The 288,358-nt window shown below is 43.2% G+C and overlaps 1 protein-coding gene and 1 non-coding gene across 2 annotated transcripts; one reads left to right on the forward strand and one right to left on the reverse strand.

Moving 5' to 3' along the window:
* Positions 1-27,621: 27,621 nt before the first annotated feature.
* LOC126262647 (uncharacterized) lies at positions 27,622-201,148 on the forward strand. The gene is made up of 4 exons (XM_049959411.1): positions 27,622-27,818; positions 147,947-148,126; positions 174,647-174,748; positions 198,448-201,148. Exons 1-4 carry the CDS (start codon positions 27,681-27,683, stop codon positions 198,589-198,591), a joined length of 564 nt encoding a protein of 187 aa, XP_049815368.1. The 5' UTR covers positions 27,622-27,680; the 3' UTR covers positions 198,592-201,148.
* A 52,094-nt stretch (positions 201,149-253,242) lies between these two features.
* Trnas-cga (transfer RNA serine (anticodon CGA)) lies at positions 253,243-253,317 on the reverse strand. Its single transcript has one exon. It is a non-coding gene; the product is annotated as a tRNA-Ser (tRNA).
* Positions 253,318-288,358: the final 35,041 nt, after the last annotated feature.

A 288,358-nucleotide genomic window follows, 5' to 3' on the forward strand; every position in this document is an offset into this window, starting at 1 on the left:
TGCTTACTGTATTCGTCTCTTGGTCTCCTCTACGATTTTTACCTTCCACGCTGCCCTCCAATAGTAAATTGGTGACCCCTTCATGCCTCAGAACATGTCCTACCAACCGATCCCTCCTTCTGGTCAAGTTGTGCCACAAATTTCTCTTCTCCTCAATTCTATTCAGTACCTCCTCATTAGTTATGTGATCTACCCATCTAATCTTCAGCACTATTCTGTAGCATTACGTTTCGAAAGCTTCTATTCTCTTCTTGTCTAAACTATTTATCGTTCATGTTTCACTTCCATACATGGCTACACTCCATACAGTTACCTTCAGAAACGACTTTCTGATACTTAAATCTATACTCGATGTTAACAAATTTCTCTTCTTCAGAAATGCTTTCCTTGCCACTGCCAGTCTACATTTAATATCCTCTCTACTTCGACCATCATCCATTACGTAACAATTATAGTTCGTTGCTTACACCCATTAATCAGAATTCTTTAGCAATATTATACTGACTGTATAGATATGGTTAGAAAAACGGATTATACAACGGGAGTAATCAGAATTTGTGGTCGAAGTTATGAACACTAGATATAAGATAGGGATGACATATTTGTACTTCAATGGAGGAAAGACAATACATTCCAGAGACATGATGTCAAGATGAAACTACCATTGCTTCTACACGGGTGCAATACTGCGGTAGCAATAGACATATCGGGAAAAAAATGGTAAGGGAACATCGGAAACTATTTCGAGGAAAATATACTTTTAAACTACACTTTGTACCTATGGAATGTATTTTTCATGTTTGACCTGATAGAGGATCTTTTCTTCTTTTTTCACTGCTGCTACTCTTTTCAAATCTGCCTTCTTTTTTCATATGACGGGGTATCTTCCACAGAGACTGGTCTCTTAGCCAACCCCCAGCGCAACTCCGCCTTGGGGGTCGTTGTGTAAGTAGGCTGTTTAGGTTTTTATGTTGGTAACGCCACGCAGCGCTCTGTATGAAAATCACTGACTGTGCTGTGTGGAGTCTGTGGCTGGTTGGCATTGCTGTTTGCTATTGTAGTGTTCGGCAGCTGGATGTTAACAGCGCGTACCGTTGCGCAGTTGGATGTGAGCCGCCAGCAGTGGCGGATGTGGGGAGAGAGATGGACGTGTGTCCATCAGAAAGAGTAAATTTGTAATATTGGATATCATGGACTGAACACTATTAAGGTAAATACATTGTTTGTTCTCTATCAAAATCTTTTATTTGCTAACTATGCTTATCAGTAGTTAGTGCCTTCAGTAGTTTGAATCTTTTATCTAGCTGGCTGTAGTGGCGCTCGCTGTATTGCAGTAGTTCGAGTAACGAAGATTTTTGTGAGGTAAGTGATTTGTGAAACGTATAGGTTAATTTAGTCAGGGCCATTCCCTTGTAGGGATTGTTGAAAGTCAGATTGCGTTGCGCTAAAAAATATTGTTGTGTGTCAGTTTAGTGTTGATCAGAATAAGTAAAGAGAGAAACGTCTGAGTACGTTCAAATAACGTAAGGGGTTTACCAGCACAGTCATTCATTAATTTTTCTAAGGGGACGTTTCAGTTGCCTGTGTCCCACCACGTCTAGGTGGGCCACTGTACCCTCTGTTTTAGTTACTGTTTGCAACTTCATTTACTTTAAATAAATATAAAAGGTATTAATTTACAAAAACAATCATTTTAATACATAAGATAAGAAGAACAACTTACAAAAGGAATTTTATCCCACCCTGTGGAGGACTATTCAATTGTATTGAATGCTAGCCACACCGAAGTGTTATGTTAAAGCAAGAGAAACATTTTTTTCAGAATCCAGAACATTGTTCGCAACAACACCATCAAGTATAGAGATATTAATTAATTCAGATTGGCTTCTACAAAAAACATTATTCCGCAGAGTTTAAGAAAAAGAACCAATGTGTCGAACAGATTTAAACCATTCCTTATTAAAGCTTTCGAGTATAAGAAAAATACAAATGTAACACTATTGTTATATCCTAATTTTTCCTGTAGGTAACAGCAAAAAAAGAAAAACACATATGGTTAACTTATTGGCACCGTTGGGATAGCAAATGACATTTTGCATACTATGGCAAGCGGACGGTAAGTTGTCTCTCTTTAGTAGATTTATTAAATCTTGGAAGTTTTCTGGCGACAGAATGAGGTATTACTGGGACATGTACGGTTACGTGATGCTTTTGACATGAGAGACATAGAAGATAAATAATTTTTTGAATATTCATCTTAATTTACATTGCATTATGTACACACAGTCGTAAATACTATGGTAGAGTTAGCAGAAAATGCTATGTAATTATACAGGGTGTCTCAGGAGGAATGGTCGACAGGAACGATCATTTGAAGCAAGAAACTTCACGCTTAATGTACATTGTTAATTATTTTCTGAATTATTCAATATAGTGTGAAGTTTACACATGTTCACATGTCCAACAGTTGGTAAATATTCCAACATGCAATTTATATTCTTCTGGGCCCACTGCGTAATATGTCTTTTAAGGACACTGTATAGTTTTGATTCCAAGTACGCTTGACTGCTTGTATTTTACAATAGGCCTATCTCGGCTGTGTAACCATCATTAGGTTAACTATAAGTACATGATCTATAATTTTGGTGCAATATTTTTAATTTTGTAGATAATTATTATACGAATTTCACTACTATACATCTTCGCATTCACATCCATGCAATACCAGTGGTTCTGTCTGTCTATTTGCTTGTTAGCTACGTTCCGTTGATGTTATCGTAGTAATAATGATTCGTTGTCAGTTTATGTGACTTATTACTGTGCGCAGTTGTCAGATTACATTCTTTATACCGTATTCTCGGGACAGTTTGCTTGACAGATAATGCGGTTGTATTGTATAGTTACAGACCGTACTGTTTATCATTGCTGATATGTAGGTATTGTCTTTGCATGTCTCATGGCATCTCTGGATGCTGTCATCGTAATCTGTTTTCGCAGACGGATTTGTTATGCAAGTGCTGTACGTTCTTTTTAATTTTCATAGGTGCCTCTTTGTGGCTGCTGTTTGACAGTGATGCTGTATGGTTACAGTATTGTTTATTAGAATCTATGTCTTATTGTGAATTTAACTATAATGTGATCTGCGGTACTCCCATTACTTATTTTTATGCATCTATTCGTTGTCCTGGTGAATAGTTTCAATAATTTTCTCTATCTTTGGAATCAAATCGAAGTCACAAGTACTTAAGTCCGGAGAGTATGGTGGATGGTACATTACTTCGCAGTCCCATAGACCGAACAGAGCAGACACAGCTCTCGCCGTATGCGCCCGCGCATTGTCGTGCAAAATGATGGGTGGGTTGCGCAGGGAGCGTCGCCGCTTCTTTCGCAAAGCTGGTCGCAGGTGATGCTCCAAAAACGAACAGTAATACGACTTAAGTCATTGTGACTTTGATTTGATTCCGAAGATGAAGAAACCACTTCGTGGCATTTTCAGAACTGTTCCAGAGATTCGACAGGCAGTAGACCGCTCCATTCGCACCATCAACAGAACAGGCTCTTCTAACGGTATACTACGCTTTCCACATAGCTGGCAACGGGTTCTACACAACGCTGGTGATTACTTTAAAGGACAGTAGCAGGTGCAAACTTGTAACTCTTTTGTATCGGTTGTGAAAAATAGTTGCCACTATTTAAGTTCCAGCCCTCGTAGGAAGACGCACCTTTAGAAATTAAAAAGACCGTAGGGTAAATAAATAACAAGAAAGACATTTTTAATTTAATTTATAATTGAATACAAACGGATACATAGGACTAAACACAGCCCATACCGAAATCATTCTACGCAAATAGATTACGATGACAGCATCCAGCGATGCCGTACGGACAAGCAAAGATCAATACCTACATATCAGCAATGATAAAAAGGACTGCCTCTAACCATACAATACCGCTGCATTATCTGTCATACAAGCTTATGTAACGAATATGATTTGACAGCTACGTATAGCAATAACTCAGGTGAGGTGATGACCAACCATTACTGCAATAACACCAACAGAACGTAACTACCGAACAAATAGACAGTGGCAGAAACGCCGATATTGCATGAATGTCAAAACCATCATACGCACATTAAAAATGTATAGCAATAAAATCCATTTATAAAATTGGAAATAATTCACCACAGTTATTTACCATTTACTTGTAGATAACCTGATGGTGCAAATCAGCCTAAATAGGCCTATTATAAAATTTAAAAAAAAATGGTTCAGATGGCTCTGAGCACTATGCGACTTAACTTCTGAGGTCATCAGTCGCCTAGAACTTAGAACTACTTAAACCTAACTAACCTAAGGACATCACACACATCCATGCCCGAGGCAGGATTCGAACCTGCGACCGTAGCGGTCGTTCGGTTCCAGACTGTAGCGCGTGGAAGCGCACGGCCTCTCCGGCCGGCTGTAAAATAAAAGCAATCAGACTTATCAGCGTACTTGGAATTATAATTGCACAATTACAAAATGCGTTTTACAAAGTAAAAATTGAAATATACGTATTTTTAAGGTATTATCCCTAATCGTTATTGCATATTTCACTTTACAGCTGTTGTAGAGTTTACAATAAATGTACGAATATTCCTCCACCATCTTCAGTACATTTGTGCAGCCTTGGGGGAACATCTTGTTCTACTTGTCTGAGTGTTTCTACTAGCTGGGGCATAACCACCCGTGGCAAGCTAACATACACCCACAAGCCATAACGTCGGCAAGCCCCTGCATTTCAGCAACGTTGACTGGATACGCCAGCTGCTATTAGAGCCGACCAACAGGCTACAGCAAGGAAACCGACAAGCTCGCACACTGACGCACAAACAAACTGCCAACATTAACCTATACTGTGAATCTGATATATGACATATCGGACACAATATGATGATAAACCTGTTACAGGTATGCTGATGCTGACCGACAAATCAGCAACGGCACCTAGCGGCAGCCGCCGACTAACACCACCCCACGACGACAAAGGTATCGACATGCATGATACCCACTACTAACAAAACCTACCCTTGCATGACCTGTCGCAGGCAGCAAGAAAACCGCAACTTCTCTTACAACCCGACCCAAATATCGCGGAGGTTTTTTTTCCGTTGCCTCCACCCTCCCCCCCGCCCGCCCCCCCCCCCCCCCCCCCCCGCTACTGCACTTCAAACCGCTACCCTCCGTTCAACTTTCGACCCAAACTGTCTCCAGATGAGCGCGTATTGATGGTTAACCTTAACCAGACGTACGCAAACATCGCAGTACCCACATCCTGCGACACCTCACTTTAGTGAAAACTAACCCTTACGCAGAGATGGCCGAAGCCCTTTTGTGTTGGCCATCATGCCGGTGTGGGCGTGTAGGGGCTCCGCCTCCATCCAAAAGAAGAGTGCCTCTGCACGTTCCCTAAGGAGGGCGGTAGCGTCCATGCAGTCCGCATGGCGAAAGGAACGTCCTCAGTGTGTTCAACAAACGAATTTTGGAAAAAATTTAATTAATTCTGTCTCGTCATTCACTTTTCTAAAATGACTGGACCTATGAACATGTTACGTATCATGCTGCAACAAACAGTGATCGAAAAACGGACTTAGAAATTGGTGTTCACTGTGGCGTGTGGATTTTCCTGCAACCATCGATGATTATTACTTGTGTTCCACTACAGGTAAAGGTGGCTACATGAATCAACATTATTATTGAAGCAATGGTGACTGTCCTTTAACCACTGACAAAATTCAAGTCGTACGCCATTGTTATCTACGTGAAGGCTGTGGGCGGGCTGTAAGTGAAATGAATATTGTGTTGCTATTGCTGCACAAGTCGTTGATCCACACGTTCAGAAGAAAAATGGGAACTTGGAGGAATATGTTTCATGCAGTGTGCTGAAAACTCTACTGAATACTCCACGATCAGTAATTCGATATGTCGGAACTCTACTGAATACTCCACGATCAGTAATTCGATATGTCGGAAAGCGCTTGTGGTATTCTTCGACAGGAGCAGCAGCTCTATCATTGCAGAAGCCGTAAACATACTCCATATCTGCATATTCTTTGTTAGTGTAGGTGTGTAGACAATACGTGTACAAACACAGTTAACCGATGCTTCTCTCACACCACCTGCGCCTTCAACAGCCTAGTTTACTGCTAGGAGGACATTCCGATCCAAGCAAAGAGGTTGAAAGCAACAAGGCAGATTGGGCTGGAATAAAATGTCAAAGAGGTTGGATGGGTAAGACACGTACGTGTTCACCACTAATTCAAAAACAATTTTACATTAAATGCTACTGTATTCCTACACTGAAAAGGCTTCGTTGTGACGATGGCATATGTACATGTCGGAGCATTTTAAAGTATGACATGTTCTGAAGCAAAATATTTTGCAGTACACTTATAATGGCCCACAGACCGAAACTGCAAAAGTAAAATACACAATTTCTAAAGTCAAAGGAAAACATGATGTCCTTCAGGATAAAACACTAAATGTGTTCTGTCTCGGGAACCATTCGTTACAGGGCATACATCCATACGAAGTTTTTTGCTTCAAATAAGCGTACCTATCATATCCCTGGATATTGACCAATCCTTCTGGGACACCCCTATCCAAAGGGTATAACTGTTTTTTTGTTAAAGTTTGGCAACACAAATCAACTATACTAAGATAGGTAACACTTAGACAGGTCGGCTCTTAATATGATGGACATGATTAGTGACTGGATGTTGTATTGAATGGAAAAATATTCGTTTTCGGTACCACGTGTAACATAGCCATTTTCGTTGGTTGCTTACATCAATGTGTTATCTTACTTTAATAATATGACGGTGATTTATACATACACTTAGAAAAAAAAAGTATACACATGGGATAATTTGAATCAGCAGCGGAAGATATAAGAGGGAGATGACAACACCCGTGTTTACTTTAATGAAGGGAAGATGAAGCATTCTAAATTTTATATCAAATTACATAGTTAATGGGTCAAATAAACTATTCAAGCGCATGCTGTCAAATAAGATAACATAGCAATATGGGATAGAGACGACGTTATATAGTGGGTGTGCAAGTGTAGATTAGGTACAGACTGAGGTTCTGTATATGTATCGCTTTACTATGCAGTGTTATAGATGATATTGTATGTCATTACATAGTGGGTGTGCAAGTGTAGATTAGGTACATATTGGGGTTTGTAGTATGTAATTGCTTTACTATGCAGTGCTGTAGATGATATGGTTGTCTATAAAAAGATAGCAACACAGGAAAGCTGTAGCGAATTGCAGAAGACGGATGATTGCTACAGGGATCTGGACACAGATAAATGTAACTATTGGGCATAAATTGGCGACAAGGTTCATTACTGTTCGACTACCCTACTGGAGAAACAGTGACAACTGTATAATACCTAGGTGTAACCGTTCAGACCGACCTAAAAAGGAATGGCTACTAGAGGAGGTGTAATTCATCCATGAAAGAAGAAGTGGCTTACGAAACGTTTATTCAACCGATTTTTGAACTTTGCTTGTCAGTTTGCGACTTTTACCAGGATGGATTTACAGAAAATCTAACGAGTTATTGAACAGACTCGAGTTTTGGTCGCGACAAGGGAGGCACTGCGTATCATGTCGAGGTACACTGTTGAAAATTGATGAGTATGTTTCAGGCAGTTTATTGCTACCTTTCACTCACGTCTCACGAAATGACAACAGCAAGGAATGACAATCATTATTTCCACTTGAACAGAGCATGTCTGATGTACTCTCCATCACAAACCTCGACACGACATGCTGGTACTACGCATCTGGGTGTTGATATAGACATTTTCGTCATCTGGGAGAAAGCTGTAGATGCTTTAACAAGTCTCAGGTGGATCTATATGTAGCAGAAAACGGCTATAAATGTCACCTAGCGGCTCTAAACTAGAATTCGGTTCTATCTTCGGAAAAGTGAAAGTAACAGTGGATTTGGATTAAATGATGGAATAATACTATTGCATCGTGATCAGGATCAATGAGAATATTATGAAACAAAAAAATAGCATATACGATGGAAAGATGAGAAATGTACCGCGGGAACCGCATCTGTAGATATAAAAGCATTTCTCAGATCGCCTTGTATATAGCAGGTGAACGGTAGCAATCCCTGATCAGCTTTCTCGCCTTAGCAGTCGTGATTTTCTTTTTCAAATACGGGCTGCGTTTCGACTACAGTCATTGTTTCTCGATCAGTGTGTTCATGGAATAGGAAAGAAAATCAATAATCATGCGTACGAAGAACTGCAAAGTATATTTTTCACAATTCAGAATACTGTTCGCCACAATACCGTCAAATGTAGATATTTGAAAAGGCTCCTTGAAACACTGTTGTTACACAAGTCTTAAGGAAAATAACCACTACGCTGAACAGACTTAAACCATTCTCTATTAAAGATCTCGAATATAAAAAGAGATATGTGGCACTACTGTTGTAAATTAACCCTTTGTTTGACTTTTTTTTTCAAAAGCGTCGAGTATGGTTATTTGAATTAATATCATAGTCAGTAGTGACAACATGAAACGAATATCCTGCCATTTCACTTTTCAACATGGGCAGGAGTAGGACATACAGAGTTATTCAAAAGTATCTCTGGGGTTTCGGAAGGGAACCCCAGAAAAACTACAAGACATACACAAAAGAGACACACACCGGTCGATAGAACATCTCTTCAAGTTTGTGACTCATATTACAGGTGGCCTTTATTTGTGATGTGGCGGACGTCAGTACGTGCATACACGATGTGTCCGAGTAGGCAGGACGGCAGGCTGCTTTTGCAAGTCTGGTAACCGGGTTGCCTATATGCAAATGCTAACTAATTTGATGCAACAGTGTAGAGAGAGAGTTAACAATGAAACTGGAGGACAACACAACGTACAGGTGCAATACGTAATCATAATAATTCTGTAAACAATTAGAAGGCTTTCCTTTAGCAGGGCACGCTGATACATAGCAAAAAATTCCAGCAAATTCTCACTGGTTCTCTGGTAGCCTATCATGCGACGCATGCGTCTCAATGACAGTTTAAGAGTTAATTATTTTATAGCAGTAAAAAAAGTTATCTATGGCTCACTAGTTGACACCACTGGAGTAGTGAGTGAATGAGTCAGTACACATGCAGTGACAAGCATAGTGTATGCAATCTCTCTTTAGCACACATGTTACATCTTATTCTATGTATTTCGGTATTAAAATGGGGCGCTACTGTGACAAATGATAATACATCTTAGTTTACATAATACTTTTTACATGAGACACATGGAAAAGAAGAAGATGTTTTAAATATTCTGCATAGTTTACTCGCATTAGATATACATAGTAACAAATTCTACGGTAGAGACAGCAGAAGTGCTGTATAATTATACTCCGGTACATAGGAAGGATGTAACTGTTTTTAGGTAAAGTGAAGTATAAACTGTATTGAGATAGGTAACGCAATAACAGACATAAACCAATCTCTACGAAAGCTTTAGAGTACAGAAATACATATAAGCTTTACTAACTTAATTGTTCCGTAGGATTTTAAAAAAAATACATATAGCTCACTTACTGGCACAACTGCAGTAGTGAGTGATGTGCATAGCGGAGACATTTACTGTTGAAAAAAACAACTGAGGGAATAAATCTTGGACAACTTATTACTTCCTCCTACATATATCTCGCAAAATGTCCACTACGATAAATTACACCACACATCTCAAAGTGGTGTGCAATTTTTGTGCATCTTATTTCTCGTAAAGCCTATGGGATCAACTGGAAAAGGTTAATGGGGCGAATAATGGAGGAAAATGTGTTATGCATACTAATCGATGGTTTCATCAGACCCTGGGTGCGCACTCACGCAAGTCCCTATTAAAGAAATTACTTATTAATTCCTGCAACAACCAGAAGAGATATACGCTACCTTACCACGAATCTGATATCTAAGTCATTCCAGGGACCGATGTCCTCAGCAGTTTGGTCCCTTTTTTTAAAAAAAAAGTCATTCCACTCTCGAATAACATGGGGAGAAATCAATAATGTGTGTGTTAAACCCCTAAATCTTTATCTGTCTGTTTCTTCTGTATGTAAGATTGTTACTTAATGCAGAATTCAAAGATTTAAATCCATTTTTTTCCAAGCTATGTCCACATATACATCACAGATCACTGAATATGCCACAGGGAGCTTGGTACAGATTTTGGCGATTTTTTGGCCCTATATTCGTATTGAGCAGCGGAATAGTGGTTGAACGCATGCAATCTAATCTCTATTATCTTACTCTTACGTCCTCTATGTGATATACGATGGTGATGGTAGAATTATTGGGCAGTCTTCCCCCAACACCAGTTCCGTAAAATTACCCAACAAAGTTTCACGAGAATTATGTTGTTGTTCTGCCAAATGCGAATGACAACAGTGGTACAAGGCACATCTGAGTGGTGGTTGTGTTTAAACGGAGATGAGGGCAATTGATGAAATGATACTATTACATCACCAATAAAACACGATCTTTGCTTCAGCCCTCCTAGTGAAATAAATAGTGCTGTTGAGGATGATCAAATTATTTCGTCAACATTTCCATGTATGTAGGTATGTTATTTAGAATATTAAACAGGCTAAGCAACGTCAAAGTAGCACTGCTGCATGTTGATGATTCCTAGAGAACACGACAAAATGCACATGTACAATGCATCACAAACCCATTGCACATGTCTCATCCCTGCCATTCACAGTTTCCATTTTAAATTCGGCATATTATTCGACCAGTAGATACATCTCATATTACCCTTTCCTGCTTGATGGGATACTTACATCCCACTAAAATAATATACCGCTTTCGGTGTTGGGACGTCTGTATCTCCTATCTGCCTAGTGGTAGCAAGTGGCGGGATGCTTTTGAGACTTGGAGAAAAATACTACGGACCATGGGGTGGATATGTAAAAAGCTGTGAGCGATGAAATGGGGTGGCGTATGTTTATGGTGTGTCTGTTTCACGAAAATCAGTTCAAATCACCCTTTTCTACATTCAAGAATGTCTGAAATAACTAATTGTGTTTCATAATCCATCACAGACATTGATTTGAAACGTTACTATACACCTCAGTAATTCAGCTAGTTTGTACATAATTTGTAGAATGTAGGAAACATTGCAATGTGGTGTGTCAAAGCAATCTTGAAAATTTTTGGTTGAAAAATTGTGTGCGATATTTCATGTGTTTCATTGTCAGGGGAATAAATGTGTTTTGGTACTTATTTGTTATACTTTTTTAATAATTTCCATCGTGGTAAAATCATTCTAAAATTAAAAATTTAACTCTGAAGGTCATAGGTTCACATGAATACATGGATCTGATTCTGTTTATGGGACATGTATGTCCAACTTCACCATTTTAAAATTTTATTGGGATTGAAAGTATATTGTTAATCACAAAGGAAGACAGATATCGACCTTTTATTTTTCAAATGTATGCTACATAAATTTTAACCATGAAAGGGTTAATATCCACTAGGACACGTCTGGAAACTTTTGATCTGATAGTGTGTGCATTATATAGATTTTCTAAGACGGAAGCAACTTCTCAAATAAGTTTTGCAATGAGAATGGTAGCTGCTGCCTGTTGTGATCATTGCAAAGAGCGACAGCTTACCTGTTTCCATTACGGGCTGCATAGAGAACTCTAAGATAGAGATCCATTGTTCCAGACATGTGGGGTGGGAGTTAATTGTTTATACAACTGCCCTTCCACAGGCGATCATGAGGTTAAACGCGCCAGTGCAATGATAGCCAGCCATTGTCTTCAGCTCACCTGTGCTCTTCAGAGTACAAGTGGCACCTGCAGCTTGCATGTTGTAGATGAGTACTGTGTGGTGATGGCCAGTGATGCCTTCGTCATTCAGTCACACAGTTATGATTGGAGTACTTAGGTGGGCTTTGTATGGGGTGAGGCGGAGAAATGTCACATTTTACTTGTTTTTAAATAAAGATGTCGGTATTGTCCCCTTCTTATACTGTTCCAGTGGTGCTGTTTATAACAAGTGTAGGAAACTGTTGGAAAATATGGGACATTGTTACAAGTCCACGGCAGCGTCATGCTGTGAAACTTGTCTATGGCAGTCTGATAGTGGTCGTAGTGTGTCAGCCGTTTTTAGGTCATAAATCATACTAAATAATAAAAGTGTGAAGTATGTTGAAGAAGGAAAGTTTTGATAGTGACATCACTATTTTTAACGCAGTAATAAAGCAAGGACGAGTTTCTTACAGTGATAATTTCTTGTACAAGTAAACTTGGCATAGAGCAAAAGTGTATTTGTTTGAATAATAAACTGTGGTAAGTGTTAAACATGAAATGATAGGATATTGGTGTAACAGCGAATTTGTTTAAATACTGCACTGTCATAATTGTTAGACATGAAACCTTGGGATATCAGTGTATTTGTTTAAGTGTTGCATTGCAGTAATTGTTAAACATTAAAGGTATAATATTTACGATAATCTATGTGTGTCTTTTGTAAAGGGTCCGTAGACCCTTACTATAACTTTGGTGTGGCCCTTTTAGTGTTATCGTAAGATCTATACTGTTCTTCTGGAGGGCTCTAGCTTTTAACATGGGCTGGGGGGGGGGGGTGGTCCTGGCGGTTACTGTTCGTGGTGGGGCAATGTTTTTAATGTTTGCAACGTAACAGAGACCTCGAAAAAGTCTCACGCTAAAACTTGCGGCTGGTGTGGCCCTTTTAGTGTTATCGTAAGATCTATACTGATCTTCTGGAGGGCTCTAGCTTTTAACATGGGCTGGGGGGTGGTCCTGGCGGTTAGCTGGCGACGTGGGTGTCCGTCCCTTATCGTAGGGCCTTCTAGTTTAACACGGTTCTGCTCTCGGCTTCTGTTCTCGTTTCTCCCCTCGGAACTGCGTCTGTCTCACGGTGGGAAGGTATGACATGCATTTAGGCATTCTTGTGTTAGTCTCTGGTATTCCATTTGCTCACTCGTTACTCGTATTACTATGGTTAATTTAATGTCACCATTTATTCGGAGCTATGTGACATACTACTGGATTTGCTTATCATGTCAGGGATTTTTCTCCCCTCGGAACTGCGTCTGTCTCACGGTGGGAAGGTATGACATGCATTTAGGCATTCTTGTTTTAGTCTGTGGTATTCCATTTGCTCACTCGTTACTCGTATTACTTTGGTTAATTTAATGTCAAGATTTATTCGGAGCTATGTGACATACTACTGGATTTGCTTATCACATCAGGGTTTTCATGGAAGGTGTTGGATTTGCCTGACACCTTACAGTGTCTTTTGTAAGGGGTCCGTAGGCCCTTACTATAACTTTGCACTTGGCACAGGTCGATAGGGCGAACAATCGATTGTGACGAGTTGCGCCAGAGTCGTTGGTGGGAATGGTGTTTGTGTGTGGAGGCCATTATTGGAATACAGGGTTTTTATCCGAGAAGAGTGTCATCATCGCCGTGGTTAGACCCCTAAATAATAAATAAATACCGGGAAAGTGATAAAGTATCTTTATAAAAGTGATCAGTGACATTACTAGTGCCGATATTTAGTTTCGCGTCTACCGCGCCGGCCTAACCTTGGATTGCAGTGTTGGATGCAGTGATGGATTAGCGTGTGACGATAATGGCAAATGAAGAAAGCCTCTGCTGAGATTAGCCATAATTAGATATGTATGACGAAGGCAGTGGCTGTCTCCTTTTTTTGTGTTTTGAGAAGAATATAAGTTCGTAATTAGTAAAACTGTGTTGGTGTTCCTTATTACCATACATTCAGTATTATGGTATTGAACAGGACGAACTGGAAAGTAGCAACTTCTGTAGCAGTCAATTCCGATTACCAGCCCCATTAGGTTCACGGTCGTGTTAATAATAAATATTGCGCTGCTATTCGATCAGATCAGGTCGGGATAAAAAAGGAGGTGTTACGCTTTGGGCGATAACCTTGAAAAATGAGTATTTGGAATACTAGGAGGAAACTGACCAAAAATTGTAACATATTGCCCTAACACTGTGCGTAGAAGATGTGCAAAGACAATGCAAAACTTCAAACAACAGCAGCAGAAGAAAAAATTGCTAATTTCTGCTAAACATCACTGGTGCCCGCAGCACCTGTTATACATCATCCAATTGGTTTAGTAGAGTGAGGGGGAGGAGGAACGGAAAGCGAATATTTTGGGTCATATGTTATAGTCATTAAGATCAGGCTAAAAGCATCTGGCTACAAATTAATCTTACATAAAAATAAGAGCAAAAGGTTGTGGTTTATTTACATAAGGCTATAAGTAAATGACCCTTATGCGTACACAAAGGCCACAGCCATGTGAGCGGTTTATTCGCATAATGCTAAAAGTATCTGGAAGGCATTTTGCTTTCATAAAGAGCTCAGGCAAGTGGTCGGTTTGTTTACATGAGAGGGTGTGGTCAAAAGGCCAATTTGTTTTTGTAAGAGGAATCAGTTCTCTTCCACTATTATTCTTCTCTCTCATTCAAGCTTTTAAATAAGCGTTCCACAACAAATATAACAAGAATATCTTATTGTAACAAATACACGTTGTCCAAAAAGGCGACTGATTTACCTAAACCATCAAGTCCAACAACTGTCTCATACCTTTCATTAGGTTAATTTGTATAATTCTGTCACGTCAATACTATTGTGACTAATGATTGTGCAACAGTTTAATTGTGTGAATTTGATTTACGCCACCCTGGTGAAAGATCTCCATGGCATTGTATAGGCATGGTTTCATACATGGACGTGAAGAGGTATAGCTTAGTTTACAAATCAAAGAGCAATTTCATAATACAGATAAAATTCCTTATGTGTATATAAGGTGTTATTAATTAATATAACATGTTTCTACAGGTTGGGAAGTGGATCATCGTGTTCCACAGCACACGGAAATGAAATGATATTTCTTGCTGTGTGGTAGGTTGCCCACATTCACTGCTTGCATAATTCAGTCTTATGATGCAAAATTTGTATTCTATTTACATCAGAGGTGGATTAATTGGGCCACAAGTCCACCGCCCGTGCATGGCGGGTCAGTGGTTCAACTTGTGCAGTATAAGGTGGCACCTGCAGAGAAGCACCTGAACGCTGGGTGAGTCCACCCTGTTGTCCCAAAGGGGCGTCCTCCTCACTTGATTGTCACCTGCTGACCTGTGAACTTAGAGTGTTCTCACTGTTACCTCTTCACTACATAGTGATGCACGGAAAGTTCTTGGTAATCTAGCATTTTTAGGTATAAGAAACGCCACTGAGTTTGGCAGAAGAGGCAAAAATCTCGTTACAAACTCTACTTGAGAGGTATGTAGGAGCCGCTAGCTGTTCCAGTCACGCGATTACTTTCAAAAGCCGTGGAAGAAGGAGAAGTAAATTTTTTCCCAGGTAATATTGCTGAACAGGTTACCAGGGGAATGACGGATAACTGACACCTGACTTTTGTTCTTCGTTTTACACTACTGGCCATTAAAATTGCTACACCAAGAAGAAATGCATATGATAAACAGGTATGCATTGGACAAATATATTATACTAGAGCTGACATGGCATTACATTTTCAAGCAATTTGGGTGCACTGATCCTGAGAAATCAGTACCCAGAAGAACCACATCAGGCCGTAATAACGGTCTTGATACGCCTGGGCATTGAGTCAAACAGAGCTTGGATGGCGTGTACAGGTACAGCTGCCCATGCATCTTCCACACGATACCACAGTTCATCAAGAGTAGTGACTGGCATACTGTGACGAGCCAGTTGCTCGGCCTCCTTTGACCAGATGTTTTCAATTGGTGAGAGATCCGGAGAATGTGCTGGCCAGGGCAGCAGTCGAACGTTTTATGTATCCAGGAAGGCACGTACAGGACCTGCAACATGCGGTCGTGCATTATCCTGCTGAAATGTAGGGTTTCGCAGGGATCGAATGAAGGGCAGAGCCACGGGTCTCAACACATCTGAAATGTAACGTCCACTGTTCAAAGTGCCCTCAATGCGAACAAGAGGCGACCGAGACGTGTAACCAATGGCAACCCATGCCATCACGCCGGGTGATACGCCAGTATGGCGATGACGAATACACGCTTCCAATGCGCGTTCACCGCGATGTCGCCAAACACGGATGCGACCATCACGATGCTGTAAATAGAACCTGGATTCATCCGAAAAAATGACGTTTTGTCGTTCGTGGACCCAGGTTCGTCGTTGAGTACACCATCGCAGGCGCTCCTGTCTGTGAGGCAGCGTCAAGTGTAACCGCAGCCATGGTCTCCGAGCTGATAGTCCATGCTGCTGCAAACGTCGTCGAACTGTTCGTGCAGGTGGTTGTTGTCTTGCAAAGGTCCCCATCTGTTGACTCAGGGATCGAGACGTAGCTGCACGATCCGTTACAGCCATGCTGATAAGACGCCTGTCATCTCCACTGGTAGTAATACGAGGCCGTTGAGATCCAGCACGGCGTTCCGTATTACCCTGGATCTCGACCAACGCGAGCAGCAATGTCGCGATACAATAAACCGCAATCTCGATAGGGTACAATCGGACCTTTATCAAAGTCGGAAATGTGACGGTACGCATTTCTCCTCCTTACACGAGGCATCGCAACAACGTTTCACCAGGCAACGCCGGTCAACTGCTGTTTGTGTATGAGAAATCGGTTGGAGACTGTCCAAATGTCAGCACGTTGTAGGTGTCGCCACCGGCGCCAACCTTGTGTGAATGTTCTGAAAAGCTAATCTTTTGCATATCACAGCATCTTCTTCCTGTCGGTTAAATTTCGCGTATGTAGCACGTCATCTTCATGGTGTAGCAATTTTAATGGCCATTAGTGTACATTACCAGTGGTGGTGTTGTTGTCTCGTGCACTAAACTTTTACCCCAGTTTTTGTTTTACGAGATTTCGATTTGGTAATTCGTAATCGGATATGTTTTGTTTTGTTCGATCCTGTGTTTAATGTGACTCTTTCTTTTTCGATTTAGCAAGAATCTGTTGACTTTTTTGAATATTTGTATTTGTCGAATTATTCATCATACTGATGTAATCAGTTAGTAGAATGGTTCGCAGACTCGCTTTGAGTATCTTAAAGTTACGTACGGTGAAGGCTCAATTGTCGAACCGCATCGCCCTTGCTGCGAGTGGCGTTCAGGCTGCAGCACCCACAACAGCCGTTGTTCATTCCCTGCGCCACCTACAACTCTGCGAAGTTATTTTATGCGCACTCTGTGAAATTTTTCTCTAAGAACCACCGGTGGCCTGCCCCATTCCTAGACAACTGTGATTTGTCCAAAAAGAACTGCTCTCCATAAAGGGCCAGATCTGAGACAGTCCGACGTACCCTTTTTCACAAAGTACTCAGAGAGTAAAAATTTTGTAAGAAGGACACAATCTCAGTATTAGAAGTTACAACACATGACATCGAGGTATCAAAAATCATCACGTATTACACACAGTGTAAAAAAAAGAAAAAAATTAATAGCATTACTCTTCCTTTTGCTCCTTGGAGTCAGATAGTTTTTGTGCTAGAAGCATTCTGAATAGCTGCCATCTCTGTAAAGAAGAATATACGTTAGGCACCGAGTGACAAGCAACTTTGCAAACAGGATACAATTACTTGTCCTCGACCCGCTGCAGCGAAAGAAGGTCCCTGACAGATGGCAGCGCTGTTGTCAGCTTTCAAGATTGAGGGGTAACAGGCTGCCGTCAGTGCTTTCCGAAAGCAATAGTCGTCTACACGTAAGGAAACAATGAGGTGTTGCCAAAAAAGTCTATAAAATCGCGTTATGTGACTGACTGGTTGTGGGAGCTGTGCGAAGCAGCCGTGCTAATCCCAGGTATCTTCCTTTGCCATACAGACAGTCATTACTCAAAATTGCCAAAAACAATTTCGCCACTTTTAATAAAACTATTAGTTGTTCTGACGAACTGGAATGGTGAGCGAGCACCTTAGCTGTTCAGTTAATTAAGCATTATCTAGAGTGTGCTAAGGTACCGTTTGGAAAGTAGAAGCCCAACGAAGATTTTAATGACAATGGACAATTTATGTACAATAATTTCAATTCGTAGTACAGTATACCATGAATACAAGACAGCTATGAAAACGAAATATGCTGTTAACAAGAAATTAATGGTGGAGAACACATGGTAATAGTATAACTATAGAACACACTTTTCAGATATGGACAGGAAAATTAAGCTGTGAGTTAGTTGCTCTTGTTAATTACGTGGAATAGTTTTGGGGAAATGGAAATGAGCGTATGGCATCGTTGGCCTGGAGGCCCCATTCCATGCAGGGAAGTTCGGCAGCCATGTGCAAGCCGTATTGCACTCGACGCCACATTGGGCGACCTGCGAGCCGGTGATGAGAATGAAATGATAATGCGGACAACACAACACCCAGTCCCCGAGCGGAGAAAATCTCCACCCCGACCGGGAATCGAACCCGGGCCCGCTTGCATGGGAGGCGACCACGTTACCACCCATCTAAGTAGGCGGACAGTTTTGGGGAAATGACTGCTAAAGGACTACTGGAATTGAGAAGCCTGCGAAACAAAATGTATTGTGCACACACGCATATAAGAATTACAAAGCATGTACTCGTTTCATGACGTAGCACAAACTTAAATGTGCCCACTGTATTTATGGACAAGGAAGGTGGCACAAATTCGCAAAACAAAATCGGAATTTGTAGAAATCCAATAAGCAAAACACTTCAGTGATGTTTTAGTACATGAAAGTAGTATGGAAACATTTACTGGTATTACGACATCGCTAAGCTAATCTACAGTCACGTGGTTCAAAGGGCAAAATAGGAGGCATAAATTCACACATAAAATCTGAATCTGACTAGAATCAATAAGCAAAACACTTCCGCGATGTTTTAAGTAGTTAAATAGCACTCAGAAATCTATATAGAGGAGACACACCAGCTCGTCACGTCGGATCGAAGTATACCTGAGCAGACTAACTGCACCTACGTCCACCCCATGCGTTGAAAAAACAAAGAAACCCTTGACCGTTAAAAAAAAGCTCCCTTGACCGTTGAAAATTATAAGTGTTAGTACAAGTCGCTAAGAGGGGAACTCAGCTACTATTACCATACTGACAGAGAAAAGAGAATGGCGAAACATTCCTCCAATGTCAGTAATTTCTCTAACTACACTCCTGGAAATTGAAATAAGAACACCGTGAATTCATTGTCCCAGGAAGGGGAAACTTTATTGACACATTCCTGGGGTCAGATACATCACATGATCACACTGACAGAACCACAGGCACATAGACACAGGCAACAGAGCATGCACAATGTCGGCACTAGTACAGTGTATATCCACCTTTCGCAGCAATGCAGGCTGCTATTCTCCCATGGAGACGATCGTAGAGATGCTGGATGTAGTCCTGTGGAACGGCTTGCCATGCCATTTCCACCTGGCGCCTCAGTTGGACCAGCGTTCGTGCTGGACGTGCAGACCGCGTGAGACGACGCTTCATCCAGTCCCAAACATGCTCAATGGGGGACAGATCCGGAGATCTTGCTGGCCAGGGTAGTTGACTTACACCTTCTAGAGCACGTTGGGTGGCACGGGATACATGCGGACGTGCATTGTCCTGTTGGAACAGCAAGTTCCCTTGCCGGTCTAGGAATGGTAGAACGATGGGTTCGATGACGGTTTGGATGTACCGTGCACTATTCAGTGTCCCCTCGACGATCACCAGTGGTGTACGGCCAGTGTAGGAGATCGCTCCCCACACCATGATGCCGGGTGTTGGCCCTGTGTGCCTCGGTCGTATGCAGTCCTGATTGTGGCGCTCACCTGCACGGCGCCAAACACGCATACGACCGTCATTGGCGACTCTCATCGCTGAAGACGACACGTCTCCATTCGTCCCTCCATTCACGCCTGTCGCGACACCACTGGAGGCGGGCTGCACGATGTTGGGGCGTGAGCGGAAGACGGCCTAACGGTGTGCGGGACCGTAGCCCAGCTTCATGGAGACGGTTGCGAATGGTCCTCGCCGATACCCCAGGAGCAACAGTGTCCCTAATTTGCTGGGAAGTGGCGGTGCGGTCCCCTACGGCACTGCGTAGGATCCTACGGTCTTGGCGTGCATCCGTGCGTCGCTGCGGTCCGGTCCCACGTCGACGGGCACGTGCACCTTCCGCCGACCACTGGCGACAACATCGATGTACTATGGAGACCTCACGCCCCACGTGTTGAGCAATTCGGCGGTACGTCCACCCGGCCTCCCGCATGCCCACTATACGCCCTCGCTCAAAGTCCGTCAACTGCACATACGGTTCACGTCCACGCTGTCGCGGCATGCTACCAGTGTTAAAGACTGCGATGGAGCTCCGTATGCCACGGCAAACTGGCTGACACTGACGGCGGCGGTGCACAAATGCTGCGCAGCTAGCGCCATTCGACGGCCAACACCGCGGTTCCTGGTGTGTCCACTGTGCCGTGCGTGTGATCATTGCTTGTACAGCCCTCTCGCAGTGTCCGGAGCAAGTATGGTGGGTCTGACACACCGGTGTCAATGTGTTCTTTTTTCCATTTCCAGGAGTGTATATAGATATCCTTCACCTTTTAGAGCCTGGGGGAACTTAATGAAGCACGAGTTATAAAACTGTTTCTAGTCTGTGTAGTAGAGATGAAAGTAAAAGCGCAGTCTCTGAGTTCAATAGAGTTCTATGTGTCTCCAGTCATGAACGGAACAGTGTGGGTTGTGTACGCTGTTCACTTTTTACGAAGGGCTTTCCGTAAGTAAGCAACACATTTTTTTCTGAAATCAAGTTTGTTTTCCTGAGGATCCGAATAAACCATATTATTCCCCACTCCTTTGGTACAAAACCATAAGTTTCAACATAATCTCCGTTCGATGGGACGACCTTACACTACCTTACTGGGAGGGCGTGTATGCCCGTATGGTACCACTCTGCTGGTGGACAACAGAAACGTCATGCTGCATCAGTAACCTCCGCATCATCCACGCACTGCTTCCCGTGGAGTGCATCCTCCATTGGATCAAACAGATAGAAGTTGGGCTTTTGGGAGAAACCCAGTGGGCACATATCTTTGAGTACCCCAATTGGTGGACGAGAGTCTCAGCACCATTAGCCCAGACGTCCAGTTGAGCAGAGGGGTGTTTGGCCTGATCCATCCATCACCCCGAATGAGCGCTTCACACGTTCTCAAACTGCAGGAGTCACAGTTGTGTGCGGCCAGTTGGCATGTGAGGGATCAGAGAGGTTTGTGCGATGTTGTTGCGATGATGGCAGACCTCGCCCAACGACTCACCGTCTTTCCTTCACTGCCACGTCTCCGAAGACATTCTGCAAGCGCCTAGGAAAATCTGCAGTGTTCTAGTTTCCTGCCTCAAGAAACTCAATGACAGCTCTCTGCTTGGAACGCGCCCCCGTTACAGACGCCATTTTCAAGGTTACGTATAGCGCCGACACATATCAGAACTTATCACACTATAGGTGCTAAAGCAGGAACATTCAACTATGTCCCACAACAAATTCTGCAGTTTTTTTCAATGGAAATTAGCAGAGAAAAAATGAGTTACTTATTTATTGAACGCCCCTCGTAGACGCATCTCAGAGGCTCAGTTCGAGCATAGACCATGCACGCATTGTCACTTTGCAGCAAGAAGCACGGCAGGCTACTCTCCGAATTTATGTACATTTCAGCGAAGTCATTTGAGCTTTCAAACACTGTCGTGAGATACAAAACGTTGAAGAACTGCTTCATAGTTGTAGTCTGTGATCGACAGCTGATGACCCCTTCCTACAAATTATGGCTCTTAGATGCCCCAAGGAGAAATCAACAGGGCTGCATGCTGCCATTTTCGATGGAAGTGGGTGGATTGTCTCGATCCACACAGTACGCAACCGTCTCCATGTGATGAATTTAGCATCCCGGTGTCCGAAAACTTCAGCACTGTGGTGCGCGAGGAAGGTGGGTTATGAAATATGAATCAGTACCATTGGTTTCACTGATGAGCGCAAGATTTGTGTGATGCCTGATGGTCATTAGCAGAGCGTGGAGATCCCCAGGCATCAATGTATATCACAAGCATGCAATCCCACAGGTCGAGCAGGAAGATGGAACAGTCCCGGTTTTGGCTGATATTGTGGACGCCTCTCACTGCTATCGACTGTAATCTGAGTGCCGTTTGGTACCGGGACAAGATACTCCAACGTATTGTAGAGCCCTACTGTCAACATTTCGGCTAGGGGTTCGTCTTTCAAGGCGATAATGCACGAGTACAGCGCACCCTCTTGGAAACCTCCCTCCAAGAGGTAGAGATCAACGAAATGGAATGGACTGCTGTATCCGCCGACATAAACTCGATCGACCATACATGGGATCAGTTTAACCTGTAGTGCACGAGTGCACGAACTCTCCTCGCACACTGGGGAACCTCAGGAGGGCCACCGACGAAGAGTGGGACAGACCTGCGCAGCAACGTCTCGATCACATTGTGGACAGCATGCCAAGGAGGGTCCAAGCATATGCATGGGGATGGAGAAACATGGTACTGAATGTTAGCCAGCTGCAGATTTTCATTTCACTGGCCTGTTGTCAGTATTATAGGGTATATATTATTATATATGGTATCTTAATATGCACATAAATCAGTGTGTTAGTTGTTTTCTTTTTCTCTGTGTCGAACAGCCTCTCCCTCAAACACGTCGCAAACTTTACGACCTGATGTTTTCTGCACAGTCGTAACAGCACCACTAGGTGGACTACGCCTATCAGTATAGTTCTGTGCGCACAGGTAGGCCAATGAATTTAATCACGATCAAGGTTCGTGTCCATTGTAAGACAGTGATTGTCAGAGTGTGCTTGTGAAAAATAATTCCATATCAGTTCAGAGGTTTGATACAAGTAGAAGATTTCAGTAAGGTGCTATATATGGTGGGTATATCAGCTGTTGCCTCCTCAGGCTGGTTAATTCATGGTACACTCGACTTCTTCTACTGTCCCAATTAGGTAGTAAGTGTAAATAACTCTCTCATACTATCCTAGTGTAAGTGTAGTGAAGCACGTTTTAAGACTGGTTCACCTTCCACCACAAGAAATTAGTTTCCTAGTTGGTGATAAAAGTAATTTGCTACGAATTTTTGGTAATCTGTGAATACTGTTTCAGAGATCTGATGTATTGCTGACATTTTGAGACGTTTGGGAATAGTTTTACAGAGCTTACATTCCTCAGCTATTGACTACTGGTAATACAGAGATATGGATTGCAAATTCCAGCTGAATATGTATCTTGTGAGAAACTGGACGCAGTGTAAGGAATGACAGAGGAAGGGTACAATCTGACATTTATGTTAGAAAATACCGTGAGCAAAAGGTAAGAAATGGTGGGCTTATGATGTAGATGTATTTGTGTAATGAAATATGTTGATATTATGCAATGATGTAAATGGTACTTATTCTGAGCAATAATGAAGGAATAAAGTGTTTTGGATTATGATGTGTATGTAAGTGGAGAGATATTTTTAAGAGTAAATATTTCAGGAAGCCAATGAGGAGTAGAAGATGATGTTATTTCTGTAGTGGTGATGTATGTTGGTGTTTTTTATGGACTATTATTTCAGGTAGCCAATGAGGGGAGTTGATCAATGTACCGGCTAGTCTGGATTTCGTATCGTATTGCGTGAGCTCCACATATTTCCGTTCAAAATTAAATTTTCACGTAGTGCTGTTGCCCTGCGCTGATACATATTTAGATATAAAAATAAGTTTTTTAAATTTTTCATATACCAACCAGACACATGCAAATACGAGTCTCGAAGTTTTACAATAAACTTTCACGGTGACGTTGCTTTGTGCCCAGTTTCGGTTAACGCAGTGCATGGGTCTACTCTTGGTGGAGTTGGAATAAACAAGAATACAACCGTTTTGTTTGCACTGGACGAACTTTGTATGTTTTTCGTTTGAAGCGTGAACTATAGCGTGAAACTTACTGCACACATCACTCCTCCTCTACTGGAAACATTTGCAATTGTATAATTTGCAACAGTTAATTTTCGTTTGCATCTTCCACAGCCTCACAAAACACAGCTTTGTTGAAGGCTATCTGATCCCAACTATCGGCCATTTCACTGTGGCAGTTCTACTTTACACAGCAAGATCGTGTAGGCTATTCATTTTCCATACTAATAATAGGTTATGACTAGCTTTACACACCTGTATTCTTCAATAACAGAGAACGAGTGAAGAAGTATGAAGTGAGCGCAGCACCACAATTCTCAGACTCGTTGTACTCTCGGAACTACACTGAGGTGGGATGGCAATATGCACGACTACAGATAGCAGTAGTATCGCGTTCACAAGGTGTAAAGGAGCAGTGCATTGGCGGAGCTGCCCCCCCCCCTGCCCCTCCCCCGCCCCCCCCCCTTCAAATTCAATAAGTCGCTCCAGATCCTTAAGCACCATGCACTCCGCCTCACCTTCCATATATGCCTCCCATCCCCCACGTGGATCCTCTATGACCTGATTCCTTTCCCCCATCTGCTCCTTTTCCTCGAACATATCCGAGTTTTCTGCATCTCCCGCCGACTTGATCCCCCTCATCCCTTGGTTGCTCCTCTTCTCTTCAACCCCCACCCTCTGCCATGCCTTCATCGTTGTGTCCACCCTACCCTCTACCTCTACACCGTTCATCTCGTTTCCCACAGTGGCTTCCATCAACTCCCCCTCCCAGATGATGCCCTCTCTCCCTCCATTTATCCCTCCTATCAACTCTGATCCTCACCTCCCCTTACCTCTCTCTGTCCTTTTGCCAGCTCCCTCTCCCCCCTCTTTACATCCTGTTCTTTCCCCGTCTACCCTCTCTCTGATTCCCTTCTTTCCCCTGAGTCCTTTTGCTTTCCCCTCCACTGCCTTCCGCAATCCTTTCTGCATCCGCCCTGCCTCCCCTTTTTTTCTATGTCCTCTCCCTCCATCGGCTTCCCCCATTTTTCTCGCCTCCCCCCCCTTTTCCCCCTTATCAGTCCGGGTCCTCCCCCCACCCAAATCTGCTGCCGTGTCGACTCTATAGTGTTGTTTTAAGTGAATGTTCAGTGTTGTGCGTCCTCTGTCAGTGTTGCGAACGACCACTACACTGAAGCTAGTTGCGTTTTTTCTCTCGTGCGAACAGAAACCAGACTGTCGCAATGTTTTTTTAAATTGTGCCTGTCTACTTACTGTGTGTCCTCATCTGCATCGTCAACGCCGTGTTTTTATTTCTTAAATTCTACAACTTTCCGCCATTTTACAGTTTTTCAAAATGTCGCCGTTTTATCACATGTTTTTATTGTTTTTTTTATATTCTCATTATGCTTTTTAACTTTTCTGTAGGCAGTAGTGCGGTCTATTACGCTGCTGCCAGGCCGCCACCCCCTCAGGGGGGGGGGGGGGGGGGGATCGAAATGCAATGAAGAAAAAGAAAAAAGCGGAGCTGTCAATTGTACTCATGGGATTCATGTGAAAAGATTTCCGACGTGATTATGGCCGCAGCAGGGGAATTAACAGACTCTGAGCGCGGATTTGTAGTTGAAGCTAGACGCTTGGGACATTCCATTTCGGAAATCGTTAGAGAATTCAGTGTTCCGAGAGCCAAACCATGTTGTCGAGAATGTCCCGAGAATACCAAATTTCAGGCATTACTTCTCACCATGAACAAGGCAATGGCTGACGGCCTTCACAAAATGACCGAAAGCAGCAGTGTTTGCGTCGAGTTGTCAGTGCTGTAGACAAGCAACATTGCATGAAGTAACCGCAGAAACCAATGTGAGACACGACGAACGTATTCGTTAGGACAGAGCGGTGAAATTTGGCGTTGATGGGCTATGGCAGCAGACGACCGATGCTACTGCCTTTGCTAACAGCACAACATTGCCTGCAACGCCTCTCCTAGGCTCGCGACCGTATTGGTTTGTCCCTAGACGACAGGAAAACCGTGGCCTGGTCAGATGAGTCTCGATGTCAGTTGTTGAGAGCTGATGGTAGGTTTCGTGTGTGGCGCAGACCTCACGAAGCCTTGGACGCAAGTTGTCATCAAGGCACTGTGGAAGCTGGTGGCTGCGTTTACGTGGAATGGGCTGGCTACTCTGGTCAAACTGAACCGATCATTGACTGGAAATTGTTCCTAAACAATGCACTATGTCGCTGGTCAACAGTTATTCGTTTGAAGAACATTCTGAACAGTTCGAGCGAGTGTTTTTGCCATCCAGATCGCCCGACGTGAATCCCATCTTACATTTATGGGACATAATCTAGAGGTCAATTCGTGCACAAATTCCTGCAACGGCAACAATTTGGTACTTACGGACAGTTATAGAGGAAACATGGCTCAGTATTTCTGCAGGGGACTTCCAACGACTTGCTGAGTCCATGACAGGTCGAGTTACTGGACTACGTCAGGCAGAAACAAGTCTGACACAATATTGGGAGGTATCCAATGATTTTTGTCAAAACAAATGGTTCAAATGGCTCTGAGCACTATGGGACTAAACATCTATGGTCATCAGTCCCCTAGAACTTAGAACTACTTAAACCTAACTAACCTAAGGACAGCACACAACACCCAGCCATCACGAGGCAGAGAAAATCCCTGACCCCGCCGGGAATCGAACCCGGGAACCCGGGCGTGGGAAGCGAGAGCGCTACCGCACGACCACGAGATGCGGGCGATTTTTGTCACCCCAGTGTATAGCAGCAAGGAAGGAAGCCCGTCAGCGCAGATGAATAGCGACCCCTTGATTTGCGAAGTTTGCAACCAGCAATGTACGACTCGTACGCGCTCCATTTCTGATCTGTAGAGCACGCGAAGACATCCAAGCGTCGTTGTTCCTGCGCTCGAAACGCGAAGGGACCGTCATGCGTGCTACATTGGGAAGTATCCTCTGCGATACACTTCACAGCCGCGCGGAGTGCCCGTGCGGTTTGAGGCGCCATGTCAAGGACTGCGCAGTCCCTCCCGCCGGAGGTTCGGGTCCTCCCTCGGGCATGGGTGTGTGTGTTGTTCTTAGCATAAGTTAGTTTAAGTTAGTTTAAAGTAGTGTGTGAGTCTAGGGACAGATGATCTCAGAAGTTTGGTCGCTTAGGAATTCACAAACCAGACACACGCCGGCCGCGGTGGTCTAGCGGTTCTACGCTCTCAGTCCGGAACCGCGCGACTACTACGGTCGCGGGTTCGAATCCTACCTCGGGCATGGATGTGTGTGATGTCCTTAGGATAGTTAGGTTTAAATAGTTCTAAGTTCTAGGGGACTGATGACCACAGATGTTAAGTCCCATAGTGCTCAGAGCCATTTGAACCAGACACACACACACACTCTTCACAATGATTTTCGTAGAGTAATTGTTTTTGTTTTGGAGGTCCAAAGAGTTTTATTAAACCTCGACGGTGTTGATAATATCGGCGGCAATGTGTGGGTCAAAGTAAACTCATAACGCGCGACTGCCGAGCGTTTTCCTGGGGCGATAAGCGGCGATACGGAGTCTGTGGGCGCGCTGACAACGGGCGTGGTTGGACTCGAGGCAGCGATAGCGCGTGCATCGGCCCCCGGCTAGCCGCCGCTACCCGCGGGCCAGTGCGACGGCAGCGGCCAGCGGGCAGCATGTATCAGCACCAGCAGCAAGGCCCGCACCCGCCGCTCGGCCGCCAGAAGTCGGCCGCGGACCTGCTCGCCTACCGCCGCTTCTCACCCACCAAGTTCGCCAAGTCTGTCGTCGGCGTCCTCAAGATCGTCATCACCGTGAGTGCACACGCCGCTTACATTAGACATGCTGCCCTAAGCACGTAATGCTCGTTTCGTACCGAGGGCGGGACGGGTGGGCGGCGATCATATTTAAGTACCTGCTTTCTACACGTACATTGAGCCGGCCGCCTTGGCCAAGCAGTTCTAGGCCCTTCAGTTCGGAACCGCGCGACTGCTAAGGTAGCAGGTGCGAATCCTGCCTCATGCATGGATGTGTGTGATGTTCTTACGTTAGTTAGGTTTAAGTAGTTCTAAGTCTAGGGAACTGATGACCTCAGATGTTAGGTCCCATAGTGCTCAGAGCCATTTGAACCATTTATGACTGACTACAGGTGCGATTCTCTGTGACAAGTAGAACGGCCACCAGAGTGCACTGGTGTTTTTCGTGTTTACATCTACATCTACATCTACATTTATACTCCGCAAGCCACCCAACGGTGTGTGGCGGAGGGCACTTTAAGTGCCACTGTCATTACCTCCCTTTTCTGTTCCACTCGCGTATGGTTCGCGGGAAGAACTACTGTCTGAAAGCCTCCGTGCGCGCTCGAATCTCTCTAATTTTACATTCGTGATCTCCTCGGGAGGTATAAGTAGGGGGAAGCAATATATTCGATACCTCATCCAGAAACGCACCCTCTCGAAACCCGGCGAGCAAGCTACACCGCGATGCAGAGCGCCTCTCTTGCAGAGTCTGCCACTTGAGTTTGCTAAACATCTCCGTAACGCTATCACGGTTACCAAATAACCCTGTGACGAAACGCGCCGCTCTTCTTTGGATCTTCTCTGTCTCCTCCGTCAACCCGATCTGGTACGGATCCCACACTGATGAGCAATACTCAAGTATAGGTCGAACGAGTGTTTTGTAAGCGACATCCTTTGTTGATGGACTACATTTTCTAAGGACTCTCCCAATGAATCTCAACCTGGCACCCGCCTTAGCAACAATTAATTTTGTATGATCATTCCACTTCAAATCGTTCCGTACGCATACTCCCAGATATTTTACAGAAGTAACTCCTACCAGTGTTTGTTCCGCTATCATATAATCATACAATAAAGGATCCTTCTTTCTATGTATTCGCAAAAAAATTACATTTGTCTATGTTAAGGGTCAGTTGCCATTCCCTGCACCAAGTGCCTATCCGCTGCAGATCTTCCTGCATTTCGCTACAATTTTCTAATGCTGCAACTTCTCTGTATACTACACCATCATCCGCGAAAAGCCGCATGGAACTTCCGACACTATCTACTAGGTCATTTATATATATTGTGAAAAGCAATGGTCCCATAACACTTCCTTGTGGCACGTCAGAGGTTACTTTAACGTCTGTAGACGTCTCTCCATTGATAACAACATGCTGTGTTCTGTTTGCTAAAAACTCTTCAATCCAGCCGCACAGCTGGTCTGATATTCCGTAGGCTCTTACTTTGTTTATCAGGCGACAGTGCGGAACTGTATCGAACGCCTTCCGGAAGTCAAGGAAAATAGCATCTACCTGGGAGCCTGTATCTAATATTTTGTGGGTCTCATGAACAAATAAAGCGAGTTGGGTCTCACACGATCGCTGTTTCCGGAATCCATGTTGATTCCTACAGAGTAGATTCTGGGTTTCCAAAAATGACACGATACTCGAGCGTTGTTTCCAGGATTTTAAAGTACATACGAGACGTGAACAGCGCCAGACGTTTAGTGATTACTGTGAAGGACGCGAAGATGCCCGTACTCCTGGGAGACAGCGTTATCGGCACCTGACAGTCTGAAGTGGTCTCATTGTGGGTCTCCATTTCGCCGCCTGATCGAATCGTGCAATGTCCAGATCTGTGTCCCATTCTGTTGTGACAGTGGCCCGATGTTGGACTGCAGGGGAACGAGACTGCTGGGATTCTCGGCAAGGTTCCTGCCGGCCATGTCTGACTGCCACACGGGAGGATCACTGGACTGTGCACATCGTAACCCTTTCACACCCATATCTACTGTTCGTGAACAAGTAATGGGCTCCTCCGACATTCTGTGCAATCCCGCACCGTTGGTTGGAGACTAGCACCAATTTACAATGTTAACAACGTTTGTTTCATTCAAAAAGTGTGTTTTCGCATTAAAAATTCGTTGGCTATACTTTTCAGCACGTCCACGTGCATTCCACAGGGAACTACAAATCAGATCAAATGTGCGGACGAGATCATCAATAGTAGCGTTCCGCAAACGCTACATTCCATCGCATTTAGTCCTTTCCACATTTCGCCTCAGCAACACTTTCACTGCAACGACTTTCAATATAAGTTGCAGTCCTTCGAAATGTGTCTATGAAAACATCAAAGTGATGCGGCCTTTTCATGAAAGATGACGTTCACAGATGAAGTACCATTTACGAACAATGCAGTAATCAGACTTCGGAGTACTCCTTACTGGTCAGCTGGAAATCCACACAGATAGAGGAAAATGGATAAACTTGTGGTATAGATACTCATAGACCTCCTTAAAAGAACATTTGGAAATCATTGGCTCGAACATACCGGATACACAAAAGGGCTATACTCTCGGCAGACATAACACCTTTGGACTTTTATCTGTAGCGGGAAGTTTGGAACAAGTGGTCTATAAGGAAACACTGACAACTCACGAAGATATGATATGGCGTATAACACGAGCATTGCTGTGATAAGTCCAGATGAAATTGAACCTACAGTATTGTCTTATTATCTTTTTTTTTTCCTTTATTGTATTCCGATTCCCCCCCCCTCACCCCCCCTCGCCCCCCCCCCCCCCCCCGAGAGAAGGGCGGGCTTGCAGCAGCGTAATACGCTGCCCTGCAGCCTGCAGATAAAATTTAAAAAAATAATGAGGAGACGTAACAATAAAAAGAAGAGATAAGACGGTGACTGTTTAAATCTGGACAAAACATAAAAAACAAAGAGGTCACTGATGCTGATTAAAAACACTTTGGAAATAGACAGGCATAATTATAAAACACGGCTATAGTCTGACTTCTGTTTGCAACACTTTAAACAGGGGATGCACAATTAACACTAACGGAAAACACTGCACCATAGAGTACAAAGGCATATGGGTAGGGGGGGGGGGGTGAGGGAGTGGCGCTTGGACCCGGACAGATGAGGGGGGGAAAGGGGGGAGACGAAAAGCAATAAAAAAAGGGGGTAACCGATGGAGGGAGAGGGCACAGAAAAAGGGGGGAGCAGGGCAGATGCAAGAAGGGAGTGGGGAAGACAGTGGAGAGGGAAGAAAAAGGACTTGGGGGGGGGGGGGGGAGAATGGAGTCAAGGAGGGTAGGTGGAGAAAAAACAGGATGGAAGGGGGCGAGAGGGAGCCTGGAAAAGGACAGAGGGAGGGAGGGGGAGGTGAGGATCATAGTTGATAGGAGGGATAACAGTATTGTCTGTTCAGAATCGTTTTCACCTGTGTTATATCTGCACTGTACGAGCCATTCACAGAGGAAAGTAATATAAAATTCAAGCATACAGTGAGTTTGTGGCTACAGGTCTAGTACAGCCAGTTACGAAGATCTTTATTCAGGGTGGTCCATTGATAGTGACCAGGACAAATATCTCACGAAATTAGCATCAAACGAAAAAATAAGAAGAACAAATCTGTTTGAGAATGACAGGGAAAAACAGATGGTGCTACAGATGGCCCACTAGATGTCGCTGCCATAGGTCAAATTGATAGAAACTGCTTTTTTAAAATAGGTACCGCCATTTTTATTACATATTTGTATAGTATGTAAATAAATAGGAATGTTTGATTTGCAACATTTGTTTCGCTTTGTGATGGATGGCGCTGTAAAATTCTCACCAATGCAGCAATGCATCTTACAGCACTGTGTGCAATTCATTACTTAAAATAGGTATGACAATACGCTTGTCCCCTACCCCTACAGCAGAGGACATCATCCGCTTTGTCACCATAGTCCTTCAAAACATCCACCCCTTCTAATGCCCCCACACCCTTTCCCAAATCGCCCTTGCGTTTTGTATTCCACCTCACCACCTATGCCATCTACTCCCACAACCAGGACCACTTCACCTTCACCCCCCTCACCACCCTCATCTAAATCTCCCCTACCATGGTGCGACAACATCACAGTATCCTTTAGCATGATATCTGCTCCCTGCCCACCTACAAGCTCCTCTTCCTCCACACTCTCCACTGACACCACATGGATGCCTTCATCCTAAATGAAACCTTCCTTCATATCTCCATCTCCACAGCTCCTTACACCCTCCACTGCAACAATAACCCGTACCCCCTGGTGCATGGCGGGGTTGCTATCGGCCACCTCAAGCACCACCTTGTTCGGCCCCAACTTCTCCTCAAAAATCCTACCAAGCATCTCATCCTCAGCCTCTTCTTCCCCACCCGTACTGTCACATGTGCCACCATCTACATCTGCCCTCATGGGGATCCCATACGATTACCTGGCCCACATTGACTGCACCTTCTCCACCTACTTGATTGCCACATACCTCAATATTCACAGCTGTGCTCCTCTCTACCTGCTCAGCCTCCATATCCTCCATCAGGGCAATTTCCAGCTCCTCTCCCTCCTGGATGATGAACTTCGCCACCCTTCGCTACCCTTCCTAGCAACTGTAGTCTGGCCTTGACCCCTCCTCACCAGGGCCTCCCTTTTCCCTCCCCTCCTTCCCCCAGAGCAGTTTTTCCTCCTTCCCCCTCCTGAGTCTCTGCCCTCCCCCCTCCATGGCTGTTTTCCTCTCCCATCCTTCACTTCCCAGCCCCCTTCAGCGTGCCCCCACACCGCCTCCCTTCTCTCCCCCACTCTAGCACCGCCCCTTCGCCCCCTTCTCCGTCGTATCCTTACCTATGGTAGATCCTCCCAGTTTGTTCTTCATCATCAGTGTCCAACATCAGTGTTGTGTTCGAAAAATGATTCAAGTGGCTCTGAGCACTATGGGACTTCATCTCAGGTCATCAGTCCCTAGAACGTGGAACTACTTAAACCTAACTAACCTAAGGACATCACACACATCCATGCTCGAGGCAGGATTCGAACCTGCGACTGTAGCGGTCGCGTGGTTCCAGACTGAAGCGCCTAGAACCACTCGACCACAGCTGCCGGCTGTTGTGTTCGGTGCCAATCTACAGTGACATCAAGTGCTGTGGTTTTAATCGTATGCTTGACTTTATGCTCCTGCTGTACTTCGCCTTGTGTTCTTTTAATGGTTACAGTGTGTGGTTTTTTGTGTAATATATATTTTTTAAATTTGATCTCCATTTTTACAGTCACCCTCTTTTGTATGCTCTCTTCCATTATGTTCCCCCTTTTACATCTATGTTCCGTCCTATTTTCTCCTTTATGTTGTTTTAAATGTCTTCCTGTTACGTACTTACTGTCTCTCGGCTGAAAAGCGGCGCCTATGCTGCTGCCAGCCCGCCCTGGGTGGGGAATTGAAATACAATAAAGGAAAAAAAATGCTTGTCCAGTCATAATAATTACACAGAAGAAATAATCTTGTTAAAATGGAACGTTTAACAGTCGCAGAAAAGGTAGATATGGTGTTCATTTGTGGTTATTGTTAACAAAATGTGCTATGTATGTTGATCGTTATCCTGACAGACAGCATCTAAATGTCCGGACCTTTCGTCGGATAGTTAATGTATCTAAATAACCGGAAGTGTTCAGCCAAACAAGAAGACGCAACCAAGAGCTGCAACAAATGGAGATGCCCAAATAAGTGTTTTCGCTGCAGTTGAGGCTAATCCGCACGTCATTAGTAGACAAATTGAGCGGGAATCGGGAATTTCAAAAAAGGCTGTTTTGAGAATTCTACATTTCACTCTTACCATATTCCTATACACCAGGAATTGCATGGCGATGATTTTGAACGTCGTGTAAATTTTTGGCACTATGCACAAAATAAATTATGAGACTTTAACATTTTTTAAGAGTTCTATTTAGTGACGAAACGTCATTCATAAACAAAGGTAACGTAAACCGGCATAATATGCACTATTTGGCAACGGAAAATCCACGATTGATGCGACAAGTGGAACATCAGCGACACTGGCGGGTTAATGTAAGGTGTGGAATTACGGGAGGACATCTAATTGGCCCATGTTTTATCGATGGCAATCTAAATGGTGCAATGTACGCCAATTTCTTAATCAATGTTTTACCGATTCTAGTACAAGATGTTTCAGTTCATGACAGAATGGCGATGTACTCTCCACATGATAGATGTCCAGCACATGGCACGCGTGCAGCTGAAGCGGTATTAAATAGAATATTTAATGACAGGTGGATTGGTCGTAGAAGTACCATACCATGTCCTGCACGTTCACCGGACCTTACGTCTCTGGACTTCTTTCTTTGGGGAAAATTGAAAGATATTTGGTATTGTGATCCATCGACAACGCCTGAAAACATGCGGCAGGACGTTGTCAATGCACATATGCAACAATTACTGAAGGCGATCTACTCGCTGGTGAGAGGAATTTCGTTACGTGTTTTGCCAAATGCATTAAAGTTGATAGACATCATTTTGAGCATTTATTATGTTAAAGAGGTTATTACAGTTGCTCATGCAGTAACAGCATGCGTTCCCATAATTTTCAATAAGGTCACAAAAGTAAATGTACCACACTGGACCAACAGAAATCAAGTCCAAACGTAACTACTTTTTGTGTTTTAATTTAAAAAACCACATTGTTACCAACTGTTCATCTGAATGGCTGAGGCATAAGTGTTAGAATATTACAGCGCCATCCATCACAAAGCGAAACAAACGTTCCAAATCAATCACTTCTATTTATTTACGTACTATACGAACATGTAATAAAAATTGGGAGTACTTATTTTTAAAAAAATTTGACCTATGGCAGCGCCATCTAGTGGGCCATGCATAGCGCCATGTGTTTTCCCCCGTCACGCTCGAACAGATTTGTTGTTCTTATTTTTTCGTTTGATTCTAATTTCGTGAGATATTTGACCCGGTCACTGTCAATGGACTACCCTGTATAACGGATGGGTCTGCTGTGGAGGACCTTATAGGTCGCTTGACGTCAGAGGGTTTCCAGTCGGCGCCCGCAGCGGCATCTAGCGCCACGCGGCCTCTGCTTCCCAGCGATGAGCCACATGCTGGCCGTACCGACATCCTCGCCAAGCGGCAAATCACACATCTCTGTGTCTTCGTCGCTGCCGGGTGACGATTGACAAGAAATGGCGTGTAGACTGAACATTCTTCTCAAAACAAAGATTCTTCTGCATTTCAATGGGAATGTCTACAGTGAGTCTATACAGGGCGCACCAAAAGGAATCATCCTATTTAAAAAAAATCATATGTATTATGTTATTTGCGATATGTCCGTGAACAAATACTATTGGAAAGAGCAAGTTTGACTTGGGGCTCCGCCACACTGGCACCAGGAAGTGCGGGAATTTTTAAATCAAAGGATTACCGAACGATGAATCGGTCGTACTGGATCAAATGATTCAGCTTCACATTACTGGCCTCCACGGTCACTGGGCCTGACTGTGTGTGATTGTTTCTTGTGGAGGTTTATAAAAGGACTCTGTTTACTGCGTCCGTTACCCACAACAACGAATGAACTGAGACATCGCATAACAGCAGCTGTGGAAGCCGTAACTCAAGACATGCTCGCTGCTTTGTGGGAACAATTGGAATGCCGCATTGACATATGCCGTGAATCTCAAGGGGTGTATATTGAACACCTATGAAAAGATATGAAAAAAATTTTGAGTTTCCCGTTCATCAAAAAAAAAAGTCATTGTACATGTTTATTAGTTTCAGAAATATAGATGAGCCACATCGGATGATTCTTTTTGATACGCCCTCTATTTCAAATTTTGATTTATGGCATTGATATCTGAAATTTCAATGCGGAAATCAGTCAAATACTGAGCGAGCAATCGAAAGAGGGATGATCGGAATTGTTAACAAATGTTTCCAGAATGAGATTTTCACTCTGCAGCGGAATGTGCGCTGATATGAAACTTCCTGGCAGATTAAAACTGTGTGCCCGACCGAGGCAAAGGTCCCGAGTTCGAGTCTCGGTCGGGCACACAGTTTTAATCTGCCAGGAAGTTTCATGTTAACAAATGGTTCAAATGGCTCTGAGCACTATGGGACTCAACATCTGAGGTCATCAGTCCCCTAGACTTAGAACTACTTAAACCTAACTAACCTAAGGACATCACATACATCCACGCCCGAGGCAGGATTCGAACCTACGACCGTAGCAGCAGCGCCGTTCCGGACTGAAGCGCCTAGAACCGCTCGGCCACAGCGGCCGGCAATTGTTAACAGATACAGGAAAATAATCAGGCGCGGAAGACTTAATTGAAATTGTAATGTCAATTAAATGAAGTTGGGTGGGTCATGTAGTCTAGAAACAAACGTTATCAAAATCTCACGTCACCTTTTTAATTAACAACAAAATACATTAGTAAAACGGATAACGTTTTGTGTTGTAAAATTAGTCCCAAACATAGACAATATTGAAGTGCCCACCAATCTTTATGGCCTCTCTGAACTGAACTGAGTGCCTTACACGAGTGCATGCCCGGGATTCCCTGTTTCGAAACAATTGCAGCACAAGTGACAGATTCCATTCGGGGAGCTCTTTGCCGTGCCGGTCGAAACCATTGCATGTCAGTCAGCGAGTCAGTAGTGATACACTCGAACACATATAAAGTCGATGTTATTGCGCCAACATAAAAAAAAAACTTTTACACTACGTATGATAAGCAGCATGTCGACGAGTCGAAGAAGTTAATTGTTTGTGTAAAGCATGTAAGCTGAAGTTCACCGACAAGAATTCTCTTCTTCATCAGTAACTACAGGGACTAAAAGTCTAGGTAATCATACCGTTCAAAGGAATGTTGAAACAGCGTTGTCCTTCATCTGCAAAGTACATAAAGGTTCATCGACTTAACTCCGTACGGACAGGTCTCGAAAGACCCACAAGTAACGACGGACCGCCGTGTCATCCTCAGCTAAGCGTTACTGGAAGCGGGTATGGATATACTCGATGTGATCAAAAGTAACCGGACAACCCAAAAACATACGTTATTCATATTAGGTGCATTGTGCTGCGACCTACAGCCAGGTACTCCATACCAGCGACCTCAGTAGTCATTAGACATCGTTAGACAGCAGAATAGGGCGCTCCGCGTGGTTAGATGATTAGGTATCACTAGTGCCATATGTCTGTACGCGTAATTTCCACACTCCTAAACATCCCTAGGTCCACTGTTTACGATGTGACAGTGACGTGGAAACGTGAAAGGACACATATAGCGCAAAAGCGTACAGGCCTACCTCGTCTATTGACTGATAGAGATCGCCGACAGTTGAAGAGGGTCGTATAATAGGCAGACATATATCCAGACCATCACAGAGGAATTCCAAACTGCCTCGGGATCCACTGCAAGTACTATGACAGTTAGGCGGGAGGTGAGAAAACATGGATTTCATGGTCGAACGGCTGCTCATAAGCCACACATCACGGCGGTAAATGCCAAACGACGCATCGCTTGGTGTAAGGACCATTGAACAGTGGAAAAACGTTGTGTGGAGTGACGAATCACGGTACACAATGTGGCCATCCGATGACAGGCAGTGGGTATGGAGTATTCCCGGTGAACGTCATCTGCCAGCGTGTATAGTGCCGACAGTAAATTCGGAGGCTGTGGTATTTTGGTGTGGTCGTGTTTTTCATGGAGAGGGCTTGCACCCCTTGTTGTTTTTCTTGGAATTATCACAGCACAGGCCTACACTGATGTTTTAAGCACCTTCGTGCTTCCCACTGTTGAAGAGCAATTCGGCGATGGCGATTGCGTCTTTCAACACGATCGAGCACCTATTCATAATGCACGGCCTGTGGTGGAGTGGTTACACGACATTAAGATCCCTGTAATGGACTGGACTGCACAGAGTCCTGACCTGAATCCTATAGAACACCTTTGGGATGTTTTGGAACGCCGACTTAGTGCCAGGTCTCACCGACCTACATCTTCTCCTCAGTGCAGCACTCAGTGAAGAATGGGCTGCCATTCCCCAAGAAACCTTCCAGCACCTGATTGAACGTATTCCTGCGAGTGTGGAAGCTGTCATCAAGGCAAAAGTGGGCCAACACCGTATTGAATTCCAGCATTACCAATGGAGGGCGCCACGAACTTGTACGTCATTTTCAGCCGGGTGTCCGGATACTTTTGATCAAAACACCGCTTTTCTGGCCGTTGTCTGTTTGTCAGTTTTCGTGACCGGAGCCGCTGATTCTGAATCAAGTAGCTCCTCAATTTGCCACACGAGGGGTGAGTGCTCTCCGCTTGCCAACAGCGCTCGACAGACCGGATGGTGACCCATCCAAGCCCGACAACACTTAACGTCGGTGATCTGACGGGAACTGCTGCTACCGTTGCGGCAACGCCGTTGCCAGTTAATGCGTATAATACATCAATAAAAGGTCAGTGTTTCAGGAATCCGTCAAAACGGTTAATAATATTTCACAGAGCCTTTTTGTCCGTCTGCCTCTTCAGGCTATTCGCAAATTCTGTACAATTATTACGGCCCATCTCTTTTGATGGATGAACAAACTATCCATACCAGATGCTGCAAGGGTTGTGAAACGGGGGAACCATAGTCCGAGGTGCGTACAACCCCGCGAAAACCTGTGGTCAGCGTTCGACCAGCGCGTGAGCTCACCCGTCGGGCTGAGGAGCTGTTGTGCGTCGTACACGATAGCCAGGAGTGGCTACACGAAAAGGCTGTAGATTCGTCTAATGACTGTCTTCCTGTACTACCAAAACACTTGGATGTCATGTGACCAATCATTAAAATAGAGGAAGGTAGAGTCGCAGCCTATTTTGTATTTGCTCATTTGCGAAAATTATTTACAAAAACCACGATATGCAGAGAAGTATTTGTCAGCTTTCAGGACAGTTACTTTAATTAAACTTATTATAGTGCACCTTAAACTTAGTTACCGTTTTCACCTCTAATTTCACAGGAAAAGTTTAGTACTAGGTATGTTCAAAATATTCCGGAGCATTCGTAATTTCGTTCCAATGGTGTGCTGGAGCTAAATGCAGTTGGCACCCTTGCACACACCTGTGTTTAATATGTAACTGCTGGAAGTTTCGTTGTTGCACGTCTGTTAGTTATTGTTCAGTGCTGTATTGAGTAGGGCGTTGTGCCACACAGTTTGCGAATTTCGAGATGGCAGAGTTAGAGGAGCAACGCCTCCGCGTTAAATTTCGTGTGGAACTCAAGAAAACCTTTACAGAGGCACACCGAATAATGCAGGAGGTCTACGGTGATGAATGCGTAAGCCATTCTCGGTGTTACTCACACGGACTAAAAATGGCCGGTCCGAAGTTACACATGACCCTCGTTCAGGTCGGCCTTCGACGTCTACCAACGTCGCTCACAACAGGAATTTCAACGAAATTGTGTGTGACAATCTAAGACTGAATGTCCGAGAGATTGCGGAAGGATGTAACATTTCAGTTGTCATGAAATCCCGATACAGCATCTTGGACTGTATCGTGTTGCCTCCAGGTCCGTCCCGCAGTTAATGAGTCAAAACCAGAAATACCTTCGCCTCGCAATATGTAAAGAGCTTTTGGATCGCACAAATGAGAGCGAGATGTTCCTTAAGAGAATCAGACGTGGGTCTACGGTTATGATGTCGAGACCAAGGTTCAGTCTTTACAACGGCTCGTCAGGTGAGGTCAAATATCAAAGCCATTCTGATAGTATTCTTTGAGTTTGAAGGATTAGTTCATCATGAATTGGTGCCACAGGGACAAACTGTTAATCGATGGTACTATAGGGACGTGTTGCGACGCCTGCTAGAGATTGTGAGAGGGGCACAGCGTGAAGTGTCGCAAGACAATTCATGGCGTCACGATAACGCTACCGCTTATTCATCCCTGTTGGTGCGTGACTGTTGCGCAAAAAATGAAATCACTGAACTGCCTCATCCTCAGTACTCTCCAGACATGGCCCCTGCGGACTTTTTTTTTATTTCCTAAGTCGAAAGCCGAGTTGAAAGGTCGAAGATTTGTAACGCTAGAGCCGCGCGGGATTAGCTGAGCGGTCTTAGGCGCTGCAGTCATGCACTGTGCGGCTGGCCCCGGCGGAGGTTCGAGTCCTCCCTCGGGCGTGGGTGTATGTGTTTGTCCTTCGGATAATTTAGGTTAAGTAGTGGGTGAGCTTAGGGACTGATGACCTTAGCAGTTAAGTCCCATAAGATTTCACACACATTTGATTTTTTTGCAACGCTAGACGAGATAAAAGAAAATTCACAGACGGCGCTTCGCGCGATCTAGCAAGAGGCGTACCAAGACTGCTTCCGGAAGTGGAAACGGCGTTGGGAGCGGTGTATCAACTGTGGAGGAGAGTATTTCGAAGGAGACCAAGCAGAATAAGTTAAAGATTAGCGCAGAAAAATCTTGTGGACAATGTTCCCGAATTGTTTGAACAGGCCTCTTACGTAGGAGATGTGGTATACGGATTTTTAGTGGTATGAAGTAAAAACATGCACATAAATTTAATTATTTAAAAAGTACGGGCTAAATCTAACGTGAGGGGCAGGAGAGTCCCACTACATCTCACCATATCCGACTGAGAAAGGTACAAATTGACAAAATACGCTCACGTAATTAATGGACGTCCCCTAAGCGGAATAGAGACGAATGGGCAATCATTCTAGCAACGATGCGGGTCGGAAATTGAAGAATCTACCGACACAAGTGACTCTGACAGGCGGCAGATTGTTATGACTCCGCGCCTAGAACGGGTATCTCGGAAACGGTAAAACTGGTTTTCTGTCCGCCGGCTACTGTCGTGAGCATCTATGAAAAGTGGTTGAGAGACGGCGAACCCACTACTAGTCGACAAGGTGTCGGACGTCCACGTTTCACCACAACACGTGGAGATCGGAGGCTCGCCGTATCTCTAAAGCACTACAAGCGCCGTATTGTAGCTGACCTGATGCCAGACTACTGTGTCGGTGCTGGCACAAGTGTTTCGGACCACACCGTTCAGCGCACATTGCTGAATATACACTCATGCTCAAATTAAGGATAATGCTGATACATGGTGAAACAACGCTCTGGTGGGCGGCTTGAGGGTTCAAATCACCTCGGGATATGAGCATGCGGTGCATTTGAACTGCTGTCGTCGCACGGTGGCGCAGGCAGCAGTCCACATACGCGGAGGTGTGTTGGTGCATGTCAGAGTACGGTGCAGCGAGTAAGTGTGCAGACGTTTTCAGGCGTGCTAACGGTGACCGTGTGTTGAAAATGGCTCAAAGAACACATATTGATGACGTTATGAGGGGTAGAATACTAGGGCGACTGGAGGCTGGTCAAATACCGTAGGTCGTAGCACGGGCTCTCCGTGTGCCACAAAGTGTGATATGAAGATTATGGCAATGATTCCAGCAGACAGGAAACGTGTCCAGGCGCTACAGTACGGGACGTCCACAGTGTACAGCACCACAAGAAGACCGATATCTCACCATCAGTGCCCGTAGACGGCCATGGAGTACTGCTGGTAGCCTTGCTTGGGACCTTACCGCAGCCACTGGAACAGTGGTCTCCAGACACACAATCTACAGACGACTGAACAGACATGGTTTATTGGCCCGGAGACGTGCAAGGTGCAATCCACTGACCCCTGGTCACAGGAGAGCTCGTAAAGCCTGGTGTCAAGAACACAGTACATGGTAATTGGAACAGTGGTCCCAGGTTATGTTCACGGACGAATCCAGGTATAGTCTAAACACTGATTCTCGCCGGGTTTTCATCTATCGTGAACCAGGAACCACATACCAACCCCTTAATGTCCTTGAAAGGGACCTGTATGGAGGTCGTGGTTTGATGGTGTGGGGTGGGAATATGATTGGTGCACGTACACCCCTGCATGTCATTGACAGAGGAACTGTAACAGGTCAGGTGTATCGGGACGTCATTTTGCCCCAGTATGTCCGCCTTTTCAGGGGTGCAGTGGGTCCCACCTTCCTCCTGACGAATGATAACGCTCGGCCCCACCGAGCTGCCATCGTGGAGGAGTACCTTGAAACAGAAGAAATCAGGTGAATGGAGTGGCCTGCCTGCTCTCCAGACATAAACCCTATCGAGCACGTCTGGGATGCTCTCGGTCGACGTATCGCTGCACGTCTTCAAACCCCTACGACACTTTAGGAGCTCCAACAGGCACTGGTGCAAGAATGGAAGGCTATACCCCAGCAGCTGCTCGACCACCTGATCCAGAGTATGCCAACCGGTTTTGCGGCCTGTGTACGTGTGCATGGTGATCATATCCCATACTGATGTCGGGGTACATGTGCAAGAAACAATGGCGTTTTGTAGCACATGTGTTTCGGGACAGTTTTCTCAACTTGTTACCAATACCGTGGACTCACAAAGCTGTGTAGTGTGTGTTCCCTATGTGCCTATGCTATCAGCGCCAGTTTTGTGTAGTGTCACATTGTGTGGCACCACATTCTGCAATTATCGTTAAGCTATGAGCTTGAGTGTAGGACTCCGCAGCGGACGACCCCCAGGCATTCCAATGTTGACCCAACGATATCATCAATTACGACTCCAGTGGGCACGGGATCATCGAGACGGGACAGTGGGTTAATGGAAACTTGTCGCCTGGGCGGACGAATCACGTTTCTTGTTACAGCGGATTGATAGTCGTGTCTGGATACACCGTCAAGCAGGCTGCCCGAAAGATGCAGTGACGTAGCCCAGTGGGTACTGTATGGGGGACATGCACATGAGATTCTATGGGACCTGAAATGCACAATGACAGCTGGGCACTATGTGCACAGTATTGCGAGCCACCGCAATCGCTTCGCCTTTAATCTCTTTCTCGATGGCGATGGCGTGTTTCAGCAGGATAACTGTTACGGATCGAAATTCCACAATCGAGATACAATGGTTTATAGAGATTGATAGTTTACGTCTACATCTTCGTGGTTACTCTGCAACTCACAGTTAAGTGTTGGCACGGGGATGATCGAGCCACCTTCAAGCTATTTCCCTACCGTTCCGCCCTCTAACAGCGCGCGGGAGAAAGAACATTTAAATCTTCCCGTGCCATCCCAGATTTGTCTTAATTTATTATGATGACCATTCCTTACCATGTACGAGGGCGTTCAGAAAGTAACCTCCGGTTGATTTAAAAAAATACACCAAGTTAAATAAAAATATTTTAATATATACATCTTACAACTACATCTTTGCACTATTTTTCTACATAGTCTCCATAGCGATTGAGGCACTTATCGTATCTCTTCACAAGCTTTGAAATTCCTTCTGCATAAAAATCACCCGCTTGTGCCTGGAGCCAGCCTGTGACCGCATCTTTGAGCTCTTCGTCGTCATCAAACCGCTGTGACCCGAGCCATTTCTTCAAATGCATGAAGAGGTGATAATCACTTGGCGCCAGGTCTGGGCTGTAAGGTGGATGGTTGATAACGTCCCACTTGAAGGACTCAAGAAGGGCCGTTGTTCTGCGAGCAGAGTGAGGACGGGCGTTATCGTGCAAAAAAACGATACCGGAAGTCAGCATACCACGGCGTTTGTTCTGTATAGCCTGTCGTAACTTTTTTATTGTTTCACAGTACACGTCTTGATTAATGGTCGTACCACGTTCCATGAATTCAACCAACAACACCCCTTTGGCATCCCAAAACACCGTTGCCATCAGTTTTCTGGCAGAAAAATCTTGCGAGGCTTTTCTTGGTTTGGTAGGCGAATTTGAATGTGCCCACATCTTTGATTGTTCTTTTGTCTCAGGGTTCACGTACTTAATCCAGGTTTCGTCACCGGTCACGATTCTGTTTAACAATGGTTCTCCTTCGTCCTCATAACGTGACAGAAAGTCTAATGCAGAGGCCATTCTTTGAGTTTTGTGGTGGTCGGTAAGAATTTTGGGCACCCATCGTGCTCAGAACTTACGGTAACCCAATCTTGCTGTCACTATCTCGTACAAGACAGTCTTAGAAATCTGTGGAAAACCAGTAGACAACTCCGACATTGAGAACCGTCGATTTTCACGAACTTTTGCATCAACTGTCTGAACGAGTTCGTCAGTCACCAATGATGGTCTACCACTCCTCTTTTCATCATGAACGTTTTCTCGTCCACTTTTAAATAAACGTACCCATTCACGGACAACTCCTTCACTCATAACTCTTGGTCCGTACATGGCACAAAGCTCACGATGAATAGCTGCTGCAGAATATCCTTTGGCTGTAAAAAACCTTATGACAGCACGCACTTCACATTTGGCGGGGTTTTCTATTGCAGCACACATTTCAAACTGCCACAAAAACTAAACTAGCGCAGGTACGACGTTCACTTGACCACGGCTTGATGCCGACTGACCTGTTGAGTGCGTGAACGCACAGATGGCGTCGCTACTCCCCCCACAACCCGCACTGTGACCAATCGGAGGTTACTTTCTGAACCGCCCTCGTAGAATGGGGCCAACAAAATATTTTCACACGCTGAGGAGAAAGTTGGTGACCTAAATAGTGAACCTTCGCCATAGAATTCGCGGGCACGGCTCCTGGACCAGGAAACACCAGCCTGCAATTCTTGGGGAATTGCCTGTCTTGTGCAGAAATCTGGTTTCGCTTACTTCTGAAAATGTACCAGGGACTTGCGTATTTATGCCACGCATATTCGCCGTTCGATTGCCTTTCTAAAGTACATTAACATGCTAACAAGCAGGTGGCCATAACGTTTTGGCTCATCAGCGAAGGTAATATGACGTCAGAGAACATGCAGCAACAACAGTGGTGTGTATCGCTGAGCCGGCTGAAGTGGCCGAGCCGTTCCAGGCGCTACAGTCTGGAACCGCGCGAACGCTACGGTCGCAGGTTCGAATCCTACCTCGGGTATGGATGTGTGTGATGTCCTTAGGTTAGTTAGGTTTGAGTAGTTCTAAGTTCTAGGGGACTGATGACCTCAGAAGTTAAGTCCCATAGTGCTCAGAGCCATTTGAACCATTTTTTGTATCGCTGAATGTGATGCATGGAAACCGTCAAAAAGTCATTTATCCAACAGTGGATGTTAAATGGGTGATGATGAAACAATCTGAATGTTATGTTAATTTGCTAAGAATAGATACTGATCATTTTTGTTTAGCTTTATGCATCTCTATTTTTAATTTTTGATTCTACTTACTGAAACACAATATACAACTGAAATTACGGATCACGAAATGCAGATCAAATCGAGCTCATCCAACCCTCGTTTTGTGCTAAGTTTAGCTGTGATATCACTGAGGGTCTTTGTGCTGTATCTTTGGCAGGTGACTCGAGAAAACATTCACACTCTTGTTATCGGAACGTCCGATAGAGATTACACGCTTCCCATGTTAAAGAAAAGTGCTCTCTTATCTCGCCGTGTTTTGTTTGTGTTGTAACACAGAATACATAGGTCCGATGTATCATACTCCTGCCTTCTGTGAGAGGATGTTTCACAACGTTTACGTTCCAAAATTAATAAAACGGAGCTTATGGAATGACTGTGATACAGCAGGATTAGATGTGACAGATAAGAAGACCGAACTGCCGCAGATCACGTTACACGACAGAACCCGGTAAAGAAATGCTAATACTACTGTACATGACCAGCTTCACAGATCTCTTCACCTACCGGTCAAACATCAGAAGAAATTGTGATTATGTACCTCTGAACGTTATGTAGCTAATCTGTTCTCAACTTCGCTGTCGTTATGTGAATGGACAGTAGGTGGTACCCAGAGTGATGTTCCTTAGTGGATTATTTTTGAATTTTCGTGTCGCGGATGATCATCAACACTTGGAATCAAAAAATGGTTCAAATGGCTCTGAGCACTATGGGACTTAATATCTGTGGTCATCAGTCCCCTAGAACTTAGAACTACTTAAACCTAACTAACCTAAGGACATCACACACGTCCATGCCCGAGGCAGGATTCGAACCTGCGACCGTAGCGGTCACGCGGTTCCAGACTGAAGTGCCTAGAACCGCACGGCCACTCCGGCCGGCTTCTTGGAATCCGGAAGCAGTTTTGACAGGAGAGTGAGAAAAGATTGAAGTAGAGAGGACGTAGAATGCAGACGACTACGGCAAGGAATGTATTTCTGGAAAAGAGGCATGTGTTGACATCAAATATAAATTTTGAGTGTTAGAAAGACTTTTCTGACAGTGTTTGTAGAGGGCGTAGCCTTGTACGGAAACAAAGGGTGGATGATAAGCAGTTCAGACCAGAACAGAATACAAACTTCTGATGTGTGATGATGTAAAAGAATGGATACATAGTATAACCAATCAGGACGTTTTAACGTGTTTGTAAAAAATAAAGTTGAATGTTGTGAACTGGTTTCCTATTCTTAACGTCGTTTGTGCCTGTGCTGTGATCTCGAATAATACAAGTGGTGTAATTACAGAAACGGCATATGATAATAAGAGTCGCCGAAACTGCCTGAAACTGTGTAACTCTATTTGAATTAACATTTTCTAAATTAATTAGAAAGCGTGAAACTGTGTGTTCCGTAAGCTGTCCTGAGAAGTTCTGCTTTTTGCAGTGCAGTGGACAGTGCTACAACGTGTTCTGTCAGAATGCGTGACATGCAATTTCAACATACAAAACTACAGAATAAAAGTGGTACCTAAAATTACAAATCGTATTTTGAAAGACTAAATAACCAAAATGTTTCTGTTAAAATACTCTGAGATCTTACGTAATCAGACTTACTACATAAAGTTCCAAACACTGAATGATTGGCCTTAAAAAACTTATGCGGCTTACCTGTGGCGACGGAAACTCGGTACTGCTAGAAAGTGATGAACATAAAAATACAGCGCAGCAGTAAATCAGCTAAATAAAAGAAAATCCTTGGACACTGCAGTTATCCAAGGACATGCAACTATGCTAACTAAACACATTAAACTTCAGCTTTACTTTTGTCCAACTGTGTTCCGGTCAGTGCAGTATGGTGATACACACAGTCAAAAATAAAATTCGTGAGAAGGCGGCGGAGGATGTTGCATTTACTGAATGATCTAAAAGAGACTAGCATTCATAAACTATGTTTAAATCCTGATACCTTCCTCAATAGTTACATCCGTCTTAAGAACCAAAAGTTACTTCTTATTACAAATGCAGGGCTATTCAAAAAGAAGGAATTGATTTCAAACATTTTTTGCTTCCGAACTACAAAAAATAGAAATACAATTCCAACGTTCCTGGAAAGAGAAAAGTTCAAATGTTTATGCTTCCATTGTGATCACCATGCGTTACACGACAGATATCAAAACGGTGGTTAATTTCCTGCCACACACGAAGTAGGTGGTCTCTCATTATCGAATTCATATCTTCAACAATGCGATGTTTTAGACTTTCAAGAGTGTCAGGTATAGGAGGGATAAAAACGCGGTATTTTTACGTAACTCGACAGATAAAAATCACAAGTTCTGAGGTCTGGAGATCTGGGAGGCGACGGGCGATGAAGTTGTCTTCTTCTCCTCCTCTTTCAGTCCAACGTCGCAGACCTCACAGATTGTAATTTTTATCTGTGAGGTTACGTAAAGGACCGAGTTTTTAGCCCCCCTATGCCTGACCAGTGTTGCTAACTGTTAAAGTGAGCTTCCCACCAGTTTCAAGTGCAAAAACCACCAGGAAACCACTAACAAAAATGCCCCTACTTTCACAATCGCTAGAATTTCCACTAAAAATTTTAAATTATTATGAAAGAAAACAATAAGTATATTAGTAATTAGTTTCCATTATTATTGAGTAATAAAATATTCACAATCATTAAATGAACATACAAAAAAAATCAAGAAGTCAAGGTCGGGAGCATACAAAAAGTTTTGTAACGACAGCTAATTATTTAAATGAATTCGTCTTCCTCTGATAAATCATTTTTGGCTGCATCATCATCGTCGGTTTCAGATTGACACGATTCTTCGGTACCGATTTGTTTTACAACGTTTATTGGAAATGCATATTCGTTGCAGCATTTTCCTTCCAATCTCAAATCAAAACGTGTTCTTAATATAGCAGTTAAAAGATTTAACTCCATTGTATTACTTTGCTAGTTTTTTATTACATTCATACTGCTTAATAGTCTCTCATCATCGACACTGGAATGGGTCAGTATTAAGAGAATAATTGCGGAAGTCGCTAATTCCTCAAATCTGGATTCCCTCTGAACAACTTTGAAATGAAACTTCCTGGCAGATTAAAACTGTGTGCCGGACCGAGACTCGAACTCGGGACCTTTGCCTTTCGCGGGCAAGTGCTTTGAAATGCAATACTTCATTCCAAAATTTTGTTGTATATTTGGTATCGTTCCAGTTCAAAAAATGAATTTGTCGCCACTGATCATCCACCCTTGCTATAAATTCTACACTTTTATTGAACTGAGCCATTACATCAATTAGATTTTCTTTGTTGTGATTGACTGCTTGTTCTACACCTATTCTGGAGCTTTTTTCATCAACGTCAATTTTTTTATTTCTTCAATCAGACATACTACAAATGTTATATACCGATTATGTAACATTTCATCATCTTCCTGTGGTAATTCTTTTTCTCTCAATTGAAGCAACTGCTTACAAAGCGGAATCCCAGAAAACATTTTCGATCGAAGAAATCACGAGTATCTTGAGTAAAAATATTAACTTTATTTGCAGGTAATGTAACTTTGCTGACAAGCACATCTATCAGGTTAGTCAACTCATCAAAGAGTTTGGTGTGATCTGTATCTTTAGATCCCAACATTTTATTGACTCTGTTTATTTCAATTAATATTGTATATAAAAATGAAATATATGCGTAATTAACCTCGTTCGTATACATAGGGTGAAATACTGTGCCATGCCACACCTTTCGCGCACTTTAGTTACAGAAAAGTGTGTTTTTAGCTCTGACCATTTTGTGCATATACTTGTTACAGCGGATTCTATTGATAACCACCTTGTCTGGCACGCTTGAACTATTTCTAACAGTTTCTGTCCATCGCTGATGGTGTTGTATAGCTCCTTATAAAGAGATTGTCTGGAAGAGGAGCGACTAAGCCAATCATGTCTCTTTAGTAAAAAAACTCGAAATTTCTAGGTAAAAATTATTTTGCAGCAGCTGAAACAGCCAGTTACAAGGAATGGCACAAGCAACGTACTAAAATCAAGTGTGGTACCTTTTCTTTCAGTTTCGTAAATACTCCATTATTTCCTTTAGCAATGACAGGGGCATTATCTGTACCAATGCCTTTTAAATTTTCAAGACACAAATCGAATCGTTGAACTGTCTTCTTAATAGCAGAGACAATAGCTTCAGCATTACACTCGTGCAGTTCAGTAAGGTCAAGGTATGTAGATACTATTTTTAGAATAATTTTTTGTAATAACCTATAATCAATCCCAAGTATTTATGTACAGTAATATCAGTAGATTCATCAGGTAATAAGCTAAATGGCTGATCTTTGCAATCTTGTTTTAGAACGTCAGTGATATGCGGTGCGAACACGGTTTTTATAACTGACGTGCACTTAGTTCAATACAACTGAACTTCTTCAATCTTTTTCATAACTACGATTAATTATCTCTCCCAAATGGTCGGCTACACGTATACTAGTATGTATGGTTGTGAATAATGCAAGTCTTACTTCTTCCCTATTTTTATTCCCAATGGGTTCTGACTTAAAAGCAAGTTTAGGCTGCATAGTTACAACCTGCAACAATTTACTTAGTCAAACAGTGTTCAAAGTTGTAAAACCGATCAGTGAATGACTAATCAATTAAAAAAAGGTTACTTACCTTTTTATTTTGCAAATGTTTCTTTGACATCCCATGAGTCTTCGAATCCCCAAACAGACTCCTTAAAACTGTACCACAAAATTTGCACTTCACTAACTTGAATACTAAAACTAAAAGGTATCAGATAGATTATACGAGTATAATGGTAAGACAGAGATTTAGGAACCAGGTTTTAAATTGTAAGACATTTCCAGGGGCAGATGTGGGCTCTGACCACAATCTATTGGTTATGAATAAATGATAATTAACTGAAACCCTCAGCTGCCGACAGGTGCTGTTGATATACCTCGATGAGGACAGTTGAAAATGTGTGCCCCAACCGGGACTCGAACCCGGGATCTCCTGCTTACATGGCAGACGCTCTATCCATCTGTGCCGCCGAGGACACAGATGAATAGCGCGACTGCAGGGACTTATCCCTTGCACGCTTCCCGTGAGACTCACATTCCCAACTGTCCACACTTCTACATATGTAATGTACCTTATAGACATTTGCCCATCCACTCATTACTCGCGCACGCTTTGGCGATTCCCGTAAGAGTTTGGGCAATCTGTGCTCATTCGCACAAACGAAGGTCAATGGCTGGGTAGCCTTTAACTATATATGTGAAGACAGTAACTGTTCTCGAAGCGTGCGCGAGTAATGAGTGGATGGGCAAATGTCTATAAGGTACATTACATTTGTAGAATTGTGGACAGTTGGGAATGTGAGTCTCACGGGTAGCGTGCAAGCGATAAGTCCCTGCAGTCGCGCCATTCATCTGTGTCCTCGGTGGCTCAGATGGATAGAGCGTCTGCCATGTAAGCAGGAGATCCCGGGTTCGAGTCCCGGTCGGAGCACACATTTTCAACTGTCTACATCGAGGTATATCAACAACACCTGTCGGCAGCTGTGGGTTTCAGTTAATCATCATTTATTCCAAGGAAAAGCTGCACGGCCATCAACAGTATTCTGTTCTTTCGAGAACAGTTACTGTCTTCACATATATTGGTTACGAACTGTAGATTAAAACTGAAGAAACCACAAAAAGGTGGGAATTTAAGGAGATGGGACCTGGATAAACTGACTAAACCAAAGGTTGTACAGAGTTTCAGGGAGAGCATAAGGGAACAATTGACAGGAATAAGGGAAAGAAATACAGTAGAAGAAGAATGGGTAGCTTTGAGGGATGAAATAAGGCAGCAGAGGATCAAATAAGTAAAAAGACGAGGGCTAGTTGAAACCCTTGGGTAACAGAAAAAATATTGAATTTAACTGATGAAAGGAGAAAATATAAAAATGCTGTAAATGAAGCAGGTAAAATGGAATACAAACGTCTCAAAAATGAGATCGACAGGAAGTGCAAAATGGCTAAGCAGGGATGGCTAGAGGACAAAAGTAAGGATGTAGAGGCTTATCTCATTAGGGGTAAGATAGATACTGTCTACAGTAAAATTAAAGAGACCTTTGGAGAAAAGAGAACCACTTTCATGAATTTCAAGAGCTCAGATGGAAACCCAGTTCTAAGCAAAGAAGGGAAAGCAGAAAGGTCGAAGGAGTATATAGAGGATCTATACAAGGGCGATGTACTTGAGGACAATATTATGGAAATGGAAGAGGATGTAGATGAATATGAAATGGGAGATATGATACTGCATGAAGAGTTTGACAGAGCACTGAAAGACCTGAGTCGAAACAAGGCCCCCGGAGTAGACAACAACCCATTAGAACTACTGACAGCCTTGGGAGAGCCAGTCTTGACGAAACTCTACCGTCTGGTGAGCAAGATGTATGAAACAGGCGAAATACCCTCAGACTTCAAGAAGAATGTAATAATTCCAATCTCAAAGAAAGCAGGTGTTGACAGATGTGAAAATTACCGGACTATCAGTTTAATAAGTCACGGCTGCAAAATACTAACGTGAGTTCTTTACAGACGAATGGAAAAACTGATAGAATCTGGCCTTGGGGAAGATCAGTTTGGATTCCGTAGAAATGTTGGAACACGTGAGGAAATATTGACCTTACGGCTTATCTTAGAAGAAAGATTAAGGAAAGGCAAACCTACGTTTCTAGCATTTGTAGACTTAGAGAAGGCTTTTGACAATGTTGATTAGAATACACTCTTTCAAATTGTGAAGATAGCAGGGGTAAAATACAGGGAGCGAAAGGCTATTTACAATTTGTACAGAAACCAGATGGCAGTTATAAGAGTCGAGGGTTATGAAAGGGAAGCAGTGGTGGGAAGGGGGTGAGACAGGGTTGTAGCCTATCCCCGATGTTACTCAATCTGTATATTGAGCAAGCAATAAAGGAAACAAAAGAAAAGTTCAGAGTAGGTATTAAAATTCATGGAGAAGAAATTAAAACTGTGACGTTCGCCGATGACATTGTAATTCAGTCAGAGACAGCAAAGGACTTGGAAGAGCAGCTGAACGGAATGGACAGTGTCTTGAAAGGGGGGTATAAGATGAACATCAACGAAAGCAAAACGTGAATAATGGAATGTAGTCGAATTAAGTCGGGTGATGCTGAGGGAATTAGATTAGGAAATGAGACACTTAGAGTAGTAAATGAGTTTTGCTATTTGGGGAGAAAAATAACTGGTGATGGTCAAAGTAGAGAGGATATAAAATGTAGAACGGCAATGGCAAGGAAAGCATTTCTGAAGAAGAAAAATTTGTTAACATCGAGTTTAGATTTAAATGACAGGAAGTCGTTTCTGAAAGTATTTGTATGGATGGTTCAAATGGCTCTGAGCACTATGGGACTTAACATCTATGGTCATCAGTCCCCTAGAACTTAGAACTACTTAAACCTAACTAACCTAAGGACAGCACACAACACCCAGCCATCACGAGGCAGAGAAAATCCCTGACCCCGCCGGGAATCGAACCCGGGAACCCGAGCGTGGGAAGCGAGAACGCTACCGCACGACCACGAGATGCGGGCATTTGTATGGAGTGTAGCCATGTATGGAAGTGAAACGTGGACGACAAATAGTTTAGACAAGAAGAGAATAGAAGCTTTCGAAATGTAATTGTACAGAATAGTGCTGAAGATTAGATGGGTAGATCACATAACTAATGAGAGGTATTGAATAGAATTGGGGAGAAGAGGAGCTTGTGGCACAACTTGACTAGAAGAAGGGATCGGTTGGTAGGACATGTTCTGAGGCATCGAGGGATCACCAATTTAGTATTGGAGGGCAGCGTGGAGAGTAAAAATCGTAGAGGAAGACCAAGAGATGAATACACTAAGCAGATTCGGAAGGATGTAGGCTGCAGTAGGTAGTGGGAGATGAAGAAGCTTGCACAGGATAGAGTAGCATGTTGAGCTGCATCAAACCAGTCTCAGGACTGAAGACCACAACAACAACAATAACAACTTTTATAACTTGAAGCCAATATTTCACATGTGGGTCTCGTAGCCAAGAATCCCGAAACTTTCGCTTCTATTGTGGTGTCGGTATAGTTACACATTCATGAAGTCGTGAAATAATACCATACACTGAGAATCACACTTGCATAGTGCACACCACGAACGACGACAGTCGAGTTACTTTTTCTGCGCATCTGACGTGACGCACCCTGCTTGGGCCAACAAGCGCCCAGTGGTTATTTGAGGTGAGCATCCACTGTTTGAAACCGGTTGCTGCACTCCGTGCACCTGCGCAAGCCGTCTTCGTTCGTGTAATGAACTGTAACCAGGTGCTATTAAATACTGTTCATTCTACAGGGAATCTACGCATGTAGACTATAGAGTGTGATGGTTCATTTGATGTCACATTGTAATGCATCAGTGTTGTATTCGCAGTAAAAGTTAAAAATCCTTAAATCATATAAAGTAGAAATAATATATTTCGAAACACGTAAATGGCTTAGTGGCTGAGAGATCGCATTTTCAGTAACAAACTGAATTCTACTAAACCACTATAAAATCTACCAGCCACTAGACGCAATATTTCGCCACTAAAAGGAGGGTAGAAACCACCAGTTTTAGTGGAAAATCCACCAAGTTGGCAACACTATGTCTGACACTCTAGAAAGTCTACGACATCACATTGTTGAAGCTGTGAATTCGGTCGGGAGAGACCAGTTGCATCGTGTGTGGCAGGAAATGAGATAACGATTTGATATTTGCTGTGTAACATGTGGTGTTCACGTTGAATGCATAAAAATTTGAACTTGCCTCTTTCCATGTTTTCAGGTTTGAAAGCTATAAATGTTTAAAATGTGTTAATTCTTTTTGAGTAGCCCTTTATAACTGTGGCATGAAACTATTTACTGAAATGGTAAAGGAGTGGTAAATTTATAACTCCTGAGTGCAAGCCACGTGAACAGATAACTTGCCTTATTTATGTCTGAACAATGAAAATTAATTAATCCGAATCAATAAAGAAAAATCTCACTAAAACTTTCATTTTCCAAACACGTCATAAATTACACGCAGGCAAACAATGCAGCAACATTACCTGAAAATCTTTACACTACTCAAATTAATCTTCACCAGAGCATATTTCCAAAATTCAACGTCTGTGTACTCTGTCAGGAATATCCAGGCCATTCAGTAGCGTGACCAACACTCAACTCACTCACTTACTTACTTGTCACAAAATACTACAGCAACGATAATGATACTGGCAAACAAAGATCATATTGCTTGTACTCAGAACATCGTGGCATAACATACCAACTATTGAAGTGTATTATTTGGAAAGTGTTCGAAGTACACATATGAAAGCCGACCGGTGTGGCCGTGCGGTTCTAGGCGCTTCAGTCTGGAACCGTGTGACCGCTACGGTCGCAGGTTCGAATTCTGCCTCGGGCATGGATGTGTGTGATGTCCTTAGGTTGGTCAGGTTTAAGTAGTCTAAGTTCTAGGGGACTGATGACCTCAGATGTTAAGTCCCATAGTGCTCAGAGCCATACACATATGAGATATGACACATCAATTGAAAATAGAGCTCGCATCACTCTCACTGCACAGCAAAAGTAAACTAGAAACATTGCATCATAATGAATTGAACTGGCGAGAAAGTGGCACTATTTGGCTAAAAGAAGGAATCGATTGACAGGACACATCATGAGACATAAAGGATTAGTCAGTTTGGTGTTGGAGGGAAGCGTGGACGGTATAAACTGTAGATGGATACAGCAAGTAGGTTCAACTAGTGGTAGATATAGGTTGTAGTAGTAGTTCAGAGATGAAGAGGCATGTGCAGGATAGCGTAGCGTGGACAATTGCATCAAACCAGTTCTCAGACTGAAGACCACAACAAGAAAACCTATTCTGTATTCCCCCTTAAATCAGACTAAACAAGAAAACATCACCTAAAGAATGGTTAAACGAAAGTAGTAGAATTAAGTTAGATGATGCTGAGGGAATTAAATGAGAACATGAGAAGCTGAGTTTTGCACAAGAATTTTGGTATTTTGGCAATAAAATAGCAGACGACTCCACAAGTAAAGAGTAGAGGCCTATAATGTAGACTGGCAACAATAAGGAAAGCTTTCTGAAAACGAGAATGGTACAACATTGAATACAAATTTCAGTGATGAGAAATCTGTACTTCAGTTTCCTTGCAAACTTACATCGACAATACGAATGCTACAACACTACCATAACGTTCTACGACGTTGCAGCATGTTCCGCACAGAAAGCGATGGGTTCACCTTGTAGCCGAAATGCTCATATACGGGCGAGTACATTGCCTGCGTTGTGTATCTTAGGTTGTAAGACAGTTGCAGCAGCTGTTTTAAATTTTTACTGTTACACATCTGAAGATGGTCCGATATGACCGAAATTTATGAAACCTATATGGACAATAAAATTTGTTATACTGCCATTGATTGTCTTATTTGAGGAAAATACACGAAGTCAGTTTTTGAAAATCGGGACCATCCGACCGCCGTGTCACCCTCAGTTGAGGATGTGGACAGGAGGGGCATGTGGTCAGAACATTGATTTCAAATGCACTACAGCAACGAGACGCTACTGTCGGCAACATCCACAAGATAAACATGCGCAGAGAGAGCCGGAAGATAAGCGCTTAATGTTGGACGACAAATTTGATCCGTGATGTTAGTGCTTGCGATGTCGAATTTGCGCGGACCTCGTGAGAGCGCAACAATGACTATTAATTTAAGCACTCCGTCTTCCGGCCACAAGTGGCCCATCGGGACCATCCGACCGCCGTGTCACCCTCATTGAGGATGCGGATAGGAGGGGCATGTGGTCAGCACACCGCTCTCCTGGTCAGTATGATGGTTTTCTTTGACCGGAGCCGCTACTATTCAGTCGAGTAGCTTCTCAGTTGGCATCACGAGGCAAAGTGTACTCCGAAAAATGGCACCATGGCAGGTGGATGGTCACCCATCCAAGTGCCGGCCACGCCCGACAGCGCTTAACTTCGGTGATCTCTCGGGAACCAGTGTATCCACTGTGGCAAGGCGGTTGCCGCTATTAATTTAACTTCTTTGTTATTTTTTGGAACTTAGGTTGTGGTGACGTAGTGTTCTGTACATACCACGATGTCTTCGTAACGTTTCACGATGACAGTTTGATTCCGCGTTGACAAAGGCAAAGAATGTGGTGTAGTGACTAACCTGGAATTATAGATACGACACGCATATTGGATATCGATGAGAGACTTATTTGCTCCACGTGGATGACGCCATGTGTCGAAGTAGACGGGTGTTATCGGCAGGTTCAATATTTCCCACATTTTAATACAGGTTAGCGTGGGTGCACAGTGAGTACGCAACGTGCATCTATAGAACAATCAGTACAAGAAATGGCTTTGAATTTACTAGAAATGGCGCAGTGCACTAATATTTGTGTTGTGGATTGGCAGGAGAGCCAACCCACGAATCTTAGAGGAAGCCGAAAGGCACGCGTTTAAGCTCATGCAGGCTGGCGTGAGGTCTGGAACAGGACAAGGAATTTAGACTTCAGAAAAAGGAGGTAACTGGTAGAATACTTAACTTTAATCCATTTATGTTGAACGTAGCTCTTGTCTGTACATTATTTACAATATCAATAGTAACTGATAATGGCGCCTTGATAGGTCGTAGCAAATAACGTAGCTGAAGGCTATGCTAACTATCGTCTCGGCAAATGAGAGCGTATTTTGTCAGTGAACCATCGCTAGCAAAGTCGGCTGTACAACTGGGCGAGTGCTAGGAAGTCTCTCTAGACCTGCTGTGTGGTGGCGCTCGGTCTGCAATCACTGATAGTGGCGACACGCGGGTCCGACGTATAGTAACGGACCGCGGCCGATTTAAATGCTACCACCTAGCAAGTGTGGTGTCTGCCGGTGACACCACACTTTGCATCATAATAGCCGGCATAAACGGATGTGCATATAAGCCCTTGCCCCTTCCTGTCTCACACTCCCTCACTCCCTGTCTCCATATTCCTCACAATGGTTCACTTAATATCCGGAGAGTAAGAAACAGAAAATTGTTCATCAGTGTCATGGAAGAGGTTTCAGACTGATTGGGGATCGTGTAAAGTGAGAGATGCAACTGGTTTCTCTTCTGGGTCATTGTTTTCTTGATATGCTAGAGGCGTTCAATAAGTAATGCAACAAATTTTTTTCTCAGTCACTTTCGGTTGAAAAAATGCGGAATTTTCTTTCGGGACACCGTGGAATATTCTGTTGCAGCCTGTATACAGGTACATTCACGAAGTTGCAATAGGGGACGGCGCTGTACGTAGCCTTCAAGATGTCCTCTGTATCGGAGGTGGGTTCCAAGCAGAGGACTGTCATTGAATTTATTTTGGCGGAAAACCAGAGTATCGCAGATACCCGTAGGCGCTTGGAGGATGTCTACGGGGACCTAACAGTGCACAAAAGCACAGTCAATCGTTGGCCGCCGGCCGCGGTGGTCTAGCGGTTCTAGGCGCGCAGTCCGGAACCGCGCGACTGCTAAGGTCGCAGGTTCGAATCCTGCCTCGGGCATGGATGTGTGTGATGTCCTTAGGTTAGTTAGGTTTAAGTAGTTCTAAGTTCTAGGGGACTGATGACCACAGATGTTAAGTCCCATAGTGCTCAGAACCATTTGAACCATTTGAACCAGTCGTTGTCCGAGGCATTTGTCATCGTGCCAACGAGGCCGCGTAAACCTGTCCGATCTCTTGCGTGCCCTCCCCGCGCGTACAACCTCAGGAAATAGAAGAACGATTTCAGCGCGTTGGTCGGCAAATGAAGTCTTCTCCTCTCTGACAACACAAGGCTCTCACAAGTCTGCGCGCCCGAGAGGAGCTCACAAAACTTCCTCATTCACCCTACAGCCCGGATCTCGCACCTTTCGAATTCCATCAGTTTGGTCCATTAAGCAAACAGCACGTGGATGATGGGGAGTTTATAAATGCAGCAAGGCGTTGGCTCCGACGTCGACCAGTCGAGTGGTATCATGCGGGGATACAGGCCCTCCTCGTAAGATGGGTAAGGCCGTCACATTGAACGGAGATTATGTTCAGAAATAGGTTTTCCTACCCAAAATTATGGGGAATAATACAGTGTATTGAGATACCGAATAAAACCAGTCTGCATTATTTTTTTAAAAAAAAGTTTACTTTCAGCCTATTACCCGGACGGTGACACATTTTGTGGAAACTGTGGACTCACCAAGATCATTCTGAGCCTAGATACGTATGGTCAGATTGATCTGCGGTATCAGTTTTCAAACTTTGTGTAAGCCGTTGTGTAGTGTAAGCACTATGGGACTTAACATCTGAGGTCATCAGTCCCATAGACTTAGAACTACTTAAACCTAACTAACCTAAGGATATCACACACATCCATGCCCGAGGCAGGATTCGAACCTGCGACCGTAGCAGGAGCGCGGTTCCAGACAGTAGCCCCTAGAGTCCACTGCTCGTGGTCGTGCGGTAGCGTTCTCGCTTCCCGCGTTCCCGGGTTCGATTCCCGGCGGGGTCAGGGATTTTCTCTGCCTCGTGATAACTGGGTGTTGTGTGATATCCTTAGGTTAGTTAGGTTTAAGTAGTTCTAAGTTCTAGGGGACTGATGACCATAGCTGTTAAGTCCCATAGTGCTCAGAGCCATTTGAACCATTCTTTTTGTAGCGCCTAGAACCGCTCGGCCACAACGACCTGCTTAAACCGTAGCACACCATGTCTCAGAATGCTAACTCTGCCATCCCTGTACATAAATCAAGACATGGGATTACTTTGTCACAGTACTGACTAATTCAGAATTCAGAAGCAACTGTAACATTCGTTCGGTGCACATTAGATGGTGAAACAATAGGCGCTAGGGTTATACACGGTCCAGTCCCATTAATGCGATTACCGTCTACGTTGGATCTTAACGTGCAACAACCACTCACAGAGGCAAGGTGGCAGGACTAGCTGTGGAAGGTATATAAAGCGTGTCAGGGAGATGCGGGAAACAGTGCAGCCATTGTCGTAATGCGGAAACGGAACGATTTATCTGACGTCCAAATGACACGATCATCGGCTTTCGGGCCAAGGGTGGAAGTAGTGTTATAACCTTTGCTGTTCCTTATCTATATAAACGATTTGGGAGACGATATAAGCAGCCGTCTTCAGTTGTTTGCAGATGATGCTGTCGTTTATCGAGTAATAAAGTCATCAGAAGATCAAAACAAACTGCACAAAGATTTAGAAAAAATATCTGAATGGTGCGAAAAGTGTGAGGTCATCCACATGGATGCTAAAAGGAACTCAAACTTCGGTTACACGGTAAATCAGTCTAATCTAAAAGCCGTAAATTCAACTAAATACCTAGGTATTACAATTCAATTACGAACAACGTAAACTGGAAAGAACACATAGAAAATGTTGTGGGGAAGGCTAACCAAAGGCTGCATTTTATTGGCAGGACACTTATAAAATGTAACAGACCTACTAAGGAGATTGCCTATACTACGCTTGTCCGTCCTTTTTTAAAATACTGCTGCGCGGTGTGGGCTCCTTACCAGAGAGGACTGACGGAGTACATCGAAAAAGTTCAAAGAAGGCAGCACGTTTTGTATTATCGCGAAACATGGGAGAGAGTGTCACAGAAATGATACTAGAGTTGGGCTGTAAATCATTAAAAGAAAGGCGTTTTTCGTTGCGACGGAATCTTCTCACGAAACTTCAGTCATCAACTTTCTCCTCCGAAAGCGAAAATAGGTTACAGCACTGACTAATTCAGAAGCAAATGTAACATATGTTCAGTGAACATTGGACGGAGAAACAATAGGCGCTGAGGTTACACACTGTCCAGTCACATTAATGTGATTACCGCCTACGTGCAACAACCATCCACAGACATCAGGTGGCAGCACTAGATATGAAAGGTATATAAGGCGTGTCCGGGAGATGTGGAAAACAGTGCTGCCATTGTCGTAATGCGGAAACGGAGCGATTTATCTGACGTCCAGATGACACGATCATCGACTTTCGGGACAAGGGTGGAAGTATTTTCGAAACGGCTAAGCTTGTAAACTGTTCACTTACGCCGTGGTTAAAGCATACCGCGTATGGCAAAATGGCGCCATCCAAAACCGGTGCAGAGGCACGGGCATGTGCGTGGGCCTTAGACCCCAGTGGTGAACGACGGCTGCAGAGATGTGTACCGACGAATAGACGTGCTACTGTTCAGCAACTGGCCGCCCAGATTAACCAAGGGGTTACCAATGGTGTCTCTTCAACGATCGTTCGGCGAACGTTATTGCATACGGGCCTGCCTAGCAGGAGCCTGGTTCATGGATCCATGCTGACTGCTGTTTATCGGTGTCGAAGTCTGGAATTTGCACGCCAATACTGTAATTGGACGTTCCTGAGTGGCGACAGGTGGCCTTTTCAGATGAATTACGTTTTATGCTCCATCGTACAGACGGCCATTGGCTTGTGCGGAGTGGAACTATTAAAGCAAACATCCTGCGACAATTATCAGATGGTCAATGCTGGAGGACATTCCCTGGATGATATCATTCCAGAACGCACACTGGATCAACACAGGTATCTACATCTACATGACTACTCTGCAATTCACATTTAAGTGCTTGGCAGAGGGTTCATCGAACCACAATCATACTACCTCTCTCCTATCCCACTCCCGAACAGCGCGCGGGAAAAACGAACACGTAAACCTTTCTGTTCGAGCTCTGATTTCTTTTATTTTATTTTGATGATCATTCCTACCTATGTAGGTTGGGCTCAACAAAATATTTTCGCATTCGGAAGAGAAAGTTGGTGACTGAAATTTCGTAACTAGATCTCGCCGCGACGAAAAACGTCTTTGCTTTAACGACTTCCATCCTAACTCGCGTATCATATCTGCCACACTCTCTCCCCCATTACGTGATAATACAAAACGAGCTGCCCTTTTTTGCACCCTTTCGATGTCCTCCGTCAATCCCACCTGGTAAGGATCCCACACCGCGCAGCAATATTCTAACAGAGGACGAACGAGTGTAGCGTAAGCTGTCTCTTTAGTGGACTTGTTGCATCTTCTAAGTGTCCTGCCAATGAAACGCAACCTTTGGCTCGCCTTCCCCACAATATTATCTATGTGGTCTTTCCAACTGAAGTTGTTCGTAATTTTAACACCCAGGTACTTAGTTGAATTGACAGCCTTGAGAATTGTACTATTTATCGAGTAATCGAATTCCAACGGATTTCTTTTGGAACTCATGTGGATCACCTCACACTTTTCGTTATTTAGCGTCAACTGCCACCTGCCACACCATACAGCAATCTTTTCTAAATCGCTTTGCAACTGATACTGGTCTTCGGATGATCTTACTAGACGGTAAATTACAGCATCATCTGCGAACAACCTAAGAGAACTGCTCAGATTGTCACCCAGGTCATTTATATAGATCAGGGACAGCAGAGGTTCTAGACGCTTCCCTGGGGAACACCTGATATCACTTCAGTTTTACTCGATGATTTGCCGTCTATTACTACGAACTGCGACCTTCCTGACAGGAAATCACGAATCCAGTCGCACAACTGAGACGATACCCCATAGGCCCGCAGCTTGATTAGAAGTCGCTTGTGAGGAACGTTGTCAAAAGCTTTTCGGAAATCTAAAAATACGGAATCGACTTAAGATCCCCTGTCAATAGCGGCCATTACTCCGTGCGAATAAAGAGCTAGCTGCGTTGCACAAGAACGATGTTTTCTGAAACCATGCTGATTACGTATCAATAGATCGTTCCCTTCGAGGTGATTCATAATGTTTGAATACAGTATATGCTCCAAAACCCTACTGCAAACCGACGTCAATGATATAGGTCTGTAGTTAGATGGATTACTTCTACTACCCTTCTTAAACACTGGTGCGACCTGCGCAATTTTCCAATCTGTAGGTACAGATCTAGCGGTGAGCGAGCGGTTGTATATGATTACCAATGGTATCCTCAGGGATAAAAACAGTTAGTTTTTCCACAGCATGTTGGCTTCTACAAGCAGGACCAGGCAACGTGTCACACAGCTCTCACTGAACGTGCGTGTTGCAAAGAGCACCAGTATGAGTTTATCGTGCTCCCCTGGCTATGATGACGATGAAGTCCCATACTCCTTGACAGAGCGTAGGGGAACGATGCGGGAGAAAATACTGCGGGAGAAAATTGCCACTCATTGTGCATCAGCTAGAACAAAAACAACGCGTTTGATTAAGCCAGTTCTTGCACCTCTTTGAGTTGATCTCATTCGCAATGAACTTCAATGCTCGTTTTACAGCATTAACACCAACGCAAATAACCATAAAAATGAAAAAAATTATCCACTTTGGATGTAATATTTTACCAAGACAGGATAAAAATAAAATTATTGAAACTAGAAATTTGAGAAGGCAGACGTCAGACACGGTAGTCAATTTTTGTGTACACGTTTTAAATGATTTAAAAACTGACGTGAAGAATTGCGTTGGATGTGGAGGCAACAATGCTAACGTCAGTCTTGGAGGAGGAGAGGGATATATAGTACTAATAATGTATACAATAAACTAGAACTAGAAACTGGAGTAGATATTGAAGGAATTAGATGCCCTGTTCTTATATTACATTATACATTACAAACAGCAGCTGACTAATTATCGTGTGACACTGGTCAAATAATTTAAAAATTATTTAATTATAATGCTATACACCCTTCCAGGACAGAAGGGCTAAAATATTTCTGTGAATTTGTTAATGTAGAATATAAAACTCTTCTTTCACGTTCTAAAACGAGACAGATGTCACTGTTAATATCTGCTGAACGTACTAGAAAGTTATTTGATGCTTTAAAATCTTCTTTCTTGTCGGAAGAAAAAACACCCAAAATTCTACACGATTTTTTTCAGAAATCCTCTCAGTGAAGTCTATCTTTGTTTTCTGCATAGCCAATGTAGCACTACTTTTCATTTACAAGTATTAAAAATTTGAAGGAGGACAAAAGTGAATTACATAAGTTTTAAATGTTTTTATGTCGACTGAGAACACAGCAATGGAGAAGTTGAAAGTTCAGTTTTTACTTTTTCATTTTAAACCAATGTTAAGTAAATTCCATAAAATGGAGCAATTTCTAAAAAAATAAAAAAAAAGACAGACATCTATCATGAGGAAGTAGTAAAAATTTATAAAACATTGATTGCCTCTTTGAAACTATCGACAATAACATTAAAAATTCAGTTGGTGTTTCCGTGGATGAATTTGGAAAAAATGTGTGAATGAAAAGACACAGAAAATCGATGGAATATTTGAAACAAGAACATCTTAATATAAATGACTAATTTTTATTTAACCATCGCCAGAGTAAAAACCATTCTAACCCGTGAATTACAGTCGCCACGTTGGGAAAACAAAACAGCTTCCGTAAAGCAGGTAATTGTATTCTCCAAATTAGAAACGGAATTTAACGAGTAATATAAAGATTTACATTGCACGTGCGAGTATCTTTTTTTCATATCAGACCATTGTGGTAACGTGCAAAGGATATTTTCTTTGATGGAAATACATTGGACGGAAGAGAGGAGTAAACTTTCAATTCGATACTGCTGAATGTATTCTTTTGCACATGAACAATTATACCTAAGGCCATATCTTCACTCGACTTTTCCTCAAATCGATCGTCAGAATTTTACTTTCGAATTCATTGAATACTTCTTGCATTGGTCTCCTTACGCTTGTTTTGACTACGCTCAGCCTTCCTTTGTTAACAATGCTTTCACTTTTCTCAAATCTGTGATAAAGCGCTCTCTCCTATCGTAAAATATTTTTAATATCTACTGAGCCATGACGGGATCTTCCCAACCTTTATACATTTGCTCGGAACTTAACACATTCAAAGACTATTGTGTTATACCTCGGAATTTTATCCATTGGTACGTCACAATCAAAGAGATGAAAGATCGTTGCTGGTTGTTCAGATAATGTGCAGTCTCTTGCCTGTCATTCGTGTCAACAAAAAATATTTTCCTACCTTTATTAACATTCATTTTTCATGTGTGTACTCATTCATGCTGTGACAGCCTTATGATCATGACTTCGACCTCTACGTGAAATGATTCCAAAAGTTGGAATCAGCTAGTTACTAGTTGCCCTCACGAGTCATTTGTCTAAATGCTCGAAGTATTTTTAGAAAAAATCGTTCATAACGATCTCACATGAACACCTGTCCCTGCATTTTGCAGCTGGACAAGTTCCCCACCCCTCAAATTACACCAGCATGATTAGGAAATTTACTTACGATATTACCTAAGGTTTCTCTAAAGATCTCTACCACAAAACTTTATGATGCAAGTGTTTTGTAAAATCGTCCAATTACGATATTTTAGCCTCCTTGGATCCTTAGTTACATCTAAATTATTTCGATTTGGAATCTCCTGTAATAGTATCATTAGATATTATCGAGTTGCTCTTGCAGTAAATAACCTGTCTTAGAGAGAGATGTACATATATTCTAATCTGAATTCAAGATGTAGATGATAGTCTGGTTTCAGGCAGGCTTCTGTTCATCGCATGTGAGCAGTATTACTCACGTTTGATACCAGCACACTTCTTTTGGCTAGGAATGCCCTCGTACTAGTCTGCTTCTTGTATCCTCCTTCCTTCGACCGTCATGCGTAATTCTGTCTCGAAGGTAACAGAGTTTCTTCACTTCGTGTGCTTCGTGGTGGCCATTTATGATGTTAAGTTTCTTTTTAATTACATTTCTACTTCTTGCGTAATCCTGTTACTCAATAACTGCATAAAATCTAGGTGATCATTATTTTCTCAAGAGTATTTTACAGACACGTGTGAATACAATACGTTAATGAAGGCAAGCAAAATCTTTAAGCATATCTTTAAAACGTTCCATACGACTCTGTAATTGTAATAGTTGAGATTTTAAATTGCCTTTAAATATCGGATAATTTACTTATGCTTGCTTCATATGTGGTATTGTAGTTTTGACAAACACGAGTCCATCTAAGACGTATTTGACGCACAAATCTTTCGTATACAGATGTGTACAAAAAGAAAAGACGTGACAAAAATATGTTTCGCTTAAAATTGTGTTTCATGTCGATTTTGTACATTTGTAAGATTTTAGGAGTACAATACCACATTTTGAGATATCATTACAAAACAATTGGGGGGAACTATGTAAGGCGCTAGTCTGAACTTCTCAGAAAACTGAACTGACTTTCCTTTCTTACGCAACGAATGAAACAGATATCGTCTTCGAAAATGAATATTTGTGCTGTGCCGTGCTGATTGATTACAGCTGATAAGAAATCTCCCCCTCCTAGCACCTTACTCAGTCACGTATCAGCCTTATCTCTAACAATCGTGTTAACTGGCCCATATTACCGTGATAACAAGCTGTCCATTATGACGAGCAATACCACAAAGCTTTAGAAACATTACTTCCTGGTAGCTTCCATGCAAGTTCGTCCAGTAGGTGAGATTTGGGAAACCTGATGTAATGGAAGTCATCACACTTTTAAAAGTAACAAGTTCTGTGGTAGCCATTAAACTGTTACAGGCAACTGTCGTTTTCTTGAACCTGGGTGTTGTACTTAGAAAATTACCTAGGTGCTTTTGTGAAGTTTCATTATGAACTTCAAACAATTTTATATCGCTAAATTTCTTTTTCGAAATACGTTTCGAATACCGTAAAAAAGCATGTCATTTTAATAAAAAAAATTATGGTTTCTCCAATGTCTCGGTAGAATCAGTAGTTGATGTATAAGGAACAGATAGACCCTTGATGATGAAAGCATGTTGCCGAAATGGAATATTGGAAAATAGCCGTGGCTGAAGCTGAGAAGGTGCCATTTTTTAAATTTCATAAAACATTCGCAGACTTCAACCAATCCCAAGCAAGTTCAACAAATTTCAGTCTATGAGATAAAACTGTTTATGGAAAATTCCGTCATTACGTGGGAGAACATCGACCTTTTAAAAATTAAAATACACAGTATTCATGTTCCACAATAAGATTAATTTTATATCTTGTTATGAATCGATTTTTTTTTCTAGGCCATCGTCAGACAAGTAAGACTGTTCATCCAGTCCGCAAACCGCGACTGTTTATGGCTGTAAAAAAGAGCATTATTTCCCAAAATAAGCGATTATTTGAAGATTATTCATAAAAAATAAAAAAGGTAAACTACAGTATTTATATTTGACTAAAATAGAAGGTAATGAGTGAGCTAACTTGAGTTTTTGCTTTGTAAGTGGTAAACTATTAAAATGTGCCTAGTTTTAAACGGATACAACAACTCCATTAACGTGGAGCGGACTGTTTAAGGATTTTCTGAAATGCCACCGTGGTATGATAATATTTGTGATTAATTTGTGCCCCGGAATGACCCCTGACACAGAACCACTCTTAAGAAACACTACTGTAATATGTGTTTAAAGGACTATTTACACGCGTATTAATATTGTGTGATCCAAGTAGTCAAACCTAATTGACAAATTCATATTAAAATAAAAAAATGACGTCAAACATGTCACCGAAAAACACTAAAAGCATCACCTGAACAAGATATATTATGTATTGAAATTACAAAGGTTATTGATTGTAACGATGGATTTATTTCTAAATAGCGTGCATGAAGTGTCACGTTCAGCCACTATAGAAAAGAACAGACATATGTTTAAGACCCCTATAAATCGCTTTCATACGAAGGTCGTTCCGTAAGTCATGGTAACTGTGGTATATCTTGTGATAATGCGACAACATGAGAATTCCGCAATGTGCATTGAACCGGTATGGCAAGGTGTATATAAATACCAATGTAAAATGGGGTCCTCGAACAGGTAGCCATGGTAAAGTTGAAATGAAACACATGCATTTACACTTTGTGTAAATTTATTGTGCACGAGAACAAATGGAACAAAAATTAATCGAAATCAACTACTGTTCTTCAAAATAATGCCCCAGTGCACACGCGCAGCGTTGCCCATGGTGGGGAAGGCTTTGAATGCTATTAGCATTACCGTCACTGAGATGCTTCGAGCACGTTCGCCCTGTGTGCAAAGCGCCTCCCACGCTATGGTTTCCTCAGTTGCGGAATGAGGTTGAAGTCACGTGGACTGACGTCTGGTGAGTATGGTGGGTGGGAGAGGATCTATCTTGTAGTGCGGCCAACCTCACACTGAATGTTTCAGGCACTCATGCGGTCGCAATCTGTCTATTGAATTCATTAATGTTTGCTTTGGGCTTTCTAATGTATCTACTGCAATTACGGTGATGGCACATACTCGCACAGTATACCATAGTTGCTATGACTTATGGAATGACCCTCTTATAAGTGCTGATCAGCGGTAGGTAAGTTGGTAGGAAGGAGTGGAATTCTCTAAACAATGTCTTCATCTCTGAGTAACAACATTAACGCTGCCTGATTGGTTGTAAACTCAAGTGACAGTGATTGTGAACTATTAAACCGTAAGACTGTGCTATATCCATTAACCCACAAGGTTAGCCGAGAGCACTAATGAGCTGTTTCCTGGACTCGGGTAGGCGCACTGGCCCTGGATCGAATCTGCCCGGTGGATTACCGACGAAGCCTGGATGTGGTTTTTAGGCGGTTTTCCACATCCCACTAGGTGAATACTGGGCTGGTCCCCACGTCCTTCAGTTACACGACTTGCAGACAACTGAACACGTTCGCACTATTCCATGGATTACAATAGATGCAGATAGCTGGGATACACTACTTCCATCCCGGGCGGCACGGGGTGGCGACAGTAAGGGCATCCGGCCACCCCTTAAATTAACCTTGCCAAGTCCGACCCTAACCATGCCGACCCTGCGAAACCGTAGGACAAAGGCATAAGCAAAAAGAAAAAAGGAAAAAAGAACTGTGCTATATCCATTAAATGAACAGCTGCTGCTGCAGGTCGAAAGAACACGCAGCGGAGGATGCTAGGCACCTTGGAAAACACATAGTGTGCCGGCGCCGGCAAGATGCTCATCACAGACAGCTGCCCAGGGTGCGTAAACCCCGAGACGGCCGCTGCAGATCTGCAAGTCCGCGACCAGCGCGCCCGTGCGCAGACTCAAACGTTGCACCCTAACTCGATTGCCGCCCCTGGTGGAGTACTTCCATCTTCACTCTACACCATCGCCCGACCAACCGCCCCAAATGTTTTCCGAAACCACCTCCTTCTAAAAACTCTCCACATGGGGCATCTCGGGATGTTCTCACTGCCAGCTGCATGCTGCAGGCACCGAGACAATCACGTAATCGACTTTGAGTTTAGACGTGGTGTTATAGTGGGCGCACGAGCGATGGGACACAGAATCTTAGAGGTATCGGTGAAGTGGGGATTTTCCTGTTTGATTATTTCACGAGTGTACTGTGAATATCAGGAATCTGGTAAAACATCAAATCTCCGACATCTCTGCGGCTAGAAAAATATGCTGCAGTAACGGGACCAACGTCGGCTGAAGAGAATCGTTCAACGTGATGGAAGTACAACCATTCCGCAAACTGCTGCAGATTTCAATGCTGCGCCATCAACAAGTGTCAGCATGCGAACCATTCAACGAAATACCATCGATAAGGACTTTCGGAGCCGAAGGCCCACCCGCGTAGCCTTCATAATTGCACGACACAAAGCATTACGCCTCGCCTGGGCCCGTCAACACCGACATTGGACTGTTGATAACTGGAAACACGTCGCATGGTCGGACGAGTCTGTTTTCAAATTGTATCGAACGGATGGACGTGTACGGGTATGAAGACAACCTCAAGAATCCATGGACCCTACATGTCAGCAGGGAACTGTTCAAGCTGGTGGAGGCTCTGTAGTGGTGTAGGGTGTGTGCAGTTGGAGTGATATGGGACCCCTGATAATTCGAGATACGATTCTGACAGGTGACACGTACGTAAGCATCTGTCTGATCACCTGCATCCATTCTCTCCCTGTTCCACTCCCTAACAGAACGAGGGCAAAATGACTGCCTATATGCCTCTGTACGAGCCCTAATCTCTCTTATCTTGTCTTTGTGGTCTTTCCGCGAAATGTAAGTTGGCGGCAGTAAAATTGTACTGCAGTCAGCCTCAAATGCTGGTACCCTAAATTTCCTCAGTAGCGATTTACGGAAAGAACGCTTGCTTTCCTCTAGAGACTCCCACTCGAGTTCCTGAAGCATTTGCGTAGCACTCGCGTGATGATCAAACCTACCAGTAACAAATCTAGCAGCCCGCCTCTGAATTGCTTCTATGTCCTCCCTCAATCCGACCTGATAGGGATCTCAAACGCTCGAGCAGTACTCAAGAATAGGTCGTATAGTATGAACCACATCTTCCCAAAATTCTACCAATGAACCGAAGACGACTATCCGCCTTCCCCACAACCGCCATATATGCTTGTCCCACTTAATATCGCTCTACAATGTTACGCCCAAATATTTAATCGACATGACTGTGTCAAGCGCTACACTGCTAATGGAGTATTCAAACATTAAGGGATTCTTTTTCCTATTCATCTGCATTAATTTACATTTATCTATATTTAGAGTTAGCTGCCGTTCTTTACACCAATCACAAATTCTGTCCAAGTTATCTTGTATCCTCCTACAGTCACTCAACGACGATACCTTCCCGTACACCACAGCATCATCAGCAAACAGCCGCGCATTGCTATCCACCCTATCCAAAAGATGATTTATGTAGATAGAAAACAACAGCGGACCTACCACACTTCCATGGGGCACTCCAGATGATACCCTCACCTCCGATGAACACTCACCATCGAGGACAACGTACTGGGTTCTATTACTTAAGAAGTTAGGGACTGATGACCTTAGCAGTGAAGTCCCATAAGATTTCACCCACATTTTGTACCAGCAGCCGGGAGCTTCCGCCTTCCCAGAACTGTGGCCCATTAAGGCCGCAAATAATTCTAGAATTTCGGCGGAACATTCCGCATGAAGCTATCCATACATTTGTACTTATGGTGCCTAGTGTGTTAGTGGAATAAGTTCCTTATAGCATCATGGGTTATAAAGTGCTGTCATTGTGTTGTGCTAGTGCGTGTAGATTCCATCATATGCGGAAACCAGTAGACCGAGATCTGCTTTGTAATGCTCTAGCACAACATATCGTACCCAAGTATACTTCCACCTCTGTACCCTCTCATATGACGGATACACGTATCGCAATGCTTACAGCAGGCTCGCCAACAACAGCAGGAATTAATAAAAGCCGAAGTTTTCACCTAATCCCAACCAAGATAAACAAAACAAAGTCAAAATCAAACTGGAGTTTATTACGCCAATCACCCCCCATTTACTAAAGAGAACTGATTTGCTTTTGGGGAACACGTAGTACCTGGGCATATATGTGATCAGGATCTGTGTCGTAGCAATGTGGCGCGGCGTTATGGGCCCATGTAGAAACCACACACGATGCGGCCCCTGTGACAGCCTGATTTTTGTAATATGCTTTGCAACTTCTGAGACTAGGAGAGTGTTCTGCTGGGGATCGGGTTTCCTTCAGAGATACACCAAGTGTTGGGTGGAGTGTTAGGCTTGTAAGATCAGCGAGGGGGAAAAAGTAGCTGTAGTCAATTCTGTTGCATGATCGCTGAGTTAATTTTCAGGTTGAGATTAAAAGTGGTTAATTGTTGACAGTTTGCATAATTTCCAAAAGTGGGTATGGGTGACTGAGGCCACTTTAGTTACTGGATCCTTCTCCTTCGATTTATTCTATTCTTTATCTCCTTTTCCTTATCTTTTTGATACTTTAGTTGTACTTCCGAAATGTGTGGAAGGATTTCTGAACTGAAGATGAACAGGCCATCTTACAGTCAATTTATCACACCTTCTTCAGCCAATGGCTGTCGTCAAGATGTGCGGTGATGGTTTTTGGGGTCTCTGTGGCAGCTCTCCACAAAGAGAGACCTGTCGACGAGAATACCGGCCTTCAGGGTGGTGAGATCGAGGTCCTTGAGGCAGATGTAGGAAGGATAATAGAAAGTGAGCAATGTATTTTCCCTGATGGGGTGTCTTGGGAGGTTATTTGTTCCTAATGTTGAGCGGGCAGTGTTTGTTTTTGATACGTGGCAGCGTAGAACACTACAGACATGTAATAAATGAATTAAACAATGATGTATTTGTTTACACTATGTGTTGTTGTTGTGGTCTTCAGTCCAGAGACTGGTTTGATGCAGCTGTCCATGTTACTCTATCCTGTGCAAGCTTCTTCATCTCCCAGTATCTACTACAACCTACATCCTTCTAAATCTGTATTCATCTCTTGGTCTCACTCTACGATTTTTACCCCTCACGCTGCCCTCCAATACTAAATTGGTGATCCCTTGACGCCTCAGAATATGCCCTGCCAACCGTTCCCTTCCTCTAATCAAGTTGTGCCACAAATTTCTCTTCTGTCCAATTCTGTTCAATACCTCCTCATTAGTTATGTGATCTACCCATCTAATCTTCAGCATTCTTCTGTGGCACCACATTTCGAAAGCTTCTATTCTCTTCTTGTCTAAACTATTTATCGTCCACGTTTCACTTCCACACAAATACTTTCAGAAACGACTTCCTGACACTTAAATCTATACTCGATGTTAACAAATCTCTCATCTTCAGAAACGCTTTACTTGCCATTACCAGTCTACATTTCACATCCTCTCTACTTCGACCATCGTCAATTATTTTGCTCCCCAAATAGCAAAACTTATTTACTACTTTAACCGTCTCATTTCCTAAGCCGACCGGGTGGCCGAGCGGTTCTAGGCGGTACAGTCTGGAACCGCGCAACAACTACGGTCGCAGGTTCGAATCCTGCCTCGGGCATGAATGTGTGTGATGTCATTAGGTTAGTAAAGTTTAAGTAGTTCTAAGTTCTAGGGGACTGATGACCTCAGACGTTAAGTCCCATAGTGCTCAGAGCCATTTGAGCCATCATTTCCTAACCTAATTCCCGCAGCATCACCCGATTTAATTCGACTACATTCCATTATCCTCGTTTTGCTTTTGTTGATGTTTATCTTATATCCTCCTTTCAATACACTGTCCACACCGTTCAGTTGCTCTTCCAGGTCCCTTGTTGTCTCTTACAGAATTACAATGTCATCGGCGAACCTCAAAGTTTTTATTTCTTCTCCATGGATTTTAATTCCTACTCCGAATTTTTCTTTTGTTTCCTTTACTGCTTGCTCAATATACAGATTGAATAACATCGGGGATAGGCTACAAATCTGTCTCACTCCCTTCCCAACCACTGCTTCCCTTTCGTGCCCCTCAACTTTTATAACTGCCATCTGGTTTCTGTACAGATTGTAAATAGCCTTTCGCTCCCTGTACTTTACCCCTGACACCTTCATAATAAGAAAGAGAGTATTCCAGTCAGCATTGTCAAACGCTTTCTCTAAGTCTACAAATGCTAGAAACGTAGGTTTGATTTTGCTTAATCTATTTTCTAAGATAAGTCGTAGGGTCAGTATTGCCTCACGTGTTCCAACATTTCTACGGAATCCGAACTGATCTTCCTCGAGGTCATTCGTCTGTAAAGAATTCGTGTTAGTATTTTGCAGCCGTGGCTTATTAAACTGATAGTTCGGTAATTTTCACATCTGTCAACACCTGCTTTCCTTGGGATTGGAATTATTATATTCTTCTCGAAGTCTGAGGGTATTTCGCCTGTCTCATACATCTAGCTCACTAGATGGTAGAGTTTTGTTAGGCCTGGCTCTCGCAAGTCTGTCAGTAGTTCTAATGGAATGTTGTCTACTCCCGGGGCCTTGTTTCGACTTACGTCTTTCATTCCTCTGTCAAACTTTTCACACAGTATCGTATCTCCTATTTCATCTTCATTTAGATTATCCTCCATTTCTATAATACTGTTCTCAAGAACATCGCCCTTGTATAGACCCTCTATATACTCCTTCGACCTTTCTGCTTTCCCTTTTATGCTTAGAACTGGGTTTCCATCTGAGCTCTTGAAATTCAAGCAAAGGTCTCTTTAATTTTACTGTAGGCAGTATCTATCTTACCCCTAGTGAGATAAGCCTCTACATCCTTACATTTGTCCTCTAGCCATCCCTGCTTAGCCATTTTGCACTTCCTGTCGATCTCATTTTTGAGACGTTTGTATTCCTCTTTGCCTGCTTCATTTGCTGCATTTTTATATTTTCTCCTTTCATCAATTAAATTCAATATCTCTTCTGTTACTCAAGGATTTCTATTAGCCCCCGTCCTTTTACCTACTTGATCCTCTGCTGCCTTCACTACTTCATCCCTCAAAGCTAACCATTCTTCTTCTACTGTATTTCTTTCCCCCATTCCTGTCAATTGTTCCCTTACGCCCTCCCTGAAACACTGTACAAACTCTGGTTTAGACAGTTTATCCAGGTCCCATCTCCTTAAATTCCCACCTTTTTGCAGTTTCTTCAGTTTCAGTCTACAGTTCATAACCAATAGATTGTGGTCAGAGTCCACATCTGCACCTGGAAATGTCTTACAATTGAAAACCTGGTTCCTGAATCTCTGTCTTACAATTATATTATCTGTCTGACACCTTCCAGTATCTCCTGGCTTGTTCCATGTGTACAACCTATTTTATGATTCTTGAACCAAGTGTTAGCTATGACTGAGTTATGCTCTGTACAAAATTCTACAAGGCGGTTTCCTCTTTCATTCCTTACTCCCATTCCATATTCACCTACTACGCTCCCTTCTCTTCCTTTTCCTGCTATCGAGTTCCAGTCGCCCATGACTATAAAAATTTTCGTCTGCCTTCACTATCTGAATAATTACTTTTATCTGATCTGCGGAGCTACTTGGCGTATGAACTTGTAGTACTGTAGTAGGCATGGGCTTCGTGTCTGTCTTGGCCATAATAATGTGTTCACTATGCTGTTTGTAGTAGCTTACCCGGAGTCCTACTTTTTATTCATTATTAAACCTACGCCTGCGTTACCCCTATTTGATTTTGTATTTATAACCCTGTAGTCACTTGACCAGAAGTCTTGTTCCTCCTGCTACCGAGCTTCACTAATTCCCAGTATATCTAACTTTAACCTATCCATTTCCCTTTTTAAATTTTCTAACCTATCTGCCCAATTAAGGGATGTGACATTCCACGCTCCGATCCGCAGAACGACAGTTTTCTTTCTCCTGATAACAACGTCCTCCTGAGTAGTCCCCGCCCGGAAATCCGAATGGGGGACTATTTTACCTCCGGAAGATTTTACCCAAAGGACGCCATTATCATTTAACCATACAGTAAAGCTGCATGTCCTCGGGAAAAATTACGGCTGTAGTTTCCCCTTGCTTTCAGACGATCGCAGTACCAGCATAGCAAGGCCGTTTTGGTTTGTGTCACAAGGCCAGATCAGTCAATCATCCAGACTATTGTCCCTGCAACTACTAAAAAGGCTGCTGCCCCTCTTCAGGAACCACACATTTGTCTGTCCTCTCAACGGATACCCCTCCGTTGTGGTTGCACCTACGGTACAGCTATCTGTATCGCTGAGGCACGCAAGATCCCCATCAACGGCAAGATCCATGGTTCATAGGGGTTATACTATGTACAAAGTAATATATGTTATGGGTAAGTTAGAGTCCTTAATTTTCTGTTCCATCCTGTCCGCCTGCTTAGCTTGGTGCTAACGTGCTTGCCTCCCATGCACTGGCCGCGGGTTAGATTCCCGGCGGGGTTGGAGATTTTCTCTGTACGGGGACTGGGTGTTGTGTTGTCTTCATCATCATTCCATCCACATCACCGGCCGCAAGTCGCCCAATGAGGCTCCGAATGAAATAAGACTTGCGCTTGGCGACCGAACTCGACTGGTACATCTCGGCCAACAATGCCATACGGTCATTTCATTTTATTCCATCCTGGTTATCGTAATGCACTGCATCAGTCTCTGAATTGTTACAGGACGTATCAAATATTTTGGGTGAAATTGAAACAGGTGATAGTGGGTCCACGTCCAGTTATATTGAGATAGGCACTGAGCACTATGGGACTTAACATCTGAGGTCATCAGTCCCCTAGAACTTAGAACTACTTAAACTTAACTAACCTAAGGACATCACACACATCCATGCTCGAGGCAGGATTCGAACCTACGACCGTAACGGTCGCGCGGTTCCAGACTGAAGCGCTTAGAGCCGATCGGCCACACCGACCGGCGGAAACCAATGTCCGAAACGCTAATTTATTGTGTTCTGGACATACATAGCGTACAAGGCATAACAACGTAGCTCATAGTGTATGTTCAAAGCGACGACCTCTAGTCTTAATACATGTCTTGCAACGGCGCATGCAGTTTTGCCGCACTCTCGTAAAAATCCCGGGTGTCTGTTATAAACTTGACCAGGCCACGGGCTTACATCCCTGATCACCATGCAGACATACTGCACAGTATGTGTGTGCTGTGACGACCACATGCATCGCACCGGGCCCGTTAGCATCAGCCGACTTGTGATGCGTCCATGGTGAAGTGCGTTACTGTGTACAGTATATGACGCGCAGTCAGAGATGAAGCGTTAGTCGCCACGAGAGTTGGCAGACACGCATTAAATGTACGGTGCAGCAGGATGCAGTGCCTGTAAAGCAGCGCTAATGTACAGAAAACACTTTCCTAACAGGGTATAATGACAAAAATCGACCCAAGGGATGAGAAACGGGCTAGTTTCAGATGGACTATGTATATCAGATGTGCTGACAGTGTCTTACAGCTTACATTGTATATCAGCGAGCTCTTTCCCAACAACCCGTAGCGTCGCAAACCGACATCAAGAATGACAATCGTTCTATTGTGCTTATCAGAAGTGTCGACAGTGATTTACAGCCCAAATGTCGACATACATGTCATGCGCGCTTGAGGATTATCGTATTTGCGGCACAAAGTGATTGCGAGAATAAACTCTGTGTAGGCGTTGCTACTGTTTGCTGATATAGCATCCTTGACTCTGGCTTAATAATGATTTTCAGTATGGCTTGAGACACTGGAATGGAAGTACATTTTGTCGGAACTGATCTAATTGTATTCTTGCACGGCAACCACTGCGAAATCAGAGAATTAAGTTTATTTAAAGGCTGAGGCGTAATATCTTGTAAACGGAAAAACGAAAGTGGTGTTCTGTTAAAGAGGACTATCGTATAAATAAATATTTATTCAAAGGTGAGTAATTTCATCATTTTAACAACTTTGGAAATTTGTACTCCAAGTTTACACATACGCACGGCGAATCATTCGTCTCTGCGACTTTATGAGTATTGATTGGAGCCTGCACGTGGTCCGGTTCCTTTGCAATAGGCCATCTTTGCATGATAACCATAAATTACTAATATTCCCTCCCTCAAAAGCTGAGATGACTGCATTCATACACTGATGAGCCAAAACGTTATGACCACGTACTTAATAGCTTTTTAGTCCGTCTTTGATCGAAATAAATCATTGATTATGCATATCAGTGATCCGACAGTTTAGTTGGTGGGTTTGTGGAGATATGTGGCATTAGATGTCTATGGACACGTTATGTAATCCGCGTAAATAACTCCCGGATGATTTGTGAACACAGTGACCCATATGGGTTCCATAGGATTTACATCAGTTCGTTTGGTCACGGAGACATCCACTTGAGTCCACTTTAATGCTCCTCAAGCCGTTGTAGCACTGTCCTGTCTCGGAAACAGGGACAATTGTTTTGCTGAAGGGTAACATCACGGTCGGGGATGACATCAAGCATGAAGAGGTTCTGGTGGTTCGCAGCTGTCACAATGTCTTCGATTACTTCCACAGGTCCCACGCAAGAGCAGGAGAGTCTCTCATACCATAGTACTGCTACCACCGGCCTACGTCTGTGGCGCGCTGCACATTTCGAACCACGGTTCACCTCGATGACGGCGTTTGTGGAGACGACCACGACCTAGTGCAGAAAAATGTGATTCAGCATTAGATGTCTGATCGACGGTCGAATCCCGCTCGTTCCGTGCCCACTGCAATGGTCATGTGATATCGTAGGTGTGGTGTGCTGCGGAGCTCGATGTTCAACAATGTACGATGAACGATGTGCTCCGAAACACTTTAGCGTGCACCAGCACTGTGTTCTTTCAGCAGAGATGTTACATATCACCATCTGTCCTACTTTACAGAGCAGACAAGCCTCCGAACCGCACGTTCCGTCATGAGTCACGGACGTCCAACCATTTAGCGCCCATTTCACTCTCGTTCTACCTCTTTCCGTAGGTACCCACGACAGTAGCACGTGAACATGCGACATGCTTCGCCGTTTTCGAGATACTCTTTCACAGCCTCTGTCCGCCCCGATAGCTGAATGGTCAGCGTCACGGACTGCTGTCCTAGGGGGGCCCGGTTTCCATTCCCGGCTGGGTCGGCGATTTTCTCCGCTCAGGGACTGGGTGTTGTCTTCATCATCATTTCATCCCCATCCGTCGCGAGGGTCGCCCAATGTGGCGTCGAATGTAATAAGACCTGCAGAAAGGCGACCGGACCTGCCCCGTAAGGGGCCTCCCGGCCAATGATGCCAAACGCTCATTTCCATTTCACAGCCTCTGCGTAATAATTATCTTCCTTTTGCCAAAGTCGCTAATCTCAATGGATTTCTCTATTTGCAGTCCATATTTTATGGAAATTTGTTTTAAGTTCCTATGGGACCAAACTGATAAGGTCATCTCTCTCTAGGCTTACACACTACTTAATCTAACTTAAACTAACTCACGCTAAGGACAACACACGCATCCATGCCTGAGGGAGGACTCGAACCTCCGACGGGGGCAGCCGCGCGAACCGTGGCAAGGCGCATGAGACCGCACGGCTACCACGCGCGGCTTCAGCTTATATCTTCGCTAGAGCGATCCCCCGTCCGTGTCTGCTCCGCATACGTACCGGGTGATCAAAAAGTCAGTATAAATTTGAAAACTGAATAAATCACGGAATAATGTAGACAGAGAGGTACAAAGTGACGCATATGCTTGGAATGACTTGGGGTTTTATTAGAACCAAAAAAATACAAAAGTTCAAAAAATGTCCGACAGATGGCGCTTCATCTGATCAGAATAGCAATAATTAACATAACAATGTAAGAGATAGCAAAGATGATGTTCTTTACAGGAAATGCTCAATATGTCCACCATTATTCTTCAACACTAGCTGTAGTCGAGGAATAATGTTGTGAACAGCACTGTAAAGCATGCCCGGAGTTATGGTGAGGCGTTGGCGTCGGATGTTGTCTTTCAGCATCCCTAGAGATGTCGGTCGATCACGATACACTTGCGACTTCAGGTAACGCCAAAGCAAATAATCGCACGGACTGAGGTCTGGGGACCTGGGAGGCCAAGCATGACGAAAGTGGCGGCTGAGCACACGATCATCACCAAACGACGCGCGCAAGAGATCTTCCACGCGTCTAGCAATATGGGGTGGAGCACCATCCTGCATAAACATCGCACGTTCCAGCAGGTGTTTATCAGCCAGGCTGGGGATGACGCGATTCTCTAACATATCGGCGTACTTCTCACCCGTCACGGTAGCAGTTACAAAACCAGAATCACGCATTTCCTCGAAGAAAAAAGGCCCGATAACGGTAGATGTGGTAAATCCAACCCATACCGTGACTTTCTCGTCGTGCAATGGAGTTTCCACGACAGTTCTAGGATTTTCGGTAGCCCAAATTCTGCAGTTGTGGCGTTGACAGACCCTCGGAGCGTTAAATGAGCTTCGTCGGTCCACAACACGTTACGCAACGAATCGTCATCTTCCGCCATCTTTTGAAACGCTCACACCGCAAATGCCCTCCGCTTCACTAAATCGCCAGGTAACAGTTCATGATGCCGATGGATTTTGTACGGATAGCATCGGAGGGTACGCCTCAGTGCCAACCAAACAGTAGTGTATGGAATGCCGGTGCGACGTGCGACTGCACGAGCGCTGACTTCCCCGAGCATAGACGAACCCGCTACAGTCTCCATTGCTTCCTGAACTGTCCCAGCAGCATTACGCCTTGTGCTCGGTTGGCCACTACGTCTACACTATCGTCTAAACAACCCGTGGCTTCGAACTTCGAAATCATTCTCGTCACAGTTGCATTTGTCAACGGACCTTTACCCGTTCGAATCCCCTTCCTATGGCGATAGGATCGTAACGCTGAACTATCACATTCCCCATTCTCATAATACAGCTTCACCAAAAGCGCCTTTTCAGGTAACGTCAGCATGCTGCGACTGCTGGCGCATCTAATTATCTCTCTCATTACAGCTCCTTTTATACACGATTGTCATGCGCAGTCACTGACGTTTTGAAGTCCAGCGCCATCTGTCGGACATTTGGTGAACTTTGTCTTTTTTTTTGTTTTAATAAAACCCCATGTCATTCCAAGCATGTGTGTCAATTTTTACCTCTCTATCTACATTATTCCGTCGTTTATTAAGTTTTCAAATTTATACGGACCTTTTGATCACCCGGTACTTGTATTACCGCGTCACGTGCCCGCAACGCCACCAAGCGGCATCATCGTCGTGGTGGGCAGTGGTTATAATACACTCCTGGAAATTGAAATAATAACACCGTGAATTCATTGTCCCAGGAAGGGGAAACTTTATTCACACATTCCTGGGGTCAGATACATCACATGATCACACTGACAGAACCACAGGCACATAGACACAGGCAACAGAGCATGCACAATGTCGGCACTAGTACAGTGTATATCCACCTTTCGCAGCAATGCAGGCTGCTATTCTCCCATGGAGACAATCGTTGAGATGCTGGATGTAGTCCTGTGGAACGGCTTGCCATGCCATTTCCACCTGGCGCCTCAGTTGGACCAGCGTTCGTGCTGGACGTGCAGACCGCGTGAGACGACGCTTCATCCAGACCCCAACATGCTCAATGGGGGACAGATCCGGAGATCTTGCTGGCCAGGGTAGTTGACTTACACCTTCTAGAGCACGTTGGGTGGCACGGGATACATGCGGACGTGCATTGTCCTGTTGGAACAGCAAGTTCCCTTGCCGGTCTAGGAATGGTAGAACGATGGGTTCGATGACGGTTTGGATGTACCGTGCACTATTCAGTGTCCCCTCGACGATCACCAGTGGTGTACGGCCAGTGTAGGAGATCGCTCCCCACACCATGATGCCGGGTGTTGGCCCTGTGTGCCTCGGTCGTATGCAGTCCTGATTGTGGCGCTCACCTGCACGGCGCCAAACACGCATACGACCATCATTGGCACCAAGGCAGAAGCTACTCTCATCGCTGAAGACGACACGTCTCCATTCGTCCCTCCATTCACGCCTGTCGCGACACCACTGGAGGCGGGCTGCACGATGTTGGGGCGTGAGCGGAAGACGGCCTAACGGTGTGCGGGACCGTAGCCCAGCTTCATGGAGACGGTTGCGAATGGTCCTCGCCGATACCCCAGGAGCAACAGTGTCCCTAATTTGCTGGGAAGTGGCGGTGCGGTCCCCTACGGCACTGCGTAGGATCCTACGGTCTTGGCGTGCATCCGTGCGTCGCTGCGGTCCGGTCCCAGGTCGACGGGCACGTGCACCTTCCGCCGACCACTGGCGACAACATCGATGTACTGTGGAGACCTCACGCCCCACGTGTTGAGCAATTCGGCGGTACGTCCACCCGGCCTTCCGCATGCCCACTATACGCCCTCGCTCAAAGTCCGTCAACTGCACATACGGTTCACGTCCACGCTGTCGCGGCATGCTACCAGTGTTAAAGACTGCGATGGAGCTCCGTATGCCACGGCAAACTGGCTGACACTGACGGCGGCGGTGCACAAATGCTGCGCAGCTAGCGCCATTCGACGGCCAACACCGCGGTTCCTGGTGTGTCCGCTGTGCCGTGCGTGTGATCATTGCTTGTACAGCCCTCTCGCAGTGTCCGGAGCAAGTATGGTGGGTCTGACACACCGGTGTCAATGTGTTCTTTTTTCCATTTCCAGGAGTGTATTTTGGCTTATCAGTGTACATGCCAGAGCGTGCTGCGAGTGTAGGTGGCCACGCATGTCTAACGTGAGAAATCCATTTAAATAAACTTTAGAGGAGAGAGGCATGCAACAGCAGCGGTGCGCAGTGCTGGGGATACGGATTCGTATCGCTACCATTTGATCATGTACGAACCTACATCATACAAGCAAACTTACCAAACATAGGCATAGATTTACAGTCCTGAAAGCTTAGATCCATTTAAAGGCACTCTTAATTAAGGGAAAAAAACTTCTTTGCGAAACATATTAGCATTTAACTTAACATTGAAGTAACTCATTCCAACTTTAACATTTCAAGTTTAATATTCGTTGAAGTTAATCGCAATTTGAATTTTCCTCTCTTTATTTTTCTGTCGCAATACATAAAGGCATCATCCTGATTGGAAGAAATTTATCTCTGTGCATATCAACTTACAACAACAACGTCTCAGAGAGCCAGCTAAGGTTCTCGCGAGATAAATGTCTCAGCACCAGACTTTGAGGAGACCACCCAGCAATAAGTACCCGTCAATTTGTCCGTGAAGCGCACAGTCCAAAGGATACAGAATGGACAGTACATATGGAACAGTTATTTCACCCTAGTCATAAGAAAAAGTGCGCGAGTGCTGGGATCAACAGATTTTGAGCCCCGCGTTCACTTCTGTCGATGGTTACCCACTGCAGAGCTGTAGTGCCGGACTTCGTAGAGTTAGTGCTGTTCACGGATAAAGCCTCATTCCAATAGCCGCGACAGCCACGTCTGGAGTGAGGACAATCCCCACACAACCCACATCGGTGGCCCCCAGCGATGATTCTCTGTCAACATACGAGCAGACGTTGTCCGAGATCACCTAATAGAACCTTATTTCCTTCCTCTCCGTTTGATTGGTACACGTTACCTGGTGTTCCTGCGAAATGTGCTGCTACAAATGGCTGAAGCAGTATGGGACTTAACTTCTGAGGTCATCAGTTCCCTAGAACTTAGAACTACTTAAACCTAACTAACCTAAGGACAGCACACACATCCATGCCCGAGGCAGGATTTGAACCTGCGACCGTAGCGGTCGCGCGGTTCCAGACTGTAGCGCCCAGAACCACTCGGCCACCCCGGCCGGCTGTGCTCCTACAGGTATTCGAGACTGTTCCCCTTCTTGTCCGCAAAAAAAGATGTAGTTTTAACACGACGGGGCACCACCACACTTCGATGATAATATCCGCAAGCACCTGAACAATATGTACCTTCATCGTTGGACTGGAAGCGGAGGTCGTGTTCGATGGCCAAAGTGATCGCCGGATTTCACACCTCTGGGCTTTACCATCTCGGATAACACCAAGACGTTGGTGTATGAAACACTCGTAGAAACGGATGAAGACCTACTTGCTAGGGGTCCAAGCTGCCTGTTTGCTGGTACAACACACACCAGGAATCTTTGAGAGAGTGCAGCAGAACTTAGTGCACCGTTGTTATGCATGCATTGAGACTGGCGGTCGTCACGTTGAACAGTTTCTATGAGCTAAGTTGTTATGAGATGTACGATATGTAGGTCCATGTATTGTCGTGCCATGTATTGTTGTGGTCTTCAGTCCACAGACTCGTTTGATGCAGCTCTCCATGCTACTCTATCCTGCGGAAGCCTCTTCATCTCCGAGTACCTACTGCAACCTACATCCTTCTGCATCTGCTTAGCGTATTCATCTCTTGGTCTCCCTCTACGATATTTACCCTTCACGCTTCCCTTCAGTACTAAATTGGTGATCACTTGATGCCTCAGAACGTGTCCTACCTATTCTCTTCTTGTCTAAAATATTTATCGTCCGTTTCACTTCCATACATGGCTAAACTCCATACTTACTGACACTTAAATCTACACTCGATGTTTAACAAATTTCTCTTCTTCAGAAACGCTTTCCTTGCCATAGCGCCACAGCCAGTCTACATTTTATGTCCTTTCTGCTTCGACATTATCAGTTATTTAGCTTCCCAAATAGCAAACCTCATCTACTACTTTAAGTGTCTCATTTCCTAATCTAATTCCCGCATCATCACCCGATCACCCGACTTAATTCGACTACATTCCATTATCCTCGTTTTGCTTTTGTTCAAGACACTATCCATTCCTTTCAACTGCTCTTCCAGGTCCTTTGCTGTCTCTGACAGAATTACGATGTCGTCGGAAACACCTCAAAGCTTTTATTTCTTCTCCACGGATTTCAATTCTCAATCCCAATTTTTCTTTTGTTTCCTTTACTGCTTGCTCAATATACAGACTGAACAATATCGGGAATAGGCTACAAGCCTGTCTCATCCCCTTCTCAACCACTGCTTCCCTTTCGTGCCCATAGATTTTTATAATTGCCAACTGGTTTCCATACAAATCGTAAATAACCTTTCACTCCCTGTATTTTACCCCTGCCACCTTCAGAATTTGAAAGAGAGTATTACAGTCAACATTGTCAAAAGCTTTCTCTAACTCTGTAAATGATAGAAACATAGGTTGCATTTCCTTAACCTATCTTCTAAGTCGTAGGATCAGTATTGCCTCGTGTGTTCCAACATTTCTACGTAATGCAAACTGATCTTCCCTGAGGTCGACTTCTACCAGTTTTCCCATTCGTATTAGAGGTCTGCATTATCTCCGATTTCTACCGGCGAGTCCCGCTCGCCCCTCTGGCTCCCGGGAGTATGCGGCCGAGCGTCCTCTTCCGCCGGCTGTGGGCAGCCGATCGCCAGCGCTCGGCCGAGTGCGCCAAACGCCCGGTCGGTCGCCAGTAACCGGTGGACTCAGTGCCAGCGAGTGGCGCTTCGTCACACTACGTGAGATCAGGGGCCACCGCTTCACATTAACCACTCACTTATTTCTTTTACAAACGTCTTTCGTTGTTTACTACCAGTTCTATGACCTAAATAATTCACTTGTATATGTTACATTTGATGTTTGTTAATATGTTAATATGTTGCAGACTACTGGAGTTTCGCCTTTGAGGTTATCATGTATTCCAGTAATTGTAACGTTAAAAACTGTAATGTCTGTATTTAGTATTTTGTTCCGTTCGGTAGACAAACGGGAACACAGTAGTCTAATCATGGACTATGTGTAGCCTATCGCCGGCCGCGGTGGTCTCGCGGTTCTAGGCGCGCAGTCCGGAACCGTGCGACTGCTACGGTCGCAGGTTCGAATCCTGCCTCGGGCATGGATGTGTGTGATGTCCTTAGGTTAGTTAGGTTTAAGTAGTTGTAAGTTCTAGGGGACTGATAACCACAGCAGTTGAGTCCCATAGTGCTCAAAGCCATTTTTTTTTGTAGCCTATCTCCAAACTCAGCCACGTATACGTTGTACTAATATTGAATGCAGGATCCGGAAGGAATGACGGTGTTGAAAGTAATACTCACGAAATTTTGTTGCACAAACGTTAATTTCTGAACAAATTATTACCTGTAAATAATGTTACAAGTGAATCATGACTATACAATTCGTTTTTCGTCATTGGTACCCGCTGATACACAGGCGCCATTTGTGTTCCTGGAGCTATTACTACAGCTGGCGGTTTGAACTTCTTCCTGTGAAGTCAATGAAAGTGGAATCATACATTTATAGAGTTTGAGGAATGTTTCCTTTCTTGTGATTACGTGGTATGTTGTGAATACCTACGTAATTGTGATGGATCCATAAGAGATCATCCACCTTGTCTAATACCAGGCACGATCTTTTTTGCTGGACAGCAGGTGACCGGCCTGGCAAAAATTTCTCTCGCTGGCAGCACTAGTGGCAGGGATACAGAGAACTCTTCTGGCTACTACCGACAGCCTTGGAAACAACCCCGCGTGCGTTTTCCACCACTGCAAAATTTGTCCTTCGGCACAGCTACAGTCGGATTTGGAGAGCGAAAGGTACCTGTCGACTTCATTTGTAGTAACTGTGTGTCCATCTTCGTCGTCCTCATCCGAACTCCAGTCCATCCTGGACTTTTTCATGGGAAGAACTTTGTCACTGTTTGCTTGAATGGACTCTCAACATGAATGAAAACATCCGTAAGATATTCCTGTCACCTTCAAATATGTATACACCGTAGTTAGAATTACTGGTTACTAAACGACTATATTTACTGTGACATTTTATATATATCGCACAAATTACATCAAAGCGCATTTTGGAATGTTTAAGCTGCGAAAACTTTCCCAAATATCACATTGTAGACGTAATAAATGTTGATCTAACGAAAGATGGCAGATGAGACAAACAAACATTCGTTTACTAATTGGTTTCAGTGAATGAACCTTACCATTTACGGGCAGTTCCGAGTACAATCGTCGAACTTCAGCATACGCGGCTTGCTTTGCATCTGCTGCGAGTTTCTTCAAATGACGCCGTGATGGCCGTAGAACCGTGGCAACGTAATGGATAGCCTCAATTTTACACTTCTCTGTGATGAAGTATGCTGCTCTCCTTTTTTATTTTCGGCATGGGCTGAAAAGAAAACCCAGTATATATAACTGCACTCTGATAATTCAACAGTTGTATAAAGGATCGTAACCTATAGAAAGTATTCTTACCTCGATGTCACTGTGTTTTGGTTCACATGATGTAACAGACTCTTGTACCACGACAGCACAAGTTCCAGCGTTGTTATCTTTGCAGTTTCCAAATCCAAACTCGCTTCTTTAAAGGGGGTTAGAAAAGCGACAACGTCTCGTACACCCTTCTTGGAAGGTTTCTAAGAGTGTAGATTGCCCCCGGGATTCTAATAGATCTCGAATATCGTCGATTTGACTTATGACGGATTTGAGCATTAACGGTATACTGTTCCACCGAGTTACAGCTTCTTGCTTCACAGAGTGCCGCAGACGCCCCGAGTGACCCGATCTCTTCAAATAGCCTACTATAGCTCTTGCTGATAGTAGACACGACAGGATTTCAGGGGCTTCGTCTTCTAAAAACCTCTCTTGAAATGTGTGACGAAGCGCAGTTATCAAGCAGTGATCAAAGGAAGGCAAACGGTCGTAAGATTCAAGTGCCTTCTTCATATTAGCTCCTTGGTCGGTGTCAAAGTAACATTTCGTAAGATCATTCTTGTTAATTCCTAACTCAAGTATCCGCTCTTCGATTTCGTGCCTTATGTTCTCTCCCCTCTTAGGTACGTCCGGAAACTCGGTTGTTATTCACATAATGCGACGTCACAGTCAAAAATTTCTCTTCTTCTAGTTATCAGACCACAGATCAGCGTCTAAAGCGCACATTTTGTTCTCTAAGGCACATATTAGGTTGGGCACCATTGTCACCCGTATTTTGTCTGCCTTTTCTTTAATATGCCGCGATACAGTGGTAGGGTTCGGAAGAACATCTTCTGTACTGACTTTGCCGTAAGTGGCGCCAACATTGATGAGCTCCTGCGAATAATTCTTGAAGCCAATCTTACTACAAGTATTTAACGGTAGCAAATCTATTCCACTCATATCGACCAACGTATCAACAACAACTTTCTTTATGTTACTTGGTACTGCAAGTGGCCGGTGGACTTATGCTCCGCATTAACTTTTGCAGTGCCGAATCATACCTGTTGTGCTTGACTGGTACGAAAGTAAGGTATCACATGTGGCACATTGCACGAAACCAGCAGAAGCCTGCGTGACAGCATCCGCTACAAGTGCAAACGATTTCCAAGCTTCACTTTTCGCCTCCTCTTCCGACATGTCTTTCTTCTCCAGGACTAATGAGCCGCTCCTAATTCTCTCCATAATACTTCTCTTCGTTTCATGAATGGAACGTTTACGACCTATACTTGGTTTATCCATAACGCCGTCTGCGCTGCTCAAAGCCAGGTCGTCAACTGCGTTTACACACGGTATCTAATGCGATTTGGCACTGTAGAGCGCGCGGCGGTTGTACTGTCACCGGCCGAGATTGTGAGTACGCTCGAGCGCCCGGCAGTGCTCGACAGTCCAACCGATAACCGAGAGGTGGAGGAAAACCGGCCACATGGCGCATTAGACGGCCACAGCCGTATCGCAGCGTGGGCCTTTCCCAGCCGTCGAGCAGCGGCACGAAATGGGAAATGCTCGAGCGGTTGTTTTCATCGAAATGCAGAGCTCTAATTGGTATGTCCATAACACAATATTTTCCGACCGTTCGTCCCCTATCTCAATATAATCGGTTGTGGATCCGCTATCATCCGTTTCAATTTGACCCAGAAGGTGTGATCCCTAGTTAGCAAAAAAATGGCTCTGAGCACTATGGGACTTAACATCTGTGGTCATCAGTCCCCTAGAACTTAGAACTACTTAAACCTAACTAACCTAAGGACAGCACACAACACCCAGCCATCACGAGGCAGAGAAAATCCCTGACCCCGCCGGGAATCGAACCCGGGAACCCGGGCGTGGGAAGCGAGAACGCTACCGCACGACCACGAGATGCGGGCCCCTAGTTAACAGTTTCGATCTCTGAAGTGTCTGTACAATTTTTCTGAGTGCGTTGTAGTTATCTCAGTGCAAGTCTTCCTAGATCTGAGAGCGGAGCTCGGGGTGCGGCGTATTAAAAATTCACGTAGGTGGATACATTTGCATGCATTGAGTAGACGCAAAAACGACGTCCTGTGGTGTCAGCAAGGACTCCAATAGGAAGACGGCGAGCCCTGGAAAGAGCAAGGCTCGCGGTGGCTGTTTGGCGTCTGTTGAAACGTACGTTCTTCCGGGTGACACGAAAGGTGCCCGGCGCGTCGAATGTGGTCGCCAAAGACACTGTCGATAGCACATGGAAAGTGAGCACTGTTGGTGCTATCATTTAGTCACATTTGTCTCCATTTGTGTAGAATGCTACCTTTCATATTTCTTCCAAATCTCAAACTACGTTACTCGGTCTATCATTTTAAATTTTTATATTTCTGTTCCTTTTTGAAGACGTGGCAAGGTTCAAATGGTTCAAATGGCTCTGAGCACTATGGGACTCAACTGCTGAGGTCATTAGTCCCCTAGAACTTAGAACTAGTTAAACTCAACTAACCTAAGGACATCACACACATCCATGCCCGAGGCAGGAATCGAACCTGCGACCGTAGCGGTCTCGCGATTCCAGACTGCAGCGCCAGAACCGCGCGGCCACTTCGGCCGGCACGTGGCAAGGCAGCGAGCGAAGAGTGTGTAATTCCTTACAGTTAAAGCAGATCTGTGGTTTTCCATATGGAATGTTCTTGCAGGAGTTTCGACGGCAGTGTCCACCGAGTGGGTCATTTGTACAGCATGACGGTAAGTGTCCAAAGCGAATGTACCGGGTAATTATAAGTAAACTTTCACTATTTAACACGTTATAACATGGAAACTAATAACAGTAAGAGTACCAAACTTGGTAGCATTAATGTCAAGGACATGGGCAACAGAAATAATGCAGAATCAATTCAACTGAAACACACTGAATGTGCTGCTACGGTACATCATACCATTACATACCGGTACCATTGCTGCTACAAAAGGGGCACCCATCATTGTCCAGGAAAGTATGAAAGCGAAGGATTGTATTCTGCACAGCAGAACGAAGCATGTCCGCTGGTATGCTGGCTACCCCTCTTGATATGCTGCGCTTCAGATCAGCACATGTGTGAATGTTCCCCTAGTAAACCCTGTCCCGCATCAAGAAATTACAGGGATTGAGATCCGGTGATCGTGCCGGCCAAGCATTTGGAAACTGATATTCGAGCGTTTCCAAACGTATTTCGGAGAAGCAGGTGAACTTCACGAGCGATGTACGTTGGAGCCCCATCTTGCATGAAAACTGTTGAATTCAATGCGACTGTCTCCTGCAGGGCGGGTGTGACATGCTGGCGAAGCATATCGCCGTAACGATGGGCAGTCACATTGCACGTCTTTGGCCCTTGAGCGCCAACCTGTTCAAAAAAGAATGGGCCAATACACCGCACAGAGGAACTTCATGCACAGTGACTGGAGGTGAAGATTCCTACACTCGGCTATTCTGTGTGTCACCTTACCCCTTAGAGAAAAATGAGCTTCGTCTGTCCATATGATGGCCCAGGGCCAGTCCTCGTCAACTTCAATCCTTGCGAGAAGTGGAGAGCGAAGTCAACGCGCCTTGTGTGTCCTGTGAGGTAAGCTGCTGTACGATACGGATCTTGTACGAATACCATTTGAGAATGTTTCGAAGCACCTCCCGTACAGTGGACCACGGGATGGTCAACTGTCGTGACACAGCACGTGCACTGCCTGACGATCGGGAATTATACTCAACAGCGATTTCATCAACCACCTGTGGTACAACAGGTCGTCGGCCTCATCACGCAGCGACGTCCAGTTCTCCAGTTGATTCGAACTTCTTCATCATGCTCCGCACAGCAGGTGGAGAAAGAGGACCCTTCCGTAATCCTGTCAGCCGGCGATATTCTCGAAGTGCAGCTGCAGCATTAATGTTGTTTCGATAATAGAGCTTCACCAATAATGCCCTGCTCCTTTTGTCCAAGCTCATGTCAACAAGTGCACTGCGACTTGTCAGGTGTGTGAGACTATGAATCACGACGACTGATCACGGCGCCCGGAGGATATAGTTGGAACTGGACGGTGGCGCTGTGAGGCAGGGCAGTCATGCACCCCTTAGCCTGGACTTTAATGCTACCAGGTTTTGTATTCGTACGGTAATTCATTTCCGTGTGATAACGTGTTAAATAGGGAAATTTTAATTATAGCCACCCGGTATTTAAAAGATAGCATATTCTCCATTTCTCTTGGAGTGTGTTGCCTTGGAAAAGCAGAATAAATGCTCAAATGTCCGTCCTGTTATCCTCGGACACTTACTGGAGACGATGGACAAAGCGATCTTTAAGTTAGTCCATAATTATTTCTCTGTGATTCGGTAGCCCCATCGATACCATGCCTTTTAGAGCCAGTTCATCATTAAGCTATCGGATTCTCAACCAGTGCCTTTCCTACCACCATGTAGATAGCCTCCTGGGCATCTTTACGGATTCTGGAGTCCGTATCTTACTTGATTTTGATGCCCTCTACATAGCCTTAAGGATCATAAAAATCACTATATTTGTACTGTAAGGTCATAATAAAAAATTATCCAGTGCACCATGTTTCGGCCGGCAGGGGTATCACCAATCTTGTCATACGACTGCGCGGCCCCTGAGTGTATGGGAGGTGGCATTGTTATTAGTATTTATCCCCTTCTCACTTTATTTATTGAGACGACATCACAGTATTCTTAAGGATGTTCTTCAAAGAACAGTGGTTTTATATTCTGGAAGGAATCACCTTGTATTCTGGAACAGGACGACTATTGAGGAGCTTATTTTTCTCCTTGATACTTAAATTGGTTTCTTCTCATTGTGTTCACATGGCGTGGATAACTGTTCCACTGAGCCCCTGCGTTCGAGATACGACGACCACATACTTCTAGACAACTGACAGCTCAGAATCCAAGCGTGTGATCCCTTCGCTGACAGTTGCTACAGTCGTGAAAATACTTGTGGAATCCCTCATGAAGAGTTTTGGGCACTTTCACACACCAGTTGAATAACGTGGAACTGCACCTCTGGTAGGACTCGTTCTACTTTGGGCGACATTCATAAGGGAGCCTGTACTACCTGGGGAAATTTATGAAAGCGGAGGGTAAAATCTATTAACCAAGACTATACTTGATTAGCCGAAAAAGGGGATAATATGTAAAGTATCTGGATGGGAGAGGAACTTAAAAATCGTAATTCTTGAGTACGCTACGTCCACATCAATGAAGTCATCACTTTTTATGAGTCAGATGAAGAGGGACAGCCGAGAAAGGGGGTGAAGGGGGCAAAGTGCAGCATAGGGCAATAATAAGTCCTGCATTAGCTTAGGGTCCTGCGTTCGTCAGCCACTTGCTTACAAAGAAGTTGTGAACTTCTGGAGAAATGATGGGTCGATCCTGGTGTAAGTGTAAATAAGTTCTTGAACTGCTATAACGAAACTGCCTGATAAAGGGAAGCGCACAGAATGGGAGGAGGAAATTAAATGAAGAAACTTCACGGGTTCAGAGGGCATGTGAAGTTATTCCAGTGACAACAAAATCAAGTCAAATTTACCAATAACTTGCCACCTATTAGTACGACGTTGCACTCCCTCTGGCCTGGGTATATGCACTGGCTCTATTAGGAAAGGTTCATACAGCTGTTGTATTTTCTCCTAAGGCAGTCTAGCAGACAACTGCTGTAACTGATCCTTGACATCCTAGATACTGACGCTAGGACAGAATAGATGTCAAAGCTGGTATCACACGTGCGCTATTGGGGACAGGTCTGGCGATCTTACCGTCCACGGAACTACCTCAGTATGACGCAGACAGTTCATAGACACTCATGTAATGTGTGGAGCATTGTCCTGTTGCAAAATGGCACCGTGAGACTGTCACATGAGAGGTAACACAAGAGGGTGCAGGATGCCCGTCACTTGCCGTTGTGCCGTCAGAATTCCATCACAGACTACTGGCTCTGAACTGAAGTCATAACCGATGGCTTTCTACATCATGACACCAGAATAACAACGCTATGCTTCTCCAACACAGTGAAAGAATAGGATCCCTCCCGAAGTCGCCGCCGTACCCGGCTACAATGATCATTTGAGGTATTGGAGAAGCGCAATTCGTCTCTGAACACAGTCCTGCGCCATTCATCAACAGACCGTGATTCCTGATCACGGGGACATTCCAAACGCCGCCGTTTGTGTTTTGTTAATGGCAGACTACTCATGGGATGGAAATTCCTATTCTGGCTGCTGGTAGTTTTCGACCATTGGTGCAGGATGAGACAAAACGTTGCGGGGAGTCCACTACTTGTCCTCGGATGGCAGGCGCAGAAGTGAAGGAGGTCCAGTGTGCTTGGTGAACAACACGGCGGTCCTCCCTGGTGGTGGTCAGCTGGCTGGAAAGTTGACTACGAGCATGCCTGCCCCCACTTTGGCATGCAGTCCAACAGCAGGCCACTGCCACATTCGAATGTCCCACAAATCTCGAAATTGTGCGAGAAGACCAGATGGTGCTGATGAGGCTGTCTCACGCGAGTATGTGGCATCTCCATATGAACTAATCATTTTACTAACGTTTGAAGCTACTCTTTTTTTTTCTTCCGTGTTCGCGATTTAAAAACTGTTGTTTTGAAAATCACCCTTATGCAAACACGATTAGTTTGTTTTTATATTTACCCAGACATCTTTCGACACCAATGTGTCATCTTCTGTGAGCCATTTTTTTTATTTATCTAAACTACAATATCACACTGTTGCAGGCCTAAGCATGACAGTCTATGCAATTTGCTTTATTTGTTTAGAGATTCACCTTAAAATTACATCGGTAACTGAACTGTATTATTATACATCGGTTTTAGTGCTCGTGCAAACAAAAACCAGCAATACAGGGAAAGAGAGTCCTAAGTGAAAATACAACAATGTGCGACAAAACACTGTTTGCAACACTCAATGAACTGTACAAAGGCGACACCCCACAAAACACCTAAGTCAAACAGAATAGAAAATAAAAAAATAATGTAAAATATACAACGAAAGACTTCTCTCTCTCTCTCTCTCTCTCTCTCTCTCACACACACACACACACACACACACACACACATATACACATTACATATGTTCTGCCCTCTCGCAGCAGACACACCACACCACACGAGTTCTGACGAAACATTCAGAATTAGCGCCACAACAAACACAAGACCAACGATGAACAAGTGAGCAGAAGACCAACGATGAACAAGTGAGCAGCGACAATAACATAACACCTCTCACTGAGTATGTTGTCAGGGGTGTCTGCTCAGATCACATTTCGCCACATTTTGTGGCAGTGCTTCTGAAGTGAAGAAGTGAGCGGAAATTTGTGAGAATCTGAGTGACAACAATGCACTAAACAGCAGTTGACTGAGACACCAACCAGAGACACGAAACAGGCCGAAAAATGTAAGTACAGAAACGTACATAGCCTCTACCCTCGAAACAGTTCTTCACAAATACGCAGTAATTTTCTTCGGATGGTTTGCAGATGATATGATGTAAAAAAAAAAATGACAAAAAGGCAAAAACGTGCACTGAAACCCGTGTATAATACACTACTGGCCATTAAAATTGCTACACCACGATGTGCTACAGACGCGAAATTTAACCGACAGGAAAAAGATGCTGTGATATGCCAATGATTAGCTTTTCAGAGCATTCACACAAGGTTGGCGCCGGTAGTGACACCTACAACGTACTGACGTGAGGAAAGTTTCCAACCGATTTCTCACACACAAACAGCAGTTGACCGGCGTTGCCTGGTGAAACGTCGTTGTGAAGCCTCGTGTAAGGAGGAGAAATGCGTACCATCACGTTTCCGACTTTGATAAAGGTCGGATTGTAGCCTATCGCGATTGCGGTTTATCGTATCTCGACATTGCTGCTCGCGTTGGTCGAGATCCAATGACTGTTAGCAGAATATGGAATCGGTGGGTTCAGGAGGGTAAGTCGGAACGCTGTGATGGATCCCAACGGCCTCGTATCACTAGCAGTCGAGATGACAGGCATCTTATCCGCACGGCTGTAACGGATCGTGCAGCCACGTCTCTATCCCTGAGTCAACAGACGGGGACGTTTGCAAGACAACAACCATCTGCACGAACAGCAACATGGACTATCAGCTCGGAGACCATGACTGCGGTTACCCTTGACGCTTCATCACAGATAGGAGCGCCTGCGATGGTGTACTCAACGACGAACCTGGGTGCACGAATGGCAAAACGTCATTATTTCGGATGAAACCAGGTTCTGTTTACAGTATCATGATGGTCGCATCCGTGTTTGGCGACATCGCGGTGAACGCACATTGGAAGCGTGTATTCGTCATCGCCATACTGGCGTATCACCCGGCGTGATGGTATGGTGTGCCATTGGTTACACGTCTCGGTCACCTCTTGTTCGCATTGACGGCACTTTGAACAGTGGACATTACATTTCAGATGTGTTACGACCCGTAGCTCTACCCTTCATTCGATCCCTGCGAAACCCTACATTTCAGCAGGATAATGCACGACCGCATGTTGCAGGTCCTGTACGGGCTTTTCTGGATACAGAAAATGTTCGACTGCTGCCCTGGCCAGCACATTCTCCTGATCTCTCACCGACTGAAAACGTCTGGTCAATGATGGCCGAGCAACTGGCTCGTCACAATACGCCAGTCACTACTCTTGATGAACTGTGGTATCGTGTTGAAGCTGCATGGGCAGCTGTACCTGTACACGCCATCCAAGCTCTGTTTGACTGAATGCGCAGGCGTATCAAGGCCGTTATTACGGCCAGAGGTGGTTGTTCTGCGTACTGATTTCTCAGGATCTATGCACCCAAATTGCGTGAAAATGTAATCACATATCAGTTCTAGTATAATATATTAGCCCAATGAATACCCGTTTATCATCTGCATTTCTTCTTGGTGTAGCAATTTTAATGGCCAGTAGTGCAATATAGCTCAGTTAGCGATGTAATTTTAAGGTGAGTGTCTAAACAAAAAAAGCAAATTGCATATATTGTAATTCTTTGGAATACAGCAGTTAAATTATTATAAATGTGATATTAAGATGACACATTGGTGTCGAAACACGTCTGGGTAAATATAAAAAGAAACTAATTCTGTCTGCATAAGCCTGATTTTCAAAACAACCGAGTTTTTTAACTCTAATCATTTACATACCTGCTGATGGTGTGTACATGTGCGGAATTACAATTGATATCCGGCCATGTCTTCTGGGTACTTCACTTCTTTTGTCGGACAGTGTATGCTTGTATTTAAAATAAATATTTTGAAACGGTGAATTTCAGGAAACTTCCTGGCAGATTAATACTGTGTGCCAGACCGCGACTGGAACTCGTGACGTTTGCTTTTAGTGGGTAAGTGCTCTACCATCTGAGCTACTCAAGCATGACTCACGACCCGTTCTCACAGCTCCAGTTCCGCCAGTACCTCGTCTCCTACCTTCCAAACTTCACAGAAGCTCTCCTTCATCCAATTCCGCCAGTACCTCGTCTCGTACCTCGAGAGCGTCCGTGAAGTTTGAAAGGTAGGAGACGAGATACAGGCGGAAATGGATGCAGGAGAGTTTGTGAAGTTTGGAAGGTAGGATACGAGATACTGGCGGAATTGGATGAAGGAGAGCTTCTGTGAAGTTTGGAAGGTAGGAGACGAGGTACTGGCGGAACTGGGGCTGTGAGAACGGGTCGTGAGTCGTGCTTGGGTGCTCAGATGGTAGATCACTTACGCACGAAAAGCAAAGGTCGCGAGTTCGTCAGTCCGGCATACGGTTTTAATCTGCCAGGACGTTTCATATCCGTCCACACTCCGCTGCAGAGGGAAAATTTCATTCTGGTTTATTTCATGTTCTCAACGTTAAGTGCTGAACAGATTGTGCAACAGGTCTCAGCAATATACTGTATCAGAACTTGAAGTGAAATCGCGTAGTATTTGAGGTCTTTGTAACTCCGTCCTTCAGCAATAGCAGCGCTTAATTTTCATCAATGCACGTGGCCTTTCACAATTTTGTATCCATGTTCTCCAAAAAGCACGTATTTTTTCCGGATGTTGCATGTGAATATTTTCATCCATATGTGTGTAATTCTGGAAGCAATCATTCGTAAAGGGTTCATTTAACAAAGTGATTAAAGAACTCTTGTTGCAAATATCATTGGCATGACAAAGATCAGTGTTTCCTTTTGTTTTCACGATACTTTGCCGAAATGACAGCGAAATAAGCAATCCGGCGGTTAGCTGAGATGAGACCATTGCCTACATTGTGTGCGTTAACAGTATGCTGCAGAAGGATGAATGTCTCAATGAAAACTTACAAGGCAGTTTGCAAAGAACAGGTAAGTCCTACACAGCCTTCAAATGCTTTCAGCAGCACGCAGGAATTTGTCGCACTACTTTGTCTGTGCCTGGACCTATTGACTGTCACTCTGAACTATTTTTGCTGCGCGGTATTACGCCATTGATAACGCGCCATATCATACTAAAATCATGGCTGAACTGCGTTCCTTGGTATTTTCTTGGTTTTAGTCCGAATATTAGCGAGTGGCTCACGACGCCTTGGTTTTACGATTTATATGTAACGGGTCTGAAACCTTTCTGGTGTTTTTGCTTGCTCGTGACAACCCTGCATGAAGTGGACTTAACGCCGATCGTTGTTTAACGTCACCTTCCATGATCTTTCAATTACCAGCCGATAGATATCTTGCATGGTTAGGGACTGTACAACAACATGGTAGACAATATCACGTAGTCAGTCTGTTAAACAACTGAACAATTTCAATTATGAAATACTTTATCAACTTCAAATTAGATTCCATAAGAGGCTTCTTACTGATATTGTTTCTTACACTTTCACCGACGTACACGTTTTTTATTAAGAGTTTCGTCGTATATCCTCAACACCACACTGGCTGATTAGAAATTCTCTTAGATTATGTTGTTATGAATTATGCCTCAACTTCTGGCTTATTTACCTGTTATTTGAGAAAAGTTACGCAAAACTTTATGTTCAGTGAATCAAGGAACTTACACTGGGGATCCATATCACTTACAGTATGAAACTTGAAACTACGCACTAGGAGATACGTTAATGTTCCATTCTGATATGAAAGAATGAGTTACCATTTTGTTTTAAATATGAAGCAGGATTAGGTGCTCATGCTTGTGATGCAAATATTATTACTAAACGAAGCACCCGAGCGAGGTAGCGTAGTAGTTAAGAATTACAATTGGAAGAACGGGACTTCAAAACACGCTCCACCATTCAGAAGTAGATTTTTCGTGGTTTTTCTAAACCGTTTATGGCAAATGCCACCATGGTTTCTTCGAAAATAACACAGCAGACTTCCTTCCCCATCCCTCAACTATCTACCGAATATATGTAACATGATAATCCCATTAAAATGCCTAACTCATTGAAGAGGTCGTACATGACGACTACAAGAGAAGACCATATATTATTATTACTGCCCGCTTATTTGCAATGAGTACTTACTTTGTAAGTGCTGAGCTACCCCAGAAAATTATGCCACAAGACATTATTGAATGGAAACATGTAAAATATGTCAGGAGGTTGATTCGTTTGTTTCCAAGATTAGCAATTATACGAAGAGCAAAAGTAGCCGAAATCAATTGTTTTAGCAGCTCAGTAATATGCTTCTCCCACTTCAAATTTTCATCAAAATTAGGAGTATTCTACCCTGTAACTGACTTTTGTGCATGTGACATGTCAGTTGTTGGTATGACTCTTTGTTATACGGAATTGCATGTAGTGTATCTTCCCAAGATTATGGAAAAGCCATTTTCAGGGAACCAGTTAAGAATTCTTTGAAAAACAGCATTAACAATCTCTTTTGTTGTTTTCTCTCTAATGGGATTTATTGTAACACTAGTATCGTGTGCATAAATCACCAGTTCTGCATGATTAATGTTAAGCGTAAGGTCATACAGGAACAGGAGATCACCAAAAATTGAGCTTTGTGGGACTTCCTTCGTCATTTCTTCCCAGTCACTGAAATTTTTCTCCTTTTGCCGTTGTTTGAATTATTCAGCACGTTTTGCATTCTGTTGTTAAATATGATTTACGCTATTTTTGTGCAAAGTCATCAATTTAATAAACTTAACTGTGGCTTCGTGGCTATCAATACATCACACATCGATATGCAGCCCCAGGAAAGAACATAACTAAGAAAAATGCCAGAAAATAAAAAATACCTATGATGCATCAGAACACGGGATCCTCACAAGCAGTTAATTTGAAATGAAGAACCACATAAAGAGCAGCTTTGAGTTTATGACTTATGGGTGATTCGATGTGAAACTGAGCATGAGATTTTCAAAAAATTTGTTTTTAATTCAATTCGTGACATAGTTTCATGGATCTACAAAAGTTAAAATTTACTGTTCAGAAAAAATTATCAGAGTTAGAAAACTATTCCAGGAAAGGCACTTCTGCAGATGAGGACGGACGACAAAAAATTATTTATATTGGCTGCCACTTAAATTTAAGTTGTTAGGTTTCAAGAGCACAAACTTAATCATCTTGTGGTGCAGTTCTTCTTGTTGTCTCCGTGCAGTTTTTCGATTACTCAAAACATAGGCGGAGTTTTGAGTAATCGAAAAACTGCATTACCACACGAACACAGGCAAAAGAAGTAAGCCCATTTACTTCTCCAACAAAACAGGAAAACGTACCACAACTTTAAAACTGTAAGTTACTGAAAGAAAACGTGATACAGTCTTATTTCCGTTCGTAAATACATAACAAATAGAAAACAAATGACGTTTTGCTGTTTGAAGATGACATGTTGTATATTGTGTAGCATAACAGCTACCAAAACAAGAGGACAATAATATAATGTAAGGTATGTTACTTTTCGCCAATTAAGTTATAAATGCAACCTTTACATAATGTTGTAAACGACGAAAATGTTAATATGTTAACAACAAATTTACAGTTAAAAATAAAAATAAAACCCACTGATGATAGCACAAAAGTGCTGAAACATGTATGGGTGAAACAAAAGAAAAAAGGTGTCTTGCATAAGGCGGAACTTCTCATCCCATTCCCAAGCACAAACTTATTTTATGAACAAACTTCAGTTTTTAAGGACAGGTAAGGTGTTAAATATGAAGCTAATTTACAAACATAGCTACGCGTTTAGTGTCCCACCCACGACTAAAAACACGAAAAACTTTACACTGTGACTCAGCAGTTATTGCAACTCTGTTGATTTTAGTTTAGGAGTGAGGAAACCCAACGAATACATCTAATGACCCAGAAAGTAGTGTTTAATATGTAAATGACCACATGTAATTATTGAAAGTAATTGTGTCCCACCCACGACAATTTTTTGCTAGTGAAATCTAAACCACATCAACTTCTTCTGATTTTAAATTATGTTGATTGGTATAAGTAGTGAGTTAATGGTTTGCAGTAATCTTGCCTTATTATTTATTCAGAGTATAAAAAGAACAGTGTCAGCAGAGCATACGAGAAAACTTTGAGAAAAGTGCCTAAAGAAGTTTGCAAATACAACACCCATAAAGAAAACGAAAGAGAACAGGAGATAAAAAGTGAAAACATGAAAATGAAGGTATTCTTATGCGAAATTTTTTTAACTGAACATCGTAAGGAGGAAGCTGAAAGAAAAATAAATTACGGGCTTAAACTAAAATCTGTACCAACTGAAGATGAGTTGGAGATCTTTGCTTCCCAGACAGGACCATATATAAATGCCTATGGTATCTCGGCAAAGATGTTTCACGGATGAAGAAAGTGCATCCTTCCAGCCTCTCAAAAAATCAATAGTTACAAAAAATCTTCTATGGGGAAGCCTGCCTAAGAAGGTGGCATGCAGATTTTCTTAGGAGACAAGAAAACTTCATATTGTAAACTTACAGGTGATAATCTGCTCAAAAAACGAACCTTTTTCACAAGTGATAAAATGAGCTGTCAGTTACTCTATATGAAGGATGTCAAGTCTATTGCAGAACCAGCAACTGGAAACAGTGCTGGCTTGCAGAGACGTTACATGAATATGACAGTAAGGGAACCTATCATTTTTAAAGCAATATTATCTAGATAATGAATGAAGTTTTTCAACTTATGCCCAGCGTACAATCTCTCGTCTGTACAGATTCTGATATGAATGATGAGCAATCGTATTTCGAAGACTTACAGACATACAAACTCGAAGAAGTTGCAGAGTCAGAACAAGCTGTCGAAAATATTACGGCGAGAACATTTATTTTGTTGGAGTTTCAAACTTCAAGAAAGGAATCGGACAAGTACAGGCATACTGCAGTTGACAAGAGGGCTCTTGAAGAAAACAGAAATACTGATTATGTGTGTGAGATTTGTAGGGAACTCAGCGAAGGTGTTCAGAGCTACTGATAAGTGTGTATCCTACATAGAGTTTGAAGACCTTCTTGCGATTCTCTCTAATGAAGATATCAAACATGTTTGGAGCACCTTATATTATAAATTTTCGGGAAATTTAACATTTTTGGATTATTGGTCATCTGCATACTTAGTGGTAGATTTTTTGAATTAAAATAGATATTCAGGACTTTAAAGTAACTCTGTACTGTAATTTATGCTATTTAAAGGCAACAGGTAGAAAGCGAGGTCTAAATACGCTAATTCTGAAACATTTATAAATTAGTTTAATAACATTAATTTTAACTTATAAAAACATATTCTACTTCACATGAGTACCACTCGTGACAGTTCCTTGTTTCACCCATGACGGCCTTCGATTGCAATTTTTTCAGGCAAATATTAATAATGTTACATTCATTTATATTTCTTCAAGTACAGAATTATTTTAGTAGTATGAAATCAATGCTTTAAAAAATATGAGCATAATTCACAGAGTTCTTGTAAAATACTGTTGGGCGTTCAGTGTTGTGTCCATTTGCTGCTCCACCCATGACAAGATTTTAAAGATGATTCGCAGTTCACTTTGTAAGCTTCTGATTTGCAGATTTAAAGGGAAGGTAAAACAACTATTCATGTGATAATCAATCTTTATTTCTATTAATACTTTTTGGTACATTAGCTTTTAACCGTCGAAAAAAGTAATGCAAGTCACACTGGACTCCACCCTAAACTGATACTCGGCTGCAAATCCAGGAATATTAGAATTGTTAACTTCACTGAAAAACCGCCCAAAATATCGTATTCCTATTATATTTTATGCCTGTGGAGCAGACATTTCTCAAAGAAGTCAGCGTTGTTTGCGAACAATACCATAGTAGGTAGAGAACTAAGGTGAGGAAGAACATACCAGCTTACGTGGCCAAAATTTAGCATTTCCAATGACAAAAATAATGACGCCAATACAACTGGCTGCTATTTGCCACATGAAATAAGTCATCCCAAGTGTTACTTATCTCCTGTGTCAGCAGGGAACTACGTGTAGCTTAACAGCTCTTTTTATTTGATTTCTCTCTGCTACGTCTCCTAAAATACGCCGGAGCGGAAACGGCCCGTATATTGAGCTCGATTTATTGCCAGCGACTTTCAGGCGGTATACGTCTTTTAATCTCGGTGATTTAGTTGTTTTCCTTCCGAGTTTTTCGGGGCACACTTTCCTTAACATGTGTAAATTTGTGATCGGAAACGTCTGCTACTGGGTAGCAAATTTTCCACAGCTCATGTTTCTTGTGCGATTTACTCAGTGCATTTCATGCTTGTTTCGCATAATTGAGTTTTATACGAAAGAGCTGATAAACGGCAGTCATTATGTCAGACAACATTTCCCGAGTCTTCAGGTGCGAGCATTCTCGGTAGAATGAGGGAGGATAATTACAGAACAACTTTTAACAAATTAAAAATTTATGCTCTATTTTTATTGCTTGTAATCAGTGCCTGCAGCATCACACAGACGAAACTGATTTTCGCTATTCACTTACGTAAAAACTGACTTCAAACGAACAGCTATAGCTAATTTTCGAAAGTAAAACTTTGTAGCTAGTATGTAGTAAGTCTTTAGTAAGAGGATTTTGTCTTTCGAGTAAAATTGCTAACTAAATTACGTTATTTGTATTTATACTTTCTGCAGAACGATCATTTGACGCGAAAGGAAAACGGGAGGGATTTGTTTAACATCTTTAAGCTCAGTGGGAATATTTAAAATAAAACAAATTTCCAGAGTGTGACGGTGGATTCTTGAGACAGGTTATGGCGATTGACAACAACTACACTTCAAATGTCCCACATCTATGTTATTCAGAGATACCAAATGACTAAGAGAGGACCACACCACAGGTAAAACAAGTATTCTGGATGGAAAGTTTCAGGCTTTTTAGAGAGATCTTATGCCATTAAGCTGCGTATAGTTACCTGCCGACGAATGTTTTCTGTACCACTTTCGATAGTATAATTTACACAGTAAACAGCAACCACTTGGATGAGTGTCATTATTTTTATCATTCCAACAGTGGCTCCTGAACGGTATTCTAAACCCTGTGGCTGTGGGATTTGTGACGACAATTCAAGTCAGAGTGATAAGTCTACGAAATACAAGAATCACATTCTGAAAATGAAAGTAACCGGCGGATTAAGGAAATGTGAAGCAGCCGCATAAATGAAGTGAACATAACAATGGCTGAATCCCCTGAACTTTCAGAAATCGCATACCTAGGCAGACGTGAGCAGTTACCAAAACCATTGTATCAGAAACTGGATATTGGTGATTGGTTAGTGGGAAAGGACACACACCGTGTTGTAAGTATACTCCTGCTCCTATATGGAAATCCAAACATCAACAGCTGCATTGGAATTGACCAATATTAACCGACAAAATAAATAAGACTGGGAAAATTATTAATGTTGTAGTTCCTCTAACACACAATGTAAAAAAAATTGATTACATACGAGAAATTTGCAATTTAAATGAAAGACGTCTGGCATCTGTAAGACGCTCAGAACTATGTTCTATGGATTTCAACATAAGAGGTTTTTTCAAAGAAATTCTGGAAAAAATGTGAAGATGTTATGCGACTGATAAGTTCCTTGAGTACACAAGGCCGTTTATTGCTTACTTGAAATGTAACTAGAAAGTTTTTGAAGAATGGAGACTTTGTCTGTGGAACAGCAAGAATTCGCTTTAGCACGTGGACTGTATTTACTCGTACAGCAACTATGAACAGATATATATTTAACTAGTACAAAAAAACTTTACAAATGTGAAAATGTATACATAAGGATAGTGACAATGATATTTTTCACCAAAGAACATCGTGTTTATTATGACTTGTGTTAAATATTTTGCGATAAACGTGGTTCAGCTGCCTTAAAGCGGAAGATTGATAAAATGAAAATCCCATTTACGGTATCTTGTCAACATCACACACACATACACATTTATTCGATCTCAAGCAAATAAATCTTGAAATCATTCATTGAGCAATCATTGAGTACCAGCGACACCCGCAGCACCTTAAACCCTGACAGACGTGATCATCAGTGATGTAAACCCACATTTACGATGGACTAACTAGGTAAGTTTTTGTGCATGATGATGAAGATTTCAATGCAAAATAAACCAAGACTGGTCACATAGTGCACACTAGAAAAATTAACAAAAACGACGTCGTGACAGTCGAGGGAATGGAGTAGGAGCAGAATAAAAACATTCTGACCACGGAGAAATTCTCGCCGAATCTACGAGTAGTTTGGACATGATAAACGAAGTGTTTGAATCGAATAGTTTTAGGCAAATTAGAATTTTGCTATCGATTGACGTGCACAAGCTGGAACAATTTTAATCGACGTTAGGCATCCCAAATCGACGTTAGGCAGAAATAACGCTGTGAGGACGGGGCGTGAGTCGTGCTTGGGTAGCTCAGATGGTAGAGCACTTGCCCGCGAAAGGGAAAGGTCCCGAGTTCGAGTCTCGGTCCGGCACACAGTTTTAATCTGCCAGGAAGTTTCAAGGGTTAAATGAGTTTAAGACGATTTATGGCTTGTGCTAAACTTTTGAGGGCCGAAAAAGCACAAAATGTTTGGACTTTTTTTCTGATTTTCGTTTATAACTAGAAAACAACCCATCATACAGAAAATTACCAAAACGCCAAAATGTTTGTAAGAAATTTCTCTCAATTTTATACTGTAAATTTTTAAATACGTTTATGACTATTTCAGACTGGCTTAGTATTTAATTAATATTAGTTTGTAGATTTAGCTAGCTAGTAGGTAACCAACTAAATTTCAGTTAAATCTGAATATCTGGACGAATGTGTATGATCTGGCGCTCAAAAGTAAAATGACAGCACAACAAAGTTTTAGCTGGAATTTAGCGCTACGAATGTTTTCAGGTTTTTATTTTCATCTTTGCAAAGGAGTGGGTGAATTTTAAAATTTAGAAGCTCTTTTTGTGCAGAATTTAATGCGCTACAACTTTTACGAACGATAGTTTTCATTTGGACGAGCCGTTTTAGAGTTACAGGCTATGAGCGTTGCTCATTTTTCCGCCAAGTTGGTAAAAATTGCCTATCTTCGAGGATCGATTTTGGCTAAACGGCTGAATAGATTTTCAATTTCAAGTATCTCATTCTACGCGACGTTTTATGCTCTTTCCTTTTGGCATTTTGAGAATTTACTGTAAGAAATATCGTTTTTGAATTATAAGCGAAAAACTGAAAAAATTCCAAAAAATTCGTGGTTTTTCTTTCCTCAAAATTTTAGCACATACGAGAAACCGTCACAAACACCCTTCAACTCTTATTTGGTGTGCCTAACGTCTTATGTATTGCCCAGCGCTGTCTTTTTCCCGGCTAATTTTTCTGGGCTAAAGCTGGACCTATCAATGCCATTTATTTTTCTGCAGTAACTGATCAATCAAAGAATAGCTAAAGTGTACAAATAGGCATCTTACAAAATGACGAAAGTGGTTAAAATACTTAAAATGAAGGCAGCAACCAAAAGCAATCTCACATTCTCTCTCTCTATTTTTTCATCAGCTTTATCCAAGCTGTCGACAGGACGTTAAAACCTCAGTTTACTAATCAAGTGGGACCGTACAGTGGTTGAAACACTGGCCTCACGATCGGGAGAACGACGGCTGACATTCCCGTCTGGTCATTCAGATTTAAGTTTCCTCTCGTTTCTCAAAGCCTCTTACGATTCCGTGATGGTTTCTTTTCCAAAAGCATACGGCATATTTATTCACCCAATCATTCTCAATCTGAGCATGAGTTTCGTCACTAATTACGTCTTCGCCGACGGGACGTTAACCGTGATCTTCCTGTGAGGGCATTTGTAAAAAAAATGCGTGGCTTACAGTGCCGCAAATTAGTGGAATCTCACGCCAGAGAATAAATCGATGCACCAGAGGCAGAGTCTTTTCCACAAACACGATAGCACAACTTCTCATAGTAGTGGACAAGGCGCCGCCAGTGGTCTTCCAAAGCGTAGCTTATTTGCGCTCACCTCTATCCCTTTTCCTCCCGTTCATACACGGCCATATGTTTCAGAAACGAGGTGGTACTGTGTGTCAAGCTTATCTATTTGCTGCTGTTATTCGAATTTTCAATTAACAAACCCAAAAACTTAATAAAATGAAACTAAAAGAAAAATAATCAACACCAAAAGAATATCTAATTATATTCAATTCAGCATATGAATATACACATACCACAAAAACAAAGCTTCAGTGGTACCCAGCAGTGAAAATCCCTCCCCCCACCACCACCAAGCCATTTTATTTGAGAATAGTATGTAGTAAGCTATAGACTTGTTTCTCTATTGGGTACTTTAGTTGGAAAGCTTGAAGAGATGTCAGATAACCGGACGTAGCGAGACATTCGAGGCAGTGTGGAGTTTCCTCAGGTCCCCCGCATAGTAGCCAGACATACTAACCACTGCATATGAGACGATGACACTGTCTTGAATTCTTGCTTCGTCCAGTTATCTGACATCTCTTCAAGCTGTCCAACTAAAGTACCCAATAATAGAGAAACAAGTCCATAGCTTCCTACAAATAAAGTGGCATGATGGCGGGGGGGGGGGGGGGGGGCATTTCGCTGCTGGGTACCATTGAAGTTACGAATAAAGGTAGATGAGTTTTCTGACAGAGCAGCAAAAGAGACACGTTTGACACACAGTACAAACTCATTCTTGAAACATATGGCCGCTGAGCAGAACTGACTCTATGGGGGAATAAAGAACCTTTCTACAATATTATTGAGGAAGTGGTACATTCCATGACAGTAACCAGACTCTGTCTGAGTCTGTCCTCCCCTCCCCTGGGGAGAAACCCCCACACACCTTAGAAAATTGCGTGTTGATACAGTCAGAACCACCCAGCTGAACCCCCATTCTACCCACAAATCTGAGGGTTACAGGCCATTATCCGATACCAGTCATGTGTTCGTTGGGCACTTGTGTGATATAACATTGATGGGAAACCCCTACGAGCCCCTATCTCTCTCAGTCAATGGGAACACATTAAACACACGCAAAACCACCCCGCCCCCCCTCCCCACTAGACCAATAAGATTCAAGCTTTCCTTCCTCCTCCCCATCCTTAATAACTAGAGCAATTGAGTAGGCCACATCATTCAAGGTCTGTGCACCATAGGGAGAGGTTCCGGTTTGTTATAAACAAATATAATTATTAACATTAATTTATTCGCTGTAGTGCTATAGTGAAAGGATCAGGAAATAATAACAATGATTTAACAAGTTAACTAATCGTTCATTTTCTGGCTATAAATTTATTAACATTATGGTTTGATTGTTTGTCAGTTTTTTGACAATCTTTTTGTAGGTTTATTTGGAAAGCTATTTTTTCTGATCAATGATTTCCGCAGCTATTATTTTGTCTCGTGCCTTATATAGACCGGTTTATTTACAAAGCTGTTTTATTCTGATAAACCATTTGCAAAACTGTTTATTTCCTTTTTATTCCCTTACACACATTAGTTTATTTACAAAGTTATTTTTTACAATTTTTCCGGATTTATGTACTTTACTATCAGATACATTAAAACTAGAAAAGCCTAAATATTACCGCTTCCCATTTTGACTGTGTATACCCTTCTTAGTCATTTGTACAATACTATGTTATATTCATTTCCTTTCTGATTGGTTTGAACATCCTATATACAGTATTTAGATTATCTGTACACAATATTTGGAAAACGGTGTCTAGTTGCAGAAGGTGAAAAAACCAAACATACAAAAATATACAATATTTACACACACACACACACACACACACACACACACACACACACACACATACATGGTTACACATTACATACTATGACATACCACAGACAAAGCCACACACACAATAACTGAATGAATAGCGTGAGTACGGGAGGGTCTCGAGCCCATCCACACAGATATACCATTTGTCGTCATGGCATGACAGCCCTACTTTCAGCTGGACTGCAGTATGGGCCTCATTACTACGCGACAGAAAAACTACTTGGCACATCATATGCAGAGCGACGCCAATGCCCTCGAGCAGATACTTCTTGTAATTCGCTAACATGAGGATCTTTAAGGCCACACAATGCATTCCCAGAGCCCACGTATAGCGCTGCATGTATGCATGTGGCGTGCACACATTTTCGACCTGAGCACTCAAAGTTCACTATGTGAGAACCATTCGCCTCGTCTATCGTCAGGCAAAGAACCTTGTTTTGTGGTGTTGTGCCATAAGGGTTATTATCTGCTTTTTCAGATGTGTCGACTGCTATGGACGAGAAGGAGGAGATGAGTGTTTAATGTCTCATCGTCAGCGAGGTCATTGGAGACGGAGCACAAGCTCGGACTAGGGAAGGATGGAGAAGGAAATTGGCTGTGGCCTTTCGAAGGAACCATTTTGGTTCAAATGGCTCTGAGCACTATGGGACTTAACTGCTGTGGTCATCAGTCCCCTAGAACTTAGAACTACTTAAACCTAACTAACCTAAGGACATCACACACATCCATGCCCGAGGCAGGATTCGAACCTGCGACCGTAGCGGTAGCGCGGTTCCAGAATGTAGCGCCTAGAACCGCTCGGCCACCCCGGCCGGCGAACCATTTTGATGGTTGCCTTAAGCGATTTGGAGAAATCACGGAAAACCTAAATCAGTGTGACTGGGAATGATTTTGAACCATCGTCCTATCGAATGCGAGTCCAGTGTGCTAACCACTGCACTACGCCGCTCTGTCCAATGCTTCATATGGATCGCAGCTTTTGACGCAGCAGATGAAGATGTCTGGGTCCACATGAAGTAATTTGGGAATCAGCGAAGTTTGGTTTCTCAAACGCATAGTGCAGTCAGTACACGTGGGGTATGAAGAGGTCCAGGACACGTACCCAACAAAAGCAGGCTTCATGAGCTACACAAAAACCTTAGCCATCTCCGCAGTGACTAGTCCTTGGTTGGAGACTGTAGTCCACTTCAAATTTGGCCTGGCGATGTAATCTCCTCGTGCCATAATGTACATCCAAACTGTAAATAAAATGAATTTCCCTTATTATCTAATCTTTTCCATTGCTGTCCTAGAAATTGAATTATTCAGTAATTTATAAAACCGTTTTCAAAGTCACATGTCGCAAGAACCCTCTGTTAGGAATTTTCATCAATATGCTTCTTCAGGAACCGTTGCTGCTTGAAGGAGATGCCATGGATGATTCTAACAAGTTCCATCCTCAGACTGAGACACTACTGGAGGTTACTGTAGTCTCTGCCAATTCTCCACTGATCATCTTGGCGATGGAACCACTGCATGGGACTAAGCGTTCCAGACACAGAGGCAAGTCACAGAGTGTGTCACGCCGATGGGTGGGAAATGTCAATTCTGCATCGAAGCCGTTTCACTCACCTGAATCCACAGCCACATTTTGGATTCCTTTCTCCAGTCTGACAGCTCTTTGGACAGCAATCAGAACCCTCCAAAATTCAGAGTTTGTTGCATGGTGTGCTCATAGTCGTTGTTTACATCCAAGTAGAGGATGTGACGTAAGTTGTCGGATCGTCTGTAGTACTCCTCCTCACACATTCATGGGTTGTCACCTTGGCGTATCTGTGCACACACTGAAAGAGCTCCCTTTGAGTCCTATGTCAGAAGAAGAGCAGCCTGTCAGCTTGATGCTGATATGTGTTCTTCTTAACATTGTATCTCACGAAAGTCCTAGCTTGGTGCAATAGAAGAGAGAATGCAGAGAGTAAGCGCCCAGATGTACACTCCAGAATTCCTCAGAAATGTGTGTGAGCACATGTACGTTGCTGTTCGTGTACAATCTAGCATATTACCCTAAATCAGGAATGTTGAACTCCCGCCAACCAGGCATTCACCATGCGTCCATACTCTGTATATATTGCGGCAGTATGTGTGAGTTTACTGGAGAATGCAGTTACATTGGGCAACGGGGTGTCTTGCAGTCTCTCATCCAAATCCAGGTATTTGCAAGAAAAGACCCCTTCTTCGTCACAAGCGCAAATTTTGCACCATCGGAATTGCATGTCTTGTGATACGCACATTCTCCTGACGCATCATCTCAGCAAGTTTCTGAAGAGATGCTTGCATCAAATGTAGTGAATCCAGGTATTGGAGTGTTAATTTTGGCATGATTCGCCTGGAGAATGAAATTTACTTTCCAACAGCGTCAGATATGACATTGACCTTACCACCTTTTAGACCAAAATCATGTAGGTGCTCAACAAGGAAGTGAGCATCGAACCCACTCAAGTTATGGAAGAAGACAGCTACATGTCATGGCAGTTGGTACTTCAAGTTGCATGCATTGTGAGCTGCGCCGTAAAAAGTGCCCGTTAGATGACGTGAAGTTTCCTCTTTTCTAAACGACAGCAGTCCATAAATATGACAGGCAACTGCCTGCTCATATGCGACATCATTCTCCTGCTAGTCGTTCATGGGAGTGCTGTTGCAATAAATCTCATCGATACGTTACATGAATACTTTGAGCTCACAGAAGAGCCATCTCTCAGGATTATCCGCAATCTTTGTGTTCCTGACTACCGTCAAGCGCCGGGATGTCGGCCTGGAACGATACAACAGAGAAGGCTGTGAGACATCAGCCAATAGAACTCTGACTAGGGCGACACCACGACAGGAGCGGCACCAATACGAAGAGAATAAAGGCGCTCCTCCAGCTAGCCTCGGCCACACTACAACACGAGCCGTCGCTTGTGATATTTTCAATACAATTTTTTGTAACAAACTCCATTAATATGACTTGCTTGTATGTTGTCTAGCTGTCCGAGAAAACAGCTTCCTACGCACCCTATATTAGACGAGGGGGCAGGATCTTACAGTATGATTGGAATTTGTTGAGGTTGGAGTCATACGAGCATTCAACTCGATACGCTGCCACATACGGTACATGTCGTTCTGTGAAGGTAATATGAGAGGCATTGGGGTCACATTCACAAGTCACCAGTGGAGCGAGGAGGGACTGAAAGTCAGTGTATATGATGATGGGACATCGCTCCTGGTGATGGGACTTCTTAAACCTTATGAACATTTTATATTCAGTAGGCATTTCCACACAAACCGGTTCCTGGCTCGATAAGTCACTGAGGTGCCTTTCAAGATACTGTTGGTAAAAGAGGTGAGCCAACTGCAGCAAAAGTGTCTAGCACCATGATGTTCTGGCATTTAAGCGGAAAGAACGCTGGACATGATTTTGACCCTCACATAGTGTTGATTCTTGCCCTCAGAGACCAGCAACAAATCTACTTGTATGCGACTGCAGTCTTTCTCGGCGTATTCCACTGATGAATTCTTCTCGGGTTGTCAGCCGAGTGGTGTCGTCATCTTGTCGCAACGTTTCAATGAGTTTCGTACCCATCATCTTCGTCAGAAGACAAGACAACGCCACCACTCGGCTGATAACCCGATAAGAATTCATAAGGTCAAATCTACTTGTTTGTGACTCCGATCGCTTAAGTTTGGAAAGTATAGAGCTCCAGCTACTATATGCTTTACTTATCTCTGCACAGTCTGCCCCTGGTCATCTTCTTCTGGCTTGCTATCATTTACGTCCTGGTTATTAATATGAATTGAATTATCTGGGTTCTACCTCTCGAATTTTGGTAGATTCTGGAGTTTTACCAGGAAATAGATATATTTGGGGTTGTAATGCCAGCATACAGTTAATGTATGGTTTATAGTTGTACACGCAGGATGAACACTATAATTTCTATAGTAAGCCAGGGGCGACCATACAAAGGAAAATTCATTCCATTCAACAGTATTACTAAATGCATGTATAGCAACAATTTCTTCCGGAAGAGCGATGAAACTGGATGCCCCATTAAGTGGATCAAAAACATGTGAGTGTACATCGAAGTGGAATACATGGCTGAGCTCCTTACTCGACCCTCTTCCTGCATTTCGAAGAAAGGACCCAGTTCATTAGTCTTGGTAAAAATTCAGAACCACGTTGCGATTGAGCCACCCTGTGATATCACGCCACTATACCCCCACGTTTCGACAATGCTCCTTTCTTCAACAGCATCACTGCCTTCTTTTGGAGGCGGGGAGGTGAGTTCGAAGAATAGAATTGCCTTTCACGTAATGGCAGGATACGATGGGTTGCCGTCGATTTTGGGGAGCTCTATTCCCAAAATTGCTTCCCAAGTTTCAAGGAAAGTAACGAGATCTCGATAGCCCACATTCATGTTGGCAACGGGAGTTTGTAACATACTGTCACTGAAAGTGCCAGCTACCAATCAGTAGTCCAGCGGGGCTGCAAGTTTTACCCAATTATTCATATCAGAGTGGGCTGGAGGGCTGCTGCCGCCAGGCACAAGGCAATGTCAATGTGAGGTCCGATAGTGATGACTGCGAGACAGCCCAGGGTACAGAGAGTGTGGCTGCATTGGCAAAGAAGCTGATGTCATCAGCTCATTCCACACTGATGGTGACAGACCCAGTTACATTGTTTGTGGGCACAGCAATGGATCAGACTGGTGTGACGTATCATCGTCACCATCATCATAATTTCAGGGTGGTGTAGTTATAGGAGTAAGCCCATATCAGCATGTGTCCTCCACCTTGTCTGCAAAGAAAAACAATGTGGTGAGTGTCATGCACAAAAAAGAAAGATATGTGGATCTGTCTATAGTAGCTCTGCTTATGTTCCAAATTATCAGCATCCAAGTAAGTCCGTGGGCCACTCATCACATCATTAACAGCCATTATGTGTTGTAAGACCTTCTACAGAACATCCTGCAGATCAACATCCATCAGAAATATTATCATCGTGTATGGCTAGAAGCGAAAGTCCATGATGTTTGCAAGATGGTTACAGCCTACAAAGAGTTTGGCTGCATTGGCAAACGAAGATGCGTCATTAGCCCACAGCACACTGAAGTTGATGGACCTGGCCGTAGTGTTGTTTGTGAGCATGGCGAATAGATAATCGCTAGAACAGAGTGGGATGACTGACGCGTAATATCGTGTCTGGTCATGGAGTTGTGTTTGCAGGGGCATGCCTGAGTCTGCACACTACCATCACATCTGCATCATAAGAAGAAGAAATTACGGTACATACACGCAATGAACACACAAACATGGGGAAAAAATCATCTGAAGTACATACCTGTAGAATAACTGGAGTCACACCAGGAGCATTTATTAGCACCTTATGAACCACCATCATACCCATATCCATTATGGTAGCTCATTTCTGCAGATGCTATTGGTGGTGTTGATCATGTTGCTAGTAGGTCTCAGACTGGAATGACTTTTCAATCCAGAATGCCACATGTTTACAGCTGAATACCACAGTCAGTTGTTTATTTCAACCAATAGAAACTGAGTATGCTTTACTCTAGACATGTGTTTCTAGGCAGAATGGCACCAGCTCATGGCGCATAGGCGGCACTATCTTACCCAACTTCCACTGTGTTCTTAAATTTGGGATTGTACTTCAGTGCTGGTATGCACTGGTCTGTCACATGGACTGTGGTGGAATGAAGCTCATCCACTGAACAAAGAGAAAGAATATTTTACTGACCATTTGCAACTCTATTGACTGTCTATGCGAGAGGCTACTGCTTCGTGTCTGTTATCTGTGAACTACTGCCCACAACTCTGCTATCACAGGCACTTGTGTACTGCCTACTGTACGCTGCAGTGAGTGACTGTGTGTCTACAAAAATATGGGAGCAAACATGATGGAACCAGCAAGATCATATGTGAGCAGCAGGCGTCACAGAGAGTCTGGTTACTATCACAGTATACACCACTTCCTCAATAATATTAACGAAAAGTAGCTAGTGAGAACATTTCTTTATTCCTCCATTGAGACAACACCTCGGTGCTGCACAGCGTCCAGTAGTGGACAGCCACTACCGCACAAAGCTCTTTTACGGCCCTGAGCGTGCTGTTTGGCTGTCTGGAGATAGACGTGCAGATCTGTATCTAGATGCTGCTGGCCCCAGACATGTGTTAAAAGATGATACAAACCCAAATGGTTCACCAGTAGCACTCTGGAAGCAATTTAAAAAATAACGTCATTTAACCCTGTCGAAGAACGCCCAAGTCGATAAACAATGCCGGTTTGTAAATTATACACTCCTGGAAATGGAAAAAAGAACACATTGACACCGGTGTGTCAGACCCACCATACTTGCTCCGGACACTGCGAGAGGGCTGTACAAGCAATGATCACACGCACGGCACAGCGGACACACCAGGAACCGCGGTGTTGGCCGTCGAATGGCGCTAGCTGCGCAGCATTTGTGCACCGCCGCCGTCAGTGTCAGCCAGTTTGCCGTGGCATACGGAGCTCAATCGCAGTCTTTAACACTGGTAGCATGCCGCGACAGCGTGGACGTGAACCGTATGTGCAGTTGACGGACTTTGAGCGAGGGCGTATAGTGGGCATGCGGGAGGCCGGGTGGACGTACCGCCGAATTGCTCAACACGTGGGGCGTGAGGTCTCCACAGTACATCGATGTTGTCGCCAGTGGTCGGCGGAAGGTGCACGTGCCCGTCGACCTGGGACCGGACCGCAGCGACGCACGGATGCACGCCAAGACCGTAGGATCCTACGCAGTGCCGTAGGGGACCGCACCGCCACTTCCCAGCAAATTAGGGACACTGTTGCTCCTGGGGTATCGGCGAGGACCATTCGCAACCGTCTCCATGAAGCTGGGCTACGGTCCCGCACGCCGTTAGGCCGTCTTCCGCTCACGCCCCAACATCGCGCAGCCCGCCTCCAGTGGTGTCGCGACAGGCGTGAATGGAGGGACGAATGGAGACGTGTCGTCTTCAGCGATGAGAGTCGCTTCTGCCTTGGTGCCAATGATGCTCGTATGCGTGTTTGGCGCCGTGCAGGTGAGCGCCACAATCAGGACTGCATACGACCAAGGCACACAGGGCCAACACCCGGCATCATGGTGTGGGGAGCGATCTCCTACACTGGCCGTACACCACTGGTGATCGTCGAGGGGACACTGAATAGTGCACGGTACATCCAAACCGTCATCGAACCCATCGTTCTACCATTCCTAGACCGGCAAGGGAACTTGCTGTTCCAACAGGACAATGCACGTCCGCATGTATCCCGTGCCACCCAACGTGCTCTAGAAGGTGTAAGTCAACTACCCTGGCCAGCAAGATCTCCGGATCTGTCCCCCATTGAGCATGTTTGGGACTGGATGAAGCGTCGTCTCACGCGGTCTGCACGTCCAGCACGAACGCTGGTCCAACTGAGGCGCCAGGTGGAAATGGCATGGCAAGCCGTTCCACAGGACTACATCCAGCATCTCTACGATCGTCTCCATGGGAGAATAGCAGCCTGCATTGCTGCGAAAGGTGGATATACACTGTACTAGTGCTGACATTGTGCATGCTCTGTTGCCTGTGTCTATGTGCCTGTGGTTCTGTCAGTGTGATCATGTGATGTATCTGACCCCAGGAATGTGTCAATAAAGTTTCCCCTTCCTGGGACAATGAATTCACGGTGTTCTTATTTCAATTTCCAGGAGTGTAGATTGCAGCGATCAGTCGTCCTCTCTAAATTTTATTGTGCAGATCTAGATTTCGTCTAGAAGCTAGTCATTCTCAATGCACTATTATTTACGCTCAATACATGCAATTTCCTGCTGGTCGGACTTCATCCATAGTTCATTGAAATAGTAGTGCATTGAGAATGGCTAGCTTCTAGCCGATATCTAGATCTGCACAATAAAATTTAAAAAGGACAACTGATCTTTGCAATCTACGTATTATTTACAAGTCAATATAACAGTCGTTGAGTGCAACAGCTTTCTGAATGGAAGGTAACCTGATGAACAATACTGGTATTGTCTGCCAATTCTACTTATTAGCACTAAAATCATGACTCTCTAATGTTGACTAGTTTTCTCGAAAGAAGTGTTAGGATCACTGTATTCATATTAAGAACTGACGTCTAAATATTACTGTATCCGTCTCTACACAGAAATCGTTCGAGAAGCTTGTGAGGGTTTTACAAGATGGGTTGTACTGAGAAATAACTCTCAAGAAAAATATCGATACGATGCACAGCTTCCGAGTTAATTAGGCGCTGCGTACACAATTAAAGCAGTCCACCAGATAAAATTAGTGTCAGTTACTATCATAGTGTAGATGATAGCAAACACGAGCCAGCTCAGCCTCTGGCTCAGGTTCGATCCTTACTACCTTCCCGTGTCCAATTTATGGACCGCTATCTTGTTTGAGGATACCAAATGAAGAACACATTTGGCGACATTATCTTTGGCAGACCGCTTACATTTGTACGCGCAACGAACTGATTGGCTAACTTCAATGCTAATTAACTCGATAACGGCGCAGTGTATCGAATATTTCTCTTATCAATTACTTCACAGCACAGCCTACCCTAAAACACCCTTACAAGCTTTTGAGACTATTTATGACCATCCTGTATAGAATGTCGGTGTTCGTGTGGCGTCTGTAATTATACAGTACTATTTGCTAACTCAAAAATAGGCTCTCTGACGCAATGTTAACTATACAGAATACCAGATTTTTTTTAAAAATACTTCCAGATCGTGCTATCCAAGAACAAGTAGCCGACTCCCTGCAATGTTCTGTGTCATCGCCCACCACTGGTCATGGGCTAGCAGCAGCCGGACTATGGAATTACCCATGCATAGGCTCCGTTACAACAACAATGCAAACGGCTCCGTTTGGAATGGTGTCGTGACTGGGAAGCATGGAATGTTGATGAAAGGCGTCACATTGTGTTCAGCAATGAATCGCAGTTCTACACTATCCCAGATGACGACCATTGGCGAGTATGGCGGTGACGTGAGTAGAGGCCCGTTCCTCAAACGTTTTGGAGATGTTCTGTGGTGTTACTCCTCACATCATGGTGTGGGAAGCCGTTGGGTACGACTTCAGGTCACAACTGATAGTGATAGAGGGAACAAACACTGACAGCATACTGGTACATCATGAACATCCTGTGTCCTTATGTGTTAACGCTCATGTGACAGTATCGTTGAGCTAGTTTTCAACAGGACAATACTGATCTTCACATGGCATATGTCCCTATGAACTGTATGATGTTAAGTTACTCCTATGGACATTAAGATCGCCAGATCTGACCCAAGAGAACATTTGTGGAGACAACTCCAACGTCAACTCCGTATCCACAAGGACCAGTTAATTGCCTCAAGAAACGATACAATGGCTATATGACAATCTTCCCAGTCGAATCAGTGCATGCATCCAACCAGAGGTGGTGGTAACGTCGTACTGATAAGTATACTGCCAAATTCTTAAGAAATTTAATTTGATGTTTTAATCACTGAAATAACATCGCTAATTGGCTCAACCCATGAAGTTTCAAAGTTTCATTTTATGACATACTCCACATCTGAGCGTCCTCTTTTTTGTTTGTTTGACAGTGTAAACTTGTTGGAATGGTACTGTAGAAGTGCAGTTCATTTGTAAACGAAATCACACATGAGACGCTAGTCTGACCAGTTCTTGAGTATTGCTCCAGTATTTGGCGTAACTGACTACAGAGAAATTAATCCAGAGAGGTGCTGATGCTATCGTAATTCGTCGGTATAGCTCATACGATAGCGTAACAGATTCTCACGGACTTTTATGAGAACATCTAAAAGAAGGGCGGTGTTGTTCTCCCGAAACTTTTTTGAATAGACAGTTGTTGGGGGAAACTCATTTCGAAGGACGAAGATTCGATTCTCCGTCTGGCCACCCACATTTTAATTTTGGGCGCAGGATCCAAGCCTCCTGCAAGCAGGTTCGCTTGGCAGGTAGCAGAGCCCACGCCTCCCGAGCAAGTCTAAGTAGATATTAGCCCCGAGCCCTCTGTGCCATCTCACAGTGTAGTTCGTGGGCTTAGGTTTCTGTCTACAACAATTCGCTTCATAGTAAACATCTCGTCCGAAACTGTTGCAGATACTATGAGTAGGATGGGAAAGAAAAAGCTACTTCAGAAGGATTACGCTTTCGGATTTCAAAAATGGTTGAAATATGGTGCAGCACGATGGACATGCAACATTAAGAATTGCAAAAATTGTATTACATCTGCCTCCATTAAAGAAACGAATGTGCTCGAGAGCCAAGACGACCACGGCTGCGCAGAAATAGATGGTGATTAAATTCAGAGGCATAAAATAGTCGGTGATCTGAAGAGGAAATCTGCAGAACATATACGTGAGAGACGAGTATAATCAACTGAAAGGAGGACACACGTAAGATGTAACCTTTAGAGATGTCGACAGTTTTTGTAAATCCATTTACAAAGCTAGGCGGAAAATTCTATCGAAATAACCTTCAAGTCTTCAAGAGGTTCATTACAAATGAAACACACAAAACACTGGTGTAACATTCCACAATATGGTAAAATATTACACCAGTGTTGTGCCTGTTTCGTTCATAATATATAAATTATTCTACGAAAAAACAACGGAGCAGTCAAGCAAAGAGAGAGGTTCATGTTTTTCTGAAGACAGTAAGTGTAAAAACTACGTACGAGTCGGATATGGATCAAACGTTCCACCTTTAACGCCGTCTTCATCACCAGGTTATTAAACTCTGAACTTTTCGCTTTCTGAATTTCTAAAACAGTGACGTATTTATAAGAGCAACGATTCATTCTGAGAATTGTGCCGACGTCCGAATCAGATCTGATAGGTTTTGAAGTAGAGCAGCCGTTTCATCTGCCATTGGATAAGCGGCTAATGGAACCTATCATGAGCTGTCACTCGCATGCACAGCCTGATAACGGCAGTCGTGTTCACGGTATCAATATGCCGCTTGCTTGAGTGGCGAAATTATTCGTGTTCTGGTTTTTCCGTAAGGAAACTTTCCGTTCCGTTCCGTTCAAAAGCATTTGCTTTTTCTATTAGAACACTTTCATTGATATATACACAACACGCGTCTTAAAAAGGAAGGGAGATCAGGACTTAACATTCAGACGACGTGCAATCCGAAGGGTCAAATGTGCTTATTGATATTGTGTGAAAGGTGCAGGCAACCGGATTATTGGATTTGAAAGCCATACTAGATACGCACATGCAACTGCAACCCAATCGATCGTTAATAATGATCTGCACGCACGTCCGCAAGTTTCCAATAAAAAGGAATTTTGAAATTGCAGCGAGGGAGGTGGAGAGGGAGTAGATGAAAGCCTCATGAATTGCAAAACAGTTGTATAAGGTAATCTGCCATCCTCGCACACATTTATAAAAATACTGTACGTATATATTTGCGTACCACCAACGTCTCCAGATAAATTATTGGATAGATTTCAACCGAACTTGGTCCAAATAATACATACTACCTAGAAAGAACACTTTAAGTAAGAACCACGTATCTCTCACAGTGGTAGAGGTGGAAAGGGGTATCATAAAATCATGACTCACATCTAAATCTACATCTACATCTACATGATCACTCCGCAATTCATAATTAAGTGCCTGGCAGAGTGTTCATCGAATCACCTCTAAGCTACATCTCTATCGTTCCACTCTCTAACAACGTACGGGAAAAACGAACACTTAAATGTTACCATACGAGCACTGATTTCTCTTGTTTTATTATGATGATCATCTCTCCCTGTGTAGGTGGGCGGCAACAAAATATTTTCACACTCTGAGGTGAAAGTTGGTGATTGAAATGTCGTGCTGCAGTGAAAAACTGCTTTTGTTTTAACGACTGTCACCCTAATTCGTGCATCATATCCGCGGCACACACTCCCCTATTTCGCGATAATACAAAACGAGCTATCTGACATGACCCCGCCGGAGTTAGTTGGGACAGATACCTGGGAAAACATCAGACAGCGCCCGAAGGCCAATGCTATGAATATGTGGAAGTTGTGGGCAGTACGGGCAGGCACCGTTTCTCTAATATAAGTTCTTTTTACCTTTAAAATTTTACAACTTTGTTAACTTGATTTTAAAATAGTAAGTGAACATTCGATATCATGCAAAGCAAGATCCTCAATAGTTTCTTAATGAAAGTTCCTGAAGTATTTTAACAGATCGAAGAACAGCTCTTGGAATCACTTTACAACGCTTAAAACTCAAAATTCGTTTTTAAGCAAGGAAAGAATACAAATTGCATTTGCAAGGTTAGATAAAAGATTTAACGCAACATGGTAATACCAATCACCTGTGTGTGATCTCTACTTTTGGTGCACGGTCGCACTATTCCATGGATTACACTAGACGCAGACAGTTGGGGTACCAACATTCCGTCCCGGGGGGAGGGGGGTTATGGGGTGGTGACAGGACGGCCATCCGGCTACCCCTTCAAATTAGCACGCCAAATCCGGTTAACCATAACAGCAGACTCCGCCAGTCGGGATAAATGCTTGGAAAGAGAACTTGTGATCTCCAAACGCAATAAAATATTGATCACAAAATTTTAATTAAAACAATTTAAATGCAATAAAATCTGATTACTATCAACGTACGCTCAAACCCTGTAGCCTATATGATGTGCACCGCATCCCAAATTTTTTTCCTTCCTTTTAACTTGCCGCAGTGGATACACCGGTTCCCGTGAGATCACCGAAGTAAAGCGCTGTCGGGCGTGGTCGGCACTTGGATGGGTGACCATCCAGGCCGCCATGCGCTGTTGCCATTTTTCTGGGTGCACTCAGCCTCGTGATGCCAACTGAGGAGCTACTCGACCGAATAATAGCGGCTTCGATCAAGAATACCATCATAACGACCGGGAGAGCGGTGTGCTGCCCACACGGCCCTCCTATCCGCATCCTCCACTGAGGATGACACGGCGGTCGGATGGTCCCGGTAGGCCACTCGTGGCCTGAAGACGGAGTGCTTTTTTTTTTTTTTTTTAAACACTTGATACCACAAATCTCCCTACACCCAACGAAAGACAAACGTGTATGTTACAATTAACCAAGTATGTAAATCTTTTACTTTTAAAATAAAAAAAAAAAAACACAAATCACCTCTTACGCCCAGTGGCTACATCCGTTAAAAAAATATATACAATACATATATGTTGATTTCGACCTGGTGATGCGCTATTGTGCACTCTGCTCTTCTTCAGCATCATATGCAAAACTCCAGAAGAGGGCGGACAAGCGTGGTGTAAGCAGTCTTTTTAGTAGACTTGTTACAATTTCTAAGTGTTCTGCCAATAAATAGCAGTCTTTGGTCTGCTTTCGGCACAACAATATCTAGTCATCGTTCCAATTTAAATTAGTCGTAACTATAATCCCTTTAGGTTTGTGTGATTTATCGTGCAACAGAATTTTAGCAGATCCTTTTTAGTCCTCACGTGGATGACTTCACATTTTTCACGATTTATATTCAGTTGTCACTTTTTGCCCATACAGATATCTTGTCTAAATCATTTTGCAATTCGTTTTTATAGTCTCACGACCTTACACAACAATAAAACACAGCATCATCTGCAAACAATGTCAGACGTTTGCTCAGACTGTCTCCTAGCTCGTTTATGTAGATCAGGAACAACAGAGGGCCTATAAAAATTCCTTGGTGAATGCCAGATATTTCTTCTGTTTTAACCGATGACTTTTCGTCAGTTACTACGAACACAGAGAAACACGAATCCAGTCACCCAACGCAATTTAATTAGAAGCCCCTTGTGAGGTTCAGTGTTAAAAGCCTTCTGGAAATCTAAAAATATAGAGTCAATTTGACCTCCCTTGCCGACAGCAGTCATTACTTCTTGAAAGTAAAGAGCTAGTTACGTTTCGCAAGAAAGTTGTTTTCTGAATCCATGTTGGCTATTTGTCAGTGAATCGTTTTCTTCGAGATGACTCAACAAAGCAAGGAGTAATTTCAACCAAATTTGATACATACATTACTCATTATATTGACTTTTTTTAAATTCACTTTGAAGCTTAAAATTCTTACACTGTCAAGGAACCATAGTCCTTAATAGGCGATATAAATTTGAACTTGATGCGTCTACCGCTTCCTGAGAAAAAGGATTCTTAACAGTCGGACAGAATGACAGACGGACAGGCAACAAACGGTTAACAGGACGATCCTATAAGAGTTCCATTTTTACAAATTTAGGCTCGGAACCCTAGAAATAGCATTTTTGATGTGGGTCGCGCGAGGGATGGCCCATTTATGTTAGCGTAATTTCCAGACAACGGTTGACGCAATGGAAAGACTTCAAAGCCATAGTCTGAGGGTTGCTGGGTTGAGTTCCTATGCGGAAATTGTTTCAGATCTTTCTTCGATTTTCAGTTTTTTGGTTACTTTTACAACAAATCAACCGAAGTAATGCTCAATACTGTATATTGTACTTCCTAATATTTTAATTAAAGTCATTAAAAGCAAAGGCAAAGGAAAAATTGTGGTTGTCAGATGAATTTTACACGATAACTTCATGTGCTATTTTAGAATTGATGATTTATACGTGCTGGGTGATATTCGTTGTAAAAACAGGGATACCTATTGTTCGCATCCAGCTGCCGACAGCTGCTCGAAAGTCGAAATGAAACTAACGGTCTGCTTTATGCTGTAATTAATATCTGTTCTTGGAAAGTTATTTGCAGAGCTCTCGTGGACACTGTAAGTACAATTAATTCTTTCTTCGAAATTATTTGCAGTTGCAAATCAAATTTTTTGGATTTACTTTTCAAGCATTTTACGAAGATATCGATAAACATTAGCATTATTCCGGTTCGTCTGCAATGTAACTAACGTAAAAACTGAAAGAAATTTTAAAAAAATTTCCCGTACAATTCCACGACTTTGGAATTTCCTCTGTATACTCTTCCCGTTGCCTCGAAACTGTGCTAACAGAAAAGTGCCATGGCCTGCCCGACCCGTGCCAAAGATGCTTTACTGTCTAAATGCTTGGCTATCTGGAGCTTCCACTTCTATCACTTTCATTTTTGGCCAAACCCTACATACACCATAGATTTGGACGAAATCAGTGAGGACGAATAGGCACGTTCCCCCTGTTAGCGGGAAATTCAGCCTGGGGACCGACAGACGAGACATCCCGTGCTCGCTTGGATACGTTATAAACACTGTACAACGCTTCGTACTTGTTGCTATTAGCGCAAAGGGACCGCTGTGCGACAAGTTCCCACTTTCGCCGTTCGCCCACAGGTACGCGGACACTCCTCTTCGAGTGAGGACAAACTATTCAGACGATGCGCGTTGAAACACGCAGTAACTTTGGAGTTGCCAAGGGATTTCAGCGGCACCAAAGGTCTGACAGCTTTCGCCACTGGTACAAGCAGCTCAGGACAGCAAACGTCTAGTGTCGCTTATGCAGCTTCTACACTACTGGCCATTAAAATTGCTACACCAAGAAGATGACGCGAAATTTAACCGACTCGAAGAAGATGCTGTAATATGCAAATGATTAGCTTTTCAGAGCGTTCACACAAGGTTGGCGCCGGTGGCGACACCTACAACATGCTGACATGAGGAAACTTTCCAACCGATTTCTTACACACAAACAGCAGTTGACCGGCGTTGCCTGGTGAAACGTTGTTTGAAGCCTCGTGTAAGGAGAAGAAATGCGTATCATCACGTTTCCGACTTTGAAAAAGGTCGGATTGTAGCCTATAGCGATTGCGGTTTATCGTATCGCGACATTGCTGCTCGCGTTGGTCGAGATCCAATGACTGTTAGCAGAATATGGAATCGGTGGGTTCAGGAGGGTAATACGGAACGCCGTGCTGGATCCCAACGGCCTCGTATCACTAGCAGTCGAGATGTCAGGCATCTTATCCGCAGGGCTGTAACGGATCGTGCAGCCACGTCTCGATCCCTGAGTCAACAGATGGGGACGTTTGCGAGACAACAACCATCCGCACGAACAGTTCGACGACGTTTGCAGCACCATGGACTATAAGCTCAGAGACCATGGGTGTGGTTACCCTTGACGCTGCATCACAGACAGGAGCGCCTGCGATGGTGTACTCAACGACGAACCTGGGTGCACGAATGGCTAAACGTCATTTTTTCGGTTGAATCCAGGTTCTGTTTACAGAATCATGATGGTCACATCCATGTTTGGCGACATCGCGGTGAACGCACATTGGAGGCGTGTATTCGTCATCGCACATACTGGCGTATCACCCTGCGTGATGGTATGGGGTGCCATTGGTTCCACGTCTTCTTTCACCTCTTGTTCGCATTGACGGCACTTTGAATAGTGGAGGTTACGTTTCAGATGTGTTACGACCCGTGCCTCTACCATTCATTCGATCCCTGCGAAACCCTACATTTCAGCAGGATAATGCACGACCGCATGTTGCAGGCCCTGTACGGGCCTTTCTGGATGCAGAATATGTTCGACTGCTGCCGTGGCCAGCACATTCTCCAGATCTCTCACCAATTGAAAACGTCTGGTCAATGGTGGCTGAGCAACTGGCTCGTCACAATACGCCAGTCACTACTCTTGATGAACTGTGATATCGTGTTGAAGCTGCATGGGCAGCTGTACCTGTACACGCCATCGAAGCTATGTTTGATTCTATGCCCAGGCGTATCGAGGCCGTCATTACGGCCATAAGTGGTTTGTTCTGGGTACTGATTTCCTAGGATCTATGCACCCAAATTGCGTGAAAATGTAATCACATTTCAGTTCTAGTATAATATATTTGTCCAATGAATACCCGCTTATCATCTGCGTTTCTTCTTTGTGTAGCAATTTTAATGGCCAGTAGTGTGACTGTTTCCGTACTGCAGCTAATTCTCCCTGTGTCCACACGCAACAATCAGAGTCCCAATTCATTCTCTGTTATATATGAGATTACACAAAACCACGAATAAAATTATTAATCAATCACTGAAGCACTGACAAAAGATGAAGCAGGTCACAAAGATCGCAGGTATCAAGTAAATTAAGATACACTAATGATTACTGCGGCGGAAAACTACATTACGAAGAGAGCAAACTCTACAATACACAAACGACTGATAAGTACGTAAACTCTTACAATAAAATAAATAACATTGCTAAAAGCGTATAAACAGCTACTGTTCACTTCTAGTAAGAAGCACGTAACAACACCATTACACTAAACTATGTACATAATTTGCTTACCGACAGCTTGCTTGCTCCGTACCTTTCCCCGGCAGTAGATTATCACTACCGACTCGAGCATTAAAATCGCAAAGCAGTAACACCTTTTCAAGTCCATATGGTTTCGCAAGTTGGTTATGTAATTCATTTTTTTCATTTTCCTCGAGGGAGAAACTCGTTTGCCTCATAAGTACGTAAATAGTGAGAATTATGTTCTTTATGTAGTCTTAAATACAGTAGCTATAAGTGTGTTATGCTTCTTAGTCACAAATGAGGGATTAGTGATGTATCCATGACATGAATGAAACCTTCAACACATTTTTGATTACGTCCTCATCTAAAATGAAAATTCTTTTCCGCTAACTATTAGCTTGCGTAGACCGTAGTTTATCAAAAACATCATAGATTATTCGAGGAACAAAGGCATATTGAAGAACAAAAAAGTAACATTTTATGTCAGAGAGGAACAACTTTGGTGTCGATACGGCACCTAATTAAAAGACGTACTGTAGAGTACTGAAGAAAACAATCCACTTAACTGAGAAAATGTAGAGATAACCGCGTCACACAACGAAATAAAGACGATACAGTATATAGTGGAGGAGGAAAGTGGTATAATCAGAGATGAGGAAGATCAGATAACTTTAAGAGGACATCAAGCACTGATAACACATGTGTGTAATGTAGCAAAGCTTTTTAACAAGCATTTTATATCTGTTACTGATAAGATAGAGTTGTAATATTCAGTAAACGCATCCTGGAACACTTAACACCAACCGTTAGAAATCAGTAACACGAGTATGATCCTTACTCAACCACACTATGTTATGTCTAGCACAGAACATTTAAGATCGAGTGATTTCGGTGATTATCAGAAAATATAAACAGAGTTGATTAAAGAGTGAGCTTAGTAACATCGTTAGGTATTTGTGTAACCAGTCATATATCTTAATTTCATTCATAATAAACGATGTTTTTAGGACGCCTGCAACTGTGTCATTCAAGATTTAAATAATAAAATACTATAACAGTTGCGTTTTTTTCCATGCATAGCTCGAAGCCTTTCATGAATTTTTTCTCATTATCAAGGGCAAATATTTACACTAATATTTTACGTGTATTTGCGTGTTTGGTGTTCCGCTTTTCTAGCTACGCAGTCGTCTTCTTGTGGTTTTACTGTAAACGAAAGATCGGAAAACATATCTCTTGTAATTTTTACGTGCTAATGTTAGACAATGGTATTTTTTGTCTGTGTACAAACAACTACTGTGCATCCTGCATTATGCTTTTCTTTTTACATGACATCTTTATTTCTGTATTTAGGCAAATTGCTTCCGCTTTTCGCTTCACAATAGCTTCTACATCCTGGTTTAACATTAATGCAATTTGGAATTAGACCCAATACCAGACTTTTGCAGTAATCACCTCGAAAATATTCAGTAGCTAGGAACCGTAGTTTTAATACCTTTAATCACAGGTGACAACAAAACTATTAACATCATAAATTTATTCGATAATGTACACAAGAATGTACAATTTTACCATTGAACACCAGAAAAATAGTAGGAGTTTAGAAAATCACAGCAACAGGCATACTTTAAAGATATACAGGAAAAAGACAACTTCCAGCATTACAATCCCTGCCGCATCGTGTCACGCAGATATACACAAGAACGCTGCATGCAAAACAACGATACACAAAGCAAACAAAATTCCTATGAACGAACTGAATAGGGAGACGAAATCAGACATCATTACGCAAACTGCATTAGCTAATGACTTCCCTATCTCAGTGACAGACAAAATGCGGAAAAAATTCCAAAAACGGAAGAAATTCCTGGCTCTATGGATATAACTAATAACAAAATCAAATACATGGCCATCACACGTTTTGCAGGTAAAATTTCCCAAAAAATAGTAAACCTACTTAGATCATTTAAAGAGAAAGTTGCTTTCTCCGCAAACCACAACAGAAATTAATTCATACCTTAAACAATAAAATAGATAAAATCTCATTCTCCGGAATATGTAAAATCACAGCAACACTTGCTCAAGCCACTACGTATGACAGGAGTTTCAAGCTAGATACAATGGAAACATCAACTGTAGTACACACAACTAATTCACAAAATCAGCCATGACAACAAACATAAAAATCGCCTCACGATCATGCAAGAAGATCCTAATACACTTAATCACATTCAGAAATCACATACAATGGGTTTAACGGAGGAGCTGGAAGTTTTTACACGCCACAAATAGTAAGGAGAAAAAAATTTCATTTACTAGCTAAATAGTGACTTAATTAATTTCTTGAAATGTTTCTACTGTATACAATAACTGTAGCTGATCCATAAATATGTTCATACATTTCATCCAATATTTTCAACAAAATAGTATAAAATAGAATATACCCACCAAAAATGGAACACCTCTGACTGTATGCAAACTCTTTGGGAAGCCATACTGTCATAATATCTTTGTACTGTATTTTCATTTCACGTAAACAAATAGTGAGTGCGATGGTCTGTGATCTACATGCATAGGAGCAGTACCTGTCAGTAAACAGACAAAAAATACGATTTTCTAATACACTGAAAAAGTATATGAACATGGTATCTGTTCCCGACAGAACAGACACGATTGATGACCGTGCAGCTTCTCTAGAATGAAATGATAATTAAATCGAAAGGTGTTGTTAATACACATCAATGGAAGCAGCTGAAAATGTGTGCCCCGACCGGGACTCGAACCCGGGATCTCCTGCTTACATGACAGACGCTCTATTCATTACAGTTGTTCGTGGCGGACGTCCGCTGACGCCCGTTGAAGTTCATTGTTGATCCATTCACTCAGTTTTTTTTTTTATTACAGAGGTCAGCTAACCCTCTGACCGAACACGCTGAGCTACAGTGCCGGCAAACAGATGACACGAGGGAGTCTTGAACCCGGCTCGTCCAATTAATAGTCCAACACCATGACCAGTTATCCACCACGCCACGGGGATAGCGCCACCGCAGGGACTTATCCCTTGTACTCTTCCCGTGAAACCCACATTCCAAACTGTCCACAACCTACATTCGTAGTGTTCCTAATACATATTTGCCCAATCAGTCATTACTCGCGCCAGACTAAGCTGTGAAAGGTGGCTACACTGAGCCACAGCGCCAGAGATTGCGCCAAAGAGTATTATTCAGCCGCCTCCACTGGCAGCTCTTGTCGAGAAGTCGTGGTGGAGAGTGCTTATCGAGATGTAGTAGTACTGAGTCGGTGTTGTGATGTTGTAGTAGGGAGTGCTTGTTCCATGTTTTATGCAGTTTTGATGGGCTAGACAGCAGATGTTGTTCGAATGGAGATATTGTAATGATCAGAGTGCTTTTCGTCAATATATATGAAGGTAAAAAAATTCCCTTTTCTTTTTATTATTTCAATGTCTTAAATAATGCGTCATTACAGGTTCAGTCAACAAAGCATCTGGCTTGTGTTCTTGTATTAGAGTGTAATTCTGGTTTCCTTACGCAATTATAGTATTTCTATTTTTTTAATTACTTCAGTATAAATGGTATTTAAAATTTCTTGTCTGATTGAAGAAGAACCGTGCCAGATGTGTACGTTGAATCACACTTCCACACACAGAACAGCGACACTTGTGGCTTGTGGTTTCGTAGGTTTTATAGTTGCTGGGGACTTATTTAATTAATTGTGTTAACGGAAATTTCCTTTCATTCCTTGTTATTGTTCTATGCAGTCAGATTGCGTAATAATACTAGTCAGGGCCAACCGTTTACGAGACTTCGTAACCGAACAGACAGCGACTAAAAAAAACATAAAAGTATTTGCATTAATATTTAATTAAGCCCCCATGCAGCTGACGAGTCCCGTGAGAGTTGGGGCAAAGTGTGCGCATTCGCACAGAAGATGGTCAATGGCCGGGTAGCCTTTAACTATATGAAGACGGTATCTGTTACCGAAAGAACAGATACTGTTGATGACCGTGCAGCTTCTCTAGAATGAAATGATAGTAAAACCCTGTCGGCAGCTAAGGGTTTCGATTTAATTATCATTTCACACTGAAAAAGGTCCGTTATTACGAATTTAAACAAATTGCGAGAAAGTACTTAATTCACTATACTTATACAATAAATTATAGGCTCCCGGCATATTTGGTGATATATCTAAGACGATTATCTGCATAAATTATAACGTTCTTTTATTTGGTTATCGTGATATCATGTGCATTTGTATTAAATGATTGTAGCTATAACTTTGCAACAGAAATAAACAATTCCAAAGAAAGAGCCCTGCATTGAGCTAGCAGTCTGTGTATCAATAACCCGTGAGCTACAGTTCCAGATGATAAGTTTTATTTGCAGATGACATTAACATTGAGATGACCTGTAAGTCACTGATAGGACTAGAAAGAATTGTTAACGAAATCCTTATGAATATTATTCTATGGTTTCTAAACATTTAATTATTTTGAGCTTTGAAGACTCACTATATACATTTTGAATATGCCAGAGGTTCCCATTCTGCCATGTGCTTGAAATTTGATGACTTACAGATAGAAGAGGTTGACAATGTTACATTCTTGGGATTTCAACCTCATAATAATTTCAGGTGGAAGAACCATATTACTGAAAGACGTTATCAAATTTGTTTACGATGCCATTGTTGCCACAGATAGCCAGTTTCTTACAAAAAAGGTTGCGTATTTTGTTTATTTTTGTTACAGGCTATCATACGCTGTAAATATATTGGGATAACACAACAGGCAGAACTAAAGTTTTCTGCATTCAAAGAGGTCCAATACGAATTACCTATCGTGTCAATTCAAGAATGTCTCGTTCAGTCATGTCAAATGTTTGGGAACACTAAGCACTGATTTTCAGTACGTTTATTCCTCAATCAAATTTGCCGTAACTCTTACAAACCAACAGCTCAGTCCAAATACACTCCTGGAAATTGAAATAAGAACACCGTGAATTCATTGTCCCAGGAAGGGGAAACGTTATTGACAGATTCCTGGGGTCAGATACATCACATGATCACACTGACAGAACCACAGGCACATAGACACAGGCAACAGAGCATGCACAATGTCGGCACTAGTACAGTGTATATCCACCTTTCGCAGCAATGCAGGCTGCTATTCTCCCATGGAGACGATCGTAGAGATGCTGGATGTAGTCCTGTGGAACGGCTTGCCATGCCATTTCCACCTGGCGCCTCATTTGGACCAGCGTTCGTGCTGGACGTGCAGACCGCATGAGACAACGCTTCATCCAGTCCCAAACATGCTCAATGGGGGACAGATCAGGAGATCTTGCTGGCCAGGGTAGTTGACTTACACCTTCTAGAGCACGTTGGGTGGCACGGGATACATGCGGACGTGCATTGTCCTGTTGGAACAGCAAGTTCCCTTGCCGGTCTAGAAATGGTAGAACGATGGGTTCGATGACGGTTTGGATGTACCGTGCACTATTCAGTGTCCCCTCGACGATCACCAGTGGTGTACGGCCAGTGTAGGAGATCGCTCCCCACACCATGATGCCGGGTGTTGGCCCTGTGTGCCTCGGTCGTATGAGTCCTGATTGTGGCGCTCACCTGCACGGCGCCAAACACGCATACGACCATCATTGGCACCAAGGCAGAAGCGACTCTCATCGCTGAAGACGACACGTCTCCATTCGTCCCTCCATTCACGCCTGTCGCGACACCACTGGAGGCGGGCTGCACGATGTTGGGGCGTGAGCGGAAGACGGCCTAACGGTGTGCGGGACCGTAGCTCAGCTTCATGGAGACGGTTGCGAATGGTCCTCGCCGATACCCCAGGAGCAACAGTGTCCCTAATTTGCTGGGAAGTGGCGGTGCGGTCCCCTACGGCACTGCGTAGGATCCTACGGTCTTGGCGTGCATCCGTGCGTCGCTGCGGTCCGGTCCCAGGTCGACGGGCACGTGCACCTTCCGCCGACCACTGGCGACAACATCGATGTACTGTGGAGACCTCACGCCCTACGTGTTGAGCAATTCGGCGGTACGTCCACCCGGCCTCCTGCATGCCCACTATACGCCCTCGCTCAAAGTCCGTCAACTGCACATACGGTTCACGTCCACGCTGTCGCGGCATGCTACCAGTGTTAAAGACTGCGATGGAGCTCCGTATGCCACGGCAAACTGGCTGACACTGACGGCGGCGGTGCACAAATGCTGCGCAGCTAGCGCCATTCGACGGCCAACACCGCGGTTCCTGGTGTGTCCGCTGTGCCGTGCGTGTGATCATTGCTTGTACAGCCCTCTCGCAGTGTCCGGAGCAAGTATGGTGGGTCTGACACACCGGTGTCAATGTGTTCTTTTTTCCATTTCCAGGAGTGTAATTAATACCGGGAATAGGAATAAGCTACATAACGACGATGTCGAATGGTATACCTTACTCACGCACATATACAACCTTTCGGCAACCAGAAATAGTTTAGCAACTAATAAAATGCAGTTAAGAGAGATCTAACGGAATTATTGAGGAACAGCTCTTCCAGCAATGACTAATTTCTAATGCAAATAAATGTATGTATTTAGTACTATCAATATCATATAACGCGAGTGCTTTGTAGCTACCAACACCTGAAAATGTTGTAGGTTGATCTGCTTGTGATAACTTTCGTATTAATTTGTAAAAGGAAAGACGTTTGTAATATTTTAGTTCCACATCTAGATCCATAGTCCGTAAGCAACCGTACGGTGCGTGGCGGAGGGTACCATAACACTACTAGTCGCTTCCTTTCCTCCTCCAGTTAGAGATAGAGTGATGGAAAAACGACTGTCTATGTTGCTCCGTATGAGACCTAATTTCTCATATCTTACCTTCGTGGTCCTTACGGGAAATGTATGTTGGCGGCAGTAGGATCGTTCTGCAGTCAGCTTGAAGTGCCGGTTCTCTGAATTTTCTCAATATTGTTCCTCGTGAAGAACGTCGAATTCCCTCCAGGGGTTCACGTTCGAGTTCCCGAAGCATCTCCATAACACTTGAGTGTTGTTCGAACCTACTGATAACAAATCTTGAACTATTTTATTTAGGGTCTAGAGAAGGAAAATATTAGTTCGTTCATGAATATGTACGACGTACTTGTTCATCTGTCAGATTTCACATCTTCGAGTATCTCCTTAATATAGGTTTATGAAGATTTCTGCCTGGTCTAGCTGACATCCCTGTCTCACGAACCAATTGCTTCAGCTTACCTATGAGCCCAGTCTTTGGGTTTGTTTAAAAGAACACCAGAACATTCGAGAACCAGCCTGATCAACGGAATTAAGCATATATCATTGTCAGGGTACCCTCCGGCACGCACCGCACGATGGCTTGCAAAGTATGGATGTAGATGAAGAAGTAGAACTAAAAAAATTATAAACATCTTTTCATTCACAAATAAATACGAAAGTTATCACAAGCAGGTTAACCTACACATTCTACAGGTGTTGATGGGGTAGGTACATAGTGTATACAAATGCGGTGTCAGTGACGTTAATGAAATCCAAAACAACAAGGAAAAATATATTCACGTCCCGTCACCAAAGTACTTGCATTATTTCGCGTAGGACATGATGAGGAAGAAACTGCTGTAATTTCGTTGCAGGATGTATCTCAGCATTTGCTTGAAGTGACTTATGGGAAAGCTGGAAAGCTCAATTTTGGCTAATTTGAGGGGATTTGACCCAGTCTATCCTAGTACGATTCCGGAGACACAACGATTGAGTTACCCACTGTAAGAACCGAAAATATCCTCACGTTTATTATGCGCGCTAAGATATCTGAAAGAAGAAGTAACTGAAGCCAATAAACAATGAAGATTAATCACGCAAAAGAACATACGAGAGTGACTACAATGATTCTTTCATATTGCAGCGGAGAGTAGGGGAAAGTGTTGTAGCTTGGAATAATTTTCGAACTCTTGCCAGCCCTGTAACAGAAGTTTAAGATATCTTCTTATTCCATTTTTAAATGAGAGGATTCAGTTTATGTTTCCTGCAGTGTTTTTTTGAAATTGCCAAAATTACCTCGGGGAAGTAAGATTTTTCCAAGAGTGAGAAGGCTTCCAAGATACCACTTAGTCATGTACGTAGGAACAAATGATCGGCTTAAATTTATAATTTAAGAAATTTACCAGTACTGTATTTAATAGTTTATACGTTACACTATTAATTTAAGTCGCACCAAGAATCAGTAACTCAAAACAAATTAAGAAGTATTATCAAAAACCAATTACAAGCTCAAAATCGTTTGAAATAAAATCTAATAGCAGTCAACACTTGTTTCCATTTTCAAGACAATGAAAATTTTTATGATATTAAATAAACTCAGTTCATTTGCAAATATCACACGGTCCACGGCAGAAGACGTTCTTCAGTTTCAAGGTACAAGATGGTGTACGACCGACGAAATACGGCTTAACTGTCCGCACTTATGCAATGAGCTATAAAAATATGTTGCATTGCACTCACCATAAACTCTTTAATTGATGAATTAACAATATCCTCCAGATATCAAGATTTTGAACATGGCTACGCTTCAGCAATTGTGCGTGCAAGAGCTTCAGTGGATTAGAAATAACAGCTAACCAGTTGCAAAATACAGGTTTATTAAACCATGACTATGTTTTCGACAGTTTCAAAACCGTCTTCTTCAGAAGATGTAGTATGTGAAATCACATTATCAACAGTCAGTGTGGGAGTCGTTGATTAGTACATGTTGTCCACTCAGTCACCATCTAAATTACATTATACACTGACGTGCCAAAGAAACTGGCACACCTGCCTGATATCGCGTAGGGCGACCGCGAGCACGCAGAAGTGTCACAACACGACATTGTGTGGACTCGGCTAATGTCTGAAGTAGTCGGGAAGGAACTGACACCATGAATCCTGCAGGGCTGTCCATAAATCCATAAGAGTACGAGGGGGCGGATATCTCTTCTGAACAGCACGTTGCAATACATCCCAGATATGCTCAATAACGTTCATGTCCGGGAAGTCTGGTGGCCAGAGGAAGTGTTCAAACTCAGAAGAGTGTTCCTGGAGCCAGTCTGTAGCAATTCTGCACGTGTGGGATGTCGCATTGTCCTGCTGGAATTGCCCAACTCCTTCGGAATGCACAATGGACGTGAATGGATGCAGGTGATCGGACAGGATGTTTATATAAGTGTCACCTGTCACAGTCGTATCTAGACGTATCACGGTTCCCATATCACTCCAACTGCACACGCCCCACACCATTACAGAGTCTCCACCAGCTTGAACAATCCCCTGCTGATATGCAGGATCCATGGATTCATGAGGTTGTCTCTACACCCGTACACGTCCATCTGCTCAATACTATTTGAAACGAGACTCTTCCAACCAGGCAACATGTGTTCTGTCATCAACAGTCCAATATCGGTGTTGACGGGCCCAGGCGAGGCGTAATGCTTTGTGTCGTCCAGTCATGGAGGGTACACGATTGAGCTTTCGGCTCCGATAGTCCATATTGATGATGTTTCGTTGAATGGTTCGCACGCTGACAGTTCTTGATGACCCAGCCTTGAACTCTGCAGCAATATGGGGAAGGGTTGCACTTCTGTCACGTTGAAAGATTCTCTTCAGTCGTCGTTGGTCCCGTTCTTGCAAGATCTTTTTCCGGCCGCAGCAATGTCGGATTCGTGATATTCACGGTACACTTGTGAAATGATCGTACGGGAAAATCACACTTCAACGCTACCTCGGAGATGCTGTGTCCCATCGCCCCCGCCGAAGTGGCCGAGCGGTTCTAGGCGCTTCAGTCTGGAATCGCGCGACCGCTACGGTCGTAGGTTCGAATCCTGCCTCTGGCATGGATGTGTGTGATGTCCTTAGGTTAGTTAGGTTTAAGCTGTTCTAAGTTCTAGGGGACAGATGACCTCAGATGTTGAGCCCCATAGTGCTCAGAGCCAAACACTATTCTCCAGGTACAACACTCTACTCTACGGTGTTTTGAAAGTTCCTAGCACGTTGAAATTGTATGTGGGAAAGCTACTAAGCCATTTCTGCTCCTTAGCTGAGTGGTCACAACAACAGATTTGTCATGCAGGTGGCCCGGGTTCGATTGCCGGCCGGCTCGGATACTTCATCATTCTTTCATAAAAATCGACTCGCAAGTAGCCGAAGTGGCGTCAAATAAGAGGGTTTGCACTAGGCGTCCGAACAACCCTAGGTGGGGTCTTCCCGGCCAATAATGCCGTACGGTCATTTCATTTCATTTCCATTATATAATTTCTTATAGGAATACTACTCCCGCCGGCCGCGGTGGTCTAGCGGTTCTAGGCGCTCAGTGCGGAACCGCGCGATTGCTACGGTCGCAGGTTCGAATGCTGCCTCGGGCATGGACGTGTGTGATGTCCTTAGGTTGGTTAGGTTTAAGTACACTCCTGGAAATGGAAAAAAGAACACATTGACACCGGTGTGTCAGACCCACCAAACTTGCTCCGGACACTGCGAGAGGGCTGTACAAGCAATGATCACACGCACGGCACAGCGGACACACCAGGAACCGCGGTGTTGGCCGTCGAATGGCGCTAGCTGCGCAGCATTTGTGCACCGCCGCCGTCAGTGTCAGCCAGTTTGCCGTGGCATACGGAGCTCCATCGCAGTCTTTAACACTGGTAGCATGCCGCGACAGCGTGGACGTGAACCGTATGTGCAGTTGACGGACTTTGAGCGAGGGCGTATAGTGGGCATGCGGGAGGCCGGGTGGACGTACCGCCGAATTGCTCAACACGTGGGGCGTGAGGTCTCCACAGTACATCGATGTTGTCGCCAGTGGTCGGCGGAAGGTGCACGTGCCCGTCGACCTGGGACCGGACCGCAGCGACGCACGGATGCACGCCAAGACCGTAGGATCCTACGCAGTGCCGTAGGGGACCGCACCGCCACTTCCCAGCAAATTAGGGACACTGTTGCTCCTGGGGTATCGGTGAGGACCATTCGCAACAGTCTCCATGAAGCTGGGCTACGGTCCCGCACACCGTTAGGCCGTCTTCCGCTCACGCCCCAACATCGTGCAGCCCGCCTCCAGTGGTGTCGCGACAGGCGTGAATGGAGGGACGAATGGAGACGTGTCGTCTTCAGCGATGAGAGTCGCTTCTGCCTTGGTGCCAATGATGGTCGTATGCGTGTTTGGCGCCGTGCAGGTGAGCGCCACAATCAGGACTGCATACGACCGAGGCACACAGGGCCAACACCCGGCATCATGGTGTGGGGAGCGATCTCCTACACTGGCCGTACACCACTGGTGATCGTCGAGGAGACACTGAATAGTGCACGGTACATCCAAACCGTCATCGAACCCATCGTTCTACCATTCCTAGACCGGCAAGGGAACTTGCTGTTCCAACAGGACAATGCACGTCCGCATGTATCCCGTGCCACCCAACGTGCTCTAGAAGGTGTAAGTCAACTACCCTGGCCAGCAAGATCTCCGGATCTGTCCCCCATTGAGCATGTTTGGGACTGGATGAAGCGTCGTCTCACGCGGTCTGCACGTCCAGCACGAACGCTGGTCCAACTGAGGCGCCAGGTGGAAATGGCATGGCAAGCCGTTCCACAGGACTACATCCAGCATCTCTACGATCGTCTCCATGGGAGAATAGCAGCCTGCATTGCTGCGAAAGGTGGATATACACTGTACTAGTGCCGACATTGTGCATGCACTGTTGCCTGTGTCTATGTGCCTGTGGTTCTGTCAGTGTGATCATGTGATGCATCTGACCCCAGGAATGTGTCAATAAAGTTTCCCCTTCCTGGGACAATGAATTCACGGTGTTCTTATTTCAATTTCCAGGAGTGTACATGCCAGAATATCCATATTGTTATATTCAATAGGATGACCGGTGCTAATATTCTGCAATAGCCGATTTGCTGGGCTGTTGTCAGCGTGTGTGACCACTTTCTTCCGTACATCGCTCGTCCACGGTCTTGATAATATGACGAATATACGACATGCCACAACTGCAAAAAATGCGACAGACACGTGCATTAGCAAATCAAGATCCATCCTTTATGGAATCTAAAAGGAGCCTAATCTTAAATGTTAGGTCTGAAAACAGATTTCGCTTCACATTTCCACAAAATACGACCAGTCTTGTTGGAGTTGCTCCCTGCGTAAGGAGGAAGGTCGCAGACCTTGGTGCCAGCTGGATATTATCATCGCTCACCCGTTGCATGGCTTGTCGATAGCACAATGCACGCCTGATCAGTGTTTCACTGTACACATTGTGACAAAAGGTGACCTTAAGATGGGTTAGCTGACGGCAACATGCTTTTCCATCTCCATCGCAAAACGAATATTATAATGGATTGAAGAGAGGTGTTTTAAAAAGTCGTTCAAAGCCTCAGTGTCTTCAGACAGACCAAACAACAAAAGTATGGTCTACATACCTGGAAAAAGGTTTCAAAGCCGTCGACTCCAAGGCACGTTCCTCGAAGCATTCGATAAGCAGATTCGCATTAAGAGGTGACAAGGAACTTCCCATCGCAACTCCATCTGTATTGTCATAATACGAGTCACTGAATAAATAGTAAGTTAGAAGTCAACACATGTCGAAATAGGTTCATTAATTCAACACCAGAAACCTCGATTAACAAAAGCAATCAGACGGAGGTACACGAGTGAAGAGAGAGGTAACATCAGAACTTATTACGATATCAGAGTCATTCAGGAGCATTCCCTCTTATCGACGTAATAAATCTGACGATTTGCTAATGTGATGCTGGCTCCGACCAACTAGTGGGCTAAACAGAGTAACAAGAGGTTTGTTGCAACAGATATTCTTGCAGTTGTAGCATGTCACATACGGAGTGAATCACCTGAACTACCACTGCAAATATAGCGAAAATGGAAAGAGCTATTGATGAGCGGTTTTCACAGAGTAGTGTGGTGGTTAGGGGCTCGCTTTCTGAGCCAGTTAACAGATTTTAATAATACTCAAAAAGTGTATTTTTTGTGCAAACATACTCTTTTTTAAATGGAACAAAGCCCATAGTCATTAACAAATTAAATTAGAATAAATTAGAAGGTCAGTGGCTTCTGTTGCAGTATTTTAGTGCGAGTCGTTTACGAGATATATTTTTAAAAGCTTCCACACCGACAGTTGTTTGTGCCATTCAACCTGCGTAGTCGCTAGGTTCGATGTTGTTGTGTTAGATCACGTTGTGCTTGTGTGCTCCTTGAGTGCGTTGCGACTTGCTACACCGTGTGTGACAGTCCAAGCAGTAGTTGGTGAGTGGACGATGGGAATTACCAAAGTAGAAAAAGCCGACATGCTCAAGGTGTATGGAGAGTGTAGGAAGAACGCAGTTCTTGCACGGTGTATGCGGCAAGATATCCGAATAGGCGTCAACCATCTCGGCAATTATTTATCAGCCTCTTCAACCAGTTGCGTGAAAGTGGTAGTGAACACCTACACAACGTAACAGAAGGAAATAAGTGACCACAGAAGAGGAGTAAATTAATGTTCTTGCTGCTGTCGCAGTTGATCCGCATGTCAGTTCCCGCGTAATAGCACGAGGAAGTGGCATAAGTCAGGCAAGTGTTGTAAGCATTCTCCATCGACATAGGTTCCATCCCCACCACATCTCTCTCCATCAAGAGCTACATGGGAACGTCTATATCTATGTACATCTACATCTACATGGGTACTCTGCAAATCATATTTAAGTGCCTGGCAGAGGGTTCATCGAACCATCTTCACAATTCACTATTATTCCAACCTCGTATGGTGCGCGGAAAGAACGAACACCTATATCTTTCCGTACGAGCTCTGATTACTCTTATTTTATCGTGGTGATCGTTCCTCCCTATGTAGGTCTGTGTCAACAAAACATTTTCGCATTCGAAGGAGAAATTTGGTGATTGGAATTTCGTGGGAATATTCCGTCGCAACGAAAAACGCCTTTCTTTTAATGATGTCCAGCCCAAATCCTGTATCATTTCTGTGACACTCTCTCCCATATTTCGGAATAATACAAAACGTGCTGCCTTTCTTTGAACTTTTTCGATGCATTCCGTCAGTCCCATCTGGTAAGGAGTACACACCGCGCAGCAGTATTCTAAAAGAGGACGGACAAGCGTAATGTGGGCAGTCTCCTTAGCAGATCTGTTACATTTTCCAAGTGTGCTGCCAATTAAACGCAGTCTTTGGTTAACCTTCCCCACAACATTTTATATGTGTTCCTTCCAATTTAAGTAGTTCGTAGTTATAATACCTAGGTCTTTAGTTGAATTTACGGCTTTTAGAGTAGACTGATTTATCGTGTAACCGAACTTTAACGAGTTCCTTTTAGCACTCATGTGGATGACCTCACAATTTTCCTTATTTAGGGTCAACTGCCAATTTTTGCACCATTCAGATATCTTTTCTAAATCTTTTTGTAATTTGTTTTGATCTTCCGATGACTTTATTAGTCGAAACACGACAGCGTCATCTGCAAACAACCTAAAACGGCTGCTCGAATTGTCTCCCAAATCGTTTATATAGATAAGGAACAGCAAAGGGCCTATAATACTAACTTGGGGAACGCCAGAAATTACTTATGTTTTACTCAATGACTTTTCGTCAATTACTACGAACTGTGCCCTCTCTGACAGGAAATCACAAATCCAGTCACATAACTGAGACGATATTCCAAAAGCACGCAATTTCACTTTAAGCCGCGTGTGTGGTACAGTGTCAAAAGCCGTCCGGAAATCCAGAAATACGAAATCTATCTGAAATCCCTTGTCATTAGCACTCAACACTTCATGTGAATAAAGAGATAGTTGTGTTTAACAGGAACGATGTTTTCTAAACCCATGCTGACTGTGGGTCAATAGTTTTCTTCGAGGTAATTCGTAATGTTCGAACACAATATATGTTCCAAAATGCTACTGCATATCGACGTTAACGATATGGGCCTGTATTTTAGCTGATTACTCCTACTACCTTTCTTGAATATTGGTGTGACCTGTGCAACTTTCCAGTCTTTGGGTACAGATCTTTCGTCTAGCGAACGGTTGTATATGATTGTCAAGTATGGAGCTAATGCATCAGCGTACTCCGAAAGGAACACCGAGCGAGGTGGCGCAGTGGTTAGCACATTGGACTCGCATTCGGGAGGACGACGGTTCAATTCCGTCTCCGGCCATCCTGATTTAGGTTTTCCGTGATTACCCTAAATCGTTTCAGGCAAATGCCGGGATGGTTCCTTTGAAAGGGCACGGCCGATTTCCTTCCCAGTCCTTCCTTAACCCGAGCTTACGGTCCGTCTCTAATGACCTCGTTGTCGACGGGACGTTAAACACTAACCACCACCACCACCACCATCCGAAAGGAACCTAATTGGTATACAGTCTGGATCAGAAGACTTCCTTTTATTAAGTGGTTTAAGTTGCTTCACTACTCCGAGGATATTTACTTCTACGTTACTCATGTTGGCAGCTGTTCTCGATTCGAATTCTGGAATATTTACTTCGTCTTCTTTTGTGAAGGCATTTCGGACGGCTGTGTTTAGTAACACTGCTTTGGCAGCACTGTCTTCAATAGTATCTCCATTGCTATCGTGCAGAGAAGGCAATGACTGTTTCTTGCCTCTAACATACTTCACGTACGACCAGAATCTCTTTGGATTTTCTGCCAGGTTTCGAGACAAAGTTTCGTTGTGGAAAATGTTATAAGCATCTCGCATTGAAGTCCGCGCGAGATTTCGAGCTTCTGTAAAAGACCGCCAACCTTGGGGATTTTGGTTCTGTTTAGATTTGGCATGTTCGTTTCGTTGTTTTTGCAACAGTGTTCTAATCCGTTTTGTGTACCAAGGAGGATCAGCTCCATCGTTTGTTAGTTTATTTGGTATAAATCTCTCAATTGATGACGATACTGTTTCTTTGAATTCAAGCCACATCTGGTCTACACTTATATTATTAATTTGGAATGAGTGGAGATTGTCTCTCAGGAAGGTGTCAAGTGAATTTTTATCTGCTTTTTTGAATAGGTATATTTTTCGTTTATTTTTAAAGGATTTGGGGATTACAATATTCAGTCTCGCTACGACAACCCTGTGTTCACTAATCCCTGTATCGGTTTTGATGGTCGTTATTAACTCAGGATTATTTGTTGCTAAGAGGTCAAGTGTTTTTTCACAACCGTTTACTATTCGCGTGGGCTCATGAACTAACTGCTCAAAATAATTTTCGGAGAATGCGTTTAGCAGAATTTCGGATGAAATTTTATGCGTACCTCCGGAATTAAACATTCATTTTCGCCAACATATCGATGGTAAATTTAAGTCACCACCAACTATTATCGTACGGGTCGGGTACGTGTTTGAAATCAAACTCAAGTTTTCTTTGAACCTTTCAGCAACTGTATCATCTGAATTGGGATGTCGGTAAAGGGATCCTATTATTATTTTATTCCGGTTGCCAACAATGACTTCTGTCCATAATAACTAACAGGAAGTATGTACTTCAATTTCGTGACAAGTTAAACTACTTCTAACAGCAACAAACACGCCACCGCCAAGAGTGTTTAGTAGCCTATCCTTTCGGAACACAATTTGGTTCTTCGAAAAAAATTCGGCTGAGCTTATATCCGGCTTTAGCCAGTTTTCAGTACCACGATTATGCGAATCGTGTTAACTTCTATACATGGAGATTAAGACATGGCACTCGACGTGTATGATGTATCTTGTTCAGCGATGGAGCCACAGTTATCAATCATGGCCAGTAATCCACCGAAACGTGCACTGCTGGTCTGTTTACAAACCCCATTGGCTTCGTCAGATGGAATGTAAGTGTATGGTGTAGGATAGTGAACCATCAGCTCGTAGGCTAATGTTTAGTAGATGGAACACTGAACGTATCGCAGTCTCCTAACAGATCATCTTCCACGGTTGCTAGAAGACGCTCCTCTGCAGAGTAGGACGATCCTGTGGTACCAGCATGATGGCTGTCCAGCCTATAGTGCACGAAGTACTACAGTATGTCTTCACAGATTGTTTTCAATTGGTTTGATTGGACGTAGATGATCTGTAGCTTGTCCTGTCCGTTCTCCGGATTTTATGCCTGTAGACATTTTTCTGTGAGGGAAAGCTGAAAGACGCTATCTACAAGGACACACCTACTACGTCCGATCATATGCAACGACGTATTACTGTAGCCTCCTCAGACATCTCCGCTAAAATGCTAGCATATGTGCAACACTCATTCCGTGCGAGACTTGAAAGCGTGTATTGCCACTGCCGGTTGTCATTTTGAACACAACACGTTGTCAAGCGTCGCAAAAAAAAAAAAAAAAAAAAAAAAAAAAGGTTCAAATGGCTCTAAGCACTATGGGACTTAACATCTGAGGTCATCAGTCCCCTAGACTTATAATTACTTAAACCTAACTAACCTACGGACATCACACACATCCATGGCCGAGGCAGGATTCGAACCTGCGACCGTAGCAGCAGCGCGGTTCCGGACTGAAGCGCCTAGAACCGCTCGGGCACAGCGGCCGGCGTGAAGCGTCTCGTTATAGGTCAGCATTCAAATAACAGGTCTATGCAATTGTGTTGTTCTTTAGTGTGTGCTACCGCAGGTATTGTACAACTGAGGCTGTGGAAACTTTTAAAAATACGGCATCTCGTAAACGACTCGCACTAGAACCCTGCAACAGACACCACTGACATTCTAACTTACTCCACTTCTAGTTTGTTAGTGTCAATAGGCATTGTTCCATTGAAAAAAGTGTATGTTTGCACAAAAAGTTCACTTTCTAAGTATCATTACAATCTGTTCATTGGCTAACAGTACGAGGCCCCGACTACCTGTCCACTTTGTAAAAGCCACACATTTGTAACACTTACCGTTTCCGGAATATTTGCGGTGCACGTTTTAGGTGATTCATCCTGATACGGCAGACTACTAGGAGCGTGGAGGATCAGTGTGCTGAACATAAGCATCACACACGCTTACAGCAGACGGGCAAAATATTGTCTTAACCCCGGTTGTACCTTGGAATATAACAACGCGGAAATTCTGGCATGCACTTCCAGCTATTGGGACAGTGTTACTAACGAAGCAATGAAAATTAAATTACCATGAAACCTCGTAAATAGAGATGGAGGGTTTTAGTTTGATTCTGCATGGAATCTTGCTCACTCCCTCGTCAAAAAAAAAAAAAAAAAAAAAAAAAAAAAAAAAAAAAAAAAAAAAAAAAAAAAAACGGCACTTCACAGTTTATTTCTCACTTTTCGCTATCGATAACTTCTAGCGTCGGTCATCTTTGGTAGTGTGGTTGTGCTACTGTTTACAGTGTGTGTGTGTGTGTGTGTGTGTGTGTGTGTGTGTGTGTGTGTTATCTATTCGATATTGCTTTTCAAACCGAGCTTTTAAATTCCCTTTCACAGTGCCTACTAGCTGCAGTTTCGCCTTGAAAATAGTAGGGTGGTCACTTGTCGAAATATCGGCGGTTGTGGACAACGTCACCCGGCTGCATTCCTCTATGTTGTTTATAAGCTGCTGATAATGCGGTAGCTTACCCATACGCGTCATCTCCGCGTCCTTCACTTTGATCACTCAACATCTGACACTGTTCACGCCACTTATGTACGCTATCTGGCCTGTTAACTACAATAAACACGAGCAACGCTAATGCACTGTGATAGCCGTTCTACCTTTCACAGAGAAATGCGACGCTAATCACTTACATGCCCGCCGATGGTGTGTACATGTGCTAAGCTACATTGACACTGGCTTGCCTTCTGGGTGGTTCACGTTTTTTTGTCAGGCTGTATAGGTCTGTAGTTCTGTGACCCTCGGTGTCGACTTTCTTTCATTCTTACCGAAGTAGTATTGCGCTCCGCGCTAACAGGACCATAAATTTTAACCGTATAAAGGATTGAAGAAGAATTGTCCTGTGCTCTCGCAACCAGAAGGAGCTCGCATTTCGCACGAGTTCCGCACACACGGCGTTTGAGCTCCCACAAGGAAGTTTTATAAAAGCGAAGTGGCGCGCTGCGCGAAATAATGGCGAGAGGAAGGCGACGCGCCGCGGCAGGTCTGCTGCTGGCTGCGGAATGACGTGCGCTGATTAACGAGCGCGGGGATATGAACTGGCGGCCGCGCGGCTCAAAAGCGCCACGGCGGGCCTTTGTGCGGCGCTCGCTGCCTGATTGTTCGCCACCGGCAAATCCGGTACCGAGCGCGCCGACAAAGGCCGCGCCGGATTTCGCAGTATCATTACGTTTCCCGAAAGCAAACTCTGAGCAGGTTGTCAGCGAGAGAAAGTTTCATTTAACCATTCTTTCTAGGGAATGGCACTGAAAGCGGAAACTGCTTTTACTCCCAGAGAAAAAGTCTACGAGTGATGCCTCGCCCTTTAATAAACCAGTAACATCCCTGATAACGGAAGTTTTTCCATTATCTACCGGGTGATCGAAAAGTCAGTATAAATTTGAAAACTGAATAAACCACGGAATAATGTAGATAGAGAGGTACAAATGACACACATGCTTGGAATTACATGGGCTTTTATTTGAACCAAAAAAATACAAAAGTTAAAAAAATGTCCGACAGATGGCTCTTCGTTTGATCAGAATAGCAATAATTAGCATAACAAAGTAAGACAAAGCAAAGATGATGTTCTTTACAGGAAACGCTCAATATGTCCACCATCATTCCTCAACAATAGCTGTAGTCGAGGAATAATGTTGTGAACAGCACTGTAAAGCATGTCTGGAGTTATGGTGAGGCACTGGCGTCGGATGTTGTCTTTCAGCATACCTAGAGATGTCGGTCGATCACGATACACTTGCGACTTCAGGTAACCCCAAAGCCAATAATCGCACGGACTGAGGTCTGGGACCTGGGAGGCCAAGCATGACGAAACTGGCGGCTGAGCACACGATCATCACCAAAAGACGCGCGCAAGAGATCTTTCACGCGTCTAGCAATATGGAGTGGAGCGCCTGGTTCTAATAAAACCCCATGTCAGTCCAAGCATGTGTGTCAATTTTTACCTCTCTATCTACATTATTCCGTGGTTTATTAAGTTTTCAAATTTATACTGACTTTTTGATCACCTGGTACTTACAGTATGAACGAGGCTGTGTAGCTGGGCGTATTAGTGCCATCTTGTGGGCGACCAGTGTCAGTGATCGCGGCTCTCCTACCGCAGCCAATCACAAGCTTCACAGTGTGCGTAAATCATTTTAATAAATTAAGTAGAACATTATTATGTCGAACTGTTGTAATCCTCCAAAGACAAGCTTCATGCAGCTCTCAACGCTAATCTATCTTTCACAAGTGTCTCCGAATAGCTATTGCAACCTTCGAGGGGCATTCAGTAAATAATACAACACTTTTCTGTCTCAGCCAGTTTCTGTTGAAAAAATGCGAAATTTGCTGTGGGAAATCGTGGAATAGCCCCGCTTCACCCCCTATACTATCATGAAGATCCGATAGATGGTGGCGATAGAACTAGCCTTCAAAATGGCGTCTGTAACGGAGGTACTTTCCAAGTAAAGAGCTGTCACTGAGTTTCTTTTGGCGGCGACCTGAACATTGCAAGTATTTGTAGGCGCTTGCAGGATGTCTATGGAGACCTGCCAGTGAACAAAAGCACGGTGAGTCGTTGGGCGAGGCATCTGTCATCATCGCAACAATGTCGCGCTAACTTGTCCGATCCCCAGCTTGCCGACCGGCCGCACACAGCTGTGACTCCTCAGGGTTGGAACGTGCGGACACACTCATTCGGACTGATCGTCGAATCACATATTTAACTGGTGTCCGCCTGTTTAGCTGGGTTGTAACGTGCTTGCCTCCCGTGCAGCGGACCCTGGTTCGATTCCCGGCCGGATTGGAAATTTTCTCCGTTCGTGGACTGAGTGTTGTGTTGTCCTCATCATCATTTCATCCTCATCATCGGCCCGCAAGTCGCCCAATGTGGCGTCGAGTGAAATAAGACTTCCACTTGGCCGAACTTCCCCGCTTGGGGCCTCTCGGTCAACGATGCCAAACGCTCATTTCATCGCCATACTCTCATTTCATTTTTACCTCGCTGGTAAACTGTACGTCTCTCTTGATAGTGCTGACAGACTCTTCCACCAGTTGGGGTATTCAAAGGTGTGCGCAGCTGGGATCCTCACCTCCTAAAAGAAGGCCATAAACAGCAACGAAGTAGCATCTGTACGGAATTGCTTGCGCATTACCACACTGGTCGTGACACTTGCTTGTCGAACTTCGTCACAAGCAATGAAAATGGCTTCACCGCTTCGAACCGGAAAAAATGGCATTTAATGGAGTGGCACCATACCACCTCTCCTCTGAAGAAAAAGTTGAAAGTCACACCCTCAACCAATGAAGTCATGACGACGGACTTCTGTGACTCTGACTGGGTTGTTCCGTTTGAACTCCTCCCTCATGGTGCAACGACCAACTCTGAAGTGTACCGTTCCACCCCCAGGAAATTGAAGGAACGTCTTCAGCGTGTTTGTCACCACACAGACGCAAACGAGCGTCTCCCTTTCCATGACAACGCAAAGCCTCACACAAATCTGCGCACCCGAGACAAGCTCAGAAAACTTCATCATCCACCCTACAGCTTGGATCCAGCACTGGACTTCCAGCCGGCCGCTGTAACGGGAGTCACAGGATAAAATATTTGCGTAATTTACGTGTACATCATGCCCGAGACGAAGGCCAACTGTTAGGAATATACCGACTCAAGCGGCCAGGAAAAACTGGAGCTATTAAAGCCAGGTATGAGGAGCACCTGTTGGGTGAAATGATCGTATGGCATTGTTGGCCGGGAGGCCCCATGCGGGGGAGTTCGGCCGCCGTATTGCAAGTCCTCTTTACGTGTCGCCACACCGGCGGCTTGCGAGTCAGTGATGATGAAGGACACACAACACCCAGCCCCCTGCCGGGAATCGCACCCGGGCTCCCGGCGCGGTAGGCGGTCATGCTACCGCTACGCTACGGAGGCGGACAATACAGCTAACAGGCACCATAACATAGACGAGTAAGAGTTTTGGTCGACCTTAGGGAACAAGAACGATATTGCGGTGCCTGTGTCATTCTGAATTACGATGCAGAGTTCTTAGGGTATGCATGTATAAGGACGACCGTCAGCTGTAGAATGGAATGACGACAATGAAAATTTGTGCCGAACCGGGACTCGAAACCGAATTTTACGCTAATCGCGAGCCGTCGCCTTACCATTTGGCTATCCGTGCACGACTCACGGCCAAGCCCAAACTTCCATATGTTGTCAACCAAGCTTCTACGACCTGTACTTGTACATTCATTATATATATTCCCGTACAGGTCAGACGTTGTACTTTAAAGTCGCTTGCCCATTGTCGGCAGATAAATATGATATTGCACTGCCTGTGCTATTCTGATTATCCCGGACGGCAGAGAATATCGATAGAGTAAGAGGAGCTGTGGAAGCCAGTCCTCGGCGGCCGACCCGTAAACAAGCTGCTGCTTTGCATATGTCTGACCGCTCGGTAAGACGACTTCTGCGGTTCGATCTGCATTTCCAACCATATAAAATGGCTATTGCTCAGCAGTTAAAGCCCAGTGACTATGCAAAGCGGAAAGCATTTTCAGAGCAATTGATTCACTTGATGACAGATGAAAAAATTTTCATAATGAGCGACGAGGCGTATTTGCATCTGGACGGTTATGTAAAGAAACAGAACTTTCGTTATTGGTCAGCTACAAATCCTGAAGAACTGCATGAATGTCCTCTGTGTATTCCTAAGGTCACTGTTTGGTGTGGTGTAGCAAAAACTTTTGTCATTGCACCATACTTCTTTGAAGAGGGTTGTCAATTTGTTCCGGTCAGTTCGCGATATTACCTGTTGATGTTCCAAAACTTACTGATCCCAGTACTTCGGAGAAAACGCTTACTGCGCAGTAGAATGTGGTTCCAGCAGGATGGGGCAACTGCTCATACAGCCAATGAGGTGATGGAATTTTTGGAAAAGTAAGTTTCGTGGCCGAGTAATCTAGCGTTTCGGGGATATTAAAATGGTTCAAATGGCTCTGAGCACTATGGGACTTAACATCTGAGGTTATCAGTCCCCTAGACATACAACTACTTAAACCTAACTGACCTAAGGACAGCAAACACTTCCACGCCCGAGGCAGGATTCGAACCTGCGACCGTAGCAACAGCGCGGTTCCGGACTGAAGCTCGGGTATATTGCATGGCCAGCATGCTTCCCTGATCGAAGCGTTTGTGATTTTTTTCTTGTGGGGTTTCTTGAAATCAAGAGTCTACACAAACAAGCCCCGCACATTGGGCGAACTTAAAATGGCCATAATTCAATAAATCGCCAACCTGTCTCCTGCAATGTTAGGGAAGGTGTTCGACAGTTTTGGTGCGAGACTGGAAGAGTGCTTCATCACAGAAGGGCACCATTTGAAGGACCTCATCTTCAAAACTTAAACTGATGAAATCGGTTGTTCGAATGTTATTTCGTTTAATTTCCATTAACACCAATACAATTTTTTATCACTCTTAACATTTGTGTTAATTGTACTTTAAAACTGTCAGATCTTTTTGCCGCTCCCAGTATGTGACGGTCCATTGTTATTATCAAGAAAATGGACTACAATAATTAAATAAATAAATAATTTCCATTAAACTGACATGGCCATATGTAATCGGTATATTTATTTTGAGTTGCTGTGTACACTGGATGTCTTGGGATGAAGATTTCTGTGTGGTCCTGTTAAGGATGTGCGCTTGCGCTCAGGTTTGAGGTGGTGGTGGACTGTGTGTGAGCTGTTGTACGGTGGTGCGCAGGTGCTGTTCCTGGTGGCGGCCGTGGTGTTCCTGTCCTCGGAGGTGTGCCCGCGCGCCCCGGACTGGTACGTCTGGCTCTACCCTACGGCCGCCTTCCTGACTGCGGCGCTCACCATCTGCACTTACATCTTCTACGTGCTGGGCGTCGCCGAGGACGAACCCGACAACTGGGTCCGGGCGGTGAGTCCACCTGCCGCCGCGCCGTCTCAGCAACACTACGACTCTGATCTACAGCGTTATTCTAAATGATGGACCCATTTTCAAGAATTCCTATGTATTCAAGTACAAATCCAAGATGAACAAGATTTATACTAACGAAAAGAGGACGTTTCAAAGTACGAGGTGCATTCAAGTTCTAAGGCCTCCGATTTTTTTTCTAATTAACTACTCAAACGAAATCGATGAAACTGGCGTTACTTCTCGACGTAATCGCCCTGCAGACGTACACATTTTTCACAACGCTGACGCCATGATTCCATGGCAGCGGCGAAGACTTCTTTAGGAGTCTGTTTTGACCACTGGAAAATCGCTGAGGCAATAGCAGCACGGCTGGTGAATGTGCGGCCACGGAGAGTGTCTTCCATTGTTGGAAAAAGCCAAAAGACACTAGGAGCCAGGTCAGGTGAGTAGGGAGCATGAGGAATCACTTCAAAGTTGTTATCACGAAGAAACTGTTGCGTGACGTTAGCTCGATGTGCGGGTGCGTTGTCTTGGTCAAACAGCACACGCGCAGCCCTTCCCGGACGTTTTTGTTGCATTGCAGGAAGGAATTTGTTCTTCAAAACATTTTCGTAGGATGCACCTGTTACCATAGTGCCCTTTGGAACGCAATGGGTAAGGATTACGCCCTCGCTGTCCCAGAACATGGACACCATCATTTTTTCAGCACTGGCGGTTAACCGAAATTTTTTTGGTGGCGGTGAATCTGTGTGCTTCCATTGAGCTGACTGGCGCTATGTTTCTGGATTGAAAAATGGCATCCACGTCTCATCCATTGTCACAACTGACGAAAAGAATGTCCCATTCATGCTGTCGTTGCGCGTCAACATTGCTTGGCAACATGCCACACGGGCAGCCGTGTGGTCGTCCGTCAGCATTCGTGGCACCCACCTGGATAACACTTTTCGCATTTTCAGGTCGTCATGCAGGATTGTGTGCACAGAACCCACAGAAATGCCAACTCTGGAGGCGATCTGTTCAACAGTCATTCGGCGATCCCCCAAAACAATTCTCTCCACTTTCTCGATCATGTCGTCAGACCGGCTTGTGCGAGCCCGAGGTTGTTTCGGTCTGTTGTCATACGATGTTCTGCCTTCATTAAACTGTCGCACCCACGAACGCACTTTCGACACATCCATAACTCCATCACCACATGTCTCCTTCAACTGTCGATGAATTTCTATTGGTTTCACACCATGCAAATTCAGAAAACGAATGATTGCACGCTGTTCAAGTAAGGAAAACGTCGCCATTTTTAGTATTTAAAACAGTTCTCATTCTCGCCGCTGGCGGTAAAATTCAATTTTCCGTACGGTGCTGCCATCTCTGGGACGTATTGACAATGAAGGCGGCCTCATTTTAAAACAATGCGCATGTTTCTGTCTCTTTCCAGTCCGGAGAAAAAAAATCGGAGGCCTTAGAACTTGAATGCACCTCGTATTTGGCGTGCGGCGGGCGGGCGGGCGGTGATGGTTTCAGAAGCGGCCGGTAGAGTTCGCGTCGCAACAGGGCTGTCACTCCGTTTCACTGTCAGTTGTGTCTGCCCCTGGTAGCTGAAATGCCGGCACGGTAGCTCAGCGTGTTCGGTCAGAGGGTTAGCTCCTCTCTGTAGTAAAAAAAAAACTGAGTGAACGGGTCAACGAAGAACCTAAACGGGTGCCATCGAACGTCCGCCTCGAACAAATTCCACGAACAATGAAGAACAAAAAGATATACCAAAAAAAAGGTCAACGTGACGGATTGTCAATCCTCTGGACCCGAGTTCGATTCCCGGCTGGGTCGGAGAACTTTCTCCGCCCAGGGACTGGGTGTTGTGCTGTCCTTATTATCATCCTCTCATCCTCATCGACTGCAGGTCGCCGAAGTGGCGTCAAATTGAAAGACCGGCACCCGGCGAAAGGTCTGCCCGACGGGGGGCCCTAGCCATACGATTAAATAAATAAAACTGTCAGTTGTGAGTGAGATGGCGACTGTGGAGCACAAGGTTTTCTGCGTTATTGAGTTCGCGAAAAGTGAGGCGCAAATTACAGTGCAGCGATCATTTCGTACCAAATTCGGTATTCAACTATCAACTCGCAAAAGCATAAGCCGTTGGTTTAAGCAATTTAAACAGTCTGGGAGTGTGTGCAAAGGGAAAAGCACAGGCCGACCGCGTGTGTCAGAGCATTCAAGAATTTTTTGTGCGCAATCCCAGCGAATCTATCAATAGAGCCAGTCGAGAACTGTATGGAAAGTTCTGAGACGGCGTTTGCTGTACAGGCCCTACCGATTACAACATGTGCAGGCTCTCAACCCCAATGACAAAGAGAAGCGCCTTGCATCTTGTGGTTAAGTGCTAGCAAAGGTGGAGCAAGACGCATTTCTGCAGCGTGTGATTTTTAGCGATGAAGCGACGTTCCACCTTAAGGGAAAAGTCAACAGATCCAATGTTCGCGTATCGGAATTGTTAAGGCTTTCGTGGCCACTTGTTGACAAACTGCCTATTGGCTGCTGTCTCGGGTTCTTCGGCCGACGTTCATCTAATGATTTTACTGATGTTTCGCCAGCACGAGTGGCTGGCATTGTCAAAGCTTCACCCTCCATTGCCAGTGCACCACCAGCTTTGACAATGTCAGCCACTCGTGCTGGCGAAACATCAGTAAAATCATTAGATGAACGTCGGACGAAGAACCCGAGACAGGAGCCAATAGGCAGTTTGTTCGCGTATAGGGTTTGGGAAATCCACATTCACCATTGCAATACAAAAGAGATTCACCGAAGATCAACGTGTTCTGTGCTGTATCCCGTACAAAGGTTTATGGACCATTTTTCTTTGCGGAAAGAGCTGAAACGGGAATCACGCACCTGGACATGCTGGAACAATGGCTGTTCCATCAAGTTATGGAAGATTCCCAGGACTTCATTTTCCAACCGGATGGAGCTCCGCCCCATTGGCACTGTTATGTACAAGGCTTTTTGAGTGACTCCCTACCTCATCTCTGGGTCGGTCGCGGGGGACTTGAGGACCTGGCTGCGCACTTCTGACCGCCGAGATCTCCTGATCTCACACCCTGCGACTATTTCTTATGGGGTTATGTGAAGGAAGCTGCTTACGTCCGGCCACTACCAACCACTCTGGACGATCTACAGAACCGGATCACTCAGCAGCAGCAGATCCGCTTTCGCGTGTGTGGGACGAGTTTGGCTACCGCGTCGATGTTTGCCGTGCATCCAACGGTGGCCACATTGAACATTTATCACATTTCTAATTATTAAATAATTATTAAAAACTAATTAATTAGAAACTATTACAAACTATTCAATTTATTAAATTGATTTCAAACATTATGAAAAAAACTTTGATACTTCCTCTTTTCATTGGTATAAAACTTGTTCATTTTGGACTTGTACTTAAATAAATACGAAGTTTTGAAAATTGGTCCATCATTTAGAATAACCCTGTAGTTTGAGTAGAATTAAAATTACCGTAGCTCTTACAGGGCACATACCCAGATGCTGAATAACGAAATGCCTACCAAGTATGATACATTATGTCCTTCCCTCAAAACCTTGGTGGAATTTGTATGTGCTATCACGCCCGACAGTGTTTCAGCACTACACATTTCTTTCTACCTAAGAAAATTCGGGGACACAATGCGGTTATCTTTTTTCTTGATAGTCGCGTTGAATCTAAATGTGTACTTTTATACCTCCAGGTTCGCTCTAGTAGCTCTGCAGAAAGTCTCCAAAATGAGTTGTGTGAAATGAATGGAAGTAAATCGCATAATGCCGCTATTTTGAGTGAAATACACAGGTGCGCAAAACTAACAACAAAAAATACATCACAATGAAATGAATACCCTAGCTGCATACAGGCGTTGATATAAGTCAACGCGGACAGTTGAAAATGATTGCCCCGACCAGGACTCGAACCCAGGACCTCCTGCTTACATGGCAGACGCTCTGTCCATTTCTTTTTTTTTTTCTTCTTTTTTAAGTCTCAGTTTGTTCGTTTTCGTTCGTTGTATCTGCTCTGGGCGGACGTCGAAAGACACCCGTTTCAGTTCGTTGTTGATCCATTAACTCAGTTTTTTTATTACAGAGGGCAGCTAGCCCTCTGACCGAACACGCTGAGCTACCGTGCCGGCTCCATCTGAGCCACTGATGACACAGAGGATAGTGCGACTGCAGGGACTTGTCTCCGGCACGCCTCCCGTGAGACCCACATTCTCAACTTATTGTCCCGCACTATATTCATAGTGCCCCTGCCCATCATACTCATTACTCGTGGCTTTACTGCCGATTCCCGTAAGAGTTCTTCTGCACAGAAGAAGATGGTCAAATAGCCGTTGAGCCTTAACTATATATATGAAGATGGTACCTGTTCTTTCGAACATATCCGAAAGAACAGGTACCATCTTCATATATATAGTTAAGGCTCACCATTTGACTATCTTCTTCTGTGCAGGTGCACAGATTCGGTCATGTCCGAAAGAACAGGTACCATCTTCATATATGTAGTTAAGGCTCACTGGCCATTTGACCATCTTCTTCTCTGCAGATGCACAGATTCGGTCATGTCCGAAAGAACAGGTACTATCGCCATATAGAAAGTTACTTTCTCGTTATCTGTCATTGCCAAGTAGCACAGTTCCATGAAAACTGGACCATATACAGAAAGAACTGCCACAGTATAGTACCCAAGATAAGCGAAATGAATACACAGTTTGAAGAACGGAAATGACACATTCACTCAAAGACAATAACTATCGTACTCTGAAGTCACTACGATTTTTGATTGTTCCCTAGACATCACAAAAGTCGGACATGATTCTTAACAGCGTGTGTGATCACTATGGATGGCGATGCATGCCCTGGAACGTGAGCGATGTTGGGCACGAGGTTGGTAACTATTTCTTGTGGTAGGCCGGTCCATTCTTCCCCGAGCGCAGTTGATAACCTCTGGATAATCGCGTGGACGCGCCGGAGTACGTCTCCCTGACACATTCCGCACGTGCTCGGAGGGGTTTAAATCGGGGGAATGTCCGGCCAGTCCATTCGAGGAATATCCTCTCGTTCCAAGAGCTCCTTCACCTGCACAGTTGCGACGACATTTATCGGCGCATTACGTGTATCCATTTCCCGCCATATGACTGTACGTCCAGCGTTATGTAACATGACCGTTTTGGTGGATCAGATGTTATGGTATGGTAAGGCATAATGTTGCATGCCCCCTCCCCCACCCCCTCCCCTCCCCCATGAACCATACACACTGCTGTTGATGGGGTGGCTTGTGTGCCTCACCTATATGGGTGCAACCATATCGGACGGGTATCTGTTGAGAGGCAAGACAAGCGTGTGGTTCCTGAAGAGCGGCAGCAGCCTTTTCAATATTCGCAGGGGGCAACAATCTGGATGATTGACTGATCTGGTCTTGCAACAGGAACTAAAACAGCCTTGCTGTGCTGGTACTGCGAGCGAGCGAATGCAAGGAGAAACTAGAGCAGTAGTTTTTTCTGAGGGCGTGCCGGTTAAATAATGATGGCATCGTCTTGGGTAAAATATTTCGCAGGCAAAATAGCCCCCCGTTCGGATCTACGGACGGCGACGGCTCAGGGGTATGTTATCGTCAGGAGAAACGAAACAGGCGTTCTACAGATCTGAGCGTGGAATATCAGATCCCTTAATCGTGCAGGTAGGTTAGAAAATTTAAAAAAGTCAATGAATAGGTTGATGTTAGATATAGAGGGGATTAGTGAAGTTCGGTGGCAGGTGGAAAAACGGCTTATGGTTAAATGAATACAGGGTTTTAAATACTGTATCAGATAGGGGTAATGCAGGAGTAGGTTCAATAATGTATAAGAAAACAGGAATGCGGGTGAGCTACTAAGGACAGCATAGTGAACGCACTATCGTGCCAAGAGACATGACGCCCACATCCACCACAATAGTACAACTTTATATGCCAACTAGCTCCGCAGATCAAGAAGAGATTCAGGAAATATATGATGAGATAAAAGAAATTATTCAGACATTTGAAAGAGACAAAAATTTAATTCCGAAGTGGGACTGGAATTCGATAGTACGAAACGGAAGAAAAGGAAAAGTAGTAGGTGAATATCGACTGGAAGAAAGAAATGAAAGAGGAAACCGTCTGGTAGAGTGTTGGGCAGAGCATAATTTAATCATCGCTCGCATTTGGTTTAAGAATCATGAAAGATGGTTGGATATGTGGAAGAAACGTGGAGACATCGGAACGTTTCAGATTAACAACATAATGGTAAAACAGAAAGTTCGAAACCAGATTTTAAATTGCAAGACATTTCCAGTGGCAAATGTGGTGTCTGACCAGAACTTATTGACTATGAACTGTAGATTCAAACGAAGAAGTAGCAAAGAGGTACGAAATTAAGGAGATGAGACCTGGATAAGTTAAAAGAACCAGAGGTTGTTGAGAGTTTCAGAGAGAGCATTAGGCAACGATTGACTAATAGGAGGGGAGCGGGGGGGGGGGGCGGGGCAGCGGAAGGTACAAGTCCTAGTATAAGCCCTTCGATAACACAACAGATACTGAATTTAATTGATGAAATAAGAGAATATAACAATGCATTAAATGAGATTGACAAGAAGTGCGAAATGGCTAAGTACAAGTGGCTAGAGGACAAATGTAAAGATGTAGAAGCATATATCGCTAGGGGAAGGATAGATACCTCCTACAGGAAAATTAAAGAGACCTTTGGAGAAAAAAGTGGCAGCTGTATTAATAACAAGAGCTCAGATGCAAAACCATTCCTAAGCAACAAAGGGAAAGCTGGAAGGCGAACGAATAATAGAGAGGGTCAATACAAGGGAGATGAACTCTCAGGTACTATTATACTAGTAGAAATGGAAGAGGACGTAGACGAAGATGAGACGGGAGATATGATATTGCGAGAAGAATTTGATAGAGCATTGAAAGACCTAAACCGAAACAAGGACACAGGAGTAGACTACAGTCCATCAGAACTGCTGATAGCCTTGGGTGAGCCAGCCATGACAAAACTCTTTCATCTGGTATGTATGAGACAGGCGAAATATTCTCATACTTCAATAGTAATATAATAACTATAATGCCAAAGAAAACAAGGGTTTACGGGTGTAGATATTACCGAACTATCAGTTCAATAAGTTACTAACATGAATTCCATACAGAAGAACGACAGAACTGGTAGAAGCCGACCTCGAGAAAGACCAGTTTGCATTCCGGAGAAATGTAGGCACACATGATGCAGTTCCGACTCTACGACTTCTCTTACAAGATAGGTTAAGAAAAGGCAAACGTTTATAGCATTTGTAGACTTAGAGGAAGATTTTGACAACGTTGACTGGAACACTCTCTTTTAAATTCTGTTGTTAGGAGCGGTAAAATGCAGGGAGCGAAAGGCTATTTGCAAATTGTACAGAAAAACTAAAGAGCGGTTAAAAGAGTCGAGGGGCATGAAAGAGAAGCAGTGGTTGAGAAGGGATTGGACAGGGTTGTATCCTATCCCCAATGTTATTCAGTCTGTGCATTGAGCAAGCAGAAACCAAAGATAAATTTAGAGAAGGAACTGAAGTTTACGGAGAAGAAATAAAAACTTTGAGGTTTGCTGTTGACATCGCACATCTGTCAGAGACAGAATAGGACTTGGAAGAGCAGTTTATCAGAACGGAGAATATTTTGAAAGGTGGATTCAAGATGGACAACAACAAAAAGGAAAACGAAGATAATGGAATGTAGTCTGGTGATGCTGAAGGAATTAGATTATGAAACGAGACACTTAAAGTAGTAGACGAGTTTTGCTGTTTGGTCAGTAAAATAACTGATGATGGCTGTAGAAGAGAGGATGTAAAATGTAGACTGGAAATTGAAAAATAAGCGTTTCGTAACAGAAGAAATTTGTTAATATCGAATATAGATGTAAGTGTTAGGAAGTCTTTAGTGTAGTATTTGTATGGAGTGCAGCCATATGTGGAATTGAAACACGGACAATAAGAAGTTTAGACAAGAAGAGAATAAATGTAGTGCTGCTGTGGAATGCTGAAGATTAAATGGGGCGATCGTGTAACTAATGGGAAGTTTCTGATCAGAACTGAGAAGAAAAGAAGTTTGTGGGGCAATCTGACTAGCAGAAGAGATCGTTTGATAGGACACATTCTGGGACATAAATATACCACCAATTAAGTATTGTAGGGAATTGTGGGTAATAAAAATCATAGAGGAAGACCAAGTGATGAATACTGTAAGCAGATCCAGAAGAATGTAAGCTGCTGTAGTTATTCGGAATAGCAAGGAGAGCTGCGTCAAGACAGTGTTCGGACTGAAGGCCATAACAACATTGTTGCATGGGCCTACTGACTTGCATATCTTTGAACATGGTTCACTCACAGGTCAACGTTATTGTGGCACCGTACTCCTTCCCCATGTCCGCCTTTTAAAGGGTGCATTCGGCTCTGATTCTCAGTTTGGGGGAGATCCGGCGGCCCTGCTAGCCAAGGTAATATTTGGCAAGCACGAAGACAAGTAGTAGAAACTCTCGCCTTGTGCGGGTGGATATTATCTTGCGGAAATGTACGAGAAGGGTACAAAAAAAAAAAAAAAACGGAATACATTTTCATGGTCGGAGCTTGTGTACGAGTAGTATCTGCCGCTAGTCATGTGTAGCGCAACTCATTGCCATTTCAATGCTACCTGTATTGGGGACCTGTGCGCTGTTTTGTTCTTATTTCGTTTTTTACTATGACATGTTTAAGTGAACAACGTGCAGCTGTGAAATTTTGTTTTCTACTCGGTAAAAATGCTGCTGAAACTGTTTTAATGTTGAAAACAAAAGGCTCTGAGCACTATGGGACTTAACTTCTGAGGTCATCAGTCCCATAGAACTTAGAACTACTGAAACCTAACTAACCTAAGGACATCGCACACATCCATGCCCGAGGCAGGATTCGAACCTGCGACCGAAGCGGTAGCGCGTAAAACCTCTCGGCCACTCCGGCCGGCTGTTGAAAACAGCTTACCAAGATGACGCTATGGGAAAAAACCCAAGTGTACGAGTGGTTTGCTCGATTTCAGACTGGCGACATGTCGACTGATGACAAACCTTATACTGGATGTCCATCAGCTGCCCGAATCGACGAAAATATTGAGGGAAAAAAAAAACGAGAGCTTGTGCTCATAGACCGTCGACAGACAATTGATCAAATGAGATTAGTGGGTTATCTTGGAGCTCTGCTCAGCGAATTTTGACGGAAGAGTTGGGAATGAAAAGGGTTGTTGCCAGGTTTATTCCCCGGGTTCTGACTGACAATCAAAAGGAATGTCGAGTTGACACATGTAGTGCCATGAAACGACAGCTTGAAACTGATCCAGATTTTCTGTCTTGTGATGAATCATGGTGCATTGATTATGACCCAGAAACAAAGCAACAGTCAAGCCGATGGAAGACGTCATCGTCACCCCGTCCAAACAAAGTCTACATGTCAAATCAAACATCAAAACAAGGCTGATTTGCTTTTTTTATGCCAAGGGCGTAGTTTATTTAGAGTTTGTTCCTCCAGGTCAGACCGTCAGTCAAACATTCTATTTGGATGTTTCAAGAAGATTGCGCAACAGTGGTCGTCAAAAAATAGTCGATTTGTGGCGGACAGGAGACATGTTCTTCCACCACGACAACGCACCTGCACACACAGCCATTCTGTTTGACAGTTTTTTGCTGAAATTGGCGTGGTTCCCCTGCACCACGCACGTTACTCGCCTGACCGGGGTCCCATGCATGAGAAGGGCAGGAAAGGGCACCGACTTGACAACACTGCAGAAGTAAAAAACCATGTGGGAGGGATTGTCGGCCATTTCTGATGATGACTACAGAAAATGTTTCCAACAACGGAAGCACCGGTGGGACAAAGGTATTAGTTATAATTGAGAGTATTTTGAAGAGGATAAATTTGTTTTGTAAACAACTTGAAAATATATACCTTTTAAAAAATTATTCCGTTTTTTTTTTTTTTTTTTTTTTTTTTTTTTTGTTACCCCATTGTAAGCCCATGATGGCTTGTCATGAAAGGCAAGAAAACGGGGCGTAGAGTATCGTCGGCGTACCGCCGTGATATAAGGGTGCCGCGGATGGCAACCAAAGGGGTCCTGCTATGAAATGACGGGGCATTCCAGACCATCAATCCTGGTTGTCGAGCTGTATGGCGCGCGGCAGTCAGGTTGGCCAGCAGAATCGCCGGATCTCAGCCCAGCTGAGGAAGTTTGGAGCATTATGGGCAGGGCTCTCTGAACTGCTAGGGATTTTGACGATCTAACGCGCCAACTGGACAGAATTTGGCACGATATCAATCAGGAGGACATGCATCAACTCTGTCACTCAGTGGCAAGCCGAATAACTGCTTGCACGAGGGCCGGACGTGGACCAACGTCGTATTGACTCACTCCATTTGTGAAGCTCTTCTTCTTGAATAACTCACCCAATTTTTCTGGGCCGGCCGGAGTGGCCGAGCGGTTCTAGGCGCTACAGTCTGGAACCGCGCGACCGCTACGGTCGCAGGTTCGAATCCTGCCTCGGGCATGGACGTGTGTGATGTCCTTAGGTTAGTTAGGTTTAAGTAGTTCTAAGTTCTAGGGGACTGATGACCTCAGAAGTTAAGTTCCATAGTGCTCAGAGCCATTTGAACCATTTTTTCCGTCCTATCAGTTAATTCCATCGTGGTGCGTTCTTTTTTGTTCTTTTTAAAGAGTGTTGATGATATTTAAATGTAGTCTTAATGTCAACTTAATATGTCCTCTTCTCTGTAATGATCACACTTATGTGGATATAATTTAGAATTATTTTGCTCGTGTTTGTGTAGACATGCAGACAAAGTTCTGAACCAACAAACCACCTTAAAAGGTAAAAATTAAACTGTCAAGTTTATTGAAATCATAGAACACAATAACGCATAAAATAAATTTACAGGCGACGACAACACCAACGAACATTAGCAAAGAATTTACTACTGCCACAAACAACTCCATAGATGAGTAAGCCAATTATGTAACGATACAACGTCGTTGACCTTGCTGTCAATTGTAGCTGTTAAACTTGCGTAAAATCTTGAATAGATCTTAACGAATATCGCTCAGCAACAAATTCCACTGCTGAGACATTGCATATCTACAACTTCGTCAGAGCTAAATCTACGATACTTAACAGTACAAAGTATTAGACAACTACAGCATTGACGAGGTGTTGTGGAAATAAGTACCACGACAGATATATACAAAATTTTTGTTAGTTATAAATAGACACAGATATATGCACTAACAATTCCACATGTTTGCAGATAGCTTTATAACGGCCATGGAGCCGAAATAAGCTTATAGCACCATAAAATATCTTATAAATAAAAAGTCTTTGAATAAAGCAGCGTTTTGCCTTACAAAACATATAATAACCTTAAAAAATTAACAGTTATGGCGATTACTTTTGAAATAATAAACAGTTTACTTACTTTTCCCCCATCTGTCGGCGTTTCAGCTGACCACATGTTACGTATTAAAGTATCCGATGCTTGGCCTATTTCGTTACAACGTGATGAGAAGCTGTCCTCGAGCCTGTGGTTGGACTGAACAGCGCATTGCTTTACTTGGCATGGTCTGTAACGTTCCTTCACGCCTCAGTGTCTTGAGATTCTGTGTCCTCGAGACAACTCTGAATCGCGGTGGCGGCCACAATCCGCACAAACTTTGTGGTGTGCGCAACGAAAAATATTGCCTCCCCGCTTACATCTGGCATTTCGAGTGGAGCCAATAGTTTTCTTAACTTATGGTCAGTGTTGAGCCTGATGTCCTGCAATATATGTTAATGACGTAAACTCATTCACTTGAAACTCGCATGAAAGACCGAAACCTAGTTCCTAATTAAATAAACAACAATACAGTCAAATGGTGCGTTCGTTTAAAAATTTCCATTTCTGTTCTTCTGTATACTATTCTTGTCAGCAACGTGGATGCAAGAGCCGTTAAGCCGATTGTGCGACAGATCACGCACCTATCTGCACTCGAAATTACTTCCATGATATTTTTCCAGAAGTCTGATGGAATGTTTCCAGGCATATGGGTTCTACAAATCACCTTGAATAGTCGTTCCGAAGGAATGTTATCTTTCTTTGCCTCCCTCCTTATTTGATCGCAAGTATTCCAAAGCTCTTTAATTCTTACTCTAATACAGCATCCGTTATGTCTTCCTTATTGAAACCCTTTTCTTCTTCTGGTATGTCGTCAGAAAATTCCTTACCCTCGTCGACGCGTTTTATAGTGGAATTTCTCTCCCGTTCTTATTGTTTGCGCTTTGATTTTAATTTCCCCGAAAGTTATTTTGACTTTTCTGTGTACTGAATCAGTCAATCCGACGACTATTTATTTATTTATTTTTTATTTCGTCACATTTTTGCTGCAGCCATTTCCTCGTGGTTTCCCTGCACTTCAAATGTTTCAAATGGCTCTGAGCACTATGCGACTTAACTTCTGAGGTCATCAGTCGCCTAGAACTTAGAACTAATTAAACCTAACTAACCTAAGGACACCACACACATCCATGCCCGAGGCAGGATTCGAGCCTGCGACCGTAGCGGTCACGCGGTTCCAGACTGAAGCGCCTAGAACCGCACGGCCACACCGGCCGGCTCCCTGCACTTCCTATTTATTTCATTCCTAAGTGACCTGCATTTCTGTACTGTTGTGCTATGCCGAAAATTTTTGTATTTCCTTGTTACGTCGATAAACCGAAATATTTTTTTTTCTCTTTCCAAGGTTTCTCCGCATTTATCTTCCTTGTACGAATATTTTGCTGTCTTACTTCTCTGATTGCCATTCTTAGAGACGTTCATTCCTCTAAAAATTGAATTGCCTGCTGTGGTATTCATTGTCTGGAACCTTAGAGAACTTCAGACGCATCTCGTTATTCCTCTGTGCTGCAGTGCCCACTTAACTGCGCTCTGATTTTTCTGGAGGATTCTCTTAAACTTCAACCTACTCTTCTTCATTACTAAATTGTGATCTGAGTCTATATCTACTCCAGCGTAAGTCTAACAATCCAGCATCTGATTTCAGCAATTCTGTCTGATCGTCATGTTAATCTAGCTGTAATCTTCCAGTGTCTCCAGGACTTTTCCGAGTATATCTCCTCCTCTTGCGATTTTTAACACTATATTCACTATTAGTAGCTGAACTTTATTGCAGAACTATTTTTTCCTCTATGATTCTCTCATACTTATTACCGAGGCCATGTTTCCATGTAACTGTCTGATTATGGCGTTCCAATCACCCATGATTATTAGATTTTCGCATCTGCTTACGTAATGAATTACCTGTTTAATACCAAGCAGTATATTACACCTATTTCCACGATAAGGTTCATGAAAAACCTGAATGCAGCTCTACAAGAATAATGCATTCGTCGTCCTACGAACTATCTTACGTCGGTGTTGCTCTGGCCTCCAATGGCCCCTGCTTTAACTCACAGTGATATGTAAAGTTGCTGTGTGTGTGTGTGTGTGTGTGTTGTGGTCTTCAGTCCAGAGACTGGTTTAATGCTGTTCTCCATGCTGCTCTATCCTGTGCAAGCCTCTTCATGTCCGATAATTACTTCAACAGTTTCTATTCTCTTCTTGTCTACACTATTTACCGTCCATGTTTCACTTCCATACATGGCTACACTCCATACAAATACTTTCAGAAAAGACTTCCTGACACTTAAATCTACATTAGATTTTAACAAATTTCTCTCCTTCAAAAACGCTTTCCTTGCCATAGCCAGTCTACATTTTATATCCTCTCTACTTCGACCATCATCAGTTATTTTGATCCCCATATAGCAAAACTCATTTACTACTGTAAGTGTCCTATTTCCTAATCTAGTTCCCTCAGCATCATCTGATTTAATCGTACTACATTTCATCATCCTCGATTTGCATTTGTTGATGTTCATCTTGTACCCTCATTTCAAGACACTGTCCATTCCGTTCAGCTGCTGTTCCAGGTTCTTTGCTGTGTCTGACAGAATGACAATATCGTCCGAAAATCTCAAATTTTTTGTTTCCCCTCCATGGATTTTAATTTCTATTCCAAATTTTTCTTTTGTTTCCCTTACTGTTTGCTTAATTCACAGATTGAACAACACACACACACGCACACACACACACACACACACACACACACACACACACACACACACACACACACACATATATATATATATATATATATATATATATATATACCTTAATCACAACAACTAGACAGTTTGAGAAACAGCACCCTTCATGTCATATAACTGATAAGCTGGAGATATGGTGGAATGGGTGTGGTCTACCCTAGAGACGTCTGCACGTCTGCAACATCCATTGTCTTCAAAAGCAACGTTCCTAACATGCAAACTGCGCTTCTACACTGTAACTAGAGTCCATGGACAACAAAGTTATGAAGGTCGTGTTGTAACGTTTCCCATCTCAAAAATGAGTAGAAATTCTTGTCGTGATTAGATCTAACACATTAACTTTGCAAGTTGTATTTTGTGGAAGGTTGCATGTGGACGGTTACGTTGAATGAACCATAAACGTAAATCTAGCAAATTAGACCTCATTCTTCTCTAGACAATTAGGTGGAGGCTTGGGCACCTCATATCTTCTAAGGCTGTCTCTATTTCGCCATTGAATTTCTTCTACTTAGGCCGCGATTCCTACCATGCGATTTAAAGACAGTGAATTTTGAAATGGTTTCCGATGATCCTACCACAATGTCACAAGACAGTCTCGATGCATGGGTTACCTCATTTATTAATACAAATCAAAAAGAGGATAAGGTGTTTTGACAATCAGCCCTATATGGGAGCCAGTCTGATTACAACCCTTACAGCACCATAACATTCACAAAATAACGCACTTTTTCCGTGTTTCTTCGGTTCAAATTGTCGCACTACCCACAATATAACAGGTTATTTTTAAAGTCAAATGGATCACTCATGATCTTTTCATGCTCACAGTCGGGATGGCAGTTCTAGTCTGGGGTGGTCTACCCAGCCTGAGCGCACAGGGCTCACTTTCGTGATCGGTCGTTTAAGTCCGTCATTCAATCGTAACATTAAATGTTTCTGTTAATCTATACAGGTAGATTCTTAATAACTGAAACTGTTCTTACGAAGATATCAGGGTGGGTAAAGTCTTCAGCATTGTCAGGATGGTTTCTTAATCATTTAAGGATTAAATATTAATACAGAGTGACACAGAAAAACGGGAACATTTCCACAATCCATTAAAACTGGAAGTGATGAAGGAAAGAAATTGCATTCATAGTAACTGAAACCTTATAAGTTTGCCATTTACGAAACATTGATGGCATTTACCATTTTTTTTAATTACGTCTTTAGATGGCGTCCTTCTGTACTAACACATTCCTGAAATCTGCTGTTGAGTTTCCTCCTTGACCGCTGCAACATCTCAGCTGGGATACTGTGAACTGCATCCCGAATTCTCTATTTTAACTCATCCAGTCGTGTAGACTTTGCTCTTGAGGTAGCCTCACAAGAAAAAATCACAAACGGATAAATCTGGCGATCTAGGTGCCAGGGAATGTTACCGAATCGTCAGATCGCACGGTTGCCAAACAATTCTCGCACATGTGCCATTATGACCGCCGTGCTGTGTGTGATGTCGCTCCGTCCTGTTGAAACCAGGCTTCTTGAACATTTGGAAAGTTGTTCAATGCAGGTGCAACGAAAGTTTGTAACATCTCCAAGTAACGATCGGCATTGACAGTTATTGTGTTTGCCTGTTCATTTGCGAAAAAACACCTCACCATAGTGTCACTTTACTAGCGTGTAAAGGGTGCTCACGAACGTCATTAAGATTTGTGTTTGCCCAGTAACGGTACGTCTGTTTATTCACATAACCTGTGAGATAAAAATGGGCCTCATCTGACATCCAGAACTTGTTTAGAAATTCATCCTCATTGTTTATTTTTGTTATCATTCGTTGACAGAATATTAATCGTTGGCTTTCAATTGTTGCATCACTGTAGTTTGCACAGATGGGATTTTAAATCAAGATGAATAATTCTGTGAACATTCTCCCGGGACATTCCAAACACTGCTGCTTGCTTACGAATTGAAGACCGTGGGCTCCGTAAGGCAGATTCGCGTACAACATCAATGTCCGCTGGAGAACGCACACTTCATGGTCGTCCTGTTGGTTTCTTCTCGAGGGCAGATCCCGCCTCTTCAGAGTTATTAATCAAACATTTTATCGCGTGTTTCGACGGAACGGCATCATAACGTCCTAAATTATAAAAACGTCGAAACTCCTGCGTCGCTACCAAACTATCATTGTTTTTATAAAACATTTTTATGACCCACGCCCGCTGTTGTCCGTTCCACTGATCCGTGATTACTGAAATGGCGAGCTGTTTACTCGCTGTCACGAAGCCGCAGTGCTGCCATCTGCCCATGGCTGCCACTATTCATTTCAAACATTCCCGTTATTCCGTGTCACCCTGTACTACAAGTTATGCATTTGGCGCCAAATTTTATACGGGCCTCCCTGCTATCTGTCATACCTCAAGGCCAACTCAGTCGATTCTCATCTATTTCCCACACTCCCGGAATGCCCATCCGTCACTTGTGATGTAGGTAACTTATCTTTCCTACTGGCTCCCTTAACTACTGCAGGACACGCAGTTCTATACGACATGAAAAATAATGACCCACAGTGCGGCATAAACGAACATTATGTCGATGCTTTCTTTTACACCAACCTCTTTGAATAACGCTGTACTTCGTTGTTTAGTTCCATCCTGTTTTCGACTGAGACTTACTATCCACGTTTCGCTATTAACGCTCAGATTCGTTGGAAGTAACCAAGAGAAATGTGACTCCTTCAGGAAAGAATTGGCTTACCAAACAATCGACCGATTTTTGAGGATCACTCGTCAGACGGGTAATCTTAGATTCGAAGAAGAACTATACATTTCGTAGTCGTTTATGAAGTGCGAAGGCATCAGCTGAGATGGTTATTAACCTCTAGTGACAGTCGCACGAATAGAGGAGCTTTTTCTGCTAAAATTCTGAGTGAAACAACAAAGCCACAAGACATTACCACGTATAATATGGTGTGGAAAAACTGTTAGAATTCTGAACAGCTTCCGAACATCTCGGAATGAATAAATACAGCTCATGTATTGTTTTCAGTAACGATAATGGAGGTGGATAACGACCATGCATCCTTCTCTCAAAAGTAGACCACAAAACCTCAATATATTGAGAGCTGGGAACTGTAGTGGCCAGAAGGGACAGGACAATTCATTCACGTACTCACAAAACCAGTCCAGGACGATGCGAGCTGACTGAACAGGGTTCCTTTCCTCCTGGAACACAGCATCACCGTTGGGGAACATCATAGCATGGCATGGACATGATCAGCCAAAACTGTCACATGATCTTTGGCAGTAATGTGACACCTCACAGTAACCAAGGAGCACATGGAATACTACGACATAGCTACCCAAACTGTCACCGAACGTCCGACATGTCTCAGTTTTGGGGCGTAAACACGGCCAGAAGATGGAAACAGTGTGAAACAGGACTGATCCGACCAAGTGACATTCTTCCATTTGCCTATAGTCGGGGTATTGTGGCGTAAGCACCTCGTTTTCCTGTTTCGGGTATTTGCATAACTAATGAATGGTTTTGGAATTCTACTTCATCCTGCGATCCCCTGCTTCTGGAGCTCCCTTCGTATTGTTTTTGTACTAGCAGGGTTCGCAGGTGCGACATTTAGTTCTGTAGTGACTTTTGCAGCGTACCTTCTTATTTTTCGTCACAATCCTCTTCAATGATCGTCCGTCACGATAAGTCAACACAGACTTTGGTCCGCGTTGTGTCTTAGCGGATGGCGTTTTTCCGCTTTCCCCATATGTTGTATAAATCTTCGATAATGTCCGTCATGTAGTAGTAGTACGATATTCTGCCTTACGGCAGGTCTTGTCATGGGTTAAGCCTCTTCCACTTTTGTCTGTCCATAGCCAGTCTTTTCATTTCGGAATATTTGTCTCCTTTGTTATTGTCCAGAATTTGATGTCTTCTTTTTCCTCTTCCACTTTTTCCCTCCACCATTCCTTCTATTCCTTCCTTCAATAAACAGTCCCTCCTCAAACAATGTCCAATCCAGTTCCGTTTTCTCTTTCTGATGACTTTCAGCATGTTTCTTTCTTCTCCAACTCTTCTTAATACTTCTTCATTTCTTACTCGGTCTTCCCATTTCACTTTTTCCATTCTTCTCCATATCCACATCTCTAGTGCCTCCAATCTTCTTTCATCTTCCTTCCTCACTGTCCAGGTCTCTGCACCATATAGTGCAACGTTCCAGATGTAACATTTGGCAAGTCTTTTCCTCAGATCTTTGTTTAGTGGTCCACAAAGTAATTTTTGTGTCCTCTTGAATCTTTCTTTTGCCATTGCAGTTCTTTTCCTAATTTCTGTTCAGCAATACATATCATCCATTATTACACTTCCCAAGTAATTGAAGTTATTTACTTGCTCTATTTCCTCTCCCCCTATTTTCATACGCCATTTTCTCCCCTTTCCTCCAATGACCATGCTTTTCGTTTTCTTCTTGTTAATCTCCATTCCATATTCTTCTAGTTTTGTGTTTAGATCATCTAACATTTGTTCCATCTCTCTTGCACTCTCTGCCATCACAACCCTGTCGTCTGCAAATCTTATACACTCCACTCTCCGACCCCCTACACAAACTTCTCTCCTTCCATAAAAACTTTCACTAATAATTTCCTCCAGATATATATTGAACAGTGTTGGTGATAAACAACAATCTTGCCTTACGCCTCTTCCCAGTTCAATTTCTTGACTTATCACACCTCCTATTCTTACTCTCGCTCTCTGGTTCAAATATAAATTTCTAATTAGCTGTCTATCCCTCCAGTCAAGTCAATGTTTCCTTAGGATTTCCATCAGGTTGTCCCATCTGAGACAGTCAAAAGCCTTCTCAGTATCAATTAACACAACATACACTTGCGCCGGCCGGAGTGGCCGAGCGTTTCTAGGCGCTACAGTCTGGAACCGCACGACCGCTACGGTCGCAGGTTCGAATCCTGCCTCGGGCATGGATGTGTGTGATGTCCTTAGGTTAGTTAGGTTTAAGTAGTTCTAAGTTCTAGGGGACTGATGGTCTCAGAAGTTAAGTCCCATAGTGCTCAGAGCCATTTGAACCATTTTTGAACATACACCTTCCTTTTTTTCTCCATGTACCTCTCCCCTATCACTCTCAGTAGCCCAATGGCATGTCTAGTTCCCATTCCTCGCCTGAAACCAAATTGTTCATCTCCTATTACGCAATTAAGCTTTCCATATGTCCGTCAAATATTTCGGCTTCCTTGTTACGGAAGCACCGACAATGCAAGCATCGACCATGTGCTCACAACTACAGGGAACGCTATTATGACCACGCATGACACTTCCAACGTGTTGAGAACATTGCACAGGTTTTCGTTCGCGGTCAAATACAATACCGCAACCCACAGGATTGGCTAACATCTACATTTACGTTCAATCATGCATTTCTCGTGGTGTTCCTATATTTTTGTCGTGTCTGTGTATGTCCTGCGAATGACCACGACGGTAAAAAAAAAAAAAAAAAAAAGAAAAAGAAAAAGGCTTTACACACTACTCGCCGACATTGTCTCTTCCTATACAGCAATGGGGAATGCAATAGCAAAAGCCGAAAATAGTACTGGTGCCAGAAATACCCTCTGCGACGCACTATAGCTTGGCTCGTTGAGTATAGATACGCATGTGGGGGTTTCCGGACTAAAAGATCACTCACGATATTACATGATGAAAGTAAGTTCCTGGAGGGCCCTACCTACTCATTATGATTCTCGGGCCGACACCTCTTTGGAGTCGCCCAGAAGGCGCAGCTGGCAGCCTCGCAGATGGCGCTGAGATCGCGCAGCGAGATTCCCCGCCTCTCGGGGGATTCCCCTGCAGGCAGCCAAATTAATGAGCCCACCGCCCGCGAGTGCTGCCTCTGCAGAAAACTCACTGCTTCTTTTCGGAACGCAGAATCGCAGTGCGGCTGTAACAGCGAACGAAAAACCTGACGTCCCCTGTGGTGCAATAATTCTCTTTGCATTCGACTTCCGAAGACGCTGAATAATGATTCACGCTGTGATCTGCGTCAACGTTTGACCCTGAATTTGCTAGTAAATTTTCTGTGAATTTACTGATTACATCCAGTAAAAAATAAAAATTTGCATGTTATATAATTCCAAAAACAAATGTTCTATTTTCATAATACATAAACTTCTTTCCCTTATCTTTTTGTTCGAGGCCATCGGACAGGGCTATTGGACAGTTGACAGGGAGAACACGCTTCGTTGCTAAATGAATCTGACCATGTTAAGTAATACGAAAATAACATTACATACCATTTTACTACGTTTGTTTCTATCTTTTATTGATCTCTTTCATGCTGTGATAGTCTTTGTAATTGTCCAAGTAACAGTAACGGACTGCTGGTGACTAACAATGACGATAGTCTTTTATCCACTGATTTCGTTTGTGATTACACTCAGCGTCTGTGACTAAACCGGATAACTATTCATTGTTGCTCTACCAGTCTATGGAAGACTTCCAAATTTGTATTTCATCACATCAGCAAATTCTTCATATGGTTCAGATGGCTCTGAGCACTATGGGACTTAACATCTGAGGTCATCAGTCCCCTAGAACATACAGCTACCTAACTAACCTAAGGACATCATACACATCCATGCCCGGGCAGGATTCGAACCTGCGACCGTAGCAGTCGCGCGGTTCCGGACTGAAGCGCCTAGAACAGCTCGTCCACCGCGGCCGGCGCAAATTCTTCAAATGATTTTGATGCCTCTCAGCTGCACGTAACCGTTCCACGTGTAACCCCAACGATTCCGCCTTCGCATTACGACGCATGAGCGCTAACGCTTGGACACTGTTGAACAGTGTGACAATAACACTGCCGGAGAAAAATATGTGCTTAACTCCGAAACTTCTATAGAACCAGCAGTGCGTCACCCCACTATAGATAGTATTAGGGCAACATAGGTAAACCTCCGCCTTCTGGCCCTAGGCGGCTCATTAGGATCCGACAGACCGCCGCGTCATCCTCTACCTATGGCATCATCGGATGCGGGATGGAGGGGCATGTCGTCAGCACACCACTCTCCCGGCCATTGTCGGGTGTCTTGACCTTTGAACCGCAGGTAATCGATCGAGTAGCAGCTCATTTGGCCTCAGGACGCTGAGTGTAACCCGTAGCAGTGCTTTCACCAAGGAAAAATGCTCATATAATTTGCTGTTATGTTAAGGCATTCCTGATTTGTGTTACCACTCGCTGCTTGTAGAAGAAGGTAGCAAGGCCTTTCGGATGTAAGTGATTCGTTTTATTCTCAGTTTTTACACTGATATATGTGTACCTTTGTCAATATATATCGTTTTCCCATAATTTACTCTAAAATGTGTAATTGAGGCGAGTGAATGTGAATCTGACAAGGGTCGCCGGTAGCTGTAGTCTGGTAGAGCAGTTTTGCCAACTAGTAATAGTACAAACAGAATGGTTTAACTTTACCATTAGGGCGGGTGCTTGGTCAGGTATAAACGGTTAGGTTGGCAGGGAATACCGTGGTCCTCTTTGTTGAGTATAGTCTCTACTTTTGAAAAGCGAGAGCAGTATGATACGTACAGTGTGGGACGTAATGCCACTAACACCTGCCTTTCGGACATTATGTGGATTAAGCTATCTGGATGTACTTAGTGTGGGATATTTCTACTTAATAATCTCTTTTCAGCATTTTGGGTATTAGGGGGAAATCATGCTAGTTATTGTAGGGCCGATTTCGTGTACATATTTATTATTATGTTTTTGCTAGGAAGTACCTTGTGTATGAGTCGGTTTGCTACCACGTGGAGTATGGTACAAAGAACCATCTCTCCTGTGTTTAGTTAGTGAAGTGGAATTGATTTCGTTGTATCAAGTAAATCTGCAAACTATATTTGTGCAAACTATCGGGTTGAATTTTTGTATTTTTGGTGATTTGAGGGAGTTGAATGTTGGTAACTTCGTTCTGATATGGCTCCTCATAATCTATGGTAGAAATCCATCATATTACTCATCTTCAGTACAAACTTTCGCCTTTAGCACTTGGGTAATACACGAATACGTTGATTTTTCTCGCGGAATGGGAGGAGGAGAAGATTAGTGTTTAACGTCCCGTCGACAATGAGGTCATTGGAGCACAAGCTCGGATTGGGCAAGGATGGGGAAGGATATCGGCCGTGCCCATTCAAAGAAGCCATCCCGGCATTTCCCTGAAGCGATTTAGGAAAATCTCGGAAAACCTAAATCAGGGTGGCAGGACGCGGGTTTGAACTGTCGACCTCCCGAATGTGAGTCCATTGTTCTAACCACTGCGCCGCCTAGCCTGGTTTCTCACAGAATGCATGGATTTTCTTTGTGTTTACTATAGGTATGTTCAGGCACATGGTACTCGAAGTGCATGGAAATTCAATTCTTTGCTAATCACTGAATAGATGTAATCTTGCAGAATGGAACGAACACCTACATATGGTTTTCATGATACATAATTTAATGTAGTTTTCTTGGTTCGGTACATGCTGAAGGTTGAGCCTTGACCTCTTTGCTGAGTAGACAGATGGCCTGGCAGTGGCTATCCCGTAGTGGAGAATCACTTTTATTTTAGTTTTTTTCTTGCTAAAAATATGAGTGTGTGACTACGTTATTTTCTATCCCAAACACCATGTGCTTTTCTTAATATTTTCACGTCTCCCCCATCCGCATTGTCCTGTGTGATGACATGTACTGCTGATGCATTGGTAAATTTATTGTTTTTCAAAATCGGGATCACGCATGTACATTATGTTGTTGAATGTATTTTCTTTGTGTGTCTTCACTTACATCAACCAGGCTCGACAAATTAATCATTTAATAGCATACTTAAAAAAAACTGGTCTACATGTTACGACCCCAGGCTATAAATGCATTTTTAAGTAATATGATAGATTTGTACTCTGATTTTTATGGTGCATGATTCAAGTGAGGTAAGGTTTTCCGTTGCACTTTAAAAGCAACATTATCAGGTTCACATCAGGTTATGTGATCTAGTAAATCAAATAAGAAATTAAAGACAAGTAAAGACAAGTAAAGAATTAAAGTAACAATTTTTCTATATAGTGACTCAATCCAGTTCAGTCTAGGCAGATGCAGTTAACGCAGTACGATAGGCACGGTCTACGTAGCTGACTCTGCCACGATCTAGCTTTTGCTTTCCTCTCCCCGTCTTGAATAACGTTTTTTAGTAAAGAAATGTTTTGCATGGCGACCCATTCTAAAATGGTAAAGATGCAATAATAAAAATAACATAGTAACAACATTTTAAGATATCTCAAAGTCATTTTTAACAGTGTATACAACAGTACCAAAACTGTGGGTTCAAATAACATAAAAACCATCTATGTCAATGCTCTCAGTGGTAAAATACATTAGTAAAATACATTACATACTCAATAATAAAATGTCCAACATCTTCGTCTACACATTACAACTGGGTTCCGTCTTTTTATCTATAGGTAATTAATGCTAGACGAAGATTCTCAAAGTTGGACATTTTATTACTGAGTATGTAATATATTTTACTGCTGACAGGAGTGACGCTGGATGGCTTTATCGTTACTTAATGCCCCTGTTCAAACTTAAACAGGTATCTAGGAGCGAATAATAGACATGATATACGAGGTGTAAAGGATTATTGTTTACAACGTACCACGGTGGTATAGAGGAAGTCGAGACGAACAATTTGATATGGGACATTTGTGGTCTGTCAAGTCGGGAAATTACCACAAACTGACCTACAAAAACCACGTAAGCTGCAGCGCATGTGCGTCGCAAGAGATTTTCACTATTCTTTCGCTCTCTTCGCACGAACTATTACTCCTAGAAGAAAAGACTATGCCTTTTTTGTACGAAATTTAACGCAGTTTAATTTTGTACTGGAATATGGTTTTGCTAGAGACTGCGGTTTCCGAGTTATTCAAGAAAAAAATACGAAAGTGCCCTTTAAACATAACTCCAGCCCCACATTCACTCCCAGCTGGTCAGGACTTACGGTATGTTGTTCATGGCACTCCCTCCTATCACCATACATAAATTTGCAACTACACAAATTATTTCCCATATTCGACCTTTTTTGGTCTTCATTGACTGGGGTTTCTTGGCTACTTGCTTTATCAGCGATTCCGTAAACGTTATTAATATAAGGGTAATGAAAGAAAAACGACTTTTGTAAACGTTAACCAAAAATTAATTACGTTTGTAATTGGATGGGAACTTACCCCTTACGAGCGGAATAGTTTCATAGTAAGATGATCACACAAACAAAACGATTTAACTGTAAATTTTGAGCTGTTAAAATTACAAAATTGTGTGGTAAAATTTACACAAACATCAGCTTTACAATTTGTAAGTGCCCGACTAAGCCAGTAGCGTGAGAGGCCAATCTGTGAAGGCCTAAAAAAGGTGGAATACCGGATATAATTCTTGCCATGAACAACATACTAAAAATCCAGGCTGGTGGGGGTGAGTGTGAGAGTGGGTTACCTTTGAAGATCACTTTTGTACGTTTCTCTTGAACACCTAGAAAACTGTGGCCTCTCGCGGAAACGTATTCCAGTACAAAATTAAACTGTATTAAATTTTTTTACAAAAAGGTCAGATTCAGTTTTTCAGTCGGACCAATAGTTTGTGCGAAGAAAGTGGAGGAATAATAAAAACCTCACGCAACGAGCATGCGCTGTAGTTTGGTTTTTGCAGGTGAACTTGAGGTAGTTTCTTGTCTTGATAGACCTCAAGTGTTCTGTATCAGTTTGTTTGCCTCGACTTCCTCTGCACTAATTTGGAACGTTGTAAACAGTTGTTTCCAGAATGAGATTTTCACTCTGCAGCGGAGTGTGCGCTGATATGAAACTTCCTGGCAGAGTAAAACTGTGTGCCCGACCGAGACTCGAACTCGGGACCTTTGCATTTCGCGGGTAAGTGCTCTACCAACTGAGCTACCGAAGCACGACTCACGCCCGGTACTCACAGCCTTACTTCTGCCAGTACCTCGTCTCCTACCTTCCAAACTTTACAGAGCTTCTGTAAAGTTTGGAAGGTAGGAGACGAGGTACTGGCTGAAGTAAGGCTGTGAGTACCGGGCGTGAGTCGTGCTTCGGTAGCTCAGTTGGTAGAGCACTTGCCCGCGAAATGCAAAGGTCCCGAGTTCGAGTCTCGGTCGGGCACACAGTTTTAATCTGCCAGGAAGTTTCAGTTGTCGTTTACACCCTGTATATTACGTGTATATCTGTGATACTGAAATGTGCTCAAGAAGCTTATGTACTACCATAAATTGCAGAACTTCACGTACCGTACCCTGGCAATTACATTTTAAGGAAAATATGCCAAGTACTGGATAAGGGTTGGCAACGAGACATGTTGACTAATTACATAAGATGGTGGAGCCAACCAGAGAATTGTAGGAAGATACACAGTGGAGCAATGAAATAGAAATGGATTCGATATATACAGAGCGGAACGTCCAAAAAAAAATTAAGATGTAATCTTACGTCTCACCCTAACCATCCCCACAGAAGAAGTTGCATATTCCGAAAGAAAATAACAGAAAACAAGATAGATGATGTCTCTCTAGGAAAAAACATCACACTGAAAGCCTTATGAACTATCAACAAGTAGCAAGTCATCACACTGTCTTTGAAAAGGGGAAAAAAGAGTAATTGCAAATGCCTAAAATTTGTCACTCACTTCAGAAGAAGCTCAGATAAAAGTAAAACTAAGTTCGACTGATAATGAAAGTAAACCCAAAAAGGAAAAAAAAGACACATCGAAAAAAATAAAGATAATTAGTTTTGTGTTCTGTCGCTGTTCGTTTTCGAATAAGCACTACATTGAGACAAAAGCCCTTTTTAAACTAGATGAATTGTACCAGGTCGTACATAAACGACCAGAGGCATTACCATAGTTCCCAGTTAACGTAGCCAACTTTCTTTCGGCCTGGGCCAGTGCTAAAGTTTGGTCCAGTTTAGATGTTGCCATGTAAGCTGTTGTAAATAACTTCAAGATTGCTGAAGATCAGTTGTGAATAATGAATATTTTATCAACCGCTATTGGCGGTTGTCGTACGACTTTTTGAAAAAGTGTATGACTGTCGTATTTCTTCAAGAAATGCAATCCATACCCACGGAGCTCACCTACCATTAACAATGACAGATTAATGTAAACTTGCAGGTGCACTGATAAAAAATTGTACCCACTTGGTGGTAGCTCGGCTCTTTAAGCTGATTTCTCCACAGCTGAGCAGCCACTAAGAGCCGAAAATCTTTTTCGCAGGACCTGACCCTGATCGCATTGGAGCTGGGCCTCACCATCGGGGCGGCTGTTGCGACCCTCGCCAACTGCGATTCGAGCGAGTCGCGGTTCATCTTTTACGGGGTAAGCAATCACGTCCACCAAGTGTTACCTCAAACATCAGCCTTGTGCAGTATTGATCAATCCCCTAGGCGTAGCAAAATCTCCCGTGAACCAGATGCAGATCCAGTTTACATGGGAATAATTTTAGTAGATATGTTTCTATTTTTAGTCATTCAAATTCCAAATGTCACAGCTAACTTTCGGAGGATAAAGTATCCTAAAAATTAAGAGTCTCGAAAATGGCAAGGAACTGCAGAATTCATAAGCTCTGTTTAATAAAGGACACATTTCAGTTTGTAGCCGCCCTCCATTGATCTGCTGTCGTCGACTTCTTTGACGCAAGACATTGATGTTGTTATCGTCTGTTTATGCCCGACTTTTCGTTATACCTACACATCAGATGGAGCAGCCACAAACATCTTCACTGTGACGGCGACTAAATTTCCGGTTTTCTTCAGAATAATAAATGTTGACGTTTTGCACAGTCGATCATCCTTCATTTGCTGCTGCGTTACCGAAGACAAGGTAGTTAACGTCTTTGGATGTTAGTTATTATTTCAACTTCCTATTGACGACGGCCGGCCGGTGTGGCCGAGCGGTTCTAGGCGCTTCAGTCTGGAACCGCGTGACCGCTACGGTCGCAGGTTCAAATCCTGCCTCGGGCATGGATGTGTGTAATGTCCTTAGGTTAGTTAGGTTTAAGTAGTTCTAAGTTCTAGGGGACTGATGACCACAGATGTTAAGTCCCATAGTGCTCAGAGCCATTTGAACCATTTATTGACGACGTTATTACTTATCCGAATTGTTTCTGATTTTTGTATTATTTCTGTCCGATTGAAAATGAAATGTTACATAGCTTTTAAGACACAATTTACTGTTCGTAATATTTCATAATCGAACCTTCCATCATCCAGAGATACAATTTGCAGTTGGCCTATGATTATCGTTGACTAATACTCAAGCAATTGTGGAAATCACTTTAGTTTTTTATTAACAACTTTTAATAATAAATGATCGTGAACGATTGGGTTTTGTATATAGAGAAAAGGAGGGTTGATCCTACAATTATTACCCCCAGCAATTACTGCAACTAAAATGTCCGCGATTTTTGTAGTTCGACACTCAAGGACCATGGTCCATTACTATACTTCGATACAGTCATTCAAACTTCATACGCTTTTATTTTCACAAAGCTAAGTGTCCATTTCCGTTCTTATATTCAGTTTAACGTCCCATGGTATAGTCCACAGATCCTATTATTGATTATTAGGCATGTAATAGGGTTTAATACTGAGCGTTACTTTCTCTCTCGCACTCAATTCCTCAGATACTCTTAGTCTTTGATCTTATGTCAAAAATCTATCTAGACCTCAGGTTAAGTTTCGGCGTAAGTCTGTCCAGTATAAACTAATTATAGTCATTTTTCTTGCAGTTTAATAGAAGTGCCACGACCACTTCCGTAGCATATTACACAGAAATGCCAGCTATATCGCATGTCGCAGCTACGTAGACTTATTCAGAGCGCAGAAAAGAAGACAAGAGAACTAATAATATCCGCGCATAGCTTATATAGTAGAATTTCCGTGAGGCGCTACTTTGCTGCGGGCGTTATTCTGATGAGAGATTCTATATCGATAATTTTAATTAATACTTTTTCAATGCTATTAATTATTTCCGATATTATCGATCATCTCTCCCCTATATGAGAATAAACCTGATAATATTGTTCTCAGTTAAAATAGCGCTTATAAGTTACTTACGTCGGAAACTGATGAATGGTCTATGGCAGTGGGCCGTGAACTTAAATAAAAGTAACACGTTGTGCATTCATAGGAAAAGGTATCCACTACCGAACAACTGCACTACTGATTATAAACTGGAAGTGGAATGACCACATAAAGAAAACAGTAGGAAAAGCAGACGCCAAACTGAGATTCACAGGAGGAATCTCAAGGAAATCTAACCAATCCACGAAAGATGTGGTTTACAAGGCACTTGTTCGTTCGATTCTTGAGTGCTCTTCATCAATATGGGATCTTGACCAGGTAGGACTGTTAGAAGAGATAGAGAACATCCAACGGAGAGCGGAACCAGAGGTTTCCTATTGAAATTTTGGGAGACTAGTTTTCGGGAAGAGTCGGAACCTGTACAGGGTGACCCAAAATCCGTTAACATTTTAAATTTCAGTATCTCACCAAATAATGTAGGTAGACAGATAAAAACTTACACACATGCTTGAAATGACATGGAGAGTTATTGAAATCCAAACTGTGCACAAAATGACCAACAGATGACGCTTCATATGTTAAAAGAGCAATAATAACCATAACAATTGATTTTTATCAACGATGGTGTTCTTTGGAGCAAATGCTCAACACTTTCACCGCCATTCATCATCAATATCTGTAGTCGAAGGCAAATTTTGTGAACGGAACGGTACAGCATATCAGCAGGGCTATGACAAACCGCCGTCTGGTGTTATGTTCTAACATTCCTAGTGAGGTCGGATGATCGCGGTAACTTGCGACTTCGGGTAAACCCACAGCCGATGATCACACGGACTGAGATCTCGGGACCTGGAAGGCCAAACATTACAAAAGTGTCGGCCCAGCACGCGATCCTCACCCGAAGATGTGCGCAAGAGATCTGTCACATGTGTAGCAGTGTGAGACGGAGCGCCATCCTGGATAAAAGTCGTACGCCCCCCCCCCCCCCCCCCCAGCAGATGTTTATCGAACTTCTTGGCCATTTTCTTCCAGAGAAACTTGTCACTGGACATTGCCCCGTTTGAATACCCTTCTTACGGCGATAATATTGCAAAGCAGCAGTAGCAGATTCTCCATTCTGATAGGAAAGCTTCACCAACACTGCCTTTTCTGGTAAAGACAACATGGCGCGACTGCTGTCGCTGCGACACCCTCTTTCACTACAGCTCATTTTATACACAATTCTCATGCGGCGTCACAGATATGCTGCTGTCATCTGTTGGCCGATTTTTGCACTCGTTTTTGGTTTCAATAAAACCCCATGTCATTTCAGACATGTGTGTCAAGTATTACCTCTCTACCTACATTAATCCGTGAATTAGTGTATTTTCGAATGTTAATGGGTTTTTGGGTCACCCTGTATACTTTCTCCCACGTACATCTCGCGAAATTCTCGCACTGGAAAAATTTGAGACGTTAGAATTAATACGCAGGCTTACCGACACTCTTTCTTCCCATGCGTCATTCGCGACTGGAACAAAGAAAGGGCAATTTATTTTGGATAAATGGCAATATCGGTCGTAAAAGTCCACTGGACCTGACGGGATACCAATTCGATTCTACGCCGAGTACGCGAAAGAACTTGACCCCCTTCTAACAGCCGTGTACCGCAAGTCTCTAGAGGAACGAAGGGTTCCAAATGATTGGAAAAGAGCACAGGTAGTCCCAGTCTTCGAGATGGGTCGTCGAGCAGATGCGCAAAACTATAGACCTATATCTCTGACGTCGATCTGTTGTAGAATTTTAGAACATGTTTTTTGCTCGAGTATCATGTCGTTTTTGGAAACCCAGAATCTACTATGTACGAATCAACATGGATTCCGGAAACAGCGATCGTGTGAGACGAAACTCGCTTTATTTGTTCATGAGACCCAGAAAATATTAGATACAGGCTCCCAGGTAGATGCTATTTTTCTTGACTTCCGGAAGGCGTTCGATACAGTTCCGCACTGTCGCCTGATAAACAAAGTAAGAGCCTACGGAACATCAGACCAGCTGTGTGGCTGGATTGAAGAGTTTTTAGCAAACAGAACACAGCGTGTTGTTATCAATGGAGAGACGTCTACAGACGTTTAAGTAACCTCTGGCGTGCCACAGGGGAGTGTTATGGGACCATTGCTTTTCACAATATATATAAATGATCTAGTAGATAGTGTCGGAAGTTCCATGCGGCTTTTCGCGGATGATGCTGTAGTATACAGAGAAGTTGCAGCATTAGAAAATTGTAGCGAAATGCAGGAAGATCTGCAGCGGATAGGCACTTGGTGCCGGGAGTGGCAACTGACCCTTAACATAGACAAATGTAATGTACTGCGAATACATAGAAAGAAGGATCCTTTATTGTATGATTATATGATAGCGGAACAAACACTGGTAGCAGTTACTTCTGTAAAATATCTGGGAGTATGCGTGTGGAACGATTTGAAGTGGAATGATCATATAAAATTAATTGTTGGTAAGGCGGATACCAGGTTGAGATTCATTGGGAGAGTTCTTAGAAAATGAAGTCCATCAACAAAGGAGGTTGCTTACAAAACACTCGTTCGACCTATACTTGAGTATTGCTCATCAGTGTGGGATCCGTACCAGATCGGGTTGACGGAGGAGGTAGAGAAGATCCAAAGAAGAGCGGCGCGTTTCGTCACAGGATTATTTGGTAACCGTGATAGCGTTACGGAGATGTTTAATAAACACAAGTGGCAGACTCTGCAAGAGAGGCGCTCTGCATCGCGGTGTAGCTTGCTGTCCAGGTTTCGAGAGGGTGCGTTTCTGGATGAGGTATCGAATATATTGCTACCCCTACTTATACCTCCCGAGGAGATCACGAATGTAAAATTAGAGAGATTAGAGCGCGCACGGAGGCTTTCAGACAGTCGTTCTTCCCGCGAACCATACGCGACTGGAACAGGAAAGGGAGGTAATGACAGTGGCACGTAAAGTGCCCTGCGCCACACACCGTTGGGTGGCTTGCGGAGTATAAATGTAGATGTAGATGTAAATATTGAAATCCTTTATTTTACATATCAATTTCGATCAGTCTGTGGCCATCTTCAGTGCAAATTATTCGAACCTTGTAGGCCCATATCACAATGAGTAGAAATAGAAACACACCAACGTAAGTCTTTACGATGGATTGGCAACTGCTAAGGTTAACTGCTAAAGTTACAAGACAGGCTCTTCTGTAAATTTAAAAATTATTGTATGCACTAAAAGTAAAGATATCTATTGGAAGTAATCATCATATTACATATTACACCTCATGGAAAATGTTGTGCTGTTGTGGTATGGGCCTACAAGGTTCGAATAATTTGCACTGAAGATGGTTACACAGTGATCGAAATCTGTAAAATAAAAGATTTCAATATTTACGATCAGTGCTGCCATTTATCCCAAATATATTTACAATTATACGGTCGTGGTGCACACGGGTTCCAATGGATTCAGACATTAACAGAGAAAAAGGGGGCTCAGATAGTGATACCTAAAGTACCCTCCGCCACACACCGTCACGTGGCTTGCGGACTAATGACGTAGATGTAGGAGTTGCTCAACTGGATGGGCTTGTGACCTTGCCGGAAACATTCCAACTACGTGCATAAAGACATAGAGGGTATGTTACACTTATCGTCCCTCGTTAAAATCATTGCGCAACAAGAGTAGCGCATTATCGGAGGAGAGTACATGTTCTGGGTTTCCTGCAGACACAGCTGGCCTGCGATACGGATAACGGGCGCATCACTGTGTGCGGGTGAAATGCCACGGCAACTGGAAACGTACTCGAACGCTGAAGTACATGGGAAGGTACGATCCTTGTGGACAACAAGTCCAAATCGCACACGTATTAGCTGTGAAGTTCTGGCGATATGTTGACCGACTGCAATGTCGTGTCTAGGATTGATGATATTTTTTAAAATATCGGGAATCCGATACATCGATATTTAAGAAAATGGCATTATTGGCTTTCGATATGTATAAAAAATCGTTATATAGGCTGAGAAAATATCGACGTACTTGCCTATAAAAATATCGGATTCACATTATAAATACACTGTCGATTTTAGAGCTGTATATTTAAGTATTGATTTATTATTAGGTATTCTGTGTATCAATAAGCTAGCAGCCTACGTATCCCTCTTAGATATGATTCAAATGGCTCTGAGCACTATTGGTCTTAACTTCTGAGGTCATCAGTCCCCTAGAACTTAGAACTACTTAAACCTAACTAACCTAAGGACATCACACACATCCATGCCCGAGGCAGGATTCGAACCTGCGACCGTAACGGTCGCGCGGTATCTCTCTTAGAGCAAGAACTGAAAAGAAAACGATGCACGTTTTGAGTCTGGCGATAACCACTTTTCTAACAATGGTAGTTGCATGTGAGCGGCACAATAAAAGGTGTCTGATGGGTCCATCGTTCGGTTTCGTCACTTACAGGATTTGTCCGGAACACTTCCTGTTGAGTTCCCTGTTTCTTTTTTTTTTTCATTTCTGCAAACGTCTGCTACCTAGCAGTTGTAGTGTCAAAATTATGTAGTGAAGATGAACGATGCAGTTTCTGGTGGTAGCGCCGAGGGCCGATTACGTCAGTATTCCCCTCACACGTCTCCACCCGCCGCAACGACCTGCCTTGTCGTTTAGATTTTTGTTCATCATTTTCAGCAACTGTTTTTGAAGAATGTTGATATGAAGAAACAGCACACTAGATGTGTCAGAAATTGTTTTTAACGCAACTAGTTCGCTGTTTCTTTACATCTGTAATCTTGTTATTCCATTCACACCGCTACTCTCTCAGTGCAGTTGGAGTTCTTTTTTTGTACCACATATAATTGCTTCACACAGTCTCTGAGAAAGACTCAAAAATAGTAGGAATCCTTCATACGGTAAAAGTTAAAATTACGTCCCACTGTAATTCAAGAGAACAACTTCAAATATGTTCCGAAAACTGTGAATAAAATAGAATTCAAAATAAAAATATCGCGATTCGATAATGCCATTTCGACATCGATATGTCGTTTAAAAACTTACTGCGACATAAATCGATACTTTAAGCGAAATATCGGTGCATTGATTTCACGATATTTTATCAACAGCCGTAGTCGTGTCTAGCAGTTGTGGAATGGTGCCAACAATTTTACTAAGGCCAGACAGAGGTGAGTGATGCTGATATGCCGATTGGGAAGTCCAGATCGTGTGCTGTGCATTTTCCATCTTAATGGTATTGTGAAAGAACATCTGGGGGGGGGGGGGGACATATTTTTCCAACGATGACGACGTTCACACAACGGTCTTCAAAGGCCTCCGTGACCTTTCATGTTGATTTCTTAAATCTGTTGTCATTTACGGCATAAATTCCTCTTCTAAATTTACTGTGGCGTTTCTGACTATCTGGGAGGAGACTGAGTAGTGGAACGTGTTACTTTTACACATAAACAAGAACGATCTGTCACACTACTACACTTTAAAACACAGTTTATATGTAATTCATGTCACAGTCTCATACGGAACCTACATCCTCTTTCTTTCATATACTGTATATGACAAGATACTGTCATCCCCCTTCCCTTCTGTGTGAAAGAATGAATGAGCAAATGTATTTCTAGTTGCATGCTGGATGGTAGCAGACAAGCGTGTCTGCTAGAGAACAGTAGGACCAACGTAGGAACAGGTAGCTACGCTTTCTAAAAGCAAATAGGTTTCTATTATTAGTATGGTCCTGTCCGTCCCTTGTCATGTTGGTATAGGAAGCTGGCTCTCTGGTCACTTCCGTTTGTATTTGTGAGCCACCCCTCAGGAAGGGACCACGGCAGTCTGTCCGCGGCGAGCGTCTGAAGTGGTAAGATCTCCGGCTAAGCGCGTCTCTGCTAAGTCCGTAGGACAATTGATATCTTAAGTTCAGCCTAACTGAAAATTTAATCACCTTTATTTCAGGTTTAGCTCTAAAATATCTAATGTTATCTTAAATTGCAATGCAGTGTATTTCGAGTGTGAAGTTCAGAATATCTTCCAGTAGTTGCTTTGTCACTACTTTGTGAGTAAAGTGGAAACACGTGTTGATCACTAACTCTAACTAAGATCATCAATCTTAAATGCGAATGTGCGTGAGATTATAACGTCTCGTCTTGACAATATTTTTCAATATAGCAACTTTTCTTTATGTTCAACCCATGTGGGGTGTACTTTGTGAGACCAGTTCCACGTGCTTATAGAATTGTTTGACCCATCAGGTTAATAGTAAGACGATAGTAACCAGTTCGAGGTTTTTCTCTTGTAAATTGCTTTTCGATCTAATTTATTTTAATTATCAAAATCATTGTGGAGTTACACTCTTTGTGTAAACCAAGTTGACCACGTGAAGCATGTGGTGTAATCATCAAAGTAGCCCTCAGCTATTCTTTTTGGGAAGATTTCACAGAGAGTTAGTATGAATTTAGTATACCAGTGTGTGGTAATTACATGACGGACAAGATTGTGCTACGAACGTAACTTCTTTGGGTGAAAATTGAATCGGTTGGTTGTGGTTAATTTCCTCTTGGATATGTTACAACGTTCTTCGTGTGTTATTTTATGAATGCAGTGTTGTATGTAGTCTCCCAATCTTGGCTCCATATTTGATGTTTTCCATAAGATTACAAATTCACATTTTCACAGTCCTAAATAAGGCACCAGTTTAGTTATGACTCACGTTTAATATGCTGAAATTTCAATGATCAATGTTAAGATAAATTTCCAAATATAAACTGATTTATTACTTTTTATTTAAATTCTCTTTCATATATATATATATATATATATATATATATATATATATATATATATATATATATATATACTGGATACCTGGTGAAACAGTTGCGCAGTAATGCAAGGTTAACTTCCCCAGACAGCTCACAGCTTTTAAACCGCTTTTATTGTCTATCAGCACCGCTTTCATAGCAAATTAAAGCTACAACATTATACCATAGTGCTTAGAGCCATCTGAACCATTTTTTTTGCAAATTTATTATTATATTAATTGCTGTCAAACCGACTGACGTATAACGTTAAACTGGGAGACCTGTAGTGTCGATGTTTGGTGTAGGGATTGGCAGTTTGCCCTCAACATTAACAAAGTAACGCACAACGTGTAAACAAACGGACAGATCGATTATTGTGTGAGTAGACTATTGCGGTACTATCACTGGAAGCGGTCTTTAAACATAATCCCACCCCCACATTCACTCCCTACTGGTTAGGACTTTATACCGTGTGATTATGCGATGATGTCACAAACTTTCAGGGATGATGGAGAAGGGTTAACGTACCAATATGACATGAGGGACCCTGGTTCGGAAACTGTCGACTCGAAATCTATGAACGAAAATCGTTTTGATACCTCTGACAGTGGAATACATGTGCCAGCGCTGTAGCTACTGTGCCCTCAGGGTAAGCAACTTTCAGACGTAGTAGCATGGAGAGCTTTGTTTCCCATATTTTTGGAGGAGGTAGTATGGACCAAAACAAGAAGAAATTTGCAGTAAATATGGATTATAAAATGCACACTTTAAGAATTTGACCACTTGTTCATCTTCAGTGCTGTGACACATCTCTTCTGCTGAACAAATGATTAAGGTATGTATTTTGAAGTCCATATTTACTGCACTTCTTTTCTTTTTTTTTTATCCATACTACCACCTGTGAAAGTAGCTTACCCTACAGTCTTAGCAACAACAGTACCATTACATGCATTCCAGTGGCAAAGGTATCAATATGATTTTCCTTTATAACTTTCGACTCGGTTGTTCGCGAACCTAAGTCCTTTATCTTAAATTGATGCACCCTTCACCATCACCCCTGAAAGTTTCTAACATCATCCCCATACATCTGTGTGTGTGTGTGTGTACGGAGCCATTTATGGGGAATGACCAAATAAAATTAATCGAAGATTCCACACTGAGATTTATTGAAAGTATCCTGAGAAAGTGTACAGAAGACCACCTCGAAGAACGTAGCTTACAAAATGGTTCAAATGGCTCTGAGCTCTATGGGACTTAATATCTAAGGTCATCAGTCCCCTAGAACTTAGAACTACTTAAACCTAACTATCCTAGGGACATCACACACATCCATGCCCAAGGCAGGATTCGAACCTGCGACCGTAGCAGTCGCGCGGTTCCGAACTGAAGCGCCTAGAACCACTCGGTCACAACGGCCGGCGAACGTAGCTTACAAATACCACTATTTGCTCTATAAGTAAATATTGCTTGTCAGGCTGCGAACCGTACCAGAACGGACTCGTAGGCGAAATAGAGATGATACAAAGAAAATTAGTACGTTTCATCACAGTACGTTTAGTAAGCGCGCGTCATGGAAATGCTAATCCTTCTCTGGTAATAGACGATATAAGAGAAGAGTGATGATCACGCTGTAGTTTGCTGTTAAGATTTCCGTCAGCGTACTTTCCTAGTCAAACAATATATTGCTTCCTGTTCCTTACATCCCGTCGAATGGTCACGAAGCTGAAACTAGAGAGATGCGAGCTCTCACAAAGACTTACCAACAATCGTTCCTCCCGCCCGCGATCAGCAATGGAACAGAGAAGGGGGAAGTAACAGTGGCACCTTCCGCCATGTTCCATAAGGTGGACTGCGGAATATAAACGTAGATGTAACACTTTCGGAGTTTGGGACAGCTATAAAGCCGACCGATGTGGTCGAGCGGTTCTAGGCGCTTCATTCCGGAACCACGCGGCGGCTACGGTCGCAGGTTCGAATCCTGCCTCGGGCATGGATGTGTGTGATGTCCTTAGGTTACTTAGGTTTAAGTAGTTCTAAGTCTAGCGAACTTATGACCTCAGATGTTAAGTCACATAGTACTTAGAGTCATTTGAACCATTCTTTGCGTCAAAACGAGTGTGGTAATTGGCTTTCGAGCCAATGGTGGAATCATTTCCGTAACGGCTATATCTATAAACCGTTCGCTTGCTGATGTGGTTAAAACATACGTGGATCAACACAACTACGCATCTATCCTTGGGGACAATGTCCACCCCTACATGCAGGTTGTTTTTCCTCGGCACGGTGGCATCTATCAGCAGGACAATGCAAAGAGTCACAGCTCGCAGTGTACGTGCGTAGTTCGAGGGGCACCAGGGTGAGTTTACCGTACTTCCCTGGATACCAAACTCCTCGGAAATACACTACTGGCCATTAAAAGTGCTACACCACGAAGATGACGTGCTACAGACGCGAAATTTAACCGACAGGAAGAAGATCCTGTGATATGCAAATGATTAGCTTTTCAGAGCATACCCACAAGGTTGGCGCCAGTGGCGACACCTACAACGTGCTGACATGAGGAAAGTTTCCAATCGATTTCTCATACACAAACAGCAGTTGACCGGCGCTGCCTGGTGATACATTGTTGTGATGGCTCGTGTAAGGAGGAGAAATGCGTACCATCACGTTTTCGACTTTGATAAAGGTCGGATTGTAACCTATCACGATTTCGGTTTATCGTATCGTGACATTGCTGCTCGCGTTGGTCGAGATCCAATGACTGTTAGCAGAATATGGAATCGGTGGGCACAGGCGGGTAATACGGAACGCCGTGCTGGATCCCACCGGCCTCGTATTACTAGCAGTCGAGATCACAGACATCTTATCCGCATGGCTGTAACGGATCGTGCAGCCACGTCTCGATCCCTGAGTCAACAGATGGGGACGTTTGCAAGACGACAACCATCTGCACGAACAGTTCGACGACGGTTGCAGCAGCATGGACTATCAGCTCTGAGACCATGGCTGCGGTTACCATTGACGCTGCATCACAGACAGGAGCGCCTGCGATGGTGTACTCAACGACAAACCTGGGTGCACGAATGGCAAAACGCCAGTTTTTCAGATGAATCCAGGTTCTGTTTACAGCATCATGATGGTCGCATCCGTGTTTGGAGACATCGCGGTGAACGCACATTGGATGCGTGTACTCGTCATCGCCATACTGGCGTATCACCCGGCGTGATGGTATGGGGTGCCATTGGTTACACGTCTCGGTCACCTCTTGTTCGCATTGACGGCACTTTGAACAGTGGACGTTACATTCCAGATGTGTTACGACCCGGAGCTCTACCCTTGATTCGATGCCTGCGAAACCCTACGTTTCAGCAGGATAATGCACGACTGCATGTTGCAGGTCCTGTACGGGCCGTTCTGGATACAGAAAATGTTCGACTGCTGCCCTGGCCAGCACATTCTCCAGATCTCTCACCAATTGAAACCGTCTGGTCAATGGTGGCCGAGCAACTGGCTCGTCACAATACGCTAGTCGCTACCCTTGATGAACTGTGCTATCGTGTTGAAGCTGCTCAAAATGGTTCAAATGGCTCTGAGCACTATGCGACTTAACTTCTGAGGTCATCAGTCGCCTAGAACTTAGAACTAATTAAACCTAACTAACCTAAGGACGTCACACACATCCATGCCCGAGACAGGATTCGAACCTGCGAGCGTAGCGGTCGCTCGGCTCCAGACTGTAGCGCCTAGAACCGCACGGCCACTACGGCCGGCGTTGAAGCTGCATGGGCAGCTGTACCTGTACACGCCATCCAAGCTCTGTTTGACCCAATGCCCAGGCGTATCAAGGCTGTTATTACGGCCAGAGGTGGTTGTTCTGGGTACTGATTTCTCAGGATCTATGCACCCAAATTGCGTGAAAATGTAATCACATGTCAGTTCTAGTATAATATATTTGTCCGGTGAATACCCGTTTATCATCTGCATTTCTTCTTGGTGTAGCAATTTTAATGGCCAGTAGTGTATTAAAACAACTTCTTTTATTACCTCTCTCCATAATCACCACTCAGATTTTTGCATTTAACTTAAATCTTAACCAATTGACGAGTTCGCCCTGAATTTCAGCCAGCTCGTGACATCAACCTTAAATTCCTCCTGGCAGTCAAAGCGTTTAGGACCAAGTCCTCTTTTTTACGTGCACGAATAGGAGGAAGTCACCTACCACCAAATCCGGACTGTAGGGCGGCTTTAGCACTCCAAAAAAGCGGTACCCATAAGGTCTGTGAGTGATATACACTCTTGGAAATGGAAAAAAGAACACATTGACACCGGTGTGTCAGACCCACCATACTTGCTCCGGACACTGCGAGAGGGCTGTACAAGCAATGATCACACGCACGGCACGGCGGACACACCAGGAACCGCGGTGTTGGCCGTCGAATGGCGCTAGCTGCGCAGCATTTGTTGCACCGCCGCCGTCAGTGTCAGCCAGTTTGCCGTGGCATACGGAGCTCCATCGCAGTCTTTAACACTGGTAGCATGTCGCGACAGCGTGGACGTGAACCGTATGTGCAGTTGACGGACTTTGAGCGAGGGCGTATAGTGGGCATGCGGGAGGCCGGGTGGACGTACCGCCGAATTGCTCAACACGTGGGGCGTGAGGTCTCCACAGTACATCGATGTTGTCGCCAGTGGTCGGCGGAAGGTGCACGTGCCCGTCGACCTGGGACCGGACCGCAGCGACGCACGGATGCACGCCAAGACCGTAGGATCCTACGCAGTGCCGTAGGGGACCGCACCGCCACTTCCCAGCAAATTAGGGACACTGTTGCTCCTGGGGTATCGGCGAGGACCATTCGCAACCGTCTCCATGAAGCTGGGCTACGGTCCCGCACACCGTTAGGCCGTCTTCCGCTCACGCCCCAACATCGTGCAGCCCGCCTTCAGTGGTGTCGCGACAGGCGTGAATGAAGGGACGAATGGAGACGTGTCGTCTTCAGCGATGAGAGTCGCTTCTGCCTTGGTGCCAATGATGGTCGTATGCGTGTTTGGCGCCGTGCAGGTGAGCGCCACAATCAGGACTGCATACGACCGAGGCACACAGGGCCAACACCCGGCATCATGGTGTGGGGAGCGATCTCCTACACTGGCCGTACACCACTGGTGATCGTCGAGGGGACACTGAATAGTGCACGGTACATCCAAACCGTCATCGAACCCATCGTTCTACCATTCCTAGACCGGCAAGGGAACTTGCTGTTCCAACAGGACAATGCACGTCCGCATGTATCCCGTGCCACCCAATGTGCTCTAGAAGGTGTAAGTCAACTACCCTGGCCAGCAAGATCTCCGGATCTGTCCCCCATTGAGCATGTTTGGGACTGGATGAAGCGTCGTCTCACGCGGTCTGCACGTCCAGCACGAACGCTGGTCCAACTGAGGCGCCAGGTGGAAATGGCATGGCAAGCCGTTCCACAGGACTACATCCAGCATCTCTACGATCGTCTCCATGGGAGAATAGCAGCCTGCATTGCTGCGAAAGGTGGATATACACTGTACTAGTGCCGACATTGTGCATGCTCTGTTGCCTGTGTCTATGTGCCTGTGGTTCTGTCAGTGTGATCATGTGATGTATCTGACCCCAGGAATGTGTCAATAAAGTTTCCCCTTCCTGGGACAATGAATTCACGGTGTTCTTATTTCAATTTCCAGGAGTGTAGTTTGATTTGTTATTTTTGGTTTTTTCGGCGAAGGTGGTTTGTCTCCGCGTTAACGTAGGAAACACATTTTCTCCACCGGTCTTGACACTGTTCAGCAAGTGCAGTGCAAAAGAAAGTCCAGGAAGCAGCCGAATTTTGCGTTTTTCGATGCTTCGGGAGACGTTATAGTATTCAACGAGCATAGAACGTTTAGTGCTCTAAATGCTCGGTTACGATCTCATGCGACGCATTCGAAGAAATCTGCGGAAACGTTTCAGACAATTTACATATCGTGTAAAGCTATTTTTCAAGAATTGTTATCAAATTTCTGTACCTGTTCGTTCCTGACTACAGAGGTACAATCACTTTTGCCATGATCACGAACATTTATTCTTGCACCCTTAAACAATGGGCACTAATAATACACAGCACATTCATTCACCATATTCCTATTACGTATAGCACAAATTTTGCGATAAATCTCTCTACGGCTTTGAATTTGTCGCCACTAAAACCCGGATTACAGAACGGATTTCTCATTTGTCCAGTTTCCCTGTCGCAATTCTCATTCTGAACGACGAACGAGAACCAATACAGCTTTTTTCGCTGAGTACTAAGCACACTTTAAGTAAATTAATGATGGAGGGGGGGGGGGGAGTGAGAAATGAAAGAAAAGGGAAGGAACTCAAGATGACAGCTGCATCGGGGCTTTACGCAGAGTCAGCGGCATTGAATGAAAATGTGTACCGAACCGAGATTCGAACCTAGCATCTCCTGCTTTCCAGGCAGTTGCGTCAACCACTTAGACACACTCGGCGCCTCTGACGTCGCATTAAGTCCCGATGCAGCTGACATTATGAGTTGCTTCCCTTTCATTTCCTTCCTCCCCCATCCATCTTCAATTTACTTAACATGTATCACAGCTGCGGATTCTCCGTGATGTCTGCTCTTTCGGACATGCCCAAAGGAACAGACATTATGCATTCACATAATCTAAGCACACTGACCTGCTTCATAAGGCAGTGTAGCTTATTTTCTGTCCTAGTTACTACTTCCCATGCTACATAAAAAACGGAGGCTACTTTTCTGATAGCCCTCGTATATTTGTCAGTTTCTCTGTTCCGGTTGAACTTTTGTACTCAAAATCCACACACTAGGTTGAGTAAAACTTTCCGTTCTCCAGCATTGATACTGCTGCCTGCCTCACTAAGGGATCGTAGGAACTGTCAGCTGTTTATTCTTGTGCTGTGCTCGACGAAATATTTTAATGTAATTATTTTAGTAGGGGACAGTGTTGTACCTAGAGGATAGTGCAAATGTGAATATACAATGTTTTTCGGTCGGTACTTCAGTCTAGTGTCTGATTTTAGAATCACGTGAATCAATGTTTAAGCAGTTTCTGTCATTTTCTAGTTTTTCTTGTTAGACACGGGTTTGTGTTTTGCGCAGTATTTCTAAATATTTCGCGTTCTACAAAATGAAGTTTTTCATACTATATTAAAGATATTGGGAAGAAAGTACTATAGAACTTATGTGAGTGAAATTCCATATTTACAAGTACTTGTATATACATAGTTAAGCCACACTTTGTCGGTCGTATAGCATCTTGTACCTTGAAACAGAAGAAGGTCTTTCACCATGGAACACGCGATACTTGAAAATAAATAGTGTTTCTTTAATGTACTAAAAATTTTACTTATCATGAAAATGGAAATTTGTGTTGGTTTCCAATAGTTTCTGTTTCAAAATGTATTTAAGTTGTAACTGGTTTTTAATAATGCTTCTTTTTGATTTCATTGCACTTCCTGGTTTTTGGTGTGTACTAGAGAGAACTGTATTAAATACAGTACTAACAAGATTTTCTCAATTGCGAAACTTTAAATTTCAGTCGAATATTTGTTCCTGGATACATGAAAGTGTTGTACCTTGGAACATGTTTTCAAACGTGGAAAAAATTTAAATTTTTGGGGTAATCTTTGCTCTTTCAGAGAAAGACTGCAACAATTAAAAAGTGAATTTCATCATTACAAAATGGAATAAGAAAATACATTAAACTTCCATCACAGAGCGAAATTCTGGAAAGTGAACCGAGGCATAACTCCTCTCTTACTCATGTGGAGGACCTCACACTTCTTATTGTTCAATGTCAATTGTCACTTTTTGCACCACGCACGTAACTTGTCTCAGTCACTCTGTCAGCGTACTGAATTTAACGACACCTCATAATAAATTTTATATCGCAGTACGACGCAATTCTAAAAACACTCTGGAACATCGTTTTTGAATATTACTAGAGTTCCGAGTGGTGACAAGTGGAAATCACTTCCACGTTTCGACGTAATCACCGGTAGCTCAGTGGGCAGCATATGATTCTAGTAGTTCTGAAGTCGCTTGTTCAGCTACTGCTAGAAATTACTTTTAAAATTTTATGTTAGGTCTATGGAAATGTTAATTAACAAACATTGAAACATATTTTTTAATGAACATAATATTTTATTTATTATTAATAACCGCATGAAAATTGAAGTATTCGCTATAAATTAAAATTTGGTACAAAGCTGTGAAATATAAAATAAAAAGAAAATATCTTTTTATTTTTAAAACTCTACTTGTAATATTGATGTATACAATTTATTGAACTTAACTGCAACACTGCTTGCAATCCTGTATCGAATTGTAATTTATTTTCATGTGATTGATAGTCAAATATAGAAGACATTATTTTTATTAAAAAATTACGGTTCAGTATTTTTCATTAAAATTTCCATTTGATAATAGGTATAGAATATAAATGAAAGTAACAGAAAGTTGCTGCTATCAAGAATCGAACACACAATTCACTTTATACTGAACTTATCGCTATCTATTGAACTACCGAAGATTTTGTGGGAAAAATATGAAACTTTCCGTCGAAAATCTTCTAATCTGAAAACAGCTGCAAACATCTGATTGCTTTTACAAATGAGTTACTGTGTTGAATACTTCACGTTAAGAATTTAAACAAGGAAAAAAAATTGAAAAGGTTATAAATTACCCAAACAGTTTGTTGAAAGCTGCTAAGTGCTCTTATTATCAAACACTGGAGAGTATAACCTGGAAAATTTACGGTCGGTTTTAAGCAAAAGCTATCTTTTCACGCATGTCACTGTTTATGGGCATCATATCTTCTGAACTCTGTGTCGTACAATTACACAGGGTATTGAAGTTCCGTTAGAACTGCTTGCGCGAAATTCCAAACTGCAAAGTTATCTCGTGGCGAGTTGCAGCGTTACGATCCTTGAAGTTCCAGAAACAGCTGTAGAAAGTCACAACGCTACCGTTGCTGCAGCAGGCATCCTAGCCGCGAATGTTAACTGTACGTGTCTGGCATTCGTCAGAAAACTGCAGTGGAGCAGTGAGCCAACAATTTTTTTGAATCCTCCTGCTTTCGTGGGCGAGAATTCGGCGAATTCGACCAAATCCCGAGAGGCAGATTCCTAGTTACTCCTCCATCACGAGACCGTAGTCCACAAAGCAAAGATTGTGCGCGAGCTTTGGGCAGCAAATGGATCACCGTCCTGGATCACCCACCGTATTCGCCGGATTTGGCCACAGCCGACGACTTCTGGTTGTTCCCCAAATTGAAGACGGCAATGAAAAGACTCTGTTTCGACACAGTTAAGGATATCCAACAAAATTGTACTGTATTACTAAACTCAACTCCAAAGAAGGACTACGGTGACTTTCGAAACAGTTAAAACTATTTCAGCTTTGGTTTGGTTCAGGGTAGGACTATTTTGAATAAATACAGTGATTTTGTGAACGTAAGCCATGACTTTTATTTTTCATAGCCACAGTCCTCACGGAACTGGGACACACTGTGTGTATAATATCTGAGGTGTATTCAGTGGTATATATGGATGCTAAGTGCAAATACTGGATGAAAATACGAGGCGTATTTTTTGAGTAAGTACCGTTTTGAAATTAAAAAAAGAAGTGCTAAGATATCTCAATAATTTTATTTTTAGACGAAAGCCTGTACCTTAATTTACTTTCCTACATAATTTCCGTCAGTATTGAGGCACTTGTCATAACGTATACCAGTTTTTGAATACCCTTGTCATAGAAGTCTGCCGCCTAACTTCTTAACCACTGCAGCACCACTGCTTTGACTTCGTCATCGAATTGAAGACGCTGACCACCCAGGTGTTTCTTCAAGATGAAACATGGATGGCCTACATCACACCAGAATCAAAGCAACAGTCCATGAAATGGCGGCATTCAGATTCACCGAGAAAAGTGAAGTTTAAGCAAACAATTTCTGCCCGGAAAATCATGTGCACTGTTTTTTGGCACAGAAAAGGAGTATTGCTTGTGGAATTTCTGCCTCGTAATGAGACAATCAGTGCAGCAGCTTACTGTAAGACATTGCACAATCTGCGCCGTTCAGTTCACAACAAAAGACGTGGCAAGTTGAGCAAGGGCATCGTTTTGCTGCAAGACAATGCCCGTCCGCATGTGGCGAATCAGACCAAAGATCTCATCACATCGTTTAGATGGGAAACTCTAGATCATCCTCCGTACAGCCCCGATCTTGCGCCCAGTGACTACCATCTGTTCCTGCACTTGAGGAAACACCTGGGCGGTCAGTGTCTTCATGATAAAGTCAAAACAGTGGTGATGCAGTTGCAAACAAGTCAGGCGGCAGACTTCTATGAGGAGGGTATTCAAGAACTGGTACAACATTATGACAAGTGCCACAGTATAGACGGAAATTATGTAGAAAAGTAGATTAAGGTACAGGTTTTCATGTAAAAATAAAATTATTGAGATATCTTAGCATGTCTTTTTTAACTTCAAAACGGTACTTACTTAAAAATCACGCCTCGTATAGTCTGGGAAAATTCTGCAGCGTGATTAACACACAGTTTCTAACAGTACAGAGAAGACGAAAGTCGTAGGATACCTCCTAATATCTTATCGAACCTCCTTTTTCCCAGTGTAGTGCAGCATCTAGACGTGGCTTGCTGTCTTTATAGCCGTCCAAAACTGCGAAAGTGTTGCCAGTGCAGGATTTTGTGCACGAACTGACCTCTGGATTACATCACATAAAAGTTCGATCGGATTCATGTCGGGCGGTCTGGGTGGCCAAAATCATTCGCTGGAATTGTCCAGAATACTCTTCAAACTAATCACGAAAAACTGTGGTCCGGCAACATGGTGTATTGTCTCCATAAAAATTGCATCGTTGTTTGGGAACATGAAGTCCATCAATAGCTGCAGGTGGTCTGCAAGTTGCCGAACATAGCCGTTTCCAGTGAATGATTGGGTCAGTTGGACCACAGGACCCAGTCCATTCCAAGTAAACACAGTCCACACCATACTGGAGCCACCACCAGCTTCCACAGTGCCTTGTTGACAATTTGGGTACATGGCTTCGTGGGACGTCCACCACAGTCGAACCCTATCATTAGCTCTTACAAGCTGAAATCGGGACTCATGAACACGGTTCTCCAGTCGCCTAGGGTCCAATGGATATGGTCGCGAAACCAGTAGAGACGCTGCAGGCGATGTCTTGCTGTTAGCAAAGGCACTCGCGTCGGTCGTCTGCTGCCGTAGCCCATTAACGCCAAATTAGGCCGCTCTGTTCTGACGGAAACGTTCGTCGTACGTCACCCGTTCATTTCTGCCATTATTTCTCGCAGTGTTGCTTGTATATTAGCACTGACAATTCTACAAAAACGACTGAAGGCCCTCGGCCGTTGCGATCTCTGTGGTATTCACGACACACCTTTGACATTGTGGATCTCAGAAGACTGGTTTCCCTAACGATTTCCGAAAGAGAATGTCCCACACGTCTAGCTCCAACTACCATTCCACGTTCAAAATATTTTAATTCCCGTCGTGCGGCTATAACCACCTCAGAAGCCTTTCCACATGAATCACCTGTGTACAAATGACAGCTGCGCCAATGCACTGCCCTTTTATACCTTGCGTATGCGATACTACCGCCATCTGTATAGATGCATATAGCTATCCCATGAATTTTGTCAACTCAGTGTACGTGGATCCTACCTAAAAATACTGGATGAACATACAGTCTGGGCAGTTTTGCGTTGTGAGTTACGCTGCATCAAGATTCGTACACCGTTTCTAACAACAATACTTGTCTTACTATGTTAAATCTCTACATAAGATTACATCTCTTAATAAGTAGATTATGACAGCATTTAAAATTTTTAACTCGATTAATAATAACACTCATCGAAAAAAGTTTTGCATCACCCCAGGTTCCAGAACTCTTGAAGATAGACGTTGACTGTGGATATTGTATCAAAGACACAGTCCCTTTGGCTGTTCAGAGATGTCACTATACCCGCCCAAAGATGTGAACAACCAAGCATGAGCAGCGTCTATTAGACGGAAGGGGTCCGACAGCCGACCAGTTCCAGTCATTCCACAAGGATGGAGGTACACGATTCGTGATATCTGTAGTCAATCATGCCTAGATGTTCAATACCGCGGTTTGATCACGTCCGCATTGTTACTTTGTGCCAGGAAGGGCTCTAAACAAGGGAAGTGCCCAGGCGTCTCGGAGTGAACCAAAGCGATGTTGTTCGGGCATACAGGAGATACAGAGAGACAGGAACGGTCATGACATGCCTCGCTCAGGCCGGCCAAGGGCTACTGCTGCAGTGGATGACCGCTATCTACGGATTATGGCTCGGAGGAACCCTGACAGCAACGCCACCATGTTGAATAATGCTTTTCGTGCAGCCACAGGACGTTGTGTTACGACTCAAACTGTGCGCAATAGGCTGCATGATGAGCAACTTCACTCCAGACGTCCATGGCGAGGTCCATCTTTGGAACCACGACACCATGCAGAGCGCTACAGATGGGCCCAACAACATGCCGAATGGAACGCTCAGGATTGGCATCACGTTCTCTTCACCGATGAGTGTCGCATATGCCTTCAACCAGACAATAAAACAAAAGTTCAGATGGCTCTAAACCCTATGGGAGTTAACATCTGAGATCATCAGTCCCCTTTAAACCTAACTAACCTAAGGACATCACACACATCCATGTCCGAGGCAGCGCGACCACACAATCGTCGGAGACGTGTTTGGAGGCAACCCGGTCAGGCTGAACGCCTTAGACACACTGTCCAGCAAGTGGAGCAAGGTGGAGGTTCCCTGCTGTTTTGGGGTGGCATTATGTGGGGCCGACGTACGCCGATGGTGGTCACGCAAGGCGCCGTAAAGGCTGTACGATACGTGAATGCCATCCTCCGACCAATAGTGCAACCACATCTGAAACGTATTGGTGAGCCATTCGTCTTGATGGACGACAATTCGCGCCCCCATCGTGCACCTCTTGTGAATGACTTCCTTCAGGATAACGACATCGCTCGACTACAGTGGCCAGCATATTCTCCAGACATGAACCCTATCAAACATGCCTGGGATAGATTGAAAAGGGCTGTTTATGGACGACGTGACCCAGCAACCACTCTGAGGAAACAACGCCGAATCGCCGTTGAGGAGTGGGACAATCTGGACCAACAGTGCGTTGATGAACTTGTGGATAGTGTGCCATGACAAACACAGGCATGCATCAGTGCAAGAGGACGTGCTGCTGGGTGTATAGCAGTGTGGACCACCACCTCTGAAGGTCTCGCTATATGGTGGTACAACATGCAATGTGTGGTTTTCATGAGCAATAAAAAGGGCGGAAATGATGTTTGTGTTGATCTCTATTCCAATTTTCTATACAGGTTCCGGAACTCTAGGAACCGATATGATGCAAACCTTTTTTTATGTGTGTATATGAAATATCGAAAATCAAATCTTTGTTGCTCCTGGAAGCCGTTAGACAGACAACTTACGGCTGTGACTGTGCACCCTATTAGTCGTTTAGTAGTACAGGAGTCCAGGCACAAACCTCAAAATTGTAAGGAACCTGAAGAGGAGTAGTCCGTAATGTCGCCTAGTTGTATGCTCTGGAGGTAATGCCCGAGCTTTAGGTCTACATCTACACCTACATTTATACTCCGCAAGCGACCCAACGGTGTGTGGCGGAGGGCACTTTACGTTCCACTGTCATTACTTCCCTTTCCTGTTCCAGTCGCGTATGGTTCGCGGGAAGAACGACTGCCGGAAAGCCTCCGTGCGCGCTCGAATCCCTCTAATTTTACATTCGTGATCTCCTCTGGAGGTATAAGCAGAGGGAAGCTATGTATTCGATACCTCATCCAGAAACGCACCCTCTCGAAACCTGGACAGCAAGCTACACCGCGATGCAGAGCGCCTCTCTTGCAGAGTCTGCACTTGAGTTTGCTAAACATCTCCGTAACGCTATCACGCTTACCAAATAACCCTGTGACGAAACGCGCCGCTCTTCTTTGTATCTTCTCTACCTCCTCTGTCAACCCGATCTGGTACGGATCCCACACTGATGAGCAATACTCAAGTATAGGTCGAACGAGTGTTTTGTAAGCCACCTCCTTTGTTGATGGACAACATTTTCTCAGGACTCTCCCAATGAATCTCAACCTGGCACCCGCCTTACCAAAAATTAATTTTATATGATCATTCCACTTCAAATAGTTCCGTACGCATACTCCCAGATATTTTACAGAAGTAACTGCTACCAGTGTTTGTTCCGCTATCATATAATCATATAATAAAAGATCCTTTTTTCTATTTATTCGCAATAGATTACATTTGTCTATGTTAAGGGTCATTTGCCACTCCCTGCACCAAGTGCCTATCCGCTGCAGATCTTCCTGCATTTCGCTGCAATTTTCTAATGGTGCAACTTCTCTGTATACTACAGCATCATCCGCGAAAAGCCGCATGGAACTTCCGACACTATCTACTAGGTCATTTATATATATATTGTGAAAAGCAGTGGGTCCATAACACTCCCCTGTGGCATGCCAGAGGTTACTTTAACGTCTGTTTACGACTCACCATTGAGAACAACATGCTGTGTTCTGTTTGCTAAAAACTCTTCAATCCAGCCACACAGCTGGTCTGATATTCTGTAGGCTCTTACTTTGTTTATCGGGCGACAGTGCGGAACTGTATCGAACGCCTTCCGGAAGTCAAGGAAAATGGCATCTACCTGGGAGCCTGTATCTAATATTTTCTGGGTCTCATGAACAAATAAAGCGAGTTTCGTCTCACACGTATGCTGTTTCCGGAATCCATGTTGATTCCTACAGAGTATATTCTGGGTTTCTAGAAATGACATGATACGCGAGCAAAAAACATGTTCTAAAATTCTACAACAGATCGATGTCAGATATATAGGTTTATAGTTTTGCGCATCTGCTCGACGACCCTTCTTGAAAACTGGAACTACCTGCGCTCTTTTCCAATAATTTGTAACCTTCCGTTCCTCTAGAGACTTGCGGTACAAAGCTGTTAGAAGAGGGCAAGTTCTTTCGCGTACTTTGTGTAGACGTGCTATCAGCTGTTATGTTTCGATTGCAGCCACTGGCGCTGGTGGGGTCCCTGCTGGTGGCGGTGAGTGGCGGCGCCCTCTACATGATGTGGCGGTACCGAGAGGACGTCGAGGAACCACCGGATCCCCAGCTGGGCGCCGACCGCAACCGAGCCGTCTCCGTCGTCATCTGATCTCCGCCTGCCTGCACACTACTTCTGCCCCTCTCACCTACCTGGTGTTCAGCACGCAGATATCTCGAGAATTCGAACGAATGCTGTGGACAATGTACACTATGATTCTTGCAGGACAGTCTGCGACCCTGTACAGTTACAACAGTGTTGTTTGTTTGTGTTCTTCACTATATTGCACGATGTATCAAATAAGTTCAATACTTTGAAATGAACCGTTCGGTGGTCGTTTCGTAATGTACAAAAGGGCCAGTCGATCCGAGTGGGCGATTGGTACGAATAGGAATTGTTGACCGAAAAGTCTTCTCTTAGGATGCAAAGAATTTAAACAATTTTGTTGCGTGTCAGCTGTACGCGGCTCAACTCAGTCACGAAATTCGGAAGTCCCATGTTGATATAGAAGTCCAGTGGCTCCAAGAGATAACATTATATACACTCGCCTACAAATTAGAAATAAAAGGTAAAGCGAAGACGTGGCGACGTACATGCCCTTGAGCTGCACGTTGATGAAGGAGATCTTTGACGACTGACAACTCCAAATGGCTTATTCACAGAGTGACACCTCAGAAACGAAATCTGTTTTGCCTGCGGCCGTGTAGCGATCTTACCACGTGAAACTGCGTGTATGAGCCGACACTTGTCGCTACGGTTTGGATTCTTTATTACCAATGGCTTCCTAGAATAGCTGCATTTTCCGTAACCCGCCCCATCCTCTCCATTCTGTCTTGAAATGGTCACACCTAGAAACGTCAAGTCTATGTCAGATACGGTATGTTCCACTTCATCATACGAGATCCTGTAGCAAGCTGGTATCACTGTCAAAATGGATCTACACGCTATAAACCAAAAAATAGCATTATACTAGGCATTCAAGCACTCCGTCTTAAGGCCACAAGTGACCCATCGGGACCATCCGACCGCCGTGTCATCCTCAGCTGAGGATGCTGATAGGAGGAGCGTGTGATCAGCACACCGCTCTCCTGGTCGTTATGATGGTTTTCTTTGACTGGAGCCGCTACTGTTCGGTCGAGTAGCTCCTCAATTGGCATCACGAGGCTAAGTGCACCCCGAAAAATGGCAACAGCGCGTGGCGGCCCGAATGGTCACCCATCCAATGGCCGGCCACGCCCGACAGCGCTTAACTTCGGTGAGCTGACGTGAACAAGTGTATCCACTGCGGCAAGGCCGTTGTCTGTTATACTAGGGCGTTCTGAAAAATAATGCCCCCGAATTTTTTGTGAGAAAACTCTCAAAGGTTTGTAAGTAAAACGAACATTATTAACATTCTGCATCTTTATTCTTCATGTTTACATATTTATTTGTCAACATAGTCAGCCTGGCGACGAACGTATTTCTCCCGACGAGAGACCAGTTTGTCAATACCGTCACTGTAGAATGTTTGACTTTGTTGACACAGCCACGACCTCATCTTTGCTTGCACCGCTTCCCCACTATCAAAGTGACGTCCTCGAAGGTGTTGTTGAAGTCTTGCAAACAAATTAAAATAGGATGGGGCCAAGTCGGCTGTATGGAGGATGATCGATAACAGTGAATCCAAGGCGTCGGCTTGTTGCAGAAGTAGCAGCGCTCTGGTCTGATATTGTCTTGCTGAAGGAGAGGGTGGTCCATGTGTGGACGAACTCTCCGAATTCGAAACCCGATTACAGCACACTGTTTCTCACGCACTGACGTAGTTTCGTTACACACCGCCATGTTGTACGCTACAATTCAGAGCCCTCTAGCGGCAGAAAGTTGCAAATATATAGACGGGAAGAATAAAGTCGTTCAATGTTAAAAACGTTTGTTTTATTTAATAATCTTTGAGTTTTCACATAAAAATTTCCGAGGCGTTACTTTTCAACAAGCCCTCGTATACCGAATGGCGGGCGTGTGGATTTGCGAAGATTTGCGGAAATACGATATGACTTTAATGTGTGCATCCATGTTTCTGGAACTACTGTAGGTACTAATCATTCTGGCGAAATTTACTTTTTAAAATGTTTCCTTGCCGGTCCTTATCTTCCCGTCACAGATTCTCCCATCATAGAAGGACTCTTAAGGATATCGTACCATAGTCAATATTACTAAGTACTAATTTAAGGCCAAGAAACACCTTTATTCGAGTTAAATGTTACATCGATGTGTGTATCAAGGACTAAGTATATGAACTGACCTGATCTGTCTTAACAGCAGGTTCCTTTCGTACGCCTACCAGAATGCAGTTGTGTAGAGGGTACGTCAGTACGTGAACAATTTTGTTCATGCAAATTACGAAAGCCAGTTGGTTTACAATTATTTTTTCCACAAAAAATAAGTTCTGCCTAATATTCTCCGCAGTATATTGATCATGTATTCTGCGGAGAAAGATTTCACATTAACACTAGACGAGTCAAGTAATGACATGCACGTCTAAATTAATTTTTAATAATTAGCCCATAACCTCTCACAACCTTTCCATGAATCATCTTACTCATTGAATTTAATCTCAAAGGAGAGATTCTTTTGTAAATAAAACACTTCTGGAGACATTTGTGTAAATGTTCTGTAAAATCCGTACTCATCTGTCAATATGTAATTATTATGTTTCAAATATATGTCTTTTATCAAATGTATTGTGTTATGGAAGTTTTTGAATTTTCTTCTTTCAGTTAGTCGTCAGTTATATACTACGAAGAACCACGCAAAAAATCAGGAATTCTAACTTGTGGTAAAGTAAAGGTGTGCATTCCTGCTGACGGCTACGCCAGGAAGAGGGAAAATTAAGGTTTAACGGTCCCGTCTACATCGAGGTCATTAGGGACAGAGCAGTAGCTCAGATTTTATTAAGTATGGGAAAGGAAATAGGCCATGGTCTTCCAAAGGAACCATCCCAGCGTTGCATCGTGCGATTTAGGGAAATTACGGAAACCTAAATCTGGTGGACCAAACGTGGATTTGAACCGTCGTCTTTCTGGATGCCAGTCCAGTGCGCTAACCACTGTCTCACCTCGCTCTGTGACGACATCGGAGATCCTTTATGGACGAGTAGGACCACATACGTCGTACATGTATCTTGCTTCTGGAGAAACAATGCAGGGCAGCGTAGTTTGACTACTACAGTGCCCCATTGGGAAGTGCCTGTCCCTGTGACTGCGAGCAGACAAGGCGAGAGACAGTGAGTGGAATCAGTAGAGGTTGAACCAGGCGTCGGAAAGCTGGTGTTTTTGGACAGATAGTTAAGCTGAGCTTAGGCGTAAGCCAAGATGTTTGCTAGCATCTAGACCGGCCTTACATGGTAGCTTAAAAATGTCCACATTCATGTCTGCCAGCTTCAAACGCGTGCTTGTGCTCGCCTGTTTGAGCGTCCGTGGGGGAATTTTGTGTAAGTATTGTAGCGATACAAGTGGCTAGAGGTTTTAACGCTTTTCGAGTATGTAGACTTGCGCAGAACTGGATTCAGACCAATGAGTTATTATCGCGAGGTCGCAGCGCCATTTTGAACCAATAGTACCAATTACCACTTTTTCGCAGCGATCTTGCCGATCAACGCGAGGCAGCAGCCGTTGTGGGAGGATTGGGCAGCGCACACATATTCGCAATCCTAGCAGCAGCTGCCATCGGCCTGCTGTGGACATATTCTGTTTCAATGTGGATTTCTTTACTGAGGGAATGAAAAATATCTCGAAATACAGAACAGTTCTTGCACCACGATGAAGAGAGACCCATTAATTAGAGTGTAGCCCCTGCCCACTCGTCACTTTCAAAAGTTTTCAAAAGTCTTTCCTTCCTTACCTCTGCTCTCTTTCCATGTATCTCACTTGGGTCATTATCCATTTTTATTTACTATTTAATTTATTACCTGAGGGCTTACCTTGTGGTTGGAGGAGGGTTGTTATTGTTTATTTAGGATCTAATTTATTACCTTTGTAACTATCTTTATTGCTGTGATTTAACACCGAATGAGGACACCATTTTCCTTGTTGCTATAATTTACTATCCTCATCACTACAATTTATTACGCAACATGGCTGCCACAATCAAACATGGCTGTCCAAGATACGTTTGCCACTATTGTAACAGTGGATATGACCCAGTGTAAATTTAGCAGGAAATTAAAAGATCCAAGTAGGATAGCTTGCGTATTGCGTAATCTAGATCTTGAAACCTTCCCGTCTCCTCAAATGGCTGGCTCTGAGCACTATGGGACTCAACTGCTGTGGTCATAAGTCCCCTAGAACTTAGAACTACTTAAACCTAACTAACCTAAGGACATCACACACATCCATGCCCGAGGCAGGATTCGAACCTGCGACCGTAGCGGTCGTGCGGTTCCAGACTGTAGCGCCTTTAACCGCTCGGCCACTCCGGCCGGCTCCCGTCTCCTCTATATCTCTTTTGTTCCGCAACCTTCCCTTCTACAATAACCTATGAAACCTTCCCTTAGGATTTCTATCTCTTGCTTAATAATAACAAATGAAATCTTCCCTTTGAAATTAAATCTCTTTCTCAATAATAATAAGTGCAATCTTCGCATACAAATTTAAATGCTGCTTATTAAAAGTGATTTGCTGATTATTTCGACGAAACATAGAATGTGTCATCGTCGTGGCCCTCAGTCGTTACCTGCAATAACCCAAACTGTTCCTTACCTTTTTTACTGTTGCTGGATCGCCATCTGACTGCTACATCGAACTGCGACATGAATATACCTACGCTGTTTTACTATACTCTATTAGCTGCTGATGGGCTGTCATAATAAGTGGCTGTATTTATTACCAAAGCTGGCGTTATTTTTTAATAACAAAGCTGACGTTATTCTTTAATTAATTTGATTGAAGTTACGTAATTCATAGTTAAACTTTTTCTTGACAAGAATAAAATTTTGCAAAGTTTTACGTTGATGGTTTTTGGGATGCATTATAATCAGTAGTGCAATATTTCTGGCAAAAATTAATTATATTCTGAAAACGATTCTTCAAATATTTACTGTTGGTAATGAAATAATTTTACAAACGTTCAAATGGGACTTACTTTTTACAATAATCTTACAACTAGCATTGCGCAAACATACCTTCATTAGTCTTGAGTTGCTCAAAAAAAAAAAAAATAAATAAATAAATAAAAAACAATTCTATAATATTAGTTCCTCTTATGATAATAGTTAGCTGATGTCTCTGTAGATCCGTTTATAATCTCTTGTAAATCATAGCTGGTGGCTGGCAGGCACACCGCTCCTCTCAACCTCTCGCTTCAGACCTGCTACCGACTCGCTTCACATCTCGCTTACTGCTGACTTCCTCCGAACGCTAAAGTGCGGTCTCTCCCGCCAACAATACTTTGGTGCAGACATTCCCTGCTACCACAATTATTTCCAAAATTTTAATTATTCCTACTTAATCCTATTAATAAAATATAAACATCTTTCATAAACTGTGGTTTGACAATAGACAATAGAAATATACACGTCTTACAATCTTTAGGAATATTTTTGGGATACTCCAGGTATGTATGTGGTAGTATTACGTTAAAAACAAACCACTGCTTTAAAAGCATTGGGAACTTAGAACAGTTCAAGTAAGAGTTTGACAGCTGCATGCTGCATGGTCTGTTTATTAGAAACATTTAGGAACGTTTTTGTGTTACTCCAGGTATGTATGTGGTAGAATTACGTTAAAAACAAACCACTGCTTTAGAAGCATTGGGAACTTAGAACAGTTCTAGTAAGAGTTTGACAGCTGCATACTGCATGGTCTGTTTATTAGAAACATTTAGAAACGCATTTCCGAGCCCCTCCAAAAACGTGTGTATCAGTATTACACTAATAACTCCTTGGTTCTAGGTTTCACAACGGCCGCCACCTCCCCGAACATGAGTGCAGCAGTATTTAATTATCACTGATCACTCGAGGGACTCTACAGCAGATGCGCATTACGCTCGCTGTCTACACATGCGTTCCAAGTATGCGGTGCGAGGACAGGCGGCTGCTACAGCGTGCAGGCACCATTACATTAGAAGCCCACCTGAACACCACCGTGTCAGTGATTATGTAGACCGCTGTCACGACGACGAAATAAACTGCTATAACTATACAGAAAATTCACAGTCGTATGAAATTTCCTGTCACAATCCGAAAAAATTCGTGAAGTGCAAGTAGGTCTCGCGCACGAGGTTTCCTTACAAAGTTAATGTACTCAGATCCTGGGAACCAAGAATCTCGAAGATTTTTGTCTGTTATCGTATCGATAAAGCCAAAATAAACGTTTACCCATTCCTGAGAAAATGGGGTCTTACCAGAGCGACAGACAGACAGTCGGATAACAAACGTCGATATACACTCCTGGAAATGGAAAAAAGAACACATTGACACCGGTGTGTCAGACCCACCATACTTGCTCCGGACACCGCGAGAGGGCTGTACAAGCAATGATCACACGCACGGCAGAGCGGACACACCAGGAACCGCGGTGTTGGCCGTCGAATGGCGCTAGCTGCGCAGCATTTGTGCACCGCCGCCGTCAGTGTCAGCCAGTTTGCCGTGGCATACGGAGCTCCATCGCAGTCTTTAACACTGGTAGCATGCCGCGACAGCGTGGACGTGAACCGTATGTGCAGTTGACGGACTTTGAGCGAGGGCGTATAGTGGGCATGCGGGAGGCCGGGTGGACGTACCGACGAATTGCTCAACACGTGGGGCGTGAGGTCTCCACAGTACATCGATGTTGTCGCCAGTGGTCGGCGGAAGGTGCACGTGCCCGTCGACCTGGGACCGGACCGCAGCGACGCACGGATGCACGCCAAGACCGTAGGATCCTACGCAGTGCCGTAGGGGACCGCACCGCCACTTCCCAGCAAATTAGGGACACTGTTGCTCCTGGGGTATCGGCGAGGACCATTCGCAACCGTCTCCATGAAGCTGGGCTACGGTCCCGCACACCGTTAGGCCGTCTTCCGCTCACGCCCCAACATCGTGCAGCCCGCCTCCAGTGGTGTCGCGACAGGCGTGAGGCGTGAATGGAGGGACGAATGGAGACGTGTCGTCTTCAGCGATGAGAGTCGCTTCTGCCTTGGTGCCAATGATGGTCGTATGCGTGTTTGGCGCCGTGCAGGTGAGCGCCACAATCAGGACTGCATACGACCGAGGCACACAGGGCCAACACCCGGCATCATGGTGTGGGGAGCGATCTCCTACACTGGCCGTACACCACTGGTGATCGTCGAGGGGACACTGAATAGTGCACGGTACATCCAAACCGTCATCGAACCCATCGTTCTACCATTCCTAGACCGGCAAGGGAACTTGCTGTTCCAACAGGACAATGCACGTCCGCATGTATCCCGTGCCACCCAACGTGCTCTAGAAGGTGTAAGTCAACTACCCTGGCCAGCAAGATCTCCGGATCTGTCCCCCATTGAGCATGTTTGGGACTGGATGAAGCGTCGTCTCACGCGGTCTGCACGTCCAGCACGAACGCTGGTCCAACTGAGGCGCCAGGTGGAAATGGCATGGCAAGCCGTTCCACAGGACTACATCCAGCATCTCTACGATCGTCTCCATGGGAGAATAGCAGCCTGCATTGCTGCGAAAGGTGTATATACACTGTACTAGTGCCGACATTGTGCATGCTCTGTTGCCTGTGTCTATGTGCCTGCGGTTCTGTCAGTGTGATCATGTGATGTATCTGACACCAGGAATGTGTCAATAAAGTTTCCCCTTCCTGGGACAATGAATTCACGGTGTTCTTATTTCAATTTCCAGGAGTGTATGAAGATGGTATCTGTTCTTTCTGTCCGAAAGAACAGATACCATCGGTGACCATGCAGCTCGTTAGAATGAAATTACAATGTAATGAATACTCCTAGCTGCACACAGGCGTTGATATAAGTCAACGGGGACAGATGAAAATGTGTGCCCCGACCGGGACTCGAACGCGGGATCTCTTGCTTACATGGCAAACGCTCTAGCCATCTTTTTTTTTTCATTATGTTCGATATAGTTCCTTGCGTTTGGTCTGGGCGGACGTCACAAGACATTCATTCAAGTTGATCGTTGATTCTTTGACTCTGTTTTTTTGTTATAACCATCTGAGCCACCGAGGACACAGCGGATAGCGCGACTGCAGGGACTTATCTCTGGCACGCCTCCCGTGGGACCCACATTCCAAACTTATTGTCCCGTGCTATGTTCATAGTGCCCCTGCCCATTATACTCTTTACTCGCGGATTTTTGCCGATTCCCGTAAGAGTTCGGGCACTGTTTGAGCATCCGCACAGAAGAAGACGATGGTCAAATGGCCGGTGAGCCTGAACTACCTGTTCTTTCGGACTTGTCCGAAAGAACAGATACCATCGGTGACCACGCAGCTCCTTAGAATGAAATTACAATGACTTATATCAACGCCTGTATGCAGCTGTAATTTCAAACTTCACTGTAATTTCAAAAACAAAACAAAAATTAATGTGAAATAATTACAAATTAATAATTCTCGGACTTTTTTCCGTTATTTGTTCTGTGAAACCTTGATACTTGCCAGTTTTCTTGATTCTAGATCAACGGGGGCCCCCACATGAACCATGGACCTTGCCGTTGGTGGGGAGGCTTGCGTGCCTCAGCGATACAGATGGCCGTACCGTAGGTGCAACCACAACGGAGGGGTATCTGTTGAGAGGCCAGACAAACATGTGGTTCCTGAAGAGGGGCAGCAGCCTTTTCAGTAGTTGCAGGGGCAACAGTCTGGATGATTGACTGATCTGGCCTTGTAACATTAACCAAAACGGCCTTGCTGTGCTGGTACTGCGAACGGCTGAAAGCAAGGGGAAACTACAGCCGTAATTTTTCCCGAGGACATGCAGCTCTACTGTATGATTAAATGATGATGGCGTCCTCTTGGGTAAAATATTCCGGAGGTAAAATAGTCCCCCATTCGGATCTCCGGGCGGGGACTACTCAAGAGGACGTCGTTATCAGGAGAAAGAAAACTGGCGTTCTACGGATCGGAGCGTGGAATGTCAGATCCCTTAATCGGGCAGGTAGGTTAGAAAATTTAAAAAGGGAAATGGATAGGTTAAAGTTAGATATAGTGGGAATTAGTGAAGTTCGGTGGCAGGAGGAACAAGACTTTTGGTCAGGTGATTACAGGGTTATAAATACAAAATCAAATAGGGGTAATGCAGGAGTAGGTTTAATAATGAATAAAAAAATAGGAGTGCGGGTTAGCTACTACAAACAGCATAGTGAACGCATTATTGTGGCCAAGATAGACACAAAGCCCATGCCTACTACAGTAGTACAAGTATATATGCCAACTAGCTCTGCAGATGATGAAGAAATAGATGAAATGTATGACGAGATAAAAGAAATTATTCAGGTAGTGAAGGGAGACGAAAATTTAATAGTCATGGGTGACTGGAATTCGTCAGTAGGAAAAGGGAGAGAAGGAAACATAGCAGGTGAATATGGATTGGGGGGAAGGAATGAAAGAGGAAGCCGCCTTGTAGAATTTTGCACAGAGCATAACTTAATCATAGCTAACACTTGGTTCAAGAATCATGAAAGGAGGCTGTATACATGGAAGAAGCCAGGAGATACTGACAGGTTTCAGATAGATTATATAATGGTAAGACAGAGATTTAGGAACCAGGTTTTAAATTGTAAGACATTTCCTGGGGCAGATGTGGACTCTGACCACAATCTATTGGTTATGAACTGCAGATTGAAACTGAAGAAACTGCAAAAAGGTGGGAATTTAAGGAGATGGGACCTGAATAAACTGAAAGAACCAGAGGTTGTAGAGAGTTTCAGGGAGAGCATAAGGGAACAATTGACAGGAATGGGGGAAAGAAATACAGTAGAAGAAGAATGGGTAGCTCTGAGGGATGAAGTGGTGAAGGCAGCAGACGATCAAGTAGGTAAAAAGACGAGGGCTAATAGAAATCCTTGGGTAACAGAAGAAATATTGAATTTAATTGATGAAAGGAGAAAATATAAAAATGCAGTAAATGAAGCAGGCAAAAAGGAATACAAACGTCTCAAAAATGAGATCGACAGGAAGTGCAAAATGGCTAAGCAGGGATGGCTAGAGGACAAATGTAAGGATGTAGAGGCTTGTCTCACTAGGGGTAAGATAGATACTGCCTACAGGAAAATTAAAGAGACCTTTGGAGAGAAGAGAACCACTTGTATGAATATCAAGAGCTCAGATGGAAACCCAGTTCTAAGCAAAGAAGGGAAGGTAGAAAGGTGGAAGGAGTATATAGAGGGTTTATACAAGGGAGATGTTCTTGAGGACAATATTATGGAAATGGAAGAGGATGTAGATGAAGATGAAATGGGAGATAAGATACTGCGTGAAGAGTTTGACAGAGCACTGAAAGACCTGAGTCGAAACAAGGCCCCGGGAGTAGACAACATTCCACTAGAACTACTGATGGCCTCGGGAGAGCCAGTCATGACAAAACTCTACCATCTGGTGAGCACGATGTATGAGACGGGCGAAATACCCTCAGACTTCAAGAAGAATATAATAATTCCAATCCCAAAGAAAGCAGGTGTTGACAGATGTGAAAATTACCGAACTATCAGTTTAATAAGTCACAGCTGCAAAATACTAACACGAATTCTTTACAGACGAATGGAAAAACTGGTAGAAGCTGACCTCGGGGAAGATCAGTTTGGATTCCGTAGGAATGTTGGAACACGTGAGGCAATACTGACCTTACGACTTATCTTGGAAGAAAGATTAAGAAAAGGCAAACCTACGTTTCTAGCATTTGTAGACTTAGAGAAAGCTTTTGACAATGTTGACTGGAATACTCTCTTTCAAATTCTGAAGGTGGCAGGGGTAAAATACAGGGAGCGAAAGGCTATTTACAATTTGTACAGAAACCAGATGGCAGTTATAAGAGTCGAGGGGCATGAAAGGGAAGCAGTGGTTGGGAAAGGAGTGAGACAGGGTTGTAGCCTCTCCCCGATGTTATTCAATCTGTATATTGAGCAAGCAGTAAAGGAAACAAAAGAAAAATTCGGAGTAGGTATTAAAATTCATGGAGAAGAAGAAAAAACTTTGAGGTTCGCCGATGACATTGTAATTCTGTCAGAGACAGCAAAGGACTTGGAAGAGCAGTTGAATGGAATGGACAGTGTCTTGAAAGGAGGATATAAGATGAACATCAACAAAAGCAAAACGAGGATAATGGAATGTAGTCAAATTAAGTCGGGTGATGCTGAGGGAATTAGATTAGGAAATGAGACACTTAAAGTAGTAAAGGAGTTTTGCTATTTAGGGAGTAAAATAACCGATGATGGTCGAAGTAGAGAGGATATAAAATGTAGACTGGCAATGGCAAGGAAAGCGTTTCTCAAGAAGAGAAATTTGTTAACATCGAGTATAGATTTAGGTGTCAGGAAGTCGTTTCTGAAAGTATTTGTATGGAGTGTAGCCATGTATGGAAGTGAGACATGGACGATAACTAGTTTGGACAAGAAGAGAATAGAAGCTTTCGAAATGTGGTGCTACAGAAGAATGCTGAAGATAAGGTGGGTAGATCACGTAACTAATGAGGAGGTATTGAATAGGATTGGAGAGAAGAGAAGTTTGTGGCACAACTTGACTAGAAGAAGGGATCGGTTGGTAGGACATGTTTTGAGGCATCAAGGGATCACAAATTTAGCATTGGAGGGCAGCGTGGAGGGTAAAAATCGTAGAGGGAGACCAAGAGATCAATACACTAAGCAGATTCAGAAGGATGTAGGTTGCAGTAGGTACTGGGAGATGAAGAAGCTTGCACAGGATAGAGTAGCATGGAGAGCTGCATCAAACCAGTCTCAGGACTGAAGACCACAACAACAACAGATCAACGGGAAGTGGTCTATAAATTTCGACGAGTGAGCTTGCGAATATAAAATACGTGACTTAAATGCCCATATCTTTTGATAGCACTGACTCAGAAGCTTCAATTTTTTACCTTTCCAAGGGCTCGTAGACCATAATATGCGACATAAATGCGTCTATTTGTTCCAACGAAAAAAGTTTTGTTAACAGTCGGACAGGCAGATGGACGACAAAGTAGTGGTATAAGAGTTCCGTTTTGAACGATTGCGGTACAGAACGCATGGTAGTCAGCAGCTCTTACCACTCAGCTACAGATGCAGATGCACACTGACAGGCACGCTACAAAAAACAATCTGTATGAACGCTAGTGCTTCTAGAATGACTTACAAAAACTTATTCATTGTACAGAGGCTATAGCTCAGAAACATGTGTAACAAAATGATGGTGTGTACAACTCATATACAGGGTGGAGAAAACTTGTGTCACGAAATATTAACCCTGGATAGCCGATGCCAGTAGGAACCAAAATTACTAATGTGGCGTAGGTCGACAAAGATCGATTTTTAAACTACGGAAACTTGGCGCCACGCGCTCCGATTAGCTGCTGGATTGCCCTGTTGCCGGATGCTCTGGACAACGCATGACCTCGAATGCTTTGTCTGCTGGCGATCGCGGTGTACCGATCATGAGGGACGTTTGTATGTGTGAACCGACAACCAAAGCGCTGCCCATCAACCGACGAACGGCAACAGGGCAATCCCATGGCCAATCAGAGCGCGTGGCGCCAAGTTTCCGTAGTTTAAAAATGGTGCGTTGTCGACCTACACAACATTAGTAATTTCGGTTCCTACTGGCATCAGCTATCCAGGGTTAAAATTTCGTGAGACAATTTTTCTCCACCCTGTATAACTGGAACCCAGGCTAATAATAATAACCAAACATGCACGTAACATACGCTTTCCAACAATTAGGAACTAAACAAATGTGAGGGAGGAGTAATACATGCCTCGGATTCCACTATCACTCATACATGTCTGTCCCACGCAGTAGTCGTTGAGTGACTGCCGAAGTGGCTGGGGTGGTGCACTCATTACAAAAGGCATCCTGTATGGAGTTTTAGGCCATATAGGGAATGGCTATAAAATAACGGGGCAACTAGTGTAAAACATTTTATTTCAAAATCATAAATACTTAGTTATTGTCACCCTTAATACACTCCTCTCCTCTGCCCTTACAACGCTCCATACGAATTTTCCATTGATGGAAACAGTATTGGAAGCATTATTTTATTCATGGCTGTGATTTTTACCAATAAATTTCAGTCATTAGTTGCAAAAAATTTCATTACGCATTACTAGTCTCGACAAATTAATTTGTCAGCTTCAGAAGCCTACAAAATTAGGGATGCTATATATCTTCAGACTTCAGGTATACAAAGTAAAGTACAAAAAGTATATTACAGAAATTTACTTAGTTTAGCAGATAGTCAATATCTTCTTCATAGAAGGGTAATGCCATGGTATGTTCAGAAATTGATGAATTGTATGTTATTATTTTAAACACTGTTTGACAACTTACAAAAGCTGAATCACATATATGTATCTGCTGCGCTGGCAGCAAGGAAGATATATAAAAGCATGTATAAAAATATAACCAAGACATATAAAGAACTTCTATATAATACATTTAAAAACAGACACTGTTTTGATTGCATATCATCTTTTATAAAATGTGAAAATTATTCTACCCCTTTCTAATATTAGAATTACATGTCATGTTTCTTCGAATGTATTATATATAAATCCTTTATATGACTTGTTTTTATTTTTACATATTCTTTTATATATGCTCCTTGCTGCTAGTACAACAGATAGATATAACCGAGCGAGGTGGCGCAGTGGTTAGCACACTGGACTCGCATTCGGGAGGACGATGGTTCAATCCCGTCTCCGGCCATCCTGATTTAGGTTTTCCGTGATTTCCCTAAATCGCTTCAGGCAAATGCCGGGATGGTTCCTTTGAAAGGGCACAGCCGATTTCCTTCCCCATCCTTCCCTCACTCGAGCTTGCGCTCCGTCTCTAATGACCTCGTTGTCGACGGGACGTTAAACACTAATCTCCTCCTCCTCCTCCTCCTCCTCCAGATAGATATATGTGATTCAGTTACTCTAAATTGTCAAACAGTGTTTAAAATAATCATATACAATATGTCAATTGCCGAATATAGCATGGCATTATCCTTCTATGAAGCAGATGTTGACTGTCTACTAAACTAGGTAAGTTTCTGTAACAATATTATAGAAGGAAAGTCGCTACTCACCATATAGCGGAGATGCTGAGTCGCAATAGGCACAACAAAAATATTCACACAATTATAGCTTTCGTCCATTAAGGCCTTGTTTTTCCTAAGTAAGTTTCTGTAATATACAGGGTGTTTCAAAATGAATATACGGGTTTTTAGGCTTTCTAGCACTTATTACATTTAACTGACATTACTTACTTTATTACATTTAATTTACAATTATAAATAATACATAAATGAAAGAGCAACTATAACAGTTTTTCTTAAAAGTGTTTAATGTGAGCACCATCGTCACACATCGAGTCATTAGGCGAATTTTTCCGAACCCTTGATCACTATGTCTACAATAATTGTTGCAACAGTGCTGTTTATGAAGTCGGATAGATCACCTAGTAGCGGAGACATATACACATCATCCTTTATGAACCCCAAAGGCAAAACGTCGTTTAACCAGTTGCGTATTTAGTTATGCCAGGGAGATGGCGCGCCATTTTTCTGCTGAAAAACACCAGTTACAGTTGCTTCACCGAAAAAGTCGGGAGGAGTCTCATTGCAACTGTACCATCTTGTGGGGATTTGCTTACGCCATATACACACACATTACGTGTGTTCACATTTCCATTTAGGTGAAATGCCGATTCACCACTGAAGACGAAACGATCCATAAAATCTTCATCTCATGCAGCAAAATTTCGTTTGCAAAGCTGGCACGTAAACCGTAGTATGTAGGCTTTAGAGCTTGTTAAACAACTGCGAACGACAAGGACCAACTGATTTCTTGGGACTACGCGTGATAGACTCGCACTCGTTCCAGATGTTTTTCATTTATTCTTGGTCGTTCCATACTCTTCCCTTTGCGCACGGGTATACAAACAAATCTGTTTGAGTTGCTCTTTCATTTGATATGTTATTTATAATTATAATTTGAATGTAATAAATGGAAATGAGCGTTTGGCGTCATTGGCCGGGAGGTCCCTTATGGGGCTGGTTCGGCCGCCTTGTTGCAGGTCTTAATTACATTCGACGCTACATTGGGCGACCTGCGCGCCGGATGGGGATGAAATGATAATGAAGACATCACAACACCCAGTCACTGGGCGGAGAAAATGCCCGACCCATCCGGGAATCGAAGCCGGGCCCGTAGGACGGCAATCCGTCACGCTGACCACTCAGCTATCGGAGCGGACAATGTAATAAATGCTACCAAGCCTTAAAACCCATATATTCATTTCTCCTGTACTTTTCATACTTGACAAAGCTGTATACCCAAGGTCCAAAGATTTATTATATCCTAATTTTGTAGTTTTCTGAAGCTGACAAATTAATTTGTCGAAACTGGGTAAGATAATGAAATTTTTTTGCAACTGATGACTGACATTTATTCTGAAAAAAAGGTGCTTCAAGTCTTTCTCTGTGAGCTCCTTGATGACGAGTACCGTTTTTTCTTTCACTACTTCAACGGACAGAAATCTCGTTCTTTTTAATGCAGATTTAACCTTGGGAAATAGATAAAAGTCACATGTTACTAGGTCAGGCTTATAAGGTGGGTGGTTTAATACTAGGAAGCCGTACTTTGCACCGAGCGAGGTGGCGCAGTGGTTAGCACACTGGACTCGCATTCGGGAGGACGACGGTTCAATCCCATCTCCGGCCATCCTGATTTAGGTTTTCCGTGATTTCCCTAAATCGTTTCAGGCAAATGCCGGGATGGTTCCTTTGAAAGAGCACGGCCGATTTCCTTCCCAATCCTTCCCTAACCCGAGCTTGCGCTCCGTCTCTAATGACCTCGTTGTCGACGGGACGTTAAACACTAACCACCACCACCAACCACCACCCCCGCCGTTCTTTGTTAAAAGCCTCTTAACAGACAATGGAATATGAGCTGGTGCGTCGTCTTGATGCAGAACCCATGATTTGTTCTTCCACAATTGGGGTAGTTTTTTTTCTTATTTTCTCACGGAGATGGGCAAGAACCTCAGGGTGGTAATGCTGATAAATAGTTTGACCTTCAGAACCCAAGTGAAGATGCACAGTTGCGTGATCATCGTAAAAAACGATCATCACCATTTTGAATCTTCATTTGCTAATTCGAGGTTTTTTCGCTATCGGTAAAGTTGGCCCTTCCAGTGTATGGATTGGCGCTCAATTTTTCGTTCATAAGTGAAAAACCAAGATACTTCACATGTTATCACTCTTTCCCAAAAATTAGGATCATTTTCAATGGTATTCCAAGTGTCAGCACGACATTTTCATTAGCTTCTTTTTGCTAGATCATGAGAATTTTCGGCACCAGTTTCACACACACTTTTCTCACGTCAAAATTGGTTATTTAATACTTACGTTAGGCATCTTTTGTCAATTCCTAAAATTTCAGCAATCGATGAAGTACTCATCCGACGGTCAGATCGAATGAGATTACCTATTTATTCGATATTCTCGAACGTTTTTGAAGTTGAAGGGTGTCCCGGGCGTGAATCATATTCAGCGTCTTCCCAGCCATCTCAGAAACCCTTGAACCACTCAAAAACTCGCGTACGTGATAAACAGCCTACGCCATGCACTACTTTTAATGAAAGAAAGGCTTCAATAGCAGTTTTTCCAAGTTTCACTGAAACTTCACACAGTTCGTTTCTTTATTATTACACTTATCATTTTTCCAGTAAAACAAAATAACAGCTGCGTAACGCAGACGTAGGACACGGCCTTAAGGCCCGTCCACACGCAACGATCTGTCTGCGCAAATATCTGCGCCAATCACATCTGCGCAGACAGATTGTTGCGTGTGGACAGAAGATTTGCACCGACCTGAGGTGTGTGCAAACCTGGAAGTTTGAGTTGGAGGTTTGAGCGAAACCTCTCAAATCTGTGGGTTCAAACCCCATCTGCGCAGACAAGTTGGAGCGTGTGGACAGGAGATCGCCGCAAATCTGGCGCGAAACAGCTGTTTGCTCAGTCTAGTGTTTGTATTTGTGCGCACAGGACATTAAAATGGCTGATGCTCGTCAGTGTTCTCGAGACTTTGTAAGTGAATTCATTAATATATAGAAACCACCCATGCTTTTGGAAGATTAAACTAAAGAATATAGTGACCGAGACAAAAAGACAGCAGCATACAATGCACCAATTGAAAAATTGCAGGTATTATTTCACTCAACTCTTGTTTCGATATTGCAGTTGAAAATTCCAAATCATTGTAGCTCCTTCCTGTTGCTAGGAATCTTTATGTTACCGTCAGTCGTTCATGAGGAGAAATTGCCCTTCTCTATACAAGTATTTTTTCTCATAATATGAGGGGTTACAAGCTTTAAGAGATAATTATAAGTTTCGACATCCATCCGCAAATAATTTCGCCAGTTAGGTTCGCCCTGCAATTCTCGCAAAAAATTTACGTGAGAAAACTGCTTTCGCTTTAGCAGCCGCTGTCTACACCATTTTGACGCCTTACTCTGTTTCCTGTGGTTGGTCTGAATGTTTTTTGCAACACAAGTTGCGAACACAGACCACAACAGAACTTCCTCCATTTCTGTATTTCAAAATAACTGAATTAAATTTTTGACGTTGCCACTGATATTTCTTTTCTACACCGACAGATGGCGGGCGAGTAGTAGATTGGGGTTTGTGTCGTGTGAACACACCACATTTGCAGCGATCTTTTGCATGTACAGACATCTGCGCAGACAGATCGTTGCGTGTGGACAGGGCTTTACTAATTCGTTTATCTACACCAGAGACCCCGCATTCGACTGCGAAGCACAGCCATTGGTCTTTCATCTTTGGCGAATGTACACTTAATCTGTGGCAGAATGAGTCCCATTATTTTATAGTCAAACCTTGTAGATCCATGTTTGGACCATATAGCTGTTTGAAAACGTGTATTTCCCTAGGCCTTTTCTTTGCAAGAATCGAACTAAATCCATTCCGACTTTATTATTTATAAATCTTAAACATGGCTGCGAAACAGCAACTGTGTAAATCTGAAGATGAAAACAATCAGCCAAAGAGTTGCAAAACAAAGTTTCATTAGCGCTTGACCTAGATTTCGATGTTTCTAAAAATGTATTCTTCAGAGGAAGTGGACCCTAAAAATATATATAATCAGTTACAAAATTATTTTTACAAACATAACAAAAATTAATAGAAAAATATTTGTGAGATAAGCGTACTCACTTGTCACATCACATGATGGTGCATTAGATTAGCTGGAGCCGAACGGTTCCGGTCATATATTAATTTGACAGAACAAGAATTATCCCAAGCCCTGGCTTTAGATAGCAGCCAGATTACACATCTCGTACTTCAGAATGAATGCTCAGTAGTAAATGCCCACAGGTAGAGTCTCTTGACAACACAAAATTGTAACAGGAGTCACAGAACAAAACATTTGCATAAGTTAGGGTACATCATGTCAGAGACTAGGGCCAACTGTTACGAATACACAGGCTCAAGCAACCATGAAAAATTGGGCTGCAGAGGACGCTAAATACACTCCTGGAAATGGAAAAAAGAACACATTGACACCGGTGTGTCAGACCCACCATACTTGCTCCGGACACTGCGAGAGGGCTGTACAAGCAATGATCACACGCACGGCACAGCGGACACACCAGGAACCGCGGTGTTGGCCGTCGAATGGCGCTAGCTGCGCAGCATTTGTGCACCGCCGCCGTCAGTGTCAGCCAGTTTGCCGTGGCATACGGAGCTCCATCGCAGTCTTTAACACTGGTAGCATGCCGCGACAGCGTGGACGTGAACCGTATGTGCAGTTGACGGACTTTGAGCGAGGGCGTATAGTGGGTAGCGGGAGGCCGGGTGGACGTACCGCCGAATTGCTCAACACGTGGGGCGTGAGGTCTCCACAGTACATCGATGTTGTCGCCAGTGGTCGGCGGAAGGTGCACGTGCCCGTCGATCTGGGACCGGACCGCAGCGACGCACGGATGCACGCCAAGACCGTAGGATCCTACGCAGTGCCGTAGGGGACCGCACCGCCACTTCCCAGCAAATTAGGGACACTGTTGCTCCTGGGGTATCGGCGAGGATCATTCGCAACCGTCTCCATGAAGCTGGGCTACGGTCCCGCACACCGTTAGGCCGTCTTCCGCTCACGCCCCAACATCGTGCAGCCCGCCTCCAGTGGTGTCGCGACAGGCGTGAGGCGTGAATGGAGGGACGAATGGAGACGTGTCGTCTTCAGCGATGAGAGTCGCTTCTGCCTTGGTGCCAATGATGGTCGTATGCGTGTTTGGCGCCGTGCAGGTGAGCGCCACAATCAGGACTGCATACGACCGAGGCACACAGGGCCAACACCCGGCATCATGGTGTGGGGAGCGATCTCCTACACTGGCCGTACACCACTGGTGATCGTCGAGGGGACACTGAATAGTGCACGGTACATCCAAACCGTCATCGAATCCATCGTTCTACCATTCCTAGACCGGCAAGGGAACTTGCTGTTCCAACAGGACAATGCACGTCCGCATGTATCCCGTGCCACCCAACGTGCTCTAGAAGGTGTAAGTCAACTACCCTGGCCAGCAAGATCTCCGGATCTGTCCCCCATTGAGCATGTTTGGGACTGGATGAAGCGTCGTCTCACGCGGTCTGCACGTCCAGCACGAACGCTGGTCCAACTGAGGCGCCAGGTGGAAATGGCATGGCAAGCCGTTCCACAGGACTACATCCAGCATCTCTACGATCGTCTCCATGGGAGAATAGCAGCCTGCATTGCTGCGAAAGGTGGATATACACTGTACTAGTGCCGACATTGTGCATGCTCTGTTGCCTGTGTCTATGTGCCTGTGGTTCTGTCAGTGTGATCATGTGATGTATCTGACCCCAGGAATGTGTCAATAAAGTTTCCCCTTCCTGGGACAATGAATTCACGGTGTTCTTATTTCAATTTCCAGGAGTGTACGTGCGCGTAAGAACTGCGCCTTGCCTGTGTCGAATAAAAGCATTATACACTAAAGTAAGAATGAAATTTCCTCTACAAGGCTACTAAAAATGTAATAGATTTACTGGTATACATAACGTATGAAATTACTAATCATCTGCTGGCAGAGTAATACTGTACATAAATTCAGTGTGCAGAAGGTAGAGTTCTGTTTACAAAAGATCTCTGTTACAAATGGATGAGGAAATAAGAACAAATATAAGCCAAAACAATGTCACGAAAAAGGAAAAACTTCCTCTTAACACTGCGGAAGCTTAAGCGATAAGGAAAACGGGAAAACAGTGGATGCTACATACATGCGCCTTAGCACTGCGTGTTGCTGGTGTTAAGTACTATAATTTTATGTTAAAGCAATATGACAATTTCTTATAGAAGGCCACTAATAAATGCAGTAATTTTAGAGGTATACGTTAAATATAAAATTATCTGTAAAGCGTTTATATATCAAAGTTATACTGCTCGTAGCTTTAGTGTGCAGAAGATAACAGTTACAAAAAATTACTTCTGTTAACAAAAAGGGTGAAGGACATAACGAATGGATAAAGATACCTTCTGCTTAACTGTACCAATATCATTGTTTGAAAATCAACTGTAGGAATATGCGTTGATAAGGCCACGGAAAATGAAACCTGGTGATATGAAATGTCAGTAATTAAACAGTAAAGAAAAAATAATTTGAGGATAACGGCACATTTACTGATATTAGCGGAGATCGGTAAACACGTATTGTATGACAGTGAGCAGCGGCTTAAATCCATCAAGGAAATGCATACTCACGAGTTGCAACTGATCGTTCAAGATGTTGCCGTCATTCTTAGAAAGATATTTATAAATTTTATATTCTTCTAATAAATGTAATTTCCAGCCTCTTATTTCCTCACGTAAAACTACGGTTGCTTCTAATTCCCTCGGAGAATGGTCCGAAATAAGTAAATGTTCAGCAAATGAAGAATTATGAACACTTCCTCCTTTCCTGCCCAACAGGTGCTCCTTATATCTGGCTTTAATAGCTCCAGTTTTTCCTGGTCGCTTGGCATGACGTACACGTAACTTACGGAAATATTTTATCCTGTGACTCCCGTTACAATTTTATGTTGACAAGAGGTTCTACCTGTGGGCATTTACTAGTGAGCATTCATTCAGAAGTACGCTAAAAGTAATCTGGCTGCTATCTAAAGCCATGGCCTGGGATAATCCTAGTTTTGTCAGTTTTATATATGACAAGAGCCGCTCGGCTTTAGCTAATCTAACGTATCATCATGTGTGTAACGAGTGAGTACGCTTACCTCACAATTATTTTTTTATTAATATTTTGCTGTGTTTGTAAAAATAATTTTGTAGCTGGTTATATACATTTTTAGGGCCCACACCCTCTGAAGAAAATATTTTTAGCAATATCTAAACCTAGTTCAGTTGTTTTGCAACTGGCTGTCTGATTTTCTTCGACCACTTTATTATTTATGTAGCAGCGCCGTGCTGTTACTGATTTCTCTGCAAAAACAGAGACTAACAATGAGGATTTTTTTAAAAAATTACACGTCTACTGTTGCTATGTAGACCTTGTTTAAAATGGAAAATCGTGATTGGTAGAAGAGAAAAGTTATTTTATAACCAAATCCAATATTTACATGTCGTTCCTAAAATGGAACATCTACTACCTCTGTCATTTAACAACTTTCCCAGTTCAGTCTTGAAATGGTATGTGGAAACAATGACTGCCGGCAAACCTCTGTTTTAGCTATAATTCCTCGGATTTTCCTGCTGTGGGTATTTTGCGAGACATTTGTGGGAGGAGGTAATACGTTGCCCAAGTCTTTCTGCCCTGAACGTATTCTCTCAGATTTTCTGCTGTAAATTTCTTCATGATGCACAAACTCTCTCTTTTAGCATGCACCACGAGAGATTATCATCTCCTTGAGACTCTCGCGCTAACTAAACGATTGCACGCATGCCACGTTGATCTTGTCTACCTCTACATTGTGACACTTAAGGGACTGAGCCTAATGAGCAATACTCAAAATTGGTTGGACGGGTGGTTTGTAGGCCACTTCTTTCACGGATGGATCAAATTCCTAAAGAATCCTCCAGTCAGTTTGAGGCTGACATCTGTTTTTCTTATATTCTGTTTTGTACAGTCATTCCATTTTACGACGATCCAGATGATTAGTTAGATTAGTTCAAAAATGGTTCAAATGGCTCTGAGCACTATGGGACTTAACAGCTATGGTCATCTGTCCCCTAGAACTTAGAACTACTTAAACCTAACTAACCTAAGGACATGACACAACACCCAGTCATCACGAGGCAGAGAAGTTAGATTAGCTTACGACTGTTACTGTTTCTAGTGACTTGTCATCGATACTACAATTGTGCAGTACTGGGTTTCTTGGCCTGTTTATGTGCACTATGTTACTTTTACACATAGTCAGTGTCCGCAGCTCGTGGTCGTGCGGTAGCGTTCTCGCTTCCCACGCCCGGGTTCCCGGATTCGATTCTCGGCGGGTTGAGGGATTTTCTCTGCCTCGTGATGACTGGGTGTTGTGTGATGTCCTTAGGTTAGTTAGGTTTAAGTAGCTCTAAGTTCTAGGGGACTTATGACCACAGCAGTTGAGTCCCATAGTGCTCAGAGCCATTTGAACCATTTTTTTTGAACAGATGAAAATGTGTTCCCCGACAGGGACTCGAACGCGGGATCTCTTGCTTACATGGCAAACGCTCTAGCCATCTTTTTTTCCATTTTGTTCGATATAGTTCCTTGCGTTTGGTCTGGGCGGACGTCACAAGACATTCATTCAAGTTGATCGTTGATTCTTTGACTCTGTTTTTTTGTTATAACCATCTGAGCCACCGAGGACACAGCGGATAGGGCGACTGCAGGGACTTATCTCTGGCACGCCTCCCGTGGGAACCACATTCCAAACGTATTGTCCCGTACTATGTTCATAGTGCCCCTGCCCATTATACTCATTACTCGCGGATTTTTGCCGATTCCCGTAAGAATTCGGGCACTGTTTGAGCATCCGCACAGAAGAAGACGATGGTCAAATGGCCGGTGAGCCTGAACTACCTGTTCTTTCGGATGGTATCTGTAGTGTGCCTGTCAGTGTGCATCTGCATCTGTAGCTGAGTGGTAAGAGCTGCTGACTACCATGCGTTCTGTACCTCAATCATTCAAAACGGAACTCTTATACCACTACGTTGTCGTCCATCTGCCTGTCCGACTGTTAACAGAACTTTTTTCGTTGGAACAAATAGACGCATTTATGTCGCATATTATGGTCTACGAGCCCTTGGAAAGGTAACAGATACCATCGGTGACCACGCAGCTCGTTAGAATGAAATTACAATGACTTATATCAACGCCTGTATGCAGCTGTAATTTCAAACTTCACTGTAATTTCAAAAACAAAACAAAAAATTCATGTGCAATAATTACAAATGAATAATTCTCGGACTTTTTTCCGTTATTTGTTCTGTGAAACCTTGATACTTGCCAATTTTCTTGATTCTAGATCAACGGGAAGTGGTCTATAAATTTCGACGAGTGAGCTTGCGAATATAAAATATGTGACTTAAATGCCCATATCTTTTGATAGCACTGACTCAGAAGCTTCAATTTTTTACCTTTCCAAGGGCTCGTAGACCATAATATGCGACATAAATGCGTCTATTTGTTCCAACGAAAAAAGTTTGGTTAACAGTCGGACAGGCAGATGGACGACAAAGTAGTGGTATAAGAGTTCCGTTTTGAACGATTGAGGTACAGAACGCGTGGTAGTCAGCAGCTCTTACCACTCAGCTACAGATGCAGATGCACACTGACAGGCACGCTACAAAAAACAATCTGTATGAACGCCAGTGCTTCTAGAATGACTTACAAAAACTTATTCATTGTACAGAGGCTATAGCTCAGAAACATGTGTAACAAAATGATGGTGTGTACAACTCATATACAGGGTGGAGAAAACTTGTGTCACGAAATTTTAACCCTGGATAGCTGATGCCAGTAGGAACCAAAATTACTAATGTGGCGTAGGTCGACAAAGATCGATTTTTAAACTACGGAAACTTGGCGCCACGCGCTCCGATTAGCTGCTGGATTGCCCTGTTGCCGGATGCTCTGGACAACGCATGACCTCGAATGCTTTGTCTGCTGGCGATCGCGGTGTACCGATCATGAGGGACGTTTGTATGTGTGAACCGACAACCAAAGCGCTGCCCATCAACCGACGAACGGCAACAGGGCAATCCCATGGCCAATCAGAGCGCGTGGCGCCAAGTTTCCGTAGTTTAAAAATGGTGCGTTGTCGACCTACACAACATTAGTAATTTCGGTTCCTACTGGCATCAGCTATCCAGGGTTAAAATTTCGTGAGACAATTTTTCTCCACCCTGTATAACTGGAACCCAGGATAATAATAATAACCAAACAAGCACGTAACATACGCTTTCCAACAATTAGGAACTAAACAAATGTGAGGGAGGAGTAATACATGCGTCGGATTCCACTATCACTCATACATGTCTGTCCCACACAGTAGTCGTTGAGTGACTGCCGAGGTGGCTGGGTTGGTGCACTCATTACAAAAGGCATCCTGTATGGAGTTTTGGGTCATATAGGGAATTGCTATAAAATAACGGGGCAACTAGTGTAAAACATTTTATTTCAAAATCATAAATACTTAGTTATTGTCACCCTTAATACACTCCTCTCCTCTGCCCTTATAACGCTCCATACGAATTTTCCATTGATGGAAACAGTATTGGAAGCATTATTTTATTCATGGCTGTGATTTTTACCAATAAATTTCAGTCATTAGTTGCAAAAAATTTCATTACGGATTACCAGTCTCGACAAATTAATTTGTCAGCTTCAGAAGCCTACAAAATTAAGGATACTATATATCTTCAGACTTCAGGTATACAAAGTAAAGTATAAAAAGTATATTACAGAAATTTACTTAGTTTAGCAGATAGTCAATATCTTCTTCATAGAAGGGTAATGCCATGGTATGTTCAGAAATTGATGAATTGTATGGTATTGTTTTAAACACTGTTTGACAACTTACAAAAGCTGAATCACATATATGTATCTGCTGCGCTGGCAGCAAGGAAGATATATAAAAGCATGTATAAAAATATAACCAAGACATATAAAGAACTTCTATATAATACATTTAAAAACAGACACTGTTTTGATTGCATATCATCTTTTATAAAATGTGAAAATTATTCTACCCCTTTCTAATATTAGAATTACGTGTCATGTTTCTTCGAATGTATTATATATAAATCCTTTATATGACTTGTTTTTATTTTTACATATTCTTTTATATATGCTCCTTGCTGCTAGTACAACAGATAGATATAACCGAGCGAGGTGGCGCAGTGGTTAGCACACTGGACTCGCATTCGGGAGGACGACGGTTCAATCCCGTCTCCGGCCATCCTGATTTAGGTTTTCCGTGATTTCCCTAAATCGCTTCAGGCAAATGCCGGGATGGTTCCTTTGAAAGGGCACAGCCGATTTCCTTCCCCATCCTTCCCTCCCAGAGCTTGCGCTCCGTCTCTAATGACCTCGTTGTCGACGGGACGTTAAACACTAATCTCCTCCTCCTCCTCCTCCTCCTCCAGATAGATATATGTGATTCAGTTACTCTAAATTGTCAAACAGTGTTTAAAATAATCATATACAATATGTCAATTGCCGAATATAGCATGGCATTATCCTTCTATGAAGCAGATGTTGACTGTCTACTAAACTAAGTAAGTTTCTGTAACAATATTATAGAAGGAAAGTCGCTACTCACCATATAGCGGAGATGCTGAGTCGCAATAGGCACAACAAAAATATTCACACAATTATAGCTTTCGTCCATTAAGGCCTTTTTTTTCCTAAGTAAGTTTCTGTAATATACAGGGTGTTTCACAATGAATATACGGGTGTTTAGGCTTTCTAGCACTTATTACATTTAACTGACATTACTTACTTTATTACATTTAATTTACAATTATAAATAATACATAAATGAAAGAGCAACTATAACAGTTTTTCTTAGAAGTGTTTAATGTGAGCACCATCGTCACACATCGAGTCGATAGGCGAATTTTTCCGAACCCTTGATCACTATGTCTACAATAATTGTTGCAACAGTGCTGTTTCTGAAGCCGGATAGATCACCTAGTAGCGGAGACATATACACATCATCCTTTACGAACCCCAAAGGCAAAACTTCGTTTAATCAGTCGCGTGCTTAGTTATGCCAGTGAGATGGCGCGCCATTTTTCTGCTGAAAAACACCAGTTACAGTTGCTTCACCGAAAAAGTCGAGAGGAGTCTCATTGCAACTGTACCATCTCGTGGGGATTTGCTTACGCCATATACACACACATTACGTGTGTTCACATTTCCATTTATGTGAAATGCCGATTCACCACTGAAGACGACACGATCCATAAAATCTTCATCTCATGCAGCAAAATTTCGTTTGCAAAGCTGGCACGTAAACCGTAGTATGTAGGCTTTAGAGCTTGTTAAACAACTGCGAACGACAAGGACTAACTGATTTCTTGGGACCACGCGTGATAGACTCGCACTCGTTCCAGATGTTTTTCATTTATTCTTGGTCGTTCCATACTCTTCCCTTTGCGCACTGGTATACAAACAAATCTGTTTGAGTTGCTCTTTCATTTGATATGTTATTTATAATTATAATTTGAATGTAATAAATGGAAATGAGCGTTTGGCGTCATTGGCCGTGAGGTCCCTTATGGGGCTGGTTCGGCCGCCTTGTTGCAGGTCTTAATTACATTCGACGCTACATTGGGCGACCTGCGCGCCGGATGGGGATGAAATGATAATGAAGACATCACAACACCCAGTCACTGGGCGGAGAAAATCCCCGACCCATCCGGGAATCGAAGCCGGGCCCGTAGGACGGCAATCCGTCACGCTGACCACTCAGCTATCGGAGCGGACAATATAATAAATGCTACCAAGCCTTAAAACACATATTCATTTTTCCTGTACTTTTTATACTTGAAAAAGCTGTATACCCAAGGTCCAAAGATTTATTATATCCTAATTTTGTAGTTTTCTGAAGCTGACAAATTAATTTGTCGAAACTGGGTAAGATAATGAAATTTTTTTGCAACTGATGACTGACATTTATTCTGAAAAAAAGGTGCTTCAAGTCTTTCTCTGTGAGCTCCTTGATGACGAGTACCGTTTTTTCTTTCACTACTTCAACGGACAGAAATATCGTTCTTTTTAATGCAGATTTAACCTTGGGAAATAGATAAAAGTCACATGTTACTAGGTCAGGCTTATAAGGTGGGTGGTTTAATACTAGGAAGCCGTACTTTGCACCGAGCGAGGTGGCGCAGTGGTTAGCACACTGGACTCGCATTCGGGAGGACGACGGTTCAATCCCATCTCCGGCCATCCTGATTTAGGTTTTCCGTGATTTCCCTAAATCGTTTCAGGCAAATGCCGGGATGGTTCCTTTGAAAGGGCACGGCCGATTTCCTTCCCTAACCCGAGCTTGCGCTCCGTCTCTAATGACCTCGTTGTCGACGGGACGTTAAACACTAACCACCACCACCAACCACCACCCCCGCCGTTCTTTGCTAAAAGCCTCTTAACAGACAATGGAATATGAGCTGGTGCGTCGTCTTGACGCAGAACCCATGATTTGTTCTTCCACAATTCGGGTAGTTTTTTTTCTTATTTTCTCACGGAGATGGGCAAGAACCTCAGGGTGGTAATGCTGATAAATAGTTTGACCTTCAGAACCCAAGTGACGATGCACAGTTGCGTGAACATCGTAAAAAATGATCATCACCATTTTGAATCTTCATTTGCTAATTCGAGGTTTTTTCGCTATCGGTAAAGTTGGCCTTCCAGTGTATGGATTGGCGCTCAATTTTTCGTTCATAAGTGAAAAACCAAGATACTTCACATGTTATCACTCTTTCCCAAAAATTAGGATTATTTTCAATGGTATTCCAAGTGTCAGCACGACATTTTCATTAGCTTCTTTTTGCTCGATCATGAGAATTTTCGGCACCAGTTTCACACACACTTTTCTCACGTCAAAATTGGTTATTTAATACTTACGTTAGGCATCTTTTGTCAATTCCTACAATTTCAGCAATCGATGAAGTACTCATCCGACGGTCAGATCGAATGAGATTACCTATTTATTCGATATTCTCGAACGTTTTTGAAGTTGAAGGGTGTCCCGGGCGTGAATCATATTCAGCGTCTTCCCAGCCATCTCAGAAACCCTTGAACCACTCAAAAACTCGCGTACGTGATAAACAGCCTACGCCATGCACTACTTTTAATGAAAGAGAGGCTTCAGTAGCAGTTTTTCCAAGTTTCACTGAAACTTCACACAGTTCGTTTCTTTATTATTACACTTATCATTTTTCCAGTAAAACAAAATAACAGCTGCGTAACGCAGACGTAGGACACGGCCTTAAGGCCCGTCCACACGCAACGATCTGTCTGCGCAAATATCTGCGCCAATCACATCTGCGCAGACAGATTGTTGCGTGTGGACAGAAGATTTGCACCAACCTGAGGTGTGTGCAAACCTGGAAGTTTGAGTTGGAGGTTTGAGCGAAACCTCTCAAATCTGTGGGTTCAAACCACATCTGCGCAGACAAGTTGGAGCGTGTGGACAGGAGATCGCCGCAAATCTGGCGCGAAACAGCTGTTTCCTCAGTCTAGTGTTTGTATTTGTGCGCACAGGGCATTAAAATGGCTGATGCTCGTCAGCGTTTTCGATACTTTGTAAGTGAATTCATTGAAATATATAGAAACCACCCATGCTTTTGGAAGATTAAAGTAAAGAATATAGTGACCGAGACAAAAAGACAGCAGCATACAATGCACCAATTGAAAAATTGCAGGTATTATTTCACTCAACTCTTGTTTCAATATTGCAGTTGAAAATTCCAAATCATTGTAGCTCCTTCCTGTTGCTAGGAATCTTTGTTACCGTCAGTCGTTCATGAGGAGAAATTGCCCTTCTCTATACAAGTATTTTTTCTCATAATATGAGGGGTTACAAGCTTTAAGAGATAATTATAAGTTTCGACATCCATCCGCAAATAATTTCGCCAGTTAGGTTCGCCCTGCAACTCTCGCAAAAAATGTACGTGAGAAAACTGCTTTCGCTCTAGCAGCCACTGTCTACACCATTTTGACCGCTTTCTCTGTTTCCTGTGGTTGGTCTGAATGTTTTTTGCAACACAAGTTGCGAACACAGACCACAACAGAACTTCCTCCATTTCTGTATTTCAAAATAACTGAACTAAATTTTTGACGTTGCCACTGATATTTCTTTTCTACACCGACAGATGGCGGGCGAGTAGTAGATTGGGGTTTGTGTCGTGTGAACACACCACATTTGCAGCGATCTTTTGCATGTACAGACATCTGCGCAGACAGATCGTTGCGTGTGGACAGGGCTTTACTAATTCGTTTATCTACACCAGAGACCCCGCATTCGACTGCGAAGCACAGCCATTGGTCTTTCATCTTTGGCGAATGTACACTTAATCTGTGGCAGAATGAGTCCCATTATTTTATAGTCAAACCTTGTAGATCCATGTTTGGACCATATAGCTGTTTGAAAACGTGTATTTCCCTAGGCCTTTTCTTTGCAAGAATCGAACTAAATCCATTCCGACTTTATTATTTATAAATCTTAAACATGGCTGCGAAACAGCAACTGTGTAAGTCTGAAGATGAAAAAAATCAGACAAACAGTTGCAAAACAAAGTTTCATTAGCGCTTGACCTAGATTTCGATGTTTCTAAAAACGTATTCCTCAGAGGAAGTGGACCCTAAAAATATATATAATCAGTTACAAAATTATTTTTACAAACATAACAAAATATTAATAGAAAAATATTTGTGAGGTAAGCGTACTCACTTGTCACGTCACATGATGGTGCATTAGATTAGCTGGAGCCGAACGGTTCTGGTCATATATTAATTTGACAGAACAAGAATTATCCCAAGCCCTGGCTTTAGATAGCAGCCAGATTACATATCTCGTACTTCAGAATGAATGCTCAGTAGTAAATGCCCACAGGTAGAGTCTCTTGACAACACAAAATTGTAACAGGAGTCACAGAACAAAACATTTGCATAAGTTAGGGTACATCATGTCAGAGACTAGGGCCAACTGTTACGAATACACAGGCTCAAGCAACCATGAAAAATTGGGCTGCAGAGGGCGCTAAATACGTGCGCGTAAGAACTGCGCCTTGCCTGTGTCGAATAAAAGCATTATACACTAAAGTAAGAATGAAATTTCCTCTACAAGGCTACTAAAATTGTAATAGATTTACTGGTATACATAACGCATGAAATTACTAATCATCTGCTGGCACAGTAATACTGTACATAAATTCAGTGTGCAGAAGGTAGAGTTCTGTTTACAAAAGATCTCTGTTACAAATGGATGAGGAAATAAGAACAAATATAAGCCAAAACAATGTCACAAAAGCCGCGCCTGTATTCGCACGTCCCACCCGGTCTCCATCTCTCCACCCTCCTTACCCTCTCCCAAGGTGGCTTCCGCCAGCTCCCTCTCCCTGATGATGTCCTCGTCCCCTCCATCTACCCCTCCTATCAACTTTGACCCTGCCCCGCCCCCCACTTCCAGTGTCCTTTCCTTTCGGCACCCTCCCTCCCTTCTCGTCTCTTCCCTTCTTTTTCCTTTTCCCCGTACCCCTCCCTCCCCCCTCTTCCCCCCGGGCTTCCTCTCCCCCTTCCTCCCTCCCCCCTATCTCCCCTGCCCGTGGCATCTCTGCTCTCCCCTCTCCCTCTCCCACTCCCCTTCCTCCTCCTCCTCTCTTGGCAGGTCCCCGGACTCGCACACCACTACTACGTTCACTTGTGCTGTCGGATTTATCAGTGTCCTGTGCGCCGTGCCAACGTGTTTTCAGTGTTGTTATCGTCACGTGTGAACCACTCCGTGTTTTTTGTGTCTCTGTGACCTCTCTCTTTTGCCCGTCACTTTGTTCATTATCATTCTCCGTTCTTATACTGTTGTAAACGCTATGGCTGAAGAGCGGCATAGTGTGCCGCTGCCAGCCTACCTGATTTGTACACGTTTTAAAATAACAATAAAGTAAAAAAAAAAAGTCACAAAAAAGGAAAAACTTCCTCTTAACACTGCGGAAGCTTAAGCGATAAGGAAAACGGGAAAACAGTGGATGCTACATACATGCGCCTTAGCACTGCGTGTTGCTGGTGTTAAGTACTATAATTTTATGTTAAAGCAATATGACAATTTCTTATAAAAGGCCACTAATAAATGCAGTAATTTTAGAGGTATACGTTAAATATAAAATTATCTGTAAAGCGTTTATATATCAAAGTTATACTGCTCGTAGCTTTAGTGTGCAGAAGATAACAGTTACAAAAAATTACTTCTGTTAACAAAAAGGGTGAAGGACATAACGAATGGATAAAGTTACCTTCTGCTTAACTGTACCAATATCATTGTTTGAAAATCAGCTGTAGGAATATGCGTTGATAAGGCCACGGAAAATGAAACCTGGTGATATGAAATGTCAGTAACTAAACAGTAAAGAAAAAATAATTTGAGGATAACGGCACATTTACTGATATTAGCGGAGATCGGTAAACACGTATTATATGACAGTGAGCAGCGGCTTAAATCCATCAAGAAAATGTATACTCACCAGTTGCAACTGATCGTTCAAGATGTTGCCGTCTTTCTTAGAAAGATATTTATAAATTTTATATTCTTCTAATAAATGTAATTTCCAGCCTCTTATTTCCTCGCGTAAAACTACGGTTGCTTCTAATTCCCTCGGAGAATGGTCCGAAATAAGTAAATGTTCAGCAAATGAAGAATTATGAACACTTCCCCCTTTCCTGCCCAACAGGTGCTCCTTATATCTGGCTTCAATAGCTCCAGTTTTTCCTGGTCGCTTGGCATGACGTACACGTAACTTACGGAAATATTTTATCCTGTGACTCCCGTTACAATTTTATGTTGACAAGAGGTTCTACCTGTGGGCATTTACTAGTGAGCATTCATTCAGAAGTACGCTAAAAGTAATCTGGCTGCTATCTAAAGCCATGGCCTGGGATAATCCTAGTTTTGTCAGTTTTATATATGACAAGAGCCGCTCGGCTTTAGCTAATCTAACGTATCATCATGTGTGTAACGAGTGAGTACGTTTACCTCACAATTATTTTTTTATTAATATTTTGCTGTGTTTGTAAAAATAATTTTGTAGCTGGTTATATACATTTTTAGGGCCCACACCCTCTGAAGAAAATATTTTTAGCAATATCTAAACCTAGTTCAGTTGTTTTGCAACTGGCTGTCTGATTTTCTTCGACCACTTTATTATTTATGTAGCAGCGCCGTGCTGTTACTGATTTCTCTGCAAAAACAGAGACTAACAATGAGGATTTTTTTAAAAAATTACACGTCTACTGTTGCTATGTAGACCTTGTTTAAAATGGAAAATCGTGATTGGTAGAAGAGAAAAGTTATTTTATAACCAAATCCAATATTTACATGTCGTTCCTAAAATGGAACATCTACTACCTCTGTCATTTAACAACTTTCCCAGTTCAGTCTTGAAATGGTATGTGGAAACAATGACTGCCGGCAAACCTCTGTTTTAGCTATAATTCCTCGGATTTTCCTGCTGTGGGTATTTTGCGAGACATTTGTGGGAGGAGGTAATACGTTGCCCAAGTCTTTCTGCCCTGAACGTATTCTCTCAGATTTTCTGCTGTAAATTTCTTCATGATGCACAAACTCTCTCTTTTAGCATGCACCACGAGAGATTATCATCTCCTTGAGACTCTCGCGCTAACTAAACGATTGCACGCATGCCACGTTGATCTTCTCTACCTCTACACTGTGACACTTAAGGGACTGAGCCTAATGAGCAATACTCAAAAATTGGTTGAACGGGTGGTTTGTAGGCCACTTCTTTCACGGATGGGTCAAATTCCTAAAGAATCCTCCAGTCAGTTTGAGGCTGACATCTGTTTTTCTTATATTCTGTTTTGTACAGTCATTCCATTTTACGACGATCCAGATGATTAGTTAGATTAGTTCAAAAATGGTTCAAATGCCTCTGAGCACTATGGGACTTAACAGCTATGGTCATCTGTCCCCTAGAACTTAGAACTACTTAAACCTAACTAACCTAAGGACGTGACACAACACCCAGTCATCACGAGGCAGAGAAGTTAGATTAGCTTACGACTGTTACTGTTTCTAGTGACTTGTCATCGATACTACAATTGTGCAGTACTGGGTTTCTTGGCCTGTTTATGTGCACTATGTTACTTTTACATATAGTCAGTGTCCGCAGCTCGTGGTCGTGCGGTAGCGTTCTCGCTTTCCACGCTCGGGTTCCCGGGTTCGATTCTCGGCGGGTTCAGGGATTTTCTCTGCCTCGTGATGACTGGGTGTTGTGTGATGTCCTTAGGTTAGTTAGGTTTAGGTAGTTCTAAGTTCTAGGGGACTGATGACCATAGATGTTAAGTCCCATAGTGCTCAGAGCCAACATATAGTCAGCGTCCACTCACAATCCCTACACCAGTCATCGGTCCTCTGCAGGTGCATAATCTGGACCAGCCACGTGGAGCTTCGAACATTATACATTGGATCATTTTTAATGGCATGGCTGCTTTGTGCGTTTGTTACAACCAATCAGTCATGTAACATGATTTTATCAGCAGCACCAATGTGACAGGCAAGCGTAATTCTTTGCTGCCATAGAGCAAGTTGATTATGTCCGTAGCGCCATGTGTGTTTTGTACTTAAAATATTGTGTATTTTGATTAATAACAATACATAATTTTACTTTGACCCAAGATCGAATTTTTTCCATTGGAAACGAGATCTCTGTAATCAAACTGAATATTACAATAAGCAAACCTGGCCATGCTTTTTATACTTATTATTATTCTCCACCACAAAACAGCTGCTTAGGGAGGAAATTTAATGATGTCTGTTTATGAAATTGATATCACCCACACTTAAAACAGCTACTTTGCCTCCTCGTGCAGTAAAGTGATAGGTACTGCAAAGCTTCCATCTAATTGCGAAGATTTTGATGACAGTGATCCATGAAATCATATTGTCACTTAGGAGAAGGTGTAATTAGATGAATGACAAACACTAACTTCACTTAACGAAGGTTTATTCAGCACTTGCACATAGAAGAGCGCGGAGCGAACTATCTTCAAAAAAAAAAAAAAAAATGTGTGTGAAATCTTATGGGACTTAACTGCTGAGGGCATCAATCCCTAAGCTTACACACTACTTAACCTAAATTAACCTAAGGACAAACACACACACCCATGCCCGAGGGAGGAATCGAACCTCCGCCGGGACCAGCCGCACAGTCCATGACTGCAGCGCCTAAGACCGCTCGGCTAATCCCGCGCGGCCGAACTGTCTGCGGCCATAGCACAAACGGTATATATACAGTTATAGAACATGCCAGTACAATGACTCTTGACATTTGTGGATACTTCTAGAATGTACTCGAACCTAATATAGAGATTAAAATTTTACAGTTCAGGTGAGTTTTGAGCTCACGACCTTCTATGCTATAGTCTAGTATCATAACCACTACACCACAGTGACACTATTACTCAACTCCTTCTGCGACATTGCTCCCTCCTTAAGAGAACAGCGTCTCGGTGTTGCGTCGTCCTAGTCCGGGAACGAATCATCGGTCCTGCATACTCCGACTCCCGATGACTGATGTTCGTCCTGGCGGTGATCTTAGAACTTCCTTTGCCGCTACGCTCTTCGTCACCTTTCCGCTTGCTGCCTGTCGCTGGAGCTTCGTACTTACCCTGGGTTGCTGGATCCTTGTAGGGCTTCATTCGAAGGATGTGGACCATATCCCTGATCTTTAGTCGTCTTGTGTCGGGGTCGAAATCTTCAACTTCATAAGTAACTTCAGACAACTGTCTTTCAACCTTATAAGGTCCAAAGTAGCGCCTGAGGAGCTTCTCAGAGAGACCAACCATCCGAACAGGAGTGAAGATCCAGACGAGGTCACCAGGTTCAAATGGCTCTGAGCACTATGGGACTTAACATCTGAGGTCATCAGTCCCCTAGAACTTAGAACTACTTAAACCTAACCAACCTAAGGACATCACACACATCCATGTCCGAGGTAGGATTCGAACCTGCGAACGCAGCAGCATTGCGGTTCCGGACTGAAGCGCCTAGAACCGCTCGGCCAAAGCGGCCGGCGAGGTCACCAGGCTGGTAGACAACAGGGTGGTAGCTCGCGTCATACCTTCGGTGATCGTTTTCTTCAGCCTGCAGCGTGCTGAGTTGAGCTTCGTCAGCTCTGGTTAACACCTGGCCGATGTAGTCGTCGTCCACGTCATCAGAATGTAACGGAAACACAGTGTCCATCGTCGTAGTCGCCTCTGCCTATGCACCAGCAAAAATGGCGTAAATCCTGTGGTGTCTTGTTTGGCGGTGTTGTAGACAAACGTCACAAAAGGTAACACCTCATCCCAGTTGCTCTGCTCAACATTGACGAACATTGATAACATGTCGGCCAAGGTCTTATTAAGGCGTTCACTATGCCCGTTAGTTTGCGGATATAGACAGTCGTCATGTGATGAGTAATGTTGCACCGACGGTTTATCTCTGTCACAAGATTCGATGGAAAAACTTTCCCTCTATCCGTAATTAACGACCTTGGGGCACCGTGTTTTATTACAATGTTTTCCACGATGAATTTGGCTACCTCGAATACTTCGGCTGTTTTCACGGCTTTTGTAATTGCACTGATTATCTGACGCGCTATGCAAACAATAATCCATCTATTGCCACTAGCAGACGTTGGAAATCGTCCGAGAAAGTCAATTCCAACACGTTGGAAAGTCGTTTCGACTGGTGGAATTGGTATGAGTCGACCACATGGTTTCTGAGGAACTACCTTTCTCCTCTGGCACTCTCGACAGTGCGACATTTAGTGATGGACACTCCTAAATAAACCTGGCCAGAAAAATTTCTTGCGGATTCTATCGTATGTCTTAATAAATCCGAGATGTTCGGCCTCAGGTTGTGAGCGAGTGGGTGCTATTCTGTTATTCTGCGCAACGGATTAATCTGAGATGTACCCTTTACCCTGTGGCTCCTGCAAGATGCAATTTCCACCCCCACACTACTACAGAAGTCAGACAGACGCTCCTAACGTTCTAAAGAGTGAAACGTCCCCTTAGAAAAGTTTATGAATTACTGTGCTGATAAACCCCTACGTTATTTGATTTTCAAACAGCTGAGCAAAACTGAACGTACTCAGACATTTCTCACTTTACTTATTCTGATCAACACTAAACTGACACACAATATTTTTAGCGCAACGCAATCTGACTTTCAGTAATCCCAAAAAAATAATGGCCCTGACTAACAATAACCTATACCTTTCATGAATTCTTACCTCACAAAAATCTTCGTTATCTTCGTTTCTCGAACTACTGCAATACAGCGAGCGCCAATACTGTCAGCTAAATAAAAGATTCTAACTACTGAAGGCACTAACTACTGATAGGCATAGTTAGCAAATGAAATATTTTGATAGAGAACAAACAATGTATTTACCTTAATAGTGTTCAAAAGTCATAATATATATAGCAGTTTATGACATCCAGTCTTACAAATTTACTGTCTCTGATGGACACACGTCCAGATCATCCGCTCTCAAAACTCCGCCATCTCACTCCTCACATCCACCACTGCTGGTGGCTCACCTCCAAGTGTGCAACGCTACGCGCTGTTAACATCCAGCTACCCAACACTACAATATCAAACAACAATGCAAACCAGCTACAGACTGCACACAGCACAGCCAGTGATTTTCATACAGAGCGCTACGTGGCGTTACCAATATAAAAACCTAAGCAGCCTACTTACAAGAGAAATGCCTGAAAAACTTTCAGCAATAAATATCTTCTGGAGTCGTCCGCTGTAAGAAAATTACACAAAAATTAACAAAATTTCTTACGTAACTAGTGGGATACTTGGGTACTGGAGTAGTGCTAGTTAGTGTAATAAAAACATGATACTAACGAAAATTATTATTTATTTTGCAAAAATTCTGAGAAATCAGAATGGCATTTTTAGTTATGAATTGAACACGTTATATCCTGGTTCTTTTCGGAATGTGAAGTTACCCCTCAAGGATAGGATTCGCTAATGAAATTTCTATACAAAGTTTAAGATTGTTATTGACTTGGCAGAAGGGCTGAGAGCCGCGCCTACTCAACTTGAATAATTATCCGTTAGAATGTTGCTAGGTACGGTCGAGGCGTCGCATGTGAAATGCAGTGAAGGGTACTGTTGTGGAAGAAATATGGGGCTCGCAATAGCTGTAGCGCACAATACCATAAGCTGCGATGACTGCTGTCTGCGCCGCTCGTTGCTGACAAATAAGATAACTCTCGTTCTTTCTAGATTGACCTTCACCAATCAAACTCTCCCTACGCCTTGATGAAGTCAAAGACTTCTATTCGCCCCTAGTCTATCTATTGGCGTGGTACACCAGGCAGATAACCAGTCCACCGCAATGCCACTCAAAATTCGCTCGCAGGCGTTTAACTATAGCTCTGTCCGTTCACACCGTACAATAAGTGTGGCCGCCAACACAGTGAACAATGCTTAATCGCAAAGATTCAGTATAGAGTCGCACTTCGATTCGCTCTCGACAGCGGTGCTCTCCCAGTGAAGTACTGAGGAGAGACTTGTTCCTCGCTCTTTGAATACACGTACGAGCGCGCATGCTCTCGTTACGTGTTCTCGCTCCAAGAGCGACAACGGAACGGCCCCTCTCCACACTAGACGTGAGGGGGTATATCTTTCGGTCTCTTCCATTACTCCTTCAGCTCAAGGCATCAGAAATATCGTCTGCCAATCAGCATTGCTCTTCTAAAACGGGAGAATGACGTTTCGTTTAAGGCAACCAATCTGGAAATCTGTAGTATCGGCTTTTGGCGTTTGCTGTCTCCCTGTGAAAATCTCTGAAACTGCATGCTATGTGTAAAGAATGCGTAAGCTGGCCACTCCCACACAATGTAGCGGAATTTGCTTTTAAGCTGAACACAGGGTCGTCCTTTCACTCGGGCAAACACTGTCTGCTCTACAGGCAGTCACCGGCCGACGTAGATGGGTTGGGACTGGCCTCCTGGCATGCGGTTGCCTCTCCCTAACTAAAAGCTCCTGTGACCGTCGTGTCTGGAATGTATGTGTGTACGCCAGCCTCGAATATTTCAACCATGGGGCGCACTTGCGATTTATTAGTTATTTGCATATCGTTTACATGAATTCATACAATATTGACTTTATCTTATCGAGTTTGGATTCGAATGAAGTGTATTGATGTGTGGAATCTGATTGTGAGGGCGGAATATGTAAGCACTGAAGGTCGGGAGACCACGACGTCTTACTCGGCGTGTCATGGAATTTGTGTAGAACATCTAAGTGCATGTGTTTATGAATCACTGGTAGCCACCGCTTTCCAAACGGATCAAAGTTCTTCTTGCAAAGTAATCCATTAACTACCTTAAATTGTCCTTTCAAGTCCTCTGACCGATTTAAGGCAAGCATAATTTGAGATATCTTGGCATTCTTCTTCTGCTCAGCAGAGAGATCCTGGAGTGCAGCGAGACAGTCACTATCTTCATCAAAGTCTTGATGGTCTTGCACAGGGTTTCTTGAGAGACAGTCGGCATCTTGGTGATTTCTTCCACTTTTGTACACTATGGTAATGTCATACTCTTGAAGACGTAGTTCCCACCTAACGAGTCGTCCTGTTGGATCCTTAAGACCTGTCAACCAACAAAGTGAATGATGGTTTGTAACAACAGTGAATGGCCTTCCATAGAGATACTGTCGAAATTTGCCCATGGCCCAGATCACAGCAAGACATCTCTTTCTGTAGTTGAGTAGTTTCTCTCAGCTTTTGTAAGTGTCCTAGAAGCATAGGCTATAACCTTCTCTTTTCCATCCGAAATTTGCACCAGAACAGCACCGATCCCAAACACACTGGCATCTGTGTGTAGTTCTGTAGGTGCTCTCTCATCATACAGACCAAGTACAGGGTCAGTCGTCAGAGCTTTTCGCAGCATATCGAAAGAATCTTGTTGAGCACCACCCCAGATAAATTTAGCATCAGCTTTTAACAATTCTTTGAGTGGCCTGGCTTTGATACAAAAATCTTTGATAAAACGACGGTAATAAGAACATAATCCAAGGAAGCTTCTCATATCTCTAATACTTTTAGGAATAGGAAATTCCGTTACATATTTCACCTTTTCTGGGTCTGGCCGCACACCTTCGTTTGACACAAGGTGTCCAAGTATTTTGATTTCTTTTGCTCCAAAGAGCCACTTTCTTGGATTAAGTTTCAGTCTGGCTTGTTGGAGACACTTAAGAACGGCCCTCAGTCTTTTTATGTGTTCATCAAAGGTCTCTGAGAACACTATAATGTCATCTAAATAACAAAGACACATCATCCACTTCAGGTGCCTTAGAAGATTATCCACCATCTGTTCAAAAATTGCTGGTGCATTACACAAACCAAACTGCATTACCTTAAACTCATACAGGCCCTCAGGGGTGGATGAATGCAGGTTTCTCACGATCAGCCTCATCTACTTCGATTTGCCAGTATCCCGAGAACATGTCCACGGTTGAGAAAAACTTAGCCCCCTTCAGACAATCTAGTGTATCGTCAATTCGTGGAAGAGGGTAAACGTCCTTTTTAGTTATCTTATTAAGCTTCCTGTAATCAACAGAAAAGCGCCAACTGCCATCGTTCTTCCTGACAAGAAACACTGGTGACGACCAAGGGCTCTGCAAAGGCTGAATGATGTCATTCTTCATCATTTTCTCCACCTCATCGCGAATTATTCGACGTTCCGTTGCTGACACATGGTATGCTCTCGGGCTTATTGGTTTATAGTCTCCAGTACGAATCCGGTGCATCACCATCGATTTGTCTAATTTGCTCTTCACCTGTGGATTGAAGCATTCAGAGAACTTTTGAAGAATGGCAAGTAGCTTCTTCTGTTGTGCCTTAGTGAGATCTGGTGATAGTCGAGCTAGAAGATCTTGTATCGTAGTGGTAGCGCTAATTTCGCCCACAGACTCGGCATGGGAGGTTTCCATGACGCTCAGCTGCCCTTTAATTAACGGCTCAGCGTTTGCTATGCACATGCGTCTTGGAAGGATCTGCGGTTCTCAGTTACAGTTAACGATCCACAATTCACCGAATCCGTTCTTAAACGAGAAGACAGAGGCTGGGATGACCAAATTATTCTTCAGTGGTATGCTTCTCTTACATTCCACTACAAGGTCCATGGGTTGATGCATGGCATGACACATGACAGTTACCTTTCGATCGCTGACTGCACGAATGATCACTTCATCGAGCACATACAGTCTCCACACATTCGAATGCGCGTCTTCCTGTCCACAGTATCTCGTCTCGTCTAGAATAATCTTCGAGCGACCGCAATCTATAATTGCCTGAGAAGCTTTCAAAAAGTCCCATCCGAGAATGACATCATGACTACACTCTTGTAAGGTGATAAATTCTAAGGGCTGTATATAGCCACTTATACCCACACAAATGACAAAAAATTGTTCAAATGGCTCTAAGCACTATGGGACTTAACATCTGAGGTCATCATCAGTCCCCTAGAACTTAGAACTACTTAAATCTAACTAACCTAAGGACATCACACACATCCATGCCCGAGGCAGGATTCGAACCTGCGACCGCAGCAGCATCGCGGTTCCGGACTGAAGCGCCTAGAACCGCTCGGTCACATCGGCCTGCGAGGTCACCAGGCTGGTAGATAACAGGGTGGTGGCTCACGTCATACCTTCGGCGATCGTTTTCCTGAGCCTGCAGCGTGCGGAGTCGAGTTAACTGCCGAGCTCCCTAAGCTCTGGTTAACACCTGGCCGATGTAGTCGTCGTCCACGTCATCAGGATGTAACGGAAACACAGTGTCCATCGTCATAGTCGCCTCAGCCCATGAACCAGGAAAAATTGCGTAAATCCTGTGGTGTCTTGTTTGGCGGTGTTGCAGGCAAACGTCACGAAAGGTAGCACCTCATCCACTAAATCTAAGGGGGGGGGGGGGGGGGGGGGTTGCGGTGGGGAGTTTCCCTTGTGAGAGGGAACACCACAGTGTTCGGCGTATGGCTGTGGCGCATCGTTCTGCATCTGCAGCACCAATTTGAGCAGCAGTTGCAACAACAGTGAGGCAACGAACTGTTACAAATCTGTTACTTCAAGGAAATTTCCGAGCCAGACGTCCCGTAGTGTAAATTTCACTAATCTCAAACTACCGTCATTTGCGACTTCAGTAGTGTCAAGCAAGAGATCGTAGGGGGGCATGGTGGTGATCTGTTGTGTTTTCTGATGTATTGGCTCACTTCCGTGCACATTCTGGTGGCTTGTTTGACGCAATGGACAATCAAAATAAGATATACACTCCTGGAAATGGAAAAAAGAACACATTGACACCGGTGTGTCAGACCCACCATACTTGCTCCGGCCACTGCGAGAGGGCTGTACAAGCAATGATCACACGCACGGCACAGCGGACACACCAGGAACCGCGGTGTTGGCCGTCGAATGGCGCTAGCTGTGCAGCATTTGTGCACCGCCGCCGTCAGTGTCAGCCAGTTTGCCGTGGCATACGGAGCTCCATCGCAGTCTTTAGCACTGGTAGCATGCCGCGACAGCGTGGACGTGAACCGTATGTGCAGTTGACGGACTTTGAGCGAGGGCGTATAGTGGGTAGCGGGAGGCCGGGTGGACGTACCGCCGAATTGCTCAACACGTGGGGCGTGAGGTCTCCACAGTACATCGATGTTGTCGCCAGTGGTCGGCGGAAGGTGCACGTGCCCGTCGACCTGGGACCGGACCGCAGCGACGCACGGATGCACGACAAGACCGTAGGATCCTACGCAGTGCCGTAGGGGACCGCACCGCCACTTCCCAGCAAATTAGGGACACTGTTGCTCCTGGGGTATCGGCGAGGACCATTCGCAACCGTCTCCATGAAGCTGGGCTACGGTCCCGCACACCGTTAGGCCGTCTTCCGCTCACGCCCCAACATCGTGCAGCCCGCCTCCAGTGGTGTCGCGACAGGCGTGAATGGAGGGACGAATGGAGACGTGTCGTCTTCAGCGATGAGAGTCGCTTCTGCCTTGGTGCCAATGATGGTCGTATGCGTGTTTGGCGCCGTGCAGGTGAGCGCCACAATCAGGACTGCATACGACCGAGGCACACAGGGCCAACACCCGGCATCATGGTGTGGGGAGCGATCTCCTACACTGGCCGTACACCACTGGTGATCGTCGAGGGGACACTGAATAGTGCACGGTACATCCAAACCGTCATCGAACCCATCGTTCTACCATTCCTAGACCGGCAAGGGAACTTGCTGTTCCAACAGGACAATGCACGTCCGCGTGTATCCCGTGCCACCCAACGTGCTCTAGAAGGTGTAAGTCAACTACCCTGGTCAGCAAGATCTCCGGATCTGTCCCCCATTGAGCATGTTTGGAACTGGATGAAGCGTCGTCTCACGCGGTCTGCACGTCCAGCACGAACGCTGGTCCAACTGAGGCGCCAGGTGGAAATGGCATGGCAAGCCGTTCCACAGGACTACATCCAGCATCTCTACGATCGTCTCCATGGGAGAATAGCAGCCTGCATTGCTGCGAAAGGTGGATATACACTGTACTAGTGCCGACATTGTGCATGCTCTGTTGCCTGTGTCTATGTGGCTGTGGTTCTGTCAGTGTGATCATGTGATGTATCTGACCCCAGGAATGTGTCAATAAAGTTTCCCCTTCCTGGGACAATGAATTCACGGTGTTCTTATTTCAATTTCCAGGAGTGTACATCGTGTTTCATTGTTTTAAAGTACTTCAGATCAACTAAATACAAATATCAACAGGTGCTTTTCGAACGTTTTTGCAGGTCCCACTCAGCCGTACCCCCACGCCTAGACATGTTAGGAGTAATTACACCAGAGTATTTAAAGAAAAGTAACTATGCAAACAACACAAATAATAAGGTATGTGTGTACAACAGTTTGGTTCAGATTACTGCAGTTAATCGTGATACATGCTTCTTTGTCATCCCCTTCCACCCCCATCCCTATGGCCGGTGAGTGATTGTTGCCCCCGCAATGCTTCTTTTCAGATATGAGTATCTTGTTTTCTGCGACTTCATACACGACGGTTACGAGAGGTGGGCCACAGAATGGCGCTACAACTGTCATCGTAGGAAAGCTGGACATGAACACATTTACTTAACCCGTGTTTCTCCAAGTGTACGAAGACTCAACACAAATAATGCAGCAAGAAGAAGAGTCCAGCTATCACAGTGTTAGCAGGGAAGAGATTCGCTGTTCTAAGCAAGAGCGGTGGTGTTGTAGCGAAGTGGCTCCGAGTACAAATGGGGTGGCTGGCTGTCACCTGCCATCCTACATTGCGGCGCTCGTAGTCCAGCGCCGCTGGAGAAGTGACTCAGTGGGCGTCCACCACATTCTGCGTTACCACTATCAGTTTGTAAGGGAAGCTTACAGTTCTGTTATCAACTTTGCGGCGCTCGTGCTGTGGCATCGATACGTTATGCCATATACCTAGTTATGTTGCAATCTTTCCAGTAGTTTAGGAGGAGATGTAGAACGTACTTACAGTCACACACACAATTTTTATAATATACACATTATATAGGCTGTGTTTTACGTTATTCATGTTTATTGAACTAAACAACTTAGAAGATGTGTTTATCACAGCAAACAAAAATGAAAATATACAAACGAATTTTCGAAAAAGCGAACATTACTATATTTTTGACAAGAAAGTACAAATAAATTTGCTGAACCACTCTTTTACAGAAAAGCTAGTGTCAGAAAAAGAAAAAGAATTATTGGAAAACTTAAATAATAATTTCGCATCTCCAATTTCAAAATTTAAATTAAAATTCAGTATTTTCGTTGTTTCATAATTTGCTACTGTTTTTCCTTATAAATTTAAATGTTCTATACAGTAACCAATCCACATCCCTAGCGGAGCTGTCTGCATCCTTGATCAGTATGTGAATGATCCAGATAAAATTCCTACACAGCGTTATTTGTAAGTACCTTCGGAGTTTCAGAAGATGACAGCGAAGAAACAATAAAACATGTAATAAAATGACACACATCACTGGATGAAATTTCTTTTCAAGTTTAGATTAGCAATACGCACAGTGACGTAACTGTAGATCGCACCACTGTGTGGCACCTGTGTAAGAACATGAAAATAAATCATCCGCTCATTTCTGTAGCATCGAATTAGTTCAGATACGAGTGTGATGATGATATTTGGTTTGTGGGGCGCTCAGCTTCTTTCCACAGTCCAGTCTCGCCACTTTGTGAATGATGATGAAATAATGAGGACAACACAAGCATTCAGTCCCCAGGCGGAAAACACCCACGACCCGTCCGGGAATCGAACCCGCGACCCTGTGATCCAAAGGCAGCAACCCTAGCCAGAAGAGCACCAGCTGCAGATGAATTAGTTTAGGTAGGCAGTGCAGTTACGGAACCCGGTGAACATATTTCCAAAGAGTGCTGTTGCTACGTCTGCCTAGGCATTTCGTGTCAGCGACTTCAATAAATTGACGTTTGCCGCATCACTAACGGTGGCCATATTGAGCGCCGGTAGTGTAAGTCAAAAACTTAGACAGATACTCTGCTCACTGATATGTGAAATTTTCTTTATGCCTATTAAGTTTTTGTGGAGTTATCTCCTGAAACACTGGAGACATTTATGAGTAACTCTGTCTGCAATGGGGTCCGTTCATCCTTTAGATGTCAACAGGGGAGCTACTTGAAAGAAGAGTTTGACTTTAAAGCCCGGAAAGCTGTCAACGGCCAATAGAACCAACAACTCCGAGAGCTGAACCTACATCCCTCCCCACCTCATATGAAGGTCGCCATTGACGATGACGCTGAGACCAGTCAACAGTGAATATTCGTCAGGTCTGCACCGTGGAGTTGGAATACGTGAGAAATGTAGACAATACACTATGTGATCAAAAGTATCGGGACGCCTGGCTGACAATGACTTACAAGTTCGTGGCGCTCTCCATCGGTAATGGTGGAATTCAATATGGTGTTGGCCCACCCTTAGCCTTGATGACAGCTTCCACTCTCGCAGTCATACGTTCAATCAACTGCTCGAAAGTTTTTTTGGGGAATGGCACCGAGTTCCTCATGGGGAACTGCCCTGAGGAGAAGTATCGATGTCGGTCGGTGAGTCCTGGCACCAAGTCGGCGTTTCAAAACATCGCAAAGCTGTAATATAGGATTCAAGTCAGGGGTCCGTTCAGGCCAGTCCATTACAGGAATGTTACTGTCGTGTAAACACTCCGCCACAGGCCGTGCATTGTGAACAGGTGTTCGATCGTCATAGTGCCACGCAAAACAACAAGGGGTGCAAGCCCCTTCCATGAAAAACACGACCACACCATAACACCAACGCCTCCGAATTTTACTGTTGGCACTACACGTCTGTCAGATGACGCTCACCGGGCATTCGCCATAGCCACACCCTGCCATCGGGTCGCCACATTGTGTACCGTGATTCGTCACTCCACGCAACGTTTTTACACTGTTCAATCGTCCAGTGTTTACGCTCCTTACAACAAGCGAGGCGTCGTTTGGCATTTACCGGCGTGATGTGTGGCTTATGAGCAGCCGCTCGACCATGAAATCCAAATTTTCTCACCTCTCGCCTAACTGTCATCGTACTTGCAGTGGATCCCGATGCAGTTTGGAATTCACGTGTGATCGTCTGGACTGATGTCTGCCTATTGCACATTACGACCCTCTTCAACTGTCGGCGGTCTCTGTCAGTCGAAATATGTTTGTGAAATCTTATGCGACTTAACTGCTAAGGTCATCCGTCCCTAAGCTTACACACTATGTAATTTAAATTATCCTAAGGACAAACACACACACCCATGCCCGAGGGAAGACTCGAACCTGGACCAGCCGCACATTCCATGACTGCAGCACCCTAAATCGCTCGGCTAATCCCGCGCGGTTCTCTGTCAGTCAATAGACGAGATCGGCTTGAACGGTTTTGTGCTGTACGTGTCCCTTCACGTTTCCATTTCACTATCACATCGGAAACAGTGGACCTAGGGATGTTTAGGAGTGTGGATATCTCGCCACAGACGTATGACATAACTAACACCCAATCAAAAATGGCTCTGAGCACTATGGGACTTAACTTCTGAGGTCATCAGTCCCATAGAACTTAGAACTACTTAAACCTAACTAACCTAAGGACATCACACACATCCATGCCCGAGGCAGGATTCTAACCTGCGACCGAAGCGATCGCGCTGTTCCAGACTGTAGCGCCTAGAACCGCTCGGCCACTCCGGCCGGCAACACCCAATCACCTGCGCACGTTCGAAGTCCTTGAGTTCCGCGGAGGGCCCTATTCTGCTCTCTCACGATGTCTAATGACTACTGAGGTCGCTTATATGGAGTACCTGGCAGTAGGTGGCAGCACAATACACCTAATATGAAAAACATATGTTTTTGAGGGTATCCGGATACTTTTGATCACATAGTATATTTTCAAAATATAAAATTATAATACACAGTTTTAATTTACTAAACACACACGCAGAAAGTTTGCCCTTCAGTGGCTAATTATTCAGCACACTTTGAATGGTGAGATGCACATGACGTTGACAAGCATTGCAGGAATTAATTATCAGATTTTGTTGGTATTAATAATGCTACATTAAACGAAGCTTACTCATGGCCCCGTATTGTGTGAATTAATGACGCCAGTGAAAAAACTAACACATTAAATAATAATCACCACAATACACTTAAAATATTGGAAAACAACTTCCACAGACAACAGTCACGGAACTGATACAACTCACATGCGAGTCTTCACTGCAGTTATACCTCACATAAGGTGTCGTTGACCTTGCGGTGATGGAATTGCTTGAGTGCCTCAGCGATACAGACAGTCATACCGTAGATGGAACCACTTCAGAGGGATATTTGTGGAGAGTCCAGACAGACGTATGGCTCATTAAAACGGGTAGCAGCCATTTCAGAAGTTGTGGGGGGAACGGTCTCGATCGCTGATTGATCTGGCTTTGTAATATTAACCAAGATGGTCTTCCTATGTTGTTCACGCCGTTGTATTTCCCGAGGACATGCAGCTCCACTTCATGGACCTTGTGTTGAAGTTAAACGTGATTGATAAACAGTTCAGACATGATGAGAGTAGAATATTTTTTAAATCTGAAGCTACAGAGTAATATTAAAAGTTTGATGGGTATGTCAGGTAAGTACTAAAGTGGCTTCAACACAACAATCAAAAATTTGCGGTTACTCCGTAATCCACATACAAAAGAAATAGACAGTGATGATGTATTTCATATAGTTAAATCATGCGTTGTCCATCTCATTTATGGTCTAAAACCATTAGCTTTCTAAATAGCGTTAGATACGGTGACTAACACATTGACTCAGTATACAACATCTGCGCCTACTGTCGGAAGTGCGATCGTATGTGGTATCAAGCGAAATTCGTGACTGGACTGGGGAACTCTTAGCAGGGCAGACGCAGCATGATGTCTCGGATGGCCGGCTGCTGTGGCCGAGTGGTTCTAGGCGCTTCAGTCCGCAACCGTGCGCCTGCTACGGTCGCAGGTTCGAATCCTTCCTCGGGCATGAATGTGTGTGATGTCCTTAGGATAGTTAGGTTTCAGTAGTTCTAAGTCTAGGGGACTGATGACCTCAGATGTTAAGTCCCATAGCGCTTAGAGCCATTTGAACCATTTTGTCTCGGATGGACAGTCATTAATAGATGTAGAAGTAGCTTCAGATGTGCTCCACGGCAGAGTGTTGAGACCCTTGTTGTTCATGTTGTATATCAATGACCTGACTGTAAATACTGATAATAGACTAAGAATTTTCATTGACGATGCATTTATCTATAATGAAGTACTGTCTATCTCTCAGAAGGAAGCCTGTCGTTTCCTTGAATGTTTCTTATCCTTTCCTTATTATGTTACAAAGAAATGGGTACCTGAATCACACCAACGCCCTCGTTCCATTATTTAACTTGTTGTGCGTGACTAAAACGAGTGAATGTGAGTTTTTGTGAGCGTAGCCAGTAGCTTTCTGCTACCGCAGTTTTCGCCTGCTCCTCCAGTTTTGTCAGTTGCCACAGGGGAAACAGAAGGGCAGGAGGGTCTAGATTGGACATCAGAGCTGGTAAATAGCACACAAGAGAGTTGGGTTGGCGGGTACGACGACCGAATCTTTGGTGTCCCACACCACTACAGGGGTAGCGGAGGCGGTTGGGCTGAGGGGCTGAAAGCATTACTGTTCGGCTGGAGCTTGGTAAGTACGGACCGATCTGTAGGTAGCCCAAGGGTGGTAGTATTTGAAATATTTACGGTGCCAATTTCTGTCATTAAAAAAAAAAAAAAAGGTTCAAATGGCTCTGAGCACTATGCGACTTAACTTCTGAGGTCATCAGTCGCCTAGAACTTAGAACTGATTAAACCTAACTAACCTAAGGACATCACACACAACCATGCCCGAGGCAGGATTTGAACCTGCGACCGTAGCGGTCGCTCGGCTCCAGACTGTAGCGCCTAGAACCGCACGGCCACTCCGGCCGGCTCTGTCATTTCATTGCAGTTTCTTTTGGAATCCGGGGTAATCATATTAGAGTGTGAATAACATTCGTGTGAAGTTTCAATACCATTTTTTGAATTTTGGTATGAATATTGTGTGCATGAATGAGCTAGGTTCCAAGTGTGTTGTAGAATAAATGAGACTTAGTTTCTCAGATTTACATGGCGGTGTATATATTTTAATTATACATAGTAAATTTATTAGACGGAATTGTGAGACTTGCGATTTTGCATTTTTGGTTTGTTCATGAGCTTTGGTAAAAATACTTTGTGTATTAATGACTTATGTTCCACATATATAGCAGAACAGAAGAGACGTAGCTTCCCAGGCCGCTTTGGTAGTGCATTTATTCTAAAAATACATAGTAAATTTATTAAACGTAACTGTGAGAATCGTAAGTTCAGAACTTTAAACTCTATGGCTTTGCACCGCCACAATGCCACTTTGCTGAAAACAGAATCTAACTCATGTATGAAACGCATTTTTTATTGTTGTTGAATTTTCCATTGTAAATTGATGCCTTTTCATTGTGGGATTCCGGGGATGAACTTGGCGTGAACATATTAAAAACATACTTCCACTGCTTTTCTAAATTATTTGATGTTTCTGCAATTGACCAGTTTATACTTTAAAGTATTTTCGCGATTTGTTGTACATGATCAAATTTAAATCATCTTCACATGAAACTCCCGGTAAATGCCCATGCCTTCAGCCTTCGAGGATTATTCGTATGTTTTTGAGGAAGTTATAGCCGGTGTTTTCTTTGTATGCCTTGCACCTTATGCGTCCTCGTGCTGATCAGTTCACGGTCTAGCTTTTAGACTTAGCGCAGATACTCTCCACCGAATAATCATTAGATTCTGTTTACTGTCTAGCAGTACTAGTAGAATATTTATTCTGGCTGTTGTTGAAAGAGCGAGTATGTTTGCCGAATTCCCGTTTCCTTTGACCATCCTGTCCACCCCACAACAGTGTGTGGATTTGATGCCTTAACATAATTCATTAAATGTTCATGTAATGTAGAGAATCAGAATTTATTAATAATTCAATACTGTTGTCTTAACTGGACTAGGTCGACTGATAATCTGGCTATTCAATAAATATTTTGTCTCGTTTACAAAAATATTCCACGATTTCTAGAATACGATGCTATCCACATATTTAACGTATTTGTGGTAGACTAAACTGAGAGATTAATGAAATTAAACTTCCTATTCTATTCCCCTAATTAATCCTGCTAAATTTGAAAGACATCATTGCGTTGCGCGTTTCTTTAAATGAGTGTCAGATGCAAGCTGCGAATAGGGTCTAAAGGAAAGTTGAGAGTAAATGACAGTTAAATGGAAAATAATGTTAATGCTTAAAGGCACAGAGACTGAAATCAAGTATAATCATCCTCTACCCTTTTAAGTGTAACCGTTCCACACTTTTGCGAGGCATTCTAGAATATTGCTCAAGTGTATGTGACCCGTACCAAATAGGACTAACAGGGGATATTGAACGTACACGAAGAAGGGCAGTACGAAGGGCCACATGTTTGTTCGACCTACGGGAAAGCATCAAAGAGATGCTAAAACCTTACACTGCGGACGCTTCAAGATAGTCGCGAACTATTCTTTGAAAACCTACATACAGAACTTTAGGAGCTTTAAGAAAAGACTATAGGAATATACTACAACCCCCTACGTACTGCTCCTGCAGGAATCGGAAGGCAAGCTCAGGCTTTTTTTTTTCCTGTATTGAGATTCGATTTCGCCCCGAAGGGGGCGGGCTGTCAGCAGCTTAGTACGTCGCTCTTCAGCCTACAGAATTTGTTTTAAAAATGAAGACAATAAATAATAAAAGCAGGCGACGAAATCGGTGACTTAAATGATTAAACGGCGGAAAATTGTGGAACTTAAAACATAAAACAAATGGTTGGCGATGCTAATAAAATACACAGGAAGCAGACAGGTAAACTAATAGACAGACAATTAAAAACACGGGGACTTTTTGGTTTCTGTTCGCAAGAGATATAAAAATCACACCCAGCAACAGCACGATTTCTGTTCGCAACACTTTGGAAAGACGCACAACACTGAACACTCACTTGAACACTGCACTAAAAAGTTGGCACAAATATGATACACGACAGCCGAGGACAGATGGGGGGAACCGGGACAGATGGTGGGAAAGAAAAGGGGGAAGGAGAGGAAAAACAAAGTGGGGCGGGAGGTGGGGAAGGAGCCGACGAAGGTCAGGCTAATTGCAGAGGCATTTTAAGCAGTCATTCCTACTACTCTCCGTACGAGAATGGAGCATAAATATGTACTAATTAGTGGTACCATCGGAGGTACGCTTTGTGATGTGCTTCACGTGGTTTGCAGAGTATTGCTGTAGATGATATATTTTGCCGAAGTAAACAAAGAGGTCAAGATAGCTTATCCTTAGAGAACACACATCGTTAAAATACCTCACAGTACGAAAAAAAGGCAAAGACAACAATATTCGTTAGAATTTCTCGTGTTAACAGTATTTGCCTGTACCTTGAACAGCGATTTACACATTTTCGATTGCGGCTGACGTCTGAAAGTCGAGAACAGGCGTGAACCGAGCCACGCCTTTAATGCGTCCGCCTTATCAAGCATTCCAAGGAAAACGCAACGCTATGGCGTGTGAGTTAACGAGCATTTCGCGCTCATTTACGTATATGGCCGAAAGAGTCAGCCTTCAGAAACTGTGAAACGAACCCTGTCGTCCATACTGGATGCCCCAAAGGGCGCAGATTCACCACGAGATGGGGAAACTCACAGGCGTCTATTGTCTGTTGAGACACAAGCGCTGTAGTGTGCGAGTGAGACAGACGAGAACCTACGTCACAGGGAGACCCAGTAGAAGGCTTTTGTGGCGAAGGAGACGTAGCAGTGTTAAATATGGCGGACATAAGATCGGCCATAAAGGGAAACATTTATGAAAGTTATTTAATTCTGTAGTATTGCAGGGAATCAAGCTGCAGTAATTTTAATCTGCCATCCTCCATAAATTTTCATGGTGATCCCAATAAAACTTGAACATTAATCATATCTATAATAGTTTAGGATTTACTGTTGATGTGAAATTAACTAATCTTGTAACAAAGAGCTGAATGCCAAAATCTGAATGCTTGGTCGATCTTAACGATCGATATTTCATATAAAAGCGCATCATTAAAATGACAAACGTTGTAAAGATGAACTCTGTAACTTTATTTGTTTAAAATATATAGTAAATTTAAATTATAAGTATTTTCAGATAAGCATCAGATGATCATTTCCTCCACACAAAAAACATTGAATGATGACAGCATGACACCTTATTGAATAATTAGGTAATAGAATATTTGTTGTAAAGTTTAGTGCATAATAGTTACTTTCGTTCTTTTTTTTATCAGAAAGCACATTGGTGCAAGGCTACTGGCCGTGACATTCAAAATTAAGAAGGAAATTGTATTGGTTTTATGTAAAAGAATTTAACGTCTATTATGTTATGGATATTATTGTTACTTTATTTAGAACGTAAAAGTGGTCAAGCTTTGATTATTTAAATATGTTAAAATGTAATGTAGAATAAGCTGTAGCCAATCAGATGCACGGCTTCAGGAAAAGGAACTGCACTAGTCAGTTGAGCGAAGATGTTCGGCGCGCGAGAAACGCGGTCGGAGACGCGCAGAGGGCAGTTCTGGTTGAGATACTGAAGCGGACAGTTCGGATGGAGACACCAAATGGTACAGTCTGGCTTGAGACGTGAAAGCGGACGGTCCGTCTTTAGGTAACTAGGAAGTGAAACCACTTAGAAATTTCGCGTTATGTGGCATCGCGGGACTTAAGCTCTGAGCGGTGGGCAGCTGCGCACCTGGTGTGAACTCAGCTTTTCGTGTAGTTAAGGAGCGGAGTGTTGTGCTTCGCGATGAGATTGTGAGTGATCGAACTGTGTCAAATGGACATGCGCCCGAGTGTAACAGTCAATCTAAATAGGACTACTTTCGCGATTAGTTTGCTTTCTGGATAAACATTATTCTAACCAAATCGCAACTGTGTGGCCTACATCATTTATGGGTCGTTAATTTAGTTCCCAATATTATTATTACTATTAGTATATGTTATGGTAACTTTGTACTTCGCAAACTTGCCATCAGACAGACAATTTAACCAAAGGGTCGCAAGTGTCTATTTAGAGCGTGTAATGCGACAAGTGCGGTTCAACCCCTAGACGACATTTCCACGAAGAGGAACCGCATGTGAGCCCGAACATCTTTGCGAGATTAGCTCGCAGGCTCAACTGTCACAGTTTCGTCAATCTATATGGTCACACAAATTGCGTTCTAAGTTGTCAGTTTGCTCAATCGAAATAACAGACGCCGGTAAGGTCCAATAAAATTTTGATTTTCAATATTTCATACAGTTAATGACCAATTTAAAAATTGGTAAAAGCTTTATAATCTACACATTGAGAGGTATAATCTTATGTTAAAGGCTTAAGACAAGTAGTAAAATCAGAAACTGTGTAAACACCTTGAGGAAGCGTAACTCATGGTGCACGTGATAGCCCCAATTTCAAATTGACCCTATCGATGCCAGTCTCATTGTTAATGAATTCCTCGATACCATTTTTTATCGATATTAATGATTGTCAGCTCTTCCTCCGGTGTTTTTTATTATATTTAATCATCATTTCTATTCCTTTATCCTACTGGATAAATATGAGAATCTTCGGTATACTTTTTATATTAAAATAAGGGCTTTCTGAAAAGCTAGTCAAATTAAAATGAAATCAGACATTACTGGCTCAGACAAAGTTGACGCTCGGCGCGGTGGCTGATGAGAGCGACAGTAAATGGGAAATTGTCGTTTCCATCAGCCACCGCGCCGAGTGTCAACGTAGTTTGCGCGACTAGTAAAAGTAATTATCAACGTCAGTTCAAGTTATATTTTCGAATAATTTCTATTTTTCAGATGTATAAAATTATTATCTCAATCTACATTACAATATTAATGTAACATCGTTGACGTGGGCTTTGTGACACAATTGTCAGCTGTTAACCATGTGGTAGTAACATGGTGGTAAAGAAAGAAGGGAGTTGTCGTTATATCACAAACTCTGAAGCCGACGTCCACCGTCTTAAATAGCCCAAAAAATTAGGTATACCCCATTTATACCTCCAATAATTACCGCGGTAATACTTCCCCGTGACATCACTCTGAGCTGTCCGTGCCCAGTTTCGACCGTTGGGAATATCCATCGACTTTTGTGGTCGTATCCCAAATAGCATCTGGTCCTTTGATTGTGTGGAGACGCAGTTGTTTCATAAACAATGCCAGCTTGCGCCGTTTACGGGTGTACTTATAGATCTTATCGTAATCTATGGTTGCGCTGTTTACTTTTATTCGTTCCTGTATTTGCCTTCCAAAACTGAAAACGCTCCAACGCCCGAGCCACACTGTAGCAACGGTCTCGTCCCCGCACAACACACGGCTATGTGACCGCCCAGGTTGTTGCTGCAGCATCTCATGCCTCAGCTTCCTCTCTCCGATAATAAATTATTAATTCTTCCCATTTCCTCGCTCTTTAAAAAAGATTCTGGCTAGAACATCCGCGGTCATGTGTGTGTGAGTTTTGTATGTGTGATTGTATTAATGTGTGAATGTGCTTTGCTTGCTTTAAAAAGAAGCCTTTCATCATGAAGTTTGTTGTAAATAGTCCACTGCACTTCAACAAGAACAATGATGTACATGAAACTTCCTGGCAGATTAAAACTGTGCGCCCGACCGAGATTCGAACTCGGGACCTTTGCCTTTCGCGGGCAAGTGCTCTACCAACTGAGCTACCGAAGCACGACTCACGCCCGGTACTCACAGCTTTACTTCTGCCAGTACCTCGTCTCCTACCTTCCAAACTTTACAGAAGCTCTCCCGCGAACCTTGCAGAACTAGCACTCCTGAATGAAAGGATATTGCGGAGACATGGCTTAGCCACAGCCTGGGGGATGTTTCCAGAATGAGATTTTCACTCTGCAGCGGAGTGTGCGCTGATATGAAACTTCCTGGCAGATTAAAACTGTGTGCACGACCGAGATTCGAACTCGGGACCTTTGCCTTTCGCAGGCAAGTGCTCTACCAACTGAGCTACCGAAGCACGACTCACGCCCGGTACTCACAGCTTTACTTCTGCCAGTACCTCGTCTCCTACCTTCCAAACTTTACAGAAGCTCTCCCGCGAACCTTGCAGAACTAGCACTCCTGAAAGAAAGGATATTGCGGAGACATGGCTTAGCCACAGCCTGGGGGATGTTTCCAGAATGAGATTTTCACTCTGCAGCGGAGTGTGCGCTGATATGAAACTTCCTGGCAGATTAAAACTGTGTGCCCGACCGAGATTCGAACTCCGGACCTTTGCCTTTCGCGGGCAAGTGCTCTACCAACTGAGCTACCGAAGCACGACTCACGCCCGGTACTCACAGCTTTACTTCTGCCAGTACCTCGTCTCCTACCTTCCAAACTTTACAGAAGCTCTCCCGCCAACCTTGCAGAACTAGCACTCCTGAAAGAAAGGATATTGCGGAGACATGGCTTAGCCACAGCCTGGGGGATGTTTCCAGAATGAGATTTTCACTCTGCAGCGGAGTGTGCGCTGATATGAAACTTCCTGGCAGATTAAAACTGTGTGCCCGACCGAGATTCGAACTCGGGACCTTTGCCTTTCGCAGGCAAGTGCTCTACCAACTGAGCTACCGAAGCACGACTCACGCCCGGTACTCACAGCTTTACTTCTGCCAGTACCTCGTCTCCTACCTTCCAAACTTTACAGAAGCTCTCCCGCGAACCTTGCAGAACTAGCACTCCTGAAAGAAAGGATATTGCGGAGACATGGCTTAGCCACAGCCTGGGGGATGTTTCCAGAATGAGATTTTCACTCTGCAGCGGAGAGCCCGCGAAAGGCAAAGGTCCCGGGTTCGAATCTCGGTCGGGCACACAGTTTTAATCTGCCAGGAAGTTTCATATCAGCGCACACTCCGCTGCAGAGTGAAAATCTCATTCTGGTGAATGATGTACATAATTACAATGCCAGAAGAAAAAATTACATTCATAACCAGATTAAGGTTGTCTATTGCAGAAACAGGGGATCACAGTGTTCCAACCAATCGTTTGGTCACTTACCCAGTGACATAAAATGTCTGACAATAGCAAAGTAAAATTAGAAACTAAAATGAAAACATTTTTCTTTGATAACGCCTCCTATTCGTCAAAGCACTATTTACTATCATTATGTATACTTGGCGATGACTATGAACTACTTTAATTAAAAACAGAAATATTAATATGTGATGAAAATGGAGGCATATTTACAAAAAAATGGTGTTAATATAAAATGACTCGATCCACATCATTAAGATTTCTCGTGGAAATGATACGAGGAACATGAAACTTATAAACTAACTAACTAACTACTGGTATACCACAAAGCATGGGATAGTCATCTATACTTTGAAACCCTCACAGTGAAATTCAAAAGCAGAAAGAAGCAGATGATCAAAGCATATCTACGTTCCAATTGTGGTTAGATATTCCTGACAAACTTACAGAGTTACTGACGAGGAAAATTTCGGAAAAAGAAGCAAACAGGTTAGTGCTGGAAAGGTAGGCCTGTATGTTACTTCGGTTACAGGTTATCATAACTAACAAAATGCCTTGCATACGTGTTAAAGCAAAATATCCATTTTATGGTGGTCTAAGAGTGTGAGACTATTCCCTTAATCATATTTATGGTATTGCACTATTCTGTAACATGTTTCACAAAATTGTATCGCTTTTTTACCCTCTAAATTGCTATTATTTTCACACATTGAATGCGAGCATCACAGTAAGTTTTCAGAATGAGAAAATGTGTAAGCTACAGTGAAAGTAATGCACTCACAGTCGTTTTAAGAACTCTATTCTGCATGAAGGTACTACCTACACTATGTGATCAAAAGTATCCGGACATCTGGCTGAAAATGACTTACAACTTCCTGGCACCCTCCATTGGTAATTCTGGAATTCAATATGGTGTTGACCCACCCTTAGCCTTGATTACAGCTTCCACTCTCGCAGGCATACGTTCAATCAGGTGATTGAAGGTTTCTTGGAGAATGGTAGCCCATTCTGCACGGAGTGCTGCACTGAGGAGAGGTATCGATATCGGTCGGTGAGGCGTGGCACGAAGTCGGCGTTCCAAAACATCCCAAAGGTGTTCTATAGGATTCAGGTCAGGAGTCTGTGCAGACCAGTCCATTACAGGGATGTTATTGTCGTGTAACCACTCCGCCACGGGCCGTGCTCGAGCGTGTTGAAAGATGCAATCGTCATCCACGAATTGCTCTTCAACAATGGGAAGCAAGAAAGTGCTTAAAACATCAATGTAGGACTATGCTGTGATAGTGCCACGCAAAACAAGAAGGGGTGCAAGCCACCTCCATGTAAAACACGACCACACCATAACACCGCCGCCTGCGAATTTTACTGTTGGTACTACACGCTCTGGCACATGACGTGCACCGGACATTCGCCATACCCACACCCTGCCATCTGAACCCCATGTTATGTACTGTGATTCGTCACTCCACACAACGTTTTTCCACTGTTCAGTCGTGTAATGTTTACGTTCCTTACACCAAGCGAGGCGTCGTTTGGCATTTACCGGCGTGATGTGTGCCTTATGGGCAACCACTCGAGCATGAAATCTAAGTTTTCTCACCTCCAGCTTAACTGCCATAGTACTTGCAGTGGATCCTGATGCAGTTTGGAATTCTTGTGTGATGGTCTGGATAAGATGTCTGCCTTTTACACATTACGACCATCGTCAACTGTGGGCGTTCTCTGTCAGTCAACAGACGAGATCTGTGCTGGGTGTCCCTTCACGTTTCCACTTCACTATCACATCGGAAACAGTGGACCTAGGGATGTTTAGGACTGTGGAAACAGACGTATGACACAAGTGACACCCAATCACCTGACCACGTTCAAAGTCCGTGAGTTCTGCGGAGGGCCCATTCTGCTTTCTCAAGATGTCTAATGGCTACTGATGTCGCTGATATAGAGTACCTCCGTCAGTAGGTGTCAGCACAATGCACCTAATACGAAACACGTATGTTTTCGAGGGTGTCCGGATACTTGTGGTCCCATAGTGTATATGATGTTCTATTTCTTTGACATTTCACTTTGTTGACAAGCACAACATACGACAGCATACCTTGCTTCTTTCTTCTTAACACACCTTTATGGGTTAGCAAAGAACAAGTAGGTAAGTTTTTCGGCGAACGTGAAAATTAAAAATGTTGTTTATTAAGCTGAAAACTGAAAATGTAACAAACAAGAAGCAGTACCAGTAAGCAAACAAGCATTGGTGTTTGAGTTCCAGCTTCATTCGCTAACAAAACAAATACAGTAAAAGTGGAATTAAATAGATTACGAAAGCATGCTTTGCACATCACTTCTTGGTTATTCGAAACATATCAACAAAAAGTAAGTTACACTAGCGAGGCCAAATGTGTCGTCTTACTAGAGCAAATACTATTCAAGAACAGAGAAACATTCGAAATTGGCTTCGTGACACTATGTTGTTCAAGTAACCACTGTAATTTTTAGTATTTAAAATAGTTGTTAAGTGCACGCAACAGAAATAATGAACAAGAAGCAGTCGTAAACGACAGTCTGGTAATATTTTGGGTTATTTAAGATGGCGATAGGCCCTGCCCACACTGATTTCAAAACAATGTACACCGTAATTCTATATCGCCAACTCCCTTCTTCTTTTTACCTCCTTGTTATGTTTCTGGGGCAGTCAGTCGAAAAGTACTGTGTTATGGCGCCTATCTGTTTAGTTTTTATGTCTGGTTTGGTACGAGTAGGGCCGAATTCTAAAGTTATGAATTTCATCTGAAGAATTACTGTGATGAGAATGAAATGTGTTGTCGGTGTAAAAAAAGTACACGAAGAGGTTTCTGCTGTTTTGAATAAATAGCCAAAGAGAAAGCTAGTGTTTTATTCCAGCAATTGATAAAAATCGGACAATTACTAACACCAGGTTAACAGAAGATACGTAACTCGAGACAACCACGCTGAAGTTAAGTATCTGCAACAATTTATTGAATGTACTCCACCATAAACTAGTTCGAAATGTAACATAGTTATCAACTGTAAAATGCCTTCATTTAATTAATTGTCTCTAATAATATCAGCACGGGAGCTGGGAACATTTCACGCGCAAACTGCCAACACTACAGTGATCCACTGTTTGACAGTGAAAGCACTTAGCGACTTCCAACAAACTTTAAACATAATTTCGGAACTTTTCTTAATTTTTTCTCACTAACGGCCTCATATAATAATGGAAGGAAGACTGTATATCGCTTACCAAATGATCGTTGTTCATAGAGTAAAAATTCAGTATTCAGCTTGACATTTTAACGTGAGTGTCACTATAATAGACATTCTGCTTCGTACATCAATATAAGATACTACTGATGCATTTAAAAAAAGAGTTTACATACCTTATCATATGTACGTCAAATATTTAACACGTTACATCATTTGTAAAGTAAGCAAACGTTTGAAGCTGTTTTATACATGCAAGTAGGATGTAGGGTGTTGCTGGTTCATCATAAAAGAGGATTTCGTTTCTTTCCTAGAGTTCTGTAAATAGGCTGTCATCTTCCTTCATCAAAATTGTTTTGTTTTCATCATGTTTCTGTATTAGAAGTTATGTCGTTGTAGCATTCACCCTGAAGACTTGTTGATGCAGCTTTCCATGCTAGTCACTGGGTAACTATCTTTATCTCTGTATAACTCCGAAACCTACATTCATTTGAATCTGCTTGCTGTATTCCAGCTTGGGCTCCGTCTACAGTTTTCACCTACCAAATAATTGTTTATACACCAGCATTTCTCCAATCAACATATCCCTTCTTTTCGTCAGTTTGTGCAGAGGGAACTTTTCTGCCCAATTCAAGGCATATCCTCTAAACTAGTTACCCTATATACCTAACATTCATCAGTTTTCTGGAACACCTCATTTCAAAAGTTATTTTCGTCCTGTCAACACTACCCACTTTTAGCTTCCATGCTAAGTGACACTTCAGATAAATATTTTCAGAAAATAGTTTGCAGTATTAAATTTGTGGTTGGTGTTGACACAAATAACTTACATGTTTTAGTAAAACGTAATCTCGTAGCGGTTGCTCGAAATCATGACCACCAGTGCCAGTGGGACCATTACATAGGCGCAGAAAACATTGCTGCACTCTCTGAAACACACCCGCTCTGAGACTGCTATTGAGTACATCTTTGTAGACAATTCTAGGAAAAATAGTCATGTCACAAAACCAATAATGAAGGGCCTATCTGATCATGACATGCAGCACCTGGTGTTAAATGTTGAAAATTGTCAGGACAAAAAATCTATTAAATCTGAGTACAGGAGGGTAATAAATCAGTCAAAAATTGAGAATTTTAGGAAATTTCTCAAAGACATGAGCTGGATAGATGTTTACAATACTTCGAACTCCAATGTAAAATACAAATCATTCACTAATAAAGTTACTTCCGCTTTTGAAAATTGTTTACCGTTAAAGGTAGCTCAAATCAAACAGAAGTCAATCAATAAACCGTGGATTAGGCAAGGAATAAAGATATCACACAGGACAAAAAGGAGACTAGGAACAGCTCTGATGTTAGCATTGTAATGTATTACAAGGAATATTGAAAAACACTGAAGCAAGTAATCCAGAAATCAAAGCAACTTTATTATAAGAAAAGGATAATTACATCAGGCAAAAAAGTAAAAACTGTATAGGACGTAGTGAAGACAGAGACAGGTAGGGCAAAAAAGGAAGATGAACAGACAGCTCCAAAAATAAATCAGGTATTGGTAACAAGTGCTTGTAGTGTTGCAAACTTTTTAATAAGTGCTTTGTCTCTGTTACTGACAGATGGGGTTATCGGGTTTGGTGATCAGTGCAATGGAGTATCTGAAACCAGTCTTAAAAAATTAATTCAGCTAACTGGAGATCTCCCAAAGAAGTAGCACCCACTAAAAAAATTCTTAAAATCTATGAACTCTAGTGGGTATGGTATCACGTCAACGAAGTTGATCAAAAAGTGCTCATGTGAGTTAAGTTCCATCTTAAGTTATTTGTGTAATCAGTCTCTTATCAGTGGAACATTTCCAGACTGGCTAAAATATGCTGACGTTAAACCTGTTTACAAGAATGGGGATAAAGAGATACCATCAAACTATCGACCAATTTCACAATTGCCAGCTTTTTCAAAGTATTTGATAAGGTTGTGTTCAAGCATCTCCTTAAGCATCTAACTGCAAATAATATATAGTCCAAGTCACAGTTGTGTTTCTTATGGGTTCTGATACAGAGAAAGCTATTTACACTTACAGTTAGAATGTACTTAATTCGTCAGATAATACATTATAGTGTACTGGCATTTTCTGTGACCTGTAAAAAGCCTTTGACTGTGTGAATCACAGCATTCTCTTAAGCAAGTTAGAATATTGTGAGGTCACCTTCAATGTTGCGAAATAGTTTGAGTCTTATCTAACTAACAGGAAAGAAAGGGTGTCGTTGGAAATTCCTGTGCAGTAATCAGTCAGTCTTCATCTGATTGGGAATTAATTACATATGGTGTTCCTCAAGGTTCCATCTTGCGTCCACTGCTTTTTCTTGTGTACATTAATGATCTCTCGTCTGTTACATTGCCAGATGCTAAGTTTGTTTTGTTTGCAGGTAATACAAACATTGCATAAGTAGCAAGTCATGTAAATATTTAGAAATAGTTTTTAATCAAATTTTCACTGACATTAACAAATGGTTTCACTGCCATTAAACTTTGAAAAGACCCACTGTATGCTGTTCAGAACCTGTAAGAGATTACCTTCCAGCATGTGTATAACATATGAAGACACACAGACCGAAGAGGTTGACAGTGTTAAATTCCTGGGATTACAACTCTATAATAAAGTCAGGTGGGAAGTCCGTACAACAGAATTGCTGAAGCGCCTAAACAAGTCTGTATTTGCATGGTGAATGATATCAGGTGTAGGAGATATAAACATAAAAAAGCTTCCATACTTTGCTTACCTTCTTTCTATTATGTCATACCGTGTCATATTCTGGGGTAACTCATCAAACCCAGCAAATGTTTTTAGCGTGCAAAAGCATGTAATAAGAATCATATGTGATGTAAATTCAAGAAGATCATGTAGAAACCTGTTCAAGGAACTTCGTATTCTAGCCACTGCTGCTCAGTACACTTATTCTTAATGAAATTTGTTGCAAGTAATATATTCTATTTCCAACCAATAGCTCAATACATAGTATCAATACTAGGAATAAGAACAATCTACATTAAAACCTAAACTCGCTTACCATGGTCCAAAAAGGAGTCCAGTATTCAGGAACACACATTTTCAATAAATTTCCAGCAACCATTAAAAAGTTGGTTTTAGATAAAACACAATTTAAACGGAGTTTGAAAAACTTTCTGATAGGGGAATCCTCCTACTTTATAGATGAATATCTTAACAGGGACTGTTAGACAAGCTTAACTAAAAATGTCTGTTAGATTTCAGTTTTGACAGCACTTGATCACAACAGTCAAGATTAGGTATTTTTTGTACAATAAATTTATTATAAGTCCATAACAATGTTTTATTCTGACAGTATATTAATTCTGTAAACATTTGCAGTTCCAGTTTACTGTAACGTATTCACCTATTTTGACAATCTCCTGACAAATGATCAGGGTGGTAAGTATTATATTCAATGTTTTTTGTTTTTATGTTATAATTTCTGACAAGTTCCACGCCCACAAGAATCATCTCATTTTGGATTTATGGAACAAAAAGTGAATCTAATCTAATCTAATCTACAGGCATCTGCGACCCTAGCAAGCAGTCCATCGTCACTATCAAATACGGTCCATACAACTACACAGGAAAAAAATCATCGTGGACGAATCACGAACGGTTGTCTGTTGTTTCCAAAGTGGCCGCAAAAACGCCAGTGAAGAAATACATGCATTTTACCGTCAATTGGCTTACTCGTATCGCACATTCGAGATCTGACACCACCTGGAAAGTTAATTTCCGACTATTGCTTTCTTACGCCAATATACTTGGTTTGTCATCGTCTACTGCCTACTCTGGGAATTTCTGTAGTTTTTGTAAACTGTAGAATTTGTAGAATTCAGATATGCTCAACTTATATTCAGTTGTACAGCCTATTTACATTTTCTAATCACAGATGATCATTAGAGTAGTAGGAAATTACGCCACTCAAATGAAAATAAGTGAATGATTTCCCGTCAAATAAAGGTGCAGTCTGCAAGGTCCTACCTTGATACCAAACTTCTATCAATATTTTTCAGTCTAGTCACGAGTCCGTAGAAAGCGTTGAGACGAGGTGCGGTAGCCTACAACTAGGCATTCCTTTCCACCCGAGACTACAAAAGTTAAGCGTTCCCAGGATCAGTTTAGTGAATCGATGTGTACGTCTTCCTCTAACTATTCTGTGCCGTTCTCTCGTTGGTGCAGTACCTTGAAGCTGTTCTCATAGCGCATGTAATTCTGTCATAGATATAAAGAGTCTACTTGTTTGGCTATGAATGGTAGTTCGTATAGTTAATATATTTTAAATAAATTCCGGGACGTCATTATGGCGCATTATTAACAAACGTTGAGACCCAGTACGAGGATAGGGATTAATTTAAGGGAAACAGGTGGAAGATTGGCAAAACTAGATGCTTCATTTATCATTCCCAGACAAATATTTTTTATTAATAACAGTTCTATCATAAACCAACTAACATTTACCAAGATTCTTGCAAAACTCATACATATAGTTAAGGTTCTTAAGTTAATATCACAATGCATAAGGAGATTTGCAATATATATAAAATTACAAATGGTGCTCGAAGAATATGCCAACTGCGCAATACAATAGTGTGTAATATTATTGGATTTCAGATACTTTGCATATCAGATACTTGACATAAAAGAAAAGGACAGCCAACGTGCTGTAGTTCGTAAAAATGCTAAGCATTACAGCGCGAGAGTGAAGAGACGAAATTTTTTTTTAATGTGCGCCCATACCAAGACGCGCGTCCAGCGTTCAAATACTCTAAACACTATGACCCGCTGGGCGCAGATATTTAAAATTATTGCCGCAGCGCTTGATAGCAAGAAGGTGCGAAACAGAAGAAAGAACAATCTATCTTTTGTTAAGAAATATTCTAGAGAGTTCATTATCCCTTCTACTTTTGGTCACCGACTTGTTAAGATGTGCTACATAGCATTGCTACAAGTTTTATTTGTATTTTGTGTAAAAACTATGTGAAACGACGAACAAACATTTCGGTAACTCGGGTGTGGGTACAATGTACTTACGCAGACGCAAGGACATTTAATTTTAAGAAGGATCGGACTGACAAAGCAGAGATTATTGGACTGCGCCATGTACAAAAGAAATATCAGATGTAAGTCATGCATTTATTGTGTATTTGTCAATGTCTAGAAGTTTAAAGCCAATTTGTTCAAAATATATTAATATTTTACGATGCAGTAATTTTCTTCTTATTCCCTTCTTTCACTAACCAAAAATGATGTTCAAATTGTTTATGAGCTTTTTTACAGGTTCGCTCTTTATCGCGGTGTCTCAATTATACGAGTATTTGGGAGACCACTAATGTGTTCAACTTCCGATCTGTTAATCTTTCTCTTACGAAATTCCACTAATTTGCTTTCATTTCCATTTTTATATTCAAATAGGTCCCTTAGGTATTTTCATCGAAGATTCTGATTACGTGAAGGCAATCCGGGTCAAAAGATCAATTAAGAAAACCCCTTCGCGTAATCAATCCGTACGTCTCCTGAACACAATCGAGAACCGACGCATCGGTGATCAATTAATAGTCTCTCTCTCTTTTCAAGTCGTACTGAAAAACGGCCACACAGGATAGCCGTAAGTTCTCAATCTGGTGTTAGGTTGCATTTTGCCAGTAAATATTACCAACAAACAGAGACAGCAGCACTATTATTATTTACTACTAATTCTTATCCACAATAAACAAGTTCCTAACGCCAGAAGTCGCCCGATTACAAACATTTAACTGATTAAATAAACCTAGAACGGGGCCCTGTCCGCGTAACTAGCAATACAACTGTGGACTAATGCCGCATGGACTTGAATAGAAGTTTGACAAATGTTAAATAAAAGACATTAAAATACATACACCTCCACTGCAACAGTAAGCTCCAGGCCTACTGCAAGGCAAGAAATTAGGCACAAGTACATATAATGGTATCTGAAGTCTATTAGCCACGTCACCACTAGAAGGTACACAGTCACGTTGAATTTCCCTTCTTTTAACAATACTAGGGAGCGTAAGGCAAATGACGACACTTTGGTGTCATAAGAAAATGTTATTTTGTTCCCACATAGACAAGATGCGACCAAGCTGGCCAAACGCTATCCACGTGTTCACGCGCTAAAACCAAAGCAAACGGTAATATTTCACGGAATAGTCACAAGACTGTTATATATAAATCAAGTTAAGTACTTAAATAAATTATCGGGCCCTTAACACTATTAAAATGATAATGATAATTAAACCCTTCTTTTTTAAAGATATCAAGAAACTTAGTGCTCAGTTTGCCCAAAGGCTTTCATCACACGCCCAAAAGGACTTTACAATAATATAAACACTGAGTAAATCACTTCCCCAAAATCACTAAAGCCAAGTCCTAATCTGGCGACACTCCCGCTGAGGCACGATATGACAATAAATTACTCAGCTTGAGGCTGGAAGATGGGATTCGAAAACGCGCATGTGACCTGCCAACACCTAGGCCCCGTACCATGACGGGAAAGCCGCCAAAATACGTAGAAGGAAAATACGTTCCTACTCAGACCAGCAGAACAGCAATGCATCAGCGGCTGCCGATTCAAGGCTGTGTTAACATATACCAAACAACAAACAGTAAACAAGTTTGATAGAAAGTAACAAACAGCAATACTTAAACATCCTGGCAGATTAAAACTGTGTGCCCGACCGCGACTAGAACTCGGGACCTTTGCCTTTCGCGGGCAAGTGCTCTTACTACTTTTTTTTTCTTCTTATTTTTTTTTAATCTCATTCTGTTCGCTTTTGTTCGTTGCGTCTGCTCGGGGCGGACGTCGTAAGACATCCGTTTAAGTTCGTTGATGATCGATTAACTCAGGGCACGTAAACCTCTGACCGAACACGCTGAGCTACCGTGCCGGCATACCATCTGAGCTACCGAAGCACAACTCACGCCCGTGCTTCGGTAGCTCAGTTGGAAGAGCACTTGCCCGCGAAAGGCAATGGTTCCGAGTTCGAGTCTCGGTCGGGCACACAGTTTTAATCTGCCAGGAAGTTTCATATCAGCGCACACTCCGTTGCAGAATGAAAATCTCATTCTGGAATACTTAAACAGGCAATTACAGATTATTTTCAGGGAAAGCAACTATTAAAACTTCAGTATAGAAGCAGCCCGGTAATAAACCTTGTAAGTTAACCTTCCTAGCAATAACAAGAAACAGTGTAGAAAGCCATTTAAAAGAATAATCACATAATAGACAAACAACATTAAATAAGTCAAGTTATACCTTTACTTGGGCCTCTTAGGGACTAATAGACACTGTAATTAGGATACGCACCAAATGGCCGGTTAAAATGTATACCTATAAACCGCAGGGTTCCTCAACACGGAGTAAGAGAGCGTGAAAATATAAGCACGCACACACACACACATGGCCCAGTAATGGCTGAGCGCGCACAACTTTAGTTACAGGACAAATCCAATAACGTGGATAAGCCCTACAACAAACAGAAATTACAATCAGTAGAACCAAATATTCAGTGATAGCAAACAACGATTTCGGGTACCAGATTAACATTGCAAAATACTAGCTTGGCTCCAGAAACCTGCAAACTGACAGACACAGCTCCAAAAGAGGCCACTGAAAGACCTAAAGGAACCTGATTTCTGGACATCTCACACCGTGGCAGAATTAACAATCTCTAAGTACAGTTCTTATTGAACAGTCTTATTACATAATTTAAAGTAAATGCCAAATGCCACATAAATACTGCCCTTCTGCTTGTAGCTCCTAACAAATAGTTCAGTACATATCGGCGCATTTAGCATACCACAATTGACTGATGCTCTTCGTAACCAGCTTGCACGCGACGAGAGCCGTTCCTTGCCCGCTAAACCCGCCGGTAGCAACGGTCAACACTGCAGGAAAACGCTGGCCCCGATAGCCCAACGGTCAACGGCTTCAACTCGCTGGAATCGCCAGGACGCCGAGTTCTCAGCTACGCCCATCCAGCTCCGTGTCCCATACACCACTCACTACCACACAGCCCCAGAGGGAACACATAAACAAACAAAGATGACACGAAAAGGGCCAGAACCGATGGAATACGCACACAGACGGAAGCCGTAGGATCGCGAGCGCGCCCTCACAGAAGCTGCCACGTATCAAACACCATACAATACAATAGTTCACAATTGAACGTTTCAATACAATTGATCCCAAAAAGTTACTTAAATTTAAGAATTTGGTTTGCACAGAGAGCAGACTCGTATTGCATCCTCACGCCGATTGAAGTACTTGTAGCGTAATAGAAATTTCTAGCACATTTTGTGTAACTTCATAATGATTCGTACATTTTCGGAAGAAATTTTAACTACCATTTGTTTCTTAATGTAAATACTTCACTGCATAGTGAATTTTAGGTAATAAACTGTGAGACACTTAGGCTTCCCCTAGCATTTAATATACCAAAATCTGCTTTTAATAATTAATATTTGCTACAGAAACGTTTTTAATTTCGTGCCCACAAGTTGGTGGTCCTCGTCACGTACGATTGCCGACTTGGCTTCCCCTTACGGCTTACTCAAGGCTCCTCACCCCACTGGCACAGTTTCAGTGCCATAGGCGTTGTTTTCCTCCGAGTTCCGATTCTGAGATCACGTTTCTTACTCGCTGCCTTAGCGATCAATTTTGCTGCTTAAGAGATCGAGTTATTCATATTAACGTCAGTGTTCAAATACAACGTTAAAATTAGCTTAATGTTGTCCAAATTAAGAGGAACCTTACAAGTCGAATCTTCCCACTTGGAATCTTGATAAAACGAATTATTCATAAATCGAAAGGAGATTTTTCTGGTCCCATGTAAAAACCTCGATCATTTGAGAAATTGTGTTTGTTTCGGTACTCTAGCGAAATCTAAGTGATAGTCATGACCGAACGCCTGCAAACATATTTAACACTAAGTCAGCTGCTACTACGCATTCGGCAATTCTTATTATTTCTCAGTTGTTGCCGTATTTGCTTCGTCATTCAATTCTTAGCGACTTACCTTTTCCTTTGTACAATGCATAACAGTACGTAAAACAATTGTAAAAAACAGCTTCAAAGAATTATGGGTGTCTGATTCTCGCAGAAAAGAAACAGCTTACGGAGGCCGTGGAATGCAGAGTGAAAAAGGAAGTATGTTGCGTAAACTTTCGGGATTCCGCCATCCGTGCTGTCAGCAGTCCTGAAACAGAAATACCTGTTTTTTTGTAGCTGTATCAGACGGAGGCAAGAAGTGGAGCCTCTAATTTTGTTTCCAAGAAGAAGAAGTAGAGCCCATTTCATCTGTGACTCCAAAAGAAGTAAGTTTTCACTGAAAACGTTGCACACCAGGGATCTTGAGAACAGAAGTAGACAATATTTTCGACTTTAGTCTCAATAGAAAACGCACTTGATCAAACACGCTGGAGAGCACTGAAGCAGAATATGTTCACTAACTTCTTTGCAGAATAATACAAGGCGTACAACTTTGCTTCCGCCATTTGCCGATAGGTGGCGACAACTGTAAGTAGCGGTCGAAACAAACAGATCGCAGACGTCAGGCAGCTAGCTTGGACCTCGGTCAACATAACCTCATTCAAACATTAGTCGATTTGTGTCTTCATCATAAAGTTGTTTTTGACTGAAAATGTCAGTTTACGAGCCTAATTCTCGTCATTCGCGGGAGGTGTTACTGCTTTGTTTAGATATGAAGAAAACAGCGGCGGCTGAGTCTCATCGAATGGTCTCAAGTACGTATGGTAAGGACGCTATTAGTGAAAGAACGTGTCGTGAGTGGTTTCAACGCTTCAAGAACGGTGATTTTAACGTCGTAGACCGGCATGGTGGTGGAAGAGAGAATGTTTTCGAAGATGCAGAATTGGATGCATTGCTGAGTGAAGACTCGCGTCAAACTCAAGAAGAATTGGCACAATTAGTGGGAGTGACACAGCAAGCCATTTCAAAACGTCTAGCCGGCCGCTGTGGCCGAGCAGTTCTAGGCGATTCAGTTCGGAACCACGCTGCTGCTACGCTCGCAGGTTCGAATCCTGCCTCGGGAATGGATGTGTGTGATGTCCTTAGCTTAGTTAGGTTTAAGTAGTTCTAAGTCTAGGGGACTGATGACCTCATATGTTAAGTCCCACAGTGCTTAGAGCCATCTGAACCATTTTTGAATCAAAACATCTCAAGGCTATGGGCATGATTCAGAAAGAAGGAACTTGGGTCCCGTGTGAGCTGAAAGCAAGAGACGTTGAACGGCGTTTGTGTGTTTGTGAACAGTTGCTTCAGAGGAAAAAACGGAAGGGATTTCTGCATCGCATTGTGACCGGGAACGAAAAATGGATTCATTACGATAGCCCTAAACGCAAAAAATCATGGGGATATCCCGCCCATGCTTCCCCGTTGACGGCCAAACCAAATTTTCACGGCTCGAAGATGATGCTCTGTACTTGGTGGGACCAACTCGGCGGCGTGTACTATGAAATGTTAAAACCAAGTGAAAGAATCACAGGTGCTCGTTATCGAACGCAATTAATGCGTTTGAGCAGAGCATTAAAAGACAAACGGCCGCAATACAGCGAGACGACCGATAAAGTGATTTTGCAGCAGGACAACGCTCGACCCCAAGTTGAAAAAAGAGGTCAAAACGTACTTGGAAACGTTAAAATGGGAAGTCCTACCCCACCTGCCGTATTCTCCAGATATTGCTCTCTCTGACTATCACCTGTTTAGATCAATGGCGCATGACCTGGCTGACCAACATTTCCGATGTCATGAAGAAGTCTCAAATTGGATCGTTTCCTGGATCGCTTCAAAAAATGGACAATTTTTTTGACGCGGGATTTGTACACTGCCCGAAAGATGGGAGAAAGTAGTGGCCAGCGATAGAAAATACTTTGAATTGTAACAAATTTGTTTCATTAAAGCCTCAAATGTTGGGGAAAAACGGCGGAAGAAAAGTTGTACACCTTATATTTAAATTTACTTGTGTCTTTTAGAAAATTTGTGTTGATCAATCACACTTAAACGGACACTCAATTATTCTAACTATTTATGAGGCCCTTTGAATTATGAATTATCGAGTGTCGGCTGTAGGTACTTTTTTGTATACAGAGAAAACAAACAATTTGAAGTGAGGCAGTTCCATTTCCTAACTTCTCAACGTCCTTTTCTCATTTATATATACACTGAGGTAACAAAAGCCTCCTATTGTCGCGTCGGACCTCCTGTTGTCCGGCTTAGTGGAGCAACTCGACGTGGATTGCACTCAACAATTCGTTGCAAGACCTCTGCATAAATGTTGAGCTATGCTTCCTCTGTACCGGTCCATAATTGCGAATACGTTGCCGGTGCGAGCTTTTATGCACAAACTGACGTCTCGATTATGTCCAATAAAAGTTTGATGGGATTCATGTCGTGCGATATGGGTGGCCAAATCATTCGCTCGTTTTGTCAAGAATGTTCTTCAAATCAGTCGGAACAATTATGGCCCAGAAACATGGCGCATTGTCAATCATAAAAAGTCCATCGTTATCTGGAAACATGGAGTCCGTGAACGCATGCAAATGGTCTCCATGTAGCCGAACATAATCAATTTCCATTCAATGATTGGTTCAGTTAGACTAGAGAACCCAGTCCATTCCATGTAAAAACATGAAACGTCCCCTTTGAACAATTATACGGGACTCTGCTTAAACTGACACACAGTATTTTTAGCGCAACGCAATCTGACTTTCAAAAATCCCTACAAAAGAATGACCCTGACTAACATTAACCTATACGTTTCACGAATCACTTACCTCACAAAAATCTTGGTTCTCGAGCTACTGCAATAAAGCGAGCGCCACTACTTCCAGCTAAATAAAAGATTCAAACTACTGAAGGCACTAACTACTGATAGGGATAGTTAGCAAATGAAAGATATTAATAGAGAACAAACAATGTATTTACCTTAATATCATCATATATATAGCAGTTCATGACAAATTTCAAAACTCCGCCATCTCTCTCTCCCCACATCCACCACTGCTGGCGGCTCACCTCCAACTGCGCAACGCTACGCGCTGTTAACATCCAGCTGCCGCTGCCCAACACTACAATGGCAGACAACAATGCAAACTAGCCACAGACTGCACACAGCACAGCCAGTGATTTTCATACAGAGGTGGCGTTACCAATAAAAAAACCTAAACAGCCAACTTACAAACAGTCCAAACCGTTATGGAGCCAACTTCCAGCTTGCACAGTGCCTTGTTGACAACTTGCGTCTACGGACCCGTGGCGTCTGCGGCATACCCGAACCCTACCATCAGCTCTTACCATCTGAAATCAGGACTCATCTGATCAGGCCACGGTTCTCTAGAGTCCAACCGATATGGTCATGAGCCCAACAAAGGCGCTGCAGACGATGTAGTGCTGTTAGCACTCAAGTCGGTCGTCTGCTGCCAGAGTCCATTAACGCCAAATTTTGCCACACTGTCCTAACGGATACATTTGTCACACGTCCCACATTAATTTCAGTGATTATTTCAGGCCGTGTTGCTTGTATGTTAGTACTGGCAACACTACGCTAACGCCGCTGCTCTTGGTCGTTAAAAGAAGGCCGTCGGCAACTGCGTTGATATATTGTGAGGTAATACTGGAAATCTGATATTCTCAGCACCCTATTCACACTGTAGACCTCGGAGTATTGAATTCTCTTACGATTTCCGTAATTTAATGCCCTGTGTGTCCATCTCCAACTACCATGCTGCGTTCAGTCTGTTACTTCCCGTCGTGTGGCCTTAACCATGTCGGACACCTTTTCACGTGAATCACCTCAGTACAAATGACAGCACCGCCATTGCATTGCCCTTTTATACCTTGTGTACGCGACACTACCGCCATCCGACGTATCCTCTCCTAAGGCAAGCTGGCCCGTAAGTGGTTCAAAAAAGGCTCTGAGCACTATGGGACTCAACTGCTGAGGTCATTAGTCCCCTAGAACTTAGAACTAGTTAAACCTAACTAACCTAAGGACATCACAAACATCCATGCCCGAGGCAGGATTCGAACCTGCGACCGTAGCGGTCTCGCGGTTCCAGACTGCAGCGCCTAGAACCGCACGGCCACTTCAGCCGGCCCGTAAGTGGTCCTTGACATCCTGGTTACTGGAACTGAGATGGAGTTGACCTCCGAGCTGGACCACAAGAGCAGATCTGTGGATTTTGGTGACCATAGAAATACCTCAGCATCATGCAGACAGTTCATAAATGTGTCATGTGTGGATGAGCATTATCCTGTTAGAAAATGGCACCACCATACAGTCACATGAGAGGTAACACATAAGGAATCACCTTTGCTGAACTTTCCAGTATAAACTCTCCTTATGTTTCTCGTTATGCGAGAAAATATAAACTCATCCCTACACGCACATGGCTGGAGCAGCGTGCATATTATAATGCCCTCTCAATTCTCTCAACAACAGTTAACTAATTGGCTGGTTCGTTGTCTGTGATGTATCATTGTGCGATCAGAGATACATCAATCACTACCAGATGTGACCTGAAGCCATACCAGGTGGCTCGACACGCTATGAAGGCAGGAGTAGCACTGCTGTTCTTCTCCAAAACATTGGAAAACTGAGACCTCCCTGCAGATCACTGCCATAGTGACCACCTCGATAGCTGGGTGATCAGCCATGCTAAGGGGCCTGGTTCGATTCCCAGCTGGGTTGTAAGGTGATATTTTCGGTTTTTCTTAATCTATGACTGAGCACAACGGTGTAAGTTGGAATGACATGTTTAATGTCTCAATATTAGCATAGAAATACACACTTTACGCAGTTTACCAGTTTACCATGTGACAATGTTAAAACAGTTGTCAGGATAACGCATCTCGCCAACATCAAAAGTGAAATAATCCCTAACACAACAATATTAAAATTAACTCTCAGAAAGTTAAATTATCCTAAACACGACAATATTAAAGTTTAACTAGATGTTTCTTTACAAAATTATTCTTACCATTTCGTTATGGTGTTGGTCAATACTACGATAAATCATCTGATTCCGGTTAAAAGTTTGGTACTATTTTTAGGATGACAGTCAAGTCTACGGTGGATGGTTAGTTATGTGATAAATTGAGCAAAAAATTACCCAAGGTCGCTCGAGTTTGTAGTGGGCGCAAGCTGGTGAACCAACAAGTTTATGCCTCTGCATGCGGTATTTACATTAAGCTGCGATGAGCTCTAGTCTGCTAGGCCACTCTCTCCCTCTGAAATTTCTATAAAAATTTATTAAAAACCTTTGCTGAACTTTCCAGCAGAAACTCTCCCTATGTTTCTCGTTATGCCAGAAAACATGTACTCATCCCTAGTCTTAGAATGTGGCGATATACACGCGTATGGCTGGAGCATCGTGCATATTATAATGCCCTCGCAGTTCTCGCAAGAAGAATTAATTAATTAGCTGGTTCGTTTCTCCACAGATGGAGCTCAACGACGCTACAGCTAATTTCTAGCTGGATGTCAGCCGCTGTGAACGCAGTGTTCACACAAATTACTCCTCTGCGTCGCACAGAGAGTTATGTGCTCCGTTCTGCACTAGACGCCAGTTCAGAGAAGAGTCCACTCAAAATTTCCGTCTTGTCTTTCTCATAGCCGAACTGTATCCCCACTTCGAATCTTTTGTTCTTCACGTCATGGCTTTCTTCGACCAATAGGAGCCTACCCCTTATTTTGTGGAAACTCTCTCTACCAATCGCAGGGGCCCTACCATTAAACTGCCTCGAAACTTCCGCTCTTTACTACTTCCTAGTACGTTTCCGCCAATCGGACGTTTTGTGCCTACGCCAGACGTCAAAATGCTTACATTGTCTCTCACGGGTGTACCACTCGCTGGACACGTGATCGAAAATGCGTCACTGGTCTCGTTAGTACCCATTTGGAATTCTGAAACGCAGTTTATAAGAGCTTTCTTTCCTGTCCTCCCTCAGATGGCTTGTTAACTCGCTCTCCCCTTCTGAGTCAACTTTTCGGTCGTTGACCTGGATTGGGATGCCCCTTTAAGTGACTTCCATTGTATCTCCCATTGCGCAGCCTTGCCTCTGCTCTCGTCCCTCTGAATTCCAAACTAAAACGCCTCTCGCTGCTTGTTGCACCTTCTGCTCATAGACATGCATTACATAGGAATGGTGTGTTAGTACTGTTGATTGAGTGTCATCCCTTTTTGCATTGCATACTGATAGGCAAATTTGCTCATAACCGTCTAATTAAGTTAGGTGTCATATTCACCTTCCCATTGCGATGTATAAAGCTCTCATGTAAGGTATGAATCTGACCTTAATTTTTTTCTGCCATGTTACAGGGTCGGAGATTTTCTCCACTCAGAGACTGAGTGTTGTCTTGTCTTCATCATCATCATCATCATCATCTCATCCCCAATGATGCACAAGTCGCCGAAGTGGCGTCAACTCAAAAGACTTGCACCAGGCGACCGGTCTACCCGATGTGAGGCCCTAGCCACATGACATTTCACTTCATTTTCTCCGCCATAGTCGTCAGAGGTAATGCAGAACCTCGAGTCATCGCCAAACACTACGCTACACCATTCTCTGGCAGTCCGTGCTTCCTGGTCACGGCACAACTTCCAGCGCAGCCGTTTGTGTTGTGGTGCCAACGGCAGCCTACACAGATGTGATAATTCTCTAGTTCGGGTGATGCACGTCTCCAATCAAAGTTGCAGGATGCGACAATACAGGTTGTATGGGAAAGTGTGTGTGGTGTGGATGACGAAATAAAATGCAATCTATCTCATCAACTGGGCAACAATCAAAGTTCTAAACTGTTCACAAGTTGGATAGCGCCCAATCAAAGTTCTAAACTGTTCACAAGTTGGATAGCGACACGATTATTAGAGTAGATGCACCAAATAGCTGCTTAAAATTTTTATTTATGACGTCTGTTGGTGTGTATCTTATTTTCTGTGCCGGTAATGTAACTCGAGTTAGGCATATCTCGCTGAGTACTGTATTCTGCTTTGCTGTTTTACATTTGCAATATAATCTTGTGATTATGTTGGGGTCAAAATTATTTGTATAGGCTATATAACGAAGGGTATTAAGCTCTTTTTGAATTGCTGGCTTTCCTAATGGTCCGTTATTTTATCTATTAATCAATTAATGGAAAAATGTTAGTTTATGAGCCATTGGATGGCAGGAATTGGCATTAATAATATTGTCAGAAGCGGCATTCTTTCTATAGATGTCAAATGTGTAGCGATAATTATTTTTACCAATTGTGAGTTCTAGGTAGTTAATGGTATTATTGTCTTTCTCAATTTCAATGGTGAATTTAATTTTAGGGTGCAACTGGTTGAGGTTTTGGTGGATATTTTCGATATCTCCGTGGCTGTCATCTACCAACATCATCTACATACCTACAATAGTATACAATTTGGTTGAGTAGGCCACTCTGAGTTAAGGAATTTCTTTCCACAGAATATAGGAAAATATCGGCTAAAGTGCCTGCTACACTATTACCCATGGCTACTCCATCTGCTTCGGTGTATATTTCTTGTCACATTCAAAACAATTTTGTGATAGTGTTATTTCCAAACGATTTATGATTTCAAGTAAATAAAGATTAATTATTATAAGCAGCTTTTTGATGCATATACTCTAATAATGGCTTCCCCATGAACCATGGACCTTGCCGTTGGTGGGGAGGCTTGCGTGCCTCAGCGATACAAATGGCCGTACCGTAGATGCAACCACAATGGAGGGGTATCTGTTGAGAGGCCAGACAAACATGTGGTTCCTGAAGAGGGGCAGCAGCCTTTTCAGTAGTTGCAGGGGCAACAGTCTGGATGATTGACTGACCTGGCCTTGCAACATTAACCAAAACGGCCTTGCTGTGCTGGTACTGCGAACGGCTGAAAGCAAGGGGAAACTACGGTCGTAATTTTTCCCGAGGGCATGCAGCTTTACTGTGTGGATAAATGATGATGGCGTCCTCTTGGGTAAAATATTCCGGAGGTAAAATAGTCCCCCATTCGGATCTCCGGACGGGGACTACTCAAGAGGACGTCGTTATCAGGAAAAAGAAAACTGGCGTTCTACGGATCGGAGCGTGGAATGTCAGATCCCTTAACCGGGCAGGTAGATTAGAAAATTTAAAAAGGGAAATGTATAGTTTAAAGTTAGATATAGTGGGAATTAGTGACGTTAGGTGGCAGGAGGAACAAGACTTTTGGTCAGGTGAATACAGGGTTATAAATACAAAATCAAATAGGGGTAATGCAGGAGTAGGTTTAACAATGAATAAAAAAAATATGAATGCGGGTAAGCTACTACAAACAGCATAGTGAACGCATTATTGTGGCCAAGATAGACACGAAGCCCACGCCTACTACAGTAGTACAAGTTTATATGCCAACAAGCTCTGCAGATGATGAAGAAATTGATGAAATGTATGATGAGATAAAAGAAATTATTCAGGTAGTGAAGGGAGACGAAAATTTAATAGTCATGGGTGACTGGAATTCGAGAGTAGGAAAAGGGAGAGAAGGAAACATAGTAGGTGAATATGGATTCGGGCTAAGAAATGAAAGAGGAAGCTGCCTGGTAGAGTTTTGCACAGAGCATAACTTAATCATAGGTAACACTTGGTTCAAGAATCATGAAAAAGGTTGTATACATGGAGGAACCCTGGAGATACTAGAAGGTATCAGATAGATTATATAATGGTAAGACAGAGATTTAGGAACCAGGTTTTAAATTGTAAGACATTTCCAGGGGCAGATGTGGACTCTGACCACAGTCTATTGGTTATGAACTGTAGATTAAAACTGAAGAAACTGCAAAAAGGTGGGAATTTAAGGAGATGGGACCTTGACAAACTTAAAGAACCAGAGGTTGTACAGAGTTTCAGGGAGAGCATAAGGGAGCAATTGACAGGAATGGGGGAAAGAAGTACAGTAGAAGAAGAATGGGTAGCTCTGAGGGATGAAGTAGTGAAGGCAGCAGAGAATCAAGTAGGTAAAAAGACGAGGGCTAGTATAAATCCTTGGGTAACAGAAGAAATATTGAATTTAATTGATGAAAGGAGAAAATATAAAAATGCAGTAAATGAAGCAGGCAAAAAGGAATACAAACGTCTCAAAAATGAGATCGCCAGGAAGTGCAAAATGGCTAAGCAGCGTGGCTAGAGGGCAAATGTAAGGATGTAGAGGCTTATCTCACTAGGGGTAAGATAGATACTGCCTACAGGAAAATTAAAGAGACCTTTGGAGAAAAGAGAACCACTTGTATGAATATCAAGAGCTCAGATGGAAACCCAGTTCTAACCAAAGAAGGGAAAGCAGAAAGGTGGAAGGAGTATATAGAGGGTTTATACAAGGGCGATGTACTTGAGGACAATATTATGGAAATGGAAGAGGATGTAGATGAAGATGAAATGGGAGATACGATACTGCGTGAAGAGTTCGACAGAGCACTGAAAGACCTGAGTCGAAACAAGGCCCCGGGAGTACACAACATTCCATTAGAACTACTGATGGCCTTGGGAAAGCCAGTCCTGACAAAACTCTACCATCTGGTGAGCAAGATGTATGAGACAGGCGAAATACTTCAGACTTCAAGAAGAATATATTAATTCCAATCCCAAAGATAGCAGGTGTTGACAGATGTGAAAATTATCGGACTATCAGTTTAATAAGTCACGGCTGCAAAATACTAACGCGAATTCTTTACAGACGAATGGAAAACCTGGTAGAAGCCGACCTCGGGGAAGATCAGTTTGGATTCCGCAGAAATATTGGAACACGTGAGGCAATACTGCCCCTACGACTTATCTTAGAAGAAATATTAAGGAAAGGCAAACCTGCGTTTCTTGCATTTGTGGACTTAGAGAAAGCTTTTGACAATGTTGACTGGAATACCCTCTTTCAAATTCTAAAGGTGGCAGGGGTAAAATACAGAGAGCGAAAGGCTATTTACAATTTGTACAGAAACCAGATGGCAGTTATAAGAGTCGAGGGGTATGAAAGGGAAGCAGTGGTTGGGAAGGGAGTGAGACAGGGTTGTAGCCTCACCCCGACGTTATTCAATCTGTATATTGAGCAAGCAGTAAAGGAAACAAAAGAAAAGTTCGGAGTAGGTATTAATTTCCAAGGAGAAGAAATAAAAACTTTGAGGTTCGCCGATGACATTGTAATTCCATTATTGACAGCAAAGGACTTGGAAGAGCAGTTGAACGGAATGGACAGTGTCTTGAAAGAAGGATGTAAGATGAACATTAACAAAAGCAAAACAAGGATAATGGAATGTAGTCGAATTAAGTCAGGTGATGCTGAGGGAATTAGATTAGGAAATGAGACACTTAAAGTAGTAAAGGAGTTTTGCTATTTGGGGAGCAAAATAACTGATGATGGTCTAAGTAGAGAGGATATAAAATGTACGAGGGCAGTTCAATAAGTAATGCAACACATTTTTTTTCTCGGCCAATTTTGGTTGAAAAAACCGGACATTTCTTGTTGAATATTTTCAAACATTCCCGCTTCTTCTCGTATAGTTTCATTGACTTCCGACAGGTGGCAGCGCTGTACGGAGCTGTTAAAATGGCGTCTGTAACGAATGTGCATTGTAAACAACGGGCAGTGATCGAGTTTCTTTTGGCGGAAAACTAGGGCATCTTAGATATTCATAGGCGCTTGCAGAATGTCTACGGTGATCTGGCAGTGGACAAAAGCACGGTGAGTCGTTGGGCAAAGCGTGTGTCATCATCGCCGCAAGGTCAAGCAAGACTGTCTGATCTCCCGCGTGCGGGCCGGCCGTGCACAGCTGTGACTCCTGCAATGGCGGAGCGTGCGAACACACTCGTTCGAGATGATCGACGGATCACCATCAAACAACTCAGTGCTCAACTTGACATCTCTGTTGGTAGTGCTGTCACAATTGTTCACCAGTTGGGATATTCAAAGGTTTGTTCCCGCTGGGTCCCTCGTTGTCCAACCGAACGCCATAAAGAGCAAAGGAGAACCATCTGTGCGGAATTGCTTGCTCGTCATGTGGCTGAGGGTGACAATTTCTTGTCAAAGATTGTACAGGCGATGAAACATGGGTTCATCACTTCGAACCTGAAACAAAACGGCAATCAATGGAGTGGCGCCACACCCACTCCCCTACCAAGAAAAAGTTTAAAGCCATACCCTCAGCCGGTAAAGTCGTGGTTACAGTCTTCTGGGACGCTGAAGGGGTTATTCTGTTCGATGTCCTTCCCCATGGTCAAACGATCAACTCTGAAGTGTATTGTGCTACTCTTCAGAAATTGAAGAAACGACTTCAGCGTGTTCGTAGGCACAAAAATCTGAACGAACTTCTCCTTCTTCATGACAACGCAAGACCTCACACAAGTCTTCGCACCCGAGAGGAGCTCACAAAACTTCAGTGGACTGTTCTTCCTCATGCACCCTACAGCCCCGATCTCGCACCGTCGGATTTCCATATGTTTGGCCCAATGAAGAACGCAATCCGTGGGAGGCACTACGCGGATGATGAAGACGTTATTGATGCAGTACGACGTTGGCTCCGACATCGACCAGTGGAATGGTACCGTGCAGGCATACAGGCCCTCATTTCAAGGTGGCGTAAGGCCGTAGCATTGAATGGAGATTACGTTGAAAAATAGTGTTGTGTAGCTAAAAGATTGGGGAATAGCCTGGTGTATTTCAATGCTGAATAAAACAACCCCTGTTCAAGAAAAAAAATGTGTTGCATTACTTATTGAACTGCCCTCGTAGACTGGCAATGGCAAGGAAAGCGTTTCTAAAGAAGAGAAATTTGTTAACATCGAGTATAGATTTAAGTGACAGGAAGTCGTTTCTGAAAGTATTTGTATGGGGTGAAGCCATGTATGGAAGTGAAACATGGACTATAAACAGTTTGGACAAGAAGAGAATAGAAGCTTTCGAAATGTGGTGCTACAGGAGAATGCTGAAGATTAGATGGGTAGATCACTTAACTAATGATGAAGTATTGAATAGAATTGGGGAGAAGAGGAGTATGTGGCACAACTTGACAAAAAGAAGGGACCGGTTAGTAGGACATGTTCTGAGGCATCAAGGGATCACAAATTTAGCATTGGAGGGCAGCGTGGAGGGTAAAAATCGTAGAGGGAGACCAAGAGATGAATACACTAAGCAGATTCAGAAGGATGTGGGTTGCAGCAAGTACTGGGAGATGAAGAGGCTTGCACAGGATAGGGTAGCATGTCTCAGGACAGAACACCACAACAACAACAACTCTAATAATCGTGTCGTTATCAGATGTATATTTTGCTGCTAGCCCTAAAGAAGAAAAATTGGTCACAAGTTCTATATCAGCCCGGAGCCCCATCGTGTTACTGCACGGAAAGATGTACCCACACATTAAGCAGCACAAACACTTCAATGGACCCCCGTAAATGTGGTTGGCCTTACAACTTTGGGTACTTTTCATCTATGGGGCACCAACTCACATTCGTCGCAGTGTACCCAATGTTCCACAAAAGTATTTAATATAAATGTAGACAGTATTTCCTATGCAAAAATCACGCATACATTCACGTATTTTTTAAAGTTTCACAAATTCGAGTTTATTTCCAATAAGAACATAGAAAAATTGAATGTCACAGTTCCCAATAAATTAATTTCAAAACCTGTCCGAGTTTCTTAAAATCTTGCAGGCGGTTGAATAAATCATGATTAACTGCGCGGGTTATCTTTAGAAAACCGTTAAAGTTTCACAGTATATCAAACTATAAATTCTACAGAGGCTACGCATTGAAATCTTAGAAGTGCGGCTTGCATCACAAGCACCCCCAAAAGTAACAAATTCATCAGATACCGAAAATATGTGTCCGAAAGTAGAAATTCTGAATAATTCAGACACGCGAACTAGCGGCTGTTTCAGCGCTCATCAGATAAAACTTTCTCCTAACACAGGCTATCACAGCCTGACCACCTCCAACGGCGTCCGAACCTAGATTCCCATCCAAATTGCCGCTGTTCATCCACCAAATCTCGGTCAAGCTCCACTGAAGTCCATTAAACTATTGAATGTGAAAAATTGCTGGAATTCTTACTTTTCACCTTTTATACAAATACAATACATCAAATCACACGGAAATTTTCCGAGAAATATTGTGCTGTTACCTGTTTTATTTTATCTGCCATAGTTTATTTATAAACAACAATTTCTACGATTTACCTCCGTTTTCAGATTTGCAAGTGTAAATATTAACAGACAATTTAAATTATACATTAAATAATTCCCTATATATCTAAAATTACAGTACTGCTGCTACTTTTAACATTTCTCTATTTATTTAGTGAAATGTTCAAATGTATGTGAATTCCTAAGGGACCAAACTGCTGAGGTCATCGGTCTCTAGACTTACACACTATATAAACTAACTTAGCTGTGAACAACACACAGACCCATGCCCGAGGGAGGACTCAAACCTCCGGCGGGAGGGGCCACATTTATTTAGTAAGAAAAGCTGTTTTTAATTTACGAAACCCACTTTTCGGCCTGTGAATAATTTCAGTAAATCCACTACCACAGTCCGATACAGTTCTACGAGATGTATCCGTACAAACCTCGTTTGTTGCAATCGGATAATGCGTTGCCGAGATATTCACTTCCACAGTTCAGGAATTATTTATAGCATTTAACTTAAAGTAACTTATAAACTAAAGCGGATATGGAAGTCGCGTCTTCACACGCGTAATCGTCCGCCCTTTTCGCTTCAAATGAGCCTATTGACTCTTCAGTGACACATATGGCTCTATCCTTATTAATTTTGGGGTAAGCTTTAGTTCTACACCAGACACGAAAAGCGGCTAAGAGAAACGAGTAGCCATTGTGCTGCCCAACGGACAGATTTTGCCGCTCACGATGGAAGTCCCGAGACTACCCCATCTGTGGAGCACAATGTGAAACTGGCCCTCCACATTGGCTGTCAAGCTGATTTCAGCTGTCAACACGAACATTACCTGATCTTAGCCGTCGACTGTGCGTCTGTGGTCGTGTGCTGGTGGTTTAATAAAGTGTCTCTTCCCTTTACAATAGGTTGTCGTGTTACAAGGGAGAAACAGAATGTTGCAGGGAATCAACTACTTGTTTTCAGATGACTGACGGAGATATGAAGTGGTCACGATGTGCTTGGTGCACAACATGCGATCTCCCCTTGTGATCGTCAGACGTGCTCAACCGTAACTTTTATGACAAGTAGGCGTGCTCTCACGTTCCCATGTAGTCCAACAACGCTCCACTGTCAGATCCGAATGCTCTGTAAACCTGGATATTGCACGACACGCCTAGCAGGCGCCTTTCAAACTCTGTCGAGTGCTAACGACACTGTCTTACACAAGTGTGCGGCATCTCCGTGTCTATAATGACCACGCAACATCTGACGCGTTTCGGGAACCTTACCGTATTTTACGGACTATAAGACCACCTTTTATCTTCGAAAAATTGCCTCCAAAATTCAGGTGCGTCTTCTTCTCGAAATCAATATAAAAATGTCCAGCATTTGATTTAAAATCCCCCCAGTCTTACAAATGACCAAATATTAGATGCCGCGGGAAACCTATCTGTATGTGGCAACATTAGATTCAACTGGCAGCAGCAGTGCACCGATGCGACGAACACGAGTTGCGGAGATTCACAAGCTTGCTAACACTGTCTTCCTCCCGTCTCGCCATCATAAACACAGAACACTGTCTAGCCTATGGTGCGTCATTGCAATCTACGGTGCCAGTGAACTTGAACTGTAAGCGATTTGTGTTATCGGAAACAGTACAATATTTTTATTACTAACTAGTTGCGTAATGGAAAAAAATAAACGGTATTCGTATGATGCGGGCTGTAAATCGAAGAAGAACATGGAGATAGAGCAGCTGAGCGGCATTTCGGTCCTCCACCGACAGAAAAAACCATTCGCGATTGGCCTTGTTAGTAAAGGAGAACTGAAAAAAAAATAGGAAGACTAAATGTGCAAGTAGAGGACTGAATGAAAAATGGCCAAGACTAGAAGATGAGATATTGAAATGGACTCGAGTACACCGTCAAAATTGCGCTGGAATTGATATAAAAATGATTCAAATACACGCTCGTAAACTAGCACTACAGTGCAACTTAAGGCTTCAGTTGGCTGGTGTTACAGATATTTGAACTGTCATGGACTTATCATGCGAACCAAAACCAAAATAACTCAGTAACTGCCACAAGAGTATGAGGAGAAAATATTATTTTTTCATCGCTTTATTATTCAACATCAAAAGAAAACCAGTGTGTAACTAAACTAAATAGCAAATATGGACGAAATTCCTTTCACATTTGATGTCCCGAGTAGCAGAATCATTGCCATGAAAGGTGCTAAAACTGTAACTGTAAAAACAAGTGGACACTAAAAAATGCATTATATCAATGTCCTTAATTCATTGATCATTTTCAAGCGCAAAACAATGCCAAAACCTTCTGAAATACCGCCAGGTGCTGTTGTTCACGTAGATGACAAGGGTTGAATAGACGAGACTGGTATGAAATTATGGGTTAACGGAGTATGGGAGATAAGGATAGCGGCTTTATTGAAGAACAGTTCTCTTCTTGTACTACGAGTAGAGCAGTTTAGTACTCATTTGAAAAATTCTGTGATACAGAAATTGAGACAGGTAAATACAGAGCTTGCTGTTATTCTGGAAGAATTTATTTCACAAATGCAACCTCTTGATGTCTCGATAAATAAATCATTTACAGTGTATATGAGAGAGAAATGGGACAAATGAATGCTGGATGAAACCCAACATGAATTCACGGAGAGAGGAGCTTGAAAATGACCTACAACCAAACGAGTGTGTCAGCGTATAAAATAGTCGTGGTCTAGGGTGAGAGAAGACATTATTGTTGAATCTTTCAAGAAGTGCTGCATAAGTAACGCTTTCGATGACAGTGAAGACCATCTTGTATATGAAGAGGACATCGATGACGATGAAGAGGAAGAAGGAGAAGATGAAGAAGAAGAAGAAGGAGAAGAAGAAGAAAGTTCTGGTGATGATTTTCAGAGATTGTAAAGATCAGTTCGATTTTATAAACTAAGAATATTTTTAGTCTGGCTTTGCAATCTAACAGTAAGAATGGTAAAAACATTATTTTAAAAAACGCTTAAAAATAAAGTGCATCTTATAGTCCTTAGCTTCTTACAGTCCGTAAAATACGGTATATACCCTACCAGGCGTAACGCTAATCGCGACCACCACTAATGCACTCTGGTGGCCGTTCTATCTGTTGCAGATAATTGCACGTCTGATCACTTACATAAGCACCGACGCTGTGTACGTATACGAAGTTACATTGACATCTTAGCATCTGTTGCAGGTGCTTCAATTTTTTCTAGCAGGCAGTGTAAGCTGTAGTAAGGTTGTTCTATCTCCCCCCCCCCCCCCCCCCTTCTTTCTCTCTCTCTCTCTCTCTCTCTCTCTCTCTGATTGTGAGCTGCAAAATTATAATAAATCTGTTCTCCCTCTCTGAGCTACATAGGACTATGTCAATATCGACTGTGGTTGCGCTAAGATTAGAAGCCACACTGTGAGAAATCAATCCTTGTGCAAGAGTTCCGCGTTTTTGTAAGACTCGAGCTGGCCGGTATTCTTTCTAGAATGTTCCATACATGTGAATGCATCTGTCAGTGATCGAATCATATATCATGCGTGTATAAACCTGCCTATACTGTCGACAATTCAACAGCGGTCGTTACCATCAACTATGATCTCAACACCTCGTTCTATCCTTGAGATTAACATTAATGTTTCAAAGTCCCCTTATGGTGGTGGCAGAAACAGACATTTCCAAGCCTTAGAATTACGGAACAGAGCTATCCACCACTCGCATTAAGAATCATGCAGCTGCTGCAGTTACTGTTAAGACCAGTGCAAGTTCACCCTGCTCGAGGTACCTGACGGGAGTTGATAAATCGAAAGAGAAACTGGAAGAAGCTGGCGGACACTGACAGACATCCACTGTTCCCGGTCGCTTAGGCAACAATATTCTGTGCAGTAACACTAGAGTAAGGTTTTCACTGGTTTCTACATTAAGTCAAACTGTGTTCTCTTTGTGTCATCAACACACACGATTTCCAGCTCAATTAAACATAACAGTTGAGCTAACATCAGTTCCTTGAGTTACTTCTGCTAGCATATGCTAGCTGTTTAATTATTTTAATTGAATATCATGTATTCTTACAGGAATAAATGTTTTTAATAAAAGTCTTGTGGACCTTGTTGCAATATTTTCTAGATGTGGCAAGACGAATCCGCAGCAGGTGCAGCGCAGCAACGACGGTGAGCACAGAACCCACGAAAAAACTGTACTGCAGTGGAACACGAGCGGTTCTACCCGCTACGGTCTGGAACCGCACGACCGCTACGGTCGCAGGTTCGAATCCTGCTTCGGGCATGAATGTGTGTGATGTCCTTAGGTTAGTTAGGTTTCAGTAGTAGTTCTAGAGGACTAATGACCTCAGAAGTTAAGTCCCATAGTGCTCAGAGGCATTTGAACCATTTTTTGCAGTGGAACATGACTGGTGTTAAACAAAGCAGTAAGGCCTATACCGCTTATTTTTGGGATGTGTGTGAGGTTTCTTTTCTGTTTGTGAGTTTACATATGTTGCCACACACTCAGTAATTAAAGTGTTAGGTTTGGTAAACAAGGTTGGTAAATCTGTTTTTTGTTTTGTGGATGATCTTGTACTATAAAGGTTGTTTTACTGTGGCGTGTACTTTCTACCATAAGAACATGAATGTGAAGAAGAAATTTTGTTTTATTTTGGAAGGGATTTAGCCAAAGCGTAGCCAATGTATTTATTGTAGTAATTTTGAACATTTTCGTTAAAACATAGCCATGAGCGAGTGCATTTGGTACTATTAACCAATTCAGTTACATTCGGGCAACTGCTAAGTAGTTATGTAATACAGAATGTTATTCAGAAAACGCAGAGGAGTGTGGACTAGGAGCAGCTAGGCCATTAGTAACAGACTTCAGTAGCGATGATCTGCCTCTGGCTGATTCGAACAGACTAGCTTCAATTTTGCGAATGCTGTACGAAGTAAACGAATGCTGTACGAATTAAACAAATCTGTAGCAGACATTTCAAGGATAAGGCGCGCGCAGGAAACTATGGGCAAGGAACACGCAGCCAGAATGAAAGAAATTACGGGTTGACAGAAAGCTATGGACGAAAGACTCGAGGCATCAAGTCAAGAGATGGCAGCAGATCAGACTACCGTTATGAAGAGATTAGAAGTTCAAACAAACGCATTTGCCGAAATCCAGAGGTTTGTAAAGGAAGCGAGTAAAGTAGAACAATCGCTTTCACAACCGCTCCAAGCCACTAATAACAGGCCTGATGAAACTGGAGAAAAAGGAGAATCTAGAGGCATGAATGAATAGAGCAGAGAAAACTGTCGAATACAAAACTGAAAAAGTAGTTGGTACTACCAAGGCTAAAACATACACTACTGGCCATTAAAACTACTACACCACGAAGATGACGTGCTACAGACGCGAAATTTAACCGACAGGAAGATGCTGTGATATGCAAATGATTGGCTTTTCAGAGCATTCACACAAGGTCAGCGCCGGTGGTGACACCTACAACGTGCTGACATGAGGAAAGTTTCCAACCGATTTCTCATACACAAAAACAGTTGACCGGCGTTGCCTGGTGAAACGTTGTTGTGATGCCTCGTGTAAGGAGGAGAAATGCGTACGATCACGTTTCCGATTTTGATAAAGGTCTGATTGTAGCCTATCGCGATTGCGGTTTATCGTAACGCGACATTGTAGCCCGCGTTGGTCGAGATCCAATGACTGTTAGCAGAATATGGAATCGGTGGGTTCAGGAGGGTAATACGGAACGCCGTGATGGACCCCAACCGCCTCGTATCACTAGCAGTCGACATGACAGGCATCTTATAAGCATGGCTGTAACGGATCGTGCAGCCACGTCTCGATCCCTGAGTCAACAAATAGGGACGTTTGCAAGACAACAACCATCTGCACGAACAGTTCGACGTCGTTTGCGGCGGCATGGACTATCAGCTCGAAGACTGTGGCTGCGGTTACCCTTGACGCTGCATCACAGACAGGAGCGCCTGCGATGGTGTACTCAACGACGAACCTGGATGCACTTATGGCAAAACGTCATTTTTTCGGATGAATCAAGGTTCTGTTTAAAGCATCATGATGGTCGCATCCGTGTTTGGCGACATCGCCGTGAACGCACATTGGAAGCGTGTATTCGTCATCGCCATACTGGCGTATCACCCTGCGTGATGGTATGGGGTGCCATTGGTTACACGTCTCGGTCACCTCTTGTTCGCGTTGACGGCACTTTGAACAGTGGACGTTACATTTCAGATGTGTAACGACCCGTGGCTCTACCCTTCACTCGATCCCTGCGAAACCCTACATTTCAGTAGGATAATGCACGACCGCATGTTGCAGGTCCTGTACTGGCCTTTCTGGATACAGAAAATGTTCGACTGCTGCCCTGGCCAGCACATTCTCCAGATCTCTCACCAATTGAAAACGTCTGGTCAATGGTGGCCGAGGAACTGGCTCGTCACAATACGTCAGTCACTACTCTTGATGAACTGTGGTATCGCGTTGAAGCTGCATGGGCAGCTGTACCTGTACACGCCATCCAAGCTCTGTTTGACTCAATGCCCAGGCGTATCAAGGCCGTTATTACGGCCAGAAGTAGTTGTTCTGGGTACTGATTTCTCAGGATCTATGCACCCAAACTGCGTGAAAATGTAATCACATGTCAGTTGTAGTATAATATATTTGTCCAATGAATACCCGTTTATCATCTGCATTTCTTCTTGGTGTAGCAATTTTAATGGCCAGCAGTGTAGACCCAAAAGACTATTGCTCAGGAATCACCAGAGGAAAAGTGACGGCAACTTGTTGTGGTAAAGGAACGAACAGAGCAAGTAGAGGCAAAAGTTATAGTTCGATCAGTTAGTCGAACAGTCAGTAACTGCTAGTATCTCACAGGTGCAAAAACAGGTGACGAATGTGATGGATCAGGTGAAACTGCGAGAGCGTGATGAAAAGTAATGCCTCCGAATTTTTGACGTGAGTACTCATAAAGCTTTTTAAATAAAACAAACTCTATTAACATTCTACATCTTTATCCTTCATGTCTACGTATTTGAAGACCTCTGCCGCTAGAGGGCTTAGAATTGTAGTGAGTAACATGGCGGTGTGTAACCTAAATATGTCGGGTCATGAGAAAAGAAGGTTGTAATCGAGTTTCGAATTCGAAGAGTTCGTGCACATAAGGAGCACCCTGTTCTTCAGCGTGAGAATGTCAGAGCACACACGAGCGCCGCGACATCTCCATTAACACTGTGTTCACCGTCGTCGATCACCCTTCATCGCGACTTGGCCCCATCCTATTTTCATATCTTTCCAAAACTTAAACAACGTCAACGGGGACTTCACTTTGATAGTGAAGAAGCAGTTTGAGCAGAGGTGAGGTTGTGACTCCGTGAACGAAGTCAAACACTCTGCAATGACGGTATCAGCAAACTGGTCTCTCGTTGGGAGAAATGTGTTCGTTGAGAAATAAATACGTAAATCTGAAAAATAAAGACGTAGAACGTCAATAATGTTTGTTTCACTTAAAAAGCTTTAAGATTTTTCATATAGAAAATTCTTAGGCATTGCTTTTCTGTACGATCTCGTACTTTTGTCTACCGGTATCTCTGCTTCATGTGCTTCGCCTGAAAATGCAAACCGGCCGAAGTGGCCGAGCGGTTCTAGGCGTTACAGTCTGGAACGGCGCGACCGCTACGGTCGCAGATTCGAATCCTGCCTCGGGCATGGATGTGTGTGATGTCCTTAAGTTAGTTAGGTTTAAGTAGTTCTAAGTTCTAGGGGACTGATGACCTCAGCAGTTAAGTCCCATAGTGCTCAGAGCCATTTGAACCATGTGAAAACGCAAACTAGGCGAGATGGAAGGGTAACGAGGCACGAATAATGCAAGAGGATGATACTGAGAGTAGCAAAAGATTTTTATCTATGTGAACACTTTATTCTTTCGGCCCAATTAGGAAGGTTCATCCTGTTGCATTACTAAAGCAATTTTCCGAGGTATTGCGAAAAGAATAAACTGATAGGTGAGAGGTTATGTTTGATTCAAGTCATTTACAGGATGGACCTTTAGTGTGGGGCTAAGAGTGATGGAATTTTGTCAGACGCTTTTAGAGTCTGAAGCACCAAACCTGGCAGAATTCTGGTCTAATGCTACGTACTATGCAAAGCAGCGTGAGAATCGGCAGCCATCAAGGCAAACCGTTTCAACGAGGCAGCGACATGAGCCTTCTCAGTTTGTATAACTAACTAACTGGGTACCTGGCATTGTTCAGATATGAATT

Source organism: Schistocerca nitens, chromosome 6 (assembly GCF_023898315.1).
Source record: "Schistocerca nitens isolate TAMUIC-IGC-003100 chromosome 6, iqSchNite1.1, whole genome shotgun sequence".
Lineage (NCBI taxonomy): Eukaryota > Metazoa > Arthropoda > Insecta > Orthoptera > Acrididae > Schistocerca > Schistocerca nitens.

Bases quoted from the DNA above. Each gene is read 5' to 3' on its own strand.
- LOC126262647 (XM_049959411.1), top strand. From the start codon at position 27,681: ATGTATCAGCACCAGCAGCAAGGCCCGCACCCGCCGCTCGGCCGCCAG. The intron at 148,127-174,646 runs GTGAGTCCACCT...TCTTTTTCGCAG, and splicing joins CCGACAACTGGGTCCGGGCG to GACCTGACCCTGATCGCATT. The intron at 174,749-198,447 runs GTAAGCAATCAC...TTTCGATTGCAG, and splicing joins CGCGGTTCATCTTTTACGGG to CCACTGGCGCTGGTGGGGTC.